General features: G+C 36.7%; 3 long non-coding RNA genes across 4 annotated transcripts, besides 2 other annotated features; 1 reads left to right on the top strand and 2 right to left on the bottom strand.

The window, feature by feature from the left end:
- Nucleotides 1–52812: 52812 nt before the first annotated feature.
- LINC02791 (long intergenic non-protein coding RNA 2791) lies at nucleotides 52813–86505 on the top strand. Of its 2 annotated transcripts, NR_183660.1 has the most exons (4): nucleotides 52813–53128; nucleotides 58747–58818; nucleotides 61582–61621; nucleotides 86337–86505. It is a non-coding gene; the product is annotated as a long intergenic non-protein coding RNA 2791 (long non-coding RNA). The 2 variants fall into 2 exon arrangements; NR_183659.1 differs by lacking the exon at nucleotides 58747–58818.
- Nucleotides 57555–58219: an enhancer, noted in NCBI's record as "OCT4-NANOG hESC enhancer chr1:69709807-69710471 (GRCh37/hg19 assembly coordinates)". NCBI's record gives its function as "activates a minimal SCP1, AML or CMV promoter by ChIP-STARR-seq in naive H9 embryonic stem cells {active_cell/tissue: H9 hESC(naive)}" and the evidence as "EXISTENCE:reporter gene assay evidence [ECO:0000049][PMID:30033119]".
- LOC105378787 (uncharacterized) lies at nucleotides 72651–105284 on the bottom strand. Its single transcript, XR_947486.2, has 7 exons — nucleotides 105064–105284; nucleotides 103049–103114; nucleotides 101471–101719; nucleotides 93924–94032; nucleotides 87784–87959; nucleotides 83910–83979; nucleotides 72651–72989 (listed from the first exon to the last, which is right to left on the bottom strand). It is a non-coding gene; the product is annotated as an uncharacterized LOC105378787 (long non-coding RNA).
- A 12055-nt stretch (nucleotides 105285–117339) lies between these two features.
- Nucleotides 117340–246445, bottom strand: LINC01707 (long intergenic non-protein coding RNA 1707). The gene is made up of 5 exons (NR_146608.1): nucleotides 246296–246445; nucleotides 217045–217163; nucleotides 213781–213828; nucleotides 119482–119573; nucleotides 117340–117557 (listed from the first exon to the last, which is right to left on the bottom strand). It is a non-coding gene; the product is annotated as a long intergenic non-protein coding RNA 1707 (long non-coding RNA).
- Nucleotides 246237–247436: an enhancer, noted in NCBI's record as "MED14-independent group 3 enhancer chr1:69520590-69521789 (GRCh37/hg19 assembly coordinates)". NCBI's record gives its function as "activates an origin of replication core promoter dependent on BRD2, BRD4, P300/CBP and CDK7 cofactors, and independent of MED14, by STARR-seq in HCT116 cells {active_cell/tissue: HCT116}" and the evidence as "EXISTENCE:reporter gene assay evidence [ECO:0000049][PMID:35650434]".

The following is a 288358-nucleotide window of genomic DNA, read 5'->3' as shown; positions in this document are numbered from 1 at the left end:
TGGTTGTGATTTTTTTTCTCCCCAGCTAATTCTTTGCAGCAGATTTATGTTAGCAGGATACCAAGGCCATATTTTGGGTCAGCAGAAATTTTTATTTGGATTGAGTGAAATCTTTTAGCTTTCACCTTTAGCATGCTAGTGGATCCAGGTAGCTGTAAGATTGCTCACAATGTAGACTTTCTTTCCTATTTTGGTACTTAGAGTCAAACAAAAATTTAAAAAAGTAGCCATTGTTAGGGCAAGATATTCTATTCTCTTTTTTGTAAATATGATATTTTGGTTCTTCCCTTAAGGGCATTTCCTTCATCTTGGAGAGGTTTACTTCGCAGTTTTTCTGAGATCTGTAGCCAGTGGTATTCTGCATCCCCTTTTTATTGTGGTAAAATATATGTAATATAAAATATAACATTTAATGATTTTGAGTGTACAATTCAGTGGTATTAAGTACATTCACAACGCTGTGCAACAATCATCACTATCTATTTCCAGAACATTTTCATTACCGAAAACATAAATTTTGTACCCATTAAACAATAACTCTCCATTCCCCTGGGTAAACTCTATTCTACTTTCTTTCTCTATAAATTTGCCTATTATAGATACCTCATATACATGAAATCATACACTATTTTTCCTTTTGTGTCTGGCTAATTTCACTTAGCACAATATTTTCAAAGTTTATCTGTGTTGTAGCATGACAACAAAATTGTTATGGCAGAATAGTATATTATTATATGTATACATCAGAGTTTTTAAATCCATTCAAGTGTTGATGGAAGAGTTATTACTATCTTTTGGGTATTGTGAGTAAAGCTGCTCTATGTCTTGGTGTACAAGTATCTGTTTGAGTCCTTGCTTTCAGTTCTTATGGGTATATAACTAGGAGTGAAATTGCTGGATTGACATTCTCTTTTTACTCCTACTTCAGCATTTTTGGTGTTTATTACTTGCAGCCACACTTCTATATATTTTGCATATTGTAGCCATAAGACAGCCCATAGTTATAGTAAAGAGTGTTTATGATTCTAGTTTTGTTATTCTTGCTGAATGTGGTGGTATCTGAGAAGAAAAAGTTGGATAATGTGAACTTTATTCTACCACTTTGAACCAGAAATATTTAATAAATTTTTACTGTCAAAAAAGTGTCCAGTAATGCTTATAATATCCTAACTGCTAAACTGAAGTTTCTTTCTTCTATATAAACATGAATAATGAAGTTTAATATTTAAGGGAAAAAAAAATAAATAACCATTAAGCACCTTCTCTATTCTGGGCTGGCTGCTTCATGCCTTAAAATTACATTATTGTAACCTAATTTAATTATTAGAGTAAGCCATGTTAAGGTAATTATTTTACTCTTATTTTATACATAACAATCTGAGACATGCAGCTTGCATAATTTTTCAAAGTCATAGATACAACATGCTAGCCAATTGGGAGGTACACCCAGATGTTTCTGACTGTAATCCATATTCTTTTCTCTATAAAAAAAATTTTACCCAGTGTAATGACTAAATTAGTTTTCAGCAAAATCAAATGTCTCAACTCAGCACCAAAATTATGAATATAGACACTAAAAAATTAGAGACTTTTATGTGTGTTTAATCCATTTGGTCCAATTTAGTATATATCCAAAAGCTACTGATTAAGAGGAGGCAAAAGTTTTTGCTTTTGCCATCGCATGCTTATGTGTCATCTCCAGAGACTAAACTTATGCTTAAAATAGGAAAAACATAGTTTTCCCAATTAAATGGCAATAAAAAGATTACCTCAAGCTATCATTTTTAATGGATCTTTTCTCATGGACATCACAGGAAAATGCTGAATACTGATTAATGTCTACAGTAAAGACTAGCAATGCACACATTTGTGCACCTCTGCTATGAAAATTATGCTTTTCTGGGCTTAAATAAGATGTTAGCACTTTCTCTTGATGAAGATCATTAATTAGTATGACTAAGTGAAAATATGCTCTCAGTTTCAAAATTATATTTAAATGTTATATACCTTGCATTCCACAATAAATCCCTTAACTCAGTGAAACTTATGATTTTTAGTCAAGTTATAAGCCGCTAATTTAATATTTACATAAAAATAATAAAGATTTTACTTTAAAATATTTTCATTGTTTTTTAAGTTAAACATTAAATATATGTGTTCAGATTTCAGTTTGTTTTGATCTTAAGAAATATATTCTTATTTATATACTGTTTTGTTCCAGAAATGACTTAAAACAACATGTAAGAGAGTATGTAAAATAAAATAAGGTGATATAAGTTAAGAGTATAGGAAACCAAAGTAAAAAAAGAAAATAAAGAAATATATACGTGTGTGTGTGTGCATTTTGTAGATATTGGTATGGTGAAGTGCTTTCCCAAGAATATAACCAAAGATATAAACATAAAGAAACATTCTTGTGAGTTTTAATATATTCCAGAAATAACTTTCAACTACATATGACATAAAATCAAAATAAGTTGAAAAAACTACAATATATCATAAATCAAACTGTCAAATACCTAAAGAAAAGTATAAACATTTAAATAAGGCACTTTCAGAAATTCCTAGGTAGCTGGCCCAATTGCCAGCTCTCAGTATCCTAATCAAATCTCAATTAACAATACAATTTTTCACAGCAGAGATGGATACTCAATATTTTTAAAAACTACACTATATGAAGGCCAGAAAATAAATGAAAAGAAAAGAAAACAAAGATGGAGGTACACTTCGATAAAATATTTCTTAAGGGAAAGTTTGAATTGTTTATGTGGGCTAAATTTTAAAAAAAGATGTCTGAAAATAATTCTAGTTGATAAATTAATTATAATACTTTCAGAGTATAAGCTGTTATATAACCACTAAATTACTTTTGCCAAATAGGATTTAAAGATATCAGAAGGCATTTATGATACATTGATAAGTAAACAGTTAGTTAAAATGCAGTGTAGTTCAATTAAAAAAATCTATGTCATTATCTTTTTCTATCTAAACATTCTGAACATACAGCATATTCTTATTTGAAGATTGTTTTGAAGTTATTTCTGGGCAATTTATTTTCATATCTGATTTTTTGTTGATATTACTTTTATAAATTTTTTTACATATATTATTTATTAAGCAAAAACAACACCATGTCACAAAACAGGGTATATAGAGTGATCTCTTTTTTTGTCAATAAAAATATTTATTATGAATCTATTATTTGCTGAGAAATATTCTAGATAATTAAATATTTCATATCTGGCCAAACTAAGCTTCATAAACAAAAGAGAAATAAGATCCTTTTCAGACAAGCAAATGCTAAGGGAGTTTGTTACTACCAGACCTGCCTTACAAGAGCTCCTGAAGTAAGCACTAAACATGGAAAGGAAAGAGCATTACCAGTCACTACAAAAACACACTGAAGTACACAGACCACTGACACTGTAACACCACCACATAAATAAGTCTGCAAAATAACCAGCTAACATCATGATGACAAGATTAAATTTATACCTATGAATATTAACCTTAAATGTAAATGGGCTAAATGCTCCAATAAGAGCACACACAGTGGCAAATTTGATAAAGAACCAAGATCCATTCATATGCTGTCTTCAAGAGGCCCATCTCACATGTAATGACTCACATAGGCTCAAAATAAAGGGATGGAGGAAAATCTACCAACCAAATGGTAAACAGAAAAAAGCAGGGGTTGCAATCCTAATTTCTGACAAAACAGAGTTTAAACCAACAACAAAAAAAAAGAATGGCATTACATAATGGTAAAGGGTTCAATTCAACCAGAAGACCTAACCATCCTAAATATATATGTATATATGCACCCAACACAGGAGCACTCAGATTCATACGGCAGGCTCTTAGAGACCTTCAAAGAGACTTAGACTTCCACACAATAATAGTGAGAGACTTTAACACCCAACTGACAATATTAGGGAGATCATTGAGACAAAAAATTAACAAAGATATTCAGGATCTGAACTCAGCACCGGATCAAATGAACCTGATAGAGATCAACAGAACTCTCTGCCACCCCAATCCCTCAGCCCCCCAAAAAACAATATACATTCTTCTAATCACCACAGGGCACTTACTCTAAAATCAATCACGTAATTGGAAATAAAATATTCCTCAGCAAATGCAAAAGAACTAAAATCATAACAGTCTCTCAGACCACAGTGCAATTATATTAGAAATCAAGTCTAAGAAATTCACTCAAAACCACACAATTACATAGAAATTGAATAACCTGTTCCTGAATGACTTTTCGGTAAATAATGGGATTGAGGCAGCAGTCAAGAAGTTATTTGAAATGAATGAGAACAAAGATAAAACATACCAGAATTTACCTGGGACACAGGTAAGCTCTAGTGTTAAGAGGGAAATTTATAGCACTAAATGCCCACATCAAAAAGCTAGAAAGATCTCAAGTTAACAACCTAACATCACAACTAAAAGAACTAGAGAACCAAGAACAAACAAATCCCAAAACTAGAAGAAGACAAGAAATAACCAAAATCAGAGCTGAAATGGAGAAGATAAAGACACAAAAAACCATTCAAAAGATCAATGAATCCAGGAGCTGGTATTTTGAAAAAAATAATAAAATAGACCACTAGCTAGACTAATAAAGAAGAAAAGAGAGAAGATTCAAGTAGACACAATGATAAATGACAAAGGGGATTTTACCACTGAGCCCACAGAAATACAAACAACCATCAGAGAATATTATGAATACCTCTATGCACATAAACTAGAAAATCTAGAAGAAATGGATAAATTTATAGACATATACATCCTCCTAAGACTGAACCAGAAAGAAACTAAATCCCTGAACAAACCAATAATAAATTCTGAAATTGAGGCAGTAATAAATAGCCTACCAACCAAAAAAACCCCAGGACCAGACGGATTCACAGCTGAATTCTACCAGATGTACAAAGAAGAGCTGGTACCATTCCTGCTGAAACTCTTCCAACAAATTGAGGGGGAGGGACTCCTCCCCAACTCATCCTATGAGGCCAGCATCATCCTGATACCAAAACTTGGCAGAGATACAACAAAAAAGGAAATTTCAGGTCAATAGTTTTAATGAATGTCGATGCAAAAATCCTCAACATAATACTGGTAAACTGAATCCAGCAGCACATCAAAAAGCTTATCCACCACGATCAAGTATGCTTCATACTGGTATACAATATAATATTTGGTTCAACACATGCAAATCAATAAAAGTGATTCATCACATAAACAGAACTAAAGACAAAAACCACATGATTATCTCAATAGATGCAGAAAAGGCTTTCAATAAAATTCAACGTCCTTCCTGTTAAAAACTCCCAATAAACTAGGTATCGAAGGAATGCATCTCAAAATAATAAGAGCCATCTATGACAAACCCACAGCCAACATTATACTGAATGGGCAAAAGCTGGAAGCATTCCCCTTGAAAACTAGCACAAGACAAGGATGCCCTCTCTCACTACTCCTGTTCAACATAGTATTGGAAGTCCTGGCTAGGGTAATCAGACAAGAGAAAAGTAAAGAGCATCCAAATAAGAAGAGAGAAAGTCAAACTGCCCTTGTTTGCAGATGACATGATCCTATATCTATAACAGAACCCCATAGCCTCAGCCCCAAAGCTTCTTAAGCTGATAAAAAACTTCAGCAAAGTCTCAGGATACAAAATCACTGTAGAAAATTTTAAAATTTTCTACATTGAACATGTACTGCATTAGGAACCAGAAAAATTATTTATAAGAAATAAACTGGTTGAAAAATAAAATAAAAAAGGAATAGAGACATAAGTCATTGCCAGAAACTAGGTAAAACATTTAGCTCACAGTCACCTAATCACTTGATCTGAATTCTTATAAGCTAACAATCACAGTATTAAGGCCAGACCTTATGGCTACTTTAAAAAAAAAAAGCCAAAAATAGCATTCTGACATTAAAAAAAAACCAATATACTTGGAAATATCCTCTTGAGGATATTTCTTGACAAAAGAAGATTTAATGATGTATGACATTGTCCTTTTCCTTGGCTAACTCTCACACATCCCTCAAATCAGCAGTTGGGGTATTACTTTCTGTAGTAAGCCCTTCTTTAACCACCAGGTTGCCTTCCATGCTCTTCTTTGTGGCTCCCAGAATACTGTATGTGGCTCTCACCACAACATTTATCTCTGAGTTGTAATTAGTTGGACACTTTTCCAGGCTTCACAAGTGCTGAGACTATCTCTGTTTTGCTTACTGTTGTATTTTTCCCTCAGTCTAATGGTTAGCACATAATAGGTGCTCAATAATTCATTTAACTAAATTCAATTTCACAAGACTATCTCTTACAACTGTCAGTGTAGGCTTAAGTTATCATCACTCCAAAAGACAATCCAGAAGAAGCAACTCTGGAGTGTTTGTAGCCTTTAATATATAATCTGTATGTTTAGGTCTTCACTGACCTAGCTTGATATTTTAGAATATCTGGAAAAGTGAATGGATAGTTTGCTTTGCATGTAATTTTTTTTGTATATTGTATCTCTCAAATAAACTTTGACAAAATTACGTTATAGTTATCTCAAATTTGTTTTGTCACATAAAAGGTACTGGTAAACAGGTATTTTATGCTGTCAATTGTTTAAAGACCCATGTGCCTAGACAGATCATGAGAGACAGGAATAAACATCCATTCTGACAGTTATCTGAAAACTCATCAGTAGGATCAATTCTTTTTTTTTTTAGAAAGACGTTTTGATTTCATTGTCACACATAAGTAAATAGACAATTAAACCTAATTATATTCCTTATGGCACTGCCACAATAGTTTTATGCTTAAAATAAAAGTTAAGGAAGTCAAACTCACAGCTGTTCATGACGTAATTAGACATGTGCTCCAGAGCTGTTTTTTTTTTTTTTAAGGTCATTCAATTTATGTCATTGCTCTTTATAAAACAGTTGAAACTTTGAAACTGTCTACAAAACATTACTTACAAAATACTTGATTTTAGCTTAGATTTTTGCCCATAATTATGTAGTCAAATGCTCTAGTTTGAACTTTATCATGTGTAGTGCTTGTTAGACTTGAATCAAAATCAATATTAACATTCTAATTTTAACATTAACTGGATGATAAATCTAGTTAAATAAATCCCCAACCAGTCAGACAGAAACATTAACCCACACTTGAACTGTTCAGATTTGACTGGTAGCAACTCAAGTGACAATAATAGTGTAGATATTTCAGATCTTCATTAAAAAATCCAGATAGTGAGGACATTAATTAGAAGTAGAAGTCCTACCTGTAATCAATGTGTATTAAAATGTTTGCTATTTTACCAATTTCCGTTTGTTTAACCTTTTTATAAACACACAGTATATCTTTTTGTAACTAAAATAGGACAATTGGTTCTTTAAGTGTTAACTTTAGCATAACAACAATCATTTTAATTCACTGATATATTTAAATATTTTCTACAAAAATCATTGGCTTTAAGCATCACCACGCAATTCACTATGGTTGATTACTGAATTATTATTATCTGTTAGGTTATAATGTTTATACACTGGAAAGGACTTTTAAAATTTAAAATAAACGTAATTTTAAATCAACAAATCAATCATTTTGAGGAATACAAAGTATTGCTCAGCCATTTTTTTCACCTTTAAGATTCTTATTTTCATAATTTTTAGGAAGCATATTTTGGTAACAGACAAACTATTAAAATTCATCTTTATATGACAGCGAGGTACATTTTTAAAAGTTTGTATAAATGACAGCCACTGCCTAATTTTTACCCCAGAATTTTCAAATGTCTGAATATAATTTGTGATAAATTTCATATCATCTCTGAGAAAGCATTGAATAAATCATTTTTAATTAAAGGCCAAATATAATGTGTTAGTCTCCAAGACGCAAACACTGAATTCTATGCACAGCAGCTGCTGGATCATCTCCAGCAATCTGAATTCATTTAGCTTAAAAAACAGTTTCCTGTATTTCTAACCACAGCTTTTCATAATGAAAACTGCCATATTCTTCACATGATTACATCTAAACACATCACTAACCCTCCAACAATTGTTTCCATGCTGTTTCTTTTAAATTTTTACTGTTGAAATCCATAACTTAACTCTGAAATTTTCTTTATGCTCTGACATTTAAAAAGCAATATACTATGCTGTATTTACCACTCTCTAGAAACCTCTCTGAGTTTATGAATTCCCTGCATTTCTTTCTTCTCAACTTGTTCCAGAGTTACCTTCAGTCTTCTGTGCTAGTAAGCCTATGCCTAGAAAATCCCATTTTTTTTGTCTTTCTTATAAGTTTTTCTATCCATAATATTTCTTTTTTCATTGATCAGTTCCTCTTCTTGCTGGTTTAATCCTTGAAAACAACTTTCCCCATTACGGAATTTTTATTCTCTTCTTACATATGCTTAAGACCTGGAGGAGAAGTAACTGACCTCAACTACTCTTTATACTGTGTCTCTTCTTATAGCCATTTGTTCACTGAATGAGCACCTACACAGGTGGTGGCTAAAGATGAATACAACAGGCTGGGTGTGGTGGCTCACGTCTGTAATCCCAGCACTTTGGGAGGCCAAGGCGGGTGGATCACTTGAGGTCAGGAATTCAAGACCTGCCTGGCCAACATGATGAAACCCTGTCTCTACTAAAAAATACAAAAAATTAGCTGGGCGTGGTGGAGGGTGCCTGTAATCACAACTACTCAGGAGGCTGAGGAAGGAGAATCACTTGAATCTGGAAGGTGGGGGTTGCAGTGAGCCCAGATTGTGCCACTGCACTACAGCCTGGGCAACAGCGAGACTCCATCTTTAAAAAAAAAAAAAAAGAAGAAGAAGATGAATACAACATAGTCTCTTCCCACACTGGGGGATGGTTTAGCAAAGAAAAACAGTTGTAAGTAAATAAGTGCAGCAATATAGATCTCAATAAAATTAATTAATTAAGTCATCTACATGTATTTCATTGAGGACTGATATGAGACAAGCACTTTGCTAAGTCCTGAGAGATAGTAGAAAACAAACATGGTCTTCTCTCTTGTGGAACTTATACTTCAATGAGGAGCTAGAAGTTGTATGTAGTCATTTAAATAGCATTTAGGAAACTATTCATTTATCACTCCTGTTTCTTTAGTACTATAACAACATTCTCATGCTTCATGTTCCGAAGATAAATATGGCATTAAATAGAATGCTTTGACCTGTATTTTATGTATATCAGGCTTGTGGTAATGGACTGAAAGCACAATGATCATCACTCCTGGCTATTATTTGCCACAGCTGCATCTATGAGCTGGGGTGGGTCACTGGGAGGTGTCCAGCCACAGGGGTATTTGGAACTGTGATTTATTTTCATTTTACATGGTAATATTTCATCTCGCGAATATCCCCAGATTGATGAAGCTTACAGGGATTTTTTTCCCTTTGCTTATAAATCTCTAAGCACTTGACATGTTGGAAAGAATTTCTACAATCAATAGATATCATGATTTGCCAAAGAAAATCAAGGATAGTGAGAGGTCTCGTTTCCTAGAGAAAAGGAATCCCAATGGCTTCAAGCAACAATTCTTCATAAAAATTTTGTTTAGCTTTGAAGTAAAATCAGCCAATGAATCATAAATTAAACAATTTCATATGCATTTTCTCCTTCAATTTTTATATCAACTCTTTAGGAAAAGTAGGGCAGTTGGTATAAACTGCATACTATAGGGAATAATTAGAATGACTAAAAATCATTGTCAGTAAAAGTCCTTTGTGTCCCAAGGTGGGGGCCCTTCTACTACATTAGGAGAGAGAAATAAGAATGTATCTGGAGAATGGAGAATGTCTGATTTGTGTCAGGAGCCATGCTGGTGAATTATTCATATTATCATATTTAAGTTCATAGAAGAAATAATAGAAATGCAAAATAACGATGAAGCTGATATCTAAAGGAACCATATAGAATAAGAATATAAGAATTCTCAAAGCAGTTCCAAGTAGTAAGTCTATTTGGTCCTGTATTTATGTTTGATCATGGCACTTAGAGGCATGCTCTCAGTGAATGAGCCTCAAAAGTTTTATCTCCTACTGTAGTGATGACAATGAACAAGAACATGTAGAAGATGCTAGACAGGCAAGAAGACCTAGGTTCTGGCTCCAGCTTCCCTACACACACACACACACACACACACACACACGCGTGCACACACACACACACACACACATTAATAGGCTTGTAAATTTGAATAACTCAAACTTCTTTAAATCTCAGTTCTTAAGTCATATTCTCTATAATATTGTCATTATTTTTTACATCACTGGTAACATTACTAGTAATATTGTATTAACACTAGTTACAAGAAGCCTAAATTCACTGACTCATTGTGTGCACTGACTTCTAAAAGTAGGTGGGCCGTCCATGGCTAGAGAGAGGTTTGCTTAGGGGTGAAAAATAATATACAGTGAAAAAAGAACACTTGCTTATTTTGTTTCCAACCCTTTGCCCCTTTGAAAGCGTACAGGCAATGTCTGATCCTGATGAAGCAATGGTGGCAGAGAACGAATTCCCGGTGCCAACTTGTGTTGCTGGCTCTGCAATTCATGTAATTATATGCATGGTTTTCCTGTTTGTTAGCAATAAAGCTAATGAGTAGGCTGGCTGATCCATGGGCATTTCAGCAGCATTCTAGGACTGCTGTCCCACTTTACTGCTGCAGTTTTCTGTTTAAACATCACACCAGTTACATTACCAAGATGCACTGAGGAAATGATTGATAGAGTTGATGAAAAGCCTTTTAAATAAATATCATATCCAAACAACTCTACTAATTCAGCATAAAAGTATAAGATGTTTTGACTTTACAACAATTGTTGATCAGAAGCTCACTATTGTTTTCCATGTGGAATTTTAAATTGACACTGGTCTCATTGTCAGTGACACCCCACAAAATTTCTTCTTTTGAGATGAAAAGATCACATTGAGTGGTGGGCAGACGTGACTGTGGGCCCTTTATCAGGCAGAGCCCTATAGATATTTGGAGCCTTAGTACACATGCAACATCTTTTATTATTCCTTGTAACTTTTTTTCTTTTTTCCTTTTCTATATTTTGCTTTTATGCATGTCCTTGATGGGAGAACAAGAGTGTATTTTTTCAAAGGATGAAGTAGAGTTGTAACATTCTTTACACAGCAGAAAAATCAAATAAGTAAAAATTTTCTTTTTTAGTATTGTGCCTGACTGTGCTCCCAGGAATGTTAATTACCTGAGAAATACTGCCAGAAATAGAGATGCAGGCATTAGACTTTGAAAATGAACCTAGAGTCACATATATATTTGTTAATGGAAAGAAGAAAAATGTTTTCAGAAGGGATTACTGAGCTTTTATAGGTGTTTTTGAGACAGGTTGGATGTAAAAGATTGATATACACTGGGCACATTTGTCTCAGTTCTCGTTCAAAACAGCAGTTTTTGGGATGAATGACACCAGCCTAAGATATTACATAATGTGATATCCTAAAAATAAAATGTCTGAACATCAAATTTCCTCAGTGTCCTGAGGTTCACAAGATGAGTAGGAAAAAAAAGGCTCTGAAATAGGGCACAGGATTGAGAGCTGTGGAAAGAAAGTTAAAGCACATAAAACAAGGGCAGGGAAGCTTAGATAGCACTTCTGTCTGCTTATTTTATCTTCTCTCCTGCTGGAAGTAGAGTAACCAATCTGTTTCCTCTTTGGTCTCATAATTTGGTTATCTTAAGTTTTTATTTAAAATATTTGTTTTCTCAACATTTTGTATTTTATCTCTGTATAATTTTGCAAACCCACAAGGGGATTGTGGTTTCACATTCCATTGAGAAAAAATTCTGAAGTCAGACATCTATATCTGCCAGTTTCTCATTAGTCCAATAAGCCAGGCCTACGTGGGTTTAAACTAGGATGTGAACTCATTCTGACTCCTTTCACTTCAGCTGGCTCTGCAATGCCAACTCCATCCTATGTCCTCCATATCCTTACCTCAATTACCCTTCTCATTTGTACACCTCAAATATATCAATCTCAGATCCTGTGATACTGTGTATTATAATTCCTATCTTTTGTACACAAACTGGGTTTAACAAGTATGAAAAAGAGAAAGTAATCTTTCTAGTACATCCCAGACGCAAAATTAACTTGTGATCTTTTTCTTTTCTTTTGCTCAAGTTAGCTGCTTCTTCAAGAATTGCTTCAGGATACTGTTTCAACAGTAGCCATCATTGCCCGATACAAGTTCTGTTTATGCCTTAGGAAAAAAAATGTAGCATTTTTTGGTTTTGCCTTGTTTTTTTATGATGCTGTCTCCCCGCACCACTAATTCTGAATATCTGTAAGTTATCCCTGTTGTAGGTGATGGGGGAGGAAAGGACATGAGTAAGGGTACATTTTTCTCCTGTCGTTTTCTCTTTTGCTTCTCTAATGTCCTTACAGGTATCAGTCTAGGACATCTGAAGGCTGATATCTTGTTTATAGAGCTTCCAAATAGATCTCTCCTGTTATTCTCTCCTACATCTCTCTTTTATTTTCCTACATAGCTCTTATCATAATTTGTAAAACTTTTTATTGGAAATGGGATGAAGAGACAACTCTTTCTTAGACAGCAATTCTAAATAATAAGCTTAGACAGTCCTCCCTCCAGAGAGAGAAGCTAAATTTTCCTCCCTTTAAGTGTGGGCTGGACTCAGCGATTCCTTCCTAATAAATAGTGTATGAAAGGCTGGGTGCTGTGGCTCATGCCTGTAATCCCAGCACTTTGGGAAGCCTAGGAAAGTGGATCACCTGAGGTCAGGAGTTTGAGACCAATCTAGCCAACATGGTGAAACCCCATCTCTACTAAAAATACAAAAAATATCTGGGCGAGGTGACATGAGCTTGTGGCCACAGCTACTCAGGAGGCTGAGGCATGAGAATCACTTGAACCCAGAAGGCAGAGGTTGTACTGAGCCAAGATCACGCCATTGCACTCCAGCCTGGGTGACAGAGCAAGACTCCATTAAAAAAAATAGTATACGAAAAAGTTAAAATAATAACTTAAAGTTAACAGCTCCAGTGATAAGTCATGTTGCTAGCATGTACTCCTAATGTGATAACATGAAATAGCACTTCACCTATGTGGTACTTTTCCTCAAAACCCATAACCTCACTCTAATCATGAGAAAAACATCAGACAAACCCAAACTGGGAAACATTCTACAAAACACCTTACTAGTTCTTTTCCCAATGTATCAAAGTCATAAAAAGTTAGGGAAAACTGAGAAACAGATGGAAGGAGCCTAAGGAGGCATGACAATTAAACGCAATGTGGTACCCTAGATTGGATTTCAAAGAAAGGACATTAGTGGAAAAACTGGAAAAATCCAAATACAGTCTCTAGTTAGTGGTATTTACTAGCGTTAGTGTCTTAGTTTTGATGAATATCCCATGGTTATGTAAGAGGTCAACATTAGGGGAAACTGGGTGAAGACTGTTGGGAACTCTCTGTACTGTCTCCTCATCTTTTTTGAAAATCTAAAATTATTTCAGAATAAAAAACTTTTTAAAAGAGTGAACATTTTTATTGGGTGTAGATTTGTGTAATGTCTGCTTCTGTCATAGCACTGTAAGTCTCAGAGGTCAATGAGCAGGACTATAAATCTCTTTATTTCTGGGGCCTAGAATCAAAAGAACTCCTGGTAAGAGCTCAGGAAACATGTGTTAACTCAGTGAGTGTAACCGCATGCTGAAGACTTGGCCACCGCCTACTATCGGCTGATTCTAACAGAATTTATACCCACACTAGGGTGAACTCAAGACAGCAGGGTGCAATGTGAGGCCTAACTAATATATTTTCTCACGGGAAAGAAAATCTTACCCTATATTTTCCACTGGCCGCATTCCTTTATTTCCACTTCTAAGGCAAATTTCCTCTGACATGGCTTACTCCAACTACTAAAAGTGAGATCTGACAAGTAAATCAGCCATTTAGAATCTTAGAATTGCAGATCTGGGAATATACTCAAATGATAGGGATGACTTCTTTTTTTAAGGAGTGAACTCCTATTTTTAAACAAAATCACAAGTGAAATGTATGAAAGAGACAAAAGCACACCTGCTCTATTTTTCTTGAAGTCCCACTCATATAGATTTCCCCTTATCCACATGGACCTTCAAGAGGAAGCCGAGCCCAGGGAACTGCAGAATCCAGCTTGAACCACAGAGCCATCTTTTCATTTGACTAGCAAGAAACACCAAAGCTCTGAGAGGTGAAGTGATTTAGCCAGATGTCTGTTATAGAATTTTTGACAAGATCAGGAGAAGAGCCAAAATTTCTTGAGGACGTTTCCTAATGAGTTTGGTGTGGCTTGCTCAGATGCCAATAATGTGTGTTTCCATCCCATTGAAATTCTAATTTATCTTTCCTAAAACAAAGGCATATTTTGACTTTATAAAAAATAAAAATAATACTCTCCATCTCCTCACTTTTCTCGGGATTTCCCTCTTTGTTATTTTTGTGACTTTTTACTAAAAACTGTCTCACATTGTCACAGTCTATTAAGAGAGTAAAGATGAGGACTCTCATTTAAACTTTGTAAATTATGTTTCTCAAAACCTAGTTTCCATGATGACTGTCACATTCATATAAAGATTTATGAATTTCTCTAAAACTAGATTTACCCCATGGACAATTAATTGAAATGTTGAGAAAAGACATTTATATAAAGATTTGTGAATCTCTCTGACACAAGTGTTACCCAGTATATAATAAAAGGTAAAGCTGAGAATGAAACACTTAAATTAAATTGTGTGTTTAGTCTTACCAGATAACTCAGAAAAAAATAAATCACTTTAGGGCATAAATTATACGAATTGCAAATAACAAAGTATGGGGGAAGAAGTGTAATATGATAGCAAACTCACATGAATAGTGCATCAGGGAATCTGGGCTCTGCTTCCAATGGGGTTATAGATTCTATATATTAGTTTTATAACTTTTAAGATTTCAGAAGTGCATAAACAGTTACAGGAAAAAATGGATTTCTATTGAAAAGTTGTATTTGTATACTAATTTATAATTAAAGATATATTTTATTTTATTATAATTAATAATCATAATTATTTTGCTGGGACAACCATGAGGCAAAAGGAAAGCTGCCTTTAGAAAGGCATTTTCTCTGCTCTTTTCTTTGCACAGGGACTACTTTACACCTGTCTGAAGAGTTCTGATATCTGTTTTTACCTTCATGCATTTCTCATGCTAGCACACCTTCCCTGTATTAATGAGGCTTTTCAGTTAAGTTCTTTCCTGCTAATGACGTCTAAAAACTGAAGGCCAAGTAATGAGCAGATCAATAGCTTTCATTAAAGTCTCTTTGTAGAGCCTCTTTTAATTTTATCTCCTATGATGTGACCTCCAATTTGCATAAGAGAGACTACTTACACTTACAGACAGAATTGATTGACTTAACCTAACAAAGGTGGGGGAGCAACTGCCTAATTTAAAGCATATCTAAAAGATGGCAAAATGATTAAGGACTGTGTTATAAATACTCTTATAATCCTTACTTCCGATAGCTTTTAAAATTAAACCCCTGAATATACTGCATTTCTTTTATGTCAGAGATAAAATATCAATAAAATGATTCTTGGTTAAGGGGCAGTGAAGAAGGCAGCAGGCATTTCAGGTACTGGAGACAGAAAAAGAAATGCTTTACCCAACGACATTTGGCTATCTAGTGTTAAAAGTTTTACATTCTGGTTTGTAAAACCAGTACGAGCTCATTTCTATTAAATTTCCACAGTTAATTGTTTTAATGTGACAGAGTTGGCCTAAAAGATTTCTCCATCCCGTTCACTCTCAGTTGCTTCCTTATTCCTATATCATCCTACTATTATTTTCTTTGCTGGCCAGAGACAGATTTCCTCTTTTGTCTTGAAGCCTCTCTTTCCAGATAATTATCTTACCCATATCTATCTTTATGGAATATGCCTGTTTTATAACCTTGTTATTCATACAGTCAAGAGATCTTACAGGTAAATGTTTGAAGTGATGGATGTCCCAGTTACCCTGATTTCATCATTATGTATCAGAATATCACATGAACCCTAAAAATACGTATAACTATCTCAATTGTTCCTATTCAATTTCTCTTTCTTAATTGTTCCTATTACTGTTACTGAATAAGTGCGCAAAATTTAGAAAGACTACATCAGTGGGCAGTGCAGCATTAAATTGACATCTAAAATAATAATACCTAATGTATACTGGTTGCTTACTGTATGACTGGTATTGGGTCCAACGTTTCACACAGCCATCTGAATGAATTTTCACAATACCCTTACTTTAACAAGCACCCAATTTGCACCAGTTTACAAATGAGGAAGCTCCTGCTGAAGGAGAACTTTAACAGTCAGGTTTTAGTCCAAGAAACAAACTATTCCAGGCAGTTTATGCAGAAATGGATTTAACACATAGACTAAGGTACTTCCAAAAAATCACTGAAGAGTGGAAGGAGTGGACTCTCGGTGGGGAGCCTAGGAACACCACCCAAAGAAGATAACAGGCAGACCTAATCTACAGTGAAAAAGGTGGAGGATCAGGAGGTCCCTGCTGAGTTACTCAATCTGAGAACATACAGCTGGAGCTGCACAGTTTAGAACTGGAATACAAGATCAGGGAGCTCTTGAAAACATCACAATTCTCTCTCGATATTTACAAAGCTAGACACTAATGCACTGCTGCAGAAAAAGCCCTCATTTCGATGGTATTTTTAGCCAGAAAAAAAGCTAAGTGCGATGAGAATGTGGTCTACATAATCTCCCCTCCACCTTTCAAGCACTTGACTAAGTGCACCTAATTGGTGAACCTAATTTGCCTCCAGAAGGCTGACTGCAAGAACATCTGTGAAATGTATTATAATTCTCAGCCTTATAAACTCTATAAAGAAAGGCATACTAGAAGGTGGTACTATGAGTACCAAGCAAATAAGTTACATCCGACACAGAGAATAAGTAATTATGACATCATACAGAGCTAGTAATCAGTGAAGTTGAGAGTACAACTCAGGTTGACTGCCTACAAAGCTGGCCCTCAACCACTGTGTTGCACTGCCTCCACAACAAAGATCTTCCACATTTCCAACTGCAGCTTTCTAAGACACTTAAATCTGTATTTAACAGGAAAAATCCTCTTAACAAGAAAGGCCTAGAAATGGAAAAATAGTAGACATTATTTTTCCGTTCTTCCAAATTATTAGCCTATTATAATAATTAATAACGCTATACTTTTATTGGTGTGGTTAAAAATATGGGGCTGCTAGCACTTCATATAAGTTACATCAAACCAGAGAACATGGCTCCTTTGAAATATCGTGTTTTCAAATCTCATCATGCTGTGATCTGGAGGGAAGCTGATTCTTTTGATACTTTTGCTATGATTTTATAGCCTTTGCAATCTATAATTTAGAGCCTAAATATTTATTTCAGAAACATCTTCAAGTTTCTTGAAGAAAAAGATATCTCTAGATATCTTTAAAGTTCAAGGGTAGTCACCCACCATTGTCAAAATGTAACTGACTCTGGTATTCATGATATCCAGAGACATGCTGGGTTGACAGCATTCCTCTGCCAATGGATGTGGTAGGGGAGCACAAAGATGACAATAGAAGGCCTCTCTCCTCTATGCTACAAACTGGAAGTGGAGTGGCAGATACTGCTGATGTTATCCCACCCACCTTATGTTCTTTAACATATTTATATACGTTAAGTACCTTTAAGATTCAAAGAGCAATTTTCTGTGGCTGGGTGCTTTCCTTTAGCCTTTAAAAGAAAATGTTGTTATTATTATTGCTAGCAGCTTCAGTGTTTTCCCTTAAATTGATGTGTCTGGTAAAGAGTCCATAACTGCACTCAGCACATTCATGGGAACAGGGCATGCTACTGGTAATCAGCATATCTGATTTCTCTGCCCTTGACTTAATGTGTGAACTTGACTAAGTCACTCCACTGCTCCCTATCTCATTCATCCTCAACAAATATGACATTTAATATTTGAATAGAATTATTATTCAAAAGAATTTCAGAACTCCTGTTTCACATATCTGCCCAATTCTACATTTTATTAAAATAATACAATGGATTAGTACTTTTTCATAGCTGTTTATCTTAAGAATAAGAATGGAGTGCTGATGAAGCATTTGGCATATTCATTAATTGTTTTTCTCTTTCTGGGGTTTGTATTTGCCAAATTTTTTAATACTCTCTGTTGCAAGGAGCCTACTGCTCTCAGTAAGACAAGGAGTTTGCATTTTCCTAAGAAACAAGAGAAGTTAAGTGAGTGGCAGAAGCTAGTAAATCTGCTTGAAGGAAATACACTGCACATGTATATATAAAAATTGTACTGTTTAAAGGGAAAAAAATGAAATTCCCATTTCTAGATTCTTTTCTTTTCTTTTCTTTTTTTTTTGGTTTCCACATTCCACAACTGAAGTGGCAGGATAATTAATGAGCTGCCAGAGAGTATGTAAACATGCCCTTTTAACAAATAGTCTTGTAAAATAGGGACAAGTATTCAATAATGATCTTTAAGTTTCTATTCTGTGTAAGAAAAATATACAGTGTGCTGGAGCCCTATGGCCTCTTTTACTCTTTGGCACACATTTTCTGAAGCAACATAAGCCAAATCTTTGTATTTATCTTACACGAAAGAGACCAGTATCTTTCTTTTGGCTTGGGTGGCTCACAACTTTTGTTCTTTAAATGAGTGGATATCCAAGGAAAAAATGACAAGGTGAAGTAACTAACAGTAGAGAACTTCCCTCCTAAGACTTACTTGGCAATTATAAAGTTAATTTTTTAAAAGGAGAACTTAGGTACATCAAAATTTTGAAGTGTTTATTTGAGCAAACGGCCTCTCATGAATTGGGGAGCACCAGACCACTAGCAGTTCAGGGCTCCATGAAGAGGCACAAGTGGAAAACTTTTATAAGGTATTCCCAGAAGCAAGACAGAGAAAATAATTATTGGTTCAAGTGGAGAGTCCATAGTTAGAGGTAACTTAATAGTTTCTGACTGGCAAAGTTTCTAGTTAGAATTTAGTTGGTAGTTTCTGATTGGTTAATATTCTGTTTTTCTAAGGTTATGATAATTCAATTTGCTTAGGCAGGAAAAGTCACTCAGCTTAATGGCCTCGCAATTAATTATTCTTTTTACAATTTATTTTGTCTAAATTTATCAGTTAAATTGGAGTACTTTCAAAGTTATTTTCAATGGAAACAAACTTCTGGAATCCCCAAATCTGGAGGATCACCAGAGATTTCTTTTTGTTTGTTTATTTTATCTCATATGGGACAGAGCCAACTGATTTGTTTCTCTTTTATGTCAGTTGTAGCATTCTGCATTGTTTTCATGGCCACTGGGAAGGATGTGGTTCTGACAAAGATAATCAACTTTTTGGTTGATGGAGCTAATTGGGGTGATTTGCTGGCAAGACAGGTTTTCTTTCTCCTTTGCATCTCCTTGTCTTTGTTCTTTCCTCCAGGAGCTGTTTCAGAAGATGATCTTTCCAGACAAAGGAGGACTATTTTCCTACGCCCAAAGGTATTCCTACCTTTTCACACCACTCTGGATTTCAGACTCATTGATGTATGAGACACTGTCTGTTATTTAGCTTGTTATTTTCCTGTAGCATTAACCAGAGTACCTCACCTACTTTTACTTCGAAATTGCAATAATCAATCACCTTTATCAAATAAATTTTTTAAGTGTGACATTTTTGTTGTATTAGTCTCTCTACCAAGCAACTGAAGAAAATATGATCTCCACTCCCTTCAAGTTTATTTCCAAATGGGAACAACTACAAAAAATAGCCCTTAATATTCTTCACGATATTTTCATGCTATTTCATATTTTTTTATTGTTTTATTTTTAATAGTATTTTGCCCAATCCTAATCATATTTATTTGTGTCTCTTTTCCTCATGAGAGTAAATTCTATGAGAGAGGGACTATATTTGCTCTCTCATGACTCTCACCAACATTGTGCTAGTTGATTTTTTGTATATCACTTAAACATCAAAAGTATCCTGTGATTAGGAGTTACTGTCTTCTGTTTTACACATAGGAAACTAAGTCTCAGGATGTTAGGTACAACTAGTGAGTGACAAGTGAATAATTGTTACCTGGATCTGTGATTCTCAAACAAATGTACATTCTACACCATCTTGCCGCTTTTGAAGTTCTACAGGGATGGAAAATCATGTCCTGTATAATATACAAGACTCAAGCTCACCTGTAAAATTGATTCAACTTTGTGGTATTATAACTGTCAAAACTTATTACTACCAAACATCAATAGGAATGACTTCCCTAACTCAATCGGATATGATCCAGGCATGCTAAAATGCACAGATAAAAGGTATTACATAAATAAGATGAATTATTTTTGATCTAATATGATAATGAGTGGTAATAGAACTGTGATAGGCCATAATATGGCTTTGATATTTTTAGTTTTATTGCTATGTTGTAATCACTCTACCTAGTTAGTTTCTTAATTAACTACATATTTTCAACAATGATGCCACCTGATTTCATCCACACTGCAGAACATTTGCTACTTGTTTGATTATTCAAATATAGCCAATCTTGTCATCACTGTAATAGCTAACACAATAACATTAATATCATTCATTGAGTATTTAAAATACAATATCATTTGATTGGTAAGAACCTCCAATGCAAGATCTTTTTTTTTTTGAGACAGAGTCTCGCACTGTTGCCCAGGCTGGAGTGCAGTGGCATGATCTCTGCTCACTGCAAGCTCTGCCTCCCGAGTTCACGCCATTCTCCTGCTTCAGCCTTCTGAGTAGCTGGGACTACAGGCACCCGCCACCACACTTGGCTAATTTTTTTTTTTTTTTTTTTTGTATTTTTAGTAGAGACAGGGTTTCACCGTGTTAGCCAGGATGGTCTCAATCTCCTGACTTCGTGATCCGCCTGCCTCTGCCTCCCAAAGTGCTGGGATTACAGGCGTGAGCCACCGCGCCTGGCCAATGCAAGATCTTAATACCTTTAACAACCTTACATGGTATATATATTATATTATTTTCATTTTTTAGCGAAGAAGTGTGAGGTTTGTAGAATGTGAGTAATCATCCTATCAAGGCTCAGCTCAAATGTTAGCTACACAAAGGGATTCCTTAATCACCATATATTAAGTAGAATTCCTGGTTTCACATATTTCCCTATACCACTTCACATTTTATTTCTTTACAGAGTTATTTTTAAAATATATAATTAACCACTGTGTGAAATTATATACAGTTGATGCTTAAACAACATGGGCTTGAACTGCCTGTGTTCACTTATATACAGATTTTTTTCAGCCAAATTTGGAATGAAAATAGATAATTCGTGAGATATGAAATTTCATATTTGGAGGGCTGACTTTTCTTATTTACGTGGTTCTGCAAGGCTGACTATGGAACTTGAGTGTCCACAGATTTTGGTATATGCCAGGGTGCTGGAATCAATTCTCAGGGATGCCTGTGTATTTATATGATTACTTAAAAAAAACTTCTCTCTCTTATAACTACAAACTAAGATGCATAATGCAGTGTGCAATTTTTCTTACCACTGTATCCCTAGGGTCTGAAACACTGAACAGCACAGAGTTGACACTAAATCATTGTTTTTGAATAAACAATTTGATGTGGAAACAACGTTTGGAGCTGAGAAGAGAACCCAGGACTTTTTACTTCTGGTAAAAAGAAAACTGAGTTTGTGCATTTTTAGAATTTGAGATTTGAAATACTGAGAATTTCTTTTGTTTTATCTATATTTTCATAGCTTCTTTTAAATTATATTGGGTTAAGAAGATTGAAAGGGGAAATTTTTAATCTGCTAACCGTAAGGACTGTATTCAGATTGATGCTCCCAGATGCATCTGATTTATTTATGAGAGCAAAAATCTTCAACAGGCAATAAGATATTATACTCTCCAAAATATATTTATTTTAAAATTGCCCAAAGTTTCACTCTTCTTTCTTTGATTGGTTGAGAGTAGTTAAGGCTTACTTAAACTATCTCTTTGTTAAGGCTCATCCTCTTTGAGTCTGAAAATTGAACTTTGATGAAACCTCTTTTGGCTCATTTTGGTACAAATTAGAACAACTTAAGAAATGAGGGCTCAGGAACTGAATTTGAATTAGGATGACTTTAAAAAGTACCAGTCAATTAGCCAAGAAGGCAGCAGAGGTGAAATCATTTCATTTGTGATCATGCCCGGTGGGGATCTTAATGGCTCTATCTGATTAGCTTGCCTTTTTTACTTCTCTGTCAACCTATACCCAGATGGCAGAGACAGGGAATTGAGTTGTATCAAGAATTTGTGAAGTTCTTCTGCAAGGAGCTTCACATTAGTGAAGTATACTAGCAATTGATGCCAAAGGAAGACAATGGGCTTTAATAAACTCTGGTTTGAGAACACTGTATTTGCAAAGCATCTGCCACATGTGCTGCTTTGGCTTTAATGGTCTTTTTAATCTAATTTAATTTAATTTTAAATTAATTAATTAATTAAGTTGTTTGTTTTTTAGACAAAGACTGGGTCTTGCTATGTTACTCAGGCTGGATCTCAAACTCCTGGGCTCAAGCAATCTTCCCACTTCAGCTTCCCAAGTAGCCCTTCTTTTATTTTAAAACTCTTGTTGGGTAGAAACATGAATCAATGCAAGATTTCTAAGTAAGTAAATTTTATTACATGATGTTTAGGTTCTCACATAGGTGCATGACTTTTCCGAAATAGATAGAGAATACCACATGTACTACCAAGCTTAGCATTCAGCTCTCTCGTCGGCAATAACAAAGCACATATACTCAGAAGTACAGTTTTACCAAGAATGTGATGAGTTGTGTTAAATGAATTCTAGCCTAAATCTGCCTCCTTACATATTCTAAGTTTGGCCTAAAAATTTCTCCATACAGAATGAACCATAACCTAACTGGATATGGAAATAGACTGTAACCTACTCTTGTGCCAGTCACGAAGTCTGGCCAGTCAAAGGCAGCCAACTGTTCAAATCATGTTCAGACAAGGCAAAGACCACTGGCCTGTAACCAATCTGGCTGTTTCTATACCTCATTTCATTTTTTATATCTCACTTTCCTTTTTCTATCTTTAAATGTTCTTCCACCATGTGGAACCTTACTGGAACCATGTGGAACCATGTGGAACCATGCTGGAACCTCACTGGACCTATTCTGATTTGGGTCTTGCAGGATTTGCCAGTAATTCTTGGCTCAATTAAACTCTGTTAAGTTTAATTTGTCTAAGGTTTTCCTTTCAACAGTTGGGTGCCTGATCTGGGGGCTGCCATAAGCCTGCATGATCTCGGAGCTGAGTTGAAACTGGGAGGGAGGGTTAAGGTCAGTGTTTCTCCAAGAGTGCCATGAGGCAGCATTATTATGATTATGAACCAGATTTTTTGTTAAAAATCATCAAGTTAGGGAATCAAATTCAAAGGACAAGGCTATAAGTATGTAAAAAAACATGAAAACATTTTACAAAATCTAAATCTGTATCCAGGAACATCATAGAAACAGAAGTGGGATGGGTGTGGACAACTACCTGAGTGGATGCAGAGCGCTTGGTGGAGTTTCCATGTAAAGAACAGTGATGTCCACGTCCTGTCATGAAGGTGACAATGAGGGCAACTTGGAGGAAGAGAATAGGGCCAAGTATATTGATGGATTACTTACTCTGAAAATGAGGGTTCCAGAAAGCTAAAAGACCTTGATACAGCTCATAGCAGTTCATAAAAACTGCACTTGTTCTCAAATATGAACTATCAGCAGCACTGCCTAGTTTTCAAGTCAATTTGTTCCAGCTACTATAGATGACTTTTGTAGTTAGTAACACTCCTAAATCAGTCTTTTAGCCTATTCCCTTTCTGAGGACTACAACGGGGAATCATTACTTTCCTATTATTAACAAATTCACACAGTTGTTTATAGAACTTTTCTAGGTACTTTCATATAGCTTCTCTTATTTGATCCTTGCAATAGTTGTGATGTGTGTGTGTGTGTGTGTGTGTGTGTGTGTGTGTGTGTATTAATGTCCTTTCTCTGAGGTTGAAGAAAAAAAAACACAGAGAGGTTAATTGACATGGCCAAGGCCACAGAGTTTGGAAGCAGCAGAACTGGAACTTAAATCTGAGGTTTCTAAATCTAAACTCTGGGTCTTCTGGGAACTTTATTCTACTCTAGGATCAAAGACAGTACCTGGGATCCTGTATTACTAATGGAAGGAAAATTGCATCAGGGGACTCTGGCTGACAGATTGATGGATTGATTAATTTATTCATGTATGGTCTACTTCCTGCTAAGCACTGTTCTAGTTACAGGGGATTTTAAGAACAACAATGTGCTCTTGTCTTTAAAAAGCGTATCATCTTTTGTTCAGTAGTATAAAAATACTTGCTATATTATCAAAATAAACAGAAGTCTGAAGTGATTGGTGGTAGAGTATAAGACAGCAGCACAATATACAAGTAGAATGCAGACTTGGAGTTAGACCACCAGTGTTTAAATCTCACATCTATAACTTATAAGTTGTGTGACTTTAGTGTAGTAAGCAATCGCCCCGTGCCTCAGTTTTCTCATTTGTAAAATGGACTTGATCTTACTGTATAGGGCAAGTTAGAAGATTAAACAGGTAATATTTGTAAAGTGTTTGATACATAATAAGCAGTAAAGTTTTTTTTTAATAAATAAAAATAGAAATCAGGAAAGGCCAAGTCACACAGCTAATGATGGTGGAACAGCAATAGGAAATTAGTCTGTATAAGTGTAGAACCAAGGACCTAATGACTAAGCTTTAATATAAAAATTCTAGTCTCATGTTGTGAAATCCAGGCTGCAGTTTGACTTGATTATTTGTTGGGCAGTGGGATTAAGTTGATCATATATATGTTTGGTAGATACTATTGCAGATGGATTGGGGGGAGGAAGAACTGAAGAGTATTAAGTCATGAAATTGTTCAGGTGAGGCATAATGAAGGTTTGAACTCAGGCTAGATAGAACAAAGCAAATAATGAGTAAAAAACTGAGGGTGCAATTTGTTGACATTCTTTATTATTGGATTCAGCCTATGTGAAGGACCCCAAATGCCTTTCTGTCTTTAATAGCCTCACGGCAATATAAACATAAGAAACTGTTATTTAAGTCCATGCTGTAGAGAAGGTAGCTCAGGCCCTGACAGATTAATTTCAAGCACACAGGGTCATACAGATGGTCAGTGGTTCTCAGTCCTTTAATTTAATCCCTAGAATGCCCTGTGTCTTCACACTTTCTTCTTATCTAAATGATCTCCCATTACTGACTGCAAGAGAATGGACATTTACAAAGCTAATCAATACCAGTTTAATATATCAGCTTCAATCCACTTTTCTTAATGACGTGGCATTAACCCAAAGAGCCTCTTCAAATCAGCAAGGTTCGGATTCTCTCATCTATATGCCCGGTATTAATCCATCCTTTTTCTTTCCATTTGTTCTGCCTTCCCTGTCCCTCTGATCATCCTGTTTTCTCTCCCTCTTCTTTCAGTGAGATACAGACTATACAAAGTACACTGACCTTAATAATCATAATAATAGTATCAACCAAAGCAGCTCCCATTTATTGAACATTTGCTATGTGCCTGGTACAGTTTTAAGCACCTTGAATTTATTAACTTATTTAATCTTCACATCATCCCTATAATGAAAGCATAATTTTTATTCCCATTATATAGGTAAGGAGTCAAACCTACTTACTTCCCAGCATTATCAGAATCAAATAAAGTAATAAATGTGCTAGCAAACTGCAATATATAACACAAATTCGAGCTGTGATTAATTCATGTTTCTGACTTCATTACCCAACAAAGTGAAATCTGACAACTCTACTTAACCTAGACTCTTAAAACCTATGAACAATAACTGGAGTGGAGAGCAGATGCTTGCTATTTAATAAGGCTTGTTCTAACAAATAACAAAAGCTCTATAGTTCCTGTTTACTTCATTGAAAATGAATTTCTGTTCACTTTGGATCAGGTCAGGCATAATTAGGATTAAGGATTAACTGGACTTGAAAAGTAATGAAACATAAGTGTCATCTATCTGGCTAATATATCTGAATTAAAAAGATTAACCTGAATGACTGAAATGCACCGACCTTGTGTATTTAATTTCTGTTGTTTGCTCAAAATATTGAAGGATGGACTTAGTGAGAAATGGACTCTCCACAGGAGGCTGATTTTGTCATCCCACTAGACCTTACTACAGCTATTAAGACTAAGAAATTGAGCTCAGGGTAATAGGCCACAATGCTGTAGAAATATGACTTCTCTTAAAATCCAAAAACATTTCACCTTCACACACTCCCTATCTCATTTCACATTTATCACTGCCATCATAAATATGATCTCTACAATATCCATTTCTCTTCCCTTGTGTCTAGTAGAAATGTTTTGTGAAAATGGCTCTATCAGAATTACCAAAGAGCTCCTCGTGGTCAGATCCAATAGTCTCGCCTCTGTCTTTACCCTTTCAACCATTTCTTAACAACTTCCATTAAATTGGTTTCACTTTTCCTCTCTCCTAAAATTTTGTTTCTTCAAAATATTCAGTTTAAATTATTCATCTCAGCCTTCTCCTCTAAAAGTTTCTGTCTTCACTAGGCCTCTCTAGAGATATTTTCCTCTGAGTTTTGGCCTCAACTATTTTGTATTTTCTCTCCCCTCTCCTTTCTTCCCCTTTCTTCACACCTCTCTCCTTTTCTTTCTCTCTGTTCCTCTCTCCCTCCCCTCTCTGTCTCTACTCTCTTACTCTTTCTCATGGGCTCAAATGCTATAACTGTCTTTCTAAATATTCCAAGATCTTCCAAAATGATGGATGCCTTGCTCTCTGGGCTAAACTATACTTTGATTTCTCTGGTTGCAGTGAGATAGATATTTTGGAACATCAATACACAAACTCCAGTGAAGGGATTTCACTTTCCTTTAATTCCCTATTAAGTAAATGCCAAGCAATACTGCATTTGGATCTTTGTCAAAGATGGGATTTTTCAATGTTCTAAGAAATAAGGGCTCGCTTAGGGAAAAGAGTGGACATGGAAGGATCTTTGGTAGCAGCCTAAGGACAAGCTTCTATGGGCAACACTTTCATCAAGGGAGAAGAGATCATTCTGATTCTTATCATTATCCTCCTTATGCAGAAATTAAGAAATATCCAAGCATAATTTTGTTTTGCTTTATTCAATATTCAAAGGAACATATTTTCCTGCAAGTTATTTATTTAGGCATGTACATTAAAAGATTAAACAAAAGTTAAAAGCCTTTGAGTAGGAGATTTTCAGGTGTTGTATAATCTCTTAAAGTAGAGAAGCAGCCTACCTTTTTGGAAAGGTTAATCCCATATTGACAATCTCTTGCTTAAGAACAATAGAAAATACCATTTGTTAATCCCATTTGCTTTCCACGGAAAGGAAAAATTGCTACAAGGTTGTGTGAGGAAGAGGATTTTCCTGAGGACTGCCCTTTACCAATATGATATTTGAGCTCTAAATACAATATTTCACACTCTGTTAGGTAATACCAAAGAGATGGTAGGTAGATTTTGTAAGGGAAAAAATTAATTTCTTTTCCTCACCCATTGCAAGGTTCATCGTTGTGGCCCCTATAACAAAAGATTAACAAAAGAAGAGCATACAAATATTTTCACGTAAATTTTACATGACCATGACAGAGGTTCTTTAGAAATGAAGACCCCCAAAAACAGGGAAACATGTATTCTTATTCTTAGGTTTCTTCTTAGGTTTGATGAAGAGTAGACAGTGGTACAGAGGTATGATTGAGCAAATGGGGACTGATCTATTGGTAATAAACTGAGGGAAATTTAGCAAGTTCTGTTTGTTCTTTTTGATGTGTCTGTGTCTTGGAGGATAAGAATGCTCCTTAGTGCCAACTATAGAGAGGGTACCTCTGGAGTGAAGATTTTTATGATCTACTTCAGGGGAGAAAGGCGAGGGGGAAGAGAGAGCAGCTTTCTGCTGCCGTTTTCTCAATTGCCAAGGTGCCATATTTTGGGGCAGTGTGCCCTGAACCTCATCAACTTCTTAAATGTATATAAAATACACAGAATTAAATTTACTAATTTACTAACTTAGCCTCAAAATCTCCTCAATGTCTGTGATGGTTAATTTTATGAGTCAAGTTGACTGGCCTACAGGATGGCCAGATACTTGGTAAAACATTGTGTGTGTGTGAGGGTGTTTTCTAAACATATGAGCATTTGAATCAGTAGACTGAGGAGAAAAGATCATCCTCACCAGTGTGGGTGGGCCTCATCCAATCCACTGAGGGCTTGAATGAACAAAGAGGTAGAAGAAGGGTGAATTCACTCTCAACTTAATCTGGGCCTTCCATCTTCTCCTGCCCTTGGACATGAGTCCTGCTCGTTCTTGGACCTTTGGAATTGAACTGGATTTTATCTTTGGTTACCATGGTTCTCAGGCCTTTAGGGTTAGACTGAAGCTATGCTATCAGCTTTTCTGGGTCTCTGGCTTGGAGACAGCAGATCTTAGAACTTCTCAGCCTCCATAATCATGTAAGCCAAATTTTCAATAATAAAATAAAATAATAATAATAAATCTCCCTCTCTACATATCTATACATATGTCCTGTTGGCTCTATCTCTCTGGAGAACACTGATTGATATAATGACTGTATTTCCAATGTAAAATTACATAGTAAAAATCAATTTAATGCCACAAACTTTAAACCTCAGGGTCAATTTTGCCTGACTTTTCTACTTTATTCTACATAAGCAATCAGTCCCCAGATTTTGTTGCCATGTAGTATTTATTGAACATTGAGTACATGACAGTTAAATAGACGTCCCCCTCTTCCATTCCCATTGCCACTGCCTTAGTCACTTCTCCCATGAACTACTGTGTTAGTTACCTCACTGACCTCCTGGCATTTAGCTTCTCAGTTTTATAAGTTTATCTTTTGTCTCTTTCTTTTCTATGTCTCCAGGATAGCTCTTCCTGTGGCTTTCTTTGAATGGTTTACTTAACGTTTCTATCTTTTAAATCTTTGCACACTTTGTTCTTTCTTCTTCGTAACTCTTGCTCATATTTTATGCCTTAACGTAGAGGTCATTTTCTTATGTTATTTGTCCTTCACTAACCACTTTTCCCTGAAAAAATAAGAATAAAATAAACCTGAAAATTCACATAAACTAGGTTAGAAAATCTTTCTGAACTGCTCCAAAGAACGTTCGTTTTCACCTCTCTAGTGCTCATCTCATATACCATTATCATTGCTCACTGACGTGTGTATGCCACAGCAGCCAGGGAGGTGTATGAGGACAAAGATAATTTCTTTCTTGCTTTTGTAGCACAGTGCTTAGTACAGAGCAGTGCTCAACAAATATTTGTTGAATAAACTGATGAGTGTTACTCTCTTACTCATTTGTTATTTCACATTTTTATTTATTCACTCGGCAAACACTTATTGTTTACTATTGTTTAACACACTGTGATAGATGCTAGGTGCTAAAAGTCACAGGCTTGCCTTTTCCTGATGGATTAACTTCAAGTTTCAATTAAACAGCCAAGGCTTTCCACAATTTGATTCCTACTTGCTTTTTATGAGTATCATTTCCTCTTTCTTCCATAAGTACCTGTCCATAAACCTTGCCAAATAACTCATCATTCAGACTCTTCAGACTACTCACTACCCAAATACCACATGAACATTCATAACCTTGTGACTTTGATCCTTCTTCTTGTTCAATGTTAAATACACACCAATAAATTAATTTTTATATTAATTTAATAATCACTTATTGTTAGATATTTGCTAGTTACTTGGTTGACTGCTGTGATTGTGTAGGTTTATACATCATAACATGTCTTCTTCTGGAGTTTGTCTTCATAATTTTGAGCTTTTATCCATATATCAGGGTTCTCAGCTCACCTTCTCCACAAAGCCTTTCCTGATAACCCAGTCATGATCAACTCTCCCATTTCTTCTCCTCCTTCACATTACAATATTTCCAATATTAAATCTAGAATATTTCTTACATACAATGTAAGAAATATGCCTACCACTTATTTTATTCTGCTTGGTATTTATGGTCAGTTGCATATATATATATATATATATATATATATGTAAATATATATATATATATATATATGTAAATATATATATATATATATATTCTTCCTATACCTCTCAAAAGACAAGAAACATGCCTTCTTTACTTCCTGATATCACAGTACCAGGCAAAATAAAGGCTAAATAAATATGATCCGTGCAGATAAATTACTCAAAATAAGAATTGCTTGCCAAAGAGAAAAGTTGGCTGAGAGTTTTCTTTGGAATGCATTAAAGCAAACAGTTTGCTATAAACTCTTGGTCTGTTACAGTGTACAGTGGACGTAAGATTCGGGTCCCTTCAACATTTATTTGTTAATAACCTAAACCCCATGGAGATGGTATTAGGAGGTGTGGACTTTGAACCGTGATTAGTTCATGTGGGTGGAGCTTTCATGAATGGTATTAATGCCTGTATAAAAAAGTCTCAGAGAGCTAGCTAGTCATTTCACGTGAGGCTTCAATGAGAAGATGACCATCTATGAGGAAATAGGCATTTGCCAGGCACCAAAATTACCTTGATCTTATACTTCTTAGCCTCCAGAACTATGAGAAACAAATAGTTGTTGTTTATAAGTCATCCAGTTTATAGTATTTTATTATTAATAGCAGCCCTAATTGATTAGGATAGAAAAATGGTACAGAGAAATGGAGGTACTGCTGTAACACATATCTAAAAATGTGAAAGAAGCTTTGGAAATACAGACAGAAAAGCCATTCTGATGAGTTCTCAGATGGAAATGAGGAACATATTATTGGGCCATGAAGGAAAGACTGTGTTTCTTATAAAGTGATAGTAAATAACTTGGCTGAATTCTGCTTGGTTCTAGTGTTTTGTGAAAGATAGAATTTGTGAGCAATAAAATTGGATATTTGGCTGGAGAATCTCTAAGCAAAGCGTTGAAGGTGTGGCTTGGCTTCTCTTGAGTGCTTACAGTTGTGACAGTTAGCAGACTCAAAATGGGGTCACTCGTGTTAAAAACCCTGACAAATGGAGCCTAAAAAAGCTATAAAGGGAGGGTTCTCAGACATGAATACCTGATAACAAGAACGATCATAAAAGACTCAAAAACTCCAACCTTTCACAACAGCCATCTCAACTTTACACAAAATAAAATTTCTGAGAGGGCATCTGTCCAGCAAATGCTTGTCCGACCTCAAACCAGCATCATCTTTGTTACTGATTCTTGTAGCCAAACGTAAGTATCTGAAAACAATTTGGCAATCCTCCTAATTTTTCCTTTAAAAAACCCCTGTCTTCTCTTATTTTCCTGAATATGCATAGTTCACTATGGCATGTACATTCCCATTGCAATGTCCATTCCCAAAATAAATATCATTTTCTTTTAGAGGTCCCCTTTCTGTTTCTGTGTCTGTTATCAGGTTGAATTTTGCTGAATTGTGTTCATGTTCCAGTTTTTTTTTAATATCAAAATTGTGAGAGATAAAATTGGATATTTGCCTGGGGAAATTTCTCAGCAAAGTGTTGAGGCATGGCTTGGCTTCTTCTAAGTTCTTATAGTAAGGTTAGAGAAGAGAGAAATGACTTAAAGATGGATTGTTAATCAAAAGGAAAGCAGAACTTAAAAATTCGGAAAATGCTCAGCCTAATTCTATTGAAAACAAATCAAAAGACCTGTTTAGGATAGAACAATGGTATGGCCAAGATACCATTTGATAAGAAAATTAGCGTGGATCAGCAGTTTCAAAGAAGCCAGGTGCTATTCATCAAGACAATGAAAGAACAACCCTGAAGGCATTTCTAAGATCACTGCAGCTGTTTCTCCAATCACAGGCCCAGAATACTAGGACTTGAGGGGCAAAATGATTTCAGAGTACCACAGTACCCACCCCTCCAGAAGGCACAGGGAATAACCCTTAAGCAGCAACCCAGCAGAGTGTTCTCTGTGCTAGAGTACAGAGTGAACCAGCCATGGTGGCCTAGCTACATAGTCCTAGATTTTGAGGGATGAAACCATGAAGAGTCTTAAGACACAGGCCCTGAGAGAGATGTCATTTCAGAGAATCCCTACCAAGGAAATGCCTGGTGAAGCCACCAGTGTGAAACTTTAGCTAGGAGAGCTATGGCATGGGCTATTCCCAGCAAAGCCTAGGGACTGGGGCACCTGGAGCCTTGGGCACCCAACTCTCACACCAGCGTGTATGGAAGGCAGAACATACAGTTAAAGAAAATCATTCTCCAGCTTTAATGTTTTTTGCCCTGTTGAGTTTTGGACTTAGGGATCTGTTACCCCTTTCTCCTTTCCTATTTTTTTTCTTTTGTAATGGAAATGTCTAACCCATGCCTGTCCCACCATTGTATTTTGGAAGCATGTAACACATTTGATTTCACAGCTGGAGAGCAATTTGCCTCATGACAAATTCTACGTGAGTGTCACCCATATCTGATTTAGTTAATATTTAGAGTAGACTCTGGAGTTTAGACTTTTGATTTGATGCCAGAAAAAGTTAAGGCCTTGGAGCTACTGGGATGGAATGACGTGTTTTACATATGAGAAGGACATGAATGTGAGGGGTCAGGGGTGGAATGCAATGAACTGAATGAATGTTTATGTCCTTCCAAAACTTATGTGTTAAACTCCTAACCCCAGGATGAAGGTATTTCCTAATACCTTCCTAATACCAAAGGTGGGTCCTTTGGGAGGTGATTAGGTCATAAGATTAGAACCCTTATGAAAGAAATGAGTGTCCTTATAAAAGAGACCCAGAGAGCTAGCTAGTTGCTTCTGCCATTTGAAGACACAGCAGAAACTCAGCAGTCTGCAACCTGGAAGAGAGCCCTCACCAGAACCCAACCATGCTAGCACCTTGATATCGGACTTTCAGCCTCCAGAACTGAGAAATAAATGTTTATTGTTTATAAGTCACACAGTCTAAGGTGTTTTGTTATAACAGCCTGTATGGACTAAGACACAGTATAAACTCTATTCTGTCTTTCTCAAATTTGTATTCTGAACACACAGCACAGCCTGAACATATTAAGTACTCAATATATTTATTGAGCTCATGAATGAATAAATAAACCAATTAACTGATTTTCTGTTAACTAGCTATGTGATTAAAAATTCAACTCTTTGAACTTTGGTTTCTTCTTCTATAAAATAGTACACACAGTCTTAACTCACAAGTTCTTTGTGAAGCTTAAGCAAAAACGGCGGACCTCACTTGCTGAATAAATGCATTAATCATTGTTATCATTTGCTAATTTTAAAGTCATGTATTTAAGGATCATAACCACACCTAAGGTCAGAATGATTTGTGGGCTCATTATTTAGAAAATTTAAGCAAGCAGTCTATCAGTCTTCTATAATTTCTTTTCACTTACTTTGCTCAAAAATTATATAAAGATAGCTGAAAGTAGATTTTTTTTATGTTCTCTGCTTCACTTCCTAGAGCTCTGAGATACAGATAATTTTGACAAGGGAGTTTCAGTGTATTTATTTAATGAATATAAAATCTTAGCATTCATTTGTACCACCGTGATCGTATCATTATTTTTCCTCTTAATGAATGCAAAAACTTATTCTCTATGACTTTATCGTCACCAAGCCTCAGCATTAATACATTGAATACTGGGGATTCCTATATGATGTCCTGTTTTTTATTGTTGTGAAATTCTTCCTTTCTTCAATTTTCCTATAACTTCCAAGAATTGTTCTTGTTTCCCCTTCTGGCACTGCACCAGAAAATTCCACTTCTCCTTTGAACCATCTGAACTTTCATTATCTTAAGGTAGTTATTTACTTGGTCTTTAGATTTGTTTTTATTCAGTTAACCATTTCCAGGTCCTTTAACCAGTCTTATACCATATAGTTCCTGAATCTCCTGGCATTCTAGTTGTCTTCTAACCAAATCAGATTAAATTGTGTTGTCTATGAAGTATTTTTTATATAATTTGTGGGGCCCAGTAGAAAATAAAAATGTGGATCTCTCTTTTTAAAAAATACACATATTTAAAGATAGCAACAGATAAATATTAAACTAACTGCAAGGCCGTTTTAAGTGAGGGACCCTGTGCAACTACACAGATTGCATGCTTGTGGAGCTGGCCCTGACTCTATGAAGAAAATTAATGTGTACAGCTTTCTATAGGACCTCAAAAAGGGTTAGAAACCCTATTGTATGATCACATTGCATACTATTTTCATCTGAATATAGTGCCATAAATCTAATTAGTCTAGGACAATCCCATCACTCTGCAATTATTAACAGACTCTTTTTGCAGTCTCAAAGTTTACTAATTTGAATGATAAATTATGTGAGTACCCTACCTCTGAAAGCAGGAACCCCTCTATCCTGTTAGTGTGAACAGTGCCCGTATACTAATTGACAGCTTAACACATATGAAGGGATACTGATCACAATGTGAGATCTTAGAAAAATTTGACACATTGCCAACTAACATAAAATCTCAATTTTCTTAAATTTCTGTGTCATAGTGTTCCATATTGACATCCACATCTATGCACAAATATTTGTTGCTCTCCTGCACTTTTGGTTTAGGCCATATGGTCTCACTCATGAGGGTTTACTGGATTCCACCAGGTAGAATGATCAGTTCTCACTTTTTTGTGCTTCTCTATAACTTTGTTGTTCTTATCTATTTAATGATCATATGATTGAATTAAAAATGTATTTTTATGAGCCTAATTCCACAATTAGTCTATAAGATCCTATTGGACAGGAAGGTTACTTATGATGTTAATCTATGTCTTTGTGGATTGTTAACATATGTGTGGAATAAGTAAATAAAATGTAAAAAAGTAGGTATAAGTTTCAGTTTGAATTTCTAAGGAGAAATTCCTCTTTTATAGTTCACATATATATAAAATACATGTACATGTATTATACATAGGTATAATACATGGGACTTCATAGATGTCATAAGTGTCATTAGAAATCAGTGGGAAATGGTGAGATGTTAGTTAATTTGCACTGGAATAATTGGCTTATAGGTATATGCAAAAAAATCAGTATCCTAAGACCATATTCAAAAATAAATTCCAAATTGATGTATACAATATATGTATGTGTGTATTCATTAATATTACACACACACATCCACATAAACACACACACAAATGGATAACTTAGATGTTTTGTAAAACTCTTCTGCATGGTGGAGAAGATTGTACCACAGCAATATTGGACTCAGCATTGAATAGAACCAAAGAGTATACTCAGAATTATCATTCATAGAACAGAGGCAGAGGAAAGAGCACATAAACTAGCATTCACTTGGGAGGCTGAGGCAGGTGGATCACTGGGTCAAGAGATGGAGACCATCCTGGCCAACATGGTGAAACCCCATCTCTATAAAAATACAAAAATTAGCTGGGTGTGGTGGCATGTGCCTGTAGTCCCAGTTACTCAGGAGGCTGAGGCAGGAGAATCACTTGAACACGGGAGGTGGAGGTTACTGCGAGCCGAGATCAAGCCACTGCACTCCAGCCTGGGAGACAGAGCTAGATTCTGTCAAAAACAAAAACAAAAACAAAAACAAAAACAAAAACAAAAAAACAAAAACAAAAAACAAAAAACCAACAAACAAGCAAAACCAAAAAAACCCCCGGATTTACAAGACAAAGTCCAAAGACAAGTCACTCTCAGGGGTTACAAAGCAATTAACACAGTACTGCACATGGTAGGAACTCAACAAAGAATATTTCCCCTATTTGATTCCATTTTATGCTGTCATTTAATTCAAACAGGAAATCATTCTAGTATGTGCTGTGCACCAGTTCTGTGGAGAGGGCACTGCAGGAGGATACGAGTCAACATGCTTCTAAAACTGGCACTACCAATACCTGGTTTTATGACCCCGGGCACTCATTTAGCTTCTCTGGGATTGAGTTTTCCTATCTATGAAGTTAGATAATCAGATTATTTAATCCATTTATTACCTTCAAGCTTTAAGATTCTCTGATTCTGTGAATTTAGTGCTATTACTGTAATATAGAAAACACTTCTGAGGTCTACAGGATTTAAATACAGAGGGCTTTGAAAGTCAGGAGAGGCCGGGCGCGGTGGCTCACGCCTGTAATCCCAGCACTTTGGGAGGCCGAGGCGGGCGGATCACGAGGTCAGGAGATCGAGACCATCCCGGCTAAAACGGTGAAACCCCGTCTCTACTAAAAATACAAAAAATTAGCCGGGCGTAGTGGCGGGCGCCTGTAGTCCCAGCTACTCGGGAGGCTGAGGCAGGAGAATGGCGTGAACCCGGGAGGCGGAGCTTGCAGTGAGCCGAGATCCCGCCACTGCACTCCAGCCTGGGCGACAGAGCGAGACTCCGTCTCAAAAAAAAAAAAAAAAAAAAAAAAAGAAAGTCAGGAGAAAGAGTTAATGACACTACAGAAGGCAAAATAGACTCATCTATATATGGGACTTGGTAAATGTCATAGGTGTCATTAGAAATCAGTAGGAAATGGTAAGATATTCATTAATTTGCACTGGGATAATTGGCTTATCTGTATATGAAAAAAAAAGTCAGTATCCTATCCCATACCACATACACAAGTAAACTCCAGATTGACTGAAGGTAAAAACATGAAATCAAAACCTGAAAACTCTTAAAAGAAGGGGAACAACACACACTGGGGCCTACCTGAGGGCAGAGGATGGGAGGAGGGAGAGGATCAGGAAAAAACTAATGTATACTAGGAGACTAGGCTTAATACTTGGGCGATGAAATAATCTGTACAACAAACCCCCATGACATATGTTTACCTATGTAATAAACCTGCACATTCTGCACATGTGCTCCTGAACTTAAAATAAGAGTAAAAAAAATACTCTTAAAAGAGAAAGACTGTAATTATATCCTAATAAGGAAGAATTTCTTAAATGGAGACAAAAGCAACACACCAAATAAATAAAAAGTATTGCTAAATTGACCCCATAAACAAAGTTAAAAGATAAACCATACATTGGGAAAAGATATTTTCAATGAATGTAGCAAGTTAAACATTAGTATTCAGCACCTGTAAATATAGCCTACAAATCAGTAAGTAAGAGACAACCCATTAGAAAGCTGGATAGAGGATATGAGCAGAAGGTAAAAACTGAAAGACATAAACACATGAAAGGATTTTCAGCCTCACATTTTCATACCCATCATATTTGAAAAATTAAAAATTGGCTAACACCAAGTGTTAAACACGTATACACCTATGGGTAATCTACGGATTTTGCAAAACTCTCTCTTCTGCATTTTGGAGAAAATTGTACTACAGCAATATTGGGCTCAACTTTTATTAGAACCTGACTAAGTGTTGGAAGCAGAAAAGTGGTAACTTTTATATAATGCTGGTGAGAATGTAAATTGAAGATGGTATTGTACTCAGAGGTGGAAAGTCCAGGTGGTCTTACTAGTCAGTTGGGACAAAACTGTTTAGGATACTGAGTCATTTTGGAAAAAGTTAAAATATGAAAGGAATTGCACAGATCAATTTTTTTTAAACAAAAGAGCATCTAAATTGAGTCATAAAGGTAGTGAGAGGTTCCTGAAGATAAACTCTACCAGATGAAACCCGTGGCAGTACAAAGATGTAGAAGGCAAATGGTTAAAAAAAATCTGTTATCTTTATGAACCCTTTGCCATTGTCCAGCCATCAATCTTTTTATTTCAAGCTTGTCCTGAATTTGCCTTCTAAAACATTCTACCACTAGCTATTTTGCATATTCCCTTGGCTTAATATTTCTAGTAATAGCTTTTCCCCAGGGGATCTGCTTTTATTACTAGTTATTTTCTTCCCTTGGCTGACTGCTATAATTCAGCAAGCATGGCTCTGCTCCAAACTCCCCCTCTCCTGTGACTTAGCTCTCCTGCCACAGCTTTGGACCTGGTCCACCAGTTCTTTGTCTAGGACCCAAACTGTATGGTGCATTTAGGGAAATAATAAGATTCCCAGACTGGCTGGAGTGGATTAGATCCATATAAGGACATCGTGTTGAAAGGTATCATTGAGGTTTTATGATGAGTGATTGATGGTTTTGTAAATACTTGTTTCACCACATGGAACAACCACTTTGGCTGAATTTTGTTTCCGCCAACTGATTGCATCACTTTTGTGTTTCAAATTTATCAGTTACTTCTGGTTGATTCCCCCACTCCCCATCATCTCTTTGCTTCTGTAAGAAAACAAGATTTCTTTCCGTCCTTCTGAATTTATCTTATTCTCTGTGACCCCTCTGCTTTTTAAAATAAATCACATAGCTACATTACTTGCTTTTGTTTCTGCCACTGAGAAGCTTTCTGTGTCACTGCTGACACCAAGAATTTTGTAGTCTGATGAATTGTAGCTGTGTGAAAATGTTTTGCTTTTATGACATGAACATGTATTCCTGGGTGTGCAAATGGAATTAGGCTTGCTAGGTTGAATCAGGGCTTGTTTTAAAATAGTGGAAGAAATAATCAGAATTTACAGGAGGAAACAGTCAGAAATTTGAAGTCTAGAGACATGAGTTTGAATCCTTGGCACAGTGATTTGTGGGACATCGGACAAGTTAATTAACCTTTTTGAACTTTAGCTTTATCACTTATAAAGTGAGAATATTGCTACGTTTTTTAAATTTTAAGATGATATCAAGCAGACATGTCAGCAATTTAATAGCATTTCACAAAACATGATAAATTATATCAACTGCAATGCAGACATCAATGATAAAAAGTCAGCCATAAATAGATGTTTTATTAACAGTATCATCAAAAATTAATAATGCCTATTTTGCAAGGCGTTGTAATGAGAAAAGTTATTTCATAGTAGACATATATGTAGGTATGCATGGCACATAGTAAGCATTCAAAAATGGTGGCTATTATCATTATTTAACTGAAACATCAGCTGATATGTTGCTATTGTTTAAAATGTACATTTTAAAGATAAAGCATGCATGAAAAAAGAAAAAGAAAAAATAAAACATAATAAAAAATAGAACTGAACCCACAAACTCAACATTATGTCTAATGTCCTTCTCGAACTCCTGTACAACCCTGTGTGTTTATGGCCTCCTGGATATTTCCTGTTCTAAGTTTTTGCTGCTTTTTATCTCTGACTCATGTCTCATTTAACATGGCTGTTTTCTTCTCTCATCTCTGATTTTCCTTTAATTTTTCTGCCCATTCATTCAGGTTTTTGTGTGTATGGCAGACTTTATTAAATGTTTAGAGTAACTGGGTTGTATTATCCTAAAATATTTAAGATAATGGAAACCAGTCATTTTTGTTTATCCCATCTACTTGCTGCCTGGCCACCAGAAGTTTTCCCTTCTCCGTGCTCCTCGTCAGACTCTGGTTCCCATCATGTTGCTGATCTGTTCTTTCACAAGCACCCTCTTCACTTTCTACTTTCTCCATTACTAAACACTTGTAATTTCCTATGCAGAGTACATTTTTTTCTCTGTGCATATTTAATTGTATCCTTTTAACTCATGTACTTGGAGTCGCACCTTCTACATGTAAAGGGTAACCCACCAATATATTTTCTTCTTACACGCAAATCTGACGCTAGTTATCCATATATTTCCCAGACGGCTAGAGTTCATGCAGGATGTATTTAAGGATGTCTGAAATGTTAAACTCAGTCTTTCATCTATACTTTACCTGCACTCATGCAACAGAATGTGGCCAGAGGGAAACAAAAATCAGATACTAACTAGTCTCCCTTTGGATTCATGAGGATGAATCTGAAGTGTGCCTTTAATGCTGTCTGGAAATCATACTGTTTTCTTACTCTGTTCACTGTCTCCATTCTCCTAAATAACCATTTGACACTTTTCTCTCTCTCTTAAACAACATAACACCAACCATTCTCTTCCATTTTTGGCCTAGGCTTTGCCTCTTGGTAAACTTATACAGACTCATGGCTTTAAATGTTACCTATATGCTGATGCCATGCACACACATGCACACACAAACATACACATCTAAGATCATCTCTTCTCCTACTGCTTTCCCTCAAGCTTTCTTATAATTAAGAACCAACATGATATCTCCACTTGAATGCCAAATAGGTATCTCAGCCTTATATCAAAAACTGCTGCCTCCTCCTCATCCTCCACAACCAGCTTTATTGATTGCATTCTAAATCTTAGTTGATGCCAACTTCTTTCTTTCAGTCATGCAGACCTAAAGTCTTAAAATCATCCTTGTAAAATCATTTAAAATCATTTTTCTATCACATCATTTCCAAATAGCAAGTTCTATGTCAAGAATTCAAACACATCTTAGAGCCTTTGCTGTTACTTCACATCATCATTATAAACAAAGGACTTTGGGAAAATATAGGAGACTGATCTTGAAAATATGGGTGACAATGTTTTGATGACTAGTAGAACATGATGGGGGAATGAAGGAGGGGAAGGCAGTCTGAATAAAGGAGACAACATATGTATGTAGCATAGTGCATGCAAAGTTTGTTTCATTTCCCTCCAATTCAGTGTAACTTTGAACAAGTTAATTTAAAAGGAATATGTTCCATAGATTAGGGACCTCTGTTTATTGCAGTCATTGCTATATTCCTCATTCTAAGAACAATATGGGGCACATAGCAGATTCACAGTGCTTCTTCCTAGAGTGAATTGATGAACTAATTATAAAAAAAGAGTTTTTGCCAAGTGAATTTTAAAGTCTTTTCCAGTTTCACTATCCTAACTTATAAAGGAATCTTTCAAATCAAATTGATATAAGAATTTTATAGTGATCAGCACAGCTCCAAAAGAAAATGGCTGTTTGAGGAGTTGATTATTTCCCTATCCAGCAGGGGTTTCAGTGTTTAAGGATCTATATGACTACTTCTCAAGACACTGTACAAAGCATTTTTTAATTTGATCGGAGGTTATACTAATGCCTGTCTTAACTGTGATGTTCTGAAAATGACTCTTTTGAAAAAAAATGCAGTCCTCTCAGAAGCCATATATTTAATTTTTTAAAAATCTAAGCTTTAGCTAGCATTTTGTCTCCTTAGGATAGATCTCTGGTTCATCTATAGTTTTATAGGCTGTTATTGTCAAGTGCATAGACTGGATTCAGTCTGCCTTTTATGGCAATGTAAAGTAATTAAACTGCAACTTAGGCTTAAAAGAGAAATTCAGAAGAAATTTAGAAACACAAGCATAGTTCTGTGTGCTTTAAACTTTCTCAAGAGCTAAGGACTATATGTGTATACACATATACATCAATATATATCCATCCAAAAGAAGGACAAGTTTTATTTTGTGGAGGTTAGATGTGCTACTAGTATGTAGTACGTACATACTCTATTAACAAATAGTACTTATGATGGAATCTCAGAAACATTGTGTTTTAAACTTAAAAACCTCTCAAATGAGCTGCCCCTGCTCAACCTTCCCTGCTATCAACATGCCATGATTGTTGCACAGATTATTTTATCACCCAGGTATTAAGCCTAGTACCCATTCATTATTTTTCCTGATCCTCTCCCTCCTTCCCCCTCCACCCTCTGAAAGGCCCCAGTGTATGTTGTTCCCCTCTGGGTGTCCATGTGTTCTCATCAGTTAGCTTCTACTTATAAGTGAGCACATGTGGTATTTGATTTTCTGTTCCTGTGTTAGTTTGCTAAGGATAATGGCCTTCAGCTCCATCCATGTCCCTACAAATGACATGATCTTGTTCTTCTTTACAGTTGCTTAGTATTCCATGGTGTATATGTACCACACTTTCTTTAGCCTATCACTGATGGGCATGTAGATTGATTTACCTATGTAACAAATCTGAACTTGTATCCCTGAACGTAAAAGTTTTAAAAAAGTGCCTTGATTACCAAGGATGGCCCACAGGACCAGACTGCATTCTAAAGCAGGAGCCCCCTGTTCTGGACATCTGCTACATGAGGTAGGTGGATAACTTTTTTAGGACTATTTCTACTTAGAGTTCTGGGCTCTCATTTCATCCAGTCCAGTCCTCACAAGTCCTTCAATATTATGCTCTGCTCCACATCTTTGTACAGCCTTCTATTCCCTCCATGCCTGTTTGCTGAGGATCTTATGGCAGAGGAAACTTTAACAATTGCACACTTTTTATTTCTACTGGAATTCACCCCTACCAGGCAAGTAGGATAGAATCCTTTAAACACTTTTGGTGCCCCATCTTTTGGCTTTCTCCTTTCAACACTAATTTATAGCCAGTTCAAATATGCTATACTTATTTTTCTCTTTGAAGTATCTTGGGTGCATTGTAGTTTATCAGTAATGAGTATGGGCTTCAGAAAGAGACAGACTCGTGTTATTAATCCTGCTGCATATTATTGGTTTTGTAAACTTGAGTTCTTTAGGTGACCTCTTTAAACCTCTGTTTTCCCATCTTTACAATGAGAATCATAGTATCTGATTCAAAGTTTATATAGGATGATTGACGTCTTGTGTAGTAAGCATAATGCACCATGTCTGGCATATACAGTGAGTACTTTATAATTGAAAGTAATTATTATCCAAGGAAGCCCACTCCTCAGTGAATACTGATTATATAATACCAGCTGATGGATAGGATTGAGTGAATGGCCTCCATCCAATTTTATGTAGGATCTACTTAATTTTTTTCCATTGAGGATTTCACTTCCAGTCTTTTGAAAGGATATAAGGAGTTATTTTTTCCCCATATGTCCTCCTTGCCATCATTTCCACACAGAATTATAGCAAAGAAGGAAGCTTTGTGATCAATACCATTTCTCTTAAAAATGCTTATACATATTGAAAAACTAGTTTCTGAACTATTTGGTCACTAATATGAAAGCTTTTGAGTTACAGCTTTACATTAAAAATAGAGTTTAAGAAAAATAAAATAAAAAACATTGTATACAACGTTCTTTAATTGAAGATATTCAGTTAACTTGTCATTCTGTGAGGAGGTTTCTTGGAACTACTCAGTTGTCTCAGGAGACAGATAACTAGAATATTATCCTGCTGCCACTGCATAGGAAGAGAATGACTGATGGGTCCCTGGGGCTATGCACTGATACTCTGCAATGCCAGAAATAGGATGCAGAGGGGACAATGACATGGTAAATATCCTTATATCACAGTCATGCTATTTTCTCCTGTGCAGAAAGAGAGCAGAAAGAATGTCTTATATCTGGGTCTCCAGGTAATACCATTGCCAGTTGCTGCAACCTAAGTTTCTCCCAGAATTCCACACTAGTGAACCCATGCAATCTTTTATTCATTCTGCAAATATTTACTGAGTGCCAGCTGGTTGTCAAGGATATAGTGACAAACAAAGCAAACAGAATCCCTACCTTCAAGGACGTTATATCTTTGAAGACAGATAACATAAGAAATAGAGTTGCTAGAACTTTCATAACAGGGAACGTTGACTTTATCAGGGGAGTTGGGGCCAGGACTTTAATTCTCTACTCCTTTGATTTTTATTTTCTCTCTACACCCTCACTCACATCTTCCCCAACAAAGGAATGGCTGACTGGATGGTGCAGTGCAGTGGGGTCAGGCAGCGCATGCTCAACCTCCCTGGTTCTCTCTTTTGAATAAAAAACCTCCAGGGAGGGTTTCCCATGATCACCACTTCTCTAATTGGTTAGTTCAGCACAGACTGTCTGGCCCTGCTGGGAGAAAGCCAGAAATGGTGAAGGGTTGGTTCAATTCAGGCATCAGCATCAGAGCTAAATCATATTTTCTAATCATTTTTATGGAACTAAAATTGAGCTGACATTTCTATATTCCTCCATCTGGCCTTATTTTGCAATAATTCTCAACCCAGAAGAGAAAATAAATGTTATTTATCAATATCCCTTAAAGCCCTTCATCTTGATGCCTTTGTCAGATATCAAAGAAATAGTTGCCAAAAACTTGCATTTAAGAATCAAATTAACCCACTGGCAAATAGAGAAATTGAGAACTTGGGCTTAAACTGAAGAGGCATTGAAATATAGCAGGGAATTAGTCAATTTAACCATGTGGGGCCTTGCCCTTGGTGACTGAGGATGGTGACCCTTGGGAGATTGTAAGCTGGGACTGTGGGGATCTTTGTGACTGACTTGGATTTTTTTTAAGAAGGAACAACTAAAGGATCACATAATAGAGGAAAGAGTATCATTCTACCTAAACAGCACCTTAAGATAGGCAGAGCTTCGATACACGGGCTTTTTGACATCTTGGTAGGCAGAACAACTTTTTTCCTGCATTTACTGAATTTCTCAGTTAAGATTATAGACTGAACTTTTAAATTCTAAAGGCAGCTAAGTGCATTGAGGATCACTGAAAACTGATGTGTTTGTGTCAGGTACAGGGAAGGAATGTAGGTTCAGGAGCTCCAAATTCTGTTCTTTATGTAGCTTTGATCATGGCACAGGGCTAACTGGGAAACATATCCTATCTAAATTCTAGGATTCATTTAGGTTGTCCATAAGCTCCTGGGTCATCATCCCCTCTACCAAGTTGTCTTAGGTTAGCGCTCTGATTTGTTGGTTACATAAGCCTTGACTATGGCTTTAAATTGGAGACTTATACTATGATATTGACCACAGAAGTGTGTTAATTTCTGTTAAGTAACAATTAGTTAATATCTTGAAAGGAATGTGGGCTCTTCTTGGATTGATGTGGAGAAACAATTCCATGAATTTTTTGCAAACCCATGAGCTGAGAAGAAATGTATTCAGAATATTTAGACTTTAGAAGTCAAGCTTGTCAAGCAAATCAAGGAGGGATAAATTGTCACAAAATTATCATAAAATATTTTTATTTTTTATTTCTGACTATTAGAACAGTAACACTAGAAAAAATAAAAATTCAAAACAATCTAAATGTATTAAAAGCATGATAGTTGTATTATCTCTGGGTAGGTAAGGATGATGAAATATAAAGAATGAAAAAGACAGTTGGGGTTTTAGAAAGAAGACTGGGGTTGCTTCTCTGAAGGGAGCCTGGAAAGGTAAGACATTAAGTGGAAAATGGCAGCCATCTTGGTGCTCACTGGGCCCAGGGCGCTCAGGGTTCAGAAGCACCAACAGCATTTTCAATGCAGGAAGCTGCATGTGATTTCCCAGCATAAACAAAAGTGAAGAAGACAGGTTTCAAGTGTCAAGGACTTTAACAGCAAGAGGCAGTGGCAATGACTGCTAAGGCACAAGACAAAAATGCCAGCTCATAAGAAAAGAGTAGAGTCTATATTACTAGACAAAACATACAACTTAACCCCCCACTCCTAAGTGCTAGGCATTTAGAATAAAATGCAAATAGATTTTGCATATGGTAGATGGGAAGGAAAGGCATGTCTAATAAGATTTGATGGCTGAAGCTGCCACTTATGTCCAGTTCCAATGTCTTTGAAAGAGGGCAGGAATGTCTCAAGTGCTATTCTCTGAGAGTTGAGATGGTTTGCAGGAGTGCATCCTTCCCCAACTTTCTCTCTCTAAATGGCAAACATAGTGCTACAATTGAGCTTATGGGAGATTTTTCTTAAGTTTAATTTTTATGGTCTGTAGCCTTCCTGTAACTGACATGAGCTGCATGCAACCTGGTCAGACTCAAAGATAATATTTCCCTGTATGTCTCCTCTTTCCCTCAATTACTGAATATCTGTTCTCATTTCCATTAACAGTTTCATGGACCTGTATAATATAGAGTACTGGGTTTTGGGAACAATATTTCTATAGAGGCTAGATTTGACTTGAGTTTTTAATTTTATAAGGTGAGGTTGATGTTATAACAGTCTTTTGTGTCAAAATATTAGAAAAATCATGGCCTATGAGAGGGTTTGGTCTGGATTATTTCCACTGTGAGCCTGCCTCAGAAACTATACTATTTAGCAGAAGATAGACCAGGTGCCTATCTACCCAATCCCAACTCCACACAGTTCTCAAACTGGGGATGCCTCTGTGTTAAGATTAAGCAGAAGAAGAAAGTGACTGATCATGACTAAGCGTATTTTGCACTTTGTTAGGTCTTAACATTTAGAAAAAGAGATGTCATTATTGGACTTCCTTTTTTACTCATGTTCTTCATAATAGATGATTTTATTCAAATTTACATTTTTTAGGATTATTCCTAGACAACATGGCTAGATATAAATCAGGATGTAAAATTAAATAAAGAATGTATGCTCTACTCAGGATTCAGAAGGAATTCCAAGTTAATTCAATTCTGACCCATTTCAGGGTCTTCTAGAGGGCAAAGCTACCCTGCCCACCAGTTGCCTGGAAGAATCACAAAAGATCAGCCATCTATATGGTGAAGTGACTTCATGAAGGTAATAGCATGACCATCCTTACCTCCCACTAATGAACTGGCCACACCAATAGTTGACCATAGACCTAATGGATAATCTTATTAAGAGAATAAAAATCTGGTGGCCAGATTTTTATCTGGTGGATACGCACTTATTTCACATTCCCAATTTTTCAAAGTCAGAGTGGAGAGCAGAGATAATTTCCACTCAACTCCCTTCAAAGGAAAGCTAGAGCAGAAAGCCTCCAAGTTTCTCTCCAGCCCCAAGGAAGGAAGAGTGACTTATCTGACTCATCAGTTAGGGAGAAAACACTCAACTCAGACTTTTTGTTTTGCCTCTTAAGGCCTCCAATTTGGGAGATTAGGTCAAATTCAAGGAAAGTAGAGGTCTATCTGGCTGCAAATTTATAATCATATTCTTTAGTCAATTTTGAATTCTTTCTGTTTGTCCTCTATGCCTTATTTCTCAACTGAATCCAAATTTAAGAGGTCAACACAGAGTTTTTTTGTTTATTTGTTTTTGAGATGGAGTCCCACTCTGTTGCCCAGACTGGAGTAGAGTGGCGCCATCTTAGCTCACTGCAACCTCCACCTCCCAGGTTCAAGTGATTCTCCTACCTCAGCCTCCCAACCAAGTAGCTGGGATTATAGGCATGCACCACCATGCCCAGCTAATTTTTGTATTTTCAGTGGAGACAGATTTTCACCATGTTGACCAGGCTGGTCTCAAACTCCTGACATCAAGTGATCCACCCGCCTTGGCCTCCCAAAGTGCTGGTAGGTTTATTATTCCACTAAAACCCTAACTAGGACAAGACTGAAAAATTGGTCTTCCTAATGAAACTTTCAAAGATTTGAACAAATATCAGTTGGCTGGGCAAATAAATAGGTTGTTGGTGGTGGAAGTAGGAATTGTCTAGGCTAAGAGGATAGCATTGTAAAGGCATGGCACAGAGAACATATAATACAATCATGAGTTACCTAAGGACAGGAATATATTCTGAGAAATGCATCACTGGGCAATTTAGTACTTGCGCAAACATCATAGACTGTACTTACACAAACCTACATGGTATAGCCTGCTACACACCTATGCTATATAGTATAGCTTATTGCTCCTAGACTACAAACCTGTAGTCTAGGAAATATTTGTGTATCTAAACATATCTAAGCATAGAAAAGGTACACTAAAATTGTGGTACAAAAGATTAAAAAAAAGGTATACTTGTATGGAACACATACATGACTGGAGCTTGCAGGACTGGAAATCTCTCTGTCAGTCAGTGAGTGAATTGTAAATGAATGTGAAGGCCTAGGACATTACTTATTGTATACTACTGCAGACTTTGTAAACACTGTTTACTTTAGACTTTGCTAAATTTATTTAAAATGTTTTTTCTTTCTTCAATAAATTAAGCTTACCTTACTGTAACTTTTCACTTTTATAAACTTTTTAATTTTTTAAACTTCTTAACTCTTTTGTATAACACTAAGCTTAAAACACAAATATTGTATGGCTGTACAAAAAATTTTTCTTTATATTCTTACTCTATAAGCTTTTTCCTATTTTAAAAATTTTTTATTTATTTTTTAAACTTAAAAAAAACTAAGGCACAAACACACACATTTGTCTAGGCCTATACCATGTCAGGATCATCAATATCACTGCCTTCCACCTCCATATCTTATCCCACTGGAAGGTCATCAGGAACAATAACACACATGGAGCTGTCATCTCCTATGATAATAATACTTTCTTCTGGAATACCTCCTGAAGGACCTGCCTGAGGCTGTTTTGCAGTTAACTTTTTTTTAATAAGTAGAAGGATCATAGTAAAATAATGATAAAGAGTATAGTACAGTAAATACATAAACAAGTAACATAGTCATTTATTATCATTACCCAGTATTATATACTGAAGATAATTGTATGTGCCATGTGCTATACTTTTATATGATTGGCAGTGCAGTAAGTTCATTTACACTAGCATCACCACAAACACATGAGTAATGCATGGCTCTATAACATTAGGATGGCTATGGTGCCATTATGTGATAGGAATTTTTCAGCTCCATTTTAATCTTACGGCACCACCATCATATATAGGGTCTTCCATTGATTGAAACATCATTGTGAGCCAAGTGACTGTATATTTAATGAACTAAGCTGAATATGGTTGGAACACAAAAGGTGGAGTGTGAGTGGCTTTTAATGAAATTGGAACTGTATACAGGAGAAACACTGTATTCTATGTAGCTATGGATTTAAGACTTTTGTCCAAAGGCAGGTTTGCCAGATTAAGCAAATAAAAATATAAGATTACCAGTTTAATTTGAATTTGAGATAAAAAACAAAAATTTTTTTGGTACAAGTATGTGTCATATAACACTTGCAATATATGGGGCATACTTATACTGAAAAAGTATTCATTGTTTATTTGAAATTCAAATTTAACTGGGTGCCCTGTATTTTATCTTGCAACTTTTCCTGTATTTTATCTTCACAACATTTCCTAAGGGAAATGGCAAAACACTGAAGGCTTGAAAATGTTGAAGTAATGTGATGAGAAATTAGAGAGAAAGAAAACTAGTCATGCAGCAAACGGCAAATATCTCTTTCCAAGTGTTCAAGTTTCTTAAGGGCCCCTTTTCAATATGGTCTCATCATAAAACCAATAATAATAAAAACCTGCTATATTTTGCAACACATGGTACTACTGTAAATACAGCCTGATGAAGATAAATTGCAGTCTCAATAATACGGCAAACAAGGCTGACGTATAACAAAAAATAGGAATTTGGATTATCTCTCTTGGCATTCATGTTCTGCAGAGAAAAAGGCAATGCACAAAAGTGACTGACAACAATTTCACTTGCAAACCTGAGCACACTTATTTGGCCTCCTTTGAAATCTAACTTCCACACCTCCCCAGTCTTCTACAAAACCTGTGTTTATCATGCCTGACTTTTCAGAACACCATGACTTCTGCCGAGTTCATAGTCATCTCTGACTCACGGCAAGGTGTTTCAAGTGGACTGACACTGCAATTACTAAAACATGATCCATCAAGGGCAAAACAGCATCCCATGCTACCCGCAAAAGAAATGGGCACATCTCCAGCGAGCAGAAACTGTTCTCCTTATTTAATATGCATTTTCTCAACACAAATTCTTATTTTTCATTATGACTCCACATGTTTCCTAAATATCTCTGTGCTCCTTTGCTGTAAACTTTTCCCTGGGAGTTCTCTCATATAGCAATTGTTAGAGTTCTAATTGCAACTCTCTAGGACTCAGTAATGGTCAAATTGGAATGAGTTGTTCTCACCTACTGATAGGTCAATTTATGGGCTTGCAACTCTGTGAGTACACGTATCACTAGGAAACCAGGCTCTCCACAGGAGTTCAATAATCATGAGTGGTTGGGGCAATGTTAAAATAAAAGAGAAAAGGCCAAGGATAAAGTTTGAAAAAGCATTTGGCTTTTATTTTCCCTCCACAGAACAGGAAATGTGGCTCCAGTGCAAATAGGTATTTTAAAACACCTTTCTACCTCAAATTTTTAACATGTGCTATTGCCAATGTTCAATCTGTCCATTCAGTCCTAGCCTCAATATTACAAAAATGAAACTGATGTATAGAAAATCTGACCTGAGTAAGTGGCTAAAATCACTACCTTTTGGGCCAAGGCAAGACCTTACTAAGTGAAATAGCATTCAGTAAACCAATATCTACTCTGGCTAATGTCTGATGAATGCTTACCATGTGCCAAAACTGTTATCAACACTTTAATTATAACTATTTAATACGCATAGTAGTCCTATAAGGTAGGTACTATTATTCTTACTGTTTTACAAATGAGATAATTGAATTATAGAGAGCCATTGTCACATGGCTTGAGAGTAGCAGACTGAATATTCAACCCAGGCAATTTTACTCTAAACTGCACTTTTAACTATTATACTACTCTTATTCTGGGGGTGAAACGCCATTTAATAGTGGAGAAAATTATGTGGCTTACAAAATATGAATGTAGAATAGTGTGGGTTGCTTTGCTTTGGTAAGATGTTCAAGTCTAGCAGCTTTCTCAGTTTCATGTTGCTGTTTCATGATTCTAGGTAACTTTACAAGGATTCATGCTACATAAAGAATAGTATGTGTGATTGTAAACAATACTTGCTCAAAGCAACGATCACCTCTGTGCTTTGATTTAGTTTATTTCCATTCATTTTTTTCATTGAACACTCATGCATGGAGTGCCTACTGGATAAAGTGCACAACTTTGGTTATCAAGACATTGTTTCTGAACAGAAGAAGTGCACAACATATAAGAATATATAGATATGCAAGAAACCAATTGTGATAGTAATCGCATAGGCAATGAAAGCTACCCAGCTGTGTGCTAACCTTTAATGCTCCATAGAATATGTAACTCCGTGTCCGTCGAATTTCCAGCCCTGCTCTTTCACCCACCTGGCCACTCAACTGTTCTGCCTCCTTTGAAACATCTCCAAAGATTCCTAGAAATAGCCAGTGCGTGGTTCTTCTAGTACATACACTGATCTATCAGCTGCAGGGACTTTATCGTAGACACATTGATAAAGCAAGCCACAGGAGGAGAGGAATAACATTCTCCTGTTCTTATAAAATTGCTGGTGGGAACTTCACTGTGGTTACTGTTGATGTTGTTCCTAAGCCACTCTGCTTTTCTGTGCCAGAGTGGGGTAGGAAAATTGCCCCTGCTTTGGTCTTAGTTGAGTTTAATCAATATGGTGTCTGAAACAGAGCCATCAATGCCCAGGGTCTCACAGACTTTCAGAAAAACAGTCTCCAGCCATGACTGTCACTCTTCCCTCTAAAAAGTCAACAACCTATTCAAGGAATTAGGCAGGGAAATATGCTCCATTATTTTCCATTTCTGTTTATCTCTCAAGAGCTTGAAACAACCAGTGAAACAAAAACACAACATTTCCTTCTCCTTTAGCCAAAAAACTAAAAGTCTCATCCAAAATATGCAAATTGTGTCCATCAACCCATTAATAACGCACGGAATCTGACTTAGGTACAACATCCTGCTACACATAGAACATGGTAAGTGCTATAACGGAGAAATGAACAGTGGTTGAGCTCTGGGAGTCATAGAAAGCTTTCTTGAGGTAGTAACTCATAGGCTCAATCTTCAAAAATTAGCAAGAGTTCATTGTTCAACAAAGAGACATTATGGCATGTTGGACAAAGGGAATGAGAAATGCAAAATGTTGCATGTATGAAGGAGCTTGGAGTTCTTGGGTGATTGTGGGAAGCATAATATGCTTGGGGCACAAGTTGTGTGACAATGTGTGTATGTGGGAGGCAGCTTGGGAAAGTGAGAGTAGAGGAAAAGAATGAGACCAAATTCAGAGTGACAACTATTCTGAGATATTTTCAGTTAAAATTTTTCCAACTGGCTCTCAGTAAAGCTAAATTTCCATCTATCCTTATTCCTAACACACTCTTTAATTCTGTTTAGGGAAGAGGAGAAGAACGATTAAAAGGAATGTACACTGCAGATGCACAATAAATGCCAACATATTTAATTGATCAGGAACTAGAAGGGCAAACTGAATAATGCAATACAGTCTGGGAAGTTTTGTCTTAAGCAGAGTCTTTTCATAGTTTTAAACATGATGATCTTATCACTTGCCTTAGTCAAGTTTCGGTGTTCATTACTTGTTTTTATTTAGACTGAAATAGTGGCCTATGATCCCACAACAAGTACACAGTTGAGACTGAGATTACTATTTGGGAGATTTTTGTCATCCACTAATCTGAGTTACATTAGGAGAGCTTATTCCTAAACCCTCCATACTTTTAGCCCCATCCCTCATTTTTCCCAGCAGGTTAGTAGGAAAAGCAAGTAGAGCCTTCAGTCCGTGATTTTGTTTCAAGTGGAGCTCACCTAGTCCAATAGTCCTAAATGTGAGGGATTCCCTTTCTTTCTGCCCTCTTTTCCTCAGGCCAGTATGTTGCTGATAAAGAGCAAGGGAGTTCTGGTCGGGCGTGGTGGCTCTCGCCTGTAATCCCAGCACTTTGGGAGGCCAAGGCAGGAGGATCACGAGGTCAGGAGATTGAAACTATCCTGGCTGACACGGTGAAACCCCGTTTCTACTAAAAATACAAAAAAATTAGTCGGGCGTGGCGGCGGGCACCTGTAGTCCCAGCTACTCGGGAGGCTGAGGCAGGAGCATGGCATGAACCCGGGAGGCGGAGCTTGCAGTGAGCCGAGATGGCATCACTGCACTCCAGCCTGGGCGACAGAGTAAGGGAGTTCTCCAAAAATTTAGATTTCCGTCTGTTTGTTTATTCAGGGATCTAAACTAGAGTGCAGGAACAATGAGGAATTCCACTGTTACCACACATCTAAGCCATGTTCTCCATGCTGTTACCTTCTCATACTCATAGTTTGATCTCTTTCTGCCTAGCTCTCATGTCTGTCTCTGGATTGTTTCAAATCCTAAGAGAAAAGGAATATCATTTATTGCCTCTTGCAAAGTAAATACTCCTCTATTTAACTGACGGGATGAACCAATGATGTCATTTAACAGTTTGTTTGTTGGTGATCTCTACTGCTGAAATCTCATTAACATACACATTTACTCCTTTGATCTTCACGATAATCCCATGGAATTGGCAAGTAAAAGGCATTATTGACATTTTACAGGTAAGATTGTTTCTCAAATGATGGAGTAGCTCTCTCAGCCTATTTAGCTCTCCGGAACTCGGTGAAGTCCTGGATTCACAGTGCCACAATAATAATACAGTAGTAGGATTCTAATATTGGAATTACAGGGGCATTGGCATGGAAAAGGGTGGCTTTATGTCTTTGCTCTGGCCCTTCCTCATTAGATTCTTAGGTCAATTACTTCAGCTCTTTGGGCACAAGTCTCCTACTCTGTAACATCGAGATAACAATCACTATCTCTGAGAGTTGTGTAGATTAAGTAAGAAAACATATAAACAGCAGTACCCCTCTAACATCATTATTGTTTAGTAACAAAGGTCAATGGGAAGTACAGTGTGCAAATGAAGGGAAATGGAGATTCAGATATTTATTCCAATGCCTTGCCATGGCCCTCAAATTCAGATTCCTAGAAACAAATTTTTACCTACACCCATATGTGCTTGCATTTCAAGGATTCATTAGGTCTGATCATCTGCTATTAATGCCAAAAAGCTGCTTGAGCTTGGTTGCTTTACAGTCTCTCTTTATAGCTTTGTAAGGTTAGGAAAAAAATCCCTGAAATATCATTGTGGGGCCATATTTATAAATTGTCACAGGTGTTGCTGGACCACTGTGAGCACTCAAATTTATTTTTACAGTCATGCTCACTTTCATGTAACTTTGGGTCTTTCATTTCGTCAATTAATGACTGTAGTAAAATAATGTGGAAAATCACATAACACCAATATTCCAATAAAATAATTTGTTAATGTTTAATGTAACAGTAACATTGCTTTAGAAAATATCTAGCAAATGTATTGAACATACATATCCACACCTTCTTCCCAAGAAGGGATTTTGTTGTTCATTATCGTGTTAATGAAACAGTTAAGTTAAAACAGGGGGTCAGATTTAGTTTTTCTTTCCTATATATAAAAATAGTCATGTAATTTGCCCCTCTGTCATCAAAAGTAAATGTATTAAGGGAATCAATGGTAAACATTTTCCAGTGTTATCTTCAGCTTCGTTCTTGCTTGCTGTCTGAAAGGAGCTGTTGCTGGGGGAGGTGTATAGTATACCTTCAAGAATGTTCCTACTTTTGACACTTAGGGTAACTTCAAGAACAGGAGCTTGGAAAATCTAAATTACTCATCTCTATTCTGTATGATTATTGCTGTCATTCAGTTGAATGAAATTAAACTTGCCACTTGCATCATCACACAGAACCAAATTATAGAACATGTTTTTTAATAATGTTATTTCATTTAATTAAAGAGTAAATGGAATTCTGCTTTGCTTCAATTATTTGATATAAAATATACAACATTGAATAAAAGGGAAAGCATTAAGTTTCTGCGAGAAATTCAGTAAATAAAATTAAAATTGGAAAGAGGCACTACCCTTAGATTCTATTTATGCAACTATTCTTTTCATTTTACTTACCAAAAAGGCTCACCAAAACCTAGAATTTTCCCACTCCTACTGCCTTGCTAAATTTTGGCCTTGTGTTATGTTTTCATGGTGGTGGGGGAATCTTCTTTTGAAATACTTTTGTTTTTGGAGAGAAGGATGAATAATTTCTAACACAGAGAAAACAATCAGGCAGCCTGGGGCAGATCTTCCTCTTGGTTCTCACACTTTTTTCATGGTACCAATTTTTTAAATGTGTAAATTTCACTTGAAAATTGGGATGAGTGGGTTGTCTTGAAAAGAAATAAAATCTGGTCACACTGAACCCACATTTCTGCATGATCAACCTCAGCAGAAGCTGGGACATGTGAACTCCAACTGCCTAAGTCCCCACCAGGCTCTATTGTCTTTCCATGCCTGCCAGACTGCTTGACTCAGTTAAGATGCTGGAATGACTCCTAAAGGCATGTATGTATACATTTGTAAATTAAAAAATTTATTAATTTTTAAACAGCAGAAGAATGCTTAAAAGGGAGGGAGAGGCAGCCTCCAAGTCTACCTCTGATTACTTTAAAAATGTTCCTAGAATAGGTGTGATCTTAGGCAATTTTCTCATTTGTAAAACCAGATATAATATTTGTAATTCCTATCTTTTGTGGTTTTATGACAATCACTAAGATGCTGCATATAAAATATTTAGCATAATGACTGGTACTCATAGGTGTGCAATAAATGTTAGCTATAAGTGTTTTATGACAGCAAAATAGATGTAGTTTTAAAAATTGACTTTGAGTTTCTCTGAGTAGCAGATGCCCTGTTTCAGGATCTTTGATTTTCAGTTGCACTGTTCCCATTGAATACACTGGGATAATTGCCAGTAGACATGCTGCCTCTGTCAGTCTGGGTGAGATCACTTGGTCTTGAGCTTCGCGCAGGGTAATGAGTGTATTAGGAAAAACTGAAGCAAACATGTGGGTGGATATTTCTTGTCAGAGCTTTGATTTGGATTCCTTGCAGAACAACAGAAATATTCATTATATTTTCATTTCTCAAATGCAAAGAATAGCAGAGTTTCAAAAACAGGAGAGTGAGGCACTACCCTAAAGGAAGTTGTTTTAACACATTTAAAGCAGTCTCTAGGAATCAAGGCATCACAGATATTTTCCTATTATTTCTCCTGCTCATTATTTGGCATCTTTATTTGTTTTGATCCCTTCCTACAGACTTGCCAATGTTAATTTGCTGCAAATGTGATTTTTGGACCAGCAAAGGGTCTGCAGCTCATGCAGAGCATAGTAGATCATTAAATAGATTTCTGATTTACTGCCCTTAATATCTTCTTCAGGAACAGCAATAGAAGCTTGTGGTTGGGGGCGGAGGATCTCTGATTACAATCATGGGTAGAGAAATGGTTTCTTCTGATATTTTTCTTTCAGAGAGACTAAGCAAAACTGCCATACAGTTTAACAGTACCCTTCTTAACTCACTGCAGGTTGCCATGGAAACAGGAATCTCACCTCAACATGAAAGGCATTTAGGAAATCTGTTAGGTTTTAACATTAGCATGATCTAAGCATCCTTGCTCACCACTAACAAGTCTAGCATCTCTTTTAGAATATCATTAATACTCATTAAATTTCCCTGCACATGGTTTTGGAGGTCTTCATATCATATTTGATGTTTTTTTAAATTTTTTTGTGAGTGACCATCTTATCAGAGAATATGCATTTTGAGAACTATACTTAGCTCATCTAGCACATGAAATAAGACTCACTTTTACTTACACTGTTATTTTCACATGATCTAGATTTAGATTTTAATAGAGAATAGCATGATTCCAATGGCAATTAAGAAAATGTGCTAATACTTGGGAAATTTATTTATAAGAAAGAAGAACCAAGTGGGAATTTTTGTTCTGTAAACAAAGTTTAATATAAAATGCCCCTATTGTTACTTGTTTGTGCAGGGTAACTTTTAGGTTAGCTCTCATATATGAGTTTAGTTTTGCCAAGTAATTTAATTTTAGCATTTGTTTTCTAAGACAGTCTACTTAGGAATCTTAAAACACTTAAAAATCTTTTAAGATTATGTTTCTGGCAAAATCAGTTCGACTTTTTGGTTTGTTGAACTATAAAATGTGATTCAAGAGCCACTAATTTGCTTAAAGCAACTATAGTAATGGCTAAATCACCATTTTCTTCTATTTTACAAAAGAAGGAAAATGTAGGTGTACTTTTAGGGAAAAAATGAGAGAAGATCTATAAATTATGACTCAAAATCTTCCTTTTTTAAAAATGTGAAACGAAAGAAGTCACTTGTTGAGCAGTCAATCTTCTCCAGTTGACCGTGACTTCCCAAATTGGTATATTTCTTCCCCTGATTGAAAAATTTATAGTGGCTCTCAATGCTTATTCCTGGCATAGAGCAAGTGGTAAGTTGTGATGAACACAGACTTTGGAATGAGAAAGCCCAAGTTTAATTCTCAACTCCATTGCTTGCCAATTGGGTGAAATTTCACAAGATACTTTAAGCCCCCTGCACCTCTTTTCATCAAAAGTTGTTATAAGAATTAAGTTAGACAATGCATGTGCCGCACTTAGACTTCTGCTATAAGGCACACATACTGGCACATAATACATCCTCAGTGAATCCAATTACAAGTAGTATTATTATATTAATTTTATAGCTTGGATAATTCAACAGCACTGGTAAGCCAGTATTTCTCTTTTTACTAAAATCAAGTCTCTTAGCAGAACAGCCAACCAGGTATAAATTGGGCTGCTTGTAGCTCTCCTTCTTCTTGAGCTTGTTGTTTACCTTTGGAAAAAGTGGATTAGTAATAAAATGTCCAAAACCCAGAGAACAGATAAGAGAATAAAATATTAAGAAAAAGCACAAACCGGAAACTTGATTTTTAGGTGGGATATTGAAAAAAACCAACCAACCAGTCATTTCTAGTTGAGAAGAGTCAGAGTATGTCTATAAGCAGTTCGTTCATTGGCTTGTGTAGCTTTGGGACCATAATCAATTAGTGCATAATAAATTATTTATCACGAGCAGATCCAGAGTCCTATAGGATTATTCTAATTTGGTGTTTAATTTCTTTTACGTTGAGGTTTGAAGATAAAATGAAGTATATCCCTTTCCAACCCACCTCGAATCAAAAGGGAATAAAGAAAGTAGTAATCAGATGGAGACAAAAAGTCAGTTTAATTAATGACTTAATTAGCTCTTAAGAATGTTGTTTGGGGTAACAGTGAGATTTTTAAAACTGTACCCCATTATTAGGCAAATATAAACACCCAGTCCTGGGCAGCACTGGAAGAGAGCAGCCTTCTCTCCCCAGGGGAAGAGATTACCAGTATAAAACTCACAGCAGGAATGAGAAGAACAGAAAGCCTGCTCACAGCAGGCAGGCGGCTTCCAAGGGCAAAGAAAGGAGAGAGCAACTGAGATGTCTAAGGCCAGTACCTGCTCTGGCCAGCAGCAGAGAGGAGCATGTATTCTTTGGAGACAAGCAAATGAAAAACTAAAGAAGCTATAAGAGAAGGGTCAAGCCATGCATTCTCAGCTTATTTCCCTAAGTACCAATCAGATAAAGAGGTAGTAAGAGAGGCCAGGAAGTCTTACTCCAATGGATGGTAGTCTACCTTAGTGTGAAATAAGTGTGCTGGTTTGCTAGGGTTATCATGATAAAATACCCAACTGGGTGGCGTAAACAAAAGTAATATGTTTTGTCACAGTTCTGGAAGCTAGAAGTACAAGATCAAGGTATTGGCATGTTTTGTTTCTTCTGTGGCCTCTCTCTTTGGCTTGTGGGTGGCCACCTTGTCCTTTGTCCTAATGTAGTCTTGGTGTTTCTTCTGTGTGTTTGCACAGCCCCAGTCACTCTCTCTCTCTCTCTTTCTGTGCATGTTCAAATTTTCTCTAATAAGGACACCATTCAGATTGCATTAGGGCCCACTCTAACGGCCTCACTTAACTTAATCACCTCTTAAAGGCCCTATCTTTAAATACAGTCACATTTTAAGATACCAGAGGTCAGGGCTTCACTATATAATTTTTGAGGGGATACAGTTTAGCTCATAACAATATGTTCACCTTAACAGCACAGTAATACCTATAGATTTTTCATTGCAATTAACACTTTGCTAACTTATTTATTTTCATTTATTCATTTTTTCACTTTAAAAAATCTTGCCTCTTAGCTTTTTCAGGAGTTAAGCTGCCTTCGCAATGAGGATCAAACCTGCAGCTTACAGCTTATAGACTCGATGTATGTAAGCAAAATGGGGAATTGCCAAGTCTACCTTAAAATGGCCATTTGCCATACAGTTACTTGATAGACCCATTAAATTCCAGTAAATTCAAAATGTTCCAATGTGGCTAATTATTCCAGAAATGCCAATAAAAATGAAATGTGATGTTCCCCACCCTGTGTCCAAGTGTTCTCATTGTGCAATTCCCACCTATGAGTGAGAACATGCGGTGTTTGGTTTTCTGTCCTTGTGATAGTTTGCTCAGAATGATGGATTCCAGCTTCATCCATGTTAAAAAAATTATTTTTTTAAATTATAAGAATTATATTTTATCAAAGATTTGTTTTGTTATAGTTCTATGTGATGTGGGGTTCTAAAGTCCCATAAAATTATTCTTCTGGAGAACAGCTTGTTTTAATAAAGCTGAACACTATTAGAGAGTAAGAATAAAGATAAAGCCTGTTACCTTTCGCACAAATAACTATGAATGAAAAGAAATTAAGTGAAGCTATGAAGAAAAATCATTTGTTCTTTCACAGCATCTTTGTATGGAGACATCAAGAACTTTATAAATGCTCATTAGTTATGTGATGCGCTGCACCTTGAAAATTCCCTCTTGTCTTAGTGCATTTTGTGCTGCTATATCAGAATAGACAGACTGGATAATTTATAAAGAAGAGAGATTTCTTACAGTTCTGGAGGCTGGAAGTCCAAGGTGGAGGGACCCACAACTGGCAAAAGTTTTTCATGCTGTGTCATCCCATAGCGGAAGGCAGAAGTACAAGAGAGCTCAAGAGAGCAAGGGGTGGGAGGTTATCTTGCTTTTACAACAAACCCACTCCAGTGATAATCACATAAATCCATTCATGAGGGCAGATTCCTCATGAATCTAATCACCTTTGAAAGGCCCTGCCCTCAAAACTGTTGCATTGGGGATTAAGCTTCCAATTCATGAACTTTGGAGGACATATTCAAACCATAGTGCCCTGTATTCAAATCTAAAATCTTTGGATCTTGCAACCAGACCGTGGAACAAAGAGAATGAAATAGAAGCTTTTTCAAGGATATTTAGATCCATGTGTAGGCACCTATGTTCTGCTCACCCTTTGAATATGCTACATAAATTGGGAAGAATTAGGACCAGGTCTTCCCCAGACTTCTGGATCATACTTCAATGCATAATTAGATAATAGGGAAAATTGAATTAAGAAAAAAAATTCAGCCCTTGTGGTTTTGTGTTAAAATTACTGATAGGCCTGGGGCGGTGGCTCATGCCTGTAATCTCAGCACTTTGGGAGGCCGAGGCGGGTGGAACACCTGAGGTCAGGAGTTCGAGACCAGCCTGGCTAACACGATGATGCCATATCTCTACTAATAATACAAAAAATTAGCCAGGTGTGGTAGTGGGTGTGTGTAAACCCAGCTACTCGGTAGGCTGAGGCAGGAGAATTGCTTGAACCCAGGAGGTGGAGGTTGCAGTGAGCTGAGGTTGTGCCATTGCAATCCAGCCTGGACAACAAGAGTGCAACTCTGTCCCCCCAAAAAAAAAAATTACTGATATTAATATCAAGAACTAAGATTAATTGAATCCTAATTCTATTAACAGCACTGCTAAAACATTTGAAATTTCATTATTTTAAGCTGCTCTTGCACATAACTACCATGGCACTCTGCAAAGGGCTGACAAAAAACTAAAACATGGAATGAAACATGGTGTCTGGCCCCATGGTGCTTATAGTCACTGGAAAAGTAGACATTAACAACTATATAACAGCTATAGTACTTGCTCACGAAGTCAAAGTTAGTTATTGAAGAGAAGCACAGCAAGCAAAGGCTCACTGTGTCTGGATAATCAAGGAAAGCTTCACAGAGGAGAAGGCAGTTAGCCTGGATGGTGAAGGATGAGAATTTTATAGCAAAATATTTTCTAAAAGATTGAGGCAGAACATAAGAGAAGGACTGCTTAGAAGAAATATATATGATGAAATATAATGAGTGGAATGTTGGAGGTGAAAAAACAGATTTTTTTTGTTTTGTTTTTGAGACAGAGTCTCGCTCTGTCGCCCAGGCTGGAGTGCGGTGGCGCGATCTCGGCTCACTGCAAGCTCCGCCTCCCGGGTTCACGCCATTCTCCTGCCTCAGCCTCCGGAGTAGCTGGGACTACAGGCGCCCGCCATCAAGCCCGGCTAATTTTTTTTTTTGTATTTTTAGTAGAGATGGGGTTTCACCATGTTAGCCAGGATGGTCTCGATCTCCTGACCTCGTGATCCGCCTGCCTCGGCCTCCCAAAGTGCTAGGATTACAGACGTGAGCCACTGCGCCCGGCCGGAAAAAAACGTTTGATGTTAGATAATGGAGGGCTTTCATAAAGTTTTTGAGAAATGGGAGAAATAACCTGATTTTTGCAACTGGAAGACGTCTGCAAGCATGGGGAGAGTGGCATGGGGATAGGAAAGCAAGTGGTGAACAACTTTTCCTGTGAAAACATCTACTCGCCAATCTTAGATTTTTCAAGGGCAGCCTGAACATTATGTCCTTTCCCAAGCTAATTTATTTTTATGTACCCAAGAGCTTTGAACATGTAGTCACTTGAATGTAACATCCTCACACATTCCCTCTCCCTTTGAACAGCATAATGTAATCATAACAGGAAAAATTCTAATTTGTTTCACCAACAAAAAAATCTAAATTCTTCCTAGTGTATTCTGTTAACATTTATATGCACTTACCTTAAGTTTGTGCTATCTGTTAACTTTAGCATCTTGTCTTCTGTTGTCTTGCCAGACTGTGAACAAGATGCCACCCCCAAATGATGTAGTCAATGGTAAGTAAGCCTTCTTGCCTCTACTTTATAAAATCTTCTCTTTTTTCCTTTGTTTGAATACTATTATTGACATCTCTTGTTTCATCATGCTGGTCATTACATCTTTGACCCACATGCCGTTAAAAGTGCAGCCAAGAGTTGGCTCAAAGCCGTTCTCAGATGTTTGAGAGAACTCAGAAATGATCTCAATCAGATCGCGTGGCATCACAGAGGCTTTTCCTCCACTTATTGGCTAATGAACCTGAGTAGGGATTTTAGCTTCATCCTAGGAATTCTTTCTTTTGAACAAATTCATGATGTTTGTTGATTACTGTTGCTGAAGTAAATTAAAGTACCTGACTTTTTTGTTTTTAATTTCAACTTTAGTTTTAGATACAAGGGGTATATGTGCAGGTTTGCCACATGGGTATATCGCATCAAGGTAGTGAGCATAGTACCCAATAGGTAGTTTTTCAACCCATGTCATCCCTGCCTCCCGCCTCTAGCAGTCTGTAGTGTCTCTTGTTCCTGTTAATGTCCATGTGTGCTCAATGTTTAGCTCTCACTTATAAGTGAGAACATGCAGTATTTGGTTTTCTGTTCCTTTTTTAATTCACTTAGGATATGGCCTGCAGCTCCATCTATGTTGCTGCAAAGGACATGATTTCATTCTTTTCTTATGGTTGTGTAGTACTCTATAATATATACTAATATGTGCCACATTTTCTTTATCCAATTCCCCATTGATGGGTACCTAGTCTTTGCTATTGTGAATAGTGTGACAAGAAACTTAGGAGCAGGCATCTTTTTGGTGTAACGATCTATTTTCCTTTGGGTATATACCCAGTAATGAGATTGCTGCGTTAAGTTATTTGAGAAATCTCCAAATTGCTTTCCACAGTGGCTGAACTAATTTACATTCCCACTAACAATGTATGAGTGTTCTCTTTTTTCCACATCCTCACCAGCATCTGTTGTTTTTTACTTTTTAATAATAACCATTCTGACTGGTATGAGATGGTATCTCATTGTGGTTGATTTGCATTTCTCTGTTGATTAGTGATAATAAGCATTAGACCCTTACCTTTCACCATTTACAAAAATTAACTCAAGATGAATTAAAGATTTAAACATAAGACTCAAACTATAAAAATCCTAAAAGAAAACCTAGAAAACACCCTCCTCAACACTGGGCTTGGCAAAGAATCTTTGGCTAAGTCCTCAAAAGCAACTGCAACAAAAACAAAAATTGATAAGTGGGGCCAACTAAAGATGTTCTGTACAGCAAAAGAAATTATCAACACAATAAACAGCCTACAGAAAAGCCGAAAATATTTACAAACTATGCATCTGACAAATGTCTAATACCCAGAATCTATAAGGAACTTAAATCAACAAGCAAAAAATAAATAACCTTGGCTGGGCGTGTTGGCTCACACCTGTAATCCCAGCACTTTGGGAGGCCGAGGCGGACGGGTCAAGAGGTCAGGAGACTGAGACCATCCTGGCCAACATAGTGAAACCCCGTCTCTACTAAAAATATAAAAATTAGCTGGGCCTGGTGGCACATGCCTGTAATCCCAGCTACTCGGGAGGCTGAGGCAGGAGAATAGATTGAACTAGGGAGTCAGAGGTTGCAGTGGGCCGAGATTGCACCACTGCACTCCAACCTGGTGACAGAGTGAGACTCCATCTCAAAATAATAATAATAATAATAATAATAATAATAATAATAATAATAATAATAATACACCTGCAATCCCAGCACTTTGGGAGGCTGAGGCAGGCAGATCATGAGGTCAGGAGATCAAGACCATCCTGGCTAACACGTGAAACCCTGTCTCTACTAAAAATACAAAAAATTAGCTGGGTGTGGTGGCGGGCACCTGTAGTCCCAGCTACTCGGGAGGCTGAGGTAGGAGAATGGCGTGAACCTGGGAGGCAGAGCTTGCAGTGAGCCGAGATCACACCACTGCACTCCAGCCTGGGCAACAGAGTGAGACTGTGTCTCCAAAAAAATAATAATAATAATAAAAAATTTAAAAATGGGCAAAGGACATGAACCAACACTTCTCAAAAGAAGACATTCAAACAGCTTACACACATGAGAAAACATTGTGTTTTTTACATGTATTGACAAATCATAATTTTTGATTGGTCTTTACCCAATGATGACATTAAAATGTATGGAATTCTTAGTGTATTGCCTCTGGTATACCAAAATACGTAACTGACTTCCCCACTTAGATGTCTCACTGGTATCTGAAACTTAACATGTCCCAACACAACTTCTGTTGCTTCCAACCGCCGTCTTCTCCATTTCATTAAATGGAACCACCATTCACCTACTTGACCAAAGCTTACACTTAGGAATCATTCTATGCTCCTTTTTTTCCCCCATACTTTAAATGCAATCTGTCACCAAGTCAAGTCAGTTTTATTCTTAAAATATATTTTAAATTTAACCTCTTGCTACCACCTTCATTGCTACTTGCCAAGTAAAAACAACCTGGATTGCTTCAGAATCCTTCCAGTTAATGTCTCTGCTTTTAATCTTGTTCCCTCCATTTATTCTCAATACAGAAGCAAAGGAATTCAGCTTTTAAACATGTAAATCAGATCATATTCTGATTGCTCAAAATCTCCCAATGCTCCAATACCTTCCTGTTGCAGTCAGAAAAATATATCAGCTTCATTCCATGCTGCACATCTAGGGCCCATCACCCTCTCCCAAATATCTGGGCAAACTAATTAGGAAGCTCAGCTGCTCTCTCCTTTGATGCAGGTAAAACATTCAAATCAAGATCTTTGCCCCAGCCCCAAGCGTAACCACAATTTAAAACTCCAAGCCAGTCTCCTTTTCTTGTTCTGTGAAGCCAATTGTGGGCCAGCTTGGGAAGTCTACCCTGCTCTCTCAAAAAAACCTTATTATATAAGTAATAAATCTATTCATATTCTCTTGGTGTGTGTGTGTGTGTGTGTGTGTGTGTGTGTTCACCATCGGTCTTGACATCCAAAGCAAATTTGGGTGTGGATTCATCCTGCTTTTGTAAAATGACTATCTAACAATGAAGGAATGAATAAATGATTCTTTCTGTGTGCTTTGTCTTCTAAAACTATTCCAAAATAAACTGTTCTCTAATCCATTATTTTTTAACATGTTCTTTGTATGTTTGTTCTCTTGTATGCCCTATGAAGGTTCTGTTAGTATCTGTACATCTATCTATGTATCTATGTATCTATGTATCTATCTATCTATCTATCTATCTATCTATCTATCTTCTCTTTTTCCTCATCAACTTGGAGTTATCATACTTGCCTCATTTACTTTTGGTGCTGTGTATAACTTTCACTCCAATTTCTTCATAATTAAAATTAATGGGAGGACCCCCATAATTTCTGCTTAAATGTTTAGAGTTTGGGGCTTATTACTTCTGCAAGTTTTTTTTTACATCATTTATCACCAAGTATTACCACTCCTGGATATTTTGAATGGAGAGAGAATCTTCTTTCCTATTTATCAACCTGCTTGCTATTAAGAACAATTTATCTGTTCTAATGGGAATTTGATCTCCTTGTATTTATCTCTGTCAAATTTTCCAGCTTTTGAAATAAATTTCAACTACTATCATATTATGGTCAGAAAACACAATGTTTCTTGCTTTACTACAGTATCTGTTTACATAAACTGTATCACTTTCCTTGGGGATTACTTCACATTTTTTATAATACTGACCAACATATGAGCATAGATATTCAAATCCGGATTCTGTAATCCCATTCATGTACAAATGATACCTAAATGTGTAGTTCCTCTGAACATTTGTTTATTTCTAAACCTAAAGCCCAGAAGTAGGTAGATTTACTCCATGTTTCATGCTCTAAGTTGTACACAGAGCAAGTACTATGCTCTCTAGGCAATCTTCTCTCTCTTGCATTTCTGGTCCAAGCCTAGTGTTCATTCTCTTCTTATAATAGCTGTGGCTTTTCTCCTGATATTTTATGTCTTTCTAAAACGAACATATGAAAAAACTACTCCTTTCTTTGGTTTGGTGATTAGTGCTTTTCCGTCATTTCAGGACCCACTTGCTATCACAGGCCTTCCCTTTTCCTGTGGTTAATAATCTATAAGAGTATTTCTAACAATCTAGAATATTATGACTAGATGAAATAGTCTGTTGGGAGCATCGTTCTCATTAGGTCAGGTGCAGTCAACGCATGTAACTTGCTTACATTATGTGGTTAACTCACTTACATTCTCTGAGTAATACTTGAGAGCTCTTCACAAGAAAGAATGCCTGGTGGCCATTCTAGTACACTGAAATGATCTCAAGAGATGACATATATCATTAACAAGAACCCTAAACATAATCTCTTATCAAAACTTTTTTTCTTCAATTTTTTTGTAGTTAGAGACTGATCAGAGATGGGCCTGCTGGGCTGATCAGGCAAAGCTTTATCCTGAGGCTGGATCATGACCGAAGTCCTCTGCTTCATCAGTCTAGAAACACACTCTGATTGATGCTCTCTGAAGTGAGGAAGCTAAGACTTCTACTCACAAGAGACTGAAAGAAAAATGTTTTTCTATTAATAAATAAAATGAGATAAAATTCACCAAAGGAGCAGAATATTTGATTTACACATTCTGTTCTTCTGAGAACAGCCATATGAGAAACTATAGGGTCATTATGTGAACTTAACATGACCGCAAGGGGTATTGTTAAGGCCAGTATAATAGACCTTTAATACTGTGATAAACACCTCCACTGTTGGGTCAAACATGCCAAGTGAGTTTCAGGCCTTCCCTTGGATGGTTTTCTTGTATTCTGGTGGAATGCAGACCACTTTCTCTCTGTTAACATATTCTTTCATGAGACAATAGCTTAAAAATAATAGCTACCTTCTATTAAGTTTCTACAATGTTATTATTGTCTTAATATAATAACAGTTAACACTTTTAAATACCTACTATGTTGCAGGCATAAGGAACTCACTTATCTCTTTTCACAACAACCTTATGAAGTAGGTACTTATTACAATCTGCATTTTTAAAGATACACTGAGAAATGAGTACTCTTCACAGAAGAATGTATAAAATGTGAATAATGATAAAATGAACACCTAAGTATTCACTATCCCTCTTAAGAAATAAAACACACATCACCTTCCTCTCCTGTCCCATCTTACTGAACCATTATTTTGAATGTGTTAATAACTTCTTTCTTCCCTAAGGTTTTCTTTTTTTTTAACTTTATCCTGAACAGCAATACAGGATTTCATGTTTTCTATGAATTGCTGATATCTTCTCCCATTTTATGGCTTTTTTCTGTTCACTGTATCCTTTGTAATTAATTTTAATGCAGTCAAATTTATCAGTTTTTCTCTTTGTGATTTATAGCCTATGTTTCTCATTGAAAAAAATCCTACTCATTCTTGAGTTTTTAATGATGATATTCCATATTGCTTTCAAAAGGCTTTATAGTTTTGACTTTCACCCCCTGGAAATGATTTTTATGAACGATGTGACATATAGGAAATCATTTACATTTTACAGATGAAAAAAAAATGACACAAGGTGATTAATTGCCTCGCTCAGGGTTCACAGATGGTAAATCATAGAGCTTGAAATTGAACCCAGGCAGTCTCGCTCTGGTCACCTGCCTCCTCAGGTGTAACTACAGCAACTATACAGATGCAGTAATGGATATTCAGGGAAGTGAAGTGACTTGTCTAAGGTAACACAGTCAGTAAGAGCTACCTACAGAGAATATGCAAAATTCAACATGCTTTATACCAGAGTTCATATATTTTCCTTACTATGGCCTGCCTTCCTAGGATCACATCCTGGTCTTATGATTCTGTTTCTACAAATTCTCCTTTCTCCTTGCTTTGGGGAACCATTTTATTCTTTAGTTACTTTTGCAGAGAGCTCGTTTTAGCCATATTCTTTCTACGTAACTGGTTTAACCCACAAAGTAAAAATTTCTCTCTTAATTCTGAATTCATCTGATGTCGTGTTTCTCTGAATTTATCACAGTCTTATTTCTTAGTCTGAATTTATATGTAATTTTTACCTCTTAGAGTCCCATCTGCTGACCTTCCAATATTGTGCATTCAAATGCTATTTATAGCAGATCATCTTACTCTCAGCTTCTTGTTACCTCTTTTTCAATGATTGCAATTAACACTTCAAGGATTTCTTTGATCTTGCTCCTTTCCTTCTCCTTGGGCTCATCTTTTACTGCTTCTTTCATTTAATTCACACTCAGCTAGTTCTATACAAGTCAAAGATAATAGCTGATTCTTCCCTGCCATGCCTTGCTAGGACAGAGATAAAGGTAAACTTTTTGATAAAAGTTAGCCACTGTTTCTTACTCTTAAACATGAATTATAAATGCTCAGTTTTGTGGTTAGTTTGGCTTTCAATGAAGCAAACTTAAGTCATTTCTGGAGTTTTTGAAGGTCTGTGATTCAGCCTAAATTAGCTCTAAGTACAATTGTCATGCATACAAATTACTCTTTTGGTTTTGCTAATACATCTCTCCCTGCTCAAAATGCCATTTGTCCTATGGTCACCTACTGAAATTGTGCTCATCATTTAAAGTCTAAGTCAGATATCACCTCCCTGTGGGTACTTTTCTGATCAGCCAAAGCAGAATCCAATGCATAACCAAAGCATTTTACATCACTCTTAGCTTAATATATTCAGTTTTGGAATACTTTAGTATTATACATATGGAGTCTCCCAATATATTGCAAGTTCCTTGAGGAGAACAGCCTAGAACTTATTTTAGGTAACTATAACTACAATAATCTTTCTTGTTGGGATTATAGTTTTCTAATGAGAATTTTATAGGCCTATTGTAATATCTTTGAAGGTATGTATTAAGCTTAAATGAATGACATGATTAGGTGAGCTTAATAATACTTTCTTCCTTCATGAAATTATTTAGGATTTACTCTACACTTGGAATTGTATCTTGCAGTAAAGATAATAGCATGAATATAATGCAGGTTCTGTCTCATAGACTGCTGAGGTAGATAGATGAGAAAACAAAAGAGAGGCCATGGGGTGTCATGGAAATGCCCATGCTTGAGTGCCAGCACAGCTGCTTGGTTACCAGCTTTGGCATGTGCTAGTGGTAGAGGCTTGGATATGCCTTCTAATCTAATGGTGCCTAAAAGTTTTCATTTGCAAAATGAAGGGAATAAATTTTCACCCTTTGGGAATGCTTTTAGGTATAGAGATAATGCACAATTATCAATAGATGAAAACCATTATTATTATTATTATTATTATTATTATTATTATAGCATAATATAACATATTAGCTAATGTGAAAGCAGCCAAGATTGTTTTAAGCCAATTCAGGCTGGAGGATTAATTTAGATGACTAAGTTAATAGAGTGGTATGTCCACCAAAACCAGACTTGTCCTTGGGACACTGTCTGCTTGTAGAAAGAACTACTGTCAAGAGCCCTTCAAATTTCATATGCAAGAGAATAGGGAAGTAGATAAAAGTTATTTAATGATTGTTATCTGTCACATTCTTATTAGTAGCCCTATAAAGGCCATTATAAGTTTTTAATATGTTCTCCACTGGCATAATAGCTATGTGAATAAATGGGCATTATAATCCCCTTATTACAGACGTCGAAACTGAGATTCAGAGAAGTTCAGTGTCTTACATCCACACAACATCTCTGATATTGTAGTCTAAAAAGGCTAATTATACTTCAAGAAAAGCATGTGTGTGTGTGTTTAGCCATTTTACCAGGGAGCATGTTATTAAATAATGACTTTGAACATCTTCCCTTATTAACTCCATTTCAGGTGTGTTTTGGGAACAGTGTCATCTTTTTGTTGCACCAAATGACACATAATGTACTATCCAGGATAACAACTGAAACCTAAAGTGTTCTTTAAAAAATTCCAATCTGATTTTTTAGAATGTAGTGGGCCTATGACTACTGGCAAATGGAGGTAATCTTTGCCCTTCTAGATAAGCAGGTAGCTGATATACCTCTTACGTAGTGGAATAGAAGACTATTATTTCCAGATGAAATAGTCTGTCTGTTGGGAGCATCACTCTCATTATGTAATCTAGGCTGAGTTGATGCAAAGGATATAATTAAGCATGGCTACAAATTTTGTCTGTGTCTCCTGTGGTAAAGCAAAGGCTAGTCCTATTGCTTTCTTTTCTTTGAATTACTGAAACATTTTTGGCTGTACTTTATATTTCATATATACTGTGTTGAAGTCAAGCTTTCAATATTATAGTCTTTTAATTGAAGAAATAGCCAAAATTTTTATGAAATAATATTACTGTGTATTTAACACTGAATTATGTTCTTCTCCTTTACTAAAAATTTGTGAAAATGAAGGTTCTTACCTGTATTGGTAATATTATAGTATAAATATATTATATTTATGTTATATATATTTGTGTACTATATGCCTTAAATATGTATATGTACTTAATTACATATGTATAAATATATATATATGTAGCCTCTTAGTCTTTTCAACAAAATAATCAACAAGATAATAAATAATGAGTAGAATTCAAAGTATTTTTGAACACAGTTATAAATATGTTCAAGTCTTCAAATTTGAGGAACACTCTGCTAGTATTTTTAATACTAAACATGAAAATGACATATAAAAAGGAATATATTTGTCCATGGAAAAAAATAGATGACTATTCTGAGGTGATACCTATCATAACTGGAGTGGCCTCACTATATGGCATATGGACTATATGGCATATGCCAAGGCTTAAGCCTTGGCAACAAGGACAATGAGTTGAGGAAAGACATTAGAATTAAAGGAGACAGGGCCTGGCTCTGTGACACTGAGTCTAGTCAACATGCAAGCCCTGGCACGGTTTGGGCAGATGTCAGCACCTTTGCTTGGGGAACATGGAGACAAGAATGTCAAATCTGGCCTGTGTGGCAATGTGAAGGGCTGTTAACTAATATAATCTAGTTGTTGGTCTCAGGACAATGTCATGTATCTTACAGCCTTTGGTAGAAAATCAAGGAGACATCAAAGAGAGGAAAATAATCACCTGGTAAGAGCTGCACAGGTTTCACAGCCGTGTTGGTTTCAGGAAAGATCATTGTCTTATCAGGCAAATGGAACAGGCCTGCCTTGTCCTCTGGAAGTAAGTGTCAACATGCTGTAGGAGTCAGGGAGCAGAGAAAACTGTGACTTGGAATCTACTTGATCTTAACCAAATGGGTATCTATTGGCACACCAGACACTGGGCCTATTTATTACACAATCCAAAGCCCATCACATGATAAACATAGAGTTTCTTACATAGTCTCTGACTTTGCCACAGTTGGCTCAGAGAAAGGGGCAGGTGAAGAGGGGTTCGGAAAGGCAGAGTCAGCTAGAAATTAAGTTCACCTAAAACTGCAGCCTGTTACTGATCTACCAGATAATATCAGAGAACAGAAACGAGAAATGGGATAATGAATAGCCATTGCTCCACTTGCAGCTGATACAATAATTAGAGATTTCCCAATCTGAAAAACAAAATCTCCCTGCCTGAATGTCCAACTCAGGCTTCTTAGGGATCAATAAATACTTGAAAGAAAGATTACCAAATGAAGGTAGGGAACAAGCTACCTTAGATTAAAGAACAAAGACAAAAGCAACCTTCATTTTTGTAATTTTTTCCCATAACTAAATATTCCCAAATGCTTTACAAAGCTTTTAATTGCATGCTAGCAGCAGAGGAAATGCTGGTACTGCTATGTGCCAGCTTTAGCCTACACAGCGCAGGGAACGTCAAATGAACTCACTAGCTATAAGGGATTTGCAGAAAGCTCACTCGATCTCTTCTCTTGGAAAGCACACCTTCTCATTTCCAAGCACCCACACATTTAATGGGGAATAAAGTGGCCTATCTATACTGCTTCCATCAAGTAGTCATGAAGACAGGAAAGTAGTCAAGATGGGGTGATAAAAGTGGGTGACACTTGCATCCTAAGATTCCAGTTAGAACCTTGTGATGCAAATATAGGCAGGGCTAGAAAACAGCTAGAGTCATTTGCATCCACAGAAAAAGACCTGAGCACCAAGTAGGGTATGAGAGTAGAGGGCAGGGGAGCTTTAGAGAACTTCAGCTGGAAAGAGACAGAATTGGCAAGACCTAGGGTATATAAAATGGTCCAGAAACATTTTAGGTTTCTGTTTTTAAAGGTTGGCCTACATTTCAGCACACCCACTCTCTTTAGATCTGTAGGTAACAAAGAGCTCCCACAAGCCCTTTCTCATCTGGCCCTTAGTGCAGGGACAGCATGACTAACCAGACCCTGAAATAATTCAACTGTGAACTCAGATGAGTCAAGGCCTGGAACCCTGAAACCCTAAGGCTCATTGGGAGAATTGCTTATATTTTAGTATAATAGGATTTTGAATAACTGTGTGGACACAGCAAGAGATGAGACTCTATATTATGCAAGAACCTTGGGAGGAAGGGCCTGGTATCACTTTGAAATGAATTCAGACTTTATTTCATATAAAACGGACATCCACTGAAAGATTTTAGGCAGTAACAAGATAATTATTAATTCACTTTTTCAGTAAACATGAACTGAGTGCCTGCTTCATGCCAAGCATTAGGGATGAATAACACACAGTGCTCTATCCCAAGGAGCATACAGTTCGGAGGGTGAGCCTCTTGTGTAAATTAAAAACTGCAGCTAAGTATTTACTGGTAGTGCTATAGTAACATCATATTTTATACTTATTTAAGGATAATAAAGAAGGATGAGAGGTTGGTCAATTTAACCTAAGTGTTGGAGGTAACGGATTTGGAAATAAAAGCTAAAAGTGGCTGATGAGATAACTTTTGAAAGATCAGTAAGAGCTCATTAGGTGAAGAACCAGAGAAAGGGCATTCTGAGTACAGGCAGACACATGATCAGGGCATGGAGATTTCAATCAATCTGACTTGTTTGGCAAAGTGTCTGAGCGTATCTGGAATGCAGGGGTGAGTGGGTGGGGTTTACAGCAGCTAGAGATACAAATCATCACCTTTTAGCCCACACTAAGGGGTCCTGACTCTGGCAGCAGTGTGGAAAGCAGGTGAAGTTTGGGGTCAATAAACAAGTTAAGAGATCATTACAATTGCACATTCAAAAAGATCATGACACAAAACAAAACAACACAATGGAGATAAGAGTAGTTGTCAGGTGTCAAGCAGTTAAGGCTGCAGACATGATGTGGAGATGAGGAAGGAGAAATTTTCCAAGTTGACACTGTGGCTCCTGGCCTGGGTCATTCTGGCTGAGGAAGGTGTCTATTCCTTTAATCTTTGCCTCCAGGAACAGGTAATAGTATTTCTGCACTCGACCACAGACTATTCCATCATTACTAGTGAAAAATAGAAAAAACACTTTGAAGTATTTGTTGTTTTATAAAGTACTTTTCCAGATGCATCTCATTTATCTTCATCACATCCAATAATTTAACATAGGTTATGGCAATCAGCAACCATTTGTTGAATGAATGAATAAATGAATGAATGAAAAAAGTGTACAATGATGTTGGATAGAGATTGAATATTGTGCCTGAATTTAAATCTTAAGCATTCTGAATCTTTCTGAATCTTGAGTGTTGATAATCCTAAGTATAGTCCCTCTATTTTGGATTGAATTCTGATTCAAAGCCTAGTGTTTATTGCAGTGAACCATAATGGTAGATTTCTAGACAGAAGGAAAAATAAAGATATCAAACCATAGCAATAGGTGTAAGACTGAACCCCTTACTACTTTCCACTCTTGGCCTCTAGTTATAAAATGGTAATAATATCTCTCTTAAGAGACTATTTTATGTTTAAATTAAATGAGATGATGAAATCTCCCAACACATGGGAGGTCTTGGACACAAGTTAAAGGAATCTGCTTTGATCATATGTTGCCCTACTTTATAGCAATTCTTTTCCTTTTTCATTCTTGCCAGCTTGTGAGATGCTGGCTACAGAATATGGTCATCAAATTATTTCTAAAGATGATACAGAAAGGCTCTCAAGAAGACTCTACATCTTTGTACTTCCCTTAGCAATTTCCACACATTAACAAGTCACATAAACAAGTTTCAGACTCAATTTTGTAACACAGACAATCATTCACTAGCAGGCAGCTACACTTATGGCCATGTAGGATGAATGTATGGCCATGTAAGCTGGAGGAAATTCCTGTTCTCCGTCATTTAGGTGCTCTGACAGCACTTGAATGAAAGATTCACTCCAGAGAGTTATGAAAGATTCACTCCAGAGAGTTATGAAAGATTCACTCCAGAGAGTTATGAAAGATTCACTCCAGAGAGTTATGAAAAATTTTAGTGCTAGGACTTGAACTTTGTTGCTGTTGATTTGTGGGAAAAAGGGAAGTCATTCCAAATATGATCCAATAATGGGCTAGCTATCAATTCTAATCATTGGTCACTATTTGGCATGGTACAATGATTGATCTCAACAGATGTTTTACAAGTGTATGTAATTAAGCTTAACACACTATTATAAGCAACATGGCATATCTTCAATGAAATCACAGACAATACAAAAGTGAAAGACTAGTGAGATGGGTAGAAAAGGCCCTTTAGGACCAGGACATGTGGGTTCCAATAAAAGCCCTGCCAAAAATGAGCACAATAACAGGATAAGTCTCTTGACTCTTCTGAGCTTCAGTAAATTTTATAGTACATCACAGGGAATTGTAAGGTTTAATATAATGATCTAGGTAAGATTGCTTTGTAAACTCTAGAATGCCATGTAAGTAATAAATTCAAGGCACTATCTTTGTTGTTACAGTGATCATCATCATCATTGTCCTTACTTCAAATAGTCTCAAATTGAGTTTCAAGTTCAGGGTATTGATTGAAAGAAGAGCACAAGGTAGCCATCAGTGGAGATTCTCTTAAGAAGCAAAGTTCAATAAAAATATAAGAAACATATGCAATTTTTAGTTTTCTAGCAGCCACATTTAGAAATGTAAACAAAATGCAAAAAAGAGTTGATGAAATTAATTTTATTAATATATTTTTAACCTAATATATTCAAACTAATATCATTTTAATATGCAAAAGAGAGTTGATGAAATTAATTTTAATAATATATTTTAACCTAATATATTCAAACTAATATCATTTTAACATGTAATCATTACAAAATTGATTTTACATTATAAAATGTTTAATTACTATAATTTTTACATTCTTTTTTCATGTTTTTTTTAGAATTATAGCATAACTAGGATGCTAAATTTTCATCAGAAATAATTGATCTGCATTTAGTTTTTATAATATGTAGAGAAAAAGTTGATGCATGTATCTGTGATGTTTCAAATACATTTAAAAGTTCTCCATAACTGAATGTAGGGCCAGTTTTAAAATTTAATTTAATTAAAGTTAAAAATTTGGTTTCTCAGTTGCACTAGCAGCATCTCAAGGGCTCTGTAGGTACATGTGGTAGTGGCTAACAGATTGGGTAGCACAAGCTCTAGAGTACAATATTTGTGGGATTAGGGGTGGTAGAGATAGACTAGTTCAGCAGGTACTAGGAACCAGCAGGGACATGAGGACATAGGACCACAAAAAAAAAAAAATGTGTAAGAAGAAGAGTAATCATACAAATAATTTTTCACATTTCACTTTAAGAAGTATTTATTTGATATTTAAAATATGCCAGGTACTGGGGATTCAGTGATAATTATCCTTACCCTTGAGCAACTTAGTGGTCAAGAGTAGAGTTAGATTAATAAAAGTTTATAGCAAGTTACAGTTTAACTATAGTTATGTGGGTGCTATTTCATCTTTTCACCACACTGTAAACTCAGTAGGAATTATCAGAGTGTTTTAGCTGAGGGTAACTGAGCTCAGAAATGCTATTTTACAATGTTGAGATGAAACGCTGGGTTCAAGGATACTACTCTGCACTCAATAGGATCATGCCAGAGAGGGGAGAATGTTTCCAGACTGTGCACTTGGTAGGTGGTCATGTCTTTTTCAAAGTGATTGACATTCCTGTCCTTTGGTATATATATCTACATTATTGGATTCTGGCCACAGGGAAGAGTGAAAACACTCTAGAGTTTAGGCCATCTTACCCTTTAGTAATTAGTCTTAAGATCCATCAGTAAAACATAGCTACTCCTTTTTAATTCAGAAACAGGCCCTGGAGTTGAAGACAAATGTCTTTTTCTCTTTCTCTCTGTTATAACTACTAGAAACATCTTTTTTCAAGGCAAGAGGGAAAGCCTAACCTATTTTAGAAGAGAAATCAATTTCAAGACTTAGAATCTTCTTGAGCAAGGTAAAAATCCTTAAGGCTCTGGCAGAGAATTCTCTCATGAAGATCCACATCCTCTAAGGAGTGTCCCACATAATGAGCCTTCTCAATTCCATTAATTGCAGCAACTTATTTTCCTCAAAAACTTGAAGCCAACCTGCTCTATGCTCCCCCTATCAAGTACATCTATTTGATATCTCTAGGCACATCTGTTCCACTGCTCCAGTTGTCTTAAGTGTCTGATAGAGGGGCAGGTGTGAGTGTCAGGATCCTCTTTCTTTGGCAGGGAAAGTTTCTTCCTGTAGGAGCCACAGGCATCTCCTTCTGATTGCCTGGCTTCGTTCTGCTTCAGTGGCTTTGATTCTGAACCCCTACACATAAAGCCAAATTATTATTTCCCTTGACCTGCTGAAGTACCAAAGAGTAAAAAAATTGCAGACCATTTTTCTAGTTTGCTATCTTTCTTGAATTGATTGTGCTCATCCATGTTGCTGTGCTGAAAGTTGCACTTAAAATATCATATAATGCAATGTTTTCTACCCATTGAGAAAGTATCAAGAATGTCACTTCTGGAAAATAACTGTCTTTGGGGAAAAAAATTAGATATATAACTTAAAAATGAAGTTAAATGAAAAGGGGTTGTTTAATTTAGATTAAACTCAATAATGTGCTTTAAAAAGGAAATGTGTTTTTTATTCCGAATTTCATCACCATGGATTGTATCACATTTTTTTTTTTTGTGCTGTGTGAGCAAAAAGAATAGACTCAGCAAGGGAAGGAGAATAGAAAAAGAAGGAATAAAGGGAAAGGAAATGCCAGACGCAGTGGCTCATGCCTGTAATCCCAGCACTTTGGGAGGCCGAGGCAGGCAGATCACTTGAGGTCAGGAGTTTGAGACCAGCCTGGCCAACATGGCGAAACCCTGTCTCTACTAAAACTACAAAATCTCGCCGGGCGTGGTAGTATGTGCCTGTAATCACAGCTACTCAGGAGGCTGAGACAGTAGAATTGCTTGAACCAGGGGGATGGAGGTTGCAGTGAGCCAAGATCATGCCACTGCACAGAGCCAGACTCTGTCCCAAAAAAAAAGGAAAAGGAAAGACAGCATTTGTTCCTCTATGTCTTAATCATATCTTTATCATAGAAAGGTCTTCATTACTTAGTCATGTTTTATTCTGGTACCGCATACTACCTTTTGCTATCAGTCCTGCATCTTTTTCTTAAACTTTCCTAACATAAAAGTGGGCTGTTAACACCCCTCACATAAAGACTTCACCCTAAATTCTTTTGCTGAGTCAGGCTGGATGGACAGTACACCTAAGTTTCTCCAAAGCCTCTTTTTGAATCTGATGCTTAGCACAATGTTTATGGTTTCAACCTAAGGTTCACTCTGGGTTTATGACTAAAATAGTCTTCTGACTACAATGCCTCAGATTTTCTTCATATATTTTCTCTTCTTTGAATAGCTCTGCACCTGCTTACCTCCAGGGCCTGTTCTGTGCAACCTGCTTTGGGAGACTTCTATGAGTCAGGAGAGACTCCCTATCTATGTCTCCAGCAAAAAGACAGAGAATGCTCTGAGATACTAGTATTTCCAATGCTTGATGAATAAGTGAAGGATAGATGGATGGATAAATGGGTGGATATATGGATGAATGGATGGATGGATGGATAAATAGATGGATGAGTCAATGATAGGATCCATGTGACACAGGAAAGGATGAAGCAAAAGACAAGGTGAGACTATATATGCAATAAGCTGTTACCCAGAATTCTGTTAACTGACACTTAATCAGCTCTGCAGCACAATGATAACTGATAAGACTAAAAGTGTCCCTGAGCCTCCAAAAAAGTTAAAGTGCCTTCTGAATTCTCAAAGGAAAAATAAAGTGCGTTCCTTGTAATTCAGTACTCAGAATATTAGGTTGAACTCAAATGCTCTGAATTGGCAACACATGCAAATATTGGCGTACATAACATCAATGTGATTTTTTAAATAATAAAAATTAAAAATGAAAGGAAATTCAAAAATTTTTTAGCCCAACAGCCTTATTATATGAATTGGCTATATTCCTTTGTCTGTTTACTCTCTAGTCACTCATAAACTTGCTTCTAGCAGGTTTGTTCCCTCTACTCCCTCAGGCTGCATTTGTCAGGGTCATCAATAAGCTGCACATTACCAGATTCTGGGGTAATCACAGTCCTCATCTTATTCAGCCTACTAGCAGCATTTGAAACAACTGATAATGTTTTCTTTGAACCTACTTTTTCACTTGGTTTCCAAGACAATATTTTCTCTTGGTTTTGCTCGTAATTGATGTTTCTCTTTCTCAGTGTCTTCTGACGGCTTCTCCTGGCCTCTAAACATGTGCTCCTGCCCTGCATCTTCTGTGCCTCTACTCATTCCCTTGGTGATGCCTTCCACTCCTATGGTTGCAAATCCGCTCATATTTAGATGATTCCTGGATTTTCATCTCAAACTTATTTATCTTACTACTGACTCAAGATCTCCACTTACAGATATAGATGTAGCATCTCTATCTGTAATCCACGTGTAACTGTATCTGTATCAATATCTATATTTTATCTATACATTTTAACATCTAACTCTGATCCTTTGCTTCTTGTCTACCCATGCTAAGTCCACTCTTCTTACAGTTTTCCTGCTCTCAGTAAATGAAATTTTTGAGTCACCCCTGATTGTTCTATTTCTCACACATCTCAAATCCAATTCTTAAGCAAAAATTTCATGCTATGAAATAGACCTTCAAAATAAATCTAGAACTGTTTTTCCCTGCTTTCCCTGCTACCACCCTAGTCCATATCACTAGCAGTGCCTAACTGGCCTCTTTGCATTTACAGTTGCCCACCACCCCCGGCAAGAGTATCCACTCTATAGAAGAGTCAGAGTTTTAAAAAGTGGTCAGATCATGCCACAAATCTACTCAAAATCCCCCAATTAGATTCCCCTCCCAGTAAAAAGCAAATACCTCACCATGAGCTTCGTGCCTTGCATGACATGGTCTCTGCCAACTCTCTGACCTTGTCTTTTACCACCTGACCCTTGTTCACTATGCTACAATCCCAGGCAGCCTTGCTGTTTTGGTGGCTATATTAAGCATGGGTTTCCCTCAGGCTCTTTGACCTCACTGTTCCCTCTGCCTGGAATGCTCTATCCCTAAAAAAGTGCATGTGCTCATTCCTTTATTTCCTTTAGGTCTCTGCTCAAATATCACCTTAGCAGAAATGCCTCTACTGACCATCTTAATTAAAATTTTACCCACATGCTTCTTTAACCTCTTTATCCTGTTACATTTTTTGTAACTCTTACAACTTGGGCATATTTATTTACATGTATCTATTGATTTGTGTGTCTGTCTTTTGTCTCTCCAAATACAATTTGAATTCCAGGAGAAAGAGACTCTACCTGTTTTGTTCATCACTGCCCTTAGCACCTAGAACAGTACCAGCACCTAGTAGGAACTCAATAAATAAATAGTTTAAAATATGTGATTAAAATGGAGACTCAGACAGTGGCCTGGAGTAGCCTGAAGAGTCAGTCAAAGAGATGGAATTCTGCCTGTCACTTTGGTGGTATCCTGCTTGACCGCTAATAGACCAATTTCTAAGCAGGTGGGATTATAGAAGGAGTATTGTGCATGTTCATATACAGAGCATAGAATATCAACAGTTCATTCAATTATTATTTGCTGATCATTCACTTTGTGCGAGGCACTGAGGCACAGAATGAATAATGTGAACACTTGTTCTCAGACTATAAAAAATTATCAGGAAATTGTGCTGTTGGAGCCTAGGCAAAGAATTCTTTTCCTAGGTCCATGGTGTTTGTGTAATTACAGATGATAATGCTTGAGTAAGTCCTGTAGAATTGAGTGGCCAGGCAGAAGTAAGGGCATCCTAAACAGTAAGACAACATGTGCCAAACTCTAGAGTCACAAGAGAGGCCGGCATGTTTAGGAAGTTGCAAGAAATATGGATGACAAAAAGAATGAAAGGAGAGGAGGGAGGCCGAAGAGATAACCAGGGGCTATAGGGTGGAAGGTTTGAGAGCTGATTCTACAGCATGTGGATTCTAGTCCTGAAGACTGTTGGGAGACTCTGAGTGAGAGGTTTTAAACAAGAGAAGAGAAAGAGAATTTCCATTTGAGAAAGATAGTTCTATTTGCCATTACTGAGAAACGCTGCTTGGAAAGACACAAGGAAGCTAGTTAAGAGGCAATTGTTATAATACAGGCTAAAAGGTAATGGGGGTCTGATATAAGGTGATGATAGTGAAGTGTATTCTGTTATGCAAATCCTGTTGGAATTATAACATCATAGTAAACATAAACATGTTGCCTCTGTGTCCCTTGGAGGAAATAAGACGAGCAAATATGTACCGTCCTTCAAAGTCAGTATCCAGGCTTTCTCTCATTCAGAAAACAGAGGCATATATAGATGAAAAAAGATTAAAATCTCAATAATCAGCCCTGACAACAGGGGTTCGTATCAGTGACAAAAGTTAGAAAAGATAAGAAGAGGAGCTTGTAATGGTATAGCTAAGATAAGCATCTAGGTTTTTTGAAAAGGTGGAGATGAACAGAGACAATTCAGACACAAGCTGGCAAGATTAGGGAGGGCTGGGGTGTGGGAAAAGAGGTGAGACCTTTCCAGGGAAACTGGAAGCATGACACTGAAAATGATACCCTTCTTGGAGCTGGAAGCAGGCCAAGACCCAGTGAGAATGTTCTCACTCTTTACTCCCCCTGGCTTCTGAAGCCTGCTATCCTTTTATAAAGAAGGATGATTGTGAACAAAGACTTACAAGGGAGAGGGAGAGAGAAGAATAGGCAAAATAATTTTCTGACTACAGAGGCTGAGTTTCCACAACATAAGACCCGTTGGCAAGTGGCTATTTTTTTCATAATAAAGACCAGATTTTTGAGGCATTAGTTCTAAAGCCTAATGATACATGGGAGAGCACAGAGAGAAATTTGGAGAACGTCATTGAAATTAGAAGATAAATAATTTGAAGGTTCAATGTTCTGAATCACTCATCCTCCCTATTTCTTTTTTCCCATTTGTAAAGTACAAAAGATGGTGGTGATAAGCCCTGTCTTGTCAGTCATCAGTGTGGGAAAATTGAAAAAGAGATCAGCCCCACATGTTAGGTCACAACTGCAATCGCAGTGCTTTGGGAAGCCAAGGCTGGAGGATAGCTTGAGGCCAGAAGTTTGAGACCAGCCTGGACAACACAGATACTATCTCTACAACATTTTTGTTTTTTAATTAGCCAGGTGTGGTGGCCTGCACTTGTAGTCCCAGCTATTTGGGAGGCTGAGTTGGGAGGATCTCTTGAGCCTAGGAGATTGAAATTATAGTGAGCTATGATCATGCCACTGTCCTCCAGCCTGAGTGACAGAGATAGACCCTATCTCAAAAAAAAAAAAAAAAAAAAAAACAGAGAGAGAGAGAAGTTAAAAGCGTATATTGTTAAATAATATTATTTATTTTAAAATAAATTTTAATAACAAAATAAATAATATTGTTTTTATATAACAATAAATTTTAATAAAATTTAATAAATAAAATTTAATAAATAAAATAAAATTTATATAAAATAGATTTTAATAACAATAAATAATATTGTTATTAAATTTTAAAAATAAAATCTAATAACAAAATAATATTGTTAAATAAATTTATTTACAATTTATTTAAATATTATTAAATGTTATTAAATTACTAAATAATCTCTTCTTGAGATTTTCCTAAATGATAAAGTATTCAGTGTGTTGAAATGAAAAGGCCAACCTTAAAAGATATGTTTGCATTTTTCTTTTGTTGTTCATTTTCCCCCATGAAATGCTAAAGCCATTCTTAATTGTAAATGTTTAAACATACATACATGCAATGAGAATCTGGCTTCCAGGATACGTTATTGTTCTATCTTTTCTTGTCCTTCTTTTCTCAGCTACTTTTAGGCCATTTGTTCAAAGTGTTATTGCTCGGTAGGTGCCATCTACATGGTATTTTGTAGCTTCCATGATGACAGACACACAAGATGAACAATGAATAATTGTAAAGAAAATGTGCATGAGCCTTAAATGTTATTATTCTCACAGTCTCCAACTATAGGATCTTCAATATCGACTGTGACAAATGCATAGCAGTAATTGTTTAGCCAGGACTTAGATGCTCAAAAACAGACTGATGTCACACCCCAGCGTCTAGGAGCCTGACTCCTAGTTTAGTGCTTTTAAATTCAGGAGTTTTTCTACCTTTGCATGCACCAAACGCTTTCTGCTCCTGCTTCCTTGACAAATGTGCTATTTCAAAAAGATGTAAAATCCTGGGAAATGTAATTGGCTGGATGTGGGCCCCTAATGTCAGGGGCAAACACCAAAGCTAGGTTGTCAGAGAGAATCACTCATCCTCTAGTCAGGCCGTTGGCTTTCCAGGTCCAGCTTATACTAGGCAGAACACTGGAATACTGATAAGAGAAAAGGAGAAGACTGTATTCTAGCCAGTGGGAAGAACAGTGCAGAGTCTTGACAGGAGTAAAAGTAGGCTTGTTCAGCCGGGTGCAGTGGCTCACGCCTGTAATCCCAGCACTTTGGGAGGCTGAGGCGGGCGGATCACGAGGTCAGGAGATCGAGACCATCCTGGCTAACATGGTGAAACCCTGTCTCTACTAAAAATACAAAAAATTAGCCAGGTGTGGTGGTGGGTGCCTGTAGTCCCAGCTACTCGGGAGGCTGAGGCAGGAGAATGGCGTGAACCTGGGAGGTGGAGCTTGCAGTGAGCCGAGATAATTAAATGAAAGTAATGTAATATGTTTGGAGCTTAGACTTGGAGAAAAGGCGTGAGGAGCTAGTGGAGAGAGATGGGACAAAAATGTAAAATAGGCGTGAGACTGTGAAAGGCTTCCAGCCAATTTTAAGGGTAGTAGAGGATTGTCTTAATTATTCGTCGAGGGTGAGCAATGCTTTGACCTTAATGCACAGAGTGGCTTTGGCCTTGCAACACATTTGTTCAGTTCTAAAACAGCAACTTTCTCTAGGATTTGTTGCTGGTGTTCTCCTATAACTTAATGGTTAGGGACAGTTGCGAAAAAGAAGTACTATAGATTAAAGGTTAACAATCTACTCTCTGCAGTCATATTGCCTGAATCCATATGTCTGTTAGATGTGCAACTGTGAGCAGATATTTGATTTCTTAAGACTCAGCGTCTTCATCTGTAAAACCAAAGAAAATAATAGTGCTTATTTTGTATAGTCATTGTGGGGATTAAAAGAGTGTTTAGCCCAGGGCCTGGAATGTATGTGGAAAAGCAAACACATTTCCTTTTATCATTATGGTTGTTATATTTATAAGGGACTTTCATAGTTTCTCCTGTACGTAATGCAAACTTATTAAACATCTACAATGGGCAAGCACTACAAAAAGAAGAGAGTTCCCAGCTATAGAGATTGAAGAACATCTATGCAGTACAAGTCTTTGGTTTGGCCAGAGCTCAGTGCCCTGTGGACAAAGTACTCCATCCACAGATCTCAGCAGGCATCTGAAATTCTCATTTTCCTTCCACAATCAGTTGACAGGACCTGCCTGAGAAGAAAAATTAAGCTGTGGTTCATGGCGACACGACAGTCTAAGGTGGAGGCTGTGTTTAAGTGGGGTCAGATGGTCTTTAGCTCAGTTCCCATCGAGATCATCTTTAGATTATGGCACTGTGCTTCTCCTACACAGTGATCTAAGATTAATCACAAACCTTCATTGTGCCTGTTGAAAGTGTGTGTTCATAGTCAAAAATTTTCCCGGTAGCCAAAATATTAATAATTTTTTGATGGACCCAAATATGCCATGTAGCAATATTTTTTAAAATCAGGTTTAACATATCAGAGGCACATTTGAGAGATTTTCTATTTTTCTACTTAGCTGTCAAGTTGATATAGTTAACATTTACTTTATGCCAGCTTCTATATTAAATGCTTTCCATGCATTACCTCATTTTATCTTCACAGCAACTTTTTTGTTCTTCCCATTTTATTGATGTTACAACTGAGGTTTCACAGCCTGTAAGAGGTAGACTTTAGATTACAACAAAGATCTGGTCTATACAAAACTTAAAATTAGTAACTGCTGCACTAGAATACTTACTGTGAAAATAATGAATTGTTTCCTTTTAGGATTATAATTCAGATTCTTAAGATCCCCTTTGGCATTCTTCTCTTTGGGGTCAAACCCATGTGAAAAATATATTATACTTTATATGCACATATAAATCTGCATTCGCTGTCTTTTATGAATGGAAACAGCACTACTGAAGACAATCCAGAATACAGGTAGGGTTTTAAAGACCCATATGTGATAAGCAATCTGTGCACATAGAATTGCTCATTTATACTAATTACTAGTAGTGTCTAGTGTTTATAGGTAACCAATTCACATACCAATTCATTCCATGTGCTCCTTAAAAACCTTATTCACTTTATGGGTCTCAATGATTTCTTACAAATTCACATATAGTTCTTAGGATGTACAATAATATTGACAACAGCAACAATAATAATAGAGTACTACTAACATTGCCACTAATACCATTTATCGAAGTAAGATATGCTCAGGCAGTACCTAAGCACTTCATATGTGTTGTAATGTAGTAAAAATTATCCCCATTTTACAGGTAAGAAAACTAAGATTCAAAGAGGTTAAGCAATATATACTAGGCCATATAAAGTAAAAGATGAAGTCAGATTTCAAATACAAAGAAAACTCAATCCAAAACCTCTGCATATTATTTGTACTATACTCAATCAGAAATTCTTGTTGTTGTTGTTCAATGCCACTTCTCATTGCTACTTAATCATATCTACTTCACTCTTCAACATTCTGGAAATAATTGGAAGTATTACTCTCTCCAGCCTCCCCTCCTCTGTTAGCCTCCCCTCCTCTACTGAGGGTTGGCACTGCCTAGGGGGTTTTTGTGGCTAGAGATACAGAAGACTTTGGGTGAGGGGTATAAATGGGGGTATGCTTTCTGAAATCACGTTGTAAACCACAGCAGGTCCCAAATTGAACACTAACGTTCATTAACCAAACAGCCAGGCTCAAGATGTGAGTGTTAAAAAAGCTGAGAGGGCCAGAAAAAAGTTTGATAACTATTATATTGTATATATGTATTGTATATAGCTCTGTAATTTATGAACTTGCAGACAATATGGATGTGTGTGTGTGTTTCAATTCATAATCTAGGACTAGTTGTTAACTTATGAATTCATAGGTGTCTTCAGAGGCAGTTATGAGTCAGCCATATTTATCATCAATTAATACAAAAGGCTTTGCTAATTAACTTAAATATTAAAATAGGTTCCCAATGGTGATGAATTAGTAGTATTCAAGATCCACGCATTGCTCAAGATATTTGAAGGCATCCCTCTCCCTAGCATGAAGAAAATGTCCAGTGAGGTATCTGCCAATCACTCCCCAGGATGGTACTGAGGGCTGGATTCTGAAATGGATCTGCATCCAGCTATGACATCTGAGTATTCTCTTTGCCTAATGATGCCTGTAAGCCTAGCTGTATCCTGTTTCTATATTGTTGCATGTTCTGTAGTAAACCTCTTTGGTATGTTATATTCATAGCACCTAAAGGACAGAGAATTGGTACATCTCTGAATGTATGAAATAGGCTACTGAGCTGTTATTGTGGAACTGCATTTAAAATAAATATCATTTCTTTTTTTCTCTCTTGGTTTTTTTTTAATACTTTAAGTTCTGGAATACATGTGCAGAACATGCATGTTTGTTACATAGGTATACATGTGCCATGGTGGTTTGCTGCACCCATCAACCTGTCATCTACATTAGGTATTTCTCCTAATGCTATCCCTCCCCTACCCCACCTCCCAACAGGCCCCAGTGTGTGATGTTCCCCTCTCTGTGTCCATGTGTTCTCATTGTTCAACTCCAAGGATCTAGAACCAGAAATATCATTTGACCCAGCAATCCCATTACTAGGTATATACCCAAAGGATTATAAATCATTCCACTATAAAGACACACACACTCATATATTTGTTGCAGCACTATTCACAATAGCAAAGACTTGGAACCAACCCAAATGCCCACCAATGATAAACTGGATAAAGAAACTGTGGCACATATACACCATGGAATACTATGCAGCCACAAAAAAGGATGAGTTCGTGTCCTTGCAGGGACTTGGATAAAGTTGGAAACCATCACTGTCAGCGAACTAACACAGGAAGAGAAAACAAAGTACCGCATGTTCTCACTCTAAAATATATATCATTTTTAAGAAATATCTCTAAGTATGGCTGAATTTGCTGACACTTGCTTTTATGATAATCTGATATCCAAGTACTGATGTTGAAAGAAAGTAGCTAACTCTCATTTCCATCTAATTTTAGGTGCTACCAAAATCTACTGCAAATAACCTAATAATTGTACACAGACATCTTGACATAGGCCAGTTCTCAACAACAGTAAAATTTTGAGCCTGGAGTATGAGAGCTGTAGAAAGGACAGCAGAAAAGAAGCATTGAAAATAAATAAAAACTGGTCAGGGGAAATTTGACAGAACAGGTATTGAAGTCTGTTTCTTGCATTTATAAATTGAGTTCACTTTGGCATAAGATACCAGCAGACATCTAAGATGCAAGAGCTGGAGTGGAAGTTGATACCTTCCTTATACTCAAGATCTCTTTATTAATGATTTTGTCTTCCCAAAATAATTATAAGAAAAATGAACAATCAGGGGCCATTCTACCTATTGTAAGCCAAATACTTGGATATGTCAAAGAATCCAACTGTTTATCTCCATCTTGTCCTACCGTGCAAGTGACCAATACTTAGCTTTACTATCTCCCCAGCTCAGCCTCACTTCATATCAAGAAGTGAGTTTTGAGCGCCTAGTTGTGCTGCATATGTAACAGGTTTTCCTGATGAAAGTCCTCAATAAAATTGATGTGACTGTACAAATGGTTCAGGCCAAATGATCATCTAAAACAAGTTCCACGTGGAAGTTGGTGCTATATTCAACCTTCCTATTGCTTTTCCAGTTTCCTAAATAATAGGCAACATTTTGGGTTCATGCAGCTATTTCTCTTTCCATTATTGCCACCAAAGTTTACAAAATTTCTAGGGAAAATCAAAGTCTATGTGTTAACTCTCACTAATTAATGTAGGGTAATACATGATCACAGCTTTCTTAAAGAGTGACATAAATTCATCATCGCAGAGCAGCATAGTCTATCTTTTCCAGGACTTTTTCTTTCTTTCTTTCTTTCATAAAGCAAAACTAAAGCTAGTGAACAACCAAACAGAAAACAAAAATGAACACACACACACAAACACACACAGCAAACCAAAGAATCTCCTTCTTAATGGACTCTCTAGGATGCTAGAGTCTTTTTATCAGTTGAGAGAGAGTCAGAAACTGGTCAGCTTCCTAGCCCTTTAATTCACTCTTCAGTAGGCATGAGTCAGACTGAATAAAATACTCCTCTTCTCCAGTATGTCTAGAAAATAAGCAGTAGAGCACATAAAAGCATTGACATGTTCTAAAGAGAGGTGGCTTTTCGCTATGATTCTATCCTGTTTGGACCTACGCTTACCTTGCATTCAGCCCAGAAAGGTCAATATTTGGAAGAGAACAAGATTATTTATGAAACTGCAGGAACACACATTTCATTTGGATGTGCTAACTGTGCCTTCTGCACTTTTTTTGCAGTATCTCCATAGGAAGCCAATATAAATGCTACCTATTATTTTTGTGAATTGAGCTCTTAATTTGCATCTGTTTTCTATTGGATAACTCCAAGAAATTGAGATCACAAAGTTTAAAAAGGAGAATACCTGTTTAATGTTCCATGGCAGTCAGATTTTGTGCTTGATGCATGCTCACAGCAAAAGCCTCCCAGGCAAGAGGCAGAATGAACAATTTAACCAATCATTGACTGCTTGAGTCCATTGTGGGAACGGAGAATAAGGCCATTGCATTAATGCGGGGAAATAAAGTCTCATCTTGAGCACTGCATTGTTAAAAGAGAGACTTATTTTAATGTCTGTCAATATAAAATGGATATTTTAAAGCAATACATAAAAATTCAGAAAAAAAGTCTATTTCAAAGTTATACAGAAATCCAGCATTAAGGACTCTAAAATAGCATATCCATATTTTTCTTTGTTGGGTCTAATAAAGACTAATCACAAATTTTAAAATGCAATGCTTTGTAAAAATTTTATAGATATTTATTGGAAGTTGACTCCTTTAGTCTCAGAAACTAGACCTTACTAAATGTCTCCTAAGCGTCAGGGACTTTGTGTACTTTTTCTGTTTTAATATTTACAACAAATTACCTTGTAAGGTAGCTGCTACTTTTTCTTTTCTTTCTGACGAAGGTTTGATACTATATTTGTCTGTTGATGTATCAGTTAGCTGTCCCCTTTGAGTAACAAACAACCACAAATCTCAGTGATACGCAACAAAAAGTTGACAGCTTATGCATATGGAATTAGCTCTTCTGTTCTTAGTTGGGCTTTCTCACAGGTCTGGAGGTTTCCTGGTTGTCAGCTGGGATGACTGGAGCAATTTGACTCTGTCCTACTCCTCTCTCAAACTGTCACAGGTTGCTCCAGACACATTATTCTCATGGTAATAGCAAAGCTGTAAGAGACTAGAAATGCGCAGTTGCTTTCGCAAGTCTCTGTTAGCTCATTTCTATCAACACCTCATTGGACACAGCAATGCATATAGAAAATATACTCTGCCTCTTACAAAAAGGAGCTTCAAGTTTCCACAACAAAGGGTGAAGATTTGGGCCCAATAAAGCAACCCATGTACCACAGATGACAATCTTGTCTATTTATTTCACCAAATTATTGTCCAATTTCTGTTAATTAAACTTTCAACCTATCAGCAATACTTGCTACTTTTCTATACAATGTAGAAAACTAGAAACCAAACCAGGCACTCAACAGCCTTTATATAGATCAGTAAGTATTCCAAAACCCTCTAAACTCATTTATTATTTTTGTTCATAATGAAGATAGTGGTCATAATAGTCATCATTACTGACATTTATTATATGTCAGACACTGACTAAACACTTAGAAATCTTAGTGATTCTACTGAGTGGGTATTATCCCAGTTTTATAAATGAGGAAATAAACCAAGGCACAGAGTGATAACGAAAATGAGATGCAGAGAGATTAAGAGATCAGTCCGAATTTGTCTTGCTGGTAAGTATTGAACCTTGAATTTAAAACCAGATCCATCAGATGATAGATAACACCTGGGCTCTCAACTGTCAGTCATTCCATAAGTCCAAACCATCCAAACTGTAACAGAGAGAATTTCATGTCATTCCTCCGTGAGGAAATTACCATTGCTTCATCTTGTCTCTTGACTATCAGAAAAATATTACATTACCCTAGTGACATTTAAATTCCAACATACTCTCGGTACAGTATTATTCTCCACTCTTTCCCAACACATTTGTTCTAATGGTGCAAAGTGCTCTGCCGTGTCCTCAAGAGGCTTGCTCCTTCCCACTTCCCTATCTCAATTTAGGTCCTCTCCAACAGTGCCCCTCTTAACCCATCTGCCTTCTAGATGTCTGAACCAAAATGTCCACTCCAGTTAATTATACTTTCAGTTTGTAAAAGCATTTAAGAGCTTACAAAGTGCCTTTGCATTTCTACATACATTAGTCAATTCTGACAACAACTGTAAGGACAAATAAAAATTAAAAACCACAGGATTGATACTCCCTATTGCAAACAAAGGAAGAGACCTCCCCCCTTCTTTTGCTTGGAGCATTCACTTTAGAATACTTAAAATTATAAGTACCTTTCTCCTCTCTTTAAAATGTACATAAATTATTTTGAAAACTAGGCTTTTGGCCGGGCGCGGTGGCTCACGCCTGTAATCCCAGCACTTTGGGAGGCCGAGACGGGCGGATCACGAGGTCAGGAGATCGAGACCATCTTGGCTAACACGGTGAAACCCCGTTTCTACTAAAAATACAAAAAATTAGCCGGGCGTGTTGGCGGGCGCCTGTAGTCCCAGCTACTTGGGAGGCTGAGGCAGGAGAATGGCGTGAACCCGGGAGGCGGAGCTTGCAGTGAGCCGAGATTGCGCCACCGCACTCCAACCTGGGAGACACAGCGAGACTCCGTCTCAAAAAAAAAAAAAAAAAAAAAAAAAAAAAAAAAAAAAAGAAAACTAGGCTTTTGTCAACTTAATGACACAGGAATGTCTGTCTCAAACACCTGAAAACTATCTCTTTGAAATGTAACCATCAAGAGAAATAGAACTCCTATCTCCCAGTTTCCATGAGAGAGTAATAGAGAAATAGAACTCCTATCTCCCAGTTTCCATGAGAGAGTAATAGCCTAAATTCCCTGAGCACCTTGCTCCAAGTTGTAGAACTAGTTCCTCTCAGAAACTTACGAGAAGTTTGTTTTTGCTGTGGCCAAAGCCAATTACCTAACTCAGATGGTCACCTCAATTATTAGGTAAAGTTAGGATGAACTATGGGCGACAAATGGTACTGTCAAATCCTCTTATTTGAGAACCAGTTCTTTATCGTGTGAACATGTATATAATAGGTTGTATCTGCTTGGCTATATAAAATGGTGAGAGCTCTTCCTGTCTTTGCAGCCTCTCAGTGGATTTCATATGATGAATAATCACATTCTGGATTAATGTTTAATTAATCATAAAACTATTTTCTTTCTGTACTACCTTCGTACAGAGGATTTTCAGGTTGAGGGAAGATTTTGTTTTTTATTATTTCCCCAATATACTTTGCAAGGTAAATATTATACTCATTTTTACAGCCTAGGAAACCAAGGCTTAAAGAGATGAACTGATTTGCACATTTAGACAGCTAGTAAGTTGTAAAACTAGTGGGTCTACATGTGCATGAAATCTGGGATCATCTGTCCAGCTGATAATTGTATTCCCAATGCCACACACAAAATATGGCACATAGTAAAGGAACAGTTAGTATTTTGGGTTGAATAAATAAAACCCTGAACCAAACTCCTTCCAATATTATATTTGCTACTAACTTTGTAGCAACGCTACGTTGCTACAAATTTAGCAATGGTGAGATGCCCACAACAGCTTGGAAATTAGGGGAAAAGATTATCATCTGACAGTGAATTTGTGAGAATAAAATAAATTTGACCTTTAAATAACATGAGAGTCAAGGGGGCTGACACCCTATGCAGTTGAAAAGTCATGTATAACTTTTGACTCCTCAAAAACGTTAGCCACTAATAGCCTACTGTTGATCAGAAGCTTTATTGACAACAAAAAGTCAATCAACACATATTTTGTATGTTATATGTATTATATATTGTATTTTTATAATAAAGTAAGCTACAGTAAAAAAAAAAAATATTGAGAAAATCATAAGAAAAAAAAAATTTAAGAGATAGGTTTTTCACTCTGTTGCCCAGGCTATAGTGCAGTGGCATAATCACAGTTCACTGCAACCTCAAATTCTTGGGCTCAAGGGATCCTTCTGCCTCAGCCTCCTAAGCAGCTGGGACACAGACACACATCACCATTTCCAGCTAATTTTTTTTTTTTTTTTTTTTTTTTTTTTTTTTTTTTTTTGAGACGGAGTCTCGCTCTGTCGCCCAGGCTGGAGTGCAGTGGCGGGATCTAGGCTCACTGCAAGCTCCGCCTCCCGGGTTCACGCCATTCTCCTGCCTCAGCCTCCCAAGTAGCTGGGACTACAGAAGCCCGCCACTACACCCGGCTAATTTTTGTATTTTTAGTAGAGACGGGGTTTCACCGTTTTAGCCGGGATGGTCTCGATCTCCTGACCTCGTGATCCGCCCGCCTCGGCCTCCCAAAGTGCTGGGATTACAGGCGTGAGCCACCGCGCCCGGCCTTCCAGCTAATTTTTAAAGGATTTTTTTTTTTGAGATGCAGTCTCACTATGTTGCCCAGGCTGGTGTTGAACCCCTAGCCTCAAGAGATCCTCCTGACTCAGCCTACTTAATAGCTGAGATTACAGGTGTGAGTCACTGTGCCCAGCAAAAATATATTTAAGTGAATCATCCTAAAGGTCTTCATCCTCATCATTTTCATGTTGAGTGGGCTGAGGAAGAGAAAAAGGAGGAGTTGGTTTTGGTGTCTCAGGAGTGGCAGAGGCAGTAGAAAATCTGTGTGTAAGTGAACCTGCACTATTTGCACCTGTGTTGTTCAAGGGCTAACTTGTATAATGTAATGGTCAGAGTGGAGATATTCAGTAACTCTGAGAGAGAATACTTTATCACCTAGGATTAGATTATAAGTTGATTAAAAATATAAAAACACATAAAGAAATAGTGCAGTGATGTTTGAGGAATGAGTGTGATCAGCCATGGGATCACTGAAAAAGAAAACTGAAGCAATTTCTGGTAGGAGCCATTCCACTATTAGTTGCATTGGTAAAGGCAACTTTAACCAACAGTGTCATTGGTAAGACCATCCCTAAAGTGAAATGGGAGCATCAGGTCTTATTTTGATCCAGTTAAAGTGTAGAGTTATTAACTTAAAAAAAAAAAAAAAAAAGAAAAGAAAGACTTGATCGATGGACTTTCAGCATCTGTTGCTTAACTTTATAGTAAGTCAGTTGGTAGCTTATGGTTCATTTTGCTTTCTAATAAAAGAATATTTTCTATTCTAGTCATGCAGACATGGCAGTTTTCTGTCTGTCTCAGTGTCATAGAAACTTCAGTTAGGACAAGTTAGTCAAACTCTTAGGACTTCATCTTCTCTGGGCACTGGCATGAGCAAGTCTCTGTGTCTTCAAAAAAAGGATCAAATTAGATTGGCCTCCTCTTACACCATCGGGTTTCAATGCATTTTGTGTGTGATACACATGATAGAACAATTTCATGGACCTGAAATACTGTCCCCAGGAAGTATGCATGCGCTATAACGTTTTCCCTTGTTGCCCACTCAAGAAAGTGTGTAATAAGCAATACGACATAAGGAAATGCAAAACATTTCCACACTTTGCTAACAGGCAGGCTGTGTAACAAAAGATGGGAGGAGTTTAGGTCACCATATACATGTAGAAGATCCTGATAGAATAAAGTGGTGGTTTGCTGTAGTTCGTTCATACCAGCTCAAAAGAGCTAATTCTGTTTGTCTTTTTCCATCTCTGCATTCAGTGATATTACACAGGTAGTTTGAAATAGGCCAGGGTGAAAGTACTTCATCACAGATTTTAGTATATCCATACATATCCATGATATCTTTAAAATATTTGGCTATGAAATACTTTTGGCAGTGATGCAATGTTAAGATAAAATTGAAATCCCTGTAAGTTACAAAAAAAGAATGAATTAAAATATTATTGTATCAACTATTTCATGTTCCAGTCACATGTGACACACCACGCTACTGGTCATTCCTTTACTTGTTGATTAACTGATTCAATACATGTTCAAAAGCCTACTATGACCAGGCTTTGCTATACTAAGATACTATAGTTTAATATTGTCCCCTGATATCACTCCCAGATGTAAGCATTCTGAGTTTTACTCTTTTCAGTCTCCAAATACTCATCCATGTGTCCTCGAAAGCAGTTCCTCTCTGGTTATTAGCAGATGGTGAGATTTTCCAATTCCCTGTGTAGTACCTAACGTTGCTTCATACAGTATCCTATGTGCCATGCTAAGTTTCTTACACAATCCTCATTCTTCAAAGCTACTACAGTATTTTATTATCCCAGCTATTACAGGTGAGGAAATTTAGGCACACAGAATTTAAATAATCTGTCCTAGATCACATACTAGCAAATGCTAGTCAAAATTCAAACCTAAATAAACCTAAATAAGAAATTCATATGCATATTTAACACTATTCTTTGCTACCTCCCAACAAGACTTTTAAGGCTATGATGTGACACTTCATGTGCTCAGTAGAGAGTAACACAATGAATAAGTTCATTCATTTGTTCATTAAGCATTTACCCAGTTCTTACCATAAGCTATGGTGATCGTGTTTCTCAAAATGTATCCTATATACATTCGGGTATGCTCAGAAATGCTCCAGGCAGTTCCCTGCAGAGTCTCAGAAGAAATATGGCTCATCTTCCAAGAAATTCAAGAGGAAGGGGGTATTATTCTCATGATAAATTAAATATATATTAGAAATAGAATGTAAAATTTATATGTTTTAAGAATGCTGGAGAGTTCTCAGAGATTTTACGCTTTGGGACAGCAACCTTGGCCTTGCAGTTCATTCCCAAGCTGGGAATACTCTATGGCTGAGAGAGTTCAAAATCTTAGTTATTACATAAGAAGGCAGGCTCCAGAGTGAGAGGACTTGGGTTTACTTGATTGACCTCTTTTTGTTGTTGTCTCTCATGCACTATGCTGCAAGTATACTGGCCTCCTTTCTGTTCCTGCTCACTCTTCACCCTGGCTGGAAGTCTCTTTCCCTGCATCTTCTATGCCTAATTTGTCTTAGCAGATTCAGTTCCACGTAGCTTAAACTCTACTCTCACTTTGTTAAACATTCCTTGACTCTCCTATCTAAAGCCACACTCTATACCCATATTTACTGTATTTATCATTATATTTAATTTGTTTTTCATAGATATATCAGTAGAGGAAGTTATCTTCTTTATTGTTGCTGCTTGTTTTCATGTATTGTCTTTATCACAAACATTTAAGTATTCCAAGATCCAGAAACTTACTTGCTTATTTACATCTTGCTTCCCAATCTCTATCATAATACCTAACAAAAAGGGGTATTCAATAATCTTGTTAAATGAGTGAATAAATGATGGACATGCAAATCATTTGCAACTTAATTAAACCCTCTCCTTCAGTGTCTATATTTATTAAAAGAGGAAAGTATAGCAGCTTTTCAGTGTCAGCATGAAAATTTACAAAACATATATACAGAGTACTTAAAAGCATGCCCAACATATAGTAAACACTTAATAAATGTCAGTTGTTATTATTATAACAGAACTACACATAAAATCTATGCATAAGAGCAACAGAAAAGTGCTTTTCTATATTTCTATATTTCACAGAGACTGTATTGAAGAGGCATGCTAAATTAAAGATATATAGATTCTTTAAACCCACCTCTTAAAACTGCAACCAATCATCTGGTAGATTTATGTTGGTCTTATCACTGTGGACATAAGCTGTATTATTCTCCAAGAGCAGTGAAAACCATAAAATCCTTCCCTCATAAGAAGGCTATAAAATGTAATCAATAAAATGTAAGACGATGGCCATAATGATTAATAGCAAGGGCATGAGCAGAAAGCTGCTTCTTCTTGTTAATATGTTATAAATGCTTATAAGTTGTGGATGTGTTTATTTATGTGTTTATGTGTTTGATGCTGACCACGTACATATAAAATATGACAATATGATGCTTGCCCTTTTTAATTTGAAATCATAAAACCTTGAATTGAGGCTGCTTCATTGCTATAGAAACTAGTCTGTGTTCAATATCAAAACTTCCATTTTTAGACTCTCTTCCATGTTAACCAATAGACATTTTACCCTAAAATCCTATTTTTCAAAGTAATAAAAAAATTGAGGTTTATTTAACTGTTGTAATTTTTAAAACTACAAGATTAAGTTTTGATTCATTTTCACAGGTTGATAATCCAGCTCACTTTCAAGATCATATCACACATTTAAAAATATTGTTTGATGGTTGTAATGGATTCTGTTATAGATGCTGGGGAAATGGCAATGTATATAGCATACCCAATCCTGTTAATGATGTTTACATTCTAGTGTTGGGGAGAGAAATAAAAATGAAGCAGATGTGGTAGATTGCATTGTTTTTCCCTATTCTTCAACCTACCTTTTCTACAGAACCTTTAACAAATGTCTTTGCACTTCTTCCCTTTAGAGACAGAGGACAAATCCTTGCCCCAAGCTTGAATTTGATAACAGTTTCCTATACTTTTTTTTTTTTTTTTTTTTTGAGAGATAAGGTCTCACTTTGTCACCCAAGCTGGAGTGCAGTGGCACAATCTTGGCTCACTGCAACCTCCCGATTCAAGCAAACTCTCCTGCCTCAGCCTGCCAAGTAGCTGGGATTACAGGCACACGCCACCAAGCCTGGCAAATTTTTGTATTTTTAGTAGAGGCTGGGTTTCACCATGTTGGCCAGGTTGGTCATGAACTCCTGACCTCAAGTGATCTGCCCATTTTGGCCTCCCAAAATGCTGGGATTATGGGATTGAGCCACCGCTCCCAGCCCTATGAGCCACTTTTTGAAGTTTTAGCATCTGAACTAGGGTCCAGCTGGACTGACCACCATGCTTTCAAGGACTCTAATTTGTAAGAATGAGTTAAAGGAGATCACTTCCTAACATAGCCCACCAGTCATTGTAGCTAGTACTGATTAGGTCTGTGTACTTCCCTTTTATTCAGTAGTAACAGTGTATTGCCCATCATTATTCCAGCTCATTTCCCAATGACCTGTACCTGATATTCCTGTTGCCTTATTATTTCTTCTCTTCTTCACCTTACTTTGTTCAATCTTACTTCTACTTCACCATCTCTGTGCTCTGGAAACTACTCATTTTGTTGTGAATAAACTTTCCTTAATTTACAGATATTTTTCTACATCATAAAAGCAATACAGGCACATCTCACTTTATTGTGCTTTGTTTTATTGCAATTTGCAGGTGTTTTTTTTTTTTACAAATTGATGGTTTGTGACAACCTTGCATCAAGCAAGTCTATTGGTGCCATTTCTCCAACAGCATATGCTCACTTTGTGTCTCTGTGCTACATTTTAATAATTCTCACAATTTTTCAAACTTTTTCATTATTATTATCTGTTATGATGACCTGTGATCAGCAATCTTTGATGTTACTATTGTAATTGTTATAGGGTACCATAAACTGCACCCATATAAGGAAGTCAACTTAATCCATAAACGTCGTATGTTCTGACTGCTCCACTGACTAGATGTCCCCACCTTGTCTCTCCCTCTCATAGGGCCTTTCTATTCCATGAGACACAATAATACTGAAATTTGGCCAATTAAAATTGCCACTCCGTTGAACACATGAATGATAAGAAAGTAAAATAGCCTTTTGGCTGATGAGGATAAATTTTTAGTGGTCTGGATAGAAGATCAAACTAGCTACAACATTCCCTTAAGCCAAAGCATAATTCAGAGCAAGTCTCTACCTCTTCAAATCTATAAAGCCTGAGAGAGACAAGAAAGTTGCAGAAGAAAAGTTGGAATCTAGCAGAGATTGATTCATGAGTTTAAAGGAGAAAAGCCATCTCTATAACATAAAAGTGCAAGGTGAAGTAGCAAGTGCTAATGTAGAAGCTGCAGCAAGTTGTCCAGATGAGCTAACTGACATCATTGATGAAGGTGGCTACAATAAACAGATTTTCAATGTAGATGAAACAGCCTTCTATTGGAAGAAGATGGCATTTATGACTTTCATAGCTAGAGAGGAGAAGTCAATGACTGGCTTCAAAGCTTCAAAGGACAAGTTAACTTTCTCATTAGGGACTAATGCAGCTGGTGACTTTATGGGGAAGCCAATGCTGATTTGCCACTTCAAAAACCCTAAGACTGTTAAGAATTATGCTGCATTTACTCTGATGGTGCTTTATCAATGGAACAACAAAGACTGGATGACAGCACATCTGTTGGCAGTATAGTTTACTAAATATTTTAAGCCCACTGTTGAGACCTACTGCTCAGAATATAAAAGATTCCTTTCAAAATAGTATTACTCATTGACAATGCACTGATGCACCCAAGTGCCTGATGGATATATACAAGGAAATTAATGCTATTTTCATGCTTGCTAACACAAAATCCTTTCTGTAGCCCATAAAATCAAGGAGTACTTTTGATCAAGTTTTATTATTTAAAAAAAACAATTTTAAAGCTATAACTGCCATAGATAATGATTCCTCTGATGGATCTGGGCAAAGTAATTTGAAAACCCACTGGAAAGGGTTCACCATTCTAGATATCATTAGGAATATTTATGGTTCATGGCATGGGAGGAGATAAAAAATATCAACATTAACAGGAGTTTTGAATAAGTTGATTCCAATCATCATGAATAATTTTGAGGGGTTCGAGACTTCAGTGGAAGAAGTTACTGCAGATGTAGTAGAAATACCAAGGCAACTATCATTAGATGTGGAGCCTGAAGAAGTGACTGAATTGCTGTCATCTCATGATAAAACTTGAATGCATGAGAAATTACTTCTTATGGATGAACAAGTGGGTCCTTTAGATGGAATATACTCCTATTGAAGATGTCATAATCTTTGCTGAAACAACAATAAAAGATTTAGAATATTACATAAATTTAGTTAATAAAGCAGTAGCAGGGTTTATGAGGATTGACTCCAATCTTAAAAGAAGTTCTAATGTTAAAAAACAAAGCTATCAAATAGCATTGCATGCTCTTGAGAAATATTTCATGAAAGGAAGATTTGATTGATGCAGCAAACTTTATTACTATATTATTTCTAAAAATTTCCACAACAATCCAAATCTTCAGCAACCACCATCCTGGTCAGTCAGCAGCTATCAGCATCAGGGCAAGACCCTCAGCAAAAAGACAATGACTTACTGAAGGCTCAGATAATTGTTACCTTTTTTTTTTTGTTTTAAGCAACAATGTATTTTCAGTTTAGGTATATACATTGTTTTTAAAGACCTACTGCTATTGCACACTTAATAGACTACAGTATAGTGTAAATATAGCTTTTGCATGTACTAGGAAGCCAAAAAATCTGTGTGACTCACTTTATTACAATATTCATTTTATTGCAATGGTCTGGAAATAAACCCACTATCTCCAAGGTATGCCTGTTCATGTTCAATATAAGACATTTTTAAAAATTCAGAAAACATGCCGAATAGATTTTCCAACTGGGCAAGATCTCAAATTTGGTCTCTTGTTATTCACTTTGATTATACTTGCAAACCAGCTAATTTTTTCCTGAGCTCATATCTTTCTCCTCAGTCCTTCCTGAATGAAATCATAAGTAACCAGAGCACATTCCTAGCATGTTGTTTTCCATGCTAGCCCTCCAGAGATAAAAATTCAACAGATATAGAGCCTGACTTTGAGTTATCACAGGTGATGGCTTCACTAAATATTTTGTCTCTGACTTATATCACTACCTTTCAGATTCCAAAATCAATTTCATTGCCACCTGCCCCATGACTGCAAAGCCACTGATAAATATTTTGGGTCTTTCTATGCCAGCACCAATTTCCAGAAAGCAATTTATATGTTAGTTAAGGCAATTAACATTAGCTTCTGCAAAAGATTAGCCTTGAAATTTCAGTGGTTTATCACACTGAAAATTTAGTTCTCAATCATATCATTACAAAATCATTGCAAAAAAGGCTGGATATTTTCTGTGGTTTTAGAAAGTCCTGGTCTGTATGCAGCTGATATCAATTGTATCTGCATCTCATCAGGCTGAACCCAATCACAAGTTCCTTGAACATAATTTCAATGAGGGTGAGAAACGTAGAGGAGCATGGATGTATTTGAGATGGCGATGGTCTTTACCACATCCTGGCTTTATCCTTTTCTTCTTTTCCTTCCCTCCCTCCCTCCCTTCCTCCTTCCCTCCTTTCCTCCCTTCCTCTTTTCTTTCCTTCTTTCTTTCCTTCCTTCCTTCCTTCCTCCTTGTTTTTATTGGTGTGTGTATATCTATAAACATACACATATATATGTAATATATATTGTGTACATATATAATATATGTAATAAAGAAATAACTCCAGTATGTTATATGTATTATATAAATGTAATTATATGAATATAATTCCCTAATATATTTAAAACTATATCTGACCCTCAGTTGCCAATTGACCAGAAGTCTAGTAATCCCCATTCCAAATTGCTCAAGTATTCTAGCATTAAATGATACCAACACTTAGAAAGGATAAATACTCAAAGTGATGGATACCTCAAATACCGTGATTGACTTGATAATTTCACATGCCTTGTATTAACAAACACTCACATGTACCCCATAAATATGTAAAATAGTATGTATCAATAAAATAAAACATAGCAAATACAAAAAAATAGAGAATTATAGCATGAGACTCAAACAAAACAAAAATACCAGATTGAAGATCCAGAATCACCAATCTTTCCTTGAAACAAGATTATTAAAAATGTAAACTAATGTCAAGTTATGAAAATCTGAAAGGCTGAACAGATTCATCTCTATACTTCAAGTGGAATAGACCTTCAGAAAAAAATAACTGATGGAAGAGAACTCTAAATTCAGTATAGGTTAAGATGACAGCCTACATTTTAAGGAGATCATCAATGAAAGATAAGTCAGTTATTACAAAATTCTAAGTGGCTGAAATCATAAACAAAATATTTCAGATGACTAAGAGAAGGCACTGATATTAAAGTAGGATGCGTGTGGTGTGATACTGGGATTTTTTCCTTCCATCTCTGGTCTACATTCTTGACCTCTGTAAATGGGCAAATTATGTAAGATTCAGGAAGACAGATAAAATTCTTGTTACGTACAAACACCAAATGATTGTGGACATGATTGCCTTGAGTACTCTGTGAAAGATTCTGAGGATCCCTTGGAGCTTAGTAGAAAAGAATAAGGACATGGAATTAGAATCTGGGCGGTATTGGAGATGTGGTGGGGAAAGGAGGAGTAGAGTGGAGGCTCCATGCATTTTTAAAGCTCTTTCAGCCCATATTATTCTGTAATTCCACACTTGGGCATTTTGTTCTCATGAGATTGCTAGTGTCTGGAGTCCTTTGTTCTATTCTGGAAGTTCAGAGATGTATTATAACTCCTATAAGCCTGAGCATTGGCCCTGAAACTCTAAACCATAGCCTGATCCAACCCTAAGCTGGAATCCACTTCAGCCTGCTACTTAGATCCCACCTCTCAAATCCTGGAGTTCCCTGAGCTCCATTTTTAATTCTTACTTTGATGATCTATTCCCTTTCTTTGCCCTTCTTTCCTTCCTGACTACCTGACTTTCTTCCTTTACTAATCAACTGTTTTCCAGTTCTTGCTATCTGCCAGGCCCTGTGTAAAATGTTGAATGTAAAATCATAACCAATGTCTCCCTCCTCAGTGGTCTTAAAATTGAGTGGAGACTGTGTTCTGGCTTTTCCCTAGCTGTCTTTGGACCTTAAGCAGGTCAATGCTATACTCTTAGCTATACTTTCTTTATTCTTTCATGTATTCATTCAGCAGATATTGTCTTAGCTTGGTCCCCCTAGAAAATAGGATTGAGGCAAAAGCTATGAGTTAACACGCTACTGGGGTATGAAATCACATAAAAACTGAAGAGAGGAAGAAGGGAAGTGAGACAGAGACGAAGGGAATAAAAAAGTGTGCATTACTGAACTGACCACAGCTTCCCACTAAAGGCAGATGAAGGCTCACTCATGGAGAGCATCTTCAGAGTGACTGTGAAGTATCACATCTTTGAACAGTTTGTCCAGGGGAGAAAAGAAACAAATGTATCCACTGGCTGTCTCCTACCTTGTTCAAAGTCCATCCCAAGTGACATTGATGATTTTTTCATACTTCTAGGTCCTTTTAAGGTTGCCAAGGGGCAATTCAAGGGCTCCGTGGATCTGGTGCAACCATGTACAGTTGCAGTAGACAGTCTTCCAGATCGTTGGGTGCTCTTTCAAACCAGCAGGCAGCTTCCCCAGTAGGTTGGCTGATGACCAAGCAAACTGTGTGAGCCACTGGGAGTGCTGCTTTGAGAGGAAAGCAGGCTACAGCCTTGAGAGAAGGAGAATTAAGCAAGGAGGTTCTAAAGTGACCCATAATCAGAATCTGATTTAGCTACCAAGATAATATTGCTTCAGAGGTAAACTTTCTCTGTGCTTGTGGAGTTCACAGTTCAGTAATAAAAATGAAAAAATAAACTTGTGAATTAAAATGCTAGTCTGGAGGCATAAAGTTCTATGTCTTGATGAGACTTGGGAAGACATAAAGCAGGAGACATTTGTGGTATGTTTGGTAGAATTAGCAGGCATTTTTATTTGTAAAAGATAAACTATAATTGAATCAACATCATTCAAAACGTGTTTCACTAAATTAGGGTCTCATGGTGTGGCAGACATTGCTGACTGGTTCATTAGTTTGTACTTCAAAATCCCTAACATAGACCTATAGGACAAAGGATGAAAAGGTAAAATGTATACTTCCCAGACTCCCTCTAGGAAGTGATCTAAGTTTTGCCATACCTATGCACCTGTGAGAAAAGTGGACATGATCAATGTGGGGAAACCATGTCTTCCAGAAATATGACAGTGGAGGTGCTACACACCACCTCCTAGAAACACAGATTCAGAGTGCCAGGTAGTAGTGGTAGCAGTGTGGCCAACAGTAGCATTTAGTGGTATATTTGGTATCTCCTGGATGCATTATTCTAGGCTCTGCACTATACGCTCTTGGCTTCTGGCCTTCCTGGAAATTTTGTAACCCATCTAACAAATATCTTTCTGTTTATTCTATATAAGTGAATTCTGTGGTCTGTAACCCAGAACGCTGAAGAATGCCTAAGAAATGCTAAAAGTCATTTTGTGATATTATATGATCATATACATCGAGAGAGAGTTAAAAATGTGTTTTTGGAAGTATTTCTTAGAGCTGATAAAGTGGTGGTTTTTAAGCTGAATCATTTTTCCAGGTACCACCCATTTTTGAGACTTTGATTAGAATTAGACATATAGGAATATTTAAGATAGTTTCAAATAGCCATTGATTTAAGCAATAAATATTTCCAGCCAGGTTAGTAAGAAGAAGCAATGATATAATTTATTTTTCAACAGCTCCATCATAAAGCGTCAGCAGTTAGTATTGACTGTTAGTGTAGGTTCAATATCTTGCAAATTTTTAATAACTTAAAATTTTATTGGCATTTATTGATTGTTTACATACACCATTATTTCATAAGATGTAAATTCATGGTATATTATTTTTTCTTAATCTTTTCAAAATCCATAAAATGTCAATCTGGAATAATTATAGGTAGCGCAAATAACGAATGACTTTAAGTGACAGAAGTTTTATAGCTTCTGGAATTGAGTCGTGTCATAAGCTTACCCTGCTGAAGTGTTTTCTGCTCCCAGAGAATCTGCTTTGAGCCTGAAGCTGATCTTCCCTTCCTGTCTAAGAGGGAGTTAATGGAAGAGCTAACTAGTCTAATTACTTGCAAACATAATTGTCCATAATTTGAAGAAAGCAAATATCGTACTCTCTGAAGCTTATAGGAAAGAGAGGAAAGGTTCTTATTAACCAGTAGAACTGAAGGAGGTGAGCTTCCTTTGTCACCTCTCTTTCAAGGAAGCTTCAAACACTTCACACTGAGGGAAAACAAAGGCGTTAGAAAAATAATTGCAGCATGACGCTAGTAACTACTGTGAGTGGTGACCAGCTAAGAGAATTGGTCAAGCTCAGGAAGTTCAACAAGGCATACATGTTTGGATCAGCTTATAAACTAGCTGCATTACAATCCAAGTCACTATTGAGGTCCACCAGGCTGTATGCTCTCAGTGTCTGTGAACTATCTCTGGAATCTTATAATAAATCCTCCTGCTTTGCTTAAAGTAGTTCAAGTGGGTTTATTTCACTTGAAACCAAAGAGTGCTAACTAATAAAAGACTAGAGCAACCAATTCAGATATAACCTTTGAAGAAAGATATATTCTCTTTTTTAAGCATTAAGTTTCCAGCTTTGAGAGAGAGAATAAATGGTGAAAGGGTACATTTGTCCTAAGATAAAAAATTCAGCTTCTCCAGAAAATCTGTTTGATTATCTTAGGGCTACATTGCCAATGGGTGCTCTGAGCAGCTAGAGACAAAAGTCTTTTAAGTAGCACAGGGTGCATCTCCACAATGGTCAATTAGACTATGGAAAATAACGTCTCAGAATTAATTAAACTTACTCTAAATACCTTATGTGCATTTCTGCAAAATGCAGAACAAAAGAATTCAGCAATTTGTCTCTAACAGCCAGTTGCTATTAATTAATTAATTCAGTTTAATTATGTTAAGTGTGACTGTGTATGCAGACTGCTGTGTGATCTGGTTAAGGAACCAAAACCAGACAGGTAACTTACTTTGGGAAATTTATAATTTTTGAGTCTACATTTCTATCCTAAAATAAATCGATGCATACTTTCTTACTTCATTCTCTTACCTTCCTTGAATAAATCATATTCTGGAGTCATAACCCTTGAATTTCGGGCAATACTACCCAGGCAAGTAAAAAGCACGTGTGTGGTTCAGTGATCCAGGGAAAGCCAATTTCTTTTCTAAATTTGTTTTAAGAGACATCTTAAAACAAAAGCAAAGCAATACATGACTGTAAAGGAAACAGAAACAGACTCTTGAAGCTATTTTTATCTCTAAGAGCTATGACTTCATAACTCCAAGAGATAAATGTAAAAAAGAAGAAAGAAAACCTTCATGTGAATGAAGAAGAAAGGTGTCTACTGAAAATTAATATTTATAAAATATTTTTCCTATTGCTGCCTCTAAAATTTTGTCTGCGCTAAAAATCTTTTTTGAATGAGAAATTCAAATTGGTAGGTTTTCTTTATATATACTAGCGCTTTTTTTGTTTTGTTTTGTTTTCTCTTTTGATTCTTTGCAAATGGGTCTAATCCAGTTCACTTCTCTAATAGGTAGATTAAATGATAATAAAATGATAGGTGCTCCAGCACTGTAACTAGTGGGTAGTTTTTATAAGTAGAGCTTTGGGGTTGGCCTGATTTCACTTCCCAAAGCTGTGCAATATTTGGCAACTAACTGGTTTCTTACTGATAGTTTAAGAATACTATTAATAATTCATGTAAAAATGCAAGGAGTTTTAACCATTTTTAATTATGTTAGTTCATTTACTCACTTAGCAAGTATTTGCTGATTGAGCCCGGTGTGCCAGGTAATATTTTAGGCTTTAAGGATGCTTCAGTGAGCAAGACAAGATCTGTTCCCTCAGAAAGCTTACTTACTACTGAGAGAGACAAATGTTAAATAGGAATAAATAAATATATGCTGTAATAATTGGAAGTGACCTTTTACATCAAGAAAGACATTCATTTAAGTAGAGCTCCTTACCTAAATGCCATATAATATTAACAGGATATGCTGACCAGGAGGAATTACCAGGCTTAGATGATGGACTAGAAGGATCCTGATAGTCTTCACTCATGATCTTGCCCTATTAACCAAATAGATGCAGAAAAAAACAAAAAACAAACAACAACAAAAAAACAACCTTGAAGAGAACAGTGGAAGTCAAACTACTTGATGTTTCAAATGTTGTCGATTTTGAAACCTTTGTCAAAACAAGCACTCTGAGCAGCAGATATATTAGACCTATAAAGGGGAAATTGTTAATTTTTGATTTAACAATTTACTTCAAAATTTTTTGAAGTAGGTTGACAAAAAAATACAATTCGCCAATATTTCTAAAACTGAACATTCTTTTTTCCTCTAAGGAAATTATCAAAATAGTATTGACTATGCAATGAAAATTATTATGAATATTTAATTAATAATAATAAAAGTAATTGTAATAAAAATAGCTAACATGTATTGAAAGCTTACTATGTGTCACATTGTTGCTAAGCACAATCTCAATGAATTCTTAAAACACTATGAGTTATTCATCATCACCATCTTCAATTTAAAGATGAGCAAATCAAGACTTACAGAAGTTCAATATCCTCCCCAGGACACATAGCTGGTAGAGGTGACTGTCAAATGCTGTTCGGTTTATTTTAGAACTCTAAGGTGCTTTGCCAAAGCCTATTGATCTTACTGGAGGTTTTTCTTCATTACTTATTCTAGAAAATATCATTTATTTAGAATCTCAGTGTATTAAGCATCTTAAATATAGTGCCTTTCTTAATTATGTAAAAAATATGATGATATATATTAGTCAAGCTATTGGTAGATAACAAGACTTTCCAAAAGTCAGTGGCAAACAACAATAGGAACTTATTTTCTTGCCCATAGGTTTGCCAGTCAGGCTGGGAGTCAGCTGATATACTTTGGGTTCAATTCGGGTTGGCTCCAAGGCATGAGTCATCTAGATATGCTTTATATGGCTTTCCTTTTCTTTGTACAATTTGGCTACCTTGAGTATGTGTTTCTCACGATTGTGACAGAAACACAGGAGAGCTAGCCTTTGTTCTCATCGGCCTAATAAAATTCCTTTGGCCAAAGTAAGTTACATGGCCAAGTCTAATATCACTGGAGTGAGGAAATATATCAGCCCTTAGTGAGAGCAATTGTAAAGGCAAAGGACATGGATACAAGAAAGATAAAGATTTGGTGACAATGATGCAATCTATCACAGATAGCTATAGTATTACAGATGAGGAATTAGAGACTGATGTGACTTATGAAACTTGATTTTAGTAAGTTTGCTCTTAACTGAAGCAGCAAGCTTTTTCTGCCTATTCTCAAAGAAGAAGAGCTTTCCAGTATTAAAAGATGTTAAGAAACAAAAGAAGGAACTTGAAAGAGCTTATGGTATATGCCTCTCAATTTTATCTGTGTCCTTTGCAATAGCTAATCTTGTTCCTATCCACAGTACATGGTCAATCAATGTATGATGATCATGAAATAGCCATCAAGGGCTCCAATTAAACCAGAAGCAAATGCACAGAAATGATAGTGTTGAACGGGACGTTTTTGTGGGCTTCTTTTCTGTACTAATGGAGTTTATATAAAAGAAATTTTAATAAGTAATGCAGAAGTGGAGTTGGCCTTTGAGCAAAAAAATCCATAGTTTTAAGGGATTTAAGGATAGATAATTAAAATGAAATGCTAGCATTCCTTAAGGAGAATTGCTATAATAAGCAACTTAAAGCAAACCTCTTATTCTTTGTTTTTACTAAGAAAATACGAAACAAACAAACCAAAGACAAGATAAATCATGATTATAGGCTTGAGATTCTTAAATGAGGGCAAACTTGGCTCTTGATTTCTCACTCTTCTAGAGATGTAAATCTGAGGCTTATTCCAGATGGTGTTAGCTTGATGTGCTCTCAATTCAGTAAGTTTCATTACAATTGATGCCAAGAAAACCAATGTTGCAGGGCAGATACAATTATTCTACAACTAAGAGAGATCTTTTGGGTTCATTGCACTTCAAACACATAGAAATTAGTGACAATATATAGGGATGTTAACTCTTTAAAAGTGGGTGAGAAGCCAGAAGAGATGCCATCTGAAGAACGAGTCAATAACCACAACAATAAAAGTTAATGTTTATCAAGTGCTTACTATGAAACAGTTAATACTGCACTATTCGAATCTGCAGGATTACATTTATTTCTAGTAATAACCATTTATTCTTTCATACATTAAATAAATACATGGTGATCATCTATTCTTTCCCAGAATCTGTGCTAATTGCTGACAATAAAATGGTGAACAAATGCAAGCATAATCCTTGTCCTTATAGAGTTTATGGTCTAACCAAATAATCACAGAAATAATTATCAGACTGTAACTGTATTATGTGCTATACAAATGAAGTTAATGGGTAATGATATCTGGCTGAAGAGGTCAGGAAATGCTTCCCTGAGAAAGTAATTTGAATTGAGATCTGAAGTACAAGGATAATTTAATTATGGGGAAGAAGAACATTTGGTCAGGGGAAAGCTACATGTGTGCAAAGACTCAACGGAGAAGCTGAGGAGCTGTGACCTCTAGAGTGGTGTTTGAAGAAAGGCAGAGAAGGATGAGGCTGGAGAAGAGATGGGGGGTCAGACCATGCAAGTCCTGGTTGGTAGATAAAAAGGTTTTTGTCTTTATTCTAAAAATAATGAGAAGCCATTGAAGAGCTAGAGAAGAAAGAGTCAGTGCAAGTGATATTATCATATTTTCAAACCGTGTAGCTGCTAGGTAAAGATGGGATTGGGTAGAAAATGGGAAGGCTGAATGCAGATAGACTACTTCAGTAACTACTGTAGTTATCTAAGCAATAAATGAGTAAAGCTTGGACTAGTGGGATGGCGGCAGAGGAAAAGATAAACACCATAATTCAAAATTCTAAGATGAATTTAAAACATGTTTAACACCTCTGAAATCAGGATGCTTCTTAAGTCTCTGTGCTGTATTTAGCCTTTCAATCGTCATTGCCTATGCAAGTGCATGAAAATTTGCAAAATGCAAAAGATAATAGAACAACACTCTTAGAAAAGGTACACAGCCAAAATTCTTGATGGTACAGATGACAATATTTTGTAAAAAGCCTTGGTCATTTAGGACCCTTGAGTCAAGCAATGTATCAATTGGTGGCATTTCTTCTTTCTTAGAGGTACTGAAAATAATGGGGCATGTTACACTTGATTGGATTTTAGATTCAATGAAATGTGACAAAGACATTGGGAAGTTAAATTGTCAAAGAATATAGTTAGGTATTGACTATGGAAAATAAAAGAGAATGACTTTTAAGTTCCTGGCTTGTTCAAATGGTTGAATGGGGAAAAAATGGTTGAATGGGAATGCAAATCATAAAAAAAAAAAAAAGAGAGAGAGAGAAATATATAGGAGAGTGTAAGGATTAAAAACATGAGCTTAATGTTAGCTATTTTGAACTTGAGAAAACTTTGAGACATAAAAGAGAATACTCTATGAAATAATTGAATATAATCATCTAGAATTCAGATGAGAAATATAAAATTAAGAATCAAGAGATATATACCATACCAATATTGGAACAATATTGTTCCAATATTGGTAAACAAATCGAGATAAGAGTAATTAAGAAAATTGTCAAAGATCATACAATTTATAGGGGGCAAGAGATAAATACCATACCAATGGTAAACAAATCAAGATAAGAGTAATTAAGAAAATTGTCAAGGATCATACAATTTATAGGGGGCAGAGATTGTATAGGTCTGATTGCAGTGCCTGATGCGCTAAGACACACACAAAATAAAACTTGGAGAAATACTTCATCAAACAGTTAACCAACCACTGATTAAGAAATGTATGGAACTGGGCTGGGCGCGGTGGCTAACGCCCATAATCCTAGCACTTTGGGAGGTAGAGGCAGGCAGATCACGAGGTCGGGGTTCAAGACCAGCCTGACCAAGATAGTGAAACCCCATCTCTACTAAAAATACAAAATTAGCTGAGCTTGGTGGCAGGCACTGCTAGTCCCAGCTACTTGGGAGACTGAGGCAGGAGAATCACTTGAACCTGGGTGGCAGAGGTTGCATTTGAGCATCTTATGTCAGGTACAGAGTAGATCGTGGCTTGCTAACCCTGTAAAAATGATTGGAAAATATAATTAGGGTGTATAGATCTGACAATCATCAAGTAAAATTGTCCTTGTTCATCAGTTTAATTATGAAAGATTGTGCCACTGCACTCCAGCCCGAGCAACAGAGCAAGACTCCGCCTCAAAAAAAAAAAAGGAATGTATGAAACTCTGTTATATACCTTATTCGATCTCACAAGTAATTACACAAATGTAAACTAAGATAAGAATGAGATACTATGTTGTCTGTCACATTATTACCAATAAAACAAGAACAAGAGCAATAAAAACAACAGCAACAAAACCCAATGAGATTACTCATAGTTGCTGGGTGTGATTAGATTCTTCCATTGTCATGTCAGATATTACGGATAAGTTGGGAGAAGCAAATGAACAACATATATCTAAACAATTTAAAGTGCCTATATTTTATCTCGAGATTTCTCTTAAGGATTCAGTCAAAGAAAACAATCTGAATGACATAAAGAATTTTACACATACATGGCCGGGCGCAGTGGCTCACACCTGTAATCCCAGCACTTTGAAAGGCCGAGGCGGGCGGATCACGAGGTCAGGAGATCATCCTGGCTAGAGTGGCGTGAACCCAGGAGATGGAGCTTGCAGTGAGCCGAGTTTGTGCCACTGCACTCCAGCCTGGGCGACAGAGCAAGACTTCATCTCAAAAAAAAAAAAAAAAAAGAATTTTACACATGCATGTAAACACACATTCATCACAAATTTATTTAAAATACTGAAAGGTTGGAAAACTTCTATATAACAAAAAATAATTGATTAAATTACTGCACATTAATGTAGTGAACATTATACAATTGTTAATGTCTTTAAAATATTATAAATGTGGAAATACATTAAAAATTAACACAGAAAAAGTAATTATAGTATATATTAAATAGGGTTACAAAGAAGGCTTTGACAACATAAACATGAAATAAAGAAAATTTCATAAATTATCAGAACCTGTCAATATTGAATATAAATTTATGATGTCAAAGAAAATTAACATTTAAGAACAATAGAAATAAAAGAACTATGTGTGACAGAAAGGAACATATGGAACACGTATATGTAAATGATTATTCATTGTAAATAGATAGGTGGTAATTTGTCATTTCCGAGCCTCAAATTCCATTGTACATTTTTTCTTTTCTTTTTCTGCTTTTTCTTCATCTTTTCCTTTTTTCTTCTTTTCTTTTTCTAATTTTTTTTTCTTCTTTTGTTTTCAAAGGGGCGTAGGCAGTAATGAGAGGACACTTACTTTGTTTTACTATAGTTTTTGTTTTTGTTTTTTGTAACTACTACTCTTGGCTCATGTTCAGGATCCTAGGACCAATTTCTAATTCAGACATCCTCAACTGCCTCTCATGTCAAGAGCCAATTGAGATGATATCAATCAATGCCCAGCATAAGCACTGTCAACCCAGCAAGCTTCAGCCTGTCTGAACAGATGGGGCTTGAATCTCTGGACTCATTTACCTTCCAAGCCCTTCCTCTTCTCTGGCAAAACACTGGGATACTGCTATAGTGAAGCCAAATGGCCTGCATTTTTGTTCACAGATTGTACATTGTTCTTTTCTTTGGCACCATGGCTTTAGCCACTTATCATCTTTATGGAACTGATTCAAAAAGATTTGTATGACTAATCCACATTGCTAAATAATCTGTTATGGTCTAATCCTTGGCAATTCTCAATTTATCCAGAATTCATGAGGAAGATGAATGTCATTGGCTTGAAAGCCATGAGAAGTGAATGCTGACTGTATTCTGCCTGTCTGAAATAAATCAGAATACATACTAATCTCTGTTTTTCCATGATTATCTTTGGTTAAAAAGAAAAAGGATAGTTGAATTAAACTATCGAGCATCTTATGACATGTACAAAGTAGATCGTGGCTTGCTAACACCACAAAAATGATTGGAAAATATAATTAGAGTGTATAGATCTGACAATCATCAAGTAAAATTGTCCTTGTTCATCAGTTTAATAATGAAATGACTATTTTTTAAGAATTTTATTTCCCTCACTTCTGAAGTCAGTGCAATGCTGTTCTCCCTGAAATAAAAATAGAATAACTGAGCTCTGAGTACTATTAATAGAGGCATACCAAGAAGAAAAATAACGGACTCAAAAGGGGCTGATTGTTTTTCATAAAAGTGTTTTTCATAGTTTACCTGACATATGTGAAAGACAGCATGCTAAAAATTGGGAATGTCACACCAAGGAATCTTATATATTACAAGTCACAAACCAGTGACAGACAGACTGAATTCAACTTGCAGATGGCTTTTGCATATCATAAGGTTCATTTTCATTGTTTTTTTTAAGTTATCACAATAAAAACTTAGAAAATTTCAAATAAAATTTAAACCATTCTGTCATGGAAACAACATTTAACCCACATTAAGATTTGTCTACTATAAAGTCTCTAAGATCATATAATATGTATAAATTAATAATCTTTTTTTCACATATCAGTTTTTAGATTTAAAAATTATTTTCCACCATTTTTCCATTATATTGTCATTTTTCCTCTTAAGTATACATCCCTCCAAATTATTTTTGTTTATTGTGTATGTCTAATTCCATAAGATAAATACCAAGTTCTTTTATTTTTCATCTTGTTTGGAAAACAAAGGCATTCAAGGCTATCCATTTTCTCAAGTGTATTTCTTATATGTTTTGATATAAGATATTCTCCTTTTCTTTCATGCCCATAATTCTTAATATCAGTTTTGATTTTTCTTTTTAATCTAAGTTATTTATTAGCATCTTTCAAACTGCTAGGATTTTTTAACACCCTTAAATTATTTATTTCTAATTTGATTGGTTCAAAATCAGGAAATATGCCCTGAAAAAAAAGTCAAAATATTTTTAAAAGTATAGTTTTTTAATGAAGGCAAACATCAAATAAAATTCTGAATATTCTTTGATGGCTGTAATATAATATAATATTATATTATATTATATTATATATTCCTTAAATCAAACTTATTGATTGCACCATGAAAGTCTTCTGTTATAAATTCACAATTCTTTTTAAAAATTTTATATTTTTAACAGCGTTTCCTTAGGTAGTTAGGTGCTATATTGTTTGAAATACATAGTTCATGACTTTTAGGCCATCATGTTGAATTTTGCTTCTTATCATTACACAATGATCTATCTTAGCCATTTTTTTGTCCTTGCAACATTAAATGCCACCTTTTCTGGCATTATTATTTCCATTATGGTTATCTAGTTATAGCAATTCTTTAGTATCTCTATGCCTAGCTATACTAGTTAGGACACAGGTTGGGCTCCTCTAAAAATAGACAGTTATTTTCATCTCACAAATATGAAGGTAAGTGGTCTGCAGTTTAGTTGATAGCTCAATAGTGTTAAGGTCCAAGGCATCTATCTTCTCAATTCAGAGTCCATCTTGAATTCAGAAATAGTTCATCTTCTTCTATCACATCCACATTTCAGCTAATAGGATGGAAAAAAGAACAAATGGGTAGATAGGACCCTCACTTTCAAGGGAATGACTTGCAAGGTGAAAACATCATTGTCTTTTTTATCCATTAGCTAATAGCTTATATTTTAACATTTCCTTATTTTTGCTGATTTAGCTAAGCAATTTAATTATTTTACACCATGGAATACTATGCAGCCATAAAAAAGGATGAGTTCATGTCCTTTGTAGGGACATGGATGAAGCTGGAAACCATCATTCTGAGCAAACTATTGCAAGGACAGAAAACCAAACACCGCATGTTCTCATTCATAGGTGGGAATTGAACAATGAGAACACTTGGACACAGGGTGGGGAACATCACACACTGGGGCCTGTTGTGGTGAAGGGGAGGGGGGAAGGATAGCATTAGGAGATATACCTAATGTAAATGGCGAGTTAATGGGTGCAGCACACCAACATGGCACATGTATACATATGTAACAAACCTGCACGTTGTGCACATGTATCCTAGAACTTAAAGTATAATTAAAAAAAACTATTTTCTCCCTGGATAATTTACAAGTTATGCTATATATTTCTACTCTTTTTTTAGGTACATAACCTCTAAAATATAAGCTTAAAAAATTAGCTTAATTCCTACACAAAGATGCTCTTTTGTAATAAAAAATACATTTCTGCCCAAAGAGAGACCTGGCCTTTGCACCCAGTTTCTTTGGGGTAACCTGAAAACCCTCGTAATTTCTCAATAATAGAAATGACTTTGTTATTCAGTGGGCTCTTTCGACTACATTTAATCGTTTATGCTAATGAGATGACTTCTGTCGGGCCCCTTAGATAGTGTATGCAAATAAGATGGCTCAGGATAGGGGCTGGCCACATTAGAAAGAGCAACCATGTGATTAGAGTTCTGGCACTTGGAGCCACATAACATCAGCCCGTTCCCCTCCAGGGAAGGGTGGTAGTAGTGGAGACTCAGTCCAACCACATGAACAGCAACACACCCAACCTACCTCGCTGATCAAGCCTCAGGCTTGAAACTCTGGACACCAAAGCTGCGGTGAGCTGCTTGGGTTGCCAATACCCTCTGTATGTATCTCCATACATCAACTCTGGGAGGATAACACAACCCTGAGAATATGGAATCTTTGTGTTCAGAACACTTGCAGTCTTAATTTCTGCCCTATGCGTCCTTTCCTATGGCTGGTTCTGATTTGTATCCTTTTGCTATAATAAAACTGCAATCTTAAGTACAGCACTTTCTTGAGTTTTGTGAGTTTTTCTAGCAAATCATCAAACATGAAGAAGTCCATGGAGACCCTCAAATTTGTAGTAAATTGGTCTGAAGTTAGGATGGCTCTCAGGACATCTGAATTTGTGGCTGGTGTCAGAAGTCTGGGCAGACTGAGAAGATTTATAGGACTGTGTCTTAACTGTGAATTTGCCTAATTCTCTGTAATCTATTTCACTGCTTCTCCTCCACTCTCCTTAATAAACTGAGACCATAAGAACACTTTCACTACTCTCTCTCATACTATCTCTCCCTCCAAATGAAGTGATTAAAATGGTTTACACCCCCTCTTTTTCCTACTCTTACCTCAATTCTTTCTGACAACGTTTATTACTCTTATTTCTGAATTATTACTAGAATTTATCTGGAATGTGTTTCCTGTATTTCAGGAACCTTAGTTTAATATTACATTGCTATTTCCAAATGATCTGTCACTACTCATTTACATTTAACTGTAAGCTTTATGCTCATCATTTATTTCCTTCCCAATTCATTTTTTTTCTGTCTTGAGTTCTTGTTTCTCCTAACATTTGTTTAATAATTCAAGTTTTTCAACATTTTTCTCAAATGTGGTATAAGAGTAGAGGTCATTCATTCCCATTTTCCTAGGAAGTACTATTGCTTTGGTGTGGATTATTGATAGTGTCATCTTTCACATTCAGTTAGAATGATAAATTATATGCCAGTCCAATTTTCCTAGAAAGTCCTAGTTTATGCTTGTTGCTGTGGTATAATCATTAAGAGTGCCATCTTTCACTATCAGCTGGAATGATAAATTATATATTATTGCCCTATGTAAGGGGACACACATTTTAAATTCTCAATTATCTCTGTATGTATGTATGTATGTATGTATGTGTGTATGTATTTATCTGTCTATCTCTCTATTCTATCTATCTATCCATCTAATATCTGTCTATTTTGCTCTTACATGTTAATACATTGACAAGGTATAGGTTTCTGGGGTTTTAACTCTTATGTATTACTCATTTGTATTTAATTCCACCATTTTCTAGTTTATTGTACTATTGTAAGTACTTTGATTTTTCTTTTTGAGCCTTTAAGAGCTGCTTCCCTTTATCTTTAAATTTAGAAATTTTTATGCCTAAGTCCATGGTCTTTTTTATCACTCATCCCAGGAAATCAGTACATCTTTTAAATTTATAAAATTAAATCTTCTGTTATCCCAGGGATATTTTTGTTGAATGAATGTTAAATTAGCGTAACCCCTACATCTGTTCCTCTTTCTTATTCTGGAAATTCTATTATTGGCATGTTATATCCCAGATCTATCCTTAGAGTCTTTTATCTTTTTCATCAATATCTCCATTTAAAAATGTTTGCTCTAAGTTTTCTTTGATCTTCTAGGATACTAATTCAGTTCTCAACCAAGGCCATACTTTCTTTGGTTGACTTATCAAATTGTTTAGTTTGGAATCATGTTTTTTTTATTTTTTTAATTTAAAAAAGTTATTTCTATGAGTCTTCATTTGAAACTTAAGTGTTCATAATATTTTTCTATTCAAGTTGACATTTTTTTCCTCCAACAGCTATTTTTTTCTCTGCAGCTGTGAGAACTCCTTTAATATGCTATGACTTTTTTTTTTTTTGACTGAGCACAGGGGACTTTATTGATGGTACACGACAAGGTGGGGCTCCCCCAGCCCCTCCCTCTCCAGGAGGTCTGAATGGAAACTGTGAGGAAGGGAGATTCTCAGTGAGGTGGGGGACTGAGTGTGACAGGGACTCCCCAGCAGTGAGCCTCTTTTTCCTCTCGTGCTCTTGCTGGGGCTGGTGGTCTGGGGGTCTTACTCCTTGGAGGCCATGAGGGCCATGAGGTCCACCACCCTGTTGCTATGACTTTTCTTTATCACCTTTCTAAAGCCAACTTCTGGTCTTTGAAATTTCCCAACTAGTAATATACTCACAAATAATGGGAGGCAAAACATGTTCTACCCCTGTGAGTGGACAGCACACAGCAGAGATCCCAAATTGATGGAGCTCTGAATAGTCAAGAAAGGGAATTCTTGCAGATCCTCCTAAACTGTAAGTTTAATAAGCCTCTTATCTCTACCTCCAAAGTCCAGTCTCACTGTGCTCCAGATTATTGATGCTGTGGAAAGGATGACCAGAAATTGAGAGAAGTAAGCAGGCTTGCAGTGCAAAGAAGGGCTCTGGTCCACTTACTGCTCTAGTTGCATGACAGGAAAAAGCAGAAAAGAGAACCCACCATGACCATGCCCACCACCTAATGTGGCTTGTCATCATGCTGTATCTGACCAATCAGATAAATGACACTCTTCCCTCAAGAATAATGAGAAAGGAGGCAGGACAATGAAGCCATCCCTGGGATTGGGAGAATAAAGTAAGCTTTCTTTCCCTCTAAAGACCCATCCCAGGTGCTAGAGGTGATGAAAGACATGAGAAATAAAATATAACATTTGTCATCAGAGAGCTCAATGACTAGTAGATAAATCAGGAAGGTAATCCAGACAAATAGAAACATAATGGAAGTTTGTTCAAAATGATATGTGACACAGAGAAGAGTATCGTAAGATCTACTGGATAGGCTTTATAATTATCTCCCTGAGCAGGTAATGTTAAAGTAGACATTAAAGGTCATCTTGAAAGATTAGGAGTTTACCAGGTGCAAAAAAGTTTACCTTATGCATAGAAGCAAGCTGTGCTAAAGAATCAAGACATAAAATAGCATAAGAACTGCTTATGTAACTAGAGTTCCAGATCCAAGTTTTACAGCATTGAGAGATTAAGCTGAATAAGCAATAAGTATCAGAAAATGAAAGTCCTAAGAAGTCTTCTATATCATGCTAAGGAGGTTTGAGTTTTGTCCTACAGGTGATAAAGCAAGTTTGCCACTTTTAATTTATCTTGGCCAGTCTTCCCCAATAGGTTTTAAGAGAGGATAATAATATTAGGAAGTCAGAAAGTCTTGAAAAAGGAAAAATAAGAAAAGTTTATTAGACTCTATTATAAAATGCCAAAAATATGATAGTACCACCTACTTACCACCTACTCCATCCATACAGCTCCTGGGACTTACTGACACAGTAATTAGCAATCAAGGTTACAAGGCCAAATCAAAGTTTCTAAATTCCTATTACAGACCTGATTTCAAACACACAAAGCAGCATAAAAATAAAAAATAAAAAAAATTAAAAAAAAGATTCAGGCTGCACAATTGGATAATTATTTCCTGCTATTAACAAAAACTCAGTATCAAAATAATAGTGCCAGTTTGGAAAGCATAACAAGAAAGATAAAAAATGGTGGTAATTGGAGCATCAAACCATTTAAGGTGAAAAACCAAAGGAAAAATACTTTGTGTCTTTAATTTCAATAACAATGCAACTTGATTTTTTTATTCAAAATTGCATATACAATAAGAGTTAAAGAATTCTTCTCCTTTGAGATGATGGCAATGATAACTATAGGCATTCTCAAAGGCATGGTAACAATGACTTTCAAGTCTGTGATGTTCAGAATGAATTTATCCAGTTTTCTTGAAACAATAATAAAAAGTATTGAAGACTGTGGGGCATGTACCCTATGAGGAGGAAAAATTCAATCTATTAGCATTTGATTTGAGTGTTATTTTCTATGGCTATGTTTTGTTTTCTTATTTCCACCATATGTTTATTATATTATAAATAAATTGTCTTTAGTAAAATTTAATTAGCTGGTATTTGTAAAGCTGTCTAAAGATGGGCTTTGTATAATTGCTAAGCACTTGTTTTATTACCAAGTTTCAATATTTTCTTTGTGTGCTGGCTGCATATAAGTAACATTAATTTTTAATACTGCAGTAGGAATCTCTCATTCTCCATAGCTGTAAAGAAAAAAATAAGGGTGCTGCAGAGGTTTCTGAAGCAACACTCTTAAGGAGTTAATTTCTAGCTTACATAATTATGTTCAGAATTCAGATACTTATCCAGAGCATTTTAAGGCCCTGCAAAAATCATGCTCTAGTCACTGAGTCAGTGTCATCAATATTAGCACACAGGTAAACTCAGGTTTCAGAGAACAGCATTCAGGAAGAAATGCTGCACAGTGTTGAGAAGATACATAGTGTAATTGAGAACTAGGATAATCTGGTCATAGATAAAAGTAGCCACTAGAAGAATCTATGGGGGCTAGTGTTTGCTAAGCTCCATAACTTAGCTGTCAGGTTATAAATAAAACATACCATATATTGTTCCTCAATTCTGCTCCTCACACAGACATTTATTAGATTACTATTTATTAGCAATGTTGGCACAGAATGGATTCGTACCACCTGTTGCCTACATTGGAAAAAATTCCACATCTATGTCCTTTGGATGTTCCAACCACTTAAGTTAATTTTGAAGAAGATACAGCAAAATTCCTGAGACAAGGACTCCATGTGGCATTATGCCATCCAGAAATCCTCCCCAAATTAATAAGTAGACACGGAACCAGCTGGGGTATCAAGATCACAGGTCCCATCCCAGAGGAGTCCACAGAACAAGCAAGCAAGTAGTCAAATTGCAGGTCTTGAATATCTTCACTTTTATAAATGAGATCCCTTTTAAAAAACATTATGATATTTAATAAGATTAATTCTATTAATAAAACCTTATTTTTTGCACTTACTGTTCATTTAGTAAAGTGTCAGTTATTGATTATGTAATAACAGCAGGAATGGCAGAAGCCAGGCCCTTTATCACATTGCTAGCAGACTACCCTTAGACCCTAAGGTCCTGATAGTATCACCTAATCACATCTAGAGCTAAAATTTAAATAACCATCACACACCTACTATCACAATAACAGTACTGTAGTGTTTTAAAGCAAATTTTAGGCATTATAACAGGTGTGCTGGGAAGCATATAGGATTTTGAAAAAAGGTCCCCTTAGCAAATAGTTGCTAAGGTATTTGATGTTTCAAAATTTATTTAACTTTTGTAGTCTCAATATATTCATCCATAAAGAAATGAAAGTAGTAATACATATTGCATAAGATTGTAATGAGAATTAATTGAATTTTTGAAAAGTGCTTTATAAATGGTAAAGCCTTACTTTAGGTTTTATAAAGGTTAAATGATCCTTAAAGGCAGCTGGAAGTACAATTGTAGGCAGAGATGAGGGATTTTCTTAGTCTTATTTTATGCCAGGTATTTCGCTAGTTGCTTTATTGAGAAGATAAAAATATATAATCCTTATAATCTTTAATGTCAAAATAGAAAATCTCTAAGATCCATATTCCTTAATTCAGTCCTATTTAATAAAAATTATGCTTATGCCAGAGATCTTAATAAGAGATCTCATTAGCAAATGTTAATGAAAAATTGGTGGAATACTGTGAACTCCAATACATTGCAGGAAGCAAAATTCTGGACCGCTCACTGATAAAGACAAAATTTAGGAATGTTTAGAAGGCATTTGACCTAGAGTTATTATGAAAATACACTCTGTTTCTTGTTAGATTAAGATTTGTATCAGATTTATACCTGTTCTGTAGCTCCTCATCTTAAAATGTCTTGGCTGTTTTTGAAGAATTTCCTTGAAGGTATGCAGACTTCAAAAGCTGAAAAATCTCCTCCTATGGAAATTAACTATTCATTATAAGGTTAAACATTGTATTTGTTTTTCCATGGAAAAAGTCTATTATAATTAACAATTGTTTTCTGCCCTCCCTGGGGGAGGATTATAATTTTATAACCTTCTGATGACAGAATAGACCAATGAAATGAGAATTAAAATGACAAATTCCAGTTCAAACAGAAACTTTTTGAGCAGGTATGTAGTTTCCTTTCGTTATGAATTTGTCAATGTTTTACATATGAATGTTTCAGCAGCCTGAGGCCCAGAGAAAAGACAATATAGAGAAGAGCCATAAGCACCCTATGATGTTCCCACAGCATCAGTGAGAAAAATCCCTGCTTTTGTAGACCACTGAGATTTTAGAGTCATTTGTCACTGTGGCCTATCCTGACCTGTCCTTACCCACAATCTATAATTTCATTTGTATATAAAAGGTTTAAAATTCCCTTGTCACTTTGTTAATCAGAAAGTATCATGTTCTGTATCTGGCTTTCTTCCTTTAGGCCACAAAGTGACTAAAACATTACATTGGAAAAATAATATGATGATTTATTTTCTTCAACAGCAGGTCTACCCGGATCCAAATTAAACTGGAAGCTAGAAAAGTAGATTTCTTGTACCCTATATGAAAACAGAGATGAAATATCCCTGGCAGTAGGAAAGTACTAATACGTCCCAGGAAAATCCCAGGCATGCAGTAGTCACTCAATACATATTTGTGAAATAAGTGGATAAAAGGTGATACCAATGAATTCAAGTAACAGTGACATGAAAATTGTTTTTTTTTCCCTACAATATTAGGCAGCTTTTGTAAAGTTATTGTGTAAGAAACAACTCCCAAAGTTTAATGATTTAAAAAATAATAATGAATTTTCTTATGCATATGTCTGTGGATCAGAGTCTAACAGCGCTCTACTTCAAACTATAGGTCCAGTTTAGGTCTTCTCTGCATACTTCTCTTTCTGAAACAGAGACTATTCAGAGCATTCTCTCCTAATATCAAACAAGGGAAGCATAAGAGGGTAAACCAAATCATACAACTGTAGCTTCTGGCTGCAAACCAGTGCACATTCCATCACCCAAAGCAAGGGACATCGCCCAGCTCAATATCAATAAGGAGACATATTCTCTGTCTACTCTACTGCAAAGCACATGGCAAAGTGTATGGACCTAAAGTTCTATTATAAGGAAAGTATAAAGAGTTAGGACAAAAATACTATCTAACATATTTATCCCAAATGACATTTTTTTCATGGAAATTTAAAAGCAACAATAAACAGCAGAAATCTCCTCTACAGTATTAGTTACCTCTGTTGAGAATTCTATAATCCATCTAATTGACTGGTATCATGACAAGCTAAGCCAGAAACCTTGAGACTAGTCCACTAAGAGTTGCCTAAATTCAATAGTTGTAATAGGTTGAAATTTTGAAATTGACTAATACTGACACAGGAGTTTCTGTCAGGAATAAATAATCTTCTTAAAATACTTAATTCAAAACTCAAGAAATATTTGGGAACTTTTAAAATATATTTCGAACAAGGCTTTGAAATCATATATATGTATTATAACTATAATTTATACATTAGTGAATATGTATGACTTAATGGTTAATTCTACGTGTCAACTTGGCTAAGCCATGGAACACAGATATCCAATCAAATGCCAGTCTAGATGTTCTTATTGAGGTACTTTTTAGGTAAGATTATCACTTAAGTCAATAGCCTTTCAGTAAAGCAGATTACTTTCCATAATGTAGATGTACCTTATCCAATCTGTTGCAGGCCTCAAGAGAAAAAGACTGAGATCCTCAGAGGAAGAGGGAATTCTGCCTCCAGAGTGTCTTTGAACTCTAGCTGCAACATTATATCTTTCCCGGGTCTCAGCCTGCGAGCCTGCCCTGCAGATTTTATACTTACCAGGCCCCCACAATCACATGAACCAATTCCTTAAAATGAGGAATTCCTAAAGTAATTCTTTCTCTTTGCATATTCTCATATCTTATTGGTTCTATTCCTCTGGAGAACCCTTCATAACCCAATGGCCAACATTATTTATGAATGACAGAAAAATTATGAAATAGAAGTTAACTACAAATGTAATAAAGTTATAGAATGGTTAATGCTTATAAAAGATTTTTCATTTTAAATATAAAGAAGTAAATTATCCACTTTTAATTAATTTGACAATCATAAAAATTAGATGAAAAATGCAGATACAGCATAATCATAAATTCTTCATAGAACTCATTGAATTATAGAAAAATATTTTTAAATAGATTAAATACAGAATATCAATGGAATAAAATTATAGGATATCACTAATAGAACAGAAAATCTGAGGACCACCTGAAAAGTGAAATAAAAATATAATAGACTGTGACTAGAAACCAAATAATGTCACAAATATGAGAAAAATTAGAATCTAAGTTCAAACAATTATAAATGATTCTCAAGACTCAGAGACAGGCTGCTCAAAAAGCCAGAGGGGATCCTAGAGAAATCACCTAAAAACAACTATATACTTTTTAAAACTTAACATTTCTTCTTTCTTCCTAGTGTGGGCATGGGGCTCAGAAACAAAAGCAGAGCAAAGCTTCCGTCAACTTCAGATTGCGACATGAGTTATGGTGAAGGTGGAGGGTGGGCATAGGGTTGGAAAGCATAGAAAGGTGGCCCTGACAGAAAATAATCTAAAGTGCTTCAGAGCCAAGGCAAACCTCCTTATCTGGCAATTGGTGGAAGTGTAGGGTAAGGTTCTCAGTCTTTCCATGACTATTTTCCCCAACACACCTTAAAGTGAAGCTTGCCTGTTGCACTTCCCATGAAAATAGAAATGCTGCAACCAGCCCAAGCAGTTAGAAGAGAGGAATGTTGGTGATAGACAGACTTACATCTCTGGAAATAAAATGCCTTTCTTTGCCTTTACTAATCTACCTAGTCCTTCATTCCTAAATCAGATTGGCAGACAAGTGCCACTAGACTTTTAAAGAAAAGCAATAGGCTGGGTGCAGTGGCTGGCACCTGTAATCCCAGAACTTTGGGAGGCTGAGGCGGGCGGATCACCTGAGGTCAAGAGTTCGAGATCAACCTGGCCAACATGGCAAAACTCCGTCTCTAGTAAAAATACAAAAATTAGCTGAGCATGGTGGTGCATGCCAGTAGTCCCAGCTACTTGGGAGGCTGAGGCAGGAGAATCGCTTGAATCCAGGAGGCGGATGTTGCAGTGAGCCGAGATCATGCCACTGCACTCCAGCCTGGGTGACAGAGTGAGACTCCATCTCAAACAAACAAAAAGAATAAAAAGAAAAGTAATAAACTAAAATAGAATGACCAAGATAAACAAATAAGAAGAGTTGATTTTGGAAAAAAACAAAATTCAAGGAAAAACAGAAATTTTCATAATAATTTAATTAACAGCTTCAGAGGAAAACTAAATATGATCAACAATTTTCATTTGCAATTGCAATGATAAATATGAAGTGTCTGTACTATAGAATAAATTGCTAAAATAAAAATGGCAACTAAAATTAGAAATAAAAATTAGAAGAAAGGTTAAATAGAAAAAGGAAATGGCTAAATAACAAATTAATGATCTGAAAAATAAATCCTATTAAGTCACAATTAATAAAGAGCAACATGACAACAAAATTTAAAGTGTAAATAAATGAAGCTTCACAGAGAGCAATCCAAGATACCCATTTTCCATCTAAAGGGAGTTCCAAATGAAAGAATTCAGATAATCAAAGAAAGGAAATAATAGAAAACCTTTCCACTGAGCTAAAAACGACATCAAATCTTATCTTTAAATTGTCACTGGGTGCCAAATAACATGAATCTTAAAAAAAAAATAGACATATTCTGATTTACCTAAGAACTCAAGGAATAAAGAAAAAAATTCTAAAATCTACCCTTAAAATTATCAAATTACAAAAACATTTAAAGAGATTTGTGTTAGATTTCTCAGGGGTGCCTATATTCTAGAATGGATGGAGTAATATCTTCAATCTTTTGAAAAAAAAATCTAGAAAATACTTTTGAAATAAGCATTCTATACTTAGCCAACATTTTGGTCAAACAGATGAGCAAATTATTACATATTAAGACATAATTGAAGAATTTCTATGGCAAAGTGAAATATAATCAAGAAAAATAATATGTGAAATTTAAGAGAGGATGCAAAGTGAAAACTCCAATAAAAACAGTGAAGTTTTAATAAATGTTGATGTGCAATATCAATGATAATACATGAATCTAAAGTCCAAGATGATTATTACATAGAAAATTGTGCAGAGGCAGATGGAAGAGAAGTTCCCCATTAAGTAAAACTTTGCAAAGACTCAGATTAGATTTTGATCAGATAGAGAATACAAATATTAACCCTAAACGTTGTTGAAAAAAAGATTAAGCTTCAAAATCAAAAGTAATTATTAGAAACCTAGAAATGTAGTGTATAATTTTTAAAAGTTGACTCAACAACATTTCAAAAACCTGAATTAAATAATAACCATAAAAAATATGAAAAGATATCCTAGGATCTGCCTATACAAATATTAGGCTCAGAAATTTCACGAGCAATTTGTAGCAAACTTTTAGGATCAGATAATGTTTGTATTATAATTTTTAAATCCCTGCCCCCAATTTCTTTGTGGTATTTAATTAACAACTTCTATGACAGTAAGAAATGAAACTATAAAGACCTAAGAGTAAATTAATGCAGAATAAAGGGATTTCCAAGAGATTAAATGGTAGAATTCTAGAAATTGAGATCAGTGCAATATGGACATAAGGGAAAGGTAGAAGTCACAAATGATTCCCAGTTCTAATGATAATTGTTGGATGCCATTTACTTAGAAAACACAGGAAAGGAGTGTTTTGGGTAGATAGAGGGGAGATGTTAAATTCTAGTTAAATATGATAAATACTAGAATCAAGGAATATGACACTTGAAGGCTCTGATCATTAACACCAAATAGCATATTACCAAGGCTATTGCTAAGTTACTCCATTTGCAACGCACAGCCTTCCTGAGTAAGAAGTCAGTTAATGTGGCAGCAACAACTTTCATATTTATTTTCACTCCTGTGCCTAGCACAGAAGGAGCTATGGTTCAACAGAGACACACTGATGTGTTACTGACTAACCTTAGATTTTACAACTCACTGTCAGAGTCATTTAATACTTGAATATTTTGTATGTACACAGCCTAACTGGTCATGTCTGTTCTTAGAAAACTATTTACTTTTGCATACATACATTTTTGCAGACAGATATATGCTACAAATATATATATTTGTATTTCAATACTCCACAACTGTTATAATCAAAAGAGAGACAAAATGCCAATATGCCTCAACATCATTAACTTTTCAGAGTACATAAAAGGTTGGAAAGTTTCTCAAGTAATATCACAAAAGAAGCTTAAGTATTAACAACAAAAATGGACAAGAAATAATGTATTCTGATCAAGAAGGGCTTCTTTCCAAGGAATACAAAGAGAGTTCTAAATTAAGAAAATTATATGTATATATATATATATATATACACACACATATAATATATATATGCAGTAATATATATATATATCACTGCATTCATGAATTAAGAAAAACTAACAGATGAAAAAAATTTGATGGAATATTTGTTTAAAAAATATATTAGCAAATAGCAAAAAAAGAAAACTTTTTTTTATTTGATATAATATCTGTATATCAGAATCTCCCAGCAAAACTTAAGGGTAAATAGTTTTTAAAATTACATTGAACTCAGGAACAAATTATAGATGTTAACTGTCTTAGTTCAGGCTATTATAACAAAAATACAAGAGATTGGATGGTTTAAACAAGAAATATTTCTTTTCTCACAATTCTGGAGGCTTGGATATGCAAGATCAGAGTGCTAGCATGATCAGATTTTTGTGAGGGCCCACTTCCTGGTTTCCCCAAATGGTGGAGAAAAAGAGAAAAAAACAAGCTCTCCTGTGTCTCTTCTTATAAGGACACTAATCTCATTCATGAGAGCTTCAATCTCATGACCTAATAACCCCCTAAAGGCCCCACTTTCAAATATCATTTCATGAGGAATCAGGCTTCAACTTATGAATTTTCGGGGGAACACAAACATTTAGTTTTCTAGCACCAATTGTCACTGTCATGTATCATTATCTTTCTGGATATCCCAGACAATGAAGTAAATGAGAAAAAATAAATAAAAAGCACATATATTTGAGAAGGCTAAATAAACTTTAAGGATTTACAAATGATATGTGTCTCTAAAAAAAAAAATCTGGGAGAATTGACTTGAAAATTTCTCAAAATTAATAACTGGTTTTATTATCATTGCTGGATATAAAAGATCCATACTAAAAATCAATACAACAGATTAATACAAGAAACCCCACTACTTTATACAACAGAAATAAACAATAAGAAAAAGTAAAGGGAAAATATCACTTGAATTAGCAACAAAAATATAAAATGTCTAGTAATGTACCTAGCATATTTAGTACACCAAAGGACATAAAAGAAGACTAAAGTAAATAGACACACAAAATTCACGAAAGGAAAAAGTAAATATTATGCCACCTCTATAAATGTTCCTATGTTAAAAAACAAATTCACTGTTGTCCCAAACATGATGCTAACCAAATTCTTAGTCAACTATGACAAGCTAATTCTACAATTTATTAAAAAAGAAAGAAAGGAAAAGGAAAAAGAAAGAAAGAAAAGAAACATAAATAGAGATAGTAAATAAATTTTTTGGAAAAGAGAAAAAATGAAACTTTGTTTTTGTTTTTGTTTTTTGAGACGGAGTGTTGCTCTGTTGCCCAGGCTGGAGTGCAGTGGCCTGATCTCGGCTCACTGCAAGCTCCGCCTCCCGGGTTCCCGCCATTCTCCTGCCTCAGCCTCCCGAGTCGCTGGGACTACAGGCGCCCACCAACGCCTTGCTAAGTTTTTATATTTTTAGTAGAGACAGGGTTTCACCTGTGTTAGCCAGGATGGTCTCGATCTCCTGACCTCGTGATCCACCCACCTTGGCCTCCTAAAGTGCGGGGATTACAGGCGTGAGCCACCTCACCCGGCCAAAAATGAAACTTTTTAAAATCTGTACTTAACCTTTCATGTAACAAGGAGATCCATATTTATGTGTACCTGGAGTTATCTAAGCTATAATGTTTGAGAGCACAGTTCCCACACAAAACCATCCTCACTTGTGACATCAATTAGAAGTTTACAAATGTTTCCACAACCACCCTTAAGTTTGATAATTAGCTTAAAGGACTCAGAATTTATTGAAAGTAATTATACACACAATACGATTTATTACAGAAAAAGGATACAGATTACAGTCAGCTAAGGGGAAAAGACACATAGGCTAGAATCCAAGAGGATCCAAAAAGGGAGTTTTCAATTGTCTTCTTTCTGTGGTGTCATGGATGGCACTGCCTCCTCCTGGTCACCTTTTATAACAATATGCACAGAGTATTGTCAACCAAGGAACCTCACCCAAGTCTTGGTGTCAAGAGTTTTTATTGGAGCTCAGTCACATACTACCTGCATGACTCACCTTAAATCTCAAGCCCTTCCTGGAAATTTGGCTAATACCTTTGGTCATCAGTTCCTCTGGAGTTTGGAATTTATATATCACAGCCCAAAGTCCCCATCATAAATCACATTGTTAGACTGTCCAGTGGCCAAAGCCCCCAAAGGCAAATAAAGACACTCCTATTAGGCATGACGTTCTAGGGCCTAGAGATCTCTTACCAAAAGTCAAGGGTGAAGTTCAGACTTCTCCTTGGTAAGGATAATTTTTCACTACACAATATAAAAATGTAGTGTGTAACAGTTTATCCAAATAAAGAATGATGTACTAATGTTCATATAAAAGCATAGACAAAATTTCTCGGAAAACATATACCAAACAGTAAACTGTAATATGATCAAAGCTATGAAGATGCAGAGGAATATCAGGGGCAAGGAATGCAAGGAGACAGTCATTTTCTGCTCTTTGTACTTTTAAAGTGTTTGGATATTTTTTTAACAGTAAGAATCAGGGAAAATGGCAGAATGGGAAGCACCAGGGTTCTCTCTCCCCACCTAGACAACAATTGCACTGGTAAAATCTTTCAGCTGTAACAATTTGGGAACTCTGGAGAGCACTGTAGGCTTGCAACTTCCAGGGGAAGGACTGGATAGTAAATTGGGGTTAATTGTGATCATGGTCATTTTTAGCTCTTAACATAGTAGTAGCTATACATCCCCCTCCTGAATATATTAAGAGACTAATACATTTTAAATATGGCAATTATTAGTATAAAAGCTAGTATTATTGTAACAACAGTTTGCAAATGCATATTTTGCTTTCTACATAATTTAAAAGACTAATACATTTTGAAAAATTATGAGTTTATGTTTTTGAACACACAATGTATAAAGATGTAATTTTGTGACATCAAAAACTGAAAGGAGTGGGGAGAAAGATGTAAAGGAGCAATTTTTATATGGTATTGTAGTTAAGCTGGTATAAATCCAAATTAGAATGTTATAACTTTAGGATGTTAAATGTAATCCCCATGGTAACCACAAAGAAAATAGCTGTAGAATATACACAAAAGGAAATGAGAAAGGAGTTTAAATATTTCACTACAAAAAATCAACTAAGCACAAAAGAAGACACTAATACAAGAAATAAAGGGCAAAACAGCCATAAGGCATATAGAAAACAAATAGCAAAATGACAGAAGTAAATTCCTCCTTATCAGTCAGCCTTAAAAAGGAAGGAACTTCTGACATATGCTACATGGATGAACCCTGAGGTGATTATGCTGAGTAAAATAAGCCAGTCAAAAAAAAGGGTTAAATGCTATATGATTTCACTTATATGAGGTCCTTAGAGTAGTCAAAATCATAGACACAGAAAGTATAATGCTGGTTACCAGGGCCTGGGGGAGGGAAGAATTGGGAGTTAGTCTTTAACAGGTGTAGAGTTTCATTATTGCAAGATCTGGAAATGGAAGATTGTGATAGTTGCACAATATGACATACTTAATGCCACTGAAATGCAAACTTAAAGCTGCTTAAAATGGTAAGTTCTATTTTATGTCTATTTTATTGCAATAAAAAATTGGAAAAAATATTAGTTAGTATTTATCTTATGCGATTTGTCTTAGTCCATTTGGGCTGCTATAACAAGATACCTTAGACTGGGTAGTATATAAACAACAGAAATTCACTGTTGACAGTTCTAGAGGCTGGGAAGTTCAAGGTCAAGTTCCAGCAGATTTGGTGTCTTGTGAAGGCTTGCTCTCTGCATCACAGATGCTTTCTTGCTGTGTCCTCATATGACAGAAAGGCACCAGGGAGCTCTGTTGAGCCTTTTTTAAAGGGCACTAATCGCTTTCCTGAGGGCTCCACTGTCATTACTTAGTCATTTTCCAAAAACTCCATCTCTTATTACCATGATTTGAGGGGTTAGATTTCAACATATAAATTTTAGGGAGGCATATATGTTCAGACTATAGCATGATTTAAATAACAGTTTAATGAAACCAGTTTCTCCCCACTTCCACTAAATAATGTGAAAAATTATCTAAACAATATTAGGTTTAAAGGGAGACAAATTATTAGGTTGCTGGAAGTACTCTTGGACCTCAGAAACCAGTACCTAAAAATATGATATTTTGACATACTGGACTAAAGAAGGCTCGAAGTCCCTCTGACACTCCCCTCTGCCTCTCCAACACACATATCTCTCCCAAAGCATAGGATAAAAAGGATAAAACAGTATAAAAAGGAGAAAGAAAGGACAAAGTTGTTTTCTGAATTTTCTCTATGACCAATGGGAACAACTGTTTTCCTCCCCTCCCTGTTGTCTAATTATCTATCGCAGAAAAGAAGACCAAGAATGTAACCACATCTGAGCACACATGAGATCATGGCTGTCTCTCAGACTCAAGCAAATTCCAAAGAGATCTACTTACCCGTTCATCTCTGTTCCCTGTCCATTCATTCTCCCTAGCAATCTTTACTGTCTCTCAACAGAATCCCTCTTCTCCCACCTCCCAGAACTTGTTTTGTCAAGATGGGAAATAAGCTTCTGAATCTCAGTGGGTGATTGGGTCTTCGTTCTGAAGCTTCCCTCATAAACACATAAATTTATATGCCTTTTTTTTTCTATTAATTTGCCTCATGTCAGTAATTTTTCAACTTCCAGGGGGTCAAGGGCCTTGGCTCTGCATAGTACTATGCATTAATTTGGCCATGATGGGCTCTCCTATTTACTTTTGAGGAAGTGGAAGTTAAAATGAGCTGAGTGCAACTCTCGTGACTCTAAGGACATTTTTAGTGTATGTGAGACATATTCCCCCCATTTCTTTCTCTTAATCATGATCCACAGTCAAATGTCACAGGCTTCAGAAGGGCAGAGATAGGCAGAGATTGCACACTAGCCCACGCTGAAGGTCTTTTTTATGAACTACTCTTCCTAAATACATTCTTTTAAGTCAATGTTTCTCAAACTTTCACCCTTGCTCTGCTTCTCTTATCAGGCTGCAAAGCCACAGAGGGTGAGCTCATCTACCTTGAGATCATCTTTTGTAATTCGTGGTGACTCAAATTATATTCTTTGGCACCAGCTCCCCAATTTCAACTTCTGTATTCTATCTTTTTAATCTCTGTCTAATCTCTTTGCTCTGCATTATTTCTACAGTCGTTCTTGGTTTAGGTTATTTTATTCCTTAATGTCTTAACCATTAATTGAAGGACTAGGATAGTAACATAAATAAGCAAAACAGACAGCTGTAAGAAAATCAGGAGTAGTGAGGACTACAAAAAACAATAATTCTTGACCCTTTTAAAAGCATTCACAAGCAAAGTTTTGTTTGTTATTATATGTCTTTTGTTTTGCATCGTGGTGGATAAATACTTCTGTAGCTGTATTAGTCAAAATTCTCCAGAAAAACAGAACCAATAGAATATATATATATATATATATATATATATATATATATATATATATGATTTATAATTAGGTATTGGATCACATAATTATGGAGGCTGAGAAGCCCCACAATCTGCCATCTGCAAGCTGGAGGCCCAGGAAACTGGCAGTGTAGATCCCAGTCTAAGTCTGAATGTCCAAGAACAAGGAGAACTGAGGGCAAGTGAAGGTCAAAGTCTTAGTTTAAGCAGCCAGTCAAAAAGCAAATTCAGCCTTCCTTCATCTTCTTGTTCTATTCAGGCTCTTAATGGATTGGATAGTACCCACCCACATTTGACTCATCTACTTTACTTAGTCTACTAGTTCAAATGCTAATCTCTTCTAGAAACATCCTCATAGACACACCCAGAAATAATGTTTAGCCAGATATCTCATCATTCTGTGGGCCTGTTGCAGGGGAGTCCCAGATCACCTCTGTATTAGTCTGTTTTTACACTGCTGATAAAGACATACCTAAGACTGGGAAGAAAAAGAGGTTTAATTGGACTTACAGTTCCACATGGCTGGGTGGAGGCCTCAGAATCATGGCAGGAGGTGAAAGACACTTCTTACGTGGTGGTGGTGGTGGTGGTAAGAAAAAATGAGAGAGATGCAAGGGCAGAAAGCCCTGATAAAACCATCAGATCTCATGAGACTTATTCACTACCATGAGAACCGTGAGAATCTTGGGGGAAACCACCCCCATGATTCAAATTATCTCCCACTGGGTCCCTTCCGCAACACATGGGAATTATGGGAGTACAATTCAAGATGAGATTTAGGTGGGGACACAGAACCAAACCATATCATTCTGCCCCTGCCTACTCCAAATCTCATGTCCTTACATTTCAAAACCAATCTTGCCTTCCCAACAGTCCCCCAAAGCCTTAACTCATTTCATCATTAACTCAAAAGTTCACAGTCCAAAGTCTCGTCTGAGATGAGGCAAGTACCTTCTGCCTATGAGCCTGTAAAATCAAAAGCAAGTTAGTTAATTTCTAGATACAACGGGGGTACAGGCATTAGGTAAATACAGCCATTCCAAAGGGGAGAAATGGGCCAAAACAAAGGTGCTACAGGCCCCCATGCAAGTCCAAAATCCAGGGGGACAGTCAAATCTTAAGCTCCAAAATGATCTCCTCTGACTCCATGTCTCACATCCAGGTCACGCTAATGCAAGAAGTGGGCTCTCACCACCTTGGGAAGCTCTGCCTCTGTGGCTTTGCAGGATACAGCCCTTTTTCTGGCTGCTTTCATGGGCTGGCATTGAGTGTCTGCACCTTTTCCAGGCACATGGGGCAAGCTCTCGGTGGATCCACTATTCTGGGGTCTGGAAGATGGTAGTTCTCTTCTCACAGCTCCAGTAGGCAGTGCCCCAGTAGGGATTCTGTGTGGAAGCTCCGATCCCAGATTTTCCTTCCATGCTGCCCTAGCAGAGTCTCTCCATGAGACCCTAACCCCTGTAGCAAACTTCTTCCTGGACATCCAGGCAATTCTATACATCATTTGAAATCTAGGGGGAGGTTCTCAAACTTCAATTCTTGACTTCTGTGCACTCGCAGTCTCAACACCACATGAAAGCTGCCAAGGCCTGGGGTTTGCATCCTGTGAAGCCATGGCCTGAGCTCTACCTTGGTCCCAGTCATGGTTGGAGTGGCTGGAATGCAGGGCACCAAGTCCCTAGGCTGCACACAGCACAGGGACCCTCAGCTCGGCCCATGAAACCACTTTTTCCTCCTGGGCCTCCAGGCCTGTGATGGAGGGGCTGCCATGAAGACCTCTGACATGACCTGGAGACATTTTCCCCAGTGTCTTGGGGATTAACATTTGGCTCCTCGTTACTTATGCAAGTTTCTCCAGATTGCTTGAATTTCTCCTCAGAAAATGGGATTTTCTTTTCTATTGCATTGTCAGGCTACACATTTTCCAATGATCTGTTTTCCTTTTAAAATTGAATGCCTTTAACAGCACCCAAGTCACCTCCTGAATGCTTTGCTGCTTAGAAATTTCTTCCACCAGATACCCTAAATCATCTCTCTCAAGTTCAAAGTTCCACAGATTTCTAAGGCAAGGGCAACATGCCACTAGTCTGTTTGCTAAAACATAACAAGAGTCACCTTTGCTCCAGTTCCCAACAAGTTCCTCATCTCCATCTGAGACCACTTCAGCCTGGATTTCATTGCCTATATCATTATCAGCATTTTGGTCAAAGCCATTCAACAAGTATCTAGGAGGTTCCAAACTTTCACACATTTTGCTGTCTTCTGAGTCCTCCAAACTGTTCCAACCACTGCCTGTTACCCAGTTTCAAAGTCGCTTCCACATTTTCAGGTATCAGCAATGCCCCACTCTATTGGTACCAATTTACTGTATTAGTTTGTTTTCACATTGCTGATGAAGTCATACCAAAAACTGGGAAGAAAGAGAGGTTTAATTGGATTTAAAGTTTTATATGGCTGCAGAAGCCTCAGAATCATGGTGGGAGGCAAAAGGCACTTCATACTTGGCAGTGGCAAGAGAAAAGATTTAAAAGTGGAAACCCCTGATAAAACCATCAGCTCTCATGAGACTTATTTACTACCATGAGAACAGTAGAGGGGAAACTGCCCCTATGATTCAAATTATCTCTCACTGTGTCCATTCCACAACACATGGGAATTGTGGGAGTACAATTAAAGATGAGATTTGGGTGGGGACACAGAGCCAAACCATATCAACCTTCAACTCCTCTTTGGCTTTGAGTGGGCTCTTCAGCTGCATCTAGAAATCAAACGGACACCAGGCAGATTAACAGGAGAAAAAAAATACAAATTTTATTAGTTTTACATGTACATGAGGACCTTCACAAGACAGTGAAGTCTAAAAAAGTAGCCAAAGCAAAATGCTTCTATATTTTTTAGACAAAAAATAATAAATTTAGAAGAAGTGGCAGGACAAAAAAAATCTGGCTAAGGGCAGTAAATTTTTAGGGAAGTCACGAGAAGATATAGGAGGTGGGGTGTAAAACTAATGGAAGATAAGGGTTACTTCGGTAAGCATATTTATTCAGGTCCACTGCAGCCCCCAATTCCCAGTCTCTGGTGATAGGGCTATTTTTTCACCCTGATACAGGGAGGCTACCCCTTTCAGATAAATTTTTATGGTTTGCTGCATGCAGGAAGAGACAGATGAGCTAGCCCTCTGTGAAACTACAATTTCTCCAATGTTTTCCAAATAATCAGAATACCAATCTGGTATATTTGGGAATGTCACATCTTTCCCTCCACAGTAAGTTGACACATAAAATTATTCATAACAAATATATCCCTTGGTCTCTGCTGCTGGTAGACAGGGCACTCAGCAGCAGCCATAGCCAAGCTTACCTTGGTAAGTTGAAGACCATGTTGCTGAGCCCATATATAACCTCTGTTCTTGCCACCATGGCCACTTTGTCCATAAGCCTATTAGGAAATGGCAGGAGTGAGTGGAGAAAGAAGTGGACTTGTATCTACTGAATGTGCCTTCCTAACAACTTCATTTTTAAAATCGTCCTCTTCTTAGGTCACACTGTGGTAAGCATTCATTTGACACACAAATATCTTCATGGTTTTTTTGCCTATTTAGAGAGCTCTATCTGCATACCTTTTCCCAAAATTTCCTTGTCACCAATTTGCCAATCATCTTCCAAGTCCCTGACCATCCGGCCATTGACCTCATTATATACTGAGTGTATGACTCAGTATATAATCACACATCTGGCCATTTCTCCTTCTAAGTAAAGTGAAATCTGATGCACTACTTGGAGTTTTTCTTACTGAAAAGATTAAAATTTACCAACACAGTGTCCAAATTCCCTACTGGTTTACGAATTCTGTGTACATGGTCTCTGTGACTTAATTCTTGTTCTTTCTGAGTCTTCTATTTGGCTGCTGAAATTACCTGTCTTAAGATGTAAATCTAATGACATAATTCCTCTACTCAAAAATTTTCCAAAGATTTAACTCTAGTTTGAAATCAAAACACTTTACCATTACATCCAATACTTTAATTATCTGATGTCAGAATTTTTTTAAGCTGTATCATTTACCATTCTTATATTACACTGTGACCCAGTTACTCTGAATTTTTTTCATCATTTAATGTCCTGTCCTTTATGTTGCATCTATGACTTTCATGTTTAAAAGTTGTCCTTGACTTCTCCACTTTGCGTTAAGCCTCTTTATTATTTCCTCAATGTCACTGGCCTGCTCCCCTTAAAGAAATTCTCACAGATTGCATTGCATTAGTATATGTTTGCTTTTCTCTCTCACTGAAGTGTGTGCTCTTCATGGGTGGGCTTGATGTGTTTATGTCTGTAGAAATGGTATTTGGAACTTTAGAGAGAGAGATTGATGTATTTTTTTCTGAAAAATATTTTCTTCTAACTACCAAGTGAGCTACTAGTTTCAATATCCCTTATCAATTGATAACACAGAGTTTGGCAACAGACCATATTCAATTCCTTCCTCTGCCATATATTATCTGTATGACATTAGACAGTTTACATAACCTCAGTAAGCCTCAGTTTTCCCACAGTGTCTACCTAACCTAGTAACTATAATAATTTTTTTTTGTCTTTTTTTTTTTTTGAGACAGAGTTTCGCTCTTGTTGCCCAGGCTGGAGTACAATGGCAGGATCTCGGCTCACCGCAACCTCCGCCTCCCAGGTTCAAGCGATTCTCCTGCCTCAGCCTTCCCAAGTAGCTGGGATTACAGGCATGCGCCACCATGCCCGGCTAATTTTGTATTTTTTTAGTAGAAACGGGGTTTCTCCATGTTGGTCAGGCTGGTCTCGAACTCCCGACCTCAGGTGATCCACCCGCCTCGGCCTTCCAAAGTGCTGGGATTACAGGCATGAGCCACCACGCCCGGCCAATAACTATAATAATTTAAACAATATAATTCATTTGTACCAAGCCTAATACTTTGAGGTTGTTTAATAAATGCTGGGTGATGGTCATGGTAATAGTAGTAGTAGTAGAAATGCAAGTAATGCTAGTAAAACTTGAAAAGAAAAAAAGCTAAACTGTAATTCAGGTGAAATATAAAGCATATTATCTTTTATTCTAGTAGCTCTCAGTAAACACACACAAATCTTTTCTTGCCTCAAACTGAACTCATTGTATCATCGTTCCCTGATTCTCCCTAACCCCATCTTGAATTTTCTATCTACTGAAAAGCACCACCACCCATACTCACAGCAAATCTAGTAGCTTTGGAGGCCTTCTTTATTCCTTCCCACTCTCAGTTCCTTCAGCCAATTAATCATCAAACTCTGTTGCTTCTATAATGCAACAACTATCATACTAGTCTCACTGCATTGTGTCTCGCCAACTCTAATTGATTTTCTAAACAGCTGCCAGAATAAGCTGAATGTTTCTATCCCCTTCAGTGCTTCCTATTGAGCAAACTCCTTCCCATTGCCCAGATGAGACTCAAAAGATTCACAAAACTCTATTCTGGCCTAATACTCCACCATCATCCCTCACCACTTCTACCCTTATACCCTGTACTCTGTCTGGTAATAATCTGTTCCATTATTTCAATTTATCTTGCTCTTTCTCGGAATTAGGTCTTCACCCAAGCCATTTCCTTGTCTAAAACAGGCTCCCCAAGTCTTCTTAACCTGGTCATCTATCATCATTCAGTTTTCACCATATGTGTGATTGACTTCCTCCAAAAAGTCTTACCTGACATACATTATCCCCATACACACACTCCAACTAACCATGGGAGTATCTCCTATGGCTCGTTCAACACAGCACTTAACCTATTTCATTGTATTACAAATACCTGTTTTCTTGTCCTTCTTTCCCACTGCATTATGCTATAAGCGTTGTGAGAGCAGAAAACAGATGTGTCTTACTTATCTCAATCCCTGCTGCACATAGTAGGAATTGCAGTATTTATACATGATAAAATAAATGAGTGAATGAGGAAAATTTTAAGCCTATTTTGAAGCCATCTGAGTGAAACTGGTAGGTCTAAAATTCTTTCTTCTGTAGCCCAGCTTCTGAGGTGACCCTAAAAAAATGGCTGCATTCCTGAGTTTTCATAGCTGTCTGCAGCCACTGTTTGAAGTTTAGCAGTTCTGTGAAGTTCTGTGGTGTGACGTATAGCAACTCTCTTCTGCTCAGCAGTAAGAAACTTTTTCACTTTATTTATGAGACTGGACACACTCATTCTTTCATTGAAAATTTCTTCTTCAACTGATTGATTTTATTTTTCATAAACATTACTTTTAAAAACTCTGTTTATTTGATTCTTCCTTTCTGCTGTCTGTGTATAGAATGCCACTGGGTTTTATTACCATTACAACTGGTAAAACCAGCCAGCTATGCTGACTGGGTCAAGATCTTATTTTGCTTATTCAAACTTTTCAACTTAATAAACAAATAAAAACTACATTTCTAGACATCAGTGATTTGTTGTATTTGAAATGATACTGTCTATTATATACAACCTTCATTCTTTGAAGAAAACTCTGGACAATCCTTGCCTCTATTATTATTTCTAATGAGAGGAATGGTTAGGTTTCAGTGGTGCAAATCAAATCCTTCCCAGAAAGTTTTGGCATCATCTACTTGTGAAGATAAATAAAAGAGCAATTTGGCATAATGGATAAAACATGGGCTTTGGGAATCTGATGGCAGTGAATGAAGTTGGAGTCATGGCTTCATTAATTCCTAGCTGTGCAAACTTTGGCATTTTAATAAACCCTCTCAGACTCACTTTTCTCATTTGTTTTTTAAAAGGTTTACAATAATAGTTACAACAAGGTTGAGTGTTGAGTAGTGGACATTAAGTGCTATATTCATTATACATTATTATCATAGTTTATATATGTGCGTTACTGTTTACAATGAAGAAACATCTGCAGCAGAGTATATAAAAACATAATACTATTATATAATCCCAACCTGAATGATGCATGTTGATCCTGGCAATCTTGATAAATAGTCCTTTGAGGAGAGCTAACCTGGGAGCTACCTTTCCAGTTAGGGATTCAGCATGATCTGATGTTTTTCCCATTTTCATGTAGGGTGGTTCGATTGTTAGTATGGAAGTTAGAACATTCGAAGGCCCTTGTTATTATACATACACATCACAACTCTTGACCTACAACTTTCAAGATGATATGATGTCAGGCGATATGGATTATTGCAACTTTTTCTGAACTTTATTCTTGAGCTTTAAAATGGAATATTCACCCAATGTGACCCTATCTCTAAAAGAATGTGCTTGAATGTTGAATACAAAAGCAAACTATGGATAGAATACTACTCAGTTTGAGCTCAATGTTTGAAATAGGCTAAAGATTTTCTAGAGTTGGTACTTCTCACCTACTGACTCAAATGGGAAGCAGTCTCTACTTAAGTACTATGTCCAAGATTAATACTGAAAAGATGCTTCTTTAATTTTGTAAATGTTAATGAAGTGGCTTCTCTGAATAGATTTCTTATTTGAATGGCTAAAGATTACAGATTTTACTCAGCTAAAGACTTGCTGATGGAAGAAAGATGTTTTCTGGTTATCTATAGGGGCTTGAGAAACCATCTAAAACTTAGGTGGCTGTGGGAGACTCACTCTAAGGTGACCACCCATGAGTCATGCTCTTGCATAAGTGGAATCTGTGCAAATAAGTTCAAATAGAATCTATGGCTTGCTTCTAACCATTAGAAAATGACAAAGGTGATGAGATGTCTCTTGAGTGATTAGATTATGTTGTGTGGTGAAGGTGATGGGATGTCATCTTTGATTATGCTGTATTACACAAGACCCTGTCTCAGCTGATTAGAGCAAGGAGCAAACACCACATTGTGAATGGCATCTGGAGAAGGCCATGAGGCAGGGTCTGCTAATGGTCTCCAGGACCTCAGAGAGGCCTTCTGCTGACAGCCAGAAAGAAGACAGGCCATGAAGTATATAGCTGCAAGGAAATGGATTCTGCCAAGAACCTGAATGAGCCTGGAAGTGGATTCTTCTCTAGACAACACTTAGATGAGATGGTAGTTTTGTGTAACATCTTAATTACAATCTTGTGAGATCCTGAACAGAAGACCCAGTTAGGTTAAGACCTGACTTTTGACCCAGAGAAACTCTAAGATAATAAATGTGTGTTATTTTATGCTAGTAAATTTGTGGTAATTTCCTGTATATCATCAGAAAAGTAATACAGTGGCTGAAGCAAAAATGATTTATTATTTCTGATTCTTCTTTGGGTTGACTTGGTCTCATGTGGGGTCAGCTGGAATAATCACATGGTTACCTTCAGCTGAGAGCTCAGATGTAATGTCTAAGATAGTCTCACATTCCGCCCACGCCACCCACCACAACAGGAAAACTGAACTTCTTACATGGTGGCTCAGAACTCCAAGAGAGAAAAAGTGGAAGTTGTCAATTCTCCTAAGGCTTAGACTCAGCACTCTCAGACCTTCCTTCTCCCTTATCTAATTAGTCTAAGCAGAGCACATGGCATCTCAGGTTCAAGAGTAGAGGAAATAGACTCCAACTCTTAGTGCTGGAGCATCATGGGCATATTTGAATGGAATTAACTGTTGATGGCAATGTTTTCAGGTAATTTACCACAATACACTGTCTGGCTTTAACAATTCACATCTATCCCACATACAAAAGGCACTCACTCCCACTCAAGACACAAAAGTCTTATCTAATTATGGAATCGAGTTTGAAGCCCAGTATCATGTGATCTACGTTCATATCAGATAAATCTCTTACCATGTGGATCTTGTCAGTTGGAGATTTGCAATCCAAAGAAGACAAAAATATGTATACAATGGCAAGGCATATGTTCCCATAGCTTGCTACTCTGGGACAGAAAATATTCTGAATCTAGTCTGTTTCCTGGAAACGATTCTCCATGACTCTAAGCTCCATCCTTGACCTTTGGCTCTGTCCTCGGAATGATCCTTCCTTTTGATAAGAAATATCCTATAGTTATAGCTGAGTAACATTCTCAGCCTTCATCCTGCCCATAGAAGGCTGGGAATTTAAATACCTCATTTCATTTTAAACTTTCTTTGTTCCTTTTCTTTGTTCCAATATAATTCAACTACCTTAAAAAACACTGAGTTTTCAAGATATCAAATTGTAATCCACTACATTAGAAAAATGCCACAATCACAAATCTCTTTAAGGCAGGCCTCTTTCCACTTTAAGTTGAGATTCAGGATGCCCCAAGATAATATCTTTAAAATCCCTAGAAGGCTTTTGCCTGGTTGCATTTTTCTACCAAGCACTGTCCTTCAATCTTTCAGTTTTTAACATTCTATACCATTACTTTGTTCTTAATGCTGAGGCCACACATTATTGTCAGAGCCTCAGTTTCACCTTTTCTCTGAAGCTACTTCTTACTTTGGAAGCCTTTTGTTGATCTGAAAAATTAAGAATGATAAATAGTGTCCTTTTCCATCCCAGCAATACCTGGGTTAAAAACATTTCTTCTCAATTCTGCTTGAAAATTGAAAATTTTCTTCTTTAGTTCATCTGTCTTTTGCATTACTTTCTCATAGGCAGCTTAAAAAGCCATTTTCAAAAATTTGCCTAGAAACTTACCCAGCCAGATCCAGAGTTCTTTAGATACTTTTATCTGTCTTCCCAGTAACTTTAGGCAACAGTCTCACAAATTTTTCTGCCAATACACGACATGATCTACCCTTTCTCCACTTTTCCATAGCAATTTCCCCAGTGTCCATTTTCCTCCACTAGCAATCACCTCACTTACCATTCAGGTCTCTGCCTGCTACCCAGTCACATGCCAAGCAAGGCCTTATATTTTATGTTGCAAACTCTACCCAAGTTTATCCTTTAGACCCTGAGTATCTTTATCCATATCTGGGCTTGACTGAAGTGACAGAATCCTGGACTTGGAGCTGGTTCCATAATGGGACGTCACTTTTGAAGGAGATATGAATGTATTTTCAGGTGAAGGGAGATGTGAATTGTTGTGGCAGAGGACAGAGATAGATGGTCTCTAAATACGGCTGTCAACACTTCTTTCCATCCTTGTCCATGTCTGTCACTCTCTCCATCAAGAAATGGAGTCTATTTCCTCTCTGCTTGAGATTGGCCTAGTCTTCTGACTTCCTTTAAATGCAGCTAGACTGGCATTCTGGATCTAAGTGTTAGGAAGACTGCATGTTCTGCTTTCTACCTTTTGGAACCAAGTCACAAGACTAATGTATGTCAACAAACTATTTGTACAAGCACCCTAGAGGATAAGATGACATTTTGGTCATTTCAGCCCCAGCTGACTTTCCAGTCAAATGTGTTCTCACAGCCACCTGGAAAAACTACCCAAATTAGCCCAGTCAATGCATAGAACTATGAGAAACAATAAATAATGTTTTGTATCACTAAGTTTTATAGTATTTTTTAAGGCAGCAGCAGAAACCTGAAATAGAAATCTTGATTATAAAATCACATGCAACACAATTATGTTACATCTCAGTTAAAACTGTGGTTCCCTCATAAACAACTCCCACTTATTTGACACTAATCTGACACAAAGACAGTTGCTTGTATCCACCAAAATGTATCTGAATAATATGACATTGAGTCTAGTTCTCTAATTATTTAGTGATTTCTTCAAATATACTTGATTACGATGAGTCAGAAATACAAAAGGCTTAAGAAATAAGCTTGTCCTTCACAAATACATAGGAATGGATTATTTGATATTATGTTTGTTATAAGGTAGTTCTGGGTTTCTCACAAATGCATACCAAAGGACATGGTAACTAATATGGAATACTAATAATGTGCCTACTAGTTACCCTTTTATTCATATAATTTACTCACATATGGAGGCTGGATTAATTTGCTTAGGAGAAATTTAAATTAAATTGCCTTTCTCGATATTTAGTTTTCTTTTTCACACTAGGATTCTAGTCTCATTAGCTGAAAATACAGTGTCTGGTATTTAGTAATAACATAGCAAAGGTTATGTTTTAGACCTAAAAATCATAGAACGAATCAAGCTCTACATACCTTAGCTTAGGAAAATAAAAACCGCAAGCCAAAGTAAATATAAACGTACTCAGATAATCATTGCTTTTACTAGGAGGAAACTGAGTTTCAGGGAGATCAAGTATCTTGCCCAGGATTGCATAGCTTTCAGAGATGGAATTTTGAGCCCAAGTCTGTCTGTGCTAAAAGTTCATGCTTGTCTCTTTTTCTTTTCCTCTTTGTCACAGTGCCTTCTAGAAACTGAGGTACCCTGTGAAGTGTGAAACCTGGGAATAGAACATTGAACAAACCTTTGGAAGGAATGTGTTCTGTGTTTTTTTAGTGGCCATGGTAGACTACAACTCTAGAAGGTACTAGTCTCCTGCAGAATAGAACAGTGTTGCTTATCAATCACTGACTATGGCTGCCTTCATTTTATGTACTATGAAGTTCCATTATACTTTTTAAATTCTTAATTATTCTGTGTCAATGTATTCAACTCTCAAAAAAAACTTACAAAGGAGAATGAAAAAAGGCAGCTAATACAATTGCTATCTTTTATTGAGTGCATACTATGTGCCATCAATAATTATATACCTAGAAATTTCTATTTAATAATTTCTATATCTATGGTATCACTTATTTTTGTTACTCAGGGTCTCATGAGAAGATAAATTTTCCCTAAAAATCAGGAAAGTAACTAAGGTTGTATGATTGCAAAAGGCTAATATAATAAATTCATTGTACCTGGGTAGTTAATATATCTGAATATACCACCAGTAAACAAAGCATGGAAAGAGCCATGGACCAGTATTTACCAAATCTAGCCTAAGGATCTGTCAAAAAAAAATCTTTCTAGTTTAAAACTTCAGAGATTCTGATTAATTAGTTGTATCAGGCATGATTTCAGCATGAGTCAAAAGAAGTAATTGAAAAAGATTATGAAGAGAGTATTTTTAAAACCAAATTAATGCAAAAAAAATTATGATCAACAAAATATCACAATTTTAAATAAAGTGTCAGGCACAGCCATATTGGAACCTGAAGGAAAATAAAAAATCACTAATAATGATATCATTTTTGTTCAAAATTTTGATATTGTATTCAGCATAGATTTTTTTTCATTAGTTTTAAATTTAATAAATTAGTGCATTAGAATATTACCAATATTGATTACTGAGATGTATGGCAAATTTTGTTCCCTTAAATTTTGTGCTTGAGGCAAGAGCCTGAGGTTCTTCATTCCACCCTGTCCCATAGAGCATGTGACATCAAACATGAGCCACTTAACTAACTGCTTGGCTCCAGAATTTATGCCACAGCTTTACTGCTTATCAACCTCATGGCCTTGAATTATTTTGTTTATTTATTTAATAACTTATTGTATAAATCTATTGTGAGAATTAAATGAAATAAACCTTATGAAACAGTACAATGTTCGGTACCAAGTAAGCTCTTAACAAGTATAAGTTAGTATTTATGTCTAGAGTTTTAATTGTATTTGATTAATTGAGGAAGTAAAATTCTTCATTTTATATTATATATTAATATAGTGTTTGTTTAGAATTGTAAATAGTAACAGTGGCATCGGGAAAAATATCTGCTTGAAAATCTCTGTTTGAAAACCTCTGCCTTCTAAGAGGTCTAATTCCAAAGTAGTTCTATCCAATAGTAACAGAAATAAAATGATAGGAATATTCTAAAATATATACTGTCTGATATGGTAATCACTAGCCATGTGGTTTAACATGTAGCTAGCATAACTAAGGAACCAACAATTTTAATATAATTTAATTTTAATTCATTTAAATTTAAATAGCCACATGTGGATGGTAGCTACTTTATTGGATACCACAGATACAGGTCCCAGAGAATATGAATTTACTATTTTTCTTCCACGCAGAAAAGGAGAATCAATGTGAAAGTACTTACTAAAAGACTTGTCACAAAACGGGTGTCCAATCAAGGCTGTTTCCCCTCACTCAAACTTAAAGAACACACCTTTACTCATCACTCCAGTTTATGATAATTTTTCCACATACATTACACTCAAAGGTTGCAGTTTTTACAGTGGTCTACAAAGTGGGAGGTGCATAACCAGGAATGGGCAAGATGATCCACTGAGGGCAGGAGGAAAATAAAGTTATAGTACCTGATATTTATTTTTAATATAAATATGAGGAGGAAATTAAGGTTTATAATATTCAATAAATGGGCTAACCATGACATCCTTACTCTTTCTTTATATCAGAAAATCTTCCCCACAAAGCAGAAGAACTCCACAAGTTGGAGATGTTGATAGTTGTGGTCTCACTGGATGGCTTCAATATTGTAGCATATCATAGTTTGAATTTATGAGATGTTATCATATTGTTAATTACATTAAAAATAAAGAATTTAAAAACATCTCTTTCATGTAAAAGTGATGTTTCAAGAATAAATTAGAGACTTTTTTCAAGATGGCTGACTAAACAATTGCATGCTGAATACAGTATCCAAAAGGAAATATGGGAGCTCAACAGACAAGTGATGGGAAACAGCAAAACCTAGGAAGGAGAAGAAAGGCAGCTGTTTTACCAGGATAGACCAGGAACTGTGAGTGACTTCCCAGAACGAGAGAGCATGAGTAACAGTATTTCGGACCTCCACTTTCCCCCTGGGGAATTTTACAATTCAGGTCTTGGGAGAGCACCTTGACCTCCAAAGCTCTAAATGTAACTCAGGTTGTGGCTGAGAGACTCAGAAGAAACAGCTTCAGGAAGGGGACACATCCTGGGTCCCACACACTTTCTGAAGCCTAAGCAGCTACAGCAAGATTTCATTCTTGATCCTAGTTTTGAGTAGACTATGCACAGACCTGGGAACCAGTGACAGCAGTCCTAGGAGTTAGGGAAACTTGGGCTGCTGCTTGCTGAACCAGGGCAAAAGTAAGGGGTGGGGTCATGCAACCAAGACTGAGAAGCAACCATGGCGTGGGATTTAGCTACTGTCACTGGAAGTTGAAACCACCCCCAAAATTGAGCAGGACAAGATACTGCGGAGGCTTAGCCTTGGGTTGGGGGAGGGATCCTATGGCAATCCTATGAGTTGTGGGCTAGGAGTGAATTGCTGGGTCTGAAGGAACAGCTAGGTCAGCTGTGACAGTCAGGACTGGGAAGCAAGCCCTGCTGGGACTGAGGCATGAGAAGGATGTAAGTCCCCTATCTGCCAGTAAAGGCTGTGGCTTCTGGGCCTGACCTCACCTACTATGGGAGAATGTAAGTGCAGTGGCATCTGCCTCTCACCCAAGCATTCTATCACAAGCCTTAGACCACCATACCCCTACCTGTCATGGATGGTGCATGCACTTGCCACTGGGGACCTGAGTGCAAGCTTGCTCAGTCAGATTCTACCCAGCTTCACCCCCATATGGAACAGAAAACAGAGTGTGAGATCCAGAGTCCTGGAGGATGCACAACCGAATTCACCACATGAAACACCTGAACACTCCTTCCAGGGTACTAGCGTTGAGCATAAACATCCTACCACTATGACCTCTGCTGCCTCCTACCTGCAAGCACTACCTGCTGGTCTGGAGGCCAGCCTGCAAAACCCATTGCAACCACTGCCAGGCACATAGCATTGGAAACCAAGGAAAGCCTCTCAACACCACTACCATTATTGCCATACTATGCCAGCCACCCAGGGGCTTGAGATCCTGCTCATCCACCTGGTACACTGCTACTACAACTCACATTTGAGAAAGCCACCCAGAGGCACAAGAATTAGCCTTTCTGGCATACCAATCCCCAGCACAACTTCACTACAGCCTCCACAAATAACTGCACTCTAACACACTGAAGAAAATACAGATACCAATAATGCTGTTTATAGTCAAAGAAATCATACAGAAACTTCACTACTACATGCACACAGAATAGAAGCCTACCTAACCAACATTATAGTAGCCTACCTAACAACATTATAGTAGCATCTGCAGGAAAAAGCTTTCACTACAGTGAAAGGATATTTTAAAAGAAGCAGCAGCAATATTTACAACAGATGTGCAGAAATCTAGTTAAAGACATGGGAAACATAAAAAAGTGAGGTAACATAGCACCCTCAGAGAACCACAATAATTCTCAAGCAATAAATATTAACCCAAAAGAAATTATCTAAATCCTAAAGTATTTAAAAATTGATTTTGAAAGAAGCTAAATGAGATGCAAGATAAATCTGAAAACCAATATAAAAAGCTCAGAAAAATAATTCAGAATATGAATGAGAAATTCATGAAGGATATAGATATCTTAAAAAATAAAATAAAAATAAAACAAGACAAAAAAGTCGGAAATCCTATAACTAAAGATTTTATTGAAGGAAACACAAAACATATTCAAAAGCTTCAACAATAGGCTAGAGCAAACAAACAGAAGGAAGAATTTCAGAACTTGAATACAGGTCTTTTGAAATAATTCAATTAGATAAAAACAAAGAAGAAAGAATTAAAATAATAAATAAAGCATTTGAGATGTTTGGGACAATATAGAGTGACCAAATGTATGGATTATTTGTATCTCTGAGATTGAAAAGACATTGAAAGGTTTAAACTTATTTAATGACATAACAGATGAAAACTTCCCAAATCGAGCAAGAGATCTAGGCATCTAAATACAGAAGGCTCAACAATCTCCAGGAAAATACAATGCATAAAGGATTTTGCCACGTCACATTATAATCAGACTGTCTAAAGGCAAAATGTAAGAGAAAATTCTGAAAACATCACAGGAAAACCATCTAGTTACAAGTACAGGAAATCTCATCAGACTAACAGTAGATTTTTCAGAAGAAGTCTTACAGGCCAGGAGAAAATGGGATACCATATTCGAAGTGCTGAAAGAAAAAAACTGGCAGGCAAGAATTTGATATCCAGCAAAATTAACCTACATAAATGAAGGAGAAATAAAGCCTTTTCCAGACAAGCAAATGCTAAGGAAATTTGTCACCAGTAAACCAGTTCTACAAAAATAGTTTAAGGGATTCCTAAACGTAGAAACAAAAGCACAATTTTTACCATCATGAAAACACACAAAAGTACCAAACTCACTGGTGAATCAATTAAACAATAGAGAAAAAGAAAGGAATCAAATGGCATCACCACAGAATCCTACCAACCACAATGAAAAAAACAGAAAAAAGAAAAAAAAATATGACACAACTAGAAAACAATTAACAATATGACAGAAACAAAACCTTACATATATACATTTACCTTGAACACAAATGGATTAGATGTTCCAGTTAAAAAGACAGACTGACTGAATGGATTAAAAAACCACCCAACTATATTTTCCTTACAAGAAACTCACCTTACCTGTAAAGACACATATCAACTGAAAGTAAGGGAATGACAAAGGATACTCCATGCAAACTGAAACCAAAAGCAAGCAGGAGCTATACTTTTACCAGAAAAAAACAGACTTAAAAACAGTAAAAGAGAAAAAGAAGGAAATTATATAATGATAAAGGAATAAGTTTGGCAAAAGGAAATCACAATTCTAAATATATATGTACCCAATTGTGGAGCACCCAGATTCATAAAACAAATATTACTAGACCTAAAAAGAGAGATAGAAATACAGTAATAATGGGAGGCTTCAACACCCCACTCACAGCATTAGACATATCATCTAGACAAAAAAAAATCAGCCAAAAATATTGAATTTAAGTTGGACTTTAGACAAGATGGACATTATAGACATTTACAGAATATTCTACCCAATAACTGCAGAATATACATTCTTTTCAACAGCACATGGAACATTCTCCAAAATAGACTATAGTTTAGGCCACAAAACAGGTCTCAGCACATTTTCTAAAAATCAAAATTATATCAAGTGTCTTCTCAGGCCATAGTGGAACAAAACTAGAAATCGATACCAAGAAAAACTTTGGAACCCATAAAAGTATGTGAATTAAGCAACATTATCTTGAATGATCACTGGGTCAGTGAAGAAATTAAGACAGGAATCAAACATTTTTTTGAAACAAGTGAAAATAAAATGAAATTTGTAGGACACAGCAAAAACAGTGTTAAGAAGGAAGTTTATATCATTAAATGCCTACCTCAAAAAAATAGAGAGACTACAAATTAATCTAATGATGCATCTCAAGAAATTAGAAAAGCAAGAACAAATAAAATTCCAATTTATCAGGACAAGAGAAACAAAGCTCAGAGCAGAACTAAATGAAATACAGACTAAGAAAATAATACAAAGAATTGAGGAAACAAAAAGTTGGTCCTATGAAAGAAAAACAAAATTGATAAACTGCTAGCTAAACTAACAAAGATAAGAAGAGAGAACATCCAAACAAGTTCAGAATGAAAAAAGGAGACATTACAACTGATAACACAGAAATATAAAAGATTATCATAAATTATTATATTTGCATGCTTACAAACTAGAAAACCTAGAGAAAACGATAAATTCATGAGCACAAAATCTACTAAGATTGAGCCACGAAGAGATAAAAAACCTGAACAGCCCAATAATGAGGAGTAGCAAGATTGAACCTGTAATAATAATTTTAAAAAACTCCCAAGGAAAAAAATCCCAGGAGCAATAAAATCACAGATGAGTACTACCAAATATACAAAGAAAAACTAATTTCAATTCTCCAGAAACTGCTCCAAAAATTGAAGAAGGAATTTTTTCTTAACTCTTTCTACAAGGCCAATATTATCCTGACACCAAAACCAGATAAAGACACAACAAAAATCAAAACTACAGACCAATATGCCTGATGACCATTGATGCAAAACTTAATAACAAAATACCAGCAAACTGAATCCAACAGCACATCAAAAAGGTAATACACCATGATCAAATGGTATTTACCTCAGGGATGTAAGAATGGCTTACATATGCAAATCAATAAATGTGCTACATCACATAAACAGAATCAAAGGCAAAATACCATGTGATCATCTTAACAGACGCACAAAAAGCATTTGATAAAATTCATCATTCCTTCATGATAAAAACCCTCAACATAGCAGGCAGAGAAGGAACATATCTCAAAATAACAAAGGCTATATAAGCCAAGGAAGAGTTGCAAGTATTTCTCCTAAGAACTGGAACAAGACAAGGATGCCCACTTTCACCATGACTATTCAACATATTACTGGAAGTCCTAACCAGAGCAATCAGGCAAGAAAAAGAAATAAAAGACATACAAATTGGAAAAGAAGATGACAAACTGTTCTTCTTTGCTGATGATATTTTCTTATATCTATAAAAACTTAGTCTCCTCCAAAAACCTCTTAGATGTGATAAATTAATTCAGTAAAGTTGCCGGATACAAAGGTAAAGCACAAAAATCAGTAGCATTTCTATACACCAATAATGATGTAACTCAGCAAGAAATAAAGAAAGAAATTCTACTTAACAAAGCAACAACAACAAAAATAACTGAGATTAAATTTAACCAAGGAGGTGAAAGATCTCTACAAAAAAACTACAACACTGATGAAAGAAATTGTAGATGACACAAACAAATGGAAAAAGGTTTCATACTCATGAAACACAAAAATAAACATTGTTAAAAGGACCATACTTCCCAATCTACAGATTCAATGAAATCCTTATCAAAATACCAATGTCATTTTTCATATGTAGATCAATGGAACATAATAGAGAGCTTAGAAACAAAGCTATATATTTAAAGCCAACTGGTCCTTGACAAAATCAACAAGAAAAGACATTGGGGAAAATATACTGTTTTCAATAAATGGTGCTGGGAAAACTGAATTGTCATATGCAGAATAATAAAACTAGCCCATCTTACCACATACAAAATTCAAATCAAGATGGATTAAAAACTTGAATGTAAGTCTCAAAATTATAGAAGAAAACCTAGGGAAAACTCTTCTGGACATTGGTTCAGACAAAGAATTTATGACTAAGACCTCAAAAGCACAGGCATGAAAAACAAAAATAGACAAATGAGACTTAATTAAACTACAAAACTTCTGCACAGCAAAAGAAACAATCAACAGAGTAAAGAGACAACCAGAAGAATGGGAGAAAATATTTGCAAACTATGTATCTGACAGTGGACTAATATCCAGAATATATAAGGAACTCAAACAATTCCACATTAAGAAAACAAATGATTTCATCAAAAAATGGGCAAAGGATATGAACAGACATTTCTCAAAAGAAGACATACAAATGGCCAACAGGTATGTAAAAATATGCTCAACATCACTAATCACTAGGGAAATGCAAATCAAAACCACAGTGAGACATTATCTTACCCGAGTCAGAACGGCTATTATAAAAAGGACAAAAAATAACAGATGTCATTGAGGAGGTGGAGAAAAGGAAACTCTTACACATTGTTGGAATGTAAATTAGTACAGTGTCATGGAAAACAGTATGGATATTTCCCAAAGAAATAAAATTAGAACTACCATTTATTTATTCCAGCAATCCCACTACTAGATATTTATCCAAAAGAAAAGAAATCAATATATCAAAAAGATATCTTCATTCATATGTTTATCACAGCACTATTCATAATAGCAAAGATATAAAATTATCCTAAGTATCCATCACTGGATGAATGAGTAAATAAAATGTAGACTACATACACAACAGAACACTATTCAGCCATAAAAAAGGATGAAATTATGTCCTTTGCAGCAATATAAGTGGAACTGAAAGTTATTGTCTTAAGTGAAACAGACCAGTCACAGAAAGTCAAACATCACATCTTCTCACTTATCATTGGGTGGTAAAAAATGTATACTCATGAACGTAGAGAATGGAAGCGCAGAAAATGTAGACTCAGAAGGCAGACCACATGGGAAGGGGGTAGATGATGAAAAATTAGTTAATGTGTACAATGGGTACCCATTATTATTATCATTTGGGTAATGTATATCCTAAAAGCCCTGACTTGACAAGTACACAGTCTATGCATGTAACAAAATTGCACATGTACCTATAAATTTGTACAAATTTTAAAACAAGTTAGAAAATAATCGCATTTTGAAAGAAACTCTCACTGTGGAGAGATAAAAAATAGACGGTTAGAATTGTTTCCATTCCTAGGGGTATTACTGCCAAAAATGCTGTATATCATCCCTAAAAACATTGATATCTGGAGTCTATATCATCTCAGAAACATACATTTTTTTATCTTCCTAAAATCTTTGAAGTGGTTTGAATACTATTTTAAAAATATAAAAATGGAATATTTTGCAGTTAGGTTGATAAACGATCAATTGAATCACAGAAGAATAAATTTTATGAGATGAAATTTAACATAAACTTTGCATAATTGGTAAATAAACTTAAATTTTTGTGTAATTTTTTAAGTACAGTCACCTTTTTACAATTTGGATTACTTTTTTTTTTCAGTTATGACAGTCAAAAATCAGGAATTTAAAAAAGAAGCCAAAATTAGACCTTTTTATTGCTATGTCACAAAATGCTAAAGCAAGATTAAAAATAAAGGAGGCATATTTAATCACATTGCTTTTCCAAAAGAATAATGTACGTATATATTGTTAATACTGTTTTAGCAAGAAGAAAAAAGATTTTACGTTTTTTTGTTTGTTTGTTCGTTTTGAGAGGGAGTCTCGCTCTGTAACCCAGGCTGGAGTGCAGTGGTGCAATCTCGGCTCACTTCAACCTACGCCTCCCGGATTCAAACAATTCGCCTGCCTCCGCCTTCTGAGTAGCTGGGATTACAGGTGTGTGCCATCACGCCTGGCTAATTTTTGTATTTTTAGTAGAGAGGGGTTTCACCATGTTGGCCAGGCTGGTGTTGAACTCCTGACCTCATGATCCGTCCGCCTCAGCCTCCCAAAGCGCTGGGATTACAGGCATGAGCCACCACACCTGGTCAGATTTTACATTTTTAATAATGTGTTATGTCATTCTTTTAGTCTGTTTGTATATATAATACATTAGTACAATAACACATGGTAGTTATTTTTAGATATAAATAAATATTCATATATTGGCAAAGTCCAATTGATTTACTGTGAGCTATCAAAAATTTTAAATGTTTGGATGATTCATTTCCTAGTGTACTCTGTATGTCTTTACTTCCTAATTACATTTAGAAAGAGATTTGGAACATATATTTTTTAACTTCCCAATATTTGCCTTTAAAATATTAACATCGAAAAAATTAAGTGATAATAACAATTACTATTGCCTATTGAATGCTATGCCAGAAATTATATGGGTGCTTTGCAGTGTAGTTTAAAATTCTCAGGAAGGCTTCGTTTAAACCTCACAGCATATCTATAAGGCAGACAATATTATCCTTTTATGACATAGAAATAAATTGAGTCAAAGGAGCTAAACAAGTTTTTCAAGTTTACAAAGCTAGTATGAGACAAAATTGTGATCTAAATACATTTCTTTCTGGATCTGAGTAATAATATTTCAGATAAATAATTATAGTAATAATAATGTCTATGATTCATTGAGTTTTTATTATATGCCAGTATTCTAAGTGCTTTATCTTATATCATAATCCTTATAAGTCTGGGCATGGTGGCTCATGCCTGTAATCCTAGTACTTTAGGATGACCGAGGTAGGTGGATTGCTTGAGCCCAGGAGTTCAAGAATAGCCTGGGCAACACGGCGAAACCCTGTCTCTACAATAAATATTTAAAAATTAGCCAGGCACAGTGGTGAGTGCCTATAGTCCTAGCTACTCAGGACGCTAAGGTGGGAGGATCGCTTGAGCCCTGGAGGTTGAGGCTGCAGTGAGCCAAGATCATGCCACTGCACTCAAGCCTGGGTGACAGGGTGAAACCCTGCCTCAAAAAAAAAAAAAAAAATCCTCATATGAATTCTATGAAGTAGATGCTATTACAATTTTCCTGTACAGAGTGTAATAAGTACAGTTTAAAATACAGTTGATGTTACGAGTGAAAGCTGGTAGTTAGTGAAGCCAGTATTTAAATCCTCGTGTCCATGCTCTTCAGTACCCCATGCTGCCTCTTTAGAATACGACATCCTTCTAACATTCACCACAATAATAGTATCATTGCTGACTTCATCATCTTAAGACCATTTCTAGGTTTTTATACTTATACATTATGTTTCCAAATAGTTAAGATTAATAAATATCATAATGTTAGAGGCAAAAGCCAAACAAGATAAATTTGAAAGTTGAAAAATTTATATACATAAGTTCTGGACTCCTTTAGATATTTTAAGCCTAAGTATTTTGTTTACTTATGTAACTTAGCTTTAGAATTGTCTGACTTCTCCACTTCTCTGAGAATATCTGCTGGGTAGGAATGATGTGAAGGAGAATTTGTCTCATAATTAGATGATAGTGCTTAAGATATTCACTGTAAATTCTGTGACAAATTGATGAGCCCTTGTTGAAAGCAAAATTATTAAAATGTCACTTGTGAATTTTATGCTCCAGGCTTTCTACCTTGTGGCAACCTGGAATTCAAGCCACTATCAGAATATTTTGATTTGAACACTGTAGTTTATCTATTCCTAAGTGCCCTAAAAATCTATCCTATGTAGCTATTGTTAGCTATTGATGGAAATGTCTTCATAGTAAATGGGATATAAGATTCAGTACCAGGCAAATATATATTTGGCTTGCCATGATGAAAATCCTTTTGTTAGGTCCTGAGGAATCTTAAGTTTAAACTGGCTTGTGCTTTTCCCCATAGTCTGTGGAAGACTCACCAGGACTGTATAGTTTCATTTCTATTGAAAGAAAATTTAGTCTCAATTCACTGATTATGATGCTATGTTGTATTAAGTCTCCTACTATGCTAAACCAGCTGGACACACTTGACTAACTCTGGAAGACAGTGGATGAATACGTTAGCTGTCTGGCCCAAATTCTAACTTTCCATCTGTGAGTTGGCTCCATTTGCTGATGCTCTACACAGGAGATTAATTTTTTAAAAGTTAGAGGAGTATTTTTAAGGACAGTGGAAAGGGGAGCACAGAAAATAAAGATAGAGAAAGCATTTTGAAATAAAATTGTTATTATTCACTGGGATTTTCAAACTTAGACCTTTTTTTCTTTCCCTGAGAAATAACTCAGGAGCTCTAGATAAAAGAGTTACAGGAAACAGATTTTTAATGCACTTCAATTCAATTCAACAAATATTGATTCATCACTCTCCACTAGGAGTAAATCAAAATGGAATCTTTTTCTTGAGTAATAGGGTATTTTTTAACAAACGTACAGATTTAGTAACCTTGTCTATGACCTTTCAAACAAATCTCTGAAGAGAACCAAACATTAGGCAAGTCCAGCACTGCCCCCACAGGTTCTCTCTCCATCCATTTAGCTACCAATCTATAATCTTATTTATAAAGGGCAATGAAACATAGATCATGAAGATAAATATTCAAGTAGTTTGATGTTTTCTTCAAAGACAAAAATGTTTCTTGAGGAGAATTATATCATTGAACAATGGTAAAAATTATAACTTTAATCATATACTGAAATACTTCATGTACTTTACAAACAATATTATTTTTAATTAATATTCTGACATAGTGACAATACTTTGTCATATATTAGATAATGGAAATACTGTAAATAAATTAAACTTACTGCGGAGACCATTATGTGAACTTCTGATACAGGCAAAAGAGAATACAGATGTTATTATTTCCAGAAATTTTCAATGTGAGCAAAGGCTTCATCACCCTTCCTTAAGATAACATTTCATAAAAATTTTAATAAACATCTATTAAGGACTACCTATACGTCAACTGCAGCTTTTAACATTTAGCAAGAGGAAAAAATGCAAAAGCATATGATTACAATATTATGTGGTGAGTGTGATAATAAAGGTAAGAGCAGAAAAGGTGTTACCATGGCTGCCTACAGATAGTGTGTAAGGATAGCTAAGAAACAAGTCTTCAAAGAAGAGTGGACTTAATGTACTTTTTAAAGAACATACTTAGTTAATTTTTAAATTCAGATAAGAAAGAATACATCTTAGCATAAGTATGTGTCTAACGTTGCATGGGATATACTTATGTTAAAAATATTTGTGGCATATCTGAATCTTAAATTTAACCAGGCACTCTTTTTTATTTGCTACTGACCACCCCACTGTTATGTCAGGCTTAGAACTGGAATATCATTGCTTCTGAGCAAATTTCATTGGCCAAAAAAAGCTACATGGAAGAGCCTAAAGTGTCAGGTACATTCAAGTCAAGAAAAGGAGGGAATAAGTATTTTCAGTAACAATCTAATCTACCACGACTTGTCAAGCCTGGAAAAAGGATCAATATAACATAAGTTAGATGTTTTAAATGCTTTTTTCTGAAAAAAAAAATGGTTGCTTTATTTTACTCAGTTTTGAAAAATCTGCTTTTGTGAGCAATATAAAATGATATTATAATAAGGTTCATAGGCCATAATGCAAAGTTAGTCTCAGTGGCTTTGTTCATACCTTTTACAGAAAGAGTAACATACAAATATTTCCAAATAGTATGTCAGTTAAATTTAAATACCCATTTCCTAAAGTAATAGCGCTTTTTAATTTCTCCATGCATAATTTTGTGCCAATTTGCATTAAAACAATTGTATGTTACCTGAATATTTCTTTTTATTATTCCTAGCTACAGTGTTTCATCTCTGAGTTAGAAGATTCACTCTAAGTACAGCTCCAAACATCTTTACACGTTGGAAGTTTCTAAATGGCATATTTATTCTATGGACTATTTTATAAAATCAGATTGCACTCAACCATCTCTGGTAATTCTAATCTGGTAACAGTGTTGTTGCATTCTGGATAAACAGATTATTTTCTCTTGCCCTAGTTTGGATATGATTTGTGCTTACTCAGTTCCAGCTATATCCTCTGGCATGCTTTTAAAATACATGCTTTTAAAATACAAGGTGAAGCATTACTGATATTATCTCACAGCAAAAATCATTCAGAAGCAAGCAAGCAGATAAGCAGGGACACTGATAATGTAGGAGTATATCTTGACTATTTCAGTGAGGAACTCATATTGTGAGAGGTCTGCAACCTTTGGAGGCACTGTATACATAATTTACTCATTTATTCATTATTCATTCTACAGGTATTTCTTAAGTGTCTATAACATGGTAGACAGTACACAAAATGCTGAGATGCAGGGTGAAAAGAAGAGCAATCTTCTAAAATAATATAATAAATACTTTTTAACTATAAGACAACATATCACACACTTTGCATACACTGCTTCATGTAATCTTCATTGCAAGCCAGATAAATTGAAAGTTTATTAGTCATTATACTGGTTAAGAAACTGAGGCTCATGACGTCAGACTTGTCAATGATCATAAAATTAACGATTCATGGAACCAGATTTTAAACTCCAATCTCTTTTTTCCTTTATAAACCATGCTTTATATACTAATTTTACTATATGGAAATAAAAACTTCTAGGAATATAGAAGACAGCATTATGTAGGATTTGAGAACACGTACTTTGGAGTCAAATAAATGCAGGTTCAATTTTTTAACTAACACAAGTGAAATCCTGGGCAAGTGACTTAAAGTTCTAATGTTAAATTTATTTACAAAGGGATAAAAGGACAAAATAGCACTGATATCACAGGTTTCTTTACTAGCATTATGCTTGGAACACAACGCACAAGACTCTAAGTACTAAGTAAATCCTTGTGGAATAAATGTAGTAAAACATATTAAGCATTTTGCATACTCCTCCTAGCACACCATCAGTACTTAACAAATGTTAAATTCCGGAAACTCCCCTGACTACTGGAGCTCTGATTTCTAGGTAAGTTCCTAATTCTTTTTCAAATGTAGTTTTTTTCTTATGTTACCTATCCCTCTGTTCTCTAATAAAGGCAATTTTCCACCCAGTAGTGGTTAGTACTCTGAATTAACTTATCTAAATCAATGAAAATAATAGTGAACCTCTGCTTTATTGTGTTATATGGGAAACATTGTTATCACTGATTTCGTTATATCACATTTAATCCACCCAGTAATTCCAAGAGGACACTAGGTTTCATAGAGTTTAATGAGAGACAAGAAATAAGAGCTTGGTTTTATACTCTCACTCCTTATCATAATAATCAAACTCAGTGATATTTCACAGACCTATGAGTTTTATAAAATACCTGAATCTGGTTGTGTATATACAAGATACATAAAGATAATGAAAAGTAGTTAATTGGTCTGGGTCAATTTTTTGTATCTGTATAATTATTCTGAATTGCCATAGTTGTACTGTGGGCATCTGTACTAATTGTTAAGTATGCTCTGGCCCGAGAGAGTGATCAGTTTTAGAATAATTTTGTACAGTATTCTGCTGCACGAAACCACTGCTTTATTCCCCAAAAAATCAGGATACATTCTGCTTAAGGAAAATCTCCAGACACAGCTTTTGCAAACAGGTTGGTATGGTTTACCACTATTGGCTTGGAGGAAAGCAGAGAATAAACCTGACATTTTTGTTTGACCAAAAGGATGCTGTGCTATCTATCAATATAAAGAGTACAGGATGGTTAAGTTATTTTTATTTTTAAAGGTATGATTTTAAACAACACAAATTTGTCTAGGAGCTCAATTTTAAGTCAAATTAATTCCAAGATGTAATATAAGGTACAAGACAGTATAAAATGGCCTAGGACTCAGAGTAATTTGATTTGAATTCTACTTCCTCCTTCTACCAGCTGTGTGAAATTGGGAATTTACTTGTAATCTCTTTTTTTCTCATGTGTAAATAAGGACGATATTATCTCCTTTAAGGATGATATGTAATAAGGTTGACACAATGCATGGAAAGTGCTCAGCACAGAGCATAGCATAGTACAGGATACCCAGCTAAGGAGGTCTAGTATGCAATTTAATACATGGCTCTAGAGCTCAGGGCAAAGTTGGAGCTAGAGAAAGAGGTTTGAGAGAGTCCCCACTACACAGATAATAGCATATAAAAATGACATCATATTTGAGAAAGGGGTAGTTTGAAGATCACAGAATTCAGTTGATCTGAAGAAGCCATTCAAATGAAAGCCTCGTTGCTAGTTATAACCTTAATGTTGAATGTAGTTAATCATGTTTTGAGTGCAGGTCCTATAACCAGAAAGAAAATGAGAGCTCTGGAGACCCAGAATGACAAGCCAGTGATTGTGACTGTTCAATGGTGTGTCCATGCTGATTTAAAACTAAATAATCATCACTCCATTGGTGAGTCCAATGATGCTTTTATCACAGCAGGATAAATTCCTCTTGTCAAAATTGGCACCCATTATGCAAATGAAATTTGAAGGGTTCATTAGCTAAATGGTAATTGGAATAACTTGCATTAAAGAAATGATATAGAAAATTTCCATCTAGCAAAATTACTTTGTTTCTACCATAACCTTTAAAATGTTTATCAGTGAATAATACATCAAAATTCTAAAATTATAGATATTTAATGGCTTCATAGCTGACATTCTGTTCATGATGCATTTTTAAATTTGTTTTTTTCCTGGCTATTTCTTTGGTTACTGCCTCCGGTACTAACAGGAAAGATATTGTCCATTATTTCAAGGCACAGCATTGTATTGACAGCTTACAGACATGTACAATCAACAAGGTTTGAAAGAACATTCAAAGCTTTCCTAATCATCTCAGGTAGATCTATAAATACCTCATATGTGCTGCAATAATAACATCTATCACTGGCCTTGTTCATGCAATAAGTTTTAAAGTATTTCTTCTTCAATTTTTCTGGAAAAACATTTGTATTGAATCAGCATTATTTTCCTAAAATGTTTGCTAGAATTTAACAGTGCAACCATCTGAGCTTTATCTGTGGAACATTTTAATTTGAAGTGAGGCAGCATATGGTTAAGTCTGGCTTTTTAAACCGAATATAACAATCTCTATCTTTAAATTGATGCACTTAGATCATTTACATTGATCTTAACTACTGACATAGTTAAGTTTAAAGCTATCGTCTTGCTATTTATTTTCTATTTATTTTCTCTTGTTTCCTTTTTTGTCTTCCATTGAGTTCACTGAGTATTTTTTATGATTCTATTTTATTTCTGTTATTGTCTTATTAGCTATAAATCATTTTAGTGGTTGCATTAGAATGTATAGCATTCATCTTTAACTCATTTAGTAAACCTCTAAGTGATATTATTTTACTTCATGTATAGTATGAGTCTTAGAATAGTATACTTTTAAAAATAGACTTTATTTTTTAGCGAAGTTTTATGTTCATAGCATAATTGAGCAGAAGTTACAAAGGTTCCCCATATACCTCCTGTCCCCATGCATGCATAGCCTTCCCCATTATCAACATCCCCCACCAGAGTGGTTCATTTGTGAGAATTAATGAACCTATATTGACACCTCACTATCACCCAAATCCCATAGTTTACATTAGGTTTTACTCTTGGTGTTGTAAATTCTGTGGGTCTGGACAAATGTATAATGACATGTATCCACTTTTATAGTATCATACAGAATAGCTTTCCTACACTAAAAGTTCTCGGCTGGGGATGGTGGCTCATGCCTGTAATCCCAGCACTTTGGGAAGCTGAGGCAGGTGGAGCACCTGAGGTCAGGAGTTTGAGACCAGCCTGGTCAACATGACAGAACCTCGTCTCTACTAATAATACAAAAATTAGCAGGGCGTGGTGGTACACGCCTGTAGTCCCAGCTGCTTGGGAGGCTGAGGCAGGAGAATCATCTGAACCCAGGAGACAGAGGTTGCAGTGAGCCAAGATCATGCTACTGCACTCTAGCCTGGGCAACAGAGTGAGACCCTGTCTCAAAAAAAATAAAAATAAATAAATTCTCTGTACTTCACTTGTTCATCCTTGTTTTCCTCAACCTCTAGACAACCATGAATTGTTTTAATGTCTCCATCATTTCCCTCTCCTCAAATGTCGTATACTTAGACTCATAGAATATGTTGCCTTTTCAAATTGTCTTCTTTCTCTTAATAATATGCATATAGGTTTTCTCTCTTTTTTCATGGCTTGATAGCCATTTCTTTTGAGTGATGAATAATATTTTATTGTATGTACCACAATTTATTTCTCTATTCACTTATTGAAGGATATCTTTGTTGCTTCCAAGTTTGGGCAATTATGAATAAAGTTGCTGTAAACAATTATATGTAATTTTTTGTGTGGATATAAGTTTTCAGCTTCTTTGGGTAAATACCAAGGAGGATGATTGGTGGATCATATAGTAGGAGTATGTTTAGTTTTGTTAAAAACTGCCAGCCAAACTGTCTTTCATAGTGGCTATATCATTTTGCATTCCTACCAGCAATGAATGAGAGTTCCTGTTGCTCCACGTCCTTATCAGCATTTGGAATACTTTTGTTTTTCCCTGCTTGGCCTTAATGCCATACATTTTACCATTATATCTGTAATAAAATCTATAAGGTACTGTTATTTGTTTTGATTTTTATAGCTAATATCTTTTTATTATTATACTTTAAGTTCTGGGATACATGTGCAGAATGTGCAGGTTCATTACATAGGTATATACATGCCATGTTGGTTTGCTGCATCCATCAACCCATCATCTACATTAAGTATTTCTCCTAATGCTATCCCTCCCCTAGCCCCCCACCCTGGACAGGCCCTGGTGTGTGATGTTCCCCTCCCCGTGTCCATGTGTTCTCATTGTTCAACTCCCACTTATGAGTGAGAACATGTGGTTTTTGGTTTTCTGTTCCTGTGTTAGTTTGCTGAGAATGATGGTTTCCAGCTTCATCTATGTCCCTGCAAAAGACATGATATCATTCTTATTTATGGCTGCATAGAATTCCATGGTGTATATGTGCCACATTTTCTTTATCCAGTCTATCACTGATGGGCATTTGGGTTGGTTCCAAGTCTTTGCTGTTGTGAACAGTGCCACAATAAACATACGTGTGCATGTGTCTTTATAGTAGAATGACCTACAATCCTTTGGGTATATACCCAGTAATGGGATTCCTGGGTAGAATGATATTTCTGGTTCCAGATCTTTGGGGAATCACCACAGTGTCTTCCACAGTGGTTGAACTAATTTACACTCCCACCAACAGTGTAAAAGCATTTCTATTTCTCCACATCCTCTCCAGCATCTGTTGTTTCCTGACTTTTTAATGATCGCCATTCTAACTGGTGTGAGATGGTATCTCATTGTGGTTTTGATTTGCATTTCTCTAATGACCAGTGATGATTAGCTTTTCTCATATGTTTGTTGGCTGCATAAATGTCTTCTTTTGAGAAGTGTCTGTTCATATCCTTCTCCCAATTTTTGATTCGGTTGTTTTTCTTCCTTGTAAATTTGTTTAAGTTATTTGTAGATTCTGGATATCAGCCTTTTGTCAGATGTATAGATTGCAAAAATTTTCTCCCATTTTGTAGGTTGCCTGTTCACTCTGATGATAGTTTCTTTTGCTGTGCAAAAGAAGCTCTTAATATCTTTTAAAGAGAACTAATAATAAATAATATTATATTTACCCACATGGTTATCATTTCTAGTGCTCTTATGAGTGAGAACATGTGGTGTTTGGTTTTCTGTTCCTGTGTTAGTTTGCTGAGAATGATGGTTTCCAACCTTATCCATGTCCCTACAAAAGACATGAACATTCATTTGTGTGGAGCCATATTTCCATCTCCATTTTATTTTGTTCTGCCTAGAGGACTTTTTAATATTTTTTGTAGTGTGAATTAACTGGTAATAAATTATTTCAGCTTTTGTATGTATGTCTGACAGTGAGTTTATGTTATATAGCCTTCACTTTTGAAATATATTTGTGCTGGGTATAGAATTCTAGGTTGAGAGTTTTTTCTTTCAATACTTTAAAGACTTAGCTATATTTTCTTCTCATTTGTATTGCTGTCAAAAAGAAATCTGCTGTTACCCTTAAATTTATTCTTCTGCATGAAATTCATCTTGTTTTCCCTCTGGTTAAAGTTCAAATCTTTAAATTCGTCACAAGCTTTGAGTATTTTAATCATGATGTGCCTTGGTTTAGTTTTCCTCATAGTTTTTATGTTTGGGGTTCATAGAGTTTCTTGGATTCACAGATTTACTTCTCCTCCCTCTACCTCAGGGACTCTGATTATCCATATATTATGTTTCTTAAAGTTATTTCACAGCTCATTAATGTTGTTTTATTGATTTTGTTTTCTTTTATCTTTTTGCTTCAGTTTGGATGCTTTCTAGTTATGTCTTCAAATTCAAAATTTTTTCTTCTACTATATCTAATATGCCTTTAATCTTCTCTAGGTTATCATCTAGTACATTTTTAATCACTGTCATTGTAGTTTTAATCCTCATAATTCAGATTCCAACCTTTTTTATATCTTATGTGTCTTCTCTTAACTTTTTGAACATATAGAATATAGTTATAGTAACTAATTAAACATCTTTGCCTACTAATTCTAAGATCTATTTCTATTCTGGATCCACCTCAACTTACTAATTATTCTCATTGTGAGCCATGTTTTTCTGCTTTCTCAGTATACCTGAAAATATTTGATTGGATGCCACACATTTTGAATTTTACCTTGTTGAATGGTGGATATTTTTGTACTCCCAATTTAAGCTTTGTTGTGTTTAATTTAGTAATTTAAAGTTGTTTAATACTTGAAAACAGTTTGATTCTTTCGGGTATGGATATTATGCTTTGCAAGGTGGGTTTTCAGCAGTGCTCCAACTAGGGCTAATTATTTTTCACTCCTGAGAGAAGACCTTCTTGATTAGTCTACCTAATACCCTGTCAATTAGTTTCTCCATTTAAGATGGTGGGAAGAGGCACTGCTCCCAACCCTGTATGAATATAAAGGTAGTAATCCCTTTTTTCTCTAGCCTCAGGTTATTTCTTCACATGCACACACTGATTACTCCACAACTGAATAGTTGAGAGGTATCCTCTGCAAATCTCAAGGTTTTTTTCTTTTTTTTTTTTTTCCTTCATGCAGCTCTCTGTTATTCTGTCATGTCACTTTGGTTTTCCTGATCTTGCTTCTCATCTTCTCAATTAAGGAAGTTGGTTGGCTTCTGCCTGAGTCTTCTCTCAGTGAGCTACAGCCTAGAAACTCTCTCAAGCTGCTAAGCTTGGGTAATTATAAGGCTTACTTCATTTGTTTCCTGTCTTTTATGGTTTATCATCTTTTGTAGCTAATTCTACTGTCTTGAAAACAAGTGTTTCATATATTTGTCTGTCTTCTTTTTTGTGTTTTTCTGCGTTATTTTGGCATTGAGTGAAAATCCAAATTCTGAGACTGCATCATATTTTATTTTAGCTATAAATACAGTATGTGAATTCATATTTTCCCCAAAATAGCCTGTGCTCTTAACTATTATGCTATGCCACAATATTGCAGATGCTACTGTGTTACTTTTAGAGAAAAAGAGAGTATCATCTTTTCTTCTACAGGGAATAGTAAAGATAAACACGGAGGTACTAAGCGGGAGGATGGAGAATTCACACCTCACTGAAGGAATAGAAAAAGTTGTCATCTGTAAGGAGAGGTGGGTGAAAGAAAAGGAATGGAAGGCCAAAGCCTAGATCTGCCACTGAAGGGAGGCAGCCAGAAATCCAATGAGGGATGAACGAGAGCATTGCCAAGCAAGTGTCCTCAGCCAAGTTGTGGTTGGAGAGCACAAGCGTCTAGTAAGCCAAGCTTGATGGCTACAGCTAACACTGTAGCCCAGAAGTAGGAACAGAGTAGAGAAAGCAAAATGTGAGGATAATGCAGGGCTTGCTACTGAAATGCCAAGAGATGGCTGTGTCAAAGCAAGGGAGTATATCAGCAAATGAGGTAACAGAATTCAGGTGTCTGGATTGGAAAAAAAAATCACATTTAACCATGAGAAGACTCATTTAATAATTTAAGAGAATAATATTTAAAAATGTAAATATGATGGAAAAGAATTTTTGTCTCTAAGAAGAAGGAAGGCAAGCGATGACAAGTTATTTTGTTTTTGGACAGTACTGAAGGAACTCAGGGACAGTATTTTATTTTGTTATTTGTGGCAGATGGCCAATATGAAGTGGAAATTAAGATTAACAGAAAAAGAGGGTAATTGACCATTAGACCAAGTATCTGAAAGATAGTGAGTGCTTACAAAGAAATGATATTGTTGAGTCAAATACTGGAGAACTCCAGTCAGGATGACACTAACAGAAGAGGGTTGATGTAGATGCATTAATATAATCTCCAGTGCTGAAGAGCTGAGGGATGATGGTCAATCAGTTCATTATGGTTCCAGGCTGATATCACTACATGTGATATTTCCAGCTCAATTACAGGCAACCATAAAGTCTTGCCTGGCAGGACTCATGGAAGGAAATTGCCCATTCTACACAAGTCTTGGTGCACTGTAGTTTTCTGAAAGGAGTTTCAGTCAAGTACTCAAGCCACTCCCACTTCCCCGAGTCAGCCATGCTCATGTACATATCTGCATTCTAGCCTAAGTGCTTCATTCAAAATCTCTGCTCTGGTGGCCTTGGCTGAGGTATTTTTCTCCACTTTAACTCAGTACTTTTCCACTCCTCCCCTCCATCCCTGAACCACTGGTCCATAAAAAAGGCAGGAGCCTTTCATTCAGGTCTCTTGGGCAGTAAGACAATTCTCCCCTGACCCCCATCCCCTTACCAACTCCTTGTCTGCACTGATCCACCTGACCCTTACCTACTGCTGTTCCACAGGGAAAAAAAAGAAACGCCAGTGAGCCAGTGCCAACGTTTGCCTCTTGATTGCTATGCCACAGTCAGTGAATAAAAGCTTGATTGTTACTTTAAGTTTGGCTCATTGTCCTGATTGACCATCTCAACACCTGGTTCTTCAATGGCCAGGGACTAAAAAAATGATCATTTTCAAACTAAAATGAAATCACTTCAAGTTTCATATCAAACTTAAAATTATAAAGGCTTCTCTAGTTTCAGTGAATGACTGCTATATCTTCCTGGCACAAAGTTTTACACATGAAGACTCTTTCCTCTGAGTTTCTGCAAAATGGACAAAAGGCCAGAAAACTAATTAGTAAGATTAATCGTGGCATTCTTAATATTCAATACCTACTGTCACAATTAGGTCAATTAAACAAAACTTGATGCTGATTACTTAAAAACACCATGACAAAATATGTGGCTGATATTAAAACTGTTCTTTGAAGATCAGACGCTTCCTAATTTCCTGTAATTTACAGCATTGAATTCAGTGTGTTAACTATAGCAGTCACACAGTAAACATTTGTGATTTTCAACTAAATTAGGTACTCAGGCTGGTGTATTGTTTTATTTTGTTTTGTTTTAAATTTGACCTTTCTCATTTACACAACATTTAATCACCTTTTTTTATCAAATACTTTATGGTGTGTCTACTACATTTCAGCCACTTCACTAAGCATTAAGATATAAAGATGAAAAATACTGGTACCTGACCTCAATGAAATATCAGTGTTTATGCAATGCTAGCTCTCTTATGAACAGCATGATTCAGTGTTGGTAAGAATAGTTTTTATAAAACTGTACTAAAATATTAAGAGGAAAATAAGAAAATTTTAAACATCAAATGCAATAGAGAGAAATGATGTTCCATGTTGTATAATAAAAAAACATAGATTCATTTCTTAAAGTTTCCCAGAACATGGCAGGAAAGCAAATATCCTCCTTAGTTTTTCTATGTTCGTACAAGATTTTCTCCAGTCTTTGATTATTTTTCTCCCAGCATTGAAGACTTGCCTTGAAAACATTACCTATTTGCGGCTTTAAGAATCTAAGTAAAAGATCCTTTCCCTCCTTTCCTTTCTCTCTCTCTTCCTTTCCCTACATCTACTTCCTTCCTTTTTACTTTTATAATCATAGAGGATTTAGAAAGCAGCTACCTGGGGAGAAAAAAATCAATGCTATGTTTTTATCTCAATAAAAAAGATGTATCAAGAAATTTGTTAGGTAAATCTTAGACCTAGATCTGCTTTTTTATGTGTGATGTAGTGAATTAACAACAGAAAAAGTGAAGCAAAAATATAAGTGGTTTAAATTCACATAGGATTTCCTCTTAGAAATGCTTAATGATTTGCTTGATTCTAATTGCAGTACAAGAATAAGATGAGTGCCCAGATCTCAAATCAAAAGCAAAATCATCCAGATTTTTAAAAAATGCATTATGTTTCTTTTCTCTTGGCATTTGGAAGCTGAAAACAAAAATAATCCCATAGACAAGTAAAAAAATCCTGACTAAAGCATTCTGAGATTGCCATGTATATATGCTTGCCATATCATATAGACAGTACTTACTTCAGAGATAATTCTTCTTTTTCAACCAAAAGAAAAATCTGTAGTTAAAATGGATACTAAGGAAGAAACAACTTTTGACCAACAGTTATTGCAGTTATCTTACAATCTAAGAAAAGAATATAGTCATGTTAAATATTTTTGGGCTAAAATCTAGGGTAAATTCACAGCTCTACATTCAGGGATAATAAAAGAAAAGCCATCCTTTCTAGATAATAGAATTTGCTCATTCTTTTTTCATTCTTCCCTCCCGCTCTCCCTCCCTCCCTCCTTCCCTTTCTCCTCCCTTCCTCTCTTTCATTCTTTCTCCCTTTTTTTGTCTATATTTTCTCCCAGCACCCCACCCAAATGATGTTTGATGAAAAATGCATTTGAGGCAGACGTGGCTCTCAATTATTTCTTTTTTAAAAAGTTTTGTCTTTTTATATAAATCTTATCCCTACCACTTATATCTCATTTTAAAAATAGCACAGGCTTCTAGGATGCTGATGATCTTTGTCCTCATATTACCAGTAGTATAAAACAGAGCACTTAGATTTGAAGTCTAATGAAAAAAATACTCAGGAACAGAATATAACCCCATGCAAAATAACCCAGATGGTGGTTCTCAAGAGCAAAGAATACAACTGTCCAGTGCTTACCAACTTCATGCATTGTGTAACAATCCACAGGTTTGCCATATTGGAGTGTCACTTGTATTGTCAATATTCTTTTAACTTAAACTATTTGCTTATTGGTTTAAATACATTTATTCTAAAGAAAAATGATATGTTAGCTCTAATTAAAGAGAAATCTTAAAATAAGATGACAAAAATAAAAGTCATACTATAAAATTGTAATGATATTGTTGTGTACCTCAAATATTTAGAATGATGCCTCTCCCTTTTGTAAACATACTTGTATTAGAGAGGAGCTTAAGGTATAGGAGCATCAAGCTGAAGTATTCTCCTTGATAATACTTAGGAGGTTTCGAAGAGAGGTGAAAAGAGCTTACCCATTGTATGATACTCTGTCATTTAATACCATCTCAATCTACTACCTAAAACCATTATCTAAACCACAGTTAGTGCGATGCACTAACTTAGTAATTTTCTCCCTGCACATACACAATATCTAGCAAATGCTTGATGCATACGTATTAAATATCTGTTGAGTCGAACTTGGACTGATTATCTCTTTAGTTCCTTTATTTGGCCAGATTACCTTTATAATCTTAATTGATGGCATCAGACTTTGTGTGTTGTCCCAAGCACAAAATAAATACTTGGTAATAACTTCTCAGTCAATATTTAGACCCATATGGACAGAACAAGCCACGCATCTTTACCATCAATCGAAATGATAGGGATGAAGTTCCTATATACTTTGTGCTGTAAAGAGTCAAATGAGTTACATACTATTTATATTTTTCCACCAGTATATTCAGTAAGATACTGAACTACAAGGTTTCACATAGAACTCAAAGAAAAAATGATTTACGTATATTGGCTATAATATCAATATTATGGAAGAAGCTAGTGCTTCTCTCTGTTGACTCATCTGCTTAGGAAAGCTAACTTTTTTCTCACTACAATTTCTACTTTAGACTTTGCCCTAAAATGGCAATAGCATGTGTTTGGTGTTAAAATTCAATTTTATTCTAGTTGACTTTAAAAACATGTATATTTGGTCCTAATTGCATCCAGAAGCATAAAGTTGCACCATGTTTTAAAAGTAAAGAGGGTTCCGTACAGCAATAAAAATAACATGTTTGCCCCAGCATGGAGGCTCACACCTGTAATCCCAGCACTTTGGGAGGCCAAGGTGGGTGGATCACCTAAGGTCAGGAGATCAAGACCAGCCTGGTCAACATGGTGAAACCCCATCTCTACTAAAAATACAAAAAATTAGCTGGGCATGGTGGCAGACACCTGTAGTCCCAGTTACTCGGGAGGCTGAGGCAGGAGAATCACTTGAACCTAGGAGGCGGAGGTTGCAGTGAGCTGAGATTGCACTACTGCACTCCAGCCTGGGTGACAGAGCAAGACTCTGCGTCAAAAAAATAAAAAAATAAAAATAACATGCTTATATATTAATACCATGATTTAGGAAACCCAGAGAGGTTGAATATATAAAAACATGTCTTTGAGAATAATAAACATCATCCTAATTCAGAAGCATTGCAAAGCCATTGAAGACTTAATAATGAAAAAAGTATAAAATTTAAAATGTGAATGTGCTGTTCATATAGAATAATATCATGAAAAAAAAAATACGTTGGATAACCAGTAAGAAAAAAGTAAGAAAAATGAAAACAATTTTAAAAAGATACATACAGGTTAATATTAGGAGACATGGTGCACATATGTTTCAAGTTTTATCTAAAAGCAAGCTAGAACCTTTTAAAAAATAATAAAGCTAGATAAGTTAGGAGAAAGGTCTTAGAATAAATCAAATACGTGTTCCTGTGTACTTCACACTTCTAAATATAAAACTTATGAATTATGAAAATAATATGCCATGAAATTGTTATGTGACAATTTTTATGACTTCATTAGTCCAAAATTATCTAATTGTTATTCTGCCTGAACCCAGGGAGATGGATTAATCAATGATCTTTCTGGCCACTTTCAGCTCTGTAATTATACATGGATAGCACAATGGTAAAGGAGAAAATGAAATGGAAATAGAACAAAATCTTAAAATTTTAAGGAAACTAACGATGTTCAAAGTAAAGATATCAGTCAAGTGTTAGTTCTGTGCAAATGTCTTATTGGATTTTTAGGTTATGTTTGACTGAGTAGGCTCAACACATTCAGGTGCACCCTTTTCTCTGAGAAAGGTGATAAGTTAATTTTATGCAGCTATCTCAGGGAAATCTTATCTTCAGATGAGCTCTTATGTTTAATGGTCTCAAAAAATGGACCAGAGAATTACTCAGTATAAAATCTTACAGTCATAAGACTGGACAGAAATCAATTTTAGGGGGCATTTTAAAGAGCTTCTCATTAAATATTTTATCATTTACAACTCTCAGAAAAATGATCAGTCTTATTCATTTAACAAATGTTTATTGTGTGCCTCGTGTATGTCAGACATAACTTTAGTGTCTGGAAATTTGCTTCTGCCTGGCCAAATTATCTTATTTGGCACAGTTTAATTTATTAGAAAGTCCTTTCTTATTTAATTGCTCTTGATTATGCCTTTGAAACTATGTAGGCTAAGTCTACTTCCTCTTTCAGAAGACATTCTTCAAGATTAAGAAAAAGTTTTCAACTTTACTAGAAAAGAGTTCAGAACAGAATATTTCCTTTTATATGCTCCAAAGTGTTTTATACATGAATATATGTGTATATATGTATATTTTAAAATACATTAAATATATTTAAACATAATTAAATATATTAAGATACATATCTATATATTTTAGTACTATATTTAGTGCTTTAAAATGCCAATAGCAGAGTTGTTATTAATTAATTACATGTGGCATTTCCAAGGTTTAATCTGTAGGTCTGTTTCTACTTGTGGTAGTCTTTCCAGTTATCTCATATCTCCATAACCTGGATACTATAAGTATCTCTCCCTAGACATCCTGATTGAGCTCCATGTGTGATTTTTCCATTGACTGCTGGTCATCTTAAATTAAATATCCCATAACCACTTCATAGCAAAATTTCCAAATCTCAACATTTTCTCAACAGATTTGTGCATCCTCTATCTTGGTAAATTGAGCCACCATCTACCCAAATTTCTAAGGCAGATGCTTTAAGTCTCATATTTACTGTTAATTTCACCTCTTCATTATCCTTCAAATATGGCCCCTTCTTTTGACCATGTAAGTGTATTAGTTTAGACATCCATTATTTCTTATCTACATTTCTGTAAAACCACCAAATTGGCTTTTTGACACTTGTTTTTCCCCTCTAATCACTGTCATGCTGTTTTAAGAATATGCAAATTAATTATGTCATTCCCCTTCTTAAATTTCTTAAAATACTGTATCTTGTATAGCATATGTAGTCACATAAAAGATTTTCCCAATTTTCCCTTCTATATTTTGCACAAATTCTACTCTTTCCTAGCTCTATTCTAATTAAGAGTTCCACTTACCAACTCTTGGTAAAATCTATAAAGTCTTATTTTTCTCTTTGTGTTAAAACCAGAGCTTTACATTATTCTTTACCCACATTCTGGATTGAACAGAAATTCCTGAAAATATTGGTAGAATTTTCAGTTTCCTCATCACATAGGAATATTCCTAATTACTGGGAAATTTCATCATGTCCATTTCCTTTCAATGTTATATCCAGTGTCTTTCACTTTAGGGATCTTATGTGTAGTCAGGAACCAAGAGTATATTAATGTCAATAGTTAGCACATATATACCAAGACAATATGTAAGTTCAAACCTCAGTATTTTTCCTGAAGCTATTCAACACATCATAGTCATTATATGCATGCAAACCTATGCTAGAGGTGAATGGGGTTTGGAAAACATAAGAATCAAAGATAATTAGCTATTAAAGGTATTATATTAGGAAGCAAGTTTAGTGGGCAAGTGGGTACTCATTTTTCCTTTTATTTGTCATATTTTGATTTCATTGTTATTTTAAATGCTTTGGTTTAAAATTTTTCAAACATTCACAAAAGTAGAAGGAAAAACATCATCTACACTGGCAATAGTGGTCTGTATATGTCCTGTGATTAGTCATTTAACCTTTGCACTACCTTTTCACCTGAGATCTCAAGACAGAATTCTAATAACCTCCCCTTAGTGCTCTTAAACATGCTATAAAAATTAAAGCTTCTGCTGGCGAAGCTAAATACAATTTACATTTAAATACAAATACAATGTAGATTTAATGGGAGAATTGGGGCATGTAAATACAGCAATCAGAGCAAGAGAGCAGGGTGTTGACTGCATTTTATTGATGAGAACAGGGACCTAGGAATCAGAGTGTGAATTATATTCCCAATTCTGTTACTTTTGCTGTTACCAGGAGAAACACATTTTACCTGTCTCAGTTTATCCAACTGCAAAGAAAAACTGCTTTTATTTTCTGATGTGGTCTTCACTCAGATTTCAGATTATTAAAGCTGTCTGAATGCATTTTTTAAATGTAAAAAAAATACGATTTCAAAATAAATATTACATCATTCAGTAGAGTGTTGTTTATTACAACACTCAGTTTCTACAGCTGAGATAAAAGAAATAAAGGCAACTGTATGAGTTGTCAGGTGGAGTATCATGTCCTAATGGTTAAAGACTTAGGAGTATGAATGTTCACAGTTCATAGGTCAAAGGTAAGAAACACAGGTCATTTCAGAAGAAAAGATGGTGCCATGACAAGCCTACTGCCTTCCACTGACCAAGACACTGTCCTCTATGAGATTTTAGACAAGCTCTTCTGAATCCTGTTTTCAACTAAGCCTCATTCTTGGGCCTTGTCTTTGGCTTACTTAATCTGGTTTTAGCAAGAATCCTGCTAAGTGACTTTAGAGCAATTCCCCTACCTTTTATATCTGATCATCCTCAACATTTGATCAAATTCCTCATCCTCAAACCTTGGTTTCATTAAGTTAGTTCAGCAAAAATTCTCCATAGCACTGATATATTCTCTTAGTAATTCTTTATCCACTGTCCCCTGCCCCTTGCTTCTTGGCTATAAATCCCCAGTTCTCCAGCTATCCTTGAAGTATTCAGAATTGAGCCTTTTCTTTCTCTGTATTGAGATAGTTTGGCACCTACTGAAATAGTCCTAAATAAAGTGTTCCTTATTAAAATAAAGGGTTCCTTATGACAGGAACACTGAATAATTTTTTTCTTTAACATGATCAACACACCACACACACACACGGACAAGTCCTAGTGTGTGAGAGGAATCAAGTGTACTGAAAGCCTAGATGCTGGGAAGCCTGTAGAAAAATGAATGAACAGGCTGGGCACGGTGGCTCAAGCCTGTAATCCCAACACTTTGGGAGGCTGAGGCGGGAGGATCACGAGGTGAGGAGATCGAGACCATCCTGGCTGACACGGTGAAACCCCATCTCTACTAAAAATACAAAAAATTAGCCCGGCGTGGTGGCGGGCACCTGTAGTCCCAGCTATTCGGGAGGCTGAGGCAGGAGAATGGCGTGAACCCGGGAGGCAGAGCTTGCAGTGAGCTGAGATCACGCCACTGCACTCCAGCCTGGGCAACAGAGTGAGACTCCGTCTCAAAAACAAAAAACCAAAATGAAAAATGAATGAACAGAAAACTGTGGAACAATGCCAATTAGCTATAGAAAGCTTAATAGAGTAACTGATACTTTTTCTAGACTCCCAACCTGTGTCACTGGCCAAGTCACGATTCTTTGCCCTGGAACTTTTTGATTAATGTTTATTCAAAATGAGGGCCTTAGAAGAGGGGATTTCTGGAAGTGTCAAACTGTCATTTGTCTTTCTTCTTTCCTGTGAGGCTGAATTCCCCTGATTGGCTACTGCGTATTAGAGAGTTTTGTTCCACCATTACCAATGATACTGCTCTGGTGTCTGTTAGGTGGTGCTGCCCCTAGACATGGACAGGGAGCCAAAATTAAATTGGAGAGTGTTCTGAGACTCCTCTGTCTGGTGGAGCTGCCTCTGAACTAAACACTTTGCTCCCACTCCACTCTTGAACCTGCACCTGGCAGTCCCCTCCTTACCCTGTTTCGTTATTTTATCTTCAAATTTCTGCAGCCAGGGAAGACTTACAGTCAGGTCAATGCTTCTCTGCCCTTGCATTAAAATCGAGTTACTAATCCACAATCTGCTTCTCTCCACCCTGCCCTTACGTAAGCTGAGAAGCCATTCCCTCTGCCTTTCTCTGAGATATCATCAACCACTTTGCTTTGTATATTCCTCCCAGTGCCCCTCACCCCTCTTTTAATAAAAGCCCAGACCCTTCCCTTCCCTTCAGCAGAACCACATTGTTGTTTGTTTGGTTTTCGATTTAGCTGTGGGATTACAAACCAAAAGAGGATTGGGAAGTCATCATAGAGATTATCTAGTTCATATTCCCCATCTGGTATCTGATCACTCCGATGTACCAGCGGCCAGCCTCTGTCTGCCTCTAAACCACTCACATGAAATTCACCTCTGCCTGGGCAGCTTTTCTCATTTAGGGGCAATTAGACATCCTTACACCACAGAGCTGCTACTGCTTAGACAAAGAAATAATAGAAAAGATCCAGGTTAAGATAAGTAGAAATGTATCTGATTCCCTAATTTAACTAATTGTTAATAATTGTTTAAAAAATTTTTTAAAACAACTACCTTGTATTTTAGTTTCTAATATGTTAAATGGGACAAACAATGACTTTCCCCAACTGTCTCAAAAGGTTGTCAGAAAAACCTCCCGTGTCAGCCTAAACTGGGCCCAGTGCTAGGGTTTTTCTGAGTGTGCCTTACGAGTTGATGGGGGGCCTGCTCAAAAAATCTGTACTTGGTGATAAGTATCCAATTATGTGGAAGAAGAAGGGAGGAAAATGTAGCATAAAATTGGTTAAAGCAAAGCATTCTCTCCACTTCCCTGGGGAACACAGCACCTCTCTGGTACAAGAGTCAGCATGGACATTAGCACTGTCATTTTAGCATTGTTACAGTCCCTGTGAGGCATTTTCAAAGTAGTTTGGAGGACAGAGAACACGAAGAAAACAAACCAGAACAGAAGAGAAAGAAAACAATGGACATCTTGGGATAACAGTACCTGCCACGCAATGTTTTGAGACAAAATCAAACATCACCTCCAAGCTTTATAAAACACAAAGATGAGAGGCACTGCCAGTGTATGCACAAATGGGGTCAAGATGCGACCATGTTTGGTTTTAATGTTAATATTACCTATTTGTATCCAGAAAAGAAAAGTTGTATTATTTATATTAAAGTACTTTGCAAGCTACAAAGTTCTATGCAAAATTAATGTAATACTATGCTTTTAAAATGAGTAAAACCTCTAGGCATGCCTTTTCTATATAGATGCACAATTTAAAAAAAAATGTTATAAACCTCTCAGCTTTATGACACTAATGTGCAACTCTGAACCACTATTGAAATAAAGAGAAAACAGGTTGCTTTACTTTGTTCCTGACCAGGCTTCTGTCTATTTTTAGACATTTGCAGGAGTGCTGCTCTTGAATAGCTAATTAAAGAGCTAAGAAGGAAAGTCAACGCGGGGGAAATTCTTTTGATTAACTTATATGCTGCATTTATTTCCTCTGGAATAATCTGCATCATCTATAAAGCACCCACTTAGCCAAAAATTTTTTTTTTATCAAGCGCCGTTTCTGAGAAAGGATGGGGAGGGACAGGCATAAAAAACATGAAGGAATCCTTCCGCTACTCTTAAGCAAACCTCTTTTGTGACCTGTGCTCAGTTTTAGAATCTCACATACCACCTGTCTGAAAGATGAATTTCCCTTCAGCTCCAGTATGCTGAACTTTGCCCAAAGTTAAAGCAAACATGTTTTATGCATGATCTTGAAGGCAAATGAATACAAGGAGCAAAACTACATAGACAGCACCTTTCCTACTTCTGCAGACTAATTACGGTCAGCTTTGCTTGCCTTCCAGAATACCAGTTCAGCTCTTGAACAAAATCTGTGGTGGGGTGTCTCTGGTACACAAACCCTTGCTTCCAGGATGGGCGTGACACTAGGCCCTGGCTTCTATATATACCAGACATTTTATCGATACTCTAAACAACAAACAAATTGCTCAAGGAATTCTGATACATGAAAGGCACTAAACAAATATTGATGGTTGTTATTTAATTTATTCAACCCAAACCTGGACCAAGTTGGGAGTAAAGCAGTGAAGGCAAAATCCCTCCCATCATGGAAATTACATGCAAAATAAATGCATAAACAAGTAAAGTTAGTATTTTTAAATAGGGTCAAATTCTATTAAAAAATAATGCAGATTAATTAAGGTAGTCCGTGAGTATGAGAAGGTGCCTTACTGAGTATGAGAAAGTATGAATCATGTAAAAATCTGGGGGTAGAGCAGCCCAGGCAGAGAGAAAATAGCAAATGTGAAGGCCTTGAACAGAGAAATGAGTAACAGCAAGACAGAATAGTTGGAGAAAAGGAGGGCAGAGACAGTGAAGTCTGAGGGACAGCTGGAGTTGGCTTTGTAGGCGCTCATCAAAATTTGGGTTGTATCATCAGGGTGGGAGCAGAAACCACTGCAAAGAGAGATTTTAGTAGGAAAATGATACAAACTGATTTGTGTTTGGAGCTCACTCTGACAGCAATGTGAAGAATGAACAATACCAGGCAGGTCAACATATCAAAGGGTTGTTGAATAAACAAATGAGAGGGAAGTCAATATAAGTTGTTATGAGAGGTTTTTTTTTTTTTTAATTCCAATTTTTAGTACAATTGCAAGGAATATGGTCCTGTGCAACTTTTTTTGAGATTCTTTTCTAAAGAAATCTGTTGCTAAGGAGGTTGCTAAGGAGACTGAGCAAAGCCTGGAAGATAAGTGACTTAAGTATTTTATGCAGACTAATTTAAATACCAGAGAGGTGGAGCCAAGAGTAGTTTAATCCCCCAAAGGAGAAAAATGCATGAGTTAGAAAAGGTCAGTGAAGGAGCTTGCAAGTCTACGTGTGAGTGTGTATGTCTATGTGTATGTACATGTTTCAACCAGAAAAATGATTGGTGGCATGCCTCAGGGGACTAACCAAAGAATTTGTTTAAAAAAAACATGTAATTCTTGATTCAAGAAAGTTAGAACTAGCTAAGATACCACTGGCTGATTTTAAAAACTCAGTAAAAATAGGAAGATTGACCTCATTTGGGGAAAAGAGCACAAAGAAAGAACAGAAAGGACTGTTGCTCACTGAAGATGGCTTAGTGTAGTGTTGCATACCTACGCTTTAAAATTAGATAAAAATTGAGCAGCCACTTAAAGGTCATGAATCCTAAAGTTCTTTGAATCTTCATGACCTTTGGTATTCTTAATTGTAAAATAATGAAAGAGAAATGCATCTTGCTTTTTGTGGCTGAGAAGTTTAGTGATATGCTTTGGCTCTGTGTCCCCACCCGAATCTCATCTTGAATTGTAATCCCCATAATTCCCATGTGTTGAGGGCAGGACCTGGTAGGAGGTCATTGGATAATGGGAGCTATTTCCCCCATGCCATTCTTGTGATAGTGAACAAGTTCTCATGAGATCTGATGGTTTTAAAAGGGGCTCTTCCCCCTTTTGCTTCTTTCACATTCTCTCTCTCTCTCTCTCCTGTCACCATGTAAGACGTGCTTCTTCCACTTCCACCATGACTGTAAGTTTCCTGAGGCCTCCCCAGCCCTGCCGAACTGTGAATTCATTAAACCTCTTTTTTTTAATATATTAACCAGTCTTGGGTATGTCTTTATAGCAGTGTGAAAATGGACTAATACAGTTAGTCATCCACTCCCAAATTTATTCTCTCTTTCCTAGCCAGGACTCTTTGGGAAACAGCCACCCATTTGGGGCCTATATCTCCCAGGGTCTTTCTGACTCATTCTCTTGTATTTCCCCACCACCTCCCTTGCTTTGAAGTTTGGTCTTGTGAGTTATTCTGGCTAATGGAAGAAGAACTCATTTTCTAGGCAGCAGTTAAGAAGCAGTTGTGCTACTATATACACTTTAGGTGATAAAAGACCCACAAGATGCAGGAAGCCTAGGTTCTAGAATCATCGCATGAAATAAAGCATATCATTTAACAGGATCAAAGACAGGGTAGTTAAATATATGGAATAAACTTTTATTGTGTTAAGCTACTAAAATTTGGGGGTTAATTTATAGCAGTTTATATTACTACAACCAATGCGTGTGCTGATTGTGAACATTGCAAATGTTGTATAGTCTCACTCTGGCAATGACTATTTCATAAATTAAATGACAATCGGTATTAGTTTTGATACCTTGGACAAGTTATTCAACCTCTCTGAGTCTAATTCACTCACATATATACTACGTCTTCCCCAAATATTTTCTTCTCCACTCAACATCCCCAATTTTGTCCTTCATTTTTCAAGTCAGATCTTTATCATCCTTGCATTTTCTAAAAGCCCTCAGGTTGATAAATGCTCCTCTTAAAGTAGAGCACTCAGAATTAAGGGCATTACCATAGACAGGTCTAATACAAGAGTTCCATAACTTTGCCTGTTTTGAATATTAGACATCTATTATAGTTAAAGATTACATGGACATAGGTAAAACCAGTGTCACTTTACTTATTAAGATAGTAATTAGGTACTGTGTATAAGTGAGCCTATGTCTTTATTCTATATTGATGCAATCATATTCTAAGACTTGAGTTTGAATTTCATCACATTTGTTTTAACTTGTTTTATGATGGGTGTGACACAACACATTAATTATTCTTCTCAACATTGTTTTATTTCTATATCTGATAAGCATGACACCTACATCTTTTTCCAAGCTATTATGGAAATGCTGAACTGAAAGAGTCACTTCCATCATATTTTCTTCTAAAAGATGGTTTTAAATATCCTAATAAATATCCAAGTTTTTAAACCCATATTTTTAAAGCATCAATCTTTATAGTCAGGAGGTGGTTTTTAAAACATTGGCTAATTTCTACTTTTTATATTCCTAGACTATTTGAATTCCTTGAAATTTTACCTATTCACAACTAACCCAATACTGAGGGTCTATTTGCTCAATAAGCAGATGCACTTAACAAACATTGAACATAGCAGTTCTCAATGGTGCAGCATCACTTTCAAAGAGGTGTTTTTGAATTTTAGGTATGTTTTGGTTGTCACAGTGATTAGCGGATTGTCTAGGAATGAACAGGGATGCTATCCATCCTTCAATGCCCAGGCCTATCCTGTATATCAGAGAACTGTTCTGTATCTGGAAACTATCAAATATCCTGTGGGAGATTTATGTTGATGAATAATCTCTATATAATTGACCCTAGATTCTAGCTTTCTACATAGAGTTACAAATAAACACAAATATAAACATATTTTTCTCCATTTTAATTACAAAGAACTTTTCAGAAATGTCATAATGTTAAACAATGAGAAAAGTAATTTCATTGTGAATTAAAATTTCATTTCTTAAAGAAATTAAATCTTTCATTTTATTTCTTCACAAAAGCATGCTGATTGTGAACATTGCAAATGATGTATAGTCTCACCCTGGCAATGACTATTTGATAAATTAAATGACAATCAGTATTAGTTTTGATACCTCGGACAAGTTATTCAACCTCTCTGAGTTTCAATTCACTCACATATATACTATGTCTTCCCTAAATATTTTCTTCTCCACTCAACATCCCCAATTCTGTCCTCCATTTTTCAAGTTAGATCTTTATTACTCTTGTATTTTCTAAAAGCCCTCAGGTTGATAAAAGCATGCCATAAGTCATAATCTCATGAAATTTAACTTGTAAATATAACACTTCCTGTTATTCTGCATATTTATTATCGTATTCACACTGAGTCTATTTATATATACATTGAGTCTATGTATTAGCCCATATTTCGTTAACAAAGATTTTTTAAGTGGCAACAATATTCAGGTGAATGTTTTCTGTTTTCTCTTAAAACTAAATACATTTTTATAAGTACGTGCAAGTACTTTATCATATTATGCCTTCTAGTGTACTCACGCCTGATCTTTTATGTAATGAAATTCATATTATTTTATTATATATTAGTTGCTTATTATTCCTTCTTTTTATTAGAATTAAGACATACCCACATTAATCATGTGCGTAAGTAGGCTGCCATAACAAAACTATAGTCTGTGTGGTATAACAACAGAAGCTTGTTTTCTAACTGTTCCAGAGGCTGACTATCTGAGATCAAAGTGCCAGCATTGTCCAGTTCTGGTGAGGGCTCTCTTCCTGACTGCCAACTTCTCATTGTGTTCTTACATGGCAGAGAGAGAGAGAGAGAGAGAGAGAGAGAGAGGAGAAAAAAGAAAGAGGAGAAGGAGATCTCTTCTTCTTATAAGGCCAAAGTTCTATCACATTAGGGCCACACCTTATAAGCTCATTTAACCTTAATTACTTCCTAAAGGCCCTGTCTCCCAATACAGTCACATTGGCAGTTAGGGTTGCACCATACGAATATTGGGAGAATAATTTAGCCCATCACAGTAGGTTATATTATATCTTAATTTCATGGTGGTAAATAGAATATATCAAATTACTGTTAATAAAAAGGGAAGAACTTGGGTCTGATAGAGTTAATAAATATCTATTTAGTATCTTACATTTATTAAGGATTTCTGTGGCCTATTAATGGGGATTAGATAAAGAATAGGAAATAGCTTCTGCCTTAAGGAGCAAAAGTTTGCATTAGAAACAGATAGGTAATAAATGCAGTGATAGACATATAAAGAAGGCACTAAAGACACATGGAAGAGAAGCACCTAATTCAGTCTTGTGAATACAGCAGGTACTGCCATAGCCTCTTGTCACTCACCGTTCCTGCACATCCTGACAGGATCTTACTGCAAGCACTTGTGATTCTCTGCCTGTGGACTTTCTGTGACTGTAGGAACATGTTAACCCCAAGCCCAAGGCAGGCTGGAAGTGCCATCCAGGTACTGGGCCATCTCCTCCCAAGAGCAGTTTTCAATCAAAGATGGAGGAGAGTTGGTGCATACATATGTTGACTTCCTCACCCCTCAGGTAGAATATCTGATGCATTTTCTATGTAATCTCTCCAGTGTCCCCAGCATGACTAAGCTCTACCCAGTTGCCCACAGTGGCAATCTGCTTATTAATGCATTGACTTCCTTATTTTCCATGTATCATTTTTCTACTTCTGTTCCTAGGTACATTGGATTCACCTCCCATGTAAACTACTTGAACTCAAGTCCTGGTTTCAGAGCACTTTTGAGTAGGCCAAATCTAAGACAGGTTGTGGAATTCATGTGCACGTTTGCTGTAAGATTCACTCCCCTCTCCTTGCTGCTCTGCTTTGTATCTTAGGGAATGACATTCCCTGAGCTCCCTTGCCAACTGACCTGTAACTAGTTTAGGCAACAGAAGTCACTGGTGGAAGAATGAAGGCCAGGAAGAGAAGCCAGAATATTTACATGTCTCTCACTCTGTATCGTGGAATTTCTAGCAGTTGCTGTGATTTTTTTGATTTACCTCCCAAGGGAAAACCCATTTCTTTGTAGTCTCAGGTCCCACCAGACAGTTCATACCATGGTTCTAGCTCTTTCAGGACAATCCCAGCTTCCAGACTCAGATAAACCACCTGCTCCTTGTTTCCCTACAGCATGGTGTATATAGAAAATTTAAATACTTCTGTGGTGTTGAAATATTCAGTGTCAGCTGATGAGTGACAGGAATGGGCCAAAAGGTAAGAAGCACATAAATGAAAGAGGACCTCAGACACATGTTGAGGATCATGGAATTTATCCTGTTAAGTAAAATTTATTGAATTCAAATACTATCTTTTATGTTTCCTTTTAAAGATAACCCATCATAGTGTTAAATTATTCAACACAATCTGAATCCTTATTTCTAAATTACAAGAACGTTTCTCCATTTATTTTAGAAGCACTTCCTTTTTGGGCAACAAAATTTTTCTCTCCCTTGGGATTTAAAGATTTCACAGAAGGCATGATTCATATCTATGGAATCTAAGCCCAAAACAGGCAAAGAAATATGCAAGAGGAAGGTGTAATGTGATGACCATCAGACTGAGTATTAGATGTGAATTCTATACTCTATCCTCCCATTTTGGGATGGTGATGACAAAAACAAACAAATCAATTAAGTTAGAACAAAAGCCACTGGAGATCACACCAACTTCCAGATAACCACCAGCCCTCAAAATGCTTCTTGACTCTTGCTACTTTAGAGAAATTGTAGACCAAAATTCAGATATATGTGGGGCCAGACACTGTACACTAAATGTGTTACTACATCTTACCCTTTCAATAAATACAAAATCTAAAGTTGTGACCCAACACTGTACAAAAATAAATTGCATCAGAATAATTGAGGAAATTATAAAGTAATTGTTTTTCCTCCTGGTTTCTTCTCCCCAACACTGAAAAAAGGATACTTCAGGAAATGGTGGCCAAAAATCTAAACTGATAAAGCATAGAATACTAAAGACCAGAAGCTGAATACATGCACATGGCAGCAATTTTATATTCCCTCATGTTTTCAGAGATCTGATGAATTTATTGCAAGGGATGTTAAATTGACTGAAGCTTAATTCATTTTAATCAAGATATATTTAAAACAAAACAAAAGTCTCTAAAACCACAGTTGTTCTTTTATTTCTAAGCCCTGTCCACATGTTCAAATTTCAGCAGAAGTCATGATTAGAAAGAGGCTAAATCAAAGCAACTTTGACAAAAACTGCATTTGACTGATGCGGACATGGTGGTGGTAAGCGTGGTTCAGGCATTTCCATAGAAGATTCAAGTGCTTTCAAGTCTTCACATCCCAGTGCACCCTAAACCTCCTTAGTTACCAAAAAAAAGTGCTTTTCTTTGTAGGAGATTGGCAATTTCCCTGGTATTGCAGCATGACATTTTCCCAGATAGGCTGTCAAAAACTAGGGCATTGAGCTGCATGCTTTGCCAAGTAGTTTCCCTTCTGATTTATAAAAACAAGTGATATTTTATCCTTCTTTACTGGATTCATTCAAATGTAACATAAACTCATATCTACAGGCTTTCATCAAAATGATACAAAATCGAGAAACCCAAAGGATACTTATTATTTTGCCTCTACCCTAAACAAAGACTTTACTAATTAAGGCAGATTTTTGTTTTACTCTCCAGTCTGTCCTCAAAGTATCTCTGGTTGGAAATCGCTCTGTCAATAATTTTTAAAATTCAATTGCATAAGTATCATCTAGGAAACATGTTAAATACAGAAACCCCATAAATTACTGAGACTGCATAAACAAGGATTCTACTCTGGGGTTAGGCCTAGAAAGCTGCACTTGCAACAAGAACACCGGGTATTACTGATGCAGGTAGTTTAGAGATAGTGCTTTAAGAAACACAGCTACAGGGAGGAGCCAAGATGGCCAAATAGGAACAGCTCTGGTCTACAGCTCCCAGCATGAGCGACGCAGAAGACAGGTGATTTCTGCATTTCCGTCTGAGGTACCAGGTTCATCTCACTAGGGAGTGCCAGACAGTGGGCGCAGGTCAGTGGGTGCGCGAACTGTGCGCGAGCCGAAGCAGGGCGAGGCATTGCCTCACTTGGGAAGCGCAAGGGGTCAGGGAGTTCCCTTTCCGAGTCAAAGAAAGGGGTGATGGACGCACCTGGAAAATCGGGTCACTCCCACCCGAATATTGAGCTTTTTGGACCGGCTTGAAAAACGGCGCACCACGAGATTATATCCGGCACCTGGCTCAGAGGGTCCTACGCCCACGGAGTCTCACTGATTGCTAGCACAGCAGTCTGAGATCAAACTGCAAGGCGGCAGCAAGGCTGGGGGAGGGGCGCCCACCATTGCCCAGGCTTGCTTAGGTAAACAAAGCAGCCAGGAAGCTCGAACTGGGTGGAGCCCACCACAGCTCAAGGAGGCCTGCCTGCCTCTGTAGGCTCCACCTCTGGGGGCAGGGCACAGACAAACAAAAAGACAGCAGTAACCTCTGCAGACTTAAGTGTCCCTGTCTGACAGCTTTGAAGAGAGCAGTGGTTCTCCCAGCACGCAGCTGGAGATCTGAGAATGGGCAGACTGCCTCCTCAAGTGGGTCCCTGACCCCTGACCCCTGAGCAGCCTAACTGGGAGGCACCCCCCAGCAGGGGCACACTGACACCTCACAAGGCAGGGTATTCCAACAGACCTGCAGCTGAGGGTCCTGTCTGTTAGAAGGAAAACTAACAAACAGAAAGGACATCCACACCAAAAACCCATCTGTACATCACCATCATCAAAGACCAAAAGTAGATAAAACCACAAAGATGGGGAAAAAACAGAACAGAAAAACTGGAAACTCTAAAAAGCAGAGTGCCTCTCCTCCTCCAAAGGAACGCAGTTCCTCACCAGCAACAGAACAAAGCTGGATGGAGAATGACTTTGACGAGCTGAGAGAAGAAGGCTTCAGATGATCAAATTACTCTGAGCTATGGGAGGACATTCAAACCAAAGGCAAAGAGGTTGAAAACTTTGAAAAAAATTTAGAAGAATGTATAACTAGAATAACCAATACAGAGAAGTGCTTAAAGGAGCTGATGGAGCTGAAAACCAAGGCTCAAGGACTACGTGAAGAATGCAGAAGCCTCAGGATTGCATTCCAGTTCATGCGATCAACTGGAAGAAAGGGTATCAGCGATGGAAGAGGAAATGAATGAAATGAAGTGAGAAGGGAAGTTTAGAGAAAAAAGAATAAAAAGAAATGAGCAAAGCCTCCAAGAAGTATGGGACTATGTGAAAAGACCAAATCTACGTCTCACTGGTGTACCTGAAAGTGATGGGGAGAATGGAACCAAGTTGGAAAACACTGCAGGATACTATCCAGGAGAACTTCCCCAATCTAGCAAGGCAGGCCAACGTTCAGATTCAGGAAATACAGAGAACGCCACAAAGATACTCCTCGAGAAGAGCAACTCCAAGACACATAATTGTCAGATTCACCAGAGTTGAAATGAAGGAAAAAATGTTAAGGGCAGCCAGAGAGAAAGATCAGGTTACCCTCAAAGGGAAGCCCATCAGACTAACAGCGGATCTCTCGGCAGAAACCCTACAAGCCAGAAGAGAGTGGGGGCCAATATTCAACATTCTTAAAGAAAAGAATTTTCAACCCAGAATTTCATATCCAGCCAAACTAAGCTTCATAAGTGAAGGAGAAAAATAAAATCCTTTACAGACAAGCAAATGCTGAGAGATTTTGTCACCACCAGGCCTGCCCTAAAAGAGCTCCTGAAGGAAGCGCTAAACATGGAAAGGAACAACCCATAACAGCCACTGCGAAATCATGCCAAAATGTAAAGACCATCAAGACTAGGAAGAAACTGCATCAACTAACGAACAAAATAACCAGCTAGCATCATAATGACAGGATCAAATTCACACATAACAATATTAACTTTAAATGTAAATGGACTAAATGCTCCAATTAAAAGACACAGACTGGCAAATTGGATAAAGAGTCAAGACCCATCAGTGTGCTGTATTCAGGAAACCCATCTCACGTGCAGAGACACACATAGGCTCAAAATAAAAGGATGGAGGAAGATCTACCAAGCAAATGGAAAACAAAAAAAGGCAGGGGTTGCAATCCTAGTCTCTGATAAAACAGACTTTAAACCAACAAAGATCAAAAGAGACAAAGAAGGCCATTACATAATGGTAAAGAGATCAATTCAACAAGAAGAGCTAACTATCCTAAATATATATGCACCCAATACAGGAGCACCCAGATTCATAAAGCAAGTCCTGAGTGACCTACAAAGAGACTTAGACTCCCACACATTAATAATGGGAGACTTTAACACCCCACTGTCAACATTAGACAGATCAACAAGACAGAAAGTCAACAAGGATACCCAGGAATTGAACTCAGATCTGCACAAAGCGGACCTAATTGACATTTACAGAACTCTCCACTCCAAATCAACAGAATATACATTTTTTTCAGCACCACACCACACCTATTCCAAAATTGACCACATACTTGGAAGTAAAGCTCTCCTCAGCAAATGTAAAAGAACAGAGATTATAACAAACTATCTCTCAGACCACAGTGCAATCAAACTAGAACTCAGGATTAAGAATCTCACTCAAAACCTCTCAACTACATGGAAACTGAACAACCTGCTCCTGAATGACTACTGGGTACATAACGAAATGAAGGCAGAAATACAGATATTCTTTTAAACCAACGAGAACAAAGACACAACATACCAGAATCTCTGGGAAGCATTCAAAGCAGTGTGTAGAGGGAAATTTATAGCACTAAATGCCCACAAGAGAAAGCAGGAAAGATCCAAAATTGACACACTAACATCACAATTAAAAGAACTAGAAAAGCAAGAGCAAACACATTCAAAAGCTAGCAGAAGGCAAGAAATAACTAAAATCAGGGCAGAACTGAAAGAAATAGAGATACAAAAAAACCCTTCAAAAAATTAATGAATCCAGGAGCTGGTTTTTTGAAAGGATCAACAAAACTGATAGACCGCTAGCAAGACTAATAAAGAAAAAAAGAGAGAAGAATCAAATAGACACAATAAAAAATGATAAAGGGGATATCACCACTGATCCCACAGAAATACAAACTACCATCAGAGAATACTATAAACACCTTTACACAAATAAACTAGAAAATCTAGAAGAAATGGACAAATTCCTCAACACATACACTCTCCCAAGACTAAACCAGGAAGAAGTTGAATCCCTGAATAGACCAATAACAGGAGCTGAAATTGTGGCAATAATCAGTAGTTTACCAACCAAAAAGAGTCCAGGACCAGATGGATTCACAGCCGAATTCTATCAGAGGTACAAGGAGGAACTGGTACCATTCCTTCTGAAACTATTCCAATCAATAGAAAAAGAGGGAATCCTCCCTAACTCATTTTATGAGAACAGCATCATCCTGATACCAAAGCCGGGCAGAGACACAACCAAAAAAGAGAATTTTAGACCAATATCCTTGATGAACATTGATGCAAAAATCCTCAATAAAATACTGGCAAACTGAATCCAGCAGCACATCAAAAAGCTTATCCACCATGATCAAGTGGGCTTCATCCCTGGGATGCAAGGCTGGTTCAATATACGCAAATCAATAAATGTAATCCAGCATATAAACAGAGCCAAAGACAAAAACCACATGATTATCTCAATAGATGCAGAAAAAGCCTTTGACAAAATTCAACAACCCTTCATGCTAAAAACTCTCAATAAATTAGGTATTGATGGGACGTATCTCAAAATAATAAGAGCTATCTATGACAAACCCACAGCCAATATCATACTGAATGGGCAAAAACTGGAAGCATTCCCTTTGAAAACTGGCACAAGACAGGGATGCCCTCTCTCACCACTCCTATTCAACATAGTGTTGGAAGTTCTGGCCAGGGCAATTAGGCAGGAGAAGGAAATAAAGGCTATTCAATTAGGAAAAGAGGAAGTCAAACTGTCCCTGTTTGCAGACGACATGATTGTATATCTAGAAAACCCCATTGTCTCAGCCCAAAATCTCCTTAAGCTGATAAGCAACTTCAGCAAAGTCTCAGGATACAAAATCAATGTACAAAAATCACAAGCATTCTTATACACCAGCAACAGACAAACAGAGAGCCAAATCATGAGTGAACTCCCATTCACAATTGCTTCAAAGAGAATAAAATACCTAGGAATCCAACTTACAAGGGATGTGAAGGACCTCTTCAAGGAGAACTACAAACCACTGCTCAAGAAAATAAAAGAGGATACAAACAAATGGAAGAACATTCCATGCTCATGGGTAGGAAGAATCAATATCGTGAAAATGGCCATACTGCCCAAGGTAATTTACAGATTCAATGCCATCCCCATCAAGCTACCAATGACTTTCTTCACAGAATTGGAAAAAACTACTTTAAAGTTCATATGGAACCAAAAAAGACCCCGCATCGCCAAGTCAGTCCTAAGCCAAAAGAACAAAGCTGGAGGCATCACACTACCTGACTTCAAACTACACTACAAGGCTACAGTAACCAAAACAGCATGGTACTGGTACCAAAACAGAGATATAGATCAATGGAACAGAACAGAGCCCTCAGAAATCATGCCGCATATCTACAACTATCTGATCTTTGACAAACCTGAGAAAAACAAGCAATGGGGAAAGGATTCCCTATTTAATAAATGGTGCTGGGAAAACTGGCTAGCCATATGTAGAAAGCTGAAACTGGATCCCTTCCTTACACCTTATACAAAAATCAATTCAAGATGGATTAAAGACTTAAACGTTAGACCTAAAACCATAAAAACCCTAGAAGAAAACCTAGGCATTATCATTCAGAACATAGGCATGGGCAAGGACTTCATGTCTAAAACACCAAAAGCAATGGCAACAAAAGACAAAATTGACAAATGGGATCTAATTAAACTAAAGAGCTTCTGCACAGCAAAAGAAACTACCATCAGAGTGAACAGGCAACCTACAAAATGGGAGAAAATTTTCGCAACCTACTCATCTGACAAAGGGCTAATATCCAGAATCTACAATGAACTCAAACAAATTTACAAGAAAAAAACAAACAACCCCATCAAAAAGTGGGCGAAGGACATGAACAGAGACTTCTCAAAAGAAGACATTTATGCAGCCAAAAAACACATGAAAAAATGCTCATCATCACTAGCCATCAGAGAAATGCAAATCAAAACCACAATGAGGTACCATCTCACACCAATTAGAATGGCAATCATTAAAAAGTCAGGAAACAACAGGTGCTGGAGAGAATGTGGAGAAATAGGAACACTTTTACACTGTTGGTGGGACTGTAAACTAGTTCAACCCTTGTGGAATCAGTGTGACGATTCCTCAGGGATCTAGAACTAGAAATACCATTTGACCCAGCCATCCCATTACTGGGTATATACCCAAAGGACTATAAATCATGCTGCTATAAAGACACATGCACACGTATGTTTATTGCGGCATTATTCATAATAGCAAAGACTTGGAACCAACCCAAATGTCCAACAATGATAGACTGGATTAAGAAAATGTGGCACATATACACCATGGAATACTATGCAGTCATAAAAAATGATGAGTTCGTGTCCTTTGTAGGGACATGGATGAAATTGGAAATCATCATTCTCAGTAAACTATCGCAAGAACAAAAAACCAAACACCGCATATTCTCAATCATAGGTGAGAATTGAACAATGAGATCACATGGACACAGGAAGGGGAATATCACACTCTGGGGACTGTGGTGGGGTGGGGGGAGGGGGGAGGGATAGCATTGGGAGATATACCTAATGCTAGATGACGAGTTAGTGGGTGCAGCGCGCCAGCATGGCACATGTATACATATGTAACTAACCTGCACAATGTGCACATGTACCCTAAACCTTAAAGTATAATAAAAAAATAATAATAAATAAATAAATAAATAATTTTTTAAAAAAAAGAAACACAGCTACAGATACTTAGGAAATGGTATAGTATAGTTGACTTCTGGGAATGCAACCTTTTCACATTTTCAAGAGTGAGCCATTCTAGAACATGTGGCCAAAGTATGGTAATTCTCAACCCGGCATGTGCAGCAGAATCCCCTGTGTGGCTTGTAAAAAGCACATATTACTGGGCTCCTCCTCTGATCCCTAGCCCAGAAGGCCTATGAGTCAGGTCAGGTCAGAGTCAGCTTGAGGCATGCAGGTTTTTAGAAAGTTCATCAACTCTTCCTATGCACAGCCATGACTGAGAATCACTGGAAAGAACTGAAGACAACAAGCTGTTATAAGCATTAAATAACAACAGAATATTGAATAACCCTCCTCCAGGATGGTGATCCAAGATGAAGTACATTGGCTGGAACTTATTAAATTATTAGTCTTTGTCAAATGATTACTTGATTTCTATTCCTTTGCCAAAGTTAACCACTGAAGGAAGATGGACATGGTGGATTGAAATACAGCTGTGTAAGGTACTTATACTTTTAAAGTATTAGAACAATCTTATGAAGAGTCATTATCCCCATCTTAAGAATGAGAAAAAAATGGAGGTTCATGGTGGTTAGATAACCTTCCAAGATCATACATTTTCACTCACTTTCTACTCTCTCTCAATATGTATTACCACTCAATAGTTAGGCTAGAAAGTATATGCAATGCCAGGAAAAAGGATGAAGTCCAAGTCTAGCAGAGAAATTCAAAGAAAAGTATTGAGAACTAATTTCTTTAACTTAAAAACAAGTAAGCTGAAAATCTCCCCAGTCATCAAGGTGTAGATTTGGAGAAAGCTTTAGAAAACATCTGTGCGGCGATCACTTCTGATAGCCGAGAGACTTGCAAACACATGTGGTCTAGTTGACTCTGATCTGGATTTGCAAGTCTAAAGACTTAGATTTCCAATGTTGAATTAATTTTGGCAAATCTCTTAAATTTCCAAAGATTTGTTTATCTCTGTAAAACAGAAATCTATCTCAAAGAGATGTTCAAGTGATGAAGATGAATAATGTCACTAAGAAAGAGATTAGTTTAATATATGCCCTTGATAAATGTTAGTTCCTTCTCTCCACTCTGCTAATAAGAAAAATGTGAAAAGAAACTACCCAGGGTGAGCTCTAAGAGCTAGGAGCAGAGCCTAGCTCCTCTCCCACTATTGTTTTTTCCTAATCAAAAGAGAATGCTGGGAGTGTAAATATTTGGTCTCACAAGCCTCAGACGTATCTCTCTGCTCATATAATCTACAGCATTTCTGAAATAGGAAAAAATATTCAAAGTTTATCAGTCACTGCTTCTCCTAATTCTACTCCTTGCATCATTGCATCCCTCAGGTAAACTGAAAGGGTCAACTCAAGCCTTTCAGGGACCAATCCCTTATAGTGACCTTTATCCCTCAGGGAGTAATAATTCAGCAGCTAATGCCAGGCAGTCATTTTCTGTCCTGGGATTTGTGTTGTATTTTCTGGTTGAGCAAACGGCACCATCTATTGCATTGGAGTTTGGCAGACCTTGACCCCCCTCTGGCTTTCCTCCTCTTCTAAAAAGAAAAAAAGTTAAAAACTAGTTTGATTTTTTTTAAATCATAATCATGAAGTTATTTCTATTTCTAGTTCTTTTCTTTCAATGAGTAATTATAATATTTGTATTAATTCCAGTAACTATTTTCTGTGATATTTTATTAGATGACTTCCTGGCTTCATAAAAAATTACCAGTTTCTAGCCATATAGAACTACTTGAGGGACATGATATTACATAGATCCCATGCATGTTGTAATTTGGAGGTATCTAAGATTCTAAAACTAAAGTATAGTGGCTCAAACTCAAACAGTCAAAGATATAGGTCAAGACTTCTAAATACCACATTATTAAACAGTCTCATTGATTTCTGGGTGATAGCAGTTTTGCCAACATATTTATAACTTTCATTAAATTAAAATCCAATAAGCTTTCCAATCAATCAAAATGAATGTATCGATCTCCTGTGTCATGTAGCTTGTGTCTGACAGGCCTGGCTATATATCCTGGCTTTAGATATGCTCTTTAAAATGTTGAAAAAAAGCACTAAATTATCCTGAGTCTCAATGTCCCTCAGATGTAGAAAACTGAAATACTGACCCCTTCCTTAAAATGATATTGTGAGGACAACATTAGATAATATGGTGGAGTCATATCCTGGCATATTTATTTTTCTTATGTGATTTCAAAAGTATATATACTTGGCAGAAAGAGAGAGAGAGAATTTTAAATAATGTCTGTGGTATTACCTGACAATCTCTCAATGAGCAAATGTCCTAGAGCAAGAATAAGAATCTGTAATATTTATTGAAATAAACTCAGTTCTCATTTGCCTTACATATTTTGTGCATCTCACTACACAGGGTATTATTAGAGAGTTTTAAAGGTATATTTTTCCTAACATGGCCCTTAATAAAAACCAAGCATGGCCGGGCTCAGTGGCTCATGCCTGTAATCCCAGCACTTTGGGAGGCTGAGGCAGGCAGATCATGAGGTCAGGAGATCGAGACCATCCTGACCAACATGGTGAAACCCTGTCTCTACTGAAACACAAAAAATTAGCCGAGTGTGGTGGTGCATGCCTGTAGTCCCAGCTACTCGGGAGGCTGAAGCAAGGGAATCACCTGAACCCAGGAGGTGGAGATTGTAGTGAGCTGAGATCGCGCCACTGCACTCTAGCCTGGCGACAGAGTGAGACTCCATCTCAAAAAAACAAAACAAACAAACAAAAAACAAGCTCCTGCTCAATTCAAAAAGCAACAATCTGTTTTAATAACAAAGAAAAAGCACTTGTTGTATTGGTCTTACTATGAGATTTTGTGACTATCTCTAACATAATGACATGAGACTTTTTACTTTCCCTGGATAATCAGGTAGGATTTGTAGTTGTGAGGAATAGAAAAACAACTCAAACTGTCCTAAACAATAAAAAAATCTATTAGTTCCTAGTCTTGGGTCAGAAGTGACTTGGGACTCAAACAATATTCTTGAGACCCAGGTGTTGTTCACTATTTTATAGCTTAGGATTTTCTTCTTGGTCCTCACAAAGGACTTGACTTGAAGCTGTGGAAAAAGGAAATGAACTTTTCTTATACCTCAAGTCAAAACCCAGAAATTATGTCTCAATTGGTTTTGCTGGAGCCATGTGACATCCTTGAATCAATAACTGTAGCCAAGGATGAATGACATGGAATTCATTGACTGATATGAGTCAATTAGGGCCCATCCTAAAACTGTGATGGACCAGTCTCATTCAAATTCCACATGGCTAGGAAGTGAGCATATGCCTTTCCAGGCAACTTGATGCTGGGGAAAGTAATCCACCATATGTGCTGACTTTAGAATCTAATCCTCACATAAAATGTGATTCCATAGGAACCTGTGTTGAGCACACACATGATAATATCTTATCGGCTCCCTTGTCTTTGCTGTAGCTGGATTTCTTATCTTATGTGAGGCCCAGAGGAGGATACAAAGAACACTTTAAAAAAATAAAAAAATAAGCCAAGCTGCCCTCAAGGATTGATCTTCATAAAAGAAACAGAACAATTTGTGAGAATATAAAACTATGTGCTAAATTAAGTGGTGCAGATATTGAAACATCTTCAATTTCTGGCTCTGTCATACATTATGAATAAAATATTCAATTTCACTGTCTTACATTTCATAGGAATGTTTTTAAATGTTGGTGGGTTTCACAGTGCAATTCCAAAATCAGATTGGAAAGGCTATAAAATAGCACAAATTTTAGAGATAAACAGATCTAAGGTTAAGCTGACTCATTTAAACTCCCTGAGATTATTATAATAGACATTATAAATATCTGCTTCTATGGAATATGGGGTAGGATTAAAAGAGGAGATGCATACAGCATACTGCCAAGCTCAAAACAAATAATAAATAACCATTATTGTTATTACCATGATTTGTCCCTGGCCGTTTGATTTGGCATTCAAATAGTCTCTTCCACAAAGTCAATAAAGATCGCATAAATAATAGTTTGACAATCATGATGAACCAGAGTTCTGGTACACACATACACACACACACACACACACACACACACACACACACACACACACACATTCTACTTCTCTGCAGCTTTGGCTGCAGACCTCACAGCTTGTGGATCAAGATGCTGGGAGTTGCAGCCTGCAAAGTCAACATTCAAGCAGAGGAAGGAGCATTGTTACCCCATGGCATTCTGCTTCATCTTTCCTTGGCCACACACATAATTTGTATGAGTAGGTGTTATCAACCCCTTAATCAAGTATGACTCATTTCCTCCCCAATATATGAATCGAAAGAGAACAGAACATGACCAGACCCTCCAAGAACTAGTTGGGCTGTGCCATTCTTCCAAAATTTAAGGAAATACATGTTACATTTTCAAGTGAATTGTAGGGAAGAAATTCCACTTGAAGGAGCCACTCTGTCATTCTTTCAGAAACTGTTATGGAAGCTGCTAATGGCCAAAATTCAGAAAAATTCTAAATACTGAAGCAAAACAAGCCAATCAAAAGGGAAAAACCAAATGTCACCTGCAGGTCTCTTTCCTTATGAAGGGTCCTCCTCTCAACTCAGTTGTTCACAGATGTGATCTGCTTTCTCAGCAGTGTCTTCTCCTAGCATTTTTATGTCTGAATGTGATTTCTTTATTTGCAAGCATTCCCAAAATAGCCTCTTCTCTTCAATGTGTGCATGTACTTGTGGGGGTAGAGAGGGAAAGAGGTGGAGAGAGTGAAAAGTAAATGGAGGCAGATGAGGGAAGGTCGCCCCCATAATTCTTCAGGCACACAAGGGTACACAAGGCACACTAAATCCTGAGATGCCCATGCTTGTCTATCCACTTCTTCTGGCCATCCCTCTATGAGTCACGGCCAGAATCTCCACCCTTTTCTGCAGGCAAGTAGGAGACTGTTTTGGCTAGAATCAAATAGACACAGTCACTGCTGCAAAGTACAACACCTACTGTAAGTTCTTTTGTGCTTGCTATCTCCAGAACAGCTCTTGATATTTTATCAATTTGTTCACAGAGGGAGGAGATGTATCATCAAGAAAACACATGGGATCTTGACAAATGTCTTTCTCGGTTGCGTGTTAGTGCTGAAAGAGGCATCTTTTTAAAGTGTTTGCTTTTCTTTCTTTCCTATTTTTATTTTTATTTATTTTTATTTATTTATTTATTTTTTATTATACTTTACGTTTTAGGGTACATGTGCACAATGTGCAGGTTAGTTACATATGTATACATGTGCCATGCTGGTGCGCTGCACCCACTAACTCGTCATCTAGCATTAGGTATATCTCCCAATGCTATCCCTCCCCCATCCCCCCACCCCACCACAGTCCCCAGAGTGTGATATTCCCCTTCCTGTGTCCATGTGATCTCATTGTTCAATTCCCACCTATGAGTGAGAATATGAGGTGTTTGGTTTTTTGTTCTTGCGATAGTTTACTGAGAATGATGATTTCCAATTTCATCCATATCCCTACAAAGGACACGAACTCATCATTTTTTATGACTGCATAGTATTCCATGGTGTATATGTGCCACATTTTCTTAATCCAGTCTATCATTGTTGGACATTTGGGTTGGTTCCAAGTCTTTGCTATTGTGAATAGTGCCGCAATAAACATACATGTGCATGTGTCTTTATAGCAGCATGATTTATAGTCATTTGGGTATATACCCAGTAATGGGATGGCTGGGTCAAATGGTATTTCTAGTTCTAGATCCCTGAGGAATCGCCACACTGACTTCCACAATGGTTGAACTAGTTTACAGTCCCACCAACAGTGTAAAAGTGTTCCTATTTCTCCACATCCTCTCCAGCACCTGTTGTTTCCTGACTTTTTAGTGATTGCCATTCTAACTGGTGTGAGATGGTATCTCCTCGTGGTTTTGATTTGCATTTGCTTTTCTTTCCTTCCTTTCCTATTTTTAAATATTTAAAGTTGCTCATCTGTACCTTCTCCTGGGCATTTTCCTTCTCATTTCCCTTCTATTTTAAGTAAATGTATTCTTCTAGAGCTTGGTATTACTCATGGAACAGTATTTGCAAAGGTGAATTTCATTTGAGTTAACTATACCCCACTTAGCCCAGGGCCAGTTTGAACATGGGTCAAGGAGTCTGTGGGTGCCTCTCGACAGGAAACAAGGACATATCAAATGACTTACGAAGAGATTTCCTTGAGACAACTTACTCCCCATCACTAATGTCTGTATCAGCTGCTGATTTTAAATTAGATTTCGCTCAAAATGTTCAGCCTAATGGGAGTGGAGAAAGGGATTGGGCAGCCAAGAGTATTTGAATGATTCTGCTACAGCCACCAAACTATGCTAGGTGTTTACCAAGAAACTATCTCAAAAGCTTCCTGGGAGTTCTCCTTAGGCTCTCGCTCTCCTTTCCATTCAACAATTCTTTGCTTAGTCTGTGCTTCCTCCCTGCAATAACTTTTCCTTTCTGTTCTTTCTGAATTCCTATTCATTATTTATGCCCTTCTTTTTTTTTTTTTGAGACAGAGTCTCGCTCTGTCACCCAGGCTGGAGTGCTGTGGTGCGATCTCGGCTCACTGCAAGCCCTGCTTCCCGGGTTCACACAATTCTCCTGCCTCAACCTCCCAAGTACCTGGGACTACAGACGCCCGCCACCACACCCGGATAATATTTTGTATTTTTTTTAGCAGAGACAAGGTTTCACCGTGTTAGCCAGGATGGTCTTGATCTTTATGCCCTTCTTAGTACCATCTCCTCTCTGAAACCTTTCCCTACCTTGCCACACTCCATGGCAGAATGAATTGCTTCTTCCTATGAATTCTCAGAGTTTTGTGCACATAGGTCCATCACAAAAACTTATCACACCATACCATAATGAATGGTTTATATGCCTGTCAATCTCCCTGTAATCATTATTGGGATTTTCAAGGGTATTTATTTACTTATTCTTTTGATACATCACTTAAAACTTGTATAATCTCTGGCACACAAGTGCTAAATACATATTACGTTTGAACTGCCTTTGGAGGCTTTGCTTTATTACTTAGGATGTGGCCACATTGTATCTGAAATAAAAGAGCCTGCAACAAGAAATTCAGTGCTCTGCAACCTGCCTTCTCATACCATCAGTTGAATCTCTGCTGTCGCCATCCATCCCACCACCATTAAAACATTTCCTGGAATTTCCTATCTGATCATCCTTCCAATCCATCACTCCTTTGAGCAAAACACCAACAAATACATTATGTCTAACCATTTTATTTTCTAAATTATAAAATGCACACCATATCACTAAAGAATGCATCAACTTGTATTGGGAAGAAAGGATTTTTTTTTTTTTCCTAATGAGCAACAATCATAGAATAACTATAGTAGGGTCCATATATGGCTTTCTTCAGGAACTCTTGCTGGCAATCAGTTAGGCCTCCGTATGTAGTTATATTTACTAAGGCTTTTGATTTATGCTTTGAAGCAAATATTTAGAACAAATCTTGAAAGTGAATGTTTCTCTTTTTTTTCTTCCTATCCCTGCATGTGAAGTAGCAAGGGTGTGAAATAGTTCAAATGTCTGTCCCACTGACAATGCCTCTGTGACATCACTATTTCAGCCAGAGTTCTTTAGTTTGCAAAGAACAAAGACCCACAAAGCTAGATCAATTAACCTGGAACCTGTGGTATTATAAGGCTGCTCAGTAGGTTCTCATACAGATCCAGGAATAGGAATCGAGTACAGCTGACCCAATGGGGACTGAACTGGGAATTGCACTCCTCCTCTCTGCCCATCTAAATCATTCCATTTCTCTTTACTGATTATCTTCCTATTTACCGATAGTTCATAGAGCTCATATTGCCATCTTCTGTGCCCTAACTCTACTTAAACTTTGTGTGCCATTGTCAACTGACAACTTTTACTGAGTCCCTAAGTAAAAACTCCCAAGACAGAGAGAGACTGAGAGAGAAAGAGAGAATGGTAGGAATGGTTCTGATTGTCCCAGATCACCGTTTTGAGCCACACAAGCACACAAGTCATGTATCTATAGCCTCTCTTTCACTTTGGTTTACGTGTCTACCATTTTCTTAACTCAGCTGGGGCCAAGATGATGGGATCAATGTTAAATAAAACATAGGTATTTAGGGCAATTGATTATGTTTTATAAAGGATGAAACATGCCTAGTAGAAAAAGCAATACAGAATATCTTCCCTCTAACAGTTCTTAAGCCTGTGCTCTATTCCCAGAGCCAAGCTGTCTCTTGGTAGGCCATTAAAAAAAATAAAAGTTTCAATTCAAGGTATTTTACAGAGAAACATATGACTAAAAATTAATTAATTAATTAACAAATGAAATGAGTGAAAAGTTAGAATCTGTCTATGTATAATCACTTCCAATGAAAAATGTTTCTGCCAGGCATGGTGGCTCATAATCCCAGCACTTTGAGAGGCCAAAGCAGGTGGATCACTTGAGGCCAGGAGTTCAAGACCAACCTGACCAACATAGCAAAATCCCATCTCTGCTAAAAATACAATAATTAGTCAGGTGTGTTGGTGGGCACCTGTCATCCCAGCTACTTGGGAGGCTGAGACACGAGAATTGCTTGAACCGGGAGGCAGAGGTTGCAGTGAGCCCAGATTGCACCACTGCACTCCAGCCGGGGCAACAGAGTGAGACTCTTATCTCAAAAAAAAAAAAAAATCTATTTGAGTTTCACTGTGTACCTGTTCAGGGAGTTTTAACACACATTTGTTAGTTTTAGTGGGCACAGAATGACTTCTGGAATCCAAAGGACTAGGTTTCACTTCACTTTTACTATTATTCACTGTAAAGTTTTAGCAGAACTTATTGATCATTTAAAACTTTCCTTATTTATAAAATGGGAATATGAATAATAATTGTTCATTAAAAATTATGTATTAACTATTGTGCTGTGAGATTTACATATGCTACCTTATTTAATATTCATAAATATCATAGGAGCTTAACCCCAGTTTATACAGAGAAGATAATAATAATAATTGCATTTATCTCAAGCATCTATTGAAGGGCTCTTTATGCTTGAGGCAGATACTACTACCTTCATCTAACAGATTAGGTGGCTGAGGAACTAAGAGGGTAATTGTCTGCCCAAGCACACACAGCTCATAAGTAACAGAACTAAATTCCTATTCCAGTCTCTTTCCAAAGCTTCTGTTCTTAAGCAGAATACATCACTATCCTAAAATAACCTGCTGCTGCACTTCCTCACATTTGTTGAGCAGAACCAGTGAGACTGTAAAAGTGAAAATGTTTGGATGCAGTAAGTGTCTATATTAGGGATGAGACATGTATGGCATCTGTGTCACCAATCCCTCTCTGTCCACTGACAGCACTGCTAATTGCAGGGGTCAACAAACTCTGGCCCAGCAGAGGGCCAAAGCCTGCAAACTGTTTTGGTAAAGGAAGGTTTTTTGGGACACAGCCACACCATTTCATTTATGTATTGTCTTGGCTGCTTTTGGACCAAAAACAGCAAAATCGAGCAGTTGCAACAGAGATCATATGGCTTGCAAAGCCTAAAATATTTACTATCTGGCCCTATACAGAAAAAGTTTGCCAACCTCTGGATTAGAGCATAATGATCTGGTAACTAAGACACAGCTTCAGATTTGTTATCAACAAATCTGGAGCCATTTTCCTCCTGGTACCTACTACCGGTTGACTGAAATTTGACAAGGAAATAAACCTATTGAATATTCCTATAATCTAAAACTGTTTATTATTATTACTACTAAATCAAATAGAGAAATGAATGGAATCATTGATAAATCAATGGACTCAAGTAAGGTAACAGGAATACCTAGCCGCATTTGGAAATTCAGACTTCCTTTTGCCTGGATTTCTCCTTTTAAACCTTGGGGTGAAAAGATAGTGGGAATCACTCAATTAAAGTGTTTCTGACTTAGGGGCAGAAAGGGGGAAGAATGGGGAGAATACTGGGCAAACCACATTGTTATCCCGTTGTTTCTGGAGATCCTATCCTATGGGGCCTTAGCAGGCTTCCATATCACAATATGACTAACTGCCACCTAAATGAACGAAATCTGATTCACCACATACTTGAATACAGAAGGAAAAATGTGGATGAAAAAGAGCTATCTGAAAACCTTCAGGAGAAAGTAGAGTATAGAGAGTGAAGGGGGTGGAGTGGGCTGTGTTGCCTATTCTGGTACATTCAGAAATTCTATTTCAAGTCAACTTTAAATTTCAGTATCTTGTTCTTAAATGCCAGGCACAAAATGGCCACAGCACAGCTATCTTAACCTTGGGAGGGACAGTTTTTTTAAACATATGCCTTCAGCCATGTACAGAGTGAGCTGAAGGGCCACAGTGCAGAATATGTAGAACAATGGTCTAGTAGCTTATCCAAAAGGAATATTGTGCATGCAGTTTTCCAAAACACCCACTCCTCAGAGATAATGCCAGTGAGTTAATCAACTACTTTTCTGCCTGCACAACTGTGATACCTAAAGCTGCTAGGAACATCATTTTTAGACATTCGTAGGAGGGATTATTTTTTGTAATTCTACATTTCTTTAACTCCTACCACATGTCTAGGCTTGCCTTCCAGAGACACACATTGCTACCTTTTCAGAGCACTTTTTTCTTTTTTTTTTTGATCATGGACTAAGAAGCCCTCCTACAGCTAATTGCAGTAAATGCTAAAACAGCAAACAATTTCACTGGAAGGACATAAAATGACCTGCACGCAGGTCCTGTTAGGCACCCTAAAATGAAGCCTATCATTCACCTCTCCTTCAAACCTCCTTTTGCTCTTGCCTCCCCAGGAACCATGACTCCCCTCCAGCACCCAAACTAAAACAAAAGGGGTAGTCAACTCTTGACACCTTTTGCTTGAAAGTATACTATATGCCAAAGCCTAGAACAATGACAGTAAACAAGGAAGGAATTCAGGTGATTCAGTGATGAAGAATACAATATTCCAATGGCTTAGTGACAGGTAAATAAAGCATGCAAAAGAATGGATCATGTGCTGATAGAGGCAATGAATCATGTAGAGAAGAAGGGATGTGAGGGAAATATACCCAAGAAGAAGATATATTTAAATTGAAGTATAAAAACATGAACAAGACTTAGCCAAGAAAAGAGTGGGAAAAAAATCTGTTCCAGGCACAAGGAACAGCATATACAAAGACCTGGAAAAGACAGAAAGCATTTTGCAACTGCAGGAAGACAGATAGAATTAGTTACGAAATTAGGCACATAAGCTTGGTGGTCAGAAAGATCTGGATCTGGATCTCAATTCTGTGACTTTGAGTAAGTTATGTAACCTTTCTATGTCTCATACTTTTCATCTGTAAAGTAGAGATTATAACAGTGCTTTTTCTGTGGAGTTACTGTAAGGATTAAACACCTATAATTCAAGTAGCACAAAATTAGGCAATCAAAAACTATCAGGTTATTATATTACTATTTTATTATTTATATTATTGTGACTATTATTTTTAATATCAAAAAGCTTACTTTTAAACTTTTTTATAACAATCTTTAAAAAATCTCAACTGAGAAAAAAACTACCTATTCTCCTGGAATTTTATAAAAATTAAAAAACTAATGCTTGTCTCCAAGTAAAAATAAAAAATAAGTATTAGAAATGCTTTCAGCTACAAATAACAGAAGACCTTCTGGCAGAGTCAACATAAAAACAAAAAAATAGGGCAGTTCCAAGATGGCCAAATAGGAACAGCTCCAGTCTATAGCTCCCAGCATGAGCAATGCAGAAGACGGGTGATTTCTGCATTTCCAACTGAGGTACCAAGTTCATCTCACTGGGGCTTGTTGGAAAGTGGGTGCAGGACAGTGGGTGCAGCGCGCTGAGCATGAGCCAAAGCAGAGGGAGGCATCATCTCACCTGGGAAGCACAAGGGGTCAGGGAATTCCCTTTCCTAGCCAAGGGAAGCTGTGACAGACGACACCTGGAAAATCGGGTCACTCCCACCCTAACACTGCGCTTTTCCAACCGTCTTAGAAAATGGCACACCAGGAGATTATATCCCGCACTGGGCTCGGAGGCTCCCACACCCACGGAGCCTTGCTCATTGCTAGCACAGCAGTCTGAGATCGAACTGCAAGGTGGCAGCAAGGCTGGGGGAGGGGCGCCCACCATTGCCGAGGTTTGAGTAGGTAAACAAAGCGGCCAGGAAGCTCTAAGTGGGTGGAGGCCACTGCAGCTCAAGGAGGCCTGCCTGCCTCTGTAGACTCCACCTCTGGGGGCAGGGCATACCTGAACAAAAGGCAGCAGAAATCTCTGCAGACTTAACTGTCCCTGTCTGACAGCTTTGAAGAGAGCAATGGTTCTCCCAGCATGGAGTCTGAGATCTGAGAACGGACCAACTGCTTCCTCAAGTGGGTCCCTGACCTCCGAGTAGCCTAACTGGGAGGCAGGCCCCCGTAGGGGCAGACTGACACCTGACATGGCCAGGTACCCCTCTGAGATGAAGCTTCCAGAGGAACGATCAGGCAGCAACATTTGCTGTTCAGCAATATTCACTGTTCTGCATCCTCTGCTGGTGATAGCCAGGCAAAAAGGGTCTGGAGTGGACCTCCAGCAAACTCCAGCAGACCTGCAGCTGAGGGTCCCAACTGTTAGAAGGAAAACTAACAAACAGAAAGCACATCCACACCAAAACCCCATGTGTACATCACCATCATCAAAGACCAAAGGCAGATAAAACCACAAAGATGGGGGAAAATGCAGAGCAGAAAAGCTGAAAATTTAAAAATCAGAGCGCCTTTCCCCCTCCAATGGAACACAGCTCCTTGCCAGCAATGGAACAAAGCTGGATGGAGAATGACTTTGACGAGTTGAGAGAAGAAGGCTTCAGATGATCAAACTTCTCTGAACTAAAGGAGGAAGTTCAAACCCATTGCAAAGAAGCTAAAAACCTTGAAAAAAGACTAGACAAATGGCTAACTAGAATAACAAGTGTAGAGAAGTCCTTAAATGACCTGATGGAGCTGAAAACCATGGCATGAGAACTACATGACAAATGCACAAGCTTCAGTAGCTGATTTGATCAACAGGAAGAAAGGGTATCAGTGACTGAAGATCAAATGAATGAAATGAAGTGAGAAGAGAAGTTTAGAGAAAAAAGAGTAAAAAGAAACGAACAGACTCCAAGATATATGGGACTATGTGAAAAGACCAAATCTACATCTGATTGGTGTACCTGAAAGTGACGGAGAGAATGGAACCAAGTTGGAAACACTCTGCAGGATATTATCCAGGAGAACTTCCCCAACCTAGTAAGGCAGGCCAACATTCAAATTCAGGAAATACAGAGAATGCCACAAAGATACTCCTCAAGAAGAGCAACTCCAAGACACATAATTGTCAGATTCACCAAAGTTGAAATGAAGGAAAAAATGTTAAGGGCAGCCAGAGAGAAAGATCAGGTTACCCACAAAGGGAAGCCCATCAGACTAACAGCGGATCTCTCGGCAGAAACTCTACAAGCCAGAAGAGAGTGGGGGCCAATATTCAACATTCTTAAAGAAAAGAATTTTCAACCCAGAATTTCATATCCAGCTAAACTAAGCTTCATAAGTGAAGGAGAAATAAAATGCTTTACAGACAAGCAAATGCTGAGAGTATTTGTCACCACCAGGCCTGCCCTAAAAGAGCTCCTGAAGGAAGCACTAAACATGGAAAGGAACAACCGATACCAGCCACTGCAAAAACATGGCAAATTGTAAAGACCACTGATGCTCGGAAGAAACTGCATCAACTAATGAGCAAAATAACCAGCTAACATCATAATGACAGGATCAAATTCACACATAACAATATTAACCTTAAATGTAAATGGGCTAAATGCTCCAATTAAAAGACACAGAATGGCAAAGTGGATAAAGAGTCAAGACCCGTCAGTGTGCTGTATTAAGGAGACCCATCTCATGTGCAGAGACACACATAGGCTCAAAATAAAGGGATAGAGGAAGATCTACCAAGCAAACGGAAAACAAAAAAAGGCATGGATTGCAATCCTAGTCTATGATAAGACAGACTTTAAACCAACAAAGATCAAAAGAGACAACGAAGGCCATTACATAATGGTAAGGGGATCAATTCAACAAGAAGAGCTATACTATCCTAAATATATATGCATCCAATACAGGAGGACCCAGATTCATAAAGCAAGTCCTTAGGGACCTACAGAGAGACTTAGACTCCCACACAATAATAATGGGAGACTTTAACACCCCACTGTCAACATTAGATCAACGAGACAGAAAGTTAAAAAGGATATCCAGGAATTGAACTCAGCTCTGCACCAAGCAGACCTAATAGACATCTACAGAACTCTCCACCCCAAATCAACAGAATATACATTCTTCTCAGCACCACATCACACTTATTCCAAAATTGACCACACAGTTGGAAGTAAAGCACTCCTCAGCAAATGTAAAAGAACAGAAATTATAACAAACTGTCTCTCAGACCACAGTGCAATCAAACTACAACTCAAGATTAAGAAACTCACTCAAAACCACTCAACTACATGGAAACTGAACAACCTGCTCCTGAATGACTACTGGGTACATAATGAAATGAAAGCAGAAATAAAGATGTTCTTTGAAACCAATGAGAACAAAGACACAACATACCAGAATCTCTGGGACACACTAAATTTCCCTCTACATGTGTAGAGGGAAATTTATAGCACTAATGGCCCACAAGAGAAAGCAGGAAAGATCTAAAATTGACACCCTAACATCACAATTAAAAGAATTAGAGAAGCAAGAGCAAACACATTCAAAAGCTAGCAGAAGGCAAGAAATAACTAAGATCAGAGCAGAACTGAAGGAGATAGAGACACAAAAAACTCTTCAAAAAATCAATGAATCCAGGAGCTGGTTTTTTGAAAAGATCAACAAAATTGATAGACTGCTAGCAAGACTAATAAAGAAGAAAAGAGAGAAGAATCAAATGGACACAATAAAAAATGATAAAGGGGATATCACCACTGATCCCACAGAAATACAAACCACCATCAGAGAATACTATAAACACCTTTATGCAAATAAACTAGAAAATCTAGGAGAAATGAATAAATTCCTTGACACATACACCCGCCCAAGACTAAACCAAGAAGAAGCTGAATCCCCGAATAGACCAATAACAGGCTCTGAAATTGAGGCAATAATTAATAGCCTACCAACAAAAAAAAGTCCAGGACCAGATGGATTCACAGCCAAATTCTACCAGAGGTACAAGGAGGAGCTGTTACCATTCCCTCTGAAACTATTCCAATCAATAGAAAAAGAGGGAATCCTCCCTAACTCATTTTATGAGAACAGCATCATCCTGATACCAAAGCCGGGCAGAGACACAACAAAAAAAGAGAATTTTAGACCAATATCCCTGATGAACATTGATGCAAAAATCCTCAATAAAATACCGGCAAACCGAATCCAGCAGCACATCAAAAAGCTTATCCACCATGGTGAAGCAGGCTTCATTTCTGGTATGCAAGGCTGGTTCAACATATGCAAATCAATAAATGTAATCCAGCATATAAACAGAACCAAAGAGAAAAACCACATGATTATCTCAATAGATGCAGAAAAGGCCTTTGACAAAATTCAACAGCCCTTCATGCTAAAAACTCTCAATAAATTAGGTATTGATGGGACGTATCTCAAAATAATAAGAGCTATTTAGGACAAAGCCACAGCCAATATCATACTGAATGGGCAAAAACTGGAAGCATTCCCTTTGAAAACTGGCACAAGACAGGGATGTCCGCTCTCAACACTCCTATTCAACATAGTGTTAGAAGTTCCAGCCAGGGCAATCAGGCAGGAGAAAGAAATAAAGGGTGGTCAATTAGGAAAAGAGGAAGTCAAATTGTCCCTGTTTGCAGATGACATGATTGTGTATTTAGAAAACCCCACTGTCTCAGCCCAAAATCTCCTTAAGCTGATAAGCAACTTCAGCAAAGTCTCAGGATACAAAATCAATGTGCAAAAATCACAAGCATTCTTATATACAAATAACAGACAAACAGAGAGCCAAATCATGAGTGAACTCCCATTCACAATTGCTTCAAAGAGAATAAAATACCTAGGAATCCAACTTACAAGAGATATGAAGGACCTCTTCAAGGAGAACTACAAACCACTGCTCAATGAAATAAAAGAGGACATAAACAAATGGAAGAACATTCCATGCTCATGGGTAGGAAGAATCAATATCGTGAAAATGGCCATACTGCCCAAGGTAATTTATAGATTCAATGCCATCCCCATCAAGCTACCAATGACTTTCTTCACAGAATTGGAAAAAACTGCTTTAAAGTTCATATGGAACCAAAAAAGAGCCCACATCACCAAGTCAATCCTAAGCCAAAAGAACAAAGCTGGAGGCATAATGCTACCTGACTTCAAACTCTGCTACAAGGCTAGAGTAACCAAAACAGCATGGTACTGGTACCAAAACAGAGATATAGACCAATGGAACAGAACAGAGTCCTCAGAAATAATACCACACATCTACAACCATCTGATCTTTGACAAACCTGACAAAAACAAGAAATGGGGAAAGGATTCCCTATTTAAAAATGGTGCTGGGAAAATGGGCTAGCCATATGTAGAAAATGGAAACTGGATCCCTTCCTTACACCTTATACAAAAATTAATTAAACATGGATGAAAGACTTAAATGTCAGACCTAAAACCATAAAAACCCTAGAAGAAAACCTAGGCAATACCATTCAGGACATAGGCATGGGCAAGGACTTCATGTCTAAAACACAAAAAGCAATGGCAACAAAAGCCAAAATTGACAAGTGGGATCTAATTAAACTAAAGAGCTTCTGCACAGCAAAAGAAACTACCATCAGAGTCAACAGGCAACCTACAGAATGGGAGAAAATTTTTGCAATCTACTCATCTGACAAAGCGCTAATATCCAGAATCTACAAAGAACTCAAACAAATTTACAAGAAAAAAACCAACAACCCCATCAAAAAGTGGGCAAAGGATATGAACAGACACTTCTCAAAAGAAGACATTTATGCAGCCTACAGACACATGAAAAAATGCTCATCATCACTGGCCATCAGAGAAATGAAAACCAAAACCATAATGAGATATCATCTCACACCAGTTAGAATGGCCATCATTAAAAAGTCAGGAAACAACAGGTGCTGGAGAGGATGTGGAGAAATAGGAACACTTTTACACTGTTTGTGGGACTGTAAACTAGTTCAACAATTGTGGAAGACAGTGTGGCGATTCCTCAAGGATCTAGAACTAGAATTACCATTTGACACAGCTATCCCATTACTGGGTATATACCCAAAGGATTATAAATCATGCTGCTATAAAGACACATGCACCCGTATGTTTATTGCAGCACTATTCACAATAGCAAAGACTTGGAACAACCCAAATGTCCAACAGTGATAGACTGGATTAAGAAAATGTGGCACATATACACCATGGAATACTATGCAGCCATAAAAAGGATAGTTCATGTCCTTTGTGGGGACATGGATGAAACTGGAAACCATCATTCTCAGCAAACTATCGCAAGGACAAAAAACCAAACACTGCATGTCCTCACTCATAGGTGGGAATTGAACAATGAGAACACTTGGGCACAAGAAGGGGAACATCACACACCGGGGTCTGTCGTGGGGTCGGGGGAGAGGGGAGGGATAGCATTAGGAGATATACCTAATGTCAATGATGAGTTAATGGGTTCAGCACACCAACATGGCACATGTATACATATGTAACAAACCTGCATATTGTGCACATGTATCCTAGAACTTAAATTATAATAATAAAAAATAAAAATTAAAAAGGGGGTATTTTTCTTACATAAAAATAAACTTGGAGATAGGTGCTTGCTGGTATTGATTTAGAAGGTTGATGCTGTTTGGTCTGACATTCTGAAATTTTCTTGAAATTTCCATTCTTTGTCCTTCTCTAAGGGCAGAAAGGTATGATGTATTTTCTCACCCATTATAAGGATCATGGCCTACATGCCTTCTACATGAAAGATGGGTTAACAAGAGAAAAGCGTAGCAAACTTAGTCAAAGCTTTATGTGACATGGGAGCCTTCAGAAATGAAGACCCAAAGACCCAGGGAAAGCTATCTATTTTTATGCTTAGGTACAATGAAGAATAAATGGCTGCATAGAAGTCTGATTGGACAAAGGGTATAATATAATGGTAATAGACTAATAAGGGAGGGGAGACCCTGTAAGGCTTGCCTGTTCAGATTGTTCTTAGTTTCTGTGTAGCATTCTTTCCTCCCAGGTATGGGGCAAGAGCCCTCTGAAATGAGAGTCTTCAAGAGAAAAATTAAAGGAGTGACTTTCTAGGTTTTATGGCTTGCTTTGGAGGAGAAATTTGGTTGGTGTGTTGTCTCATCTGCCATTAAACCAGACTCCCAATCTCAAGAATAGTTCAGTCCAGTTAAACAGTTAACAATTGTATCTCATCTCAGGAGGCAATGTTGTAGGTGAGCTTTCACCAAAGTTAGGCTTTTATGTAGTGTAAACAAGCAAGTATTTAATAAGAGGTATTTTTATAGAAACAAAGTAAAAACAAAGGTTAATAGAACAAACTAAACTCAATTTTTGAGTCCAGAGGGCACCTGGTCAAGATTTCTAGATGTTAGTCTCCAAGTAGCTTCAGTTGAAACAAGGGCAGGCAGTGGTAATTTGAACAAATTTTCTTGGTTTACTGTTTGCATGGGGTGCACCAGTGAACTTCCTGAATAGTCTCTACAGCAACAGGCATGAAGGTTGTTCGTACACAAATTGTGGTAATTTATCTGAAGTCTATATAAAGTGATCCAGCTTCAGTTTGCTAGGCTTCAGGAAAAGAGCAGTTTTTTTGTTTTTGTATTTTTTTCAATGATTCCAAGCCAGAAAGTGGGAGAAAAATTAGTATTAATTATTTGAAGACTTGCAGCCAGAAATGGGAGGAAACTAGAAAATTCAAGAATGCAGTCCAGATTTTAGGTAACTAACAAACCTTCAAAAACAATGAGCTAGAATCTAATAACAGATACACTATAATTTTCTTCTGAAACAGAATTTTTTTGTACAGTCACCCGCATTCTACCAAAAATAAATCAAAGACTGATTTGTTTGCAAAATTGGTTTAGTTTCATTCAACTTGACCTGCTTATTTTAAAAAGTGCAGCAAGAATAGTGATTGACCAATAAGCTCTCTTTACATTTGCTTTGCTGGTACTTCTTATAAGAAATCTCAGTGAGGAAGTCAAGACAAGAACTCACCATCAAAATTAACCTATAGGACCTATAAATTTGGATAAATTTATTTCTACTTGAGGTCCCCAAAATATCCCGAGATTTCTTGGTCTGTTAGGAAGTGAGATTCTTTACCTACTTGAAGGGTAACTGTGTGGACCATATATTTAAGGTAGCAAGCCAGTTTTTCCAAGGAGTTCTTTATTGGCTCTATAAAGTCAACCCTAGTTTCTTAAAGTTGTCTGATCACAAATGAAAATAAGGCATTCCAAAAAAGTTTTGGTAATAAAACCAGTATTTCTATTTGTATCCTGTTATAAGGATAACAGATTTATATTGAACTTATGCAAATAACTATATTGCCATAAGAATAAGAATACTCAGGCCAGGTATGGTGGCTCATGCCTGTAATCCCAGCACTTTGACAGGCCAAGGTGGGCAGATCACTTGGAGCCAGGCGAAATCCCGTCTCTACTAAAAATACAAAAATTAGCCAGGTGTGGTGGCAGGTGCCTGTAATCCCAGCTACTTGGGAGGCTGAGGCACAAGAATCACTTGAACCCAGGAGGCAGAGGTTGTAGTGAGCCAAGATCATGCACTGAACTCCAGCCTGGGCAACAGAGAGTGAGACTCTGTCTCAAAAAGAAAAAGAAAAAGAAAAAAGAATAAGAATACTCATAAATAATATTTTTTAATTCTGAAGGAATCAGGTGAAAAAAAGTAATTTTTTTATATTTTTGTTCATAAAATTATAGTTTACCAAATGACTGTAAGCTATAGCTAGCTTAAACAAAAATAAATTTCTTAAATCTGAATAACAAAACTTTTATTAAAACAATAAAATTTCAAAGAAAATGTCATAAAAACATTTTTTTTTCTTTTTTGAGACAGGGTCTCACCTTGTCACCCAGGCTGCAGTGGCATGATCCCAGTTCACTGCAACTTCCACCTCCTGGGTTCAAGTGATTCTCATGCCTCAGCCACCCAAGTAGCTGTGATTACAGGTGCATGCCACCACCACCACACCCGATTAATTTTTGTATTTTTCATAGAGATAGGCTTTCACCATGTTGGCCAGGCTGGTCTTGAACTCCTGGCTTCAAGTGATCCTTCTGCAGCAGCCTCCCAAAGTACTGGGATTACAGGCATGAGCCACTGCGCCCTGACAAAAATATTCTTATCAGTTAATTTAGTTCCATGTAATTAATTATTGTTCTGTTTGATTTTGGTTGGCAGTTTCATGAAGCCATCAGTTTCTTCATCAGAGTACTGAAAATTCTTACCCAGTCCAGTGATGTATTCTTTATCAGAAACCTATACTCAAGAGTACTTTAGAGTCTTTTTCATGAATCTTCCTGAAGAAGCAAGTTTGGACTATAGCTGATTAAAAGTGCTTTTAGAGAAGAAGGAAAACAATAACCATCTATGAATGACAAAGAATGGCCATGTATGACAAAGAATGGCCATCTATGAATGACAAAGAATGGCCATGTATAAAATCAGGTGAGAGACTTCATTATAAAAATGATGCAACTTACAAAAAATTTTGGTTATTTCTGTGGTATACAACATTTTAATATAATAATCAAAATTATGACAGATTTCTAGGAATTCTATATAATTTTTGGAACACTATCAAAAACATACTTAGATGTTGTTGATATTAACATATATATGTTTAAAAGGTTTAGCAACACTTATTATTTGACAATGCATCCCATGTAATTTAACATATCAAATAAGACTTATTAGTTTAATATCTCTCTTTTATAAAGTGAGAGACACATCCTTTAAGCTTTCCAGGGACCCAACTGAAAAATTCCAAAGTTAATTCAAAGTCAAACAGAGTTAATTTAGAATTTGACTTTGGGAAGTTTGTCAAAAACGTCAAATGGTTTAAAACACATGATTAAATATGAGCTTGGCTATCTATTCAAAATGACAATAACATATTTTAAAGGCAAATGCAGGAGGTTACATACTGTGAACAATGACCTAGCTCTTTTAATACTGAGAAGACTCACTTTTTATTAATAAAAATAAAAATAATCAAGGCGGGGTGTGGTGGCTCAGGCCTGTAATTCCAACATTTTGGGAGGCTGAGGTGTGCAAATCACTTGATCCCAGGAGTTCAAGACTAGCCTGGGCAAAATAGTAAAACTCCCATTTCTACAAAAACTACAAAAAATTAGTTGGGCATTGTGGCATGCACTTGTGGTCCCAGCTTGGGACTTGGAGGCTGAGATGAAAGGATCAGTTAAGCCCAGAAGGCGGAGGTTGCAGTGAGCTGAGATCACACCACTGCACCCCAGGCTGAGTGACAAAGTGAAATCCTGTCTCAAAAAAAAAAAAAAAAAAAAAAAAGTAATCAAAGACCTAATAACACAAAGTGTAAGAAATTATCTTTTTTTTTTTTTGAGACAAAGTTTTGCTCTTGTTGCACAGGCTGGAGTGCAATGGCACAATCTTGGCTCACCACAACCTCCACCTCAAGGGTTCAAGTGATTCTCCTGCCTCAGCCTCCCGAGTAGCTGGGATTACAGGCATGTGCCACCACGCCCGGCTAATTTTGTATTTTTAGCAGAGACAGGGTTTCTCCATGTTGGTTAGGCTGGTCTTGAACTGCTGACCTCAGGTGATCCGCCCGCCTCGGCCTCCCAAAGTGCTGGGATTACAGGTGTGAGCCAACGCGAGCCACCACACCCGGCCTAGAAATTATCTTGACAAAACACAAAATATTTGTTTCCTAACAAATTATTTAAAAGGAGAAAAAAAAAAAACCCCTTCACATTCTCAGACCAATACTCCAAGAAAACGTCATGATTTTAAACTAAGAAAAAGAAATTCTAGTTAGATCAGGGTAATATAGCTAATTTTAATAAAACCTGATGAATAAATTTATCCAGTCTCAGTCATCTTTGACTGATAACACAAGGTAAAATTTTTACAAACCTTTTATAACTTTTTGTTATATCCATAAGCTTTTTTTTTTAAAAAAAAATACTTTTGTACCTTTCTTTATCAAAACATCTATTTTCTTCACATACAGAGTTGTTTCTCTATACAGCCATATCTCATTTTGTTGCTCTTCATTTTATTGTGCTTTGCAGATATTGCATTTTTAAATAAATTGACAATTTGTGGCAACTCTAAGTTGAGTGAGTCTATTTGCATCATTTTTTCAATAGCATGTGCTCACTTTGTTTTTGTCAGCATTTTTTTAGCAAAGGAAGTATTTTTAAATTAAGGCAAGTACAATTTTTTTTTCAACATAATGCATTGAACACTTAATGGACTACAATATCGTATAAACATGACTTTTATATGCACTAGTGATATGACTCCGATGACTGGAGGAATATCAGGGTCCTTAGTCTCATCCCAATTTTGATAAAATGACACGGAGACACATGGAGTGGTTTTAAGGAGCGGGAAGTTTAATAGACGAGAAAGAAGGAAGAAACTCCCCGACACAGAGACAGAGGGAGGGAGGGCTCCAAAGCCAAGAGAGGAAACTCCCCTGTGCAGCGGAAAAGTGGCTGCTTATATGAGAAGGCTGGAGGAGGTGGTGTCTGATTTGCATAGGGCTCAGGGGCTGCTTTGACCAGGCAGGTCATTTATGGAGCTGTGAAAAACCTAGCCCTTCCACCCTAGCCTTTCAATATGCAAATGCACAGCACCATGATGTTCTACACACGTGGGGATATGTGGGGGCAACCATGTTGCCAGGCACATGTGGGGGCAAGGAAGAAGTTGCCAGGAATTGACATGTTTTGGTGGACCCAGTTTCTAAGGGGCCCATTTGCATATCAAAGTTTGCTGACCGAGCTTTAAGAACCAGGGCTTTCCTGCTAGGCAAAAAATGTTTCTGGAGCTGCTTAAAAGAAACAAAAACTTCCCAAGGACCCCTTTTCCTCTTTATTTGCCTAAAATAATTTCTTAATAACTCCTATTACACTGGGAAATCAAAAGTATGTATGACTCACTTTATTGCAGTATTCACTTTATTGCAATGATCTGGAACCAAACCTGCAACGTCTCCAAGGTATGCTTGTAATTTCTAGTAGCTTAATAACATATGCTAATTATAATCTTTAACTCTAGTAACCTTAATTTCTAATGAAAACTAGCAAGCATTGTAAATTGGCTTACATCAGCATTTACCATTTTATAATTTCCAGAAAGATGTTTCCTCAGTTTTTCATGCTTATTACCAGACTCAGATATATGTAGCTCTCTATGACATATAAAAACAGGATGCTAAAATATTTAAACTTAAACTTATGCTTAGTACTTAATGTTTTAGTATTTTACCTTACTGAGGCATATAGCAAGTACATATTACTTAATCTCACATTAAGGTTTTAAGTTACCAAAAAAGATTTTTGAAGATATTCTTAAGTAGACATATGTTATAAAGCATAATTATATTGAAAATTTTACTCATAGACTTTTATCTCACATTCATCTAATTCATTCATCTTTAAGAATTATGCTTGAACTGTGTATGAAAATTTTATAACACAGTAAATAAAGCTAACCACTATCTTATCTTTTTTGTTGACAAATCAGAGAAGTATCAAAAAATCACAGACACAAACTAAAAAGCTAAACATGTTATCTCCTCTATTTTTTTTTTTTTTTTAGAAACTGACATGCATCAAGCAATTAATTCATGTTTTACTGTGCATTCTGCTTTTAGGCTAGATTTCTAGTTTTATAATCTTAAACATCTAACAGAGACAATACAAACCTGTCTGTACCAAAAACCCAGGCAAAAATGTATGTCTGTATTAGATTTAATGATATAAACATACAGACAGAGCAGATTTTACAGTTTCTATTCTATAACTTTTAGCCACATGCCAGGTTCAATAATTTAAAGCTCACTAGCTGGATCTGTCAAATGGGTAAGGTAAGGCTATCTTCTCAAATGACTACAGCTTTTTACCAATTTTTCTGGAGAAGGCTTTTAAGAGTTTTCATTTGACCAGTTTCCAAATAGTTTATTTTTTTCTCTTTTCTATGAAAGTCATCTCCCTGAAGTTTTTATTGCAAAGGGTAACTATCAAGTTCTAGAGAAGAGTGTAGAAAATTTACGAATCAAAGGCACAGAGAAAGCCTACTATCAGAGACCGATCTTATGGAGACTATGAACTAGATTGTAAGCTAGTGCCTGAGGAGACATCTTACAGCTGTTTAAATGTCTTCAAAGACCCACCTGAGTGGACGAGTTATCCATTTCTGTTACAACTGAATTTGTTGCATTTTTCTCGATTTTTGTCTGAAGTTCTCACTAGAGAGTGTTTATAGACACTCTCTAGTGAGAGAGATGGGCTTATCAAGATAGCCACTCTATGGTAGAGCCCCAACTGGGAGGCTCATTAGGCTCAGGTATGTCAATTAAGTGAGACACAGAGGAAGATTCAAAATGAATGCTGAGGTAACATAAAATTATGGGAATTTACTACAGGATTTTACAAGGACATATACAGATGGACCTAGGAGAAGGTTTAGAAGCCTAACTAAAGTCTGGCCACAGAAACCAGAGTCCTTCTAAGAAGGGGTCTTAGAGAAGCCAGTTTAAGAAGATTTTGAGTCCCCTTCCCCATCCCCCTAAAAAACCAATGATATTCTACATTCTCCTCAGCAAAAAAATCTTGCCAGCAAGAAAGAAAACAGAAGGGCTGAGCATATAGTTAGCAGGGATTCAACAAGAGGAGTTTCAGTCAACTAAGTTCCCATGGAAGAAGCAATATCCAATAGTGAGAACACAGAGGCCTTAAAAAAAGTAAAGCCTGAATATCAGCTTTCAATTAATCAGACTTCTGACCACAGAATTCATTGAAGAAAAAAACAAAACAAAAAAACTTTTCAAATATTTTATTTTCAGATTTCAGCCAGAACAAACAGCAACTGCTTGAACTACTTGTGGCTTTTTTTTTTCTGCTTTTAAACTGAGGCCCCAACCAAGTGACTCAGAACCAAAATCAGTCAGTCTTTTATGACTTAACCAAGGATGAAAGAGATGTCCTGAAAAGAGGGTGCAAAAAGATGTAGTCCTCCCAAGATCCAGAATCATCCGCAAAAGACAGTCAAAAGAAAAAAAGACCTTTGTTGCCACAGAACTAAGCAATGAAGGCTGAGACCAAAAAAAAAAAAACAAAAAAAAAAAAAGAAAAACAAAAAAAAAACAGGCCTCTCATGAATTGGAACCTCTAATAAGACAAATTCCCCTGAGAGCTGACACTACATGACAAAAAAAAAAAAACATTTGGACTGGCTGCCTGATGTAAGCTGACACTTGCATCCCCCAGCTGGTAGAGACCAGAGAGAATATTCTCACTGATCATAAAACCAAACCTTCAGGACACAGAACAAGACAAATAGGAAAGAAATGGATGTCCCCGGAAAGGAAAAGATCAATAACAAATATGTACTTCCAAACCAAATTTACACAAAAGACACAATCCAAACAAATGATTTCTTCCTGCTAATCTGAATTTGGGAAGGAAGGGATAAAAACAAATGCTTACCTTCCATTCTTAATTGGGCACTACAGGCAGAGATCCAGGAGAGGTGACCTTGGTTTAAAAAAAAAAATGTGTGTTGTTGTTGTTGTTGTTGTTGATTTTTTGTTAGTTGTCCCAAGATCTGGTGTGAGGTGTTTCAATGACCCCACATTGGGCACCAGAAACTGTAGGGGCAGGAAAGGGGTGTGATAACTTGATATTATAGGAGGAGCAAACGTAGCACTTACTCACCCATTGTAAGTGTTACGTTTGATCCTCCTATAATAAAAGATAGGTTAACAAGAGAAAAGCATGACAAATTTGTTTAATCAAAGTTTTATGTGACACAGGAGCCTTCAGAAATGAAGACCAAAAGACCCAGGGAAAACTACTTTTATGCTTAGGTTTGATGAAGAGTGGACATCCATGTTGAAATGTGATTAGACAAAAAGGGTGATTGAGTGGTAAAAGACAGAGGAAAACCCAGTAAGTCCTGTCTGTTCAGATTCTTCTGGGTTTCTGTAGAATTCCTTCCTCCTAGATATGGGCCAGGACCCCTCTGATATGAGGTTCTTTAAGGGAGAAGAGAAAAGAGTGACCTTTCTAAGTTTAATGGCTTGCTTTGGGGAAAGGGTTCTAGTTTCTATGACCCACTCTAGGCAAGAGGAATTCTACGACTCACTTCAGGAGAGAAAGAGAGCAGGAGAAGGTCAGAGAGAGATTTTGCTTTTGAGGCTTTCCCATCTCCTTTAGTTCAAAGTACTCAGCATGCCAAAGTGCCATACTTTGTGTTATCATTTTCTGAGCCCCAATGCTTGGGTCACATATGGTAGCTTCAGCTCCTGACATTAGATCCACATTCAAGGAAAGAAAAATGAGAAAGGGATGATGCCAGGCAGATATATCCCCTTTTAATAGGAAAGCAAACCCTCCCCCAAAACATTCAGGAGACTTCCATCTACCATGTGTTAAGCACAGCTGCACACAGAACCAAGCAATGAAGGACACAGAACCAAGCCATGAAGTTGTGTGGCTACTGTTGGCTCAAGGGAAACTGAAATATGAGCGTCTATCTGGGCACATTGCTCCCCAATCTGGAGTTTTGTCAGCAAAGAAGGAGTGAATGAATATTAAGTAAGCAATCAACAATATCTGCCACAGTATTATTTACTGAATCTTCCATGTGCCAAGCTCTACACTGAGATCTTTATATAAATTATTTCATTTACTCCTCACATTTAATACAATAAGGCTTTTTAAAATTAGTATTTTTTTTAAAACAGATAAGGAGATAGTGGCACAAAAAAATGTAGACAACACAATTCAGCTACAAGGTGGTGAAAGTGCATTTCAAAACCAGATATTTTAAACCTAGAGCTTAGAGCTTAGCATTGTTGGGTTGATGGGAAAAAGTTACACACACACACACACACACACACACACACACACTCATAGGACCTCTGGAAAATTATCTTATACCTATGAGCTATTATTGTGGCTAGAACATAGCGTGTGAGATCACATGCTTTACCCTTCCTCTGAAATTTCACCCCACAACTCTGGCACTCAACATTTTACAAGTGCTTCTGTTAAACACTATACATATGTAAAACATTCTCCCACTCCCCACCTTGACTGGGTTTCTTGGGTTAGAGATTATATTTTATATTTCTTAATGTTCTCCTCTCCATCAGTGCCTTGCTCTTACTCAACCAAAAAGTGAATGCTGCCAGTAAAAGCAACCAGAGTAAGTTTTTAAATTCAAAAGACCTGAAGTCCTGCTTTCCTAGGCATAGGGTCTGCTCCTTAGCAGCTTCAAAGGGGGCTGTACTGGAGCAAGAAGGAACCGTAGGCAGGGGATTCATGGCTGGAGACAGACTTCACAGATACCCTCTATTCTCAGCTAATTAGTGTCTTCAACTCCTCTCTTGCTCATCTTCTTAGATTCCTCTCATTGTTGCTTTGAGACTTTAAAATCGGAAAAATACTGTATTTCCTATTATAAACAGTATAATAGGAACACATAACATCAATGTCCTGGCCTAAGGCCTATGAGGCTTGGAATGTGTATGATCACCAAACATCAATAATTTAAGATCTATTCCAGTATAGAATACTGCAAGTATATCATGCTATGCTGTAAATATAAGACATTTATAACTACAGCTCTCAGAGCTCTAAGCATGTGCCTAGACCTAAAACAGATCCAGCAGTGGGTCCACTTAAAAAAAATCAGATAGTATCTTTGTGTCTCTGTTTTTCATTAAACATTATGCTTGAGACTAATTTAAGCTCAGTCAGTGTCACAGAGTTAATACTATTTATTTGCCCAAAGTTACTTTAAAAAAATCCATTTCTACAGAGGTCCATCAGCATTGCCACTTTGCATTGGAACCTGTGGTCAAGCAATTAGTAACAGTTCTCAGTTGGTGTCCTTGTCTTAATGATCCACAAGTACAGAGAACTTTAGTGAGGAGGCTCCAGAAAGAATTCTGCTCTTGGATAGTAACTTGACAATCAAACCTGAGAATTATTAGGAAAGAGAATAGCCAAAGCAGAAAGGAAATGGGACAGCTTTGTATTGTAATTAAAATACAGGAATCAGATACATGTGGATTTGAATCCTAATACATATGCACTAGCTGTGTGAATTGGGGAAAGTTACTTAATCTCTTGAGTCTCATAGTTTTCATCTGTAAAACAGGAAGGATATGATAGAAATATCTGATAGAAGGGACTTTAAATGAACGTATGCAGTGCCTGTTTAGGCACCATGGTTAGGCATTCTATAAATGACACTGTTATTTACATGAGACACACAGGGCAAAAGAATTAACAGAGCATATTGTTTATCATAGGAATCATATCCCAGAGGGGCCAGTAGAACCAGGGAAAGGCTTTTCTTACTAAAGATGCTTTCCTCCAAGCTCACTTTACCTTATGCCTTGCTGTTCTGCCTCCTCGACTAGAGTGGCTATTCTGAAATATCCATGTGCTGGCTCCATACTATCCTACCAATAGCTATTTGTCACAGCCATCATGCCCACTAGCTCTGTGAAACTTTTGTTTCCAAGGTAAAAGAACAATTCCAGCCATGATTTTTTTTTTCCACTGTTGGTTAAATGGATCAGAAGGATCAGCTGCATATCTCTCCCACAAATAAGACCAGCACATTGCCTATTGGAAGGAGATCAGTATATTTGAAGGAGTCAGAGCCTCTCAGGTCTGCTTTTAAGAAAACAAAGTGTTTTCTACTATTATAAGTAGCCCCTGAACAAACAGTCTTACCTGCTAACAATGCAGGTTGAATAGATTGGCTATAAGTTGGTGTAGGGGTGTTTTCTGTGATCCTCGTAAGTTTGTGGGTGTTTCTGTGATCCTCTTAAATTTGTAGTTGGGACTGACTCCTGTAACAAAAGACAGATTAACAGGAGAAAAACAAGTAGGTTTACAAATACATGCAGTGCACTTCATACAGAAGAAACTTCAATGAAAGGTGACTCAAAGCACTGGCTTAAAAACCTGGCTTATATAAGACCTTCAGCAAAGAACAATAAATTTTAGAGAAGTAACAGGACAAAGGAAAACAGTTTAAGGCTTCCAGAGGTGGGAAACTGTGGGAAGGTAAATTTATGAAAATAAACTAATAGAGCAAGGCTTGTTTGCATATTCCTCTGGTGCCATCTCTGGGCTGATAAGAACTGTCTCCAGTAAAAGATAATTTATATCCTGTCTTCAGGCAGAAAAGGAGGATAGAGAGAGCTTCTCTCCCTTTGCTGCTTCTTAACTGCCTTTAGTTAAAAAATTAGAGGTTACCTTCTCTATGTTAAAGAGGTATATTTTGGGGTGACATATTCTAATTTCCTTCACTGGGACTGAAGTCCCTAAGCCTAGCACAATGGGACTGAATAGAGCAAGGTGAAACTGTCTGATGAAATAAGATCATGCTGTATTCTGTTTCATTGGTTGATGTATCTGTTTTTGTACCAACACAATGCAGTTTTGGTTACTGTAGCCCTGTAGTATAGTTTGAAGTTGGGTAATGTGATGCCTCCAGCTTTGTTCTTTTTGCTTAGGATTGCCTTGGCTATTCAGCCCCTTTATTGGTTCTATATGAATTTTAAAATAGTTTTCTCTAGTTCTTTGAAGAATGTCAATAGTAATTTAATAGAAATAGCATTGAATCTATAAATTTTTTGGGCAGTATGGCCATTTTCATGATACTGATTCTTTCTATCCATGAGCAGGGGATGTTTTTCCATTTGTTTTTGTCATCTCTGATTTCTTTGAGCAGTGGTTTGTAGTTCTCCTTGTAGAAATCTTTCACCTCCCTAGTTGTCTGTATTCCTAGATATTTTATTCTTTTGTGGGAATTGTGAATGGGAGTTCATTCCAGATTTGGTTCTCAGCTTGACTGTTGTTCGTGTTCTATTATAAAGATACATGCACATGTATGTTCACTGCAGCACTACTCATAATAGCAAAGACATGGAGTCAACCTTAGTGTCCATCAATAATAGACCTGATAAAGATAATGTGTTACATAGACACCATGGCATACTATGCAGCCATAAAGAAGAATGAGATCATGTCCTTTACAGGAACATGGATGGAGCTGGAGGCCATTATCCTTAGCAAACCAACACAGGAACAGAAAACCAAATATCACATGTTCTCACTTATAAGTGGGAGCTAAATGATGAAAACACATGGACACATAGACAGAAACAACACACACTGGGGCCTTTTGTGGGGGAGGGTGGGAAAAGGGAGAGGATCAGGAAAAATAACTAATGGGTACTAGGGCTAATATCTGGAATAATCTGTACAACAAACCCCCGTGACACAAGTTTATCTATGTAACAAACCTGCACTTGTACCACTGAACTTAAAAGTTTTCTTAAAAAAAAAAAGATCTTTCATAGATATAAAACAACAACTCAAATTTTACTGTCAAGCAGAATGCTGTTCAGCCTAATGATTTTTGTTTCAAACTCTCCTCCTTGGCTGTTTGAAATAGACTATACATTTTCTCTGTGGTGATCTCAGCCTACACCGATTCAAATACAATATGATATGGTTTGTCTTAGTTTTCCTTGTTAGAGGATACATCTGCATGCTGACTTCTTTCACCAAATAGCTGTTGCATGAGACAAGTGTGTAAGATCTATCAGTGCATTTCATTAGGAGTAAAAGCTCACAGATGAGATTCAGCAAAGTGATTTTAAATCTAAAGCGTTTACCTCTCAAACTCACCTGGCTATTGCACCATGGAGAAGATGGGGGAGGGAGGAGGCAGAGTTTCTATTTCTGTAGAAAAATGGTAAATAGGCAGCTAGGAAGTCATAACCCTGATAAGTATTGAAGCACAGTGGATATTTATCTTTGAAAGAAAAACCAATTTTATTTGTTTTACATAATAATGGATTCAGAGAAGTTTCTAAAACAGAAAAATTAGTTAACTGATCAAGGCTTAGTTCTGAATATTTTGATAGTTTGAGTATACACAGAATGGAAGCTGACTCTGGATGTCCTATATGCTTTCCAAAGAATGTCTCAATATGTCAATTTTCTTTCATTGTGGAAGAAAAGAAAACAAAACAGCCACAATTTTCTCAGAGCAAATGGAAAGTATTATCTCTTTTCTGCAAACTAATAGGCCAGCATTCCTATTACATAATGAAGTCATAATTTTAAAAAGACCTTTATTTCCATGCGTTATAAGGAAAATTGTATTTTTCCTCACAATTGTGCAGCACTCCAACAACAACCAAAAAAGCCACCCACTAAGGTTAAAGATCGTTCCAGACATCTAATTTCTCAAGACATAGATTTTCTGTAGCCAAAAATTAGATGAACTCCCAGATCAGGAAGAAAGCTTTCCAAAGCCCCGTCTTTAGTTGAGTTGACTTGCCCAGCATGACATATTAGGTTGATCCAATCATTTTAAAGTAACAAATCCTCTCTTAAAGAGAAGGTAACCTCTGATATCATTAGAGACCCCAGTGTTCCTTTGGTTGTTACACTCTTTTCTTTTATTCTGATCTGTAATCTGTTAACCAGTGGGAAGTCGGGAGAACAAAGACATCTCAGACACTGTATATCAATCAAGGAATCAGCTGTACTACAATGACAACTCAGCTGGCGGCTTTGAAAGTTTATACCATGAGCCAGCATAAAATGTAATCATCTCAGAAGTCAGAGCATATTATGGGATAGAAAGCTTTTCTTTAGAGCCTGAGAAGATCAGCAGGAAAATATTTTATCGACATGGTATTGATGATGGTAACATAGATAAAAATCTTCAACCATTTCAAAAATTGTTTTAATAAACAATTCAGGAAAAATGATGGCCTTATATAACATTTCCATGGGGGGCACAGTCTTAAAGGGTGATGGTGAAATTTAGAACAAAGAGCAGCAGGAATTTTCCTATGACAGCATTTGTACATCCTTTCTAGTATAAGACCTGACTAGCACTACAGAACTGAAATAACACTGCAAAAGAAACACATTTTTTAAGGCCAAAAGGACTTTTAAAAATAAACATTTTCTTTTTTCATTCTTGACAATCCATTGAGACTATTTCTCTCTCTGTTATTGGCCTCACCCAGTAAGTGAATATTGTGGCATTCTAAAGTTCTAGAATCAAGCATGTTGGAGTTCACTGAGATTAGCACTGATCTTTTGACACTAGCTGGCCATTTGATGAGAGAAAAGCATTCTTAAGTGAGCTACGTGCCAAGTACAAAGGCAGAAAGTTGATTACATTGTCTTACTCTCTCAAGCTCCGGTTCCCTTCTATTATGCAAGAAGTTCCAGTATTCCAGCACATTCTTGCTTGTGAAGCTTTGAGGTTCTTATCGCTCAGCATAATGTAGAAACTAATATGGTTTATTTAAATTTTTGCCTGTTTTGTCCGTTCTCTGAAGCAAACAGTTTTTTTCCCAATATCTCCCTTCTAGGTCTATTTCAATCATGGCTGTTGTCAATATTAATGTCATCATTTACCCTTACCAAACATTAATTACATGGCATGTGCTGTGCTAAATACTTTCCATACATAATTTTATTTAGTCCCAACAACCATCTTGTGAGGAAGGCAATATCTCTACATTATGTAAAATAGAATTTAGGCTTGCCTAAGATCATCCTGTTAGCAAGTCACAGAGCTGAAATATGAACCTAGTTTTCCTGAACTCGAAGCCCATCTGTCAGGTTTTATACTATACCATTTACCAAAGCTGAGCTTAAACCCTTCTTGCAACTTTAATCCATTTCCTTATTAGAGTTTTGCACTGTAATGTCCAAAATCTCTCATGCAATACCAGGAAAAGGAAAACTCTGGTCCACTTTTGGCTTACAAGACTGGGGAGAGCTAGTAATTGCAATAATCTAAAAATTATCTTAAAAACAAAAGCATATTGAAAACCTCACCCCCACACTATGTTCCAACTGTACTAAACCACTTGTTATGCTAACTGGGTCCTGCTTTACACTTGCTTGCCTATTTGCCTGTAATTTCCTTTTTAAAATTTGCAAAATGTCCGGCCTTTCCTTATTTCAATACCTAATGTGCATTTTCAACAGTATATTTATTATCAGTGTCACAGAGATTTGCTCCCTCCAAAGCCCGCTGAAAAATGTAGGCTTCTTGCACATGTTAACAACCTGTGTTGGGGTTTTTTTGTCTCTGTGTTTAATGCTGAAGCCTCTTTCTTTGGGACACTTCAAACTCTGATCCATAGCCACGTGAACGACCCCTCTGCTTTCTGCTGCAAACAGGAGAAAGTGCTGCAAATAAAAAAATTCTTTAAAGTCCATCTTATAGTGTGAGCTTAAAACACCTTTCTTCCTACTTACACTATCTTCCTCCTCAAATGAATAAAGATATAAACACCGTCACAATTTCTACGTTATATGCTCTCATTATTTAACTATGTTATACTGCACTTCAGGCTGGGCATGGTGGCTCACGCCTGGAATCCCAACACTTTGGGAAGCCAAGGTGGGACCCAGGAGCTTGACACCAGCCTGAACAACATAGGGAGATCCCGTCTCTAAAAATAACAATAAAAAACTTAGCCAGGAGTGATGGTGCACACCTGTGGTCCCAGCTACTCAGGAGGCAGAGTTAGGAGGATCACCTGACCCTTGGGGGAAGGACCGAGGCTACAGAGAGCCATGATTGGGCCACTGCACTCCAGCCTAGGTGACAGAGTGAGACTCTCTCTCTCTCTATCTCTCTGTGTGTGTGTGATAGATAAACACACACACATACACACATATATAATACATATATATATACATACACACATATACACTGCACTTCCAAATCAAAAAATAATTTTATTGACTCATAACTCTTAAATTTGAAGAGGATCCCAGATTGTCTTCCATCTTTTTGCACAGAATTACAAGAGATATTTTGGACATCATGTGAAGCTTTGAATAGAGAAATAAAAATGAGTGCTGGCACTCTTCTATACAGATGTCTGTACCTTTGGGGCTCCGATGTCTCCTTACTCCTAGGTAGTTAGGGGGTTACTTAGAGGTTATTGGGGAGAATTTCTGAGTGGCTTCGTTATGCAGATTACAATAATAGCAACTGGTGGGGGAAAAAAAAGAAAGAAAAGCCAAGATTCCTCTATTCAAGAAACTGATGTATTTTTGCTACAGATATTCTAATCGTATCAATGATGGAAGATAACACTGAGGGCTTGCAAGGCAAGAGGCTCTGTGTTACATATTCATTCTCTCACTTAACCTTCATGATAACCCTATGGAGAGAAATAATTACTAGCTTTTGTTCAAATTTGAGTTGACAGGCACAGAAAGGTTAAAGAGTGTACTCATAGTATCACAACCAGTGAAAGTACAACATCCAGGTTTGGAGCCCATGCTCTTGACACTAGACTATCCTAGAACTTCAGAAATGTTACTGAAATAAACCTCTCCTGCTTCCAAACAAAGAAACACAAGAAAAGTTCATCAGAAGAGAACTTAATGAGAAAAGCAGGACCCTAGACTAAACAAAATACCATTTTCTTAGTGTTTCAATTGATGTCATCTAATTTATTCATTCAAAAAGCATTTATTGTGCTTACTTAATATGTGCCAGGAACTGTTCTAGGTGGTAATCTATCAGTGGATAAAACAGACAAAAAATCCTCACCTTCTTGTGTTGAAATCAGACAATAATAATAAGTATGCAAGCTAGATAATAATGGGCAGAGACAGCAGAAGAAGAAAAGTGGAGTAGGGAACCCCAGGGTGGGAGGGTTGTTCAAGAGATTAGGGGGACAAGGAAAAATCTGAATGAAGACCGAGAAGGTGTGGTCAGGGAAGTAGGAGGAAATCCAGAAGAGTTTGGTGTCCTAGAAGCCAAGTGAAAAGTGGTTTCTAAGGAAGAAAGAGTAATCAACTATATCACATGCTGTGTGGTGTCCTTATGTGTCATTTCGGAAGAGCTATGTTGGGAAAAACCTGAGTGGAGTAGGCTCAAGAGGAAATGGAAGAGACGAATTGGAGGCAGCTAGGGTGACTATAAAAAAATATCACAGACTGCTGGGTTAAAAGAACAGAAATATATTTCCTCTCCATTGTGGAGGCTTAAAGTCCAAAGATCAAGGTGTTGGCAGGTCCGGTTTCTCCTGAGGACTTTCTCCTTGGCTTGCAGGGGGCTGCCTTCTCATGGTATCTTCATGTGGTCTTTCCTCTGTGCCCGTTCCCCTAGTGTCTCTCTGTGGGTTCAAATTTCCTCTTCTTTAAGGACACTAGTCAGATTTGATTAGGGCCCCCCCAGTGGCCTTGCTTTAACTTAATCAAGGCCCTATCTCCAAACGTAGTCACGTTCTGTGGTACGAGGGAGTCAGGGATTCCATATATGAATTTAGAGGGGATACAGAATTCAGCACAAAACACAGCACATGCGGACAACTTTTTAAATGAGATGAGCAGAACAGGGGGTCAGAAAACTGGGATGGTAATTGAGTGCAGTCAATAAAGAGATTTCTATTTTATTTTATTATTATATATATTTTTTGAGTTGGAGTCTTGCTCTGTCACCTAGGCTGGAGTGCAGTGGCACAATCTCAGCTCACTGAAACCTCTGCCTCCAGGTAAGTAACTCTCCTACCTCAGCCTGCCTCCTGAGTAGCTGGGATTACAGGTGCCTGCTACCACGCCCAGCTAATTTTTATTTCACCATGTTGGCCAGGCTGGTCTTGACCTCCTGACCTCGTGATCTGCCTGCCTCAGCCTCCCAAAGTGCTAGGATTATAAAGGCGTAAGCCACCACACCTGGCCTATTGCTTTTTTAAATGAAAGAAATGACTGCGTTATGTTGTGTGCTGCTGCAGTTGATCTGGTAAGGTGGAACAATTACTTAGTGTCACAAAAGAGGATGTTATATGTAACACAATTATACATTCTGCTTAGTTTGCTTCATAGATTCCTGTATAAGTTATGCTTTTAGGAACTTTCTTCAGAATATATTCTTCCAAATTCTACTTTCAAAGAATGTCAGTGGGATAGAGTGCTGGTTTCACAAATATTTGGAAAATAGAACTATTCACTGTGTTAGAAGTGACTAATGACAGTTGTCGACAATAAATGATTATTACCACAGGGGGCCGCTTGTCTCTTTGTGCATTTGGATAAGGAAAGGCTGACCTGGAGACCCTTAGAGGTTATGGAAACACTCCCCCCTGAGGGATAAGACTCCTGGGAAATGAGGTGATTACAGAGTGGGCTGACTAACAGTGAGTTGCCCACCAGCCTCTGGGGAATGGGAATGTGCTTGCAGCGAGATACTCCATGGAAGCATTGCACTCTCTAGTCCCATGGTGTTTCTCTACTTTTGGGACCCAGAGTTTAATGTAAAAATGGGATCCCTGATTTTGAGGGACCTGTGTTCTACCTTCCACCTGTGCCTGCTTTTCACATTTAAATTTTTAGCACTATAAACTGCATACTTTCTTTCTTCTCATGAAAGGGCTCCACCTGGAAGCCAATAATGTAATTAAGATATAAGCTAAGTTAAAAAGCCAAAATACAACTTTCTGACATTTATCTGGCTATTATGAACCTCTTTTGTAAAATCAATTTACATCTATAAACAAAAATCTCCATTTGTGAGAGCATTCTCCCTCTGTGCACCTAAACCTCTACAAACTTTTAGGATGGAGAAGAAAATGGCCTAAAGTTTACATAACAAAGCTTACCTTTGTTTATATCTAAGTTCTGTGCCTTTGTCCTGGGTTCTGCATCTTTAAAAGTATTTAGCGTCTAAGTTTTTCACTAAAAACAAGGGTTACTAACAGTTAACACTGTAACTAATGTATATAATTAAAAGCACTAGATATAAGACAAACAATTCTATATACAAAGTGTATAAGAAAAGCAGGATGTGTTTTTGATTTGAAAAGATTATAAGAAGATATGATAATGATGTGATTTTTGTTAAAGGAAAAGCATTTTTGCCTAAGTTAGAGGCTTTAAGTGTTGTTTTAAATGAATTAAAAGGAATGATAAATAAAACAATGTATAGAAAGCTGAAAAAAGAGAATGGAAAATATTGTAAAGCGTTATGAAAGGTTTATAGTAATCTTACCTTGTGTATTAGTTCATTTTTATACTGCTATAAAGAACTACCTGAAACTGGGTAATTTACAAAGGAAAGAAGTTTAATTGACTCACAGTTCAGCATGACTAGGGAGGCCTCAGTAAACTGACAATCATGGCAGACGGTGAAAGGGAAGCAAGGCATTTTGCTCACAGGCAGCAGGAAGAAGTGCTGAGTGAAGCAGGAAGCACCCCTTATAAAACAACCATATTACCTCGTATTCAAACTGATTAAGAATGTATTTGTTTATTAGGTTTTATTACAATTAACTTTAGAATTATAATACATGAATGTAAAAGTGAAATTTAGGTTTCTCTTTGGAAAGAGATTTCCATGTAATAATAATAAGAAATAAAATATTTTTGTTTACTTTTTGAGTAAGCTACAAACAAAAAGAGGGAAAGAGGAAGAGATTGATTCAGTTTGCCTTCTGATGTATTTTGATTGTTTGGGAAACCAAGTCTTCTCTCTATAAAAGAGTAAAGGATTTTGCTTTTTGAAATCTTTGAATTATCACATTGGCTAAATGAATGACTTATTTTACAGTGACCTGTGAAACTATTTTGTGATATCAAGTTTTTAGACCTTTGATATTTGACAAATTTTCCAAAATTGTATTTCAAATTATAAATTTAATCTTTTTTACCTCAAATTAACAGTTTGGATATTAGGGCCCGTGAAAGTCCAAAAGAGATATAAACAGCCTATTAAAATTATACAAGAAGCATTGCCAAATATAAAGTGATGTTTAACTTTCTGTGGGTTATGTTTATAAAAACATGTTTTTACCATGTGTCCCACAGTTGCATGAAATTCCTAAAATTCTGATGTCGTACTATAGGTTAGGATTAATAATTATGATTATTATGGTAAATTGTTGTGTGTCCCAGAAATAACCCAATTTCCTTGTCAATTTTGTCTTTAATTATGATTGTTCTAAGACTAATGTCGTTCAAAGCAATTATTGTTTTACTTTGATTCTTCTCAAAAAATAGATTATAATCAGCCACAGTCAAAAATTTGCTTTTTTAAAGAAAATCATAGAAAGGACTCTGACAAGTTCTGTTGAGTACAGTTTTCTGATAATTTTGGAGATTATACCTTTGGGCTTGGAAAAAATCTTCCAAGACTTTAATCAAAAAGCTGGTTTGTTCATGGGGATTCCTAACCCAACATCAAGCAGAACAACAGTTAATTACATGAGATTGAAATAATAGAGAACTAAACTTTTCTTTTACTTTTAAAATGTGAAACATACTGATTCTTTTTATATTTTATTTTCCAGAGTCATGAATTTTTTTCTGTTGGGCTACTTATAACTTACAACAAATTGGGCAAAGTATACTTACTCTTGCAAGGAAAATTTAAAGCATATCTTTTTCTCTCCATCTGATTTCTCCAGAATAAAATATTTTTGAGTATTTTTTTCAACTTTGACTTTAGATTCAGGGGTTACATGTGCATGTTTCTTACCTGAGCAACCCTGAGGTTTGGGGTACACATGATCCCATCACCCAGGTGTGAATATTCTTAATTTATGGCATTAGAGTTATTTGAATAAGTTCAATAAGTATTTGTTCTCTTTTAAAACAGGACACAATAGAAAACACTGGTTATTTTACCAAGGCTTTGGCTGAAATGTCATATTTTCAGATATGACCAGACTACTTTTAAGAATTAAGGTTGACTTTATAGAGGTGAGAAAAGGATTCTTGAAAAGACTGCTCTGATACTTCCTTTATATAATATAATTTCTTTACAAAATTCCTGTAGTAAGTAAAGAAATGCCACTTTCTGACAGGCCCAGGAACACCAAGTTATTTTAGAACATCAAAAAGAGAGGAATTTACCAATTTCATACAGGTATCTGCAGGCATAGATAAATTTTTGGCTTGGCTCAAGAGGCTTTTAAAAGTCTAACTTAAAATTCTTTATGAAAAAAAGTACAGCAAAGCCAATTTTAAAAGAGCCTGTATAGCCAATAACTATTATTTGTGCACACTACTATAAAAATAATCACACCAAGTATAATAAGACTAAAATAAATTTTTCAAATAAGTTGTTCCTATTGTGACTGGTCTTTGGTAGAAATGGGAAGGAGGAGAGGGAAAATTATGTTTCTAAAGAAAACTGTAGAGGGGTGGGGTTAAGATGGCCAACTAGAAGCAGCAGCAGTTGGAAGCTCCCACCAAGAAGAACAAAAACAGCATGTGAATCCTGCACTGGCAACCAAGGTGATATGGTTTGGCTGTGTCCCCACCCAAATCTCATCTTGCATTGTAACTCCCACAATTCCCATGTGTTGTAGGAGGGACCTGGAGGGAGATAATTGACTCATGGGGATGGGTCTTTCCTGTGCTGTTCTCATGATAGTGAATAAGTCTCACAAGATATGATGGTTTTAACAATGGGATTTTCCCTGCACAAGCTTTCTTCTCCGGTCTGCCACCATGTGAGACGTGCCTTTCACCTTCCACCATGATTGTGAGGCCTCCCCAGCCAGGTGGAACTGTGAGTCCAATAAACCTCTCTGTTTTGTAAATTGCCCAGTCTCAGATATGTCTTTATTAGCAGCATGAAAATGGACTAATACAGTAAATTGGTACCAGTAGAATGGGGCACACCACTGGAAAGATACCCGAAAATGTGGCAGCAACTTTGGAACAGGGTAACAGCCAGGAGTTGGAACAGTTTGGAGAGTTCAGAAGAAGACAGGAAAATGTGGGAAACTGGAAATTCCTACATACTTGTTGAATGGCTTTGCACAAAATGCTGATAGCAATACGGACAATAAAATTCAGTCTGAGGTGGTCTCAGATGGAAAGGAGAAACTTACTGAAACCTGGAACAAAGGTGACTCCTGTTATGTTTTAGCAAAGAGACTCTCAGCATTTTGCCCCTGCCTTAGAGATTTGTGGAACTTTGAACTTGAGAGAGATGATTTAGGGTTATCTGACAGAAGAAATTTCTAAGCAGCAAAGTATTTAAGAAGTGACAGGTGCTGTTAAAGACATTCATTTTTATAAGGGAAGCAGAGCATAAAAATTCAGAACACTTGCAGCATGACAATGCAGTAGAAAAGAAAATCCCATTTTCTGAGAAGAAATCCAAGCTAGCTGCAGAAATTTGCATAAATAATGAGGAGCCAAATACTAATCCCCAAGACAATTGGGAAAATGTCTCCAGGGAATGTCAGAGGCCTTCCTGGCAGCCCCTCCCAGAGGCTAGGAGGAAACAGTGGTTTTATGTGCCAGGCCCAGGGTCCCCATGCTGTGTGCAGCATAGGGACTAGGTGTCCTACATCCCAGTCGCTCCAGCCATGGCTAAAAGGGGCCAAAGGAGAGCTTGGGCCATGGCTTCAAAGGGTGCAAGCCCCAAGCCTTGGCAGTTTCCATGTGGTATTGAGCATGCAAGTACATAGAAGTCAAGAATTGAGGTTTGGGAACCTCCGCCTAGATTTCAGAAGACTTACAGAGACTCCTGGATGCCCAGGCAGAAGTTTGCTGCAGCAGCGGGGCTCTCATGGAGAACCTCTACTAGGGCAGTGTGGAAGGGAAATTTGGGGTTGAAGCTACCACACAGAGTCCCTACTGGGGCACCACCTAGTGGAGGCATGAAAAGAGGGCCACTATCCTCCAGACCCCAGAATGGTAGATTCACCAACAATTTGTACCATGCACCTGGAAAAGCCACAGACACTGACACTCAATGCCAGCCCATGAAAGCAGCCAGGAGGGAAGCTGTACCCTGCAAAGCCAAAGGGTCAGAGCTGCCCAAGACCATGGGAACCCACCTCTTACATCAATGTGACCTAGATGCAAGACATGCAGTCAAAGGAGATCATTTTGGAGCCTTAAGATTTTGCTGCCCTGCTGGATTTCAGATTTGCATGGGACCTGTAGCCTCTTTGTTTTGGCCAATTTCTCCCATTTGGAATGCCTGTATTTACCCAATGCCTGTACCCCCATTGTATCCAGGAAGTAGCTAACTTGCTTTTGATTTTACAGGCTCGTAGATGGAAGTAACGTGCCTTATCTTGGATGAGACTTTGGACTGTGGACTTTTGAGTTAATGCTGAAATGAGTTAAGACTTTGGGAGACTGTTGGGAAGGCATTACTGGTTTTGAAATGTGAGGACATGAGGAGTCAGGGGTGAAATAATACAGTTTGGCTGTGTCACCACCCAAATCTCATTCCCATAATTCCCAAATGTTGTGAAAAAACCTGTTGGGAGGTAAATTGAATCATGGAGGTGGGTCTTTCCCTTGCTGTTCTTGTGATAGTGAATAAGTCTCATATGATCTGATGGTTTTAAAAATGGGAGTTTCCCTGCACAAGCTCTCTTCTCTCATCTGCTTCCATGTGAGATGTACATTTCACCTTCCACCATGATTGTGAGGCCTCCCCAGGCACGTAAAACTGTGAGTCCAATAAACCTCTGTGTGTGTGTGTGTGTGTGTGTGTGTGTGTGTGTATGTGTGTGTAAATTGCCCAGTCTTGGGTATGTCTTCATCAGCAGCATGAAAATGGACTAATACACAAGGTATCCTGGTTCTATCATCAGAACTGACTAGGCAGTTGGCATTACCCTCGGAGAGCAAGGAAAAGCAGGGTGGTGCATTGGCCCACCTGAGAGCCACATGGGGCAGGGGAACCCCCACCCCCAGCCAAGGAAGGGGGTGAATGAGCATGCTACTCAGCCTGGGAAAGGGTGCTTTTTCCATGGAACCATGCAACCTACAGATCAGAAGATCCCACTCGGGAGCCCATACCACCAGGTCCTTGGGCCCCAACCACAGAGCCATGCAGGTTCTCATCAGCCACTTAGCTGGAGTTTGCCTAAGACCATCAAGTTCCTAAAGGGAGGGACAGCTGTCATTACTGCTGCTGCCTGCTGTCTAAGCCATCTGAGCTCCCTAGAGAAAGGGTAGCAGTCATCATCATGGCTGCCTAAGACAACTGAGCTCCCTGAGGGAGGGGCAGCCAGCATCACTGCAGCTGTCGACTGCCTAAGAAAACTGAGTTCCCCAGAAGAGAGATGGCAACCATCATGGCGGCTGCTAACTGCCTAAAACACTGAACTCCCGGGGGGAAGGGCAGCAGCAATCACTATAGCTCCAGGCTGCATTGTTCCCCTGCTGGAACTGGGAAAATTAGATGGCTTGGTCCCAGTAGGTATTCCCCACAGCACAGCACACCAGCTGTAGCAGACCATGGCCAGACTGCCTCTTTAGGCCAGACACTGACCCATCCTTCCTCACTGGGCTGGGCCTCCCTGAAGCAACTCCAGCAACTCCAGCCAGGTGCTTAGGGACAGAACTCTGATGTCCCTGGGTCTGAACCCCTAAGGGGTAGGGTGGTCATAGTCTCCATGGATCAGCAGGCTTAGCCTTTTGCCTTGCTAGCTCTGAGGAATCCAAGCAGGCCAGATGAGTGGCTTTCCCCCCAGCACAACACACCCCCTCCACCAACAGATAGCCAAAGTGCTTTGTTAAATGGGTCTTGATTCCCATGCCCCTCAACTGGGTGAGACCCCCCACAACAGGGGCGACCAGACACCCTATACAGGAGCGTTCCTAGTCAGGTCAGTGCCCCTTGAGGTCAGAGATCACAGAGGAAGGAGCAGGCACCCATCCTTTGCTTTTTTCCAGCCTCCTCGTGTGACATCCCCAGGTGCAGTGGTGCCCCAGATGAATAGGACCTGAAGTGAATCCCCAAAAAACTTCAACAGCCCTACAGAAGAGGAACCTGACTACTGAAAGTAAAGCAAACAAACAGAAAGCCTCAACAGCAATCAACAAAAAGTCCCCACGAAAACCTCATCAAAGCAGCCTCAAAGATCAAAACTAGACAAACTCATGAAGATAAAAAGAATCAATGAAAAAAACACTGAAAACTCACAAGGCTAGAGTGCCTCTTCTCCTCCAAATGATCATAATATCTCTCCAGCAAAGGAACAAAACTGGACAGAGAAGGAAATGGACGAATTGACAGAAGTAGCTTCAGAAGGTGGGTAATAACAAAGTGCTGAGGTAAAGGAGCATGTTCTAACCCAATGCAAAGAAGCTAAGAACCATGACGAAAGGTTACTGTAAGTCCTTACTAGCATAACCAGTTTAGAGAGGAACATAAATGACCTGAGAAACACAGCATGAGAACTTCGTGATGCATACACAAGTATCAATAGCTGAATCAATCAAGTGGAAGAAAGAACATCAGAGCTTGAAGACTATCTCATTGAAATAAGCTAGGGAGACAGGAATAGAGAAAAAAGAATGAAACGGAATGAACAAAACATCCGAGAACTATGGGACTCTGTAAAATGACCAAACCCATGACTGATTGGAGTACCTGAAAGAGATGAGGAGAATGAAACCAAGTTGGAAAACACACTTCAGCATACCATCCAGGAGAAATTCCCCAACCTAGCAATACAGACCAACATTCAAATTCAGCAAATATGGAGAACCCCAGTAAGATACTCCATAAGAAGATCAACCCCAAGACACATAATCTTCAGATTCTCTAAGATTGAAATGAAGGAAAAAATGTTAAGAACATCCAGAGAGAAAGGCCAGGTCACCTACAAAGGGAAGCCCATCAGACTAACAGTAGAACTCCAGTAGAAGCCCTACAAGCCAGAAGAGATTGGGGGCCAATATTCAACATTCTTAAAGAAAAGAATTTTCAACCCAGAATTTCATATCCAGCCAAACTGAGCTTCATAAACAAAGGAGAAATAAAATCCTTTTCAGACAAGCAAATGCTGAGGGATTTCATCACCACCAGGCCTGCCTTGCAAGAACTCCTGAAGAAAGCACTAAATATAGAAAGGAAAAACTAGTACCAACCACTGCAAAAACACACTGAAATACAAATACCAATGACACTATGAAGAAACCATATCAACTAGTGTGCCAAATAACCAGATAGAATCATGATGACAGAATCAAATTCACACATAACAATATTAAACTCAAATGTAAATGGGCTAAGTGCCCCAATTAAAAGACACAGACTGGCCAAATAAGTAAAAAGTCAAGACTCATGAGTGTGCTGTATTCAAGAGACCCATCTCAAAGACACACATAGGCTCAAATTAAAGGGATGGAGGAAAATGTACTAAGCAAATGGAAAGCAGAAAAAAGCAGGGGTTGCAATCCTTATCTCTGACAAAATAGACTTTAAACCAACAAAGATAAAAAAAGACAAAGAAGGGCATTACATAATGGTAAAGGGTTCAAATAAACAAGAAGAGCTAACTATACTAAATATATATGCACCCATTGCAAGAACACCCAGATCCATGAAACAAGTTCATAGAGATCTACAAAGATACTTAGACTGACATACAATAATAGTGGAAGACTTTAACACCCCACTGTCAATATTAAACAGATCATTGAGAAAGAAAATTAACAAGGATATTTAGGACTTGAACTCAGCTCTGGATTAAGTGGACCTGATAGATATCTAGAGAACTCTCCACCCGAAAACAACAGAATAAACATTCTTCTCACACTTACTCTAAAATCAATCACATATTGGAAGTAAAACACTCCTCAGCAAATACAAAAAATACTGAAATCATAACAGTTTTTCAGACTACAGCACAATTGAATTAGAACTCAAGATTAAGAAATTCACTCAAAACCACACAATTACATGGACATTGAACAACCTGCTCCCAAATAAATCCTGGGTAAATAATGAAATTAAGGCAGAAATCAAGAAGTTCTATGAAAGGAATAAGAACAAAGTGAAAATGTACCAGAATCTCTGGGACGCAGCAAAAGCAGCGTTAAGAAGGAAATTTATAGTACTAAATGCCCATATCAGAAGGCTCAAAAGATCTCAAATCAACATTCTAACATTGAAACTAAAAGATCTAGAGAAGCAAGAGCAAACAAATCTAAAAGCTAGCAGAAGACAAAAAATAACTAAGATAAGATTGGAACTGAAGGAGATAGAGACATAAAGAATCCTTCAAAAAATCAATGAATCCAGGAGCTGGTTTTTGAAAAAAAACATAATAAAGTAGATAGACTGCTAGATAGACTAAGATGAAAAGAGAGAAAAATCAAATAGACACAATAAAAAATGATAAAAGGGGTATCACCACTGACCCCACAGAAACACAAAATACTGTCAGAGAATACTATAAACACCTCTATGCAAATGAACTAGAAAATTTAGAAGAAATGGATAAATTCCTGGATAAATGGATAAATTTCTGTTATTCAGTCTCTTCCTTGAATAGACCAATAACAAATTCTGAAATTGAGGCAGTAATAAATAGCTGACCAGCCAATAAAGGCCCAGGACCAGACAGATTCACAGCCAAATTCTACCAAAGAATAAAGAGGAGCAGGTACCATTTTTTTCTGAAACAATGCCAAATGGTTGAAAAGGAAGGACTTCTCCCTAACTCATTTTCTGAGGCCAGCATCATCCTGATACCAAAATCTGGCAGAGACACACACAAAAAAGAAAAGTTCAGGCCAATATCCCTGATAAACATTGATGTGAAAATTCTCTATAAAATACTGGCAAACTGAATCCAGTGGCACATCAAAAAGCTTATCCACCATGATCAATGTGGCTTTATTGCCAGAATGCAAGACTGGTTCAACACACACAAATCAATAAGCATAATTCATCACAGAAGCAGAACCAGTGACAAAAACCACATGATTATCTCAACAGATGCAGACAACACCTTTGATAAAATTCAACATCCCTTCCTGTTAAAAACTCTCAATAAACTAGTTACTGATGGAACATATCTCAAAATAGTAAGAACCATTTATGGCAAACCCACAGCCAATATCAAACTGAATGGGCAAAAACTGGAAGCATTCCCTTTGAAAACCAGCACAAGACAAGGATGCCCTCTCTCAACATTCGTATGAAACATAGTATTGGATGTTCTGGCCAGGGCAATCAGGTAAGAGAAAGAAATAAAGGGTATTCAAATAGGAGGAGAGGAAGTCAAATTATCTCTATTTGCAAACAACATTATCCTATATCTAGGAAACCCCATCATCTCAGCCCAAAAGCTCCTTTAGCTGATAAGCAACTTCAGCAAAGTCTCAGAATACAAAATCAATGTGACAAAATCACAAGCATTTCTATACACCAACAATAGACAAGCAGAGAGATAAGTCATGAATGAACTCCCATTCACAACTGCTACAAAGAGAATAAAATGCCTAGGAATACAGCTAACAAGGGATATGAAGGACCTCTTCAAGGAGAAATATAAACCACTGACTGCTCAAGGAAATAAGAGAGGACACAAACAAATGGAAAAATATTGCATGCTCATGGATAGGAAGAATCAATATAAAAATGGCCATCCTGCCCAAAGTAATTTATAGATTCAGTGTTATTCCCATTGAACTACCATTGACATTTTTCACAGAATTTTTTTTTTAAACTATTTTAAAATTTACATGAAACTGGCCAGGCATGGTGGTTCATGCCTGTAATCCCAACACTTTGGGAGGCTAAGGTGCGTGGATCATCTGAGGTCAGAAGTTTGAGACCAGCCTGGCCAACATAGTAAACCCCATCTCTACTAAAAGTACAAAAATCAGCTGGGTGTGGTGGCATGCACCTGTAATCCCAGCTACTCAGGAGGGTGAGGCAGGAGGGTCACTTGAACCCAGGAGGGGGAGGTTGCAGTGAGCCAAGATTGTCCCACTGCACTCCAGCCTAGGTGACAAAGTGATACTCCATCTCAAAATAAACAAATAAAATAAAATAAAATTTACATGAAACCAAAAAACCCATATAGCCAAGACAATCCTAAGCAAAAAGAATGCAGCTCAGCTGGAGGCATCACGCTATCCGACTTCAAACTATACTACAATGCTACAGTATCCAAAACAGCATAGTACTGGTACCAAAATAGACAAATAAACCAATGGAACAGAATAGAGATCTCAGAAATAAGTCCACACGTCAACAACCATCTGATGCTTGACAAACCTGACAGAAAAAAATCAATGGGGAAAGTATTCCCTATTTAATAAATGGTGCTGGGAAGACTGGCTAGCCATATGCAGAAAACTGAAACTGGACTCCTTCATTGGATTTTATACAAAAATTTTAGGATGAATTAAAGACTTAAATGTACAACACAAAACCATAAAAACCCTAGAAGAAAATCTAGGCAATACAATTCAAGACATAGGCATGGGCAAAGATTTTATGATGAAATTGCCAAAAGCAATTTCAACAAAAGCAAAATTGATAAATGGGATCCAATTAAACTAAAGAGCTTCTGTACAGCAAAAAAACTATCATCGGTGTGAACCAGCAGCCTACAGAATGGGAGAGAATTTTTGCAATCTACCCATCTGACAAATGACTAATATCCAGAATTTACAGGAAACTTAAAAAAGTTTACAAGAAAAAAACAAAGAACTCCATCAAAAATTGGGCAAAGGACATGAACAGACCACTTCTCAAAAGAAGACATTTATGGGGCCAACAAACATGAAAAAAAGCTCAACATCACTGATCATTAGAGAAATGCAAGTCAAAACCACAATGACATACCATCTCATGCCAGTAAGAATGGAAATTATTAAAAAGTCAGGAAACAACAGATGCTGGCAAGGCTTTGGAGAAATAGGAATGCTTTTACATTGATGGCGGGAAAGTAAATTAGTTAAACCACTGTGGAAGACAGTGTGGCAATTCCTCAAGGATCTGGAACTAGAAATCCCATTTGACCCAGAAATCCCATTACTAGGTATGTACCCAAAGGAATATAAATCATTCTATTATAAAGATACATTCACATGTATGTTTATTGCAGCACTATTCACAATAGCAAAGACTTGGAATCAACCAAAATGCCCATCAATAATAGACTGGATAAAGAAAATGTGATACATACACACCATGGAATTCTATGCAGCCATAAAAAGGAATGAGATCATGTTTTTTGCAGGGACATGGATGAAGCTGGAAGCCATCATCCTCAGCAAACTAACACAGGAACAGAAAACCGAACACTGCATGTTCTCACTCATAAGGGGGAGCTGAACAATGAGAACACAGGGACACAGGGAGGGAAACACCACACACCAGGGTGTGTTGGGGGGAAGGAGGGAGGGAGAGCATCAGGATAAATAGCTAAGTCATGTGGGCCTTAATACCTAGGTGATGGGTTGATAGGTCCAACAAACCACCATGGCATACATTTACATATGTAACAACCTGCACATTCTGCATATATATCCTGGAACTTAATAAAATAAAAATAAAATAAAATAAAAAACTATAGTATACTTGTTATTAAATTCTAGCTTCTTCCATTGTTTTTCAGTTTTTATTATTTACTTACAATTTAGATTGAATGCTGAATTCTTTCCTGACTACAAGTCTCTAAACAGATTTTTACATTTTTATTCTGTTTTTCTCACTTGGACTTAAAGAAATTGCCACTACCTTTTTCCTAAGGCCCTGCAAGCTTACGCGCATACCTTGAAATACAGGTGGGAAAAACTTGTCAGATTGCCACTGCCTTCTTTCACTTTAACTGAAGATGCTTTGAGTCTAACATCTGGACACTTCAACTGGCTGCCCTCCAGACTCTAAGGACATGGGTTCTTAGACTGCTCTCAACATTAATTTTCGCTTTCTTCTTTTGAAAGCCTATCTTCAATGTCATGTCCTAAAATTAGACACAGCTGTTTAATGAGACTGGCCTATTCCCAGAAATGGGAGAATGGTCAAATCGGATCCTTTTCCACTTAGCAATTAACTCAGTTTTTCCCTCCACATCTACCAACTCAGTTTTTAGTGGGTAAAACTTTTCTGAAGATTCCTTTGTCTGCCTAAATTCCAGACCCACCAAAGAGAACATTTTTTTCCTCCCCTCCATGTAATAGCAGAAAAGAGGACCCAAGAATGTAACCACATCTAAACAGAACCTTTGCAAAATAATGGCTATCTCTAAGAATCATTTAACTCCAAATAAAACTATTAAGAATTTGTTTCCTGATCCAATCATTCCCCCAAGTAATCATTTATTGCCCCTCAATAGTATTCCTCTTCTCCCTCGTCCCATAACCTGTTTTACCAGAATCTAAGCCCACCTTTTTTCTATAATCTCAAGATGGTATATAAGCTTAGGTACCTTATTGTGGGGAGGTCTTCATTCTGAAGGTTCTCATGTATAAATGTTAAATAAATTCATATGCCCTTTTCCCCATTAATTAATGTGCCTCATGTCAGTGATTTTTCAGTGAGTCTTTAAGGGAACAAAGAACCTGGCCCTCACAACATCAAGATTCTGTTTCCCAGAAGGAACAAAACCAGTAAGCAGCCATCGTATTGGAATTTTGTTACTTTAATAAGATATTTTTTTCTCCAAGTGTATTTTTCACAACTAGTCTAGTAAAGATAAGTTATTTATTCTGAGGACTAAACTCTGATTATTTAATCTTGCCCAAATTCTTATCTAAAGGGTCTGGTGAGTCATGCCCTACAAATCATAAATTCTCATTAGATGGGTGATATTTAACCATGTCTATTGTGACTTACTTTCCAGCCTGACTCTAGCATAACATTAGAAGACAAGCAAGAAAATCAAAATATTTAACCCCAAAACATGGTTTTTGTTTTGTTTTGTTTTGTTTTTGTTTTTGCCATATTCTGAAATGACCCTATTCTTTGTGGGGGAAAATTTGCGTCTATAGAGAATCTCTATTAACACAGCTAGATCTTTTTCTTCCAGACCCTCCCAATCCCAAAGAGATTAACTAAGATCTGAACAGGAAACATTTGTCATCTATTGTGTCTAAGGGAAGCCACTATAAGACTTCAAAAGAACTTTGGTTTCCACAGTCTTTATCTTAACCTGAACATTCCCTTTCTATCAATCCCAGGTCTTTGGACAAACTCAACCAATTTGTCAATCAGAAAATGTTTAAATTTACCTATAGCCTGGGAGCCCTCACTTTGAGTTTTCCCACCTTTCTGGACCAAATCAATGTATTTCTTAAATGTTTGATTGATGTCTCACGCTTCTCTGAAATGTATAAAACCAAGCTGCGCCCCAACCACCTTGGGCACATGTTCTCAGGACCTCCTGAAGGCTGCATCACAGGCCATGGCCACTCACATTTGGCTCAGAATACATCTCTTTAAATATTTTACAGAGTTCATCTCTTTTCGTCAACAACTCCTAACACCTAGCTGAAATCACCTTACAGAGAAAAGGCTTTTGAAGGACATGAAGAAAAAGGGGGCATATGGGATGAAGAAAAAGGAGGCATATGGGATGTTAAGTGCCAGATGAAATTTAAACAGCTAAAATATAGGTGAGGCCAAAAGAGCACCAGGGTAAACAAGAACAGTAAAAGATAGAAAAAAATGAGGAAACAAAAACAAATTTGCAAATTTTGAAAACTTGCTGAGGATTCAAATAACTTTAACCCTGTAATTGGGTTGGATTGCTTTAAAATATGCTTTAAAAATATTACCACTGTCAGAGACCAGAATATGCCACTTCAAAATATGACTGTAAGAGACCAGAATATGCCACCCCAAAATACGACTGTAGGAGGCCAGAATATGCCACCTCAAATGTGCCTCTTTGGCATAAGGATTACTTTGAGCTGATTATTTTGAGAAACAGCAGACACAGGAAAAGCTCTAAAACAGAGTAGAAGTTACCCTTTTATAATGGAAATTTACATTTATAAAGAAAATCTCTATTTGTAATGGTGTCTCCTTCTCTGTACCAGGAAAATCAGGATGACTGTAAATCACAAGAGAGACTAGTCTATGGAGAAGGTACTGACTTTAATCTACATAGCAAAACTTATTCTTGTCTAATGTGCTTTTCTTGGTTTCCTCCCTGTAACTGACTTTGCCAACACCCTTCTTTCTTTGATTTAGCTAAAGGTGATATTTAGGCCTGAATCTAAGCCACCACTTTGAACTACACATTGCTCTGGGTATCTCCCACGTATATATGAAATATAAATGTTAATAAACTTGTTTGTTTTGCTCCTGTTAATTTGTCTTTTGTTACAAGGACCGCAGCCAAGAACTTATCAGGGAAGAGACAAAATTATTTTTTCCTTACTCATATAACTTATATTTTAATATGTACCACTAGCTGGCTGCAGGATCAATTTCTTCCAGTATAGATGCAAAGTTCAGTATTAATTTTCTCACTGTGTTGTTGTAGGAGTTATTAAGAAATTATTTTAGGCAGATAGAGAGGAAGAGGGCTACTTGGAAAGTTTTTATTTCCTTGAAAGCAGCTCCAGAAATGTTTCTTGTCTAGCAGGAAAGCCCCAGGTCTTAGAGCTGGGCAGGCAACCTTTGATATCCAAATATTAGCCATTAGTAACTGGGTCCACCCAAACATGGAAATTCCAGCTGTCTTCTTCCTTGCCCCCACCTATCCCCGCACATGTAGAACATCATGGTGCCCTGCATTTGCATATTAAAAGCCTAGGGTGGGAGGGCCAGTTTTGTTTTTTTTTTGTTGTTGTTGTTGTTGTTGTTTTGCGAGTGACATGCCTGGTCAAATCAATCCCCTGAGCCCTATGCAAATCAGACACCACCTCCTCCCACCTCCTTATATAAGCAGCCACTTTTCCGTTGCACAAGGGATTTCCTCTCTTGGTTCTGGAGCCCGCCTCCCTCTGTCTCTGTGTGAGGGAGCTTCTTCCTCCTTACTTGCCTATTAAACTCTCCGCTCCTTAAAACCACTCCATGTGTGTCCATGTCATTTTATCTAATTCGACTCGAGGCAAAGAACCCTGGTGATTCTCCACTCAGTGGAGCCATATCAGTGTGTAATGTATTTTGAACTCAAATTACAAACACACTGCTTCTTTTTTAAAAGCAAATTACATGAGACATTAGAAGTCAGTTCATGGGTTTATCAGTCTTTCAACCTTTGTAAGACTTCTCACCTTTGGAGCATGAACGCCCCTCACCATGCCACAGCCCAATGGGTTCAGCTTGCCCACTGGCCAACTGAGTAATAGAGAAAGAGTAATTCATGCAGAGCCAGCTGTGTGGGAGACTAGAGTTTTATTATTACTCAAATCAGTCTCCTTGAGCATTTGGGGATCAGAGTTTTTAAGGACAACTTGATCAGTTGGGGAAGCCAGTGAGCTGGGAGTGCTGATTGGTCAGGTAGGAGATGAAATCATAGGGAACTGAAGCTGTGCTCTTGCACTGAGTCAGTTCCTGGGTGGGGGCCACAAGAGCAGATGTGCCAGTTTATCCATCTGGGTGGTGCCAGCTGATCCATCAAACACAGGAAAATATCCGCCAAATATCGCAAGCACTAACTTTAGGAACAGTTTAGGGAGGGTCAGAATCTTGTATCTTCCAGATGCATGACTTCTAAACCATAATTTCTAATCTTGTGGCTAATTTGTTAGTCCTACAACGGCATTCTAGTCCCTGGGCAAGAAGGAGGTTTGTTTTGGGAAAGGGCTGTTATTGCCTTTGTTTTAAACTATAAACTAAGTTCCTCCCAAAGTTAGCCAGTCTATGCCCAGGAAATAACAAGGGCAGCTTAAAGGTTAGAAGCAAAATAGAGTCAGTTAGTTTAGATCTCTTTCACTGTCTCAGTCCTAATTTTGCAAAGGCGGTTTCACCCAGATGAACATTAAATGTCTTCTACTTCAAAGTACTTGAGTCTCTTTTCTGAACTTCTGACTTCGATTGACATTTTGTGCTTGAAAATCCCAAATAGCCAGTAGAAGTAAATTATCTATAAACAAATGAAAGACTGATCTTGGATCAAGCAATAGATGAAAGAGATAAGCTGTAAAACTAGAATGGCTTACAAAGAGAAGGCAAGCATTTAAGATCAGAGAACGTTGTGACACTATAAGAAGTTAATGAGAACTCCTAAAAGATGTAAAAATAACTGTCCCTACAAACCAAGGAAGATAAGACACCTAAGCAGCTGGCAAAGATTCTTTATTCTTAATTAATTCTCTATTTAGTTAATATGCTGAGTAGAAGGTTTTGCCACATGTCCATCTGTACTAGGGTTATTAAAGGAATATATGAGTTAATGAAAAAACAAAGGCTGTACTCTAGCTCTCTAGCTCACATTGTAAAAATCAAAACTTTATAAAATTTAATCTTTTAAAAAAGGGAGCCAACCTGTGAGAGGAAGGAAAGCATAGCCACCTTTTCCTTTTATTTTAGCTAATCTTATTTTATTTTATTGTAATTTAACAGCAAGATGGGCAGCTGGACTTAATGAGCAAATGTAGCTCATCGCTAGCAACAAAAATTCTCTCTTCCTTCCAGATTAAAATGGAGAGAACTGAAGCTTTTGCTATTTAATCGAATTGCTGGTTTCATGGAGATAATCAATGTTGTCAATAAGAAGTATCTAATACATGGCCATGCCAAAGTAAACAATGCATAAGGGAGTAAATTACATTTCACTTGAAATGCTTGGCTTCTGCTATTGCACTTTTTGTTTTTATCTTGTAAAAGTGTTTGTGTACACTGCTGGCAGAGTACATATCATGATAAATCTTTCTCTATTAAACACACTTAGGGTTCCGGGACTTTGCATTTTCCTACCTGGAAATAGACTCCCTGGTTCCCCCTCCTTTCTCTTACCCCCTCCCCCATCTTTAATGCAACATCTTACCACCCTAGCATTTAACACTTCCGAAAGATGAATTATACCAGTATATCCTTCAGTCAGCAAAAATACCCAGGCTATGTAACTAGAGAAGGACGCAGCTTTTACAAATGCCTGTCATCATATTTAGCACAAAGAGGTAACAGTCTTCTTAAATAATACCCTTACATTTCTCTTTTCTGTGACCTATGGACTTGAGGTTTAAATAGTTTGCAGCTGAAGACTGTTAATTATCATCCTTGGCAATCATTTGCATTTATATAGCAACTTTTATAGGAGCAAATCAAATCATTAAAGCTATTATACTAATGAATGCAAGGCGGTAAGTGTCATTACTTCCATGTACGTGGTGATTCAGTGAGGGTCTCAGAGGGGCCAAGAGAGGAGCCAATTAAGTTCAGGTCACCCAGGTACCTTCCCAGACTCAAATGGTTCCCATGGAGCTCAAGGACCTTGACAGAAATTCCCCAAAACTTTGTTAAGGTCACTTCTGAGCCTAATAAAAAAATTATTTTCTAAAATTGTTGGGAGGCTCTGATTTTACATTTGTGACAGATAAACCCTGTGTATCAGCCTGTATCTGGAGGAGTCCAGCAGTCTTTTCTTGTAAATATATATCTTCATCAAAAAATTCACAAATTCCATCAGAGGTGTGTTCCTGACACTGAGGGACTAGACATTTTGCTTAATCAGGCCCATCAAATTGAGTCTTTGAAAGGTTTTAGAATTGTAGCCTCTCAAGATTAAAACTGACATTGAGGTTATCTGCTTTGATCCCCTCTGAATTTCCTCTATGGCAGTCTACCAAGAGGTCCACTAGCTTATATTTAATTCCAGATACACAGCCAAACAATCACCAATGAAAGAAATTCTGGGTGATAAGACAAAGTCTCTTATTTATTCAGCAGCTTTTAATAGATACTTATAAAACTCTACATAATGCCTTGCCAGTGCCACAGCCTGAGGATACAGCAAAAAACAAGAGAAACACAGTTTCTATCCTCAGGAACCTTTGCCAAATCCCTCTTTACCATGCTGTTAGGATTCCAAAACAGGTTGAGGAAGAATGATATCTGCCTTCCCTGAGCACTACGCCTGAGAGGCTGGAAAAGTCTGCTGGACTACCTTTTTACTCCTGGTAATCACATTCGAAACACTTCAACAAAACATTTCATTAAAAGAAAAAGTCATTTTCTCTGCCACTTGAACTTTTAAATCCTAAAACTTTCTCTGCTCAGCCCTGTGCTTACCTATGATAAACTGTTTCTGAATTCAGTAATTATTTTCGGGGCTGTTTATAAATACTATGTATAACAGCATTTTCTCCTGGCTTATAGGAAGAATACTGGTTCACATATTTTTCCCATTGCCTCAAGCATGGTGCCACCAGCAGACATACTTTCTCCAAGTCAAAAATTGAAGCCTCAAAGTAACTAATAGCAAAGAAACATAACAACATTTACATTCTCAGTCTAGTAACTTTTTTTTTTCCTGTTCTTTTCTTTCTTTCTTTTTATTGGGTTGTGGGGGTGGTGGGAGTGGGTCAGACTATTGGATCTCCAAATAACTTTGGGAACTGGAATGAGATAATGCACACTCCCACACCGACATTTTTATTACACCCTCCCCCAGGCATTTGTTTGAGGCTCAGTGGCATTTCCCAAGCAATCGAAAACAATTAAATGATTATTGTTCTGGTCCTGTGCTACTTTACTAACTGTCACATTAAGATGACAGATGCTTTCTTATTTATCCAAGGGCAATTTCTTTCTAACAACTCAATAGAATTGTCTGAAAGATGAGACGGCAAGGTCATAAAGACAGGGGGAGAGGATGGCTATTCAGGTAGGGTCTAATGGAGTCTCCAGGATTCAGGATTTGGTCTTGCCAGACCTCAGATCACAATACCACAATACCACAAATATGGCATCTTGGCATGTTGAGCATCTTAAGCAGAAGGAAATCAAGAAATCCACAGCAGCAGCAAGGTTGTCACCCTGACTTTCTGCCTTTATGTCCTGAAGCAGGTCATAAAAGAAGCCTCTGACTACTTTTGCTGAAAGTAAGTCAGAAGACCCTCGTTCCACAGGGTCTTTACTCTTCATCTAGAAACCAAGAAGAATCTGAAAAAACAGGCATTAGTAAGTTCCTCCAGCTTATTAGAATTAGATCATACTCTTTGTCTTCCAGTCACACTTCTGCGCGACTATCCATAAAAGTAGGGTTTTCCATAGATATTTGGGTCTTTATTTCTGAACACTTCTATGTCATATAAAACTACTAAATAAATTTATATATTTTTTCTTATTAATCTGCCTTTTGTTATAGAGGTGTCAGCCATGAACCTCGCAATGGGTGAGGAGAAAAATATATATTTTTTTCTCTCCTACAGCCTTCAACTTTAAATAATTTTTTTTCATACCCAGAGTTCACTGGGGCCTTGGGACTAACGTTGTTAGCCATTTCATAAGTCATCAAAATATAAGTTGAATTTCTAAGCAGTAATTTTCAAAGGGAAATATAGCTTTAGCTGATTAGAATACTTATGTCTAAGATTTTAAGGGACCTATTGCTAGTGTCAGTGTTCACAGAAAGATAAATATTACTGAAAAGGCTTGACTGTAAAAAAACATGTAATATACTGAGAATAAAATAGAACAGAGCTAATGTGGTGGACTCTCGAGTTAGAAATCAGCAGCTTAAATCTCAGCATCACCAGTTGCTAACAATGAAACTAATTACTTCGCATCTCAATTGGTTTATCAGCAAAATTACTATAAGAATAGTTCCTAATTCATGTGAGAAACAAATGAACACAGAACACAGCTCTGAGTAAGCACTCAATATATATTAGATATGTTTCTGAAATCACAGTAAAAAGATTTGCACAATCTAAAACCATATTTCACCCAAAGTCTGATGAACTCTCTGAGATCACAGTGGAATTTACTGCACCGGTGCTTCACAACTGGAGTTTACCAGATTCACATTCTTCTCCTTTGGGTAGCTTTATCTAAGTTTTCCCAGAGTCTTACCATTTCTCACCACACCCCAGGCAAACTTTTCGTTATTCTAAGACTCAGCATTTTTCTTAAGCCTCCTCCTGGTGACTACTCTTGTCTTCATTATTGGTTTGAGATGTTGTCAAGTTTTCCCCACTATGTATTTCCAAACCACCACTTAGAGTAAGACTTTTTTTAGAGATGGACAGTCTATTGATTAATGAGTGATTTGTACTAGGTTCAATTTAAAGCTAGATTTAAATTATTATCCAGAAACCAGTCTCTGAGAGCACTTGGGTTTGTAAAACCCCCTATGTGCTTACTAGAACTGGAATATTCTAGAGCTGTGCTCTCCGATAAGATAGTCACTTATTCCACTTGGCTGCTGAACATTAATCCATATTGAGCATGTTGTAAGTGTAAAATGCACCCCAGGTTTCAGACTTTAGTAAAAGAACAAAATGTAAACAATACCATAAATAAATGTTAGTATTAATTACATGTTAAAATAGACTATTGTTGATTTTTGGGTTCAACAAATACATAAATGATTAACTTCACTTGTTTCTTTTTACTTTTAAATTTTAAAATTTTTTTTTTTTTTTTTTGGTCGGGGGAGTCTTGCTCTGTCACCAGGCTGGAGTGCAGGGGCACGATCTTGGCTCACTGCATCCTCCGACTCCCTGGTTCAAGCGATTCTCCCGCCTCAGCCTTCTGAGTAGCTGGAATTACAGGCAGGTGCCACCATGGCCAGCTAATTTTTGTACTTTTATTAGAGACAGGGTTTCACCATGTTGGCCAGGCTGGTCTCAAACTCCTGACCTTGTGATCTGCCTGCCTTGGCCTCCCAAAGTGCTGGAATCACAGGGGTGAGCCACCGGGCCCGGCCCCTTTTTACTTCTTCAATGTGATTATTAGAAAATTTACAACTACATATGTGGCTAGGAATAATTTTGATATAATCAAAATAAATGAACAATGATGTTTATCATAACACTATTTTGCAAACAACCTAAAATATTCATCCACAGGGAAATGATAAGCTATATTAGTATACATCCACCCTAAGGAATGCCTTGTAGCCCTTTAAACTGAACATATCGATTACTATTTCTTTTAGTTAGCAACTGCTGCTTTCACTGCCCAGTTCCCATTCTCCCAAACCCCAATTTTTTCAGAAAAATTACCCTAATTTTCTCTGGAAAATCATTCGTTCATATTCTCAGTCTTTACTCTCTGAGCTGGTCCTACCTTTAAGATGCAGAAGGCAGGTAATCCAAGTTTGGCCAATTTGTGTCTTTATCCTCCAGCCTCAGTAATTTGTTCAAGAGTGGGCACTTGCTTGAAGTCAGTTCAGAGCAAATTTGGACTTTCAAAGAACTGGACTTGAAGGAAAGAAGACTGTTAAAGCCTGTTGATATTTGTAGCCAGTTGTCCTCTTCTCAGTGACCACCCATATGTGAAGTCAGTCCCATTGTTACAGTGTTACCAATGTACCACAATGTAGCAGTCTTTCATTGTGATGTGTCACCTGGAGTTCTTTGTCTCAAAACAGAGAGAATTAAGGAACGTGGACACAAAGGGTGAGGTTGGAGCAAAAATTTAATAAGTGAAAGAAGCTCTCTGCAGCAGAGAAGGGGACCAAACGGGTTGCTGTTTTTACAGTTGAATGCAGAGGCTTTTATAAGAAACTGATGGGGCCTGGATGTCTAATTTTCACAAGGCACAAATTTCTGGTAGCTCCATCCCCATCCTCCTAGTGTGTATGTGGGCCCTTAGCTTGAGTTACTCTATATTGCTTTGTTCCCCTTAACTGCACATGTGTTAGAGGATGGAATTTTCTATCGTGGGCATGTCTGGGCAGGTCACCTGTGTAGCCTTTCTTGTCTGTGCTGCAGTAGGCATGTCTTAGGCAAGCTCTGCTGTGCAAGTTCCCTTATCTGTGCCCACAGCTTGATTTTTCAGGCTGTTCTTTTGTTCAAAAGAATTCAACCAAGGGCCCACCCTAACCGTCTGCTTGACCATTTTCTTCTGTTCTCCTCTCTCACAATCAAAGCTAATCTTTGAGCTTTCAAAGAACTGAATCTGAAGGTGGCAGGATCACATATGACACTGTTGATATTTTAGCCAAGTTGTCTCCTTTATAGTGACCAAACAAAGTTCATGCCCTCATGGAATCAACAGGTTAAGGTAATGTAGAATACTTTAGAGTAAGTAAAATAGACTAATAAAATAGAGGCAGGGTGAGGAGGGGCCTACTTTATCTAAGATTGTCAGAGTAAACATTTCTAAGAAGATGACATTTGAGCTGAGAACTGAATGAAAAAAAGAAAACAAACAAACAAACAAAAAATCCAGATACATGAAGACCAGGGAAAATGTGGACGATGATAGGCAAAATTTCTAAGGAAGGAAGAGCCTAGACATGACTGAATATTAAAAGGAAGTCTACTGGGAATAGGGAACCAGGCAAAAATATTAAGAGAATAAACTATAAAGACAGGTGACATCTAGATTATGTAAGGCCTTGCAGACATTGCATTTGAAATTTATTCAATTTGCAGTGCAAAGCCATTGGAAAATTTTAAGCAGAAAGGTGATGTCCACAAAACTTAGAGAAAAATATTTCGTTTTTTTGCTCTTATAATAGGTTTTCCATAGTCAAGTATCTTAAGCTCACTAGAAGGAAAAAATAAAGGTATATTTATAAATATCATTCAGAGTAATCTTATTTGTGAAATTTCTAACATGTCATAATTCTCATTATTATTTTTTTTGAGACAGAATCTCACTCTGTCACTCAGTCTGGAGTGCAGTGGTATGATTCAGCTCACTGCAACATCTGCCTCCTGGGTTCAAGCGATTCTTGTGCCTCAGCCTCCCGAGTAGCTGGGATTACAGGCAAGTGCTACCATGCCCTGCTGATTTTTGTATTTTTAATAGAGACGAGGTTTTACCATGTTGCCCAGGCTGTTCTTGGACTCCTGACCTCAGGTGATCCGCCTATCTCAGCCTCCCAAGTGCTGGGATTACAGGCGTGAGCCACTGCACCAGACCTATTATTAATTTTTAAAACATGATAGTTATGCCAATTGCTGTGTAAGTGTGATATTGCATAAAGCAGAGCTATAGTGTTTCTCCAGCCTAGTTCCCATTCAATCTGAACAGTGTTCTGGAGGTGAGGACAACAGAAATAAGGGAGTTAGGAATCAAAAGGCTGGTGAGTGTTCTAGAGGAGAACAACTAAGACAACCACACAAATGAATAGTCTCAGAGCCTCTGTTCCAGAAATCAAGAGAGGTCTAAAAGAAAAACTGGCAAGATAAAGCTGTAAGTGACATTTCACATTTGATATTGATTTTGTTTTTTGCTCCTAGGTATAACTAACACCCTATTCTTGACCGCATCTGTAGGAAACTAAAAAAACATGTTTTTTTTTTTTTCATTAAGCAGATGTGTGAATGCCATTTGCTTTTCACTAATGGCTAAAAACACTTAGTTTACCAAACCAATCCACTTAGGCTTAGGTAATAGATACTGAAAACAAACTAAAATTGAAATCCTAGAGAGCTTTGTGAAAAATTGTGAGTTACTTTTCAGCAAGTAACTTACTCTCAGGTTTCCCATGGTAAGCACATTCTATGCTCTTTAGGGGTGGCCAGTTGCTTGTTCGTTTTTTGTTTGTTTGCTGTTTGTTTGCTTTTTGTTTGTTTTTTTTGAGACAAAGTCTCGCTCTGTTGTCCAGGCTGAGTGCTCGGCTCACTACAACCTCCATCTCCTGGGTTCAAGTGATTCTTCTGCTTCAGTTTCCTTAGTAGCTAGGATTACAGGTGCCCATCATCACTCCTGGCTAATTTTTTGTATTTTTAGTAGAGATGGGGTTTCACTATGTTGGCCAGGCTGTTCTCAAATTCCTGACCTCGTGATGGGGTGGTCATTTTTTAAACCTTCTTCAATATGCAGTGCCCCATCACTAGTACCTAGAACTGCATCCTGCCCCCTATGTCAAGCAAAACCTATGCCTGTCTTCACCACAATCAGTGAATATGACTAAATAGAGGTGCTAAACATACTTACGGTTACATATATTTTTATTGAACAAACATTTATTGAGCACTTATTTACAAATTACTACTTATAAGAAATACTATGAAAAACACAAGCAAGGTGTCTGTTCAAGGAGCTCAAACAATCATTAAAGCACAGTGGGGTAAGTGATATAATGAACATATCCATAAGATATTACAGAAACATAGAAAAGTTATATGGGGGTACTTCCTGAAGATGATGATGCTTGAACTGATCCTTGAAAGAAACATAAGAAATAACCACAATAAGAAGCAGTGAGGGGCACTCCAGGGAGAGGCAGGAGAAAACATGAAGTATGAGACAATATATTGTTAATCTGATTGTATAATTCAAGCATCTGGCAATAGGCGGAAAGAAGAAAACACATTTAGGCCTTTTACATCTCTAAAATCAGTAAATAAGATCTACAGGTAATATGCTGATGAACAAAACATAAAACAAAAATAGAAATCAATATAATCAAAAGCTTAAGGGATTTAATAAACTATCCAGTTAAGTAAAATGACATCCATTCTATTTCTGGTGTGTTCCAATATTTATTTTTAGATATTTATTTTTTAAGTTAATCCACAAGTTTAAAAATATTATAGTCTGCTTTATTCCAATGCTATTTTGAAGCAGTCTTATAAATATACACATCAATCACTAAATAACAAGGTAAGAAAAAGTAAAGGTGATGGGGAATAAATCATACATAATATTTATGCAGTACATTTATGCTATAAGGCCTGTGGTTCCATAGGTCACTAGCTATCCCTTCAAGGAAACTTGCTATGAGCACAGTAGCTGGAAAAGATCTTCCAGTTACCACATCTTTCGATCCTCTACAGTTCAGTGTTTTCCCCAAGGCCATGCTCACTCAGAGTTGCTCAAAGCTAATGACTGAACTTGGTGGGGGTATTATAGCTGGGCCATTTCTGCTAACACAAGACTTCTTTGATAGTTAATCTTCACTTTGTAGCTCCCCCTTGTCTGGGCTGAGACTTCCCCAGAAGTACATTGTAGCATAAAGCTTTTCCTAACCAATTATTCTTCCTTCCCTCTCCTCTTTCCCGGGTTTCAGAACTGCATCATCGTCTGAATAATCTCTCTGCCTACTCTTTCACTTCCTCACCTTTATGTTTACAGACATTGCTTCCAATACATCTCTTGCATGGCTAATTCTATTTTGACCTCTGTTGCTTGGAAAACTCTGATATAAAATTCTTATACTTCCTAGGAACGTTGGGCAAAGCAGCTTTAAAATATCTACGGGCATTGGAAAGTTATCAGACAATAAAATTTTGAGGGCTAGGGTTTGGGGTGTGGGGGGCAAGAGGAAAACCAAAGAGATGAGCTTGGCAATTAGTACTATGTTTCCTGTTGAGGGATTGGCTAACTCCGAAAGTATCTTTGGAAAGTTTGAGAATGTAGGCAGAGATTTTGGCAGAGAGAAAGGGCTGAGAGAACCAAAACTGGAGTTCAGAACCCACTAAGCAGGAAGGGTTCTGGCACATGCATAGGTTTCTGTTGGGACTTTAAAGGGCTAAACATAGGAATAAGGGTGAAAGTTAAGAGAAGGATTAAGTTTCAGCTTCAAATTATCTCAGACCTTTATTGTATTAAGATGATCTGGTATTGCTATTGTCCCCGCTAGATACATGCTAGAAATAAAATTAAAATTTTTTTTGGAGAGTGAAAACATCTAGAGTCTCAAATTATGTTTACAATTTTTACGTTTAATATAAAAAGTACATTTAATGTAAAAAAAGTAATAAAAGCCCCAAACATAAAAAAAGATTTCATCAAAAAACCAAGAAAAAGAGCAAATAAAATCCCCACCAGAGCTATACATAAGTGAATTTTCAAATCCACTATAAAACTGTGATTAATATGCTCAAGTAATTAAAATACAAGGTGGACAATTTAGGCAGAGGACTGGAAACTGTATCAATTAGAAATCCTAGCACTGAAAAATATAATAACAATGTGATATATATATATATATATAATAAATATATCTCTCTTCATTATTATATAAATATGTAACAAAATATAATATAATGTAATATAAAATATAAAAATATAATAAAGTAAAATTCAATCAATGGCATTAACAAATTAGGCACATACAAAGTAAGAATTGTCAAACTGGAAGGTGGTTCAAAAAATAAATCTAGACTAAATCATTGAGAGGCAAGATGACAGAAAATTAAAAAAGGAGTGGAGAAATATCTATTATTTTAAAAAGGATTATTAAACAAGTAATTGGAGCACCAGAAGCAAAAGGGAAACAGACTGGGCCAGGAACAATATTTCAACCTAATCGTCATTCACCAATATATATGGATATTTATCTTAAGTGTAGATAAGTTTGAATGCCCAATCATCTTCACAATATTCTCATTTTTTGCTGATACTCAGACTTTAGCATCCATAGGAGTTACTGTACAAGGTGACCACACAAGTATACGCTAAGAGATTTTTCAGCACTTATTTTGATAATACAAGATATTTGCCTCTTAGAGTTGCCGTCAGAATCTAACTGTAACTTAAATATGATTTCAATGTATACTTACAAAAATCCTCAGGTTATTTTTATGCAGCTGGAACAAAACCAGCATTTAAAAATAGGTGGCCTAAAAAATAAGGTCTCAGCTCCTTGCCATGATGTTTAAGACCCCACATTACAAACACCGCATGTTCTCACTCATAGGTGGGAATTGAACAATGAGAACACATGGACACAGGAAGGGGAACATCACACACTGGGGCCTGTTGTGGGGTGGGGGGAGGGGGAAGGGATAGTGTTAGGAGATATACCTAATGTTAAATGACGAGTTAATGGGTGCAGCACACCAACATGGCACATGTATACAACATATGTAACAAACCTGCGCATTGTGCACATGTACCCTAAAACTTAAAGTATAATTAAAAAAAAAGAAAAGAAAAGGCAAAAAAAAAAAAACCCCACATTACCAAGTCTTAATTGCTAAGCTTCCTCTACTCATGTTCTTTCTATTATTTTATGTTTGAATTTACTTAGATTTTTATAAAACTTCAAAACTATTTTGTTTCTTCAAACGAAAATATCCTAGCTTGTCTTCATATTTTCAAGTTTAAAATGTTATTTAACCAGAAGAACCTGATGTAATTTCTCAGTGTGTGCAATTGTTATGGGACAACTGAAACCAAAATAAAGAATATAGAGTATTTGAAAAATCTGAATGATAATGTTTATTTGATTTTTAGATATACATTATTTTTAGATGTATATTGAATAGTGAATACATTCAATGTATATCTAAAAATTAAATAAATATTGCCAACCCCTCATAGAATGTTTTAAAACATATAAGAAAAATAACCTCAATCAATTTTCAGAAGTAAAACTCATAAGGCGACAGTGCAGTAATACTAAAAAATTAACAGTATTCACACTCACTGTAACAAACAAACCATTGTTTTAAAAATTGCCAAAGTATTAGAAAATAATTAAGTTATATTATTAGCTTTCACCATAGACCACAATGAATTTTTGATGCCTTAGAGAATAAAATGTAAATTATAGAGTTGTAAAAATTAGCATAGCAAAGACGATTTGGGTAACCTTAGCTTATCGAATGACTTTCTTATGATAAAAGCAATGAGATAAACTACACTGAAAAGATTTTAAGGAGGAGGCCAACATGGCTGACTAGAAGCAGCTAGTGTGCATCACTCTCATGGAAAGAAAGAGTAGCAAGTAATTATTAGATCTTCAACTGCAACATTCAACTGGAACACATTGGGATTCATCAAAGAAATAACTTGACCTATGGAGAACAGAGAGGAGCGAGACAGGACAACCTCCCACTCAGGTGTGGCATGGAGCCAGGGGAGACTTTTCTACCTTGGGGAAATGATGAGCAATTGAGTCCCCAGGGACAGACACTTCTGCCATGGACCTTTGCAACCCTAGGCTCAGGTGATCCCCTTGTAAGCTCACACCTCTGGAACCTCCAGACTGACACAGAGAGCTATGTGGAGTCTGGACAGAGCCTCTGCTCAGGCACACATGGAGTCCCAGGAGCATGTCAACTAGAAAATCTAGAAGAAATGGATACATTCCACACATACGGTCTCCCAAGTTTGAACCAGGAAGAAATTTAATCTCTGAACAGACGAATAAAGAGTTCTAAAATTGAATCAATAATAGAAAGCTTACCAACCAAAAAGCCCAGGACCAGATGAGTTTACAGCTGAATTCTACCACAAGTATAGAGAAGAGCTGGTACCATTTCTACTGAAACTATTCCAAAAAGTTGAAAAGGAGGGGCTCCTCTCTAACTCATTATATGAGGCCAGAATCATCCTGATACTAAAACCTGGCAGAGACACAACACACACACACACACACACAGAAAAATTCAGGCCAATATTCTTGATGAACATAGATGCAAAAAGCCTCAAAAATACTAGCAAACCAAATCCAGCAGCACATCAAAAAGCTAATCCACCATGATCAAGTAGGCTTCATCCCCAAGATGCAAGGTTGGTTCAACATATGCAAACAAATAAATGTGATTCATCACGTAAACAGAACTGAAAACAAAAACCACAAGATTATATCAATAGATGCAGAAAAGGCTTTGGATAAAATTCAACATTCCTTCATGTTAACAGCCCTCAATAAACTAGGCACTGAAAGAACATACTTCAAAATAATAAGAGGCATCTATAACAAAACCGCGGCCAACATTATACTGAATGGAAAAAAGCTGGAAGCAGTCCTCTCCAAAACTCTTAACAAGAGCAAGATGCTCTCCTTCACCACTCCTAGTCAACATAGTAGTGAAAGTCCTGACCAGAGCAATCAGGCAAGAGAAACAAATACAAAGCATTTAAATAGCAAGAGAGGAAGTCAAACTATCCCTGTTAGAAGACAGCATGATTCTATATCTAGAAAACCTCATAATCTCTTCCCAAAGGCTCTTTAATCTGATAAACAACTTCAGCAAAGTTTCAGGTTACAAAATCAATCTACAAAAAATCAGTAGCATTTCTATACAACAACATCCAAGCTGAAAGCTAAATCAAGAATGCAATCTCATTCACAATTGCCACAAAAAGAATAAAATACCTACAGATACAGCTAACCAGGGAGGTGAAAGATCACTACAATGAGAATTAGAAAACACTGCTCAAAGAAATCAGAAATGACACAAGCAAATGAAAAAATATTCCATGCTCATGGATAGAAAGCACCAATATTGTTAAAATGTACTTACTTTTCAAAGCAATTTGCAGATTCAATGCTATTCCTATCAAACTGCTGAAACAGGAGAAGTTCCCTTGTCCCCCTCGCAGGGCATGTGATGGGGTTGTGGCTCACTTCTTCAGTGTCCTGTTGCTCAAAACCCCTAAGGCGAGCAGGCAGATGGGCAGGTCGTGGGAAGCGTGGGCTCCGACCCCATGGCAGCATCTAGGGTTAAGTGTTTACAGCTCCTGAAGCCCCAGTGTGTGTTTTACAGTGTGCTCTTTCAGCTTAGCCATCCACAGGTGACTTGTATTTAATCAGCTCAATCAGACCTTTTGCCTTATTGCAAGGACAGAGGGCTTTCTGTATCCCAGGTTCTTGCCTTAGTATACTGAAAATATCGAATCACACGTGGGTTTGGAGAATGAGTGCAAGGTTTTATTGAGTGAAGGTAGCTCTCGGCGAGGTGAATGGGGAGGCTTGAAGGGGACAGAGTAGGAAGGTGGTTTTCCCCAGGAGTCGGGCTTCCCAGTGGCCGGACTCTCCTCAGACCACCCTCAGCTGAATTCCACTTCATCCGCATAGTTCTGCAGTGGATGGCCTGCTGGGGTCCGTCAGTGTGTTATTCTGCAGGTGTGTTCTTCCACCCCTCTGCTTCTCTCGACGTCCAGCCACTTGTGTCTGCCCACTAGGGTCTCGGGGTTTTTATAGGAATAGGATGGGAGTGTGGTGGGCCAGAGTGGTCTTGGAGAATGCAACATTTGAGCATGAAAATAGGAGTGCCTGTCGTCACCTAGGCCAGTGGGCACAAGCCCGAAGATGGTGCCCTTAACAGGACCCCTCCTTTCTCCTACCTAGCACTTCTCTGCCCCACTCCGATATCACTACCAATGTCATTCTTCACAGAACTAGAAGAAAAAATTAAATTCATATTTAACCAAAAAAGAGCCTGAAGAGCCAAAGAAGTTCTGAGCAAAAAGTACAAAGCTGGAGGCATCAGGCTACCTGACTTCGAACTATATTACAGGGCTACAGGGCTACAGTAACCAATACAGCATAGTACTGGTACAAAACCAGACACACAGGCCAATGGAACAGCATAGGGAACCCAGAAATAAGGCCACACACTGATGACCCATCTGATCTTTGACAAAGCTGACAAAAACCAGCAATGGGAAAAGGACTCTCTATTCAATAAATGATGCTAGAATAACTTGCTCTTCATACACAGAAGATAGAAACTAGATCCCTACCTTAAACCACATACAAAAATCAACTCAAGATGAACTAAAGACTTAAATGTAAAATGAAAAGCTATAAAAACCCTGAAAGATAACCTAGGAAATACCATTCTGACACAGGACTTGGCAAGGCTTTAATGGCAAAGTTGCCAAAACCAATTGCAACAAAACAAAAAATTGACAAATGGGATACAATTAAAACGAAAGAGCCTCTGCAGAGCAAAAGAAACTATCAACAGAGTGAACAAACTACAGAATAGGAGAAAATATTTGCAAATTATGCATTCAACAAAGATCTAATATCCAGAATCTATAAGGAACTTAAACAAATTTAGAAGCAAAATCAAACAACCCTATTAAAAAGTGGGCAAAGGACATGAACAGACATTTTTCAAAAGAAGATATGCATGCAGTGTATACAAGCCTATAAAAAATGCTCAACATCACTAATTATTAGAGAATTGCAAATCAAAACCACAATGAGATACCATTTCACATTAGTCAGAATGGCTATTAGTAAAAAGTCAAAAAAAAAAAAAAAAACCAGATGCTGCTGAGGTTACAGAGAAAAAGGGAATGCTTGTACACTGCTGGTGGGATTGTAAATTGGTTTAGCCATTGTGAAAAGTAGTCTGGCAATTCCTCAAATAACTTAAAACTGAGCTGCCATTTGATCCAGTAATCCTTTTATTAGGTATATACCCAAAAGAATATAAATTTTTCTACCATAAAGACACATGAACACAGATGTTCATTGTGGCACTATTCGCAGTAGCAAAGACATGAAATCAACCTTAGCATCTATCAGTGGTAGACTGGATAAAATAAAATGTGGTACTGTGGTACATTTACACCATGGAATACTAGCCAGCCATAAAAAAGAGTGAGATCATGTCCTTTGCAGGCACATGGGTGGAGTGGGAGGCCATTATCTAAAACAGGAACAGAAAACTAAATACCACATACTCTCACTTTATAAGGGCGCTAAATGATGAGATCACATTGACACCACATAGAGGGGAACAACACACACTGTGGCCTGTTTGAGGGTGGAGGGTGGCAGGAAGGGGAGGATCAGCAAAATTACCTATTGGGTACTATGCTTATTACATGTGTAATGAAATAATCTGTATACCAAACCCAAGTGACAAGCAGTTTACCTATATAACAAATCTGCACATATACCTCTGAACCTAATAAAAGTTAAAAAAAGTTTTTTAAAAATAGGTAATCTAATACTTTTGCATATCAAAAATATCATAAAATTTAAAGAAAAACTGAGAGACACATTCGCACCAAATTTTACAGAATAATAGATTAATGTTATCTTACATATATTTCTAGACAACTGTTAAGGGACCCTAATGTTTTTGTTTCTCTAATAAGTGCATATCTGTTTCTTTTACCACTGTGTTTTTATTGCCTTTAATCATACTTAAGACTGTTTTCTCAACTATCAAAGTTCTGCTTGTTCTAAAGGTAAAATGCACAGAATTAAATATGTCTCTTCAGTAAAATAGCTCCATTATAAGATGACTCAGATGGGAAAATGAACTAGCTTCTGACCTGTATGTGCTATTTTTAATCTAGATAGTCTTATTTTATACAGTCTAAATCAATATAAATCACATAAAAGGTCTCATCTCTTGCATGAGCATCATTTTCTGATCAAAATATATTTTCTATCTCTATGAGAAGTAGCATTTCATCTTGAGAATAAAATTTTGATACAGTCTAGTATAGCTATAAAAATAACTGGTACAAATATGAACACACTTAGAAATGAATATCATTAGAAAGTGAATAACGTATAGTTGTTAAAAGGGGAAAATTCCAGGACTATTCACCTAGGTTTATATACATTTAATATAATAAATACATTTGTTAAATTAAACCCATACATCTCCATACATATATCTCCATATCTATATGAACCCATATATATGGATATTTATTTATTTACATATTTACATAATAAATATAGGTTGCTGCAATAATTATTGTGTTTTTTGCCATTACTTTCCACAACAAAAATTGCAATTACTTTTGCACCAATATATAAGTATATACACACACACACACATACATACACACACATATACATATGTTTGTATATGTATGTATAAAATTTGTAATTGTACCTACTTAGAGGTATTATTATTATTTAGGTAAAATTAGCTAATTAGCTTTGCTCAGAGAAATTTAAAAGCATATGTATTTTATTCTTCACAGACACCCAATAATTATATAAAGAAATATGTCAAATTTATCGATAAAGACATTAAACAAAAATATAATGAATTACCTTAGTTTACTCATAAATTATCAAATCTAAAACTAATGCTCATTGTTACAAAGGATGTTAAAATAGACATGCTAATATATTGTTGATGTCAGTACAAAGAGAGAAAAGTTTTTCAGAGAGCAATTTTCCAAGAAGTCTTAAAAATATCCATACCTTTTGGTCTGTGTATTCTACTTCTCAGAATGTACACTATAGAAATGATCAAAAATTCTGACCAAAATGTATAAGCATGTCAATCAAATCATAATTCGTAATATTAAGAATAGAAATAATCCTACATTTCCAATAGTGCTATAAAATAATAAAATAAATTACAGTCTATCTGTATGTTAGACAACTATATAGCATTAAAAATTACATTCTCAAAAAGTCTTAATGTCCTGGGAAGCTAAAACTATAAAGTTAATTGAAACTAATTATAAATAATAATGTTAACTCTGCATAATTTTGACTAACAAATTTAATATCAACAATGTTTTTAGACTAAGTTTTATTTGTACTTGATTTTTTTTTCTAAATTTTCATATTTCTCATTTGAGATAGCCTACTTTTATTAATTGTCTCTCTTTTTCCTTTCTCTTTAGTCTTTAGGTACAGAGAGTTAAATTCATCTTATTTCTTAGTTCATTGCTATTATTATCATCAACGTATTTTATTTTTCCCTCAACTTCATTCTGCATATGTACATGCATACATGCAGATATTTATATGTGCATGTACATGTGTAAAATCTTAGGAACACATGTATTGTTATACTTTTTTTTTTTTTTTTTGAGATGGAGTCTCACCCTGTCACCCAGGCTGGAGTGCACTGCCACAATCTCAGCTCACTGCAACCTCCGACTCCTGGGTTCAAGCAATCCTCCTGCCTCAGCCTCCTGAGTAACTGGTATTATAGGCACGTGCCACCACACCCAGCTAATTTTTGTATTTTTAGTAGAGACACTGTTTCACCATGTTGGTCAGGCTGGTCTCGAACTCCTGACCTCGTGATCCACCCACTTTGGCCTCCCAAAGTGCTGGGATTAAAGGCGTGAGCCACCGCACTCGGCCTATTTTGCTTTTGTAATGCAACAAAATACAAATTTGTAAGTAAAAACGTAGTCTATTTTTTTTATATATTTTATTCTTTAATTTCTGTGGGTCCAAGCAGGTGTATATATATTTATGGGGTACATGAGATATATTGAAACAGGCATGCAATGTGAAATAAGCACACCATGGAGAATGGGGTGTCCATCCCCTCAAGCATATTACACTCTTCAAGTTATTTTAAAATATACAATTTAGTTATTAGTGACTATAGCCACTGTACTGTGCTATCCAATAGTAGGTCTTATTTATCCTTTCTGTGTTTTTTTTATAACTATTAACAAACTTCACCTCCCCCATATTCCCCACTAACCTTCCCAGTCTCTGGTAACCATCCTTCTACTTTCTGTGTCCATGAGGTCAAATGTTTTGGTGTTTAGATCCCACACATAAGTGAGAACATGTGATGTTTGTCTTTCTGTAGCTGGCTTATTTCACTTAACATAACCATCTTCAGTTCCATCCATGTTGTTGAAAATGACTGGATCTCATTCTTCATTATGGCTGAATAATACTCCTTTTTGTTTACATACCACATTTTTCTTATCCATTCATCTGTTGATGGACACTTAGGTTGAACCATCTTTGCATCCCCAGGATAAATCCCACTTGGTCATGATAAATGACCTTTCTAATGTATTGTTGAATTGAGTTTGCTAGTATTTTGTTGAGAATTTTTGCATCAATATTCATCAGATATAGTGGCTTATAGTTTTCTTTTTTTTAATGTATCTTTGTCTGGTTTTCATGTCAGGGTAATATTGGCCTGGTAGAACGAGTTTGGAAGTATTTCCTCCTCTATTTTTTGGAATAGTTTGAGAAGGATTGGTATTAGTGCTTTTTTAAATGTTTGGTAGAATTCTACAGCAAAGCAATCAGATAACAGGCTTTTCTTTACTGGAACTCTTTATCATGGCTTTCAGCTTGTTACTTGCTATTTGTTCTGTTCAGGTTTTGGGCTTAATGGTTCAGTCTTGGTAGGTTGTATGTAGCTAGGAATTTGTCCATTTATTCTAGATTTTTAAATTTTTTGGCATATAGTTGCTCATAGAAGCCACTAATGAACCTTTGAATTTCAGTGGTATAAGTTGTAATCTCTCCTTTTTCATTTCTGATTTTGTTTATTTGGATCATCTCTCTTTTTTTCTTAGTCTGGCTAATGGTTTGTCAATTTTGTTTAACTTTTCAATAAACAGCTTTTTGTTTCTTTGATCTTTTGTATTGCTTTTTTCATTTCAGTTTTATTTATTTCTACTCTGATCTTTATTATTTCTTTTCTTCTACTAATTTTGGGTTTGGCTTACTCTTGCTTTCCTTTTTTTTTTTTTTTTTTTTTTTTTTGAGACAGAGTCTCGCTCTGTAACCAAGGCTGGAGTGCAGTGGGATGATCTCGGCTCACTGCAACCTCTGCCTCCTGGGTTCAAGCGATTCTTCTACCTCAGCCTCCTGAGTAGCTGGGACTACAGATGAATGCCACCCATGCCCAGCTAATTTTTGTATTTTTAGTAGAGACGGGGTTTCACCATGTTGGTCAGGCTGGTCTCAAACTCTTGACCTCGTGATCTGCCCACCTCTGCCTCCCAAAGTGCTGGGATTACAGGTGTGAGCCGCTGTGCCCGGCTGGTTTTCTAGTTCATTAAGACGCATCATTAGATTGTTCATTTGAAGTATTTTTTCTTTCTTGAGGTAGGCAGCTATAGCTATAAATTTTTTTCTTAGTACCGCTTTTTCTGTATCCCATAGGTTTTTGTATGTTGTGTTTCCATTACTATGTGTTTCAAGAATTTTTTCAATTTCATATTTAATTTATTCCTTGACCCACTGGTCATTCAGGAGCATATTGTTTAGTCTCCAGTATTTGTATAGTTTCCAACATTCCTCCTATTATTAATTTCTAGTTTTATTCCATTGTTATCAGAGAAGATGCTCGATATTATTTCAATTTTTCTGAATATTTTAAGACTTGTTTTCTCACCTAACACATGGTCTATCCTCGAGAATAATTCACGTGCTGTGGAAAAGAATGTGTATTCTGCAGCATGGATGAAATGTTATGTAAACATCTATTAGATCCATTTGGTCTACACTACAGATTAAGTCTGATGTTTCTTTGTTGATTTTCTGTCTGGAAGATTTGTCCAATGCTGAAAGTGGGGTGTTAAAATCTCCAGCTATTATTGTGTGGGGACCTATTTTTCTCTTTAGCTCTAATAATATTTCCTTTATATATCTGGATGCCCCCATGTTGACTGTGTATATATTTAAAATTGTTATATCCTTTTGGTGAATTGACCCCTTTATCATTATATAGTGACCTTCTTTGTCTCTTCTCATAGTTTTTGTCTTGAAATCTATTTTGTCTGATGTAAGTATAGTGACTCCTGCTCTTTTGTTTGGTTTCCATTATCATGGAATATCTTTTTCCATCCCTTTATTTTCAGTCTGTGTATCTTTATAGGTGAAGTATGTTTCTTACAGGCAACAAATCAATGGGTTTTGTTTTTTCATCCATTCAGCTAGTCTCTGTCTCTTGACTGGAGAGTTTAGTCCATTTACATTCAATGTTATTATTGATAAGTATGGACTTACTCCTGCCATTTTGTTATTGTTTTCTGGTCTTCTCTTCCTTTTTTTTCTTTCCTTCCTGTCTTCCTCTAGTGAAGATAATTTTATCTGGTGATATGATTTAGTTTTTTGCTTTTTATTTTTTGTGTATTCATTGTATGAATTTTAATTTGAGATTATAATAAAGCTTGCAAATACTATCTTATAATCCATTATTTTAACCAGATAACAACTTAACACTATTTGCATAAACAAAGAAAAAGAAAACTAATACAAAGTCTATGCCTTAACTTTGTCCCCCAACTTTTTAACTTTTCATTGTTTCTACTCATATCTTATTGTAGTGACAATGTTTTAAAAAGTTGTTGTAGTTATTGTTGATTGATTCATCATTTAGCCTTTCTCCTTAGTATAAGAGTAGTTTACACCTCACAGTTACAGCGTGTTATAATATTCTGTGTTTTCCTTTGTACTTACTATTACCAGTGATTTTTGTACCTTCAGGTGATGATTTATTGCTCATAAATGTCCTTTTCTTTATGATTGAAGTACTCCCTTCAGCATTTCTTGTAGGGCAGGTCTGGTATTAATGAAACCCATCAGCTTTTATTTGTCTGGGAAAGTCTATTTCACCTTCATGTTTGAATGATATTTTCAATGGATATACTATTCTAGGGTAAAAGGTTTTTTTTTTTTGTTTTTTTGTTTTTTTGTGTTTTTGTTTTTTCCTTCAGCACTTTAAATATATCATGCCACTTTCTCCTGGCCTGTAAGGTTTCCACTGACAAATCTGCTGCCAGATATATTGGAGTTTCATTGTATGTTATTATTTTTTTTTCTCTTGCTGCTTTTAGGATTCTTTCTTTATCCTTGACCTTTGGGAGTTTTATTACAAAATGTCTCCAGATAGTCTGCTTTTGGTTAAATCTGCTTGGTGTTCTATAGTCTTCTTGTACTTGGATATTTATATCTTTCTCTAGGTTTGGGAAGTTCTCTGTTTTTATCCCTTTGAATAAACTTTGTCCACTATCTCTTTCTCTACCTCCTCTTTAAAGCCAGTGACTCTTAGATTTGCCCCTTTGAGACTATTTTCCAGATCTTCTAGGCATCCCTCACTGTTTTTTATTCTTTTTTCTTTTTGTCTGCTCTGTGTATTTTCAAATAGCTATCTTCAAACTCACTAGTTCTTTATTCTGCTTCATCAATTATGCTATTAAAGGACTCTGATGCATTTTTCAATATGCCATTGCATTTTTCTGCTTCAGGATTTCTGCTTAATTCTTTTAAATTATTTCAATTTCTTTGTCAAATATATCTCATAGGATTCTGACTTCCTTCCTTGTGTTATCTTGAATTTTTTTGAGTTTCCTCAACACAGCTATTTTGAATTATCTGTCTGAAAGGTCATATATCTGTGTTTCTTCAGGACTAGTCCCTGGTGCCTTATTTAGTTTATTTGGTGAGGTCATGTTTTCCTAGATGGTGTGAATGCTAGTAGATGTTCTTCAGTGTCTGGGCATTGAAGGGTTAGGTATTTATTGTAGACTTTACTGTCTGGGCTTATTTGTAGTCATCTTTCTTGGGAAAGCTTTCCACATATTTGAAAGGACTTGGGTATTGTTACGTAAGCAGTATCTGCTTTATGGGTCACCTCAAGCCAGTAACCTTGAAATTCTTGCAGACTTGGAGGGGTACCACCTTGATAGTCTTGGGCAACGTCCAGGAGAATTCTCTGGATTACCATGCAAAGACTCTTGTTCTCTTCCCTTATGTCCTCCCAAACAGACAGCATCTCTCTTTCTGTCCTAAAGCTGGGGGTGCAATGACACAAGCACCCTTGTGGCCACCACTACTATGACTGCACTGGGTCAGACCTGAAGCCAGCATGGCACTGGGCCTCACCCAAGGCTGGCTGTAACCACTTTCTGGCTACTGCCTATGTTCGTTCAAGGCCCTGGGGCTCTATAATCAGCCAGTGACAAAGCCCGCCAGGCCTGTGTACTTCCCTTGAGGGTAGCAAAGTCCCCCAGACTCTGGATGGATCCAGAAGTTTCATCTGGGAGTCAAGGACTTCTAAGGTTTTTAAAGTCTACCTGGTGTTCTGTTTTACTGCAGCTAAGCTGACACTCAAAACAAAAGATGCAGTTCTTCCCACTCCTCCCTCCCCTTATCAAAAGCAGAGTAGCCTTACCCCATAGCCACTGCCACCCTAGGCCACAAGGAGTACTGCCAGACTACCACAAATGTTTCCTTAAGGCCCAAGGTCTCTTAAGTCATCTTGTGGTGAATGTTTCCTGGCCTAGCACTCACCCTTCAGGGCAGTGGGCTCCCCACTGGTCCAGAAAGGGTCCAGAAATGCCACCCAAGAGTCAAACCCTGGAATCAGAGACCTCAAGAGCCCACTTGCCATTCTCTCCTTCTGTGGCCGTCTTAGTATTTAAGGTGCAAGACAAAGTCCCCTTTTCTTTTCCATCCACTTTTCTCAAGCAGAAGGATTTTTGTCCTGTAGCCACCATAGCTGGTAATGTGTTGAGTCTCAACTGAAGCCAACAAGGCTCGCCCATGGCTCATGATGTTGTACCTGGGTATTGTTGCTGGTTATTCAAGGTCCAGGGGCTCTTTAGTTAGCAGGTAATGAATACTGGCAGGACTGGGTCCTTTCATTCAAGGCAGTGGGTTCCCTTCTGGCCCAGAGTGTGTCTAGAAGTGTCATCTGGGAGCTAGGGCCTGAAACACGGGCCTCACGACTCTTACCAGTGCCCTATCCTGCTATAAATGAGCTGGTATCCTAGAAGCAAGACAAAGTCCTCCCCACTTTTCCCTCACCTCTCCTGAAGAGGAAGTAAAAGGTCTCTTTTGGAACTGCATGCTGTGCAGCCTGGAGTTAGGGGAGGGGTGATGCCTGCACTCTCTTTTCTGCCCCAACTGGTGTCTTAGTATGTTCCATTCCTCCACTCCCCCAGTCCACCATCTCTGGGCCTAGTTCAGCACTGAAACTCACCTAAGCATTGCAGTCCTTATAGCCTAGACTGCCTTTCAAGTTTACTTGGAGACAAAGAGTGCTGTAGCACTCAGTGGTAAGGTTTGTAGGCACTCAAGTTTGTACCACTTGGACTGGCAATTCCCCTTGGCTGGAGGTGGTTTAAATGCTACCTCCATGGGCAGACATCAGCTGAGTTTGGTCTGGTTTTTCTTCCTGCTCTAATAGGACAGCACTGAGTTCAGTGCCTTACAATTGCTGTGTTCTCCCAGGTCGAGAGATGCTCTCCATATCCCATCACAACAGCTAGGGGGTTGGGGAGAGGTGGTGTTGGTGATTAAGGACCGTTTTTTCTATCTCTTCAGTGCCTCTTTCAATGACATAAAGTTAAAACCAGGCACTTGAGTGCTCAACTGATTTTTTGTTCTTATGATGATGAACTTTTTTTTTTTATACTTTAAGTTTTAGGGTACATGTGCACAATGTGCAGGTTAGTTACATATGTATACATGTGACATGCTGGTGCACTGCACCCACTAACTCGTCATCTAGCATTAGGTATATCTCCCAATGCTATCCCTCCCCCCTCCCCCCACCCCTCAACAGTCCCCAGAGTGTGATGTTCCCCCTCCTGTGTCCATGTGTTCCCATTGTTCAATTCCCAATGAGTGAGAATATGCGGTGTTTGGTTTTTTGTTCTTGCGATAGTTTACTGAGAATGATGATTTCCAATTTCATCCATGTCCCTGCAAAGGACATGAACTCATCATTTTTTATGGCTGCATAGTATTCCATGGTGTATATGTGCCACATTTTCTTAATCCAGTCTATCATTGTTGGACATTTGGGTTGGTTCCAAGTCTTTGCTATTGTGAATAGTACCACAATAAACATACGTGTGCATGTGTCTTTATAGCAGCATGATTTATAGTCCTTTGGGTATATACCCAGTAATGGGATGGCTGGGTCAAATGGTATTTCTAGTTCTAGATCCCTGAGGAATCGTCACACTGACTTCCACAATGGTTGAACTAGTTTACAGTCCCACCAACAGTGTAAAAGTGTTCCTATTTCTCCACATCCTCTCCAGCACCTGTTGTTTCCTGAGTTTTAATGATTGCCATTCTAATTGGTGTGAGATGATATCTCATTGTGGTTTTGATTTGCATTTCTCTGATGGCCAGTGATGGTGAGCATTTTTTCATGTGTTTTTTGGCTGCATAAATGTCTTCTTTTAAGAAGTGTCTGTTCATGTCCTTGGCTCACTTTTTGATGGGGTTGTTTGTTTTTTCCTTGTAAATTTGTTTGAGTTCATTGTAGATTCTGGATATTAGCCCTTTGTCAGATGAGTAGGTTGCGAAAATTTTCTCCCATTTTGTGGGTTGCCTGTTCACTCTGATGGTAGTTTCTTTAGCTGTGCAGAAGCTCTTTAGTTTAATTAGATCCCATTTGTCAATTTTGTCTTTTGTTGCCATTGCTTTTGGTGTTTTAGACATGAAGCCCTTGCCCATGCCTATGTCCTGAATGGTAATGCCTAGGTTTTCTTCTAGGGTTTTTATGGTTTTAGGTCTAACGTTTAAGTCTTTAATCCATCTTGAATTGATTTTTGTATAAGCATTCCATTTGAAAACTGGCACAAGACAGGGATGCCCTCTCTCACCACTCCTATTCAACATAGTGTTGGAAGTTCTGGCCAGGGCAATTAGGCAGGAGAAGGAAATAAAGGGTATTCAATTAGGAAAAGAGGAAGTCAAACTGTCCCTGTTTGCAGACGACATGATTGTATATCTAGAAAACCCCATTGTCTCAGCCCAAAATCTCCTTAAGCTGATAAGCAACTTCAGCAAAGTCTCAGGATACAAAATCAATGTACAAAAATCACAAGCATTCTTATACACCAGCAACAGACAAACAGAGAGCCAAATCATGAGTGAACTCCCATTCACAATTGCTTCAAAGAGAATAAAATACCTAGGAATCCACCTTACAATGGACGTGAAGGACCTCTTCAAGGAGAACTACAAACCACTGCTCAATGAAATAAAAGAGGATACAAACAAATGGAAGAACATTCCATGCTCATGGGTAGGAAGAATCAATATCATGAAAATGGCCATACTGCCCAAGGTAATTTATAGATTCAATGCCATCCCCATCAAGCTACTAATGACTTTCTTCACAGAATTGGAAAAAACTACTTTAAAGTTCACATGGAACCAAAAAAGAGCCCGCATCTCCAAGTCAATCCTAAGCCAAAAGAACAAAGCTGGAGGCATCATGCTACCTGACTTCAAACTATACTACAAGGCTACAGTAACCAAAACAGCATGGTACTGGTACCAAAACAGAGATATAGATCAATGGAACAGAACAGCACCCTCAGAAATAACGCCGCATATCTTCAACTATCTGATCTTTGACAAACCTGAGAAAAACAAGCAATGGGGAAAGGATTCCCTATTTAATAAATGGTGCTGGGAAAACTGGCTAGCCATATGTAGAAAGCTGAAACTGGATGATGTCTTTTTTAGGTAGATAATTTTTACTAGATGTCCTTACAGGGGTATGATTGGTGGAGCTTTCTATTTCACCATCTTGTTTTGGCTGCTCGGTTTATTTTTCTTTATCTTAAACTATAGTGGAAAGAATTTAATAAAGTAAATTGAAAAAGTACATTATTCAGACTCAAGGATCAGGGTTTATGTCATTCTTCTTCTTTCCAGTTGTACTACTGTATTAGTCAGGGTTCTTGAGAGGGACAGAACTAATAGAATATATATATATATGTATATATATATATCTATGTATATATATACACACACATATATATACATATATATATACACATAGATATATATATACATATATATTAAGTACGTTAAGTAGTATTAGCTCATGCTATCACATGGTCCCACAATAGACCATCTGCAAGCTGAGGAGCAAAGAATCCAGTCCAAGTCCCAAAGCTGAAGAACTTGGAGTCTGATATTCAAGGGCAGGAAGCATCCAGCATGGGAGAAAAATGTAGACTGTAAGCCAGTCTAACCTTTTCATGTTTTTCTGCCTGCTTTATATCCTGGCTGTGCTAGCAGCTGATTAGATGGTGCCCACCCAGATTAAGGGTGGGTCTACCTTTTCCAGCCCTGTGACTCAAACGTTAATCTCCTTTGGCAACATCCTCACAGACACACCCAGGGTCAATACTTGCATTCTTTAATCCAATTGAGTTGACATTTAGTAGTATTAGCCATCATAACTAACTTGACCAAATCACTCGACTTCTCTGAACCTGGGTTTCCATATTTGTTAATCATGCCTGTAGTCTTGAGGCCTGAGGTGGAAGATTGCTTGAGGCCAGAAGTTTGAGACCAGCCTGGGAAACATAGTAAGACACCATCTGTAAAAACAAAATTCAAAAATTAGCTGGGTATGGTGGTGCATACCTGTAGTCCCAGCTACTTGGGAGGCTGAGGTGAGAGGATTACTTCAGCCAAGGAGTTCAAGGCTGAAGTGAGCTGTAATCACACCACAGTACTCCAGCTTGAGTCACAGAGTGAGAGTCTGCCTCTAAAATATAAACAAAGAAACAAACAAATAAAGAAATAGGAATCATAACACTTATATCACAGAGTGCTCGTATTGATCAAATGAAGTGCAGATGTTAAGCATCTACTACAATGACTGTCAGTCACATTATGAGTACTCAGTAGGAATTTTTAAGAATGAAATTTAATTCCAAATTTACAATACAGAACTTGATGAAATAACCTGGGTTTCTTAGGTTTCTTTGAAGATGAGTGTTCTTTCTTTACATCCCACAATCTTAATAAAATGCTTGAGAATAAAGATTTATCACCAGTCAAGGAAAATAAAAACAGAAGCAGTTTCCTTCAAACAACAACTACGTTTTATTTCTTTGAGCTAATGGCATTCATATACACTGAATGTTTTCTTTATGAGCTGGAATCAAAGAACTACATTCTCCTGAATCAGCTGTCAATTTAGTGCACAAGATATTAATAAATATTTTCATTATGTCATGCCTATCTTGAAACAAACATATTCCACCCCCATTCTATTCTTCTGCCTTTTTTATTATAGATTTTCATTCATTTAGGAGTCAAATATTTCTCAAGAAATATCATGTATTTAATATTTAATTGCATTCTCTTCTGAGTATGCAAAAATTTTGCATGGTATATAACATTTTTTGAATGAGCATCTTGATTACTAGTATCAGTGGGTCACTTCTACGTACATGGGAACACTAATTCCTGACTCACATATTGTAAGTGAAAGAGAAGAAAGCCTTCAGCTATTCCAAATTATTATACAGTGTGAGTCATGACATTCTTCCATTAATAATTAATTTTATATGATAATTGCTATTCTTTTTAAAAAGTGAATTTTCTTGAAAAGAATATCACATTGAATTTTTAACAATTGTGCTTATACTTTTCAGCTTGTTACCCAAAATTCATAAGCAGCCTGAGATAAATAAATGTGCTGGATGCCCCATAGTCAGGGAAGCAGACAAGATAAAGGATGGCCAACAGGCAGATAATGAGAGAAGGTAGGCATGAGATGTCAAGGAAATATTTGCTTGTGTCAGTTTTGTGGGGGCTAGATAGGATCTTCATCCTTGCCATGACTGAACCTTATGGTTTAGAATATATTATGTTTATCTAGAGTTACCTCCTTTACATAAAAGTCTGGTTTATAAAAAAGTAGAAGGGAGTCATCAGTTTTTCTCCTGCAGTGTGGTTTCAGGATTCTACAGCCACCAATAATACAATTTTTTTCCATTTCTCTCAGTGTGTTCCAATCTTTTTAATCCATCAAGAATGATTCAGGTCTATTTTGTTTATAAAGTTTTACCTTGTCATGTGACCCATAGGGATTCCATGATGTTTTGAAACACTAATTTGACACTGATCTGTGGGACAATATCAAAAGGTCTAAATTCATGTTACTGGAAGATCAGCATTAGAACAGAGTGTAGTGCAGAAAAAAATTTTGAAGAAATAGTGACTGAAAACTTCCTAATTTTGGTAAAAGAAATAAATTTATAAATTAAAGATTTTAAAAATTAATTTAAAATTTTATTGATACCTAATATTTTACATATTTATGGGGTACATGTGATATTTTGTTGCATGCATATAATGTGTAATGATTGAGTCAGGGTATTTGGGATATCCATCACCTTGAGTATTTATCATTTCTATGTTGTGTGAACATTTCACGTTCTATCTGGTAGCTACTCTGAAATATACAATACAGTGTTGCTAATTATGGTCGCCCTACTGAGCTATCAAACAGTGAAACTTACACCTTGTATCTAACTGCATGCTTGTGCCCATTAGCCAACCTCTCTTCATTTCTTCCTCCCACCCACACACCTTTCCCAAGCTCAGGTATCTATCATTCTACTCTACACTTCCATGCGATCAAATTTTTTAGCTCCCAATTCGAGTAAGTATATGTAAAATTTGTCTCTCTGGGTCTGGCTTATTTCACTTAACATAATCTCTAGTTTCATCCACGTAGCTGCAAATGACATAATTTTATTCTTTTGATGGCCAAATAGCATATCTACCCCTTTTCTCTATCTATTCATCATTGATGGACACTTAGATTGATCCTGTATCTGTGTTATTTTGTACAGTGCTGTGTGCTGTAATAAATATGCAACTACAGGTGATACAGTGTTGATACAGGTATCACTTTGCTATACTGATTTCTTTTCCTTTGGATCAATATCCAGCAGTGAGGTTGCAGGATCATATAATAGTTCCATGTTTAATTTATTAAGAAATCTCCATAATGTTTTCCATAGTGGTTGCACTAATGTACATTCCCACCAATAGTGTGTAACAGTTCCCTTTTCCCCATGTCCTCACCAGCATCTGTTACTTTTTGTCTTTTTAATAATAGCCATTTTATCTGGTAAGGTGATATCTCATTGATGTATTGATTTGCATTTTTCTGATGATTAGTCATAGTAAGGATTTTTTTTCATATACCTGTTGGCCATTTCTACATCTTCTTTTGAGAAATGTTTATTCATATCCTCTGGCCACTTTTAATAGAATTATTTGTTTTACTGTGTTCTCTGTTGAGTTGTTTGAGTTCCTTGTCTATTCTGAATATTAGTCCCTTGTCAGATGAATAGTTGGCAAATATTTTCTCCCATTCAACAAGATGTCTCTTTACCCTATGGATTGCTTTCTGTGTAGAAACTTTTGAGTTTAATATAGTTCCAATTTGCCTTTTTTTGTTTTAGTTGCCTGTGCTTTTGAGGTCTTTCCCATAAAATGTTTGCCTAGACCAATGTCCTGAAGTGTTTTCCCTATGTATTCTTCTAATAGTTTTATAGTTTTGGGTCTTACTTTTTTGCCATTAATCCATCCTGAGTTGTTTTTTGTATATAGTGAGATATAGGCTTTCAAGTTTTATTCTTCTGCATGTGGATATTCATTTTTCACATAATGAATTATTAAAGAGGGTGTCCTTTCCCCAGTGTAAGTTCTTGATGCCTTTGTCAAAAATCAGTTGTCTATAAATATTTATTTCTGGGTTCTCTGTTTTATTTCATTGGTCTATGTGTCTTTTTCCATACCAATAGCATGCTGTTTTGGTTACTATATGTAATATATTTTGAAGTCAGGTAATGTTATGCCTTCAGCTTGGGTGACTTTGCTCAGGATTGCTTTGGCTATTTGTCTTGATTTCATACACATTTTATGATTGTTTTTCTCTAATTCCATGAAAAATGACATTGTTTTTCAGCACGTTGAATATATCATCCCATTTTCCACTGGCCTGTAAGTCTGCTGAGAAATCCGCTGTTAAACTGATGGGGGTTCTTTTATAGGTGACTAGACACTTTTCTTTTGCTGTTTTTAAAACGTTCTCTTTGTCTTTGACTAGATATAATGTGTTCTAAAACAGAATTTTTTGTATTATATTTATTTGGGGATCTTTTAAACTTCCTGAATCTGGATATCTAAATCTCTTGCTAGACTTGGGCAGTTTTCACCTATGATTTCATTACATAGGTCTTCTAACCCTTTCATTATCTCTTTGCCTTTTAGGACACCAAAAATCTGAATATTTTGTTACTTTGTGATGTTCCATATATCATGAAGACTTTGCTCATTCATTTTTATTCTTTCTTCGTTATAATTACCTGATTGGATTATTTCAATAGACCTATTTTCAAGTTCTGAGGTTCTCTTTTTTTGCTTGAGACATTGTATTGTTGAAGATGCTGAATGTATTTTGTATTTTATTCAGTGAATTTTTTAGTTCCAGAATTTCTGGAGTTTTTCCTTTTGTATGATATCTATCTCTTTGATACATTTCTCATTCATATTCTGAATTGTTTTTATGATTTATTTGTTTTGTTTTTCAGAATTATCTTTTATCTCACTGAGCTTCTATATTATGCATATTTTGAAATCTTTTTCTGGGATTTTATGAATTTCTTTTTTATTGGTATCTGTTGCTGGAGAATTATTGTGTTCCTTTGGAGATGTCATATTTCCTTGTTTTTTCATGTTTCCTGTGTTTTTACATTGATATATGTGCTTCTGGTATAATTGTTGCTTCTTCCAGTTTTTGAATTTGCTTTCATTGCGAAGGACATTTTTCTGAAAATGTATCTGTGGTGTTGGTTGGATAAAACATTTTAGTTTTGCTTCTGGCTGCATTCAGTACTGTAGTCTTTGTATAATTTCTTTGGCTATAAACAGTGTCAGTGGTGTCTATGATTTCCTTGGTGGCTGAGGGTATGGTTATTAGTGGAGGCTGTGGTGAAGTTTTTCTGGGCACCTGACTTCCAGGTGGGCCAGTCTTCAGGCCCTAGAGATAGCACTGGTAGGTTTAGCATGCCTGTCGTTGAGTGGTGTATGCTGGCACTGGTGTTACCAAGTCTAGGCAGGCTGATTATTAGGCCTCTAGGTGGCTTGCTCATGTTCTAGGAATGACAGTCGTGGTTTGGGTAGATGGGTGGGTTCTTGAACACTTAAGAATTGAATGTGGCATGGGTGATGACAGTAGCAGTGGTGGGACAATGCCTAGGACCAAAGCGGTGCATGTGAGTATGTGTAGTGGTTGCAACAGGTTGGACAGGCTGGTGCCCAGACCTAAAGTAGTTTATGCAGGTTGTTGCCAGTAGTGGTGGTAGCAGCAGATTGAGTGGTCCTGATCTCAGACCCCAGGAGAATTCAGGTGCCACTGGTGGATTGGACTGGGCTTCATGTCTCTGGACAGTATGCTTAGGTACTATGGGGGAGAAGCTTGGTGAACCTGGACCTACCTTCAGGCCCCTTGGTGGTGAATTGTTCATTAAAGTGTTAGCTGTGGTAAGCAGAGACATGGTTATCCCCAGGTAGCTGATAGAATGCTCAAGGGGTACTCCAGAGGCTGTACCGAGACCCTGTTACTGGAAAGGGTAAGCTTGCTTTCCCTGGGAGCAGCCGCAAACAAGCAGCTGTGGGGCATCAATTTCACTTGTGCCTCAGCTATGCAGCAGCCCACAGCAGTGGCAGTTGCTGGCAGTGGAATTTGTCCTTGGGACACATGAAAATGTGAGGCAGTACCTGTGCTGGGGTCGGGGGAATGTGTGGGATCATTGTTCATGGTTCATGCCTCAGCCCAGGTGGCAGTGTAGGATACTGACTGGCAAACACTGTGTTCTTATAACAGCACCATGCTGCAACTGCTTAGGACATAGGGGTTTGTGGTACCCCGTATGAGCACTCTCTCTAGAGCAATGCCTTCACACAGTCTCCAGGCAGCTTTTTTATGTTAATCCTGGGACCTGTGAGGGTTAAGGGGCTCTTCCACTCCTGGAATTGTAGGAGTCTGTGGCAGGAATGTGGAATACTGAGGGTCTCTCTCTTACCTTTTCCCCGTATTAAGGAGCTACTTCAATTCCCAGCCAATCCCAGGCAAACATGCTGCCTCATTTCTCTCTTTGCTTTTGGTGCTTTCTGTCACTTTTCTATTGAATGTCAGAGTTCTCTCTTAGATAACCTATTCCAAATATGATTGTCTATTCGTTATTTTGGTTCCTCTTCATGGAAGATGTATCTAGTCAGCCATCTTGAAGCCCCTCCATTAAATGGTTTTTGAAAAAGCCCTTAATGTATAAACTCAAGGAATCCTACACTCAGACATAGGATGATCCAACTTGTGGAAATCAAAGGGGAAAAACATGGAAATGATACATTACCTTTAGAGGAACAAGAATTCATGTAATAGTGGATTTATATAATAGTGGATTTCTTATGTGAATCCACAGAGGCAGTAACACATTTGTCAAGTGATGAAAGAAAATAATTATCAATCCAGAATTCTGTATAAACAAATTCATTAAAGAGTGAAGGTGAAATAAAAACATTCTCAGATGAAGAAAAACAAAGAAACTCTGTCATCAGCAGATTTATACTGAAAGAAATGTTATAGGAAACTTCAGGGTGGGACAAATTTCAGAAATGAAGGGAGAATAAAAAAGATTGTAACAATCTGGTTAAGTGTATTAAAATATATTATAATTTTAAATAGGATAGGTATGACATATTAAAAATTATAACATTATCTGGTGGGTTTTGTGAATGTATGTAGATGTAATATATATGACAACAACAAAAAGGAGAAAGAATAAAGGACTGTGGTGGCAAGATTTGCAAATTCAAACTGCAGTGATAAAACATTAGTTTCAAGTGGATTGTAAAGTAAGCATTTATATTATAATCCTTAGAGAAATCGCTGAGTATATTGAACAAAAATATAGTAAAAAACTCATTAAATAAAAATGCAATAGCAAAAAGGATTTAAAAATTCAACCAAAAAGCAGGAGAAGGAAAAATAAAAACTAAAAGCAAAGAGGACAAATAGATATCAAGTAATAAAATACTAGCATACATTCAAGCATATTAATAATTACATCAAATGTAAATGATCGAAACACACCAAGTGAAAGATTGTCAAATTGGATTAAAAAAACAAAGCCCAATTATAAGTTGTATATGATAAAGCTACTTTAAATATAATGGTATATATAGTTTAAAATAAAAACAGTTTAAAAAATCACATGCAAAAACTAATCAAAAGAAAGCTCAAGGAGCCACAGTAATATCAGACAAATTGCATGTCAGCCCAAAGAAAATTATCAGGAATAAGAAGAAAACAATATGATAGAAGGGTTTATTTAAGAAGATATAATAACCCTAAGTGTATAGGCACCTCACAACAGATATTTAAAATACATGAAACAAAATTGATACAATTTAAAGGATAAATAAGCGAAATCACAATTATAGGTGGCAGGTTTAACAATAGTGCAAACATAATGAAATCCATATGGATAAAGATGATTGGAAAAACACCATCAACCAGTTAGATCTTATATTTATAGATCATTACACATAACAACAGCAGAATCCACATTACTTTCAAGTGCACATAGAACATTTATCACAGTAGATTTAACATCATGAGTCACAAAATAAATGTCAATAAATGTAAAGAATTGAAATTACACAGTTTGTTTTTTTGGCCACAATATAATTGAACTAGGGATCTATAGCAGAAATACATGAACAAAATTCTCAAATACTTGGAAATTAAACAAAGATCAAAGGAATTTTCAAGAAATAAGAATATATTTTTAATTGAAGGGAAATTAGAATATAATACATCAACATTTATGGGATGAAGTTAAAACAGTTCTTAGAGGGAAATGTACAGTTTTAAATATTACTGATATAAAAGAAAGACTTTGAATAATTATTTTTTATCTAAAAAAATCAGAAAAAAAGTAGCATAAACCCATAGCAAGCAGAAGGAAAAATAATAAGAAAAAGATTAAAAAAATCAATGAAGTTGAAATCAGGGAAAAAATAGAGAAATCAATGAAACCGAATTTTGTTGTGATAGTTAGTTAATTTTATGTGTCAACTTGGTTGAGCCATATTGTCCAGATATTTGGTCAAACATTATTCTGGATGTTTCTGTGAAGGTTTTTTTTAGATGTAACTTACATTTAAATTGATAAACTTTAAGTAAATCAGATTGCCTGTCATAATTTGGGTGGGCCTTATCCAATCAGCTGAAAGTTCTTAAGACCTCATCTGAAACATAAGCTCTTCCTAGTTTTCTAGCAGACTGCCTTCAGATTCCATTTGCAGCACTTTTCAACTGACTGTCTATGGACTCAAACCACCACTTTTTCCTGAGTCTCCAAACTGCCAACCTTTCTCAGTGGATTTTAAACTTGCAAAGCCTTCACAGTCATGTGGGCCAATTCATTCATATAAATAAATAAACAAATATCTTCTGTTATTTATATTTCTGTGAAGAACTTTGACTAACATACTTGTTCTTTGGAAAAAAATCAATAAAACTAATAAACATACAGTAAGATTCAATTTCATAGAGAGGGCACAAATAACTAATATCAGGAATGGAAGAAAGCATATCACTACAGACCATGCAGACATTAAAAAAGGAAGAGAATATTATTAAAAACTCCTTGAACATAAATTGAACAACTTAGATGAAATAATACATTTCTTAAAGTCACACATTATCAAAATTACCTGAGAAGAAATAAATAACCTGAATAGTCCAAACTTTTAAAGAATAAAATAGTAACACAAATTCTATGCAATCTCTTTATAAATTAGAAGTAGAGGTAAAACTCATTTTATTCCAACATTACACAAATTCTAAAATCAGTCGAAAAACTCACAAGGAAAGACAGTTAACAACAGATATATATTTATTATGAATGTAATCACAAAAATCCTCAATAAATATTGTAAATCTAATGAAACAATATATGAAAAGACTAATATATCACCACAAAGTAGGATTTATCCTGGGAATGGATGGCTGGTTAAACATTTGAAAATTAATATAATCTACCATCTTTATAGACTAAACAAGAAAAATCACAGATTCTTATCAATTGGTGTAGAACATACTACTGACAAAATTCAATATCAATTCATGATAATAACTGTCAGCAAACTAAAAATAGAAGGAGCCATTGTTAACACTGATACAATAAATTTGAAAAACGTCTACAACAAACATCATATTTTATGGTGAAAAACTGAATAATTTCTTCCTCAGCTTAGGGACAAGGCAAGCATGTCCATGCTTACCGCCTATTCAACATCATACTAAACATTCTAAAGAGTAAGATATTACAAGAAAAATAATTGAAGGCATGCAGATTATGGAAAAGAAAGAAACACTGCCCCTATTTTAAATTAGCAAGATTATCTCTGATGAAAACCTTACACAATCCACAGAAAAAGCTCCTAGAACTATTAAGCGAAGTTAACAAGTTCATATCATGCATAAAAAATCATCCAACAAAAATTAGCCATATTTCTACAAATCAACGTTAGAAAATTGGAAACTGAAATTAAGAAAACAATACCACCTACAATAGCTGTATGAAAGATAAAATATTTAGGTATAAATATAATCAATATGCACAGATTCTCCTGAAAAATATACAACACTAATGAAATAAATAAAAAATCTAAATAAATGAAGAAAAGTATGTTTATTTATGGATTAAGATATTCTATGTAGTTAGGATGTCAATTTTTCCAAAAAAGTTTAATAGATTTAATGCAATGCAAACTAAACTCCCAGAAATGTTTCTGTAAACGTAAATAAGCTGATTCTAGAATTTATATGGAAAGCCAAGGAACTAGAATAATCAAAACAACGTTTAAAAGGTCAACAAATGTAAAAGAAGCAGTAACCCAATTTTGATCCTCAGTAAACAAGACAATGTGGTATTGGTGAAAGAAAGAACAGACAGATCAATAAAACAGAAGAGAGAGTACAAAAAAAGACACATATAAATACGGTCTACTAATTTTTGACAGAGATACAAATGCAATCTATTAGATAATAGATAGTTTTTAAAAAATAAATGGCGTTGATGGTAGTGATTCATATCAGACACAATAGACTTACAGACAAGGATTATCGGAAAAGATAAAGAGAGAGCATTTCAAGATGACAAAAGAGTGGATTGAGCAAGAAAATATAACAATCCTAAATACGTGTGCACTTAATTAACAGGGGCTCAGAATATATGGACTAAAAACTGGCAACACTAAAAAGAAAAACAAATTCACAGCCATGATTGGAGATTTTAACAGCTTTTATTGATAATTGATAGAGCAATAGAAATAAAATCACTAAGGATATAGTTAATTGGAACAACACTATCAATCACCTTGATCTTTTTGACATTTATAGTAAACCACGCCCAACAACTGCAGAATACATATTATTTTCAAATGTACATGGAATGCTGGCCCAATTGGAACATATGTTGGGTCATAAAACATGTTGCAATAAATTGAAAAAGGTTGAAATATGATCTAACCACAGTGAAATTAAATTAGTTACTAATAACAAAATTATATTTGGAAAACCTCCAAATATTACTAACAATACCAATTTAAATGAATCACATATCAAAGAACAATTACAAGGGAAATAGAAAATAATTTGGAACGGAATGGTAATACAAATAAAAATTTATGGGATGATGCTAAGTTATTGGCTAGAGAAATTTACATCTTTATTTACATTAAAAAGAAGAAAGGCATGAAAAATAATCTAGCTTCTACAGTAAGAATTTAAGAAAAAGAGAGAAAATTAAATCCAAAGTAGATAGAAGAAAGAAAATAATAAAAATAGGAGCAAAAAGAAATGTTGATAGAAAATTGCAGAGAAAGTTATTGAGTCAAAAGTTTATGCTAAAACTAATAACATTTTAAAAACTGCTAGCCAAACTAATAAGGGATAAAATACAAAACATAAATTAATAGTGTCAGAAATAGAAGGCTGTTACTACAGATCCTCCACATTTATAAACTAATAAAATGTTACGAACAATTTTATCCTCATAAAATTCCAGTAACTTAGATAAAATAGACAAATTGCTATTAATAATAAGACTCAAATTACCAAAATCTAACACATTGTAAAATAGAACATGTGAATATCCCTATATCTTATAAAAGAAATACATTTGTAATTAAAAACATTTCCACAAATAAGATTCCATTGTCGAATGTTTAGAAAAGACTTTCACTTGTACACAAACATTTTCAGAAAACTGTGGTAGAAGGCATAACCTTCATAGGAAAACCAAGCCAAGATCTAAGATTTATGTTCCAAATCCATTAGTATTTATATAGGATAATGATGTATTACATTATAACTATGTGGGTGGCATTCCAGGAAAGCTATGGTATTTTTAAATTTAAATAACAATATAATGTACCATATTAACAGAATAAATATTTGAATCACAATATTGAATGAATATTTGAATCACAATACTCGCAATATCTGTGATATAGGCAGTATCAAAATGCTAATTTGTCCAACCACCTCTGATGCAGGAAAATTTTACATGACATTTCTTTTTTTGAGTCATCAAATTTCTATCTAAGCATTTTCTATGTGATACTGCTTTTGTAAAATGGAAACAATCTGCATTTTAGAAACAGACAGTCCTGTGCTTGATTTATGGCTCTGTCAATAAATAGTAGTGCATTCATGGGCACGTTTCTTTACTTCTTTAGATCTCAACTTCATTATTCACATGGAGATATTTGACAGAGACTGCAAAAATTAGAAATAATGAATATGAAGCACCTGACATATTGTAGGCATTCAATAAATATTGAATGTTTTGAGTAAAACTTGGAAGGCAGCCAGGCACAGTGACTCAAGCCTGTAATCCTAGCACTTTGGGAGGCCAAAGCGGGAGGCTCATTTGACCCCAGGAGTGTGAGGCCAGCCTGGGAAACATAATGAGACCTCATCTCTCAAAAAATAAAGTAAAATAAATAGCTGAGGGTGGTGGCATGTGCCTGTAGTCCCAGTTACTCCAGAGGCTGAGGTGGGAGGATTGCTTGAGCATGGGAGATTTAGGTTGCAGTGAGCCAAGATCTCAACACTGCACTCCAGCCTGGGTGACACAGAGAGACCCTGTCTCAAAACAACACCAACAACGAAAACTTGGAAGGCATCTAATTCTCATAATATTAGCGTATAGTTCACATTAATGTTACAGAAATAAGGTCAGGTGCCTTTCAAGTTTTTTTCTTCACTACATTCAACATCTTAAATGTATGTTCTGTTTTTTTTCTCCTCTGACACTCTGACACCTAGAATAGTTCCTGAGATAAATGTCCACAATTGTTTGATATTATAGAAATGAAAAGTAGCTTATATCAGAAGTTTTCAACTTTTTGGTCTCATTATCCCTTTATACTATAAAAAATTGAGAGCCCCAAAGAGCTTATATTTATTTTGTCTGTATAGCTATATTACTTCCATTACCAATATAAAACAAATATTAATTCACAAAAAGTACTACTTGTTAAAATAAATGTATACTTTCCAAAAATAGTGAGAAAAATGGCATTATTTTATATTTTTGCAAACCTCTTTGAAGTCTGGCTTGCTAGACGTTAACTAGACTCTCATATCTGCTTCATCACCCAGTGAGTTCTAGTATGTAGTTTTAGCTGAAGTAAATGAAGAAAATCCGTTTGACACAGATCTGAATTGGAAGAAGTACATATTTCAGCAGCATTTTCAAATAATTATATATGCTGTTCTTTGATACCACACAAAAATGACGTAAGTGTAGTTTTGTCTAGGTTATTTGCAATGTAGAATCTGAAACCATGTAAATGAATTGTCACATTAAATTTCATTAGTCTAACTGTAGTCTCAAGGAATGTTTGACTCATGTATGGTATTGTAACATCATGCATGGATCACTCGAAAAATATTAGTTGATATTTAATATTTAATAATTTATGTGGATCTTCCATAGACACATTTTATTAGATAATATCATCAATAAATCACATTTGTTAATATCATTACTGAGCTCCATAGTAAAGTTTTTAAATATTGCAAAGTTTAAAAGTTAATACTGATGGACACAAGTTTGCCAAAATCTTAATTTTTGCTAGAAAGCCCTAATTTTATCATTGACTACAAATATTGGCCACTATTTTCTTCAAAATGGCAGGCTCACTTTGTCCATTTTTCAGAAAACGTCTGCCAAATACATCAGTCTGAATAACCATAGTTGCTCTATTTCTGTTCTATGAGAAAAGCAGTTAGATCAAAACAAAATCACACAAAATCAAGTGCTTTTTCTTGATACAACTATTGTACTTTGGTGTGCAGAACTACTTTACGTATATTTCCCGTTTTGTCACACAAAACATAAATAAGAAAGTACTCAAGGGTCAATACCTGATAAAGTTAGACATTGCTACAACTTTATCAAAGATGGTTTTATGTAAAACTGGCATTTACTAGTATGATAGAGATAAGTTACCAGTATACCTTGTTGCCACTGTTGTACTAGTAATTTTACTTCCCATTTAACCTCATTATTACCTAATAAAGTTATTATGTTGAAATTCCAAAATGTACCTTTTGTCTTTTTTATAAAATTGCAGGGTTTATCTAGGAATTTCAAAATAATGACTTTTTTGATAACAAACTTAGAGAGACTGGGAGGTATAATTGCAGATAGCCAGAGATAGTAAAAGAAAAGTACTGAGAACAAACTGAGTTAATCCCTGAGAAAGTATATATTTATACTATCTTAGAAAATTCCAGAAAACGTAAATATACATTCCATTAGCTATCAGATGGATAATGATAATGCCATCACACTACAGGTAGCCTCTGGAAAATTCCATGGTTACACTCATAAGAAAATAAGAGTGAAAATGTCAAATAACATTTTAGTGTTATGTAAATAGTTCTGACTGCACAAACTCCTTTAAAGAGTTTCAGGAACAGTTAGAGACTCCTACATCAAACTTTGAAAACTGCTGGCTAATATTCTTTCTAGAAAATTCTATAGGTTAGAAAATGCTACATTATGATGTGCTAAAATAAGCCTCCTGGTCCTAGTTTTTCCCTTTTTTCATGGTTAGAAATCCAGGGCTCTTCAAACCTGCATTGAAACCGAAAGAACCTTTTTAGTCCACCAAAAAGAACTGCGTATTACCACCTTCATTCAATGCAAGAGCCAGCTGAGGTGAAGTCGCCAGAGGCCAAGGACAGAAGCCGGGAGTAAAGCATCACCACACAGCCTTCAATCACCAACGGTTTTGAATTGTTTGATCAGGCCATTTCTTATGGCCTTTTCATCTATCATTTTTATGCCTCTCTGTTTCTTTTTTCAAGATTTTGTTTTTGTGTAATGTTGCTGGGTGTTCTGTCCTCGATTTCCTTGTCACACAAGTGAAGGAAGTGTTCCATCTGATATGAAGCCACATGTCAGCACCTGTTTTCTGGACTGATTTGTTCATCATTTTCATTTCTGTTTGCCAACACTGCAGGGTCTTTTCTGTCAACAGCAACAACACATCTGTGCTCTCTGTGCCTGGTATTCACTTTCATGGATGTCAAAATCCAGGGTCTGATGAGTGCCCTTGAGGTTCAGCCCATCACTTAAGGAGTGCTTCTGTTTCAATGCCCAATTTTTTGGCTAACTGAAGTTGTGGTTAAGCCTTGTTGAAATATCAAATTTGACTGTCTGTTTGGGTGGATAATCTAATGGGAAAATGGAGGTAATTTTTCTCCAACACCGGGAGAAAATTATGCTCTTACCACATTTGCAAAAGGACATCTTGTTTTAGGCTCAAACATCAGTGTAATCCATTGCAATCCCATCTGACATAGCAATTATGTATTAAGACCCCACCAGTCATAGGCATTGTGTCTATATTGCGCTGAGATCTTTGAAACATAAGCAAAGGATTAAATTTGGAGACAGAGGTAACACAGAAAGATTGGAACTCCTCACTTGGCTAGTGCAGGTGACTTTAGGCTTTTGTGGCACTTTAGTAAGCATAGTCCATAGGTATTTTCTTTAACTATGGTGGTTTACAGCGATTTATGTTGAGTTAGGCAGAATATCTTTTATAATCATGCAGATAGTTTTTAACTGATGTGGCCTAAGTAGCTTTAAGCCTCAGGTTCCAGTATGCATGCAAGACTTTAACCTCGGTAGATCACTGTAAGGTTTGGTACATTATTTGAGTAAGTGTTGTTTTTATACAGGGAAGGGTGCAGGTGCAAATTGTAACAAATGTCAGCTGTAAGGGCTTAGTGTACTGGCCAAATGCAGCTGACCTTGAACTACATAGTACTCCTTAGTTTGTTATCGTAGGCAAGTTTAGAATAGAAATAAAATCACGCACATACAAGATATCTTAAATCATAAAAATATCAGACAAACCAAAATTGAGGGACATTCTAAAAAATATTGGGCCTTTTTCATCAAAAATGTTAATGTTAATATTATAAAAGAGAAAATGAGCCTAAGTATCTTAGAGTAAAGGAGAATAAAAGATAAATAAAAGAATAAAGGAGAATATAAAGGATATAAAAAGAATAAAGGAGAATGCCAGAGTAAAGGAGAATAAAGAGAAACAAAAACTAACACAGTTGTTAATCTTGGATTGGATCTTGTGTTGAGGAAAAAAAAATTTCTATAAAGGAAAACATTGCTTTAATTTAGAAAAAGTTGAGTATGGATTGTATATTAGATAATAGTATTGAATTCTAAATTTCCTGAAATTGATAATTTAACTTTAGTTATGTAAGAGAATCCCCTTGTTAGGAGATACATTATCTGTTCTACAGTTTTTAGAAATAAAATGTCTCAATTTTTACACTTTATTCTCAAATCTTTTCTCAAAATTAATGAAAATATATTATATATTTACATATAGATGTGTGTGTATGTGTGCGTATGTGTATATGTGTGTGAATGTGTATGTGTGTGTGAAGAAACAGGAAGAGAAAGAAGAGAGCAAATGTGGCTAAATATTAACAATAGGCAAACCTAGATGAAGAATGTGAGTGTGTGTGTGTGTGTGTGTGTGTGTGTGTGTTCTTTGTAATATTCTTACAATTTTCTTTCTAGGTCTGAGTTTTTTAAAAAATAAATTGAACAATTGAAAAACAGTCTCTTTCTCTTCCCCCAGAAAGGCTTACTTGCCAGCCAGCATTGTAAAAAATTAATTGCTGTTTTTACCCTGTTTTTAAATCAAATGTTTGGCAGGGATATGGGCCTAAAACTGGATTAGCAGTTGAGATGCCTCTGCTTCAGAGCCTTTTTGAGGTTCTAGCTTTAAATCTTTAGTGCCAAGCCTTTTTAGGTACAGTTGCAACATCTTTGCCAAATTCAAGAATCACCCATCATCGCATGATTATAACTTGTAATGGATTTTTCCTTTTATACAAGTTCTGAACTTGATTTCAGTCAACTGAAGTGGTGCATCCCCAATAATGTGAAGGATTTTGTTCATAAACAAATAAAAAATGAATGTGCTCCCTAATTTTAAAGATAATATATTTTACTTGGTAAATGTATAGCATGAAATCAAAGAAATTCTAGCAAATCCAAAGGTACCCAAGGTATTTAAATATATTGTGTTTCTAACAATCACATTTGCCTAAAAAACAAGGGAAGAACTGGCATATTTAAAAATACTCTTCAGTATTCTCATTAGAACAGATGCACAGAAAAGTATCTGAGTAAATGAAGGGGAGTAAATGAACCTAAGCTAACTAGCTTGAAGAAGAAATACATTTCTTTAGGGCTTGGAAATGATAAAGATATTAGAGGACACATTATTCATAGAAGGAAAAGAAAATGAGATCTTAAAGACTAAGGGAGATATAGGAAAAAGGATAATTGTAGCCATATCTAGTTATTCTTGTAGAGGGTGTTAGAAGAGAGAGAGAGATGCTGTTATAAGCAGAAAAGGGAAGTGGAATCCAAAGTAAACAGCAAAAGAAAACATGCAAATTCTCAGTCTATCAGCTCCCCAGAAGGAATCAGGTTCTGGGGACTACTAAGAAACATACTTGTAAAGCTGTAATTTGAGAATTCAGAGTAAGAACAGTTACATATACTACCTATACTCCCAAGAGCTAAACTAGAAAGTTACAAATTACACAGGATTGGGATGGAGATATCAGAAAATCCTATTAGAATACAGACTTTAAGAACTGCTGGGTGATCTTCAAGTTGTCAACAATATCGTGGTTAGCTTGCAGTTGCTGAGTGTGCCCTGAGAAAATTATGCCCCCAAATTTTGAAAATATAACTCTGGGGTAGACATAGCTAAGATAAGGCAGATTAAGGGGAGACAAGAAAGTCAAAAATAAATTGACATCAGACCTAGGCAAAATACTTGTCCAATGGGATAATAATCTCTGGGCGATATTGTCCAGCTCAGAGAAATAAGACTGACAAGATATATTTCTTCACCGGTTGCTTTGGTATGCTCACAATTCATTGACTTCATATATCTCACTATAGGACAATAGAAAAGATAAATAAGAGGAATATGTAGAAAATTGAATTTTTCTCTCTTTGGGAATAAGGAGAAGAGAAGGTAAAACGAAAGAGAGCTTTTGGTTCCATCTCACATTACACATATTAGGGAAACTAAAAGACCAATCCAAGGAGCAGGTAAAGCTATTATGAACACAATTGAGTCCTTCCTAAAAGGTGTGTATAAAAGGCACATAGGGGAACAATAGAGAAAAAATAAAACACTGGAAGCAAATCTTATTCCAGAAACAGATTTAGCGAAAGAAAATTCCAAAACATTAAAAAATAAGAAAACAAATGATTTGATGATTGCAAAAGAGAGGTCTTTGGTCATCACTGGGTCCTTAGAGTAACAAGATTTCTTCTGGAATCCACCAAGCATAATTATCCATATGGAACAAATGTGATCAATAGGAGTGTCTTTCCAAGAAAGCAGGTTTCTGAGGTGTAAGATATCCCAGAGCAAGACTGTCAATAGCTACCATAAAACTTAAAATGCCTTTTCAAAGGTACCAAGAAAGCTGTCACTAAACTGACCCTATAAACATTTTAGTACTGGTACCAGAAACATGGGAGCCAATGGTAAAATGAGAATTAATAAGCTTTGAATATGCTAGATGGAAGGTAAAGATGACTGTGACAATTGCAATTAAAAAAACTGCAAAATAATGTAGCAGTGTCTCAGATATCATTCTTCACCAGCAGAGGACAGAATGCATATATATGGTTTATTCTACCTGTAGTAATTCACATAATCTTAAAATGACTCTCCTTATAGATTTCTCCCTATTGAAGTTTTATTCACAACTTATGCTATTAGGACAACTGGCCTAAACTGCCTGTCATTCAGAAGTGGCCAAACTAACAGAGAAGACAGATTCTCTGTCTTTACCCAATCTCAGATAACTTTGAGTCTATGCTTTAGGTTCTAAAATACTACTGTGACTCTAGAGGTTAGGAATACACTTTCGTTATTTGTCTGAAAAATTGAGACAGCTGTGGTAAAATTTTATTTTGTTTCTGCTTCTGGGCATGATTGAATAACTACTGGTCTAGCCCTCCCACTATAAACAGCTATGGAAAGGGACAAAATACGTGAAATGGCAGTTTTAGATATCCAACAAAAAGCAGCATAAGATCGTGACCCCCAAATAAGAGAAACATCAGGTAAGACCCTTAGTCACTCTGGCTTTCTGTCTGCAGTCACTGTCTGTACTGTAGCACAGGAAGACATGCCAAGCAAAGCATGACATTCTCACTAAGCTGGTAAGACAGATATCAGAGATTGATGATGATGAGGCAGATAGAATGCATGGGACATGATACTGAAGAGAAAAGTACTGTGCAGAATAGATGTACCACAAACTCACAGTGGTGCCCTAATGTCTTTGATCCAATATTTGCATACGAGCTGAGGAAATCTCCTTAAGGGCTATCATAGAACGATTTCTAAGGAAATGTCAGCTGAATGGAAATTCTTGAGATCATACCAAAAGTAGAAGTTCCAGGCAGACAGAATAGAGACCTCAGCAAACACCTTGAATATTCAGATGATACTGCAGAATAGCAGTAGGGCCATTCTAGCCTGAATGTAAAAGATACTCATGACCCACCTTAGAAAACTTTAAAACATGCTTGAAAAGCACCTAGTTGGTTCAGAAAATTAACTGGATGCCAGATCAAAGCACAGCACTCTTTAAAAAAATATAACATAAGCCAAGGTTACTTATAACATACTATCAACAGTAGTAAGAAAGCAAAACAAAACAAAATACTACAAATGCAAAGGAACAGGAATATATTACCTATAACTAGAAAAAAACCAGCAATTGGAAACAGACTCAGAGATAACAGAAATGTCAGAATTAGCAGACAATGACTTTAAAAGAGCTATTACAAACAGTTTAAGGAATTAAAAGAAAAAAATGAACAAAACAAGTAAAGAGGTAGGAAATTTCAGAAAAGAAATTGATGTTATGAAAAATGAAAATTCTATAATTGAAGATTTCAATATTTAAAATAAATTAAATAGATTCGCTTTATAGCAGATTGTATAATGCTAAAAAAGTCAGTAAACTTGAAGATAATTAAATATAAATTTTCTAAAATTAAGCACAGAGAGAAAAAATTGCTGAGAAAAGATTAACAAAACAAGCTCAAGCAGTTTAACAAGCAGGGAATTGTACTTCCAGAAGAGACAGATTGTAGCATAAAAATTTCGAAAAAATAATGTCCAGTAGCACATTTTAATGAGGGATATCAAGCTACAGATACAAGTAGGTTACTGAATTCTAAATACAATAAATAGAAAGAACACCATACCTAGGTAAATCATAGTAGCAGTGCTAAAAAAAGATGATGAAGATTTAATTTGTAATTATTTAGCAGAAAATATATATTACATCAAGAAAAGCAAAGATAACATTGACTGCTGAATTCAAGCCAGAAACAATTTAAGGAAGAGAAAAATGGAATGACTTAAATTGCTAAGAGAGGAAAAAAAAATAACTGCCAAGCAAGAATAAAATACCCTCTGCATGTGTTTTTAAAAAATGAAGGGCAATAAGTAATTTCTCAGAGAAAAGGAAGCTGATGTGATGAATTTTTGTTGTTGTTGTTGTGGCAGCAGACCTGTACTACAAGACATGTTAAAAGTTCTTTAGTCAGAGGAAAAATGAAATTAGAAGAAAACCTGGATATCACAAATTATTTTTTAAAATTTTAAATAGTAAATATATGGATGAATATGAAACAGTTTTTACTTTATATTTTGATTTACTGACATGAAAATTATCTGTATAAAGAAAAATAATACTTATTTAGTGTGGGGATTATAACACATGTGGAATAAACTATATGACAACAATAACACAAAGATGGGAGGAATGTAAACAAAAGTATACTGTTGTGGCCGAGTGCAGTGGCTCACACCGGTAATCCCAGAACTTTGGGAGGCTGAGATGGGAGGATCACCTGAGGTCAGGAGTTCGTGACCAGCCTGGCTAACATGGTGAAACCCTGTCTCTACTAAATATACAAAAATTAACTGGGCATGGCTGCTCACACCTGTAGTTCCAGCTACTGGGGAGGCTGAGGTACAAGCATCACTTGAACGTGGGAGGCGGAGGTTGCAGTGAGCCAAGAACATGCCACTACACTGCAGCCTGGGCAACAGAATGAGACTCAATCTCAAAAAAAAAAAGAGTATACTGTTGCAATGTCTTGCATAATATTATGAGGAAATATTAATTTATGGTGGACTGTGATAAATTGAGGATCTATATAATATCACTAAAACAACCAATAAAATATAATAAATAAAAATATAGAGATATATTTGATAAGCCAGTAGATGACATAAAATTGAATACT

This window comes from Homo sapiens, chromosome 1 (assembly GCF_000001405.40).
Source record: "Homo sapiens chromosome 1, GRCh38.p14 Primary Assembly".
NCBI lineage: Eukaryota > Metazoa > Chordata > Mammalia > Primates > Hominidae > Homo > Homo sapiens.
Note: the sequence above shows the minus strand (reverse complement) of the source record. Positions and strands in the feature narration are given on the sequence as shown.